At 42.7% G+C, this 244,147-nt stretch overlaps 21 protein-coding genes and 1 long non-coding RNA gene across 45 annotated transcripts in view; 10 read left to right on the top strand and 12 right to left on the bottom strand.

Moving 5' to 3' along the window:
• Positions 1 to 2,458: 2,458 nt before the first annotated feature.
• bptf (bromodomain PHD finger transcription factor) lies at positions 2,459 to 17,718 on the top strand. 4 transcript variants are annotated; one of them, XM_037256248.1, is made up of 30 exons: positions 2,459 to 3,183; positions 3,759 to 4,581; positions 4,776 to 4,996; positions 5,071 to 5,256; positions 5,369 to 5,518; positions 5,918 to 6,064; positions 6,168 to 6,253; positions 6,335 to 6,687; positions 6,766 to 6,897; positions 7,005 to 7,134; positions 7,266 to 7,401; positions 7,472 to 7,672; positions 7,870 to 9,202; positions 9,291 to 9,415; positions 9,488 to 9,616; positions 9,742 to 9,892; positions 10,024 to 10,144; positions 10,240 to 10,486; positions 10,561 to 10,688; positions 10,764 to 11,012; positions 11,096 to 12,125; positions 12,213 to 13,504; positions 13,567 to 13,649; positions 13,804 to 14,029; positions 14,103 to 14,641; positions 14,709 to 14,885; positions 14,962 to 15,154; positions 15,656 to 15,740; positions 15,810 to 15,996; positions 17,000 to 17,718. In XM_037256248.1, the coding sequence occupies exons 1-30, from the start codon at positions 2,670 to 2,672 to the stop codon at positions 17,034 to 17,036; spliced, it is 9,411 nt and encodes a 3,136-aa protein (XP_037112143.1). In that variant the 5' UTR covers positions 2,459 to 2,669; the 3' UTR covers positions 17,037 to 17,718. The 4 variants fall into 4 exon arrangements, with proteins under 4 accessions (XP_037112143.1, XP_037112141.1, XP_037112142.1 ...); XM_037256246.1 differs by having other exon boundaries at positions 9,291 to 9,616; XM_037256247.1 differs by having other exon boundaries at positions 9,291 to 9,616; positions 16,269 to 17,718.
• A 337-nt stretch (positions 17,719 to 18,055) lies between these two features.
• kpna2 (karyopherin alpha 2 (RAG cohort 1, importin alpha 1)) lies at positions 18,056 to 21,464 on the top strand. Its single transcript, XM_037256254.1, has 11 exons — positions 18,056 to 18,183; positions 18,405 to 18,521; positions 18,608 to 18,748; positions 19,139 to 19,227; positions 19,342 to 19,610; positions 19,691 to 19,785; positions 19,959 to 20,222; positions 20,390 to 20,623; positions 20,732 to 20,914; positions 21,020 to 21,169; positions 21,249 to 21,464. Exons 2-11 carry the CDS (start codon positions 18,465 to 18,467, stop codon positions 21,336 to 21,338), a joined length of 1,572 nt encoding a protein of 523 aa, XP_037112149.1. The 5' UTR covers positions 18,056 to 18,183; positions 18,405 to 18,464; the 3' UTR covers positions 21,339 to 21,464.
• Positions 21,465 to 21,670: 206 nt separating this feature from the next.
• Positions 21,671 to 48,834, top strand: smurf2 (SMAD specific E3 ubiquitin protein ligase 2). Its single transcript, XM_037256251.1, has 19 exons — positions 21,671 to 22,178; positions 35,826 to 35,864; positions 36,422 to 36,530; positions 37,882 to 38,015; positions 39,713 to 39,778; positions 39,945 to 40,029; positions 40,128 to 40,211; positions 40,279 to 40,493; positions 41,265 to 41,349; positions 41,458 to 41,616; positions 41,726 to 41,773; positions 44,090 to 44,291; positions 45,403 to 45,506; positions 45,607 to 45,721; positions 45,873 to 46,051; positions 46,331 to 46,589; positions 46,666 to 46,867; positions 47,015 to 47,090; positions 47,213 to 48,834. Exons 1-19 carry the CDS (start codon positions 22,127 to 22,129, stop codon positions 47,310 to 47,312), a joined length of 2,313 nt encoding a protein of 770 aa, XP_037112146.1. The 5' UTR covers positions 21,671 to 22,126; the 3' UTR covers positions 47,313 to 48,834.
• Positions 48,835 to 49,438: 604 nt separating this feature from the next.
• On the top strand, positions 49,439 to 54,587 carry ddx5 (DEAD (Asp-Glu-Ala-Asp) box helicase 5). Of its 2 annotated transcripts, none has more exons than XM_037256252.1 (13): positions 49,439 to 49,605; positions 50,229 to 50,409; positions 50,532 to 50,628; positions 50,726 to 50,859; positions 50,930 to 50,995; positions 51,204 to 51,345; positions 51,426 to 51,586; positions 51,667 to 51,839; positions 51,915 to 52,025; positions 52,095 to 52,156; positions 52,219 to 52,278; positions 53,522 to 53,743; positions 53,891 to 54,587. In XM_037256252.1, exons 1-13 carry the CDS (start codon positions 49,553 to 49,555, stop codon positions 54,262 to 54,264), a joined length of 1,836 nt encoding a protein of 611 aa, XP_037112147.1. In that variant the 5' UTR covers positions 49,439 to 49,552; the 3' UTR covers positions 54,265 to 54,587. The 2 variants fall into 2 exon arrangements, with proteins under 2 accessions (XP_037112147.1, XP_037112148.1); XM_037256253.1 differs by having other exon boundaries at positions 53,522 to 53,756; positions 53,891 to 54,133.
• Positions 54,588 to 55,115: 528 nt separating this feature from the next.
• evplb (envoplakin b) lies at positions 55,116 to 67,495 on the top strand. Its single transcript, XM_037256189.1, has 23 exons — positions 55,116 to 55,222; positions 56,107 to 56,298; positions 58,593 to 58,692; positions 58,764 to 58,918; positions 59,164 to 59,287; positions 59,369 to 59,500; positions 59,596 to 59,637; positions 59,709 to 59,870; positions 60,249 to 60,356; positions 60,432 to 60,527; positions 60,587 to 60,697; positions 61,011 to 61,157; positions 61,301 to 61,455; positions 61,533 to 61,630; positions 61,718 to 61,890; positions 61,957 to 62,135; positions 62,208 to 62,346; positions 62,436 to 62,629; positions 62,856 to 63,006; positions 63,086 to 63,169; positions 63,242 to 63,385; positions 63,472 to 63,564; positions 63,729 to 67,495. Exons 2-23 carry the CDS (start codon positions 56,258 to 56,260, stop codon positions 67,200 to 67,202), a joined length of 6,102 nt encoding a protein of 2,033 aa, XP_037112084.1. The 5' UTR covers positions 55,116 to 55,222; positions 56,107 to 56,257; the 3' UTR covers positions 67,203 to 67,495.
• A 3,544-nt stretch (positions 67,496 to 71,039) lies between these two features.
• On the bottom strand, positions 71,040 to 72,939 carry LOC119125280 (serotonin N-acetyltransferase-like). The gene is made up of 4 exons (XM_037255592.1): positions 72,843 to 72,939; positions 72,261 to 72,458; positions 72,000 to 72,154; positions 71,040 to 71,832 (listed from the first exon to the last, which is right to left on the bottom strand). Exons 1-4 carry the CDS (start codon positions 72,907 to 72,909, stop codon positions 71,464 to 71,466), a joined length of 789 nt encoding a protein of 262 aa, XP_037111487.1. The 5' UTR covers positions 72,910 to 72,939; the 3' UTR covers positions 71,040 to 71,463.
• Positions 72,940 to 73,096: 157 nt separating this feature from the next.
• Positions 73,097 to 97,723, bottom strand: LOC119125277 (myosin-10). Of its 2 annotated transcripts, XM_037255589.1 has the most exons (42): positions 97,538 to 97,723; positions 96,214 to 96,591; positions 94,246 to 94,402; positions 87,555 to 87,582; positions 86,380 to 86,482; positions 86,108 to 86,137; positions 84,396 to 84,488; positions 84,032 to 84,095; positions 83,804 to 83,902; positions 83,552 to 83,695; positions 83,338 to 83,433; positions 82,953 to 83,071; positions 82,715 to 82,867; positions 82,456 to 82,629; positions 82,202 to 82,375; positions 81,288 to 81,402; positions 80,194 to 80,387; positions 79,868 to 79,989; positions 79,726 to 79,795; positions 79,479 to 79,639; positions 79,278 to 79,386; positions 79,073 to 79,204; positions 78,796 to 79,002; positions 78,506 to 78,643; positions 78,313 to 78,436; positions 78,070 to 78,241; positions 77,145 to 77,357; positions 76,941 to 77,085; positions 76,661 to 76,867; positions 76,472 to 76,576; positions 76,242 to 76,394; positions 75,918 to 76,166; positions 75,635 to 75,847; positions 75,362 to 75,574; positions 75,127 to 75,288; positions 74,922 to 75,050; positions 74,756 to 74,844; positions 74,464 to 74,587; positions 74,182 to 74,390; positions 74,008 to 74,116; positions 73,742 to 73,914; positions 73,097 to 73,665 (listed from the first exon to the last, which is right to left on the bottom strand). In XM_037255589.1, the coding sequence occupies exons 2-42, from the start codon at positions 96,556 to 96,558 to the stop codon at positions 73,509 to 73,511; spliced, it is 5,973 nt and encodes a 1,990-aa protein (XP_037111484.1). In that variant the 5' UTR covers positions 96,559 to 96,591; positions 97,538 to 97,723; the 3' UTR covers positions 73,097 to 73,508. The 2 variants fall into 2 exon arrangements, with proteins under 2 accessions (XP_037111484.1, XP_037111485.1); XM_037255590.1 differs by lacking the exon at positions 86,108 to 86,137.
• A 247-nt stretch (positions 97,724 to 97,970) lies between these two features.
• ddx47 (DEAD (Asp-Glu-Ala-Asp) box polypeptide 47) lies at positions 97,971 to 101,288 on the bottom strand. The gene is made up of 12 exons (XM_037255591.1): positions 101,120 to 101,288; positions 100,832 to 100,925; positions 100,529 to 100,717; positions 100,377 to 100,448; positions 100,114 to 100,232; positions 99,906 to 99,977; positions 99,712 to 99,828; positions 99,356 to 99,502; positions 99,069 to 99,206; positions 98,912 to 98,982; positions 98,712 to 98,841; positions 97,971 to 98,568 (listed from the first exon to the last, which is right to left on the bottom strand). Exons 1-12 carry the CDS (start codon positions 101,255 to 101,257, stop codon positions 98,401 to 98,403), a joined length of 1,455 nt encoding a protein of 484 aa, XP_037111486.1. The 5' UTR covers positions 101,258 to 101,288; the 3' UTR covers positions 97,971 to 98,400.
• Positions 101,289 to 101,591: 303 nt separating this feature from the next.
• LOC119125798 (WW domain-binding protein 11) lies at positions 101,592 to 105,620 on the bottom strand. Its single transcript, XM_037256653.1, has 12 exons — positions 105,429 to 105,620; positions 104,990 to 105,075; positions 104,865 to 104,896; positions 104,683 to 104,776; positions 104,408 to 104,604; positions 104,161 to 104,294; positions 103,923 to 104,080; positions 103,656 to 103,844; positions 103,362 to 103,484; positions 103,014 to 103,280; positions 102,742 to 102,924; positions 101,592 to 102,640 (listed from the first exon to the last, which is right to left on the bottom strand). Exons 2-12 carry the CDS (start codon positions 105,051 to 105,053, stop codon positions 101,988 to 101,990), a joined length of 2,094 nt encoding a protein of 697 aa, XP_037112548.1. The 5' UTR covers positions 105,054 to 105,075; positions 105,429 to 105,620; the 3' UTR covers positions 101,592 to 101,987.
• A 1,430-nt stretch (positions 105,621 to 107,050) lies between these two features.
• On the bottom strand, positions 107,051 to 108,337 carry LOC119126013 (osteocalcin-like). Of its 6 annotated transcripts, none has more exons than XM_037257004.1 (5): positions 108,177 to 108,337; positions 107,826 to 107,955; positions 107,659 to 107,786; positions 107,367 to 107,448; positions 107,051 to 107,230 (listed from the first exon to the last, which is right to left on the bottom strand). In XM_037257004.1, the coding sequence occupies exons 1-5, from the start codon at positions 108,232 to 108,234 to the stop codon at positions 107,128 to 107,130; spliced, it is 501 nt and encodes a 166-aa protein (XP_037112899.1). In that variant the 5' UTR covers positions 108,235 to 108,337; the 3' UTR covers positions 107,051 to 107,127. The 6 variants fall into 6 exon arrangements, with proteins under 6 accessions (XP_037112899.1, XP_037112901.1, XP_037112903.1 ...); XM_037257006.1 differs by having other exon boundaries at positions 107,659 to 107,762; XM_037257008.1 differs by having other exon boundaries at positions 107,659 to 107,762; positions 107,853 to 107,955.
• Positions 108,338 to 109,476: 1,139 nt separating this feature from the next.
• Positions 109,477 to 111,840, bottom strand: LOC119126014 (matrix Gla protein). Its single transcript, XM_037257010.1, has 5 exons — positions 111,694 to 111,840; positions 110,507 to 110,618; positions 110,397 to 110,426; positions 110,156 to 110,258; positions 109,477 to 110,070 (listed from the first exon to the last, which is right to left on the bottom strand). Exons 2-5 carry the CDS (start codon positions 110,595 to 110,597, stop codon positions 109,881 to 109,883), a joined length of 414 nt encoding a protein of 137 aa, XP_037112905.1. The 5' UTR covers positions 110,598 to 110,618; positions 111,694 to 111,840; the 3' UTR covers positions 109,477 to 109,880.
• A 12,399-nt stretch (positions 111,841 to 124,239) lies between these two features.
• On the top strand, positions 124,240 to 125,859 carry pde6hb (phosphodiesterase 6H, cGMP-specific, cone, gamma, paralog b). Its single transcript, XM_037257381.1, has 3 exons — positions 124,240 to 124,349; positions 124,881 to 125,029; positions 125,182 to 125,859. Exons 1-3 carry the CDS (start codon positions 124,281 to 124,283, stop codon positions 125,297 to 125,299), a joined length of 336 nt encoding a protein of 111 aa, XP_037113276.1. The 5' UTR covers positions 124,240 to 124,280; the 3' UTR covers positions 125,300 to 125,859.
• Positions 125,860 to 126,566: 707 nt separating this feature from the next.
• LOC119125980 (G-protein coupled receptor family C group 5 member D) lies at positions 126,567 to 129,871 on the top strand. Its single transcript, XM_037256951.1, has 4 exons — positions 126,567 to 126,939; positions 127,992 to 129,147; positions 129,463 to 129,518; positions 129,734 to 129,871. Exons 2-4 carry the CDS (start codon positions 128,034 to 128,036, stop codon positions 129,821 to 129,823), a joined length of 1,260 nt encoding a protein of 419 aa, XP_037112846.1. The 5' UTR covers positions 126,567 to 126,939; positions 127,992 to 128,033; the 3' UTR covers positions 129,824 to 129,871.
• Positions 129,872 to 132,548: 2,677 nt separating this feature from the next.
• Positions 132,549 to 156,177, bottom strand: LOC119125333 (RNA binding protein fox-1 homolog 2-like). Of its 7 annotated transcripts, none has more exons than XM_037255688.1 (13): positions 155,253 to 156,174; positions 150,749 to 150,799; positions 146,472 to 146,672; positions 145,864 to 146,037; positions 145,459 to 145,512; positions 145,222 to 145,314; positions 139,449 to 139,536; positions 139,247 to 139,303; positions 138,860 to 139,013; positions 136,720 to 136,762; positions 135,433 to 135,542; positions 135,131 to 135,206; positions 132,549 to 134,766 (listed from the first exon to the last, which is right to left on the bottom strand). In XM_037255688.1, the coding sequence occupies exons 1-13, from the start codon at positions 155,505 to 155,507 to the stop codon at positions 134,722 to 134,724; spliced, it is 1,401 nt and encodes a 466-aa protein (XP_037111583.1). In that variant the 5' UTR covers positions 155,508 to 156,174; the 3' UTR covers positions 132,549 to 134,721. The 7 variants fall into 7 exon arrangements, 6 of the variants coding, with proteins under 6 accessions (XP_037111583.1, XP_037111584.1, XP_037111585.1 ...); XM_037255689.1 differs by lacking the exon at positions 136,720 to 136,762 and adding an exon at positions 137,132 to 137,174 and having other exon boundaries at positions 139,247 to 139,300; positions 155,253 to 156,172; XM_037255690.1 differs by lacking the exon at positions 136,720 to 136,762 and adding an exon at positions 137,132 to 137,174 and having other exon boundaries at positions 146,523 to 146,672; positions 155,253 to 156,172.
• A 1,116-nt stretch (positions 156,178 to 157,293) lies between these two features.
• Positions 157,294 to 167,750, top strand: LOC119125969 (CD81 antigen-like). 3 transcript variants are annotated; one of them, XM_037256934.1, is made up of 10 exons: positions 157,294 to 157,381; positions 157,534 to 157,622; positions 157,881 to 157,980; positions 158,163 to 158,260; positions 159,453 to 159,527; positions 159,612 to 159,713; positions 159,978 to 160,073; positions 160,153 to 160,236; positions 160,882 to 161,211; positions 167,397 to 167,750. In XM_037256934.1, the coding sequence occupies exons 2-9, from the start codon at positions 157,557 to 157,559 to the stop codon at positions 160,966 to 160,968; spliced, it is 708 nt and encodes a 235-aa protein (XP_037112829.1). In that variant the 5' UTR covers positions 157,294 to 157,381; positions 157,534 to 157,556; the 3' UTR covers positions 160,969 to 161,211; positions 167,397 to 167,750. The 3 variants fall into 3 exon arrangements, with proteins under 3 accessions (XP_037112829.1, XP_037112828.1, XP_037112830.1); XM_037256933.1 differs by having other exon boundaries at positions 160,555 to 161,211; XM_037256935.1 differs by lacking the exons at positions 160,882 to 161,211; positions 167,397 to 167,750 and adding an exon at positions 160,575 to 160,686.
• On the bottom strand, positions 161,538 to 163,216 carry LOC119125970. Its single transcript, XR_005098564.1, has 4 exons — positions 163,083 to 163,216; positions 162,105 to 162,984; positions 161,742 to 161,894; positions 161,538 to 161,559 (listed from the first exon to the last, which is right to left on the bottom strand). It is a non-coding gene; the product is annotated as an uncharacterized LOC119125970 (long non-coding RNA).
• On the top strand, positions 164,042 to 167,747 carry LOC119125967 (CD81 antigen-like). Of its 2 annotated transcripts, none has more exons than XM_037256932.1 (9): positions 164,042 to 164,148; positions 164,338 to 164,426; positions 164,774 to 164,873; positions 165,041 to 165,138; positions 165,633 to 165,707; positions 165,792 to 165,893; positions 166,158 to 166,253; positions 166,333 to 166,416; positions 167,069 to 167,747. In XM_037256932.1, exons 2-9 carry the CDS (start codon positions 164,361 to 164,363, stop codon positions 167,156 to 167,158), a joined length of 711 nt encoding a protein of 236 aa, XP_037112827.1. In that variant the 5' UTR covers positions 164,042 to 164,148; positions 164,338 to 164,360; the 3' UTR covers positions 167,159 to 167,747. The 2 variants fall into 2 exon arrangements, with proteins under 2 accessions (XP_037112827.1, XP_037112826.1); XM_037256931.1 differs by having other exon boundaries at positions 166,735 to 167,747.
• Positions 167,751 to 167,852: 102 nt separating the features above from the next.
• LOC119125964 lies at positions 167,853 to 172,535 on the bottom strand. Its single transcript, XM_037256927.1, has 7 exons — positions 170,141 to 172,535; positions 169,904 to 170,050; positions 169,722 to 169,840; positions 169,483 to 169,645; positions 169,294 to 169,412; positions 168,310 to 169,204; positions 167,853 to 168,099 (listed from the first exon to the last, which is right to left on the bottom strand). The coding sequence occupies exons 1-7, from the start codon at positions 170,589 to 170,591 to the stop codon at positions 167,960 to 167,962; spliced, it is 2,034 nt and encodes a 677-aa protein (XP_037112822.1). The 5' UTR covers positions 170,592 to 172,535; the 3' UTR covers positions 167,853 to 167,959.
• Positions 172,536 to 176,032: 3,497 nt separating this feature from the next.
• LOC119125966 (epithelial membrane protein 2-like) lies at positions 176,033 to 179,969 on the top strand. Of its 2 annotated transcripts, none has more exons than XM_037256930.1 (5): positions 176,033 to 176,186; positions 177,441 to 177,528; positions 178,319 to 178,427; positions 178,753 to 178,893; positions 178,967 to 179,969. In XM_037256930.1, the coding sequence occupies exons 1-5, from the start codon at positions 176,122 to 176,124 to the stop codon at positions 179,125 to 179,127; spliced, it is 564 nt and encodes a 187-aa protein (XP_037112825.1). In that variant the 5' UTR covers positions 176,033 to 176,121; the 3' UTR covers positions 179,128 to 179,969. The 2 variants fall into 2 exon arrangements, with proteins under 2 accessions (XP_037112825.1, XP_037112824.1); XM_037256929.1 differs by having other exon boundaries at positions 176,124 to 176,186; positions 177,417 to 177,528.
• LOC119125965 (germ cell-specific gene 1-like protein) lies at positions 179,765 to 183,536 on the bottom strand. The gene is made up of 6 exons (XM_037256928.1): positions 183,088 to 183,536; positions 182,268 to 182,567; positions 181,496 to 181,543; positions 181,250 to 181,414; positions 181,058 to 181,169; positions 179,765 to 180,803 (listed from the first exon to the last, which is right to left on the bottom strand). Exons 2-6 carry the CDS (start codon positions 182,563 to 182,565, stop codon positions 180,356 to 180,358), a joined length of 1,071 nt encoding a protein of 356 aa, XP_037112823.1. The 5' UTR covers positions 182,566 to 182,567; positions 183,088 to 183,536; the 3' UTR covers positions 179,765 to 180,355.
• Positions 183,537 to 183,715: 179 nt separating this feature from the next.
• tcf20 (transcription factor 20) lies at positions 183,716 to 197,128 on the bottom strand. Of its 3 annotated transcripts, XR_005098563.1 has the most exons (7): positions 196,546 to 197,128; positions 186,908 to 194,807; positions 186,707 to 186,800; positions 186,479 to 186,528; positions 186,095 to 186,150; positions 185,103 to 185,436; positions 183,716 to 184,795 (listed from the first exon to the last, which is right to left on the bottom strand). XR_005098563.1 is itself a non-coding variant. In XM_037256926.1 (6 exons), the coding sequence occupies exons 2-5, from the start codon at positions 193,778 to 193,780 to the stop codon at positions 186,091 to 186,093; spliced, it is 7,077 nt and encodes a 2,358-aa protein (XP_037112821.1). In that variant the 5' UTR covers positions 193,781 to 194,807; positions 196,546 to 197,128; the 3' UTR covers positions 183,716 to 185,436; positions 186,070 to 186,090. The 3 variants fall into 3 exon arrangements, 2 of the variants coding, with proteins under 2 accessions (XP_037112821.1, XP_037112820.1); XM_037256926.1 differs by having other exon boundaries at positions 183,716 to 185,436; positions 186,070 to 186,150; XM_037256925.1 differs by having other exon boundaries at positions 183,716 to 185,436.
• Positions 197,129 to 206,268: 9,140 nt separating this feature from the next.
• Positions 206,269 to 244,147, bottom strand: part of LOC119126408 (glutamate receptor ionotropic, NMDA 2B) — a 61,220-nt gene continuing 23,341 nt past the window's right edge. For both annotated transcript variants that reach the window (XM_037257675.1, XM_037257676.1), the window contains exons 5-17: positions 233,113 to 233,256; positions 232,324 to 232,594; positions 229,064 to 229,256; positions 222,655 to 222,769; positions 221,147 to 221,355; positions 220,791 to 220,962; positions 217,346 to 217,499; positions 216,821 to 216,946; positions 215,050 to 215,279; positions 214,811 to 214,971; positions 214,283 to 214,470; positions 212,027 to 212,265; positions 206,269 to 209,623 (exon numbers count right to left, since the gene is read on the bottom strand). In XM_037257675.1, the coding sequence (XP_037113570.1) occupies positions 207,404 to 209,623; positions 212,027 to 212,265; positions 214,283 to 214,470; positions 214,811 to 214,971; positions 215,050 to 215,279; positions 216,821 to 216,946; positions 217,346 to 217,499; positions 220,791 to 220,962; positions 221,147 to 221,355; positions 222,655 to 222,769; positions 229,064 to 229,256; positions 232,324 to 232,594; positions 233,113 to 233,256 (4,422 nt within the window). In that variant the 3' untranslated portion in view covers positions 206,269 to 207,403. The remainder of the gene's footprint in view (positions 209,624 to 212,026; positions 212,266 to 214,282; positions 214,471 to 214,810; positions 214,972 to 215,049; positions 215,280 to 216,820; positions 216,947 to 217,345; positions 217,500 to 220,790; positions 220,963 to 221,146; positions 221,356 to 222,654; positions 222,770 to 229,063; positions 229,257 to 232,323; positions 232,595 to 233,112; positions 233,257 to 244,147) is intronic.

The raw sequence follows: 244,147 nt of genomic DNA, 5'->3' as shown, positions 1-244,147 counted from the left end.
TTCAGTGCTCCCATTCAATTCAAGGCACCCGTGACGCATTAACTGACATCTCGCTTTAATTTGAATGAAAGAATGTTCTCATGAAATAAATCCTGGTCTGAAAGTCTGCGAAAACAAAATATTTGGACATTTGTGTTTGGTCAAGTTTTCCCCTGTTGAATAATTCTCTGTCAATTTTATGGATGTTTTATTTCCCCTTCTTGGATGTTGACCTATTTTGTCAAGATGGTGCATGTTAATTGTACCTTGTTGCCTGCAGGCTGTTTATTATATGTTGCATCCAGCCAGTATTTTAAGATGATTGAAGGATTTGCAAGGGACGGGGCATTGAGGTTCAAGAGATTATCATTTGCGTTTAAATGACCTGCTTATGGAATTCACATGATATATTTAACCTTTTTCTTTCAGTCTAAATAACAGGTGTCATACACATTCCTAGGGGCCATACCTTGCATCACTAAATCAGAAAAGTGTGTTTAGTTTGTGCTCCGTGCTTAATGAGCAAAAGCTAAATAAATGTTTCCTCACTTGAAGCATTTTTTAATCAGTTTTTGATTTTCATCAGTTTGTGGTTTACATTCATGTGGTGAGGGTTATTTGTTTGAATGAGTCTCTATTTGTGAGTCATCCTTTGGCCTTTTGCAAAATCATGGATGGATCTAAAATGCAATAGTAAACTTGAGTTTAAATTTGTGCGAGAGGTGTGCAGTGTGTTATTTGCTGTGGACTGTCCCCTCAGTTTAGCTCCTATTTTTCTACCTTGGTTAGTGCTGTTAATCATATTGGAGTCAGCAGTGAGTTGAAGTTGAACCTCCTCCCCTGTAACATATTAAATCAAGAGCCTGTGGAAAAGGTCAGGTCATGTCCTACACTTGCATTTAAAATATTTATCTGCCCTGCAAAGGTTAGCAATTCCCGCTTGCTTCCTAGTGGCTAACAGGTGATTAAAACATGCCACCTGTTGGGTAATTCAGTTATACAAAATTAAAATATGTATTGTCGGCATGGTGAAATAGCGGTTACCATATCGCAAGTGATTGTTTGTTGGGTACTTGCTTTAGCTTACATTAATTAGTTAGCCGGCTCGTTAGCTACGATTGACTTCCGCCACTGTTAACAGCCAATCTGGACCTTTTGCTGATTCATCCTGCAGTAGCGGTTCTGAGGGGCCAAAAAAGGGCCCCCGATAAGCTTGAGTCTGTCAAGAGGTCACTCCTAAACACAAAGATTAATCAGTAGTATAAGTATTAAAATAATTATATAACATAGACGCAATAGGTGAAATTGTGATATTTTATATAGAGAGTTCAAGAATAGACTAGACACATTTTACAATACAATTTTTATTAGCAAATTGAATTAACAAGGCAGGGAAATATTGACATTTTGTGAGGTTCAGCTTTGAAATAAAACCAGCAGTAAAATATAACAATGAAGCCACGGGATCCTGCGGTTTATTGCACCACTGGGAACGGTGGTCAAGAGTACGTTTGTTGATATACGCCACCAGAGGTATAGTTAGGACTTGCAAGAAAAACAATTATGATGAATGATAATGTATTATCATAAGCTAAGACTTCTGGGTCATTTACAGGCCTAATAGCAGCCTGCCAGACCAAGTTTGAGTTGATTGCATGCTTGGGTAGTTAACCTTCCCTCCATACAGCCTGCAATTGTATTTTCATTATATTCTGTACCGTACGCTATATTCTTTGCTCTTAAGCTTGACCACACTCACATGTGCGGTTTACTTATGTGAGCTAAAAGCAGGTTGACTGTGCCTCACTGGCAAAATCTCGGTCAAACTGGTTTACAATCACCAGTTTCATCTTGACGTTACCACTCTGGCTTTCTGACCTTCTGCAATCTTCCATCAAACTGCAGTTTGCTATCATATATGTATATAATATATGGTCATTATGATTGCTAAAAAGACAATTGTAGTCCATGAAGACAAAAAGGATTTTTTTTTTTTTACAATGTGTGCAACAGCAGTTTTTGTCTCCCAGTCACTGCTTCATTTGTTTCTCCTAAATTGCATGTGATTTTACTGCCACCTACTGGTTACACATTGTACATGATTTAACATTACGGTATTTAAATTAGATTTAAATTTCTCTTAATTACACCTCAAATGTGCTAATTGAATTCACTTTGTTGCTTATTATGCTGAGCGTATATATGTGGTTAAATGTGCTGTGATAATTTAATTTGAATAAAGTACAATAAATATAATATAAAATACAATACATTGCATAGCATCAATGGAGGATCACCCGCAGTTGAGAGGATAAAGTGAAAAACACCAAATGAATTAAATTGACACGAAATTATGTCAATAATAATAATGTCAATATTACTTGTAATGATAAATAAATAAAAATTTCTCGGTTATTGTTACCACTCCGGAGCTAGCAACTGTACCACGTGACCCGAGTGGTAGGGGCCTGTAGTGTTTGTTGAGCCAGAGACAGAAAAGAAAAATGGCGGCTCTAGGCGAACCCGAACGGGACGCCGGGCTAACATTTTGAGCTTTCACACCCGAGGATTGCATGCTCAGCGCCGACCCCGACAGCTCCGGTACTGTGGGGGGACCGCTTTTCGCTCGCTTCCTCGTCGGCTAAGATTACGCAATCACTGGGATTTTCAACTGATAGCCTTTGCCTATCATGAGAGGGAAAAGGGGCAGGCCGCCCAAACCGCTAGCAACCGAGGAGCAATCGCCAGCTCCGGCTGCGACGAGGGGCTTGAGGCCGAGGAGGAATATTAAACCTCGCTTCCGAGACAGTGGGGACGAGGACGTGGTCAGTCCTGTTCGGGAAACACCCAAGCCGACCAGAAAAAAGAAAGTGGGATCTGTCATCTCGACTCGAGGTCGGGGACGACGAGGCAGAGGTGGCCGCGGAGGAAGAGGGGGTCGCGGAGGCAGGAAGACGCCTGGCTACAAAACGGTGGTATACGACGACCACGAGAGCGACGAGGACGACGACGCTGTCAGTTTGAGATCGGAGGAAGAAGAGCCGGTTGAGGACCCTCAGTCCGAAGAGGACGAGGCCCTCAAAGAAGACTCGGACTGCCTTGATGATGTGCTGGACGAGCCGGAGGAGGAGGAGGTGGAGGAGGATGCCAGCTACTGTACGGAGAGTAGCTTTCGGAGTCAGAGCACGCACGCCAGCACTCCGGGTAATTCAACTCCAAATGTACCAATTTGGCGTTATCATGAGCGACGTGGCTCTTAATTCAAGCCGTTCCCCATCAAGGGCTGCACGAAGCACTAAGGTTATTGTTCAAAATGGAGAATGCACAATGTATGCAACACAGGCCGCACGCAGTGTGTGCTTGGTGGTTATCGCAGGCAGGTGGATTGGCAAGTTAGCTTACGGGAGCTACTCTTTGCATGTTTACGTTCTGGTCACATATTTTGTGTGTCCAATTCGAAATATACGAATCTGGACTTGCGTATTTTTGGACTCGTGTGAGTAGTAGATTTGAATGCTAATGTTAGCAAGGAAAATTAGCACATCAATACATACAAGTTAGATGTACTGGTTCCACTCTTGTACTTGAGTAAAAGTAAAGGTACACTGAAAAGTATTCAACTATAAAATAAAGTTAACTGTCAATAGATAATATTTGAACTATTATTCATTTAACTTTGTAGAAGGGCAGTGTGAAGATGAGGTCACCAACAGAAGCTCAGTAACGGCAAATGTTTATGAGGAGAGCATCATTTTCTAATGCCCATGTGTGTCCTACAGGGAGAAAAAAGGCCCTCACCCCCCGACCCCGCACCCCCATCCTAGAGGAGAAAAACATTCCCCCTCTCGAGCTACCCACATCTTCCGAGGATCTCCTGGTGCCTAGCGAAGAGCTGCTAAACGCAACCTCCATCTACGAGGTGCTCCGGAACTTCAGCGCTGTCCTGCGACTGTCCCCCTTCCGTTTCGAGGACTTTTGCGCAGCACTTATCGGCCAGGAACAATGCACTTTAATTGCAGAGACCCACATTGCTCTGCTGAAGGCCATCCTTCATGAAGAGGAAACATCCAACACGAGCTTTGGGCCCGCCGACCTTAAGGACAGCGTCAACTCCACACTGTACTTCATCGACGGCATGACGTGGCCCGAGGTGTTACGCGCTTATTGTGAGAGTGACGCAGAGTACCACTACGTCCTGCCCTATCAAGAACTGGATGATTATCCTTTTGGTCCTGTTGAAAGTAAAATCAAGGTGCTTCAATTCCTGGTCAACCAGTTTCTTACCACCAACATCGCACGTGAAGAACTGATGTCCGACGGCGTCATGCAATACGACGACCACTGTCGGGTGTGTCACCGCCTCGGTGACCTGCTCTGCTGCGAGACCTGCTCTGCCGTTTACCACTTGGAGTGCGTGAAGCCACCACTCACGGAGGTTCCGGAAGACGAGTGGCAGTGTGAGATCTGCGTGGCGCATAAAGTACCCGGTGTGACCGATTGTGTGACGGAAGCGCAGAAGAACAGGCCCTACATACGCCAGGAGCCTATCGGATACGATCGCCATCAGAGGAAATATTGGTTTCTCAGCAGAAGGATTATTGTGTAAGTCAAGACCACTTTGGAACAAAGGCAGTCACGATTGCTAGTTAAATACATGCAAGACGAGACACCATAAATGTAATATCTAGTAACTATGATATGTTCAATTACAATTTTTTATCAACAAAATAATTAAACACTCACCTGTAATGGTTTTATCATCTTGTCTAATGTTCTTGTTGTCAATTCCTTGCCAGTGAAGAGGACGGGGAACACGAGAAGAAAAAGATCTGGTACTACAGCAGCAGAGCCCAGCTTGAAGAGCTCCTTGAGTGTCTGGATAAGGAGTACTGGGAGATGGACCTTTGTGCCAGTCTGGAGGAGATGAAGGCCGAAGTTCAGACTCATATGGACATCACAGAGGACCTCACTAATAAAGCTCGTGGAAACAATAAAGCCTACCTCACAGCTGTCAACGGTAGGAATTGTTTTTATTTTTTTTATGAAGATTGACATGCCGATGCCAATTTGTCCGTGTCTATTTTGTGATAGAGATGGTCACAGAACGTTTAAAGCTCAGACGGGAAGGGCGGAAAACAAACAAGCCAGCAGAGGAAGTGAAGCCGCAAGCAGAAAAAAGTTCTGGACCGTCTGCGGAGGATTCTACCAAAGTCTCATCGCAGCCTGGTGACGGAGAACATCAAGACGCTGAGCCCAACGAAGCGGTTACTCCGCCAGGTAAACGAGAACCGAATAATTCTATGCGCATGACTTGGATCACCACTCATTCACATGCAGTCACCGTTAAAATATATCTAAAAACCTGTACATGTATTCTCACGCGCCACAGCCGCCGTCATCCCGATTGATACCCGGGAGAGCTGCGTGTCTGATTCTAAGTCCAACTCAGCCCCCCAAGATTCAACTGAAATTCCCGATTCAAATATAGAAGCCGAGGAGGGTCGGGAATCCCCTCCAGTGGCAAACCAGGATAGGACAGGTACTCCTGAGTCACACTGACCCACGCTCAGTAGCCACGTGTGGCTTTCCGCTGCATCTTGAGCCATTTTGAGCATTTGCTCCTCCCCTTTTTGTGCAAATGCAATTGCCTGCCCGCTAATATAGGGCAACTAAACCTTTCCTAATTATCCCTTTGCTAGCTCCACTGCTTATTGTCCCATTAGGCTTATTCTACACTGTCCAATATCCTTCACCTGTGAGCCCATTCAAGCAATACCCCACTGTGCAAATTAAACCAACATCTTTTCCAAGCCTTCTCCTCAGCCCATCTAACCCAATCTCATCAATCTTCTACCTTGCAAATAAATTGCCTGTACACGCCACTCGGTTCACCAGATTCGAACTCACTGTCACTAACTTTTTTTTTTTTTTTTTAAAGACGAGAACGCAAAAGCCAAGCAGAGCAACGAGTCCACGCCGGCACAAACTCTTGACGAGCATCCCGAAGCAGGTTGTGAGGTCACCGACTTGCCGGACTTGTCTGAGAGGTCCTCTCGCTCTTCTTTTACCAGCCAAGATGGGACAGGTAAGTGATTATGCAAAACAGTATTTACATTTTTGGCCAATCAGAGATGCTTTTGTGGTTTGTTATTGTACTGAAGTAATTTCATTTGCTCTCTGATTGACAGAGGAGTATAATGAACATCTGAAGCGCGGCAGAGCAACGGGATCAGGACTGGACTCTATGAACCAAATTTTCAGAAAGAGCAAAGAGGTGACGCAAATGATTCAATGAAACGGACGGAAATGATTTTTGTGATGTCATTTAGCCAACAAAACCTCTCCCGTGTTACAGTCGTCCCCCGTGCGCTCGGATGTGGAAACGTCACAGTCCAGCGCCTTCAAAAGCGACCTTGCAGTGAACTTGAACAACTTGTTCAAACTAGGTCAGGAAGGTAAATATAGAGTGTACCACAACCAGTCCAGCACCAACGTCCTGGCCCTCAACAAGCATCAGCACCGGGAGGACAACGACAAAAGGCGCCACCTTTCCCACAAGTTCAGCTTGACGCCCGCATCGGAGTTCAAATGGAACGGATCCATTTATGGATCTCGCAGCCTGACCATCACCACCTTGCGTTTTAACATCATCCAACTCGAGAGCAACGTCCCGTCACCATTTATGCACCTTAACTGGGCCTCACACAGGTTAGAACGGGTCAATAAGATAACAGTCCAATCTCCGTGCAAATCTTTTTTTCCAATATTCTTTTTTTTTTTTTCTAGAACCAACTGGAACAAAGCAGTGCAAATGTGCAGCAAAGCCAGGGAATTTGCTCTGGCCTTGGCCATACTGGAATGTGCCATCAAACCAGTTGTCATGCTGCCCGTGTGGAAAGATTCTCTCGGACACACAAGGTGACGTTCGGAACACTATCCCCGAACCGTGTAACTGTCAAATAATACGACATCGTTTGTGATTTTAGCCCTCGTGAGATTTTAAAGTGAAATTTCTCCTGTCCCAGGCTACATCGCATGACCGCCATGGAACGTGAAGAGAAGGAGAAGGTAAAGAAACGGGAGAAAAAACTGGAGGATGAGGAGACGCTGCAGCAGGCTACGTGGGTGAAGTACAGCATTAACATCAAACACCAGGTAAAAAAAAAAATCTATAGTCATTTATAGAATACAACTAATGTCAAAGCAGTATGTGTGAATGACATAGTGGAAGAAAAAAAAAATCTATTGTTTTTATTTGTAATGTCTGGTTGTTTTGTTCTGCCTAGGTATGGAAACAAAAGGGTGAGGAGTACAGAGTGACGGGCTACGGTGGCTGGAGCTGGGTCAGTAAGACTCGAGTGCCACGCTTTCTTCCCAAATTACCAGGAAACACAAACGTCAACTACAGAAAAGAACTGAAAGGTAAAGAATAAAGTAGCGTACCTAACTATTCAACAGATGCCAGCATATCTATTTTTTGTCTTCATAACAGCCAAGGAAAACCGTGCCGACACGAATAAAGAGAAAAAGGCAGAGGATGAAATGCAAACTTCTCAAAATTCAGACGAGGACAAGCAGCAGGTCTCCGTGAGTGCCGCAGTAAAAGAAGGGACACCCACAGAAGAGGAACAAGAAAAGGTAGAAGAGAAGAAAATGGAGGTTGAACCCAGTCCGGCAGCAGCAACAAATGAAGGTAATTGATAGATTTGTAGTCTTGTTATTAAAAATAGTGATACATCCAAATTAGAACAGTGTCTAATTTCAGCGACGCAGTGACTGAGCTTCATTTTTTACTTTTTTGCAAGTATGACTTTTCAGACGCCAATATTTATGAATGATTGCCTTATCACTCTTCAGGCATGACTTTATTTTATTCTCCTGTTGTTCTAGAAAATATTGAAAACAAGGACCCTTCCTCGCCTGCCGCGCAGCCCGTAAAAACCGAGCCCATCCAGAAAGTTGACCGACCTAAAGAGGAGACGCCTTTATATGACGTTGTCAATGTCAGCGAAGGATTTCATTTGCGAACCGCTTATAAGCAGAAGGTGAAGCCTTCCAAATTGGACGGACTCTTGGAGCGGCGTGTCAAACAGTTCACCATAGAGGAGAAGCAGAGACTGGAACGCTTGAGACCGGCAGCGCTGCTGTCAAAAATGGTTTCCGCAAGGTCGACTTCTGTCGTCAAGACTGAAGCCAAACAGCTGCCCGCTTTGACTCCGTGTGTTAAAAAAGATGACAAGCAAGTGAAAGACGGCTTCGCGAAAAAGCTCGACTATGATCAGGAACAGAATGAGCCGAAAATAAACCCGGATATCAAATTGGAATCCGCAGCGGTCAATCGTAGCGGAGGTGCCGAAGCGCACGGCAAAGTGAACGGAGGAAACGCGGGGCTCAACGGTAAAAATAATTTTAAATCGGAAGCGATAGAAAGCCAGGAGAAAGCTCGCAAACCGGAGGCGCCGCCCACGAGCGAGAACACAAAGAAACGGAATTACGAGGAAATGGAGCAAGGCAGTAGGCAGGCTGACCAAAGCAAAATCAATGCGGAGCAGGTCAATGGAGAAAGTGGACTCACTCTTCCATCAAATTCAAACCTAAGCAATCAAGACAACAAAGAGCCCGCCAAGCCGCTGATGAATGGAAGTCTCTCCCAAAACGACGCTCATCCACCTCCCTCGAAGCTCCCCAAATTAGAAAATCATGTGTCTGATACAGGAGAGCCCCCAAATGTAGCAAGTAATAAAAGTTCAGATGGGGCGGTGGCTGCTCATTCCCAAACTTCCTGCCTTAATCGTAGCCAGTCATCCACGCAAGAATCTCAAAACACCCAAACTTCAAATAATACAGTCTCTTCCACAAAGCCAGTATCAACCGTCTCCCAAAGTTCTAAGCCCGTCAGCGCAGATGTGACCACTACAAAGCTGGCCACCACCGCTAACAGCTCCATGATGATCAGCAAAGAGTATAGCACTTGCGAAAGAGTCAGTCTTCTCAAATTCACCAAATATAAGAAGGCACGCTCCGGCACAGCCCTGCCATCCTATCGCAAATTTGTCACCAAAAGCAGCAAAAAGAGCATCTTCGTCTTGCCCAATGATGACCTGAAGAGGCTGGCGAGGAGAGGAGGTTTCCGAGAGGTTCCCATCTTCAACTACAATGCCAAGCCGGCTCTGGATATATGGCCCTATCCCTCACCTCGACCTACGTTTGGAATTACATGGAGGTTGGCATCACACTAGATGTTTCATATCTTATTCTCCAATGCTATAAATAGATTTTTTTGTTTTGTGTTCTATTTTCTCCCTACTTAGGTACCGTCTTCAGACAATGAGATCTCTGGCAGGAGTTAGCCTGATGCTCAGGTTGCTCTGGGCCTGCCTAAGGTGGGATGACATGGCCGTGAAGCCGACAGTTGGTGTAGGACTAACGCGGAAAGGTGGGGCTGCTCCTTTATTTGAGAATGGGATTGGTGAATGCAGTGTTCAAATGTATTTGATACATTTTCCAGAAACGACAGACACAGATATCACCACAACAGAGATCATAAAACGCAGAGATGTAGGACCTTATGGCATCTACTCAGAATACTGTATTCGGAAGATTATCAGTCCGCTTGGAAACAAGGACACGCAAAAAGGTAAGGTTTCAGATGCGGGTCGGTAGCTAAAAATCACATTTGCTAAATTTGAGTAGTGTGTGTGTGTCACTACGTAATTAATGTTCGCGATTGTCCGGTTCACTATTTCTCTTTTGCATGTGTAGAAACTCCCACTCCGCAAAGGAAAGGCCTACGATCAAGTGCCTTGAGGCCCAAGAAACAGGAGTCAACAAAGCCAACTGGACCTATTGCCGTGGAGACGTGGATTCCTGAAGAAGATCTGGAGCTGTGGGAGATCAGAGCCTTTGCAGAAAAGTGAGCATCCGAGATGAACTTTGTGTGTTATTTTGGGAGCTAGCACTAGCATGTCTCAGCTAATAAGGCGTTGAAGTACCTCAATGGAAAAACATTTTATAACCCAATTGCCCTTTTCCCTGCGCTTACAGATTGGAGAAGGAGAAATTACAGGGAGATTCCCCGAAGATGGTCAGTACCCTGAAAAGTGCGGAGGATATCAAGGCTCATTTGGAGAATCAGCTTAAACAGACTAGACTAGCTGCCCAGCAGGTGAGAAGACAGTCAGGAGTCATCTTTGAAATAGTTTCAGAAGACCTTGATTAGATCGGTAGTACAATAAAGTTTCACCTAATGTCTCATTTTAGAAACGCTTTGAGCAAACTGTTACGACGACGACGACCACCACTACCACCGCCGCCACGTCGTCATCCAGCACTTCAAGTTCTCTTAGTACACTTGTGTCCACCGGCCAGAGGACAAATCAGGTCACATCAGGAACCAAGATGGTCTTGGCCTCCAAATTGGGCTCTTCAGTCTCCTTGCAGCAGGATAAGAACTTCCACCAGTCTTTTGCTACCTGGGTCAGGCAGGGTCAGACCAGTAGTAATGCAGGTAAACTGTCTTTTGATATTTGATGGGTTTGTTTGTGTTTTAAAACTATCTATTTGTTCACTGCTTATGGACAGATGAGCAGAAATGCACCAGCATATTCCCATCTGGACCACCTGCAAACCTGAGAACATACAGTACGCTCCATCCTACAACTGGCAACCTCAACCTCAGAGCTACCAACTCCATTTCATCTGTGCAACAGGTATCGTCAACCTCGTTCAAGCTTACCTCAAGCAAGGCAAATGGGATCCAATCCTGACTATTGTTTTTGCTCCAGATGGTGAAAGCAGGAAGCCAAACACAACCCAAGTTAGCTTCCCAAGGCCAAGTTGGATCTGCAGCTATGTCCGGTCCTGTGCAGACAACTGAAGGTCAGAGAGCTGCAGGTCCTGCACCGTCATCTTGCGCTAGCAGTGCAGCGCCTGGGCAACGTCCCGTGACTCCTTCCTCCCAGCCGAGTAGACCACAACAGGGTCAAGTCAAACTCACTATGGCACAGCTCATGCAGTTAACACAGAGTGCTGAGGTGAGGTCTCAAAGATTTTGATGTACACATACATTTTGGGTGTAAAAATTGAAATTTTTTTTTTCCTCCATCCACCACCTTAGGAAGGAAATCCTGGTCTGACGGTGGTGATCCAGGGTCAAGGCCAGACCGAGGGCCAGCTGCAAATTGTCCCACAGGGTGTAACGGTCATCCCTTCCCCTGGTCAGCAGCTGATGCAGGCTGCTATGCCTAATGGCCGAGTCCATCGCTTCCTCTTCACTCCCATGCCGGCGCCGTCTTCATCGGTTTCAACTTCAGCAAGCACGTCAGCTGTCCCCGCAAAGCCCGCTGCATCGCAGAGTCCGCAAATAGCAACTCCCGCTCTACTTAGGTCCAACGTCCAGACCGTTTCCTCGGCCCAGACCCAAATGGCAGCTCCTATTCCAACTCCAACGCAACCCATTTCATCTCTTTTCTCGCAAGCTAGGCCAGATTTGGTAACCACCACGTCCTCTCCCCAAGTGACACCCTCTGTTCCTACGACTGCGCACGTTTCTCCACAGACTCCAGTACAGCCCCAAATTCCGGCGCCATCATCGCAATTATCCCCCGTCGCAGCCCAGGCTTTGTCACAAACACTAGTTTCATCATCCTTAGCAGGCTCCGCCCCAGTCCAACCTGAAGTGGCGACATCTGCGCCTGCGTCACAACAAATTGTGATTCATGCACCCATGCTAGACCAGAATCAAACGTCAATGGCTGTCGCAGGGCAAGTTACACCCCAATCCCAAATCCCGACACAAACTTCCGCCACCTTCACGTCAGCTCCAGTCCAGATGCATGTTAGTACCCCAGCCCCTGTTTTTGTCCCCATCTCAGGCAATTCTACTGTCCAATATGTCAACTCTGCCCAAATGCAATGCATTTCTGCAACTCTACCCTCACCCGTCCAACACCAAGTTCAGACATCTGCCCTCACTCCCGCCTCTGGGCCAGTCATCGCTGTGGTATCCAATCAAATCGGCGTCCTGTCCCCGCCTAAAGCAGTAACCCAAATTCAAAGCGTAGCTCCTCGTCCTCTTCCCGCTGCTGCTGCGGGGAACGCTGTGGTCACGCCAGTCACAGCCACGTATACAACACCTTCAATTCCAGGTAATAAATCCGCAATCATGATTAAAGTTCTTGACTTTTGAATACTTACAACATTCATTTCATCTTTTTTTTCTTGTCCTGTTACAGCGCTAATAGAGCAGAGGGCTGCTCAGCCCCAGGTTTGGAAAGCGTCTTCATGTGAAGCCCAGGTTCCAGTCCGTTCTGTTCAACAGGCAACCATTCCCAGTCCCTCTACCCTAACTTCAGTTCCCGTTTGTACCGTGGCATCAGGTGCCACAACCGTTTCCCCGCTGCCTCAGGCGTCTCTTTCCTTGCAATCTCAAGTCCAACACCCAGCGGTGGTATCCGTGCAGCAGGTGTCTCACATTCCTCTTTCTGCTGTGCAGCTTCAAATGAAGGCGTTACCTGTCTCCTCTGTGGTGAGTACGGTTAGACAACCCCAAGCGTTCAATCAACTGCAGCCCCGACCCCCAAACCAGATCTGTGCACAGATTCAGGTCCAACCTTGTGGCCAAGTCCAAAAAATGCAACACATTCAGTCGCCACCTCATCTGCAGGCGCAAGCGCAAATCCACCCCCAGATCCGAGTTCAGTTTCAGCCGCAAACTCAGCCGGTATCGCAACCCCTTGTGCAACAGCTTCCTCAAATTCAGCCCCAGGTGCAGTTTCAATCCCCAAAGCCGACCTTGCCCCAAGTTCAACAAAGAGTCCAACCCCAGTACCAGTCGCAGGTACAAGGTGCACTTCAGGCTCAGCAACAGCCCCAGGCTCCAATCCAAGCCCAGTTGCACCCCCAGGTTCAGCTCCAGCAACAGAACCAGATGCACCCTGTGCCTCACGCTTCGCAGCAACCTAAAGTTCAGAGTCACTCGCCAATTCCAACCCAAAGTCAATTCAAAGCACAGTCGCCAAGCCAGGCTCCAACTCAAGCGCAGGTGCAAGTCCAGTTCCAATCTCCCACCCAAACCCACGTTCAAGCTCAGCCTCAGCTTCACGTCCAGCCCTCGATTCGACATCAGCTCATCACCGTTCCGGGTCTTCAACAACCAGTCCAACTATTGTCAGCTCTTCCACCTCACGTCGCGGCCCAGATCCAAGTTCAGATCCAAGCGCAGGCGCAGCAGCAGCAAGGCGGTGCTCTTCCCCAGCAGATCAAACTGCAGTTGCCTATCCAGATCCAGCAAACGGCGGCTCAGATTCCCACCCACCAAATCCAGAACATGGTGACGATACAGGCACCGACGAGCCTGCAGGACCAACTTCAGAGGATGCAGCAGCAGCACAGAGACCAGCAGCAGCAGCAGCAGCCGCAGCAACATCCTCAACCGCCAAAGAAGAAGAAACACCAAGAGAATAAAAGGGAACACAAGGATCATAATCAGTTGGCTGTGAGCGCGGGCGATGGTGTTCATAAACAGGTGAGAAGATCAAACAATCTGCTGCCGCACATTTCTGCACTGATATTTATTCGTGGCGTCAGGTGGGAGCAAAGCAGAGTGTTTCGGCGGAACAGCTCAAACTGAGGAAAACTCAAGCTGCTGCTGAGCGAGAGGAGAACCAGAGGTTTGGGATTTAAATGTTCAAATTTGTTTCTGGTGGCCCTAATGACTTCATTTTGGTTAAAAAAAAAAATAAAAATAAAGGATGAAATGATAGCGATTTTACCGCTGGACCAAATGTACCCGGAAAATAATTTGCTCTCGTCTACTTCGTCCAGAATGATTGTGTGCAACCAGGTGATGAAGTACATTCTGGATAAGATTGAGAAGGACGAGAAGCAGGCAGCTAAGAAGAGAAAGAAGGACGAGGTGGTCGAGCAGAAACGCTCCAAGCAGAATGCCACCAAGCTGACGGCGTTGTTGTACAAGCACAAAGAACAACTGAAGGCGGAGATTCTAAAAAAGAGAGCTCTGCTGGACAAGGACCTTCAGCTGCAAGTGCAGGTGAGCAGGAGAATTAAAAACACTTTGATATCATGTCATACTTAAGTTTTTTGTTTGTTCTCATCACACACAGGAGGAGCTGAGGCGGGACATTGCCCGGCTACAGAAAGAAAAGGAGAAAGCCCGAGCTGCCATTGCCCAGGCCGCGGCCGTCAAGTCATCCTCCCACTCCTCCCACGCCTCGCACTCGTCCCACTCCTCACATTCTTCTCACCACTCTCACTCGGCACATTCCTCTCACAGCAACCGCGCGTCGGGAACCCCGTCCTCATCGCACAAGCGCAAACGCGAAGACGAGCGAGACAAAGACCGAAACAGGGCGAAGGAGCGCCATCACGACAAGAAACGGGAGCGCGAACGGGACAAAGACCGCGATCGCTACAAAGACAGGGAAAAAGAACGAGAGCGCGATCGAGAGAAGGAGCGGATGAGAGAACAAGAGCGTACTCGGCCGCTGGACGCGGAGAAAGGCAGAGAAAGGGACCGAGACAAGGACAGAGATCCCTTCTCATTAAAACACAAGAAGAAGAAGAAGCTCTCGTCTACCTCAAAGGATCACAAGAAGGACAATAAGCTGTACTGTATCTGTAAAACGCCTTACGACGAGTCCAAGTAAGATCTCGGCTACAATGAAGACTCAGGTGAACGCTTTTGTTACAATTGTGTCTTTTGCGCTCAGGTTCTACATCGGTTGTGACCTGTGCTCCAACTGGTTCCACGGAGCGTGCGTGGGCATCACCGAGAAGGAAGCCAAGAAGTTAGAGGACTTTGTGTGCAGCGATTGTAAACGGGGCCACGAAGGAGGAAGCAAGGAGGAGCTCTACTGCATCTGTCGGACGCCGTACGACGAATCGCAGTACGCCCACTAGTTTTTACGCTTAGCCACCGTTGACAACGCAAAGCCGGATTTGCCCAATGAGCCACTTTTTCAGGTTTTACATCGGCTGCGACCGCTGCCAGAACTGGTACCACGGGCGCTGCGTGGGCATCCTGCAGAGCGAGGCCAATCACATCGACGTGTACGTTTGCCCGCAGTGTCAGTCGACGGAAGACGCCATGACCGTCCTCACGCCGCTTACCGACAAAGACTATGAGGGCTTGAAAAGAATTTTACGTTCCTTACAGGTATGCAGCCTACACGTTTTAAAATGTTTAATACTGCCAAATAAGTGACATTTCATCGCCGAATGAAATCGATACATGTCGGGCAATGATGCCAAGTTCTTTTGTTTAATAGTTTGAAAAGTTGAATAGAATAGAATAGATCTTCATTGTCATTGTCACATGTACAACGAAATTTAAAGTACGAAATCGTGTACATTTCAAACGGCATGATCCTCATCTACACTTAATCACTGAAGACTTCAGGAAAGTTTTTTTTTTCTTTTTCAATCTTATCCTACATTTGTTTTTGTGCTCACGCCAAATTCATGACAAATGGCGCCATCTTGTGGCATTTGTTGGTAATTATGAACATTTTGAATAGTTCAGAAAGCCTTTATCCTTTGATAGGAGAAAAATGAATATTTCCATTGATGGTCTCCTCATGGCGATCACTGGAATGTAGTGAAACACATTTTTGTCGGACAGTTTAAAAACAACTTTGTTACATATTCCCATTTTCAGTCTCACAAGATGGCGTGGCCTTTCCTTGAGCCAGTGGATCCGCATGACGCGCCTGATTATTACCGCGTCATCAAAGAACCAATGGGTAAGAACAAGTTTCATGTGTTTGCTAACCATCCCCGAACAATGCTAATGCAAACGTTTTCCCTGGCAGACTTTTCCACAATGGAAAGCCGCCTCCAAAAGCGCCATTACAACAAGGTCACAGAGTTTGTGGCCGACGTGACCAAAATATTTGACAACTGCCGCTACTACAACCCCAATGACACGCCCTTCTTTCAGTGTGCCGAGGTGCTGGAAGGCTTCTTTGTGCAGAAGCTCAAATGTTTCAAAGCCGGCAGGTAAGCTTTGCTGATTTGTTTGCTGCACCGTTCTTGTTTGCTGGTTGGTGTCACTACTCGGTTGCTTCCATTGCATCACTTTCACTCATTTGTGCCCGCATGAATTCAAAGTAAGACATGCTCTCCTCGCTGCGTTTGGCTAACTTGAGCTAACAGTCCAAAGTTGATGTGTGCATGATTTGCTTGTTTACAACATCCGCCATGTTTGGCTTTGTTCACGTTTGCTGTGCATGCTTTTGATTTATGCCATCCCATTTTCTTCTGTCTTGCAGATTGTCAGATTCTTAAATGGGCCAGTCTCCCTGGGAGTTTGGATTGGATGCTTGTCTCTAATAATAGTGGCAAGAGTGTTCAGTAATCACCATAAAGCAGCAGCCGCCGTGTTGACTTGACTCCATCAGTTTAATGATGACTATGCTTTTTGTCCAATTTGCATTAAGTTATTAGTCCTAATCAAAGAGCAGTCACATTAATTTGCATTTTTGGCGCAGGGTTTTAAATGCATTTTTACCCATTTTGTGTTTATTCCTGATATACTGTACATCTTGGATTGGTTTTGAGTCAAGTTAAAGTACACAAGGCTGCATATTTTATTACAGAGATATTTATGAGAAGCATCGCTTGGCCCCACCTCTTTGGTTTGATCAGTGTTTGAGGATAATGCAGACTTTTATCATGTACAGTGGTTGTAATATATCTTGATGTTTTTTTTTTTTGTTTTTAAACAAATAATGTTTATGAGAGAGAATGTGGGCAGCATTTATTGTCATTCTGTTCCCCAGCTTCACAAAAATAGTGTAGTCAGCATAAAATTACCAAGGAAAAAGGCATTCCCAGTACATTAAATCCGACATGGCTGTCGGATCATCTTCCAGGGAGGCCTTTTTGCATCCACTGTGGGTGTGTGTTTGTGTGTATGTGTGTGTGATCATTGTCCACATTTTGACAACATCTGAGATCATGTGAAGGCCTTTCAACTTCGCCCTCTCTCCACGTGTCGTAGGTCTCACAACAACAAGCTACAGTCTTCATCTTCGTAGAGCGCTGAAAAACAAAATGCACTTGGCCAAGACGTTTGGCTTTTCTCGACTGTCCCTCTGTGACACACGTCCTGTGTTGGGGATGTGCTTATTTAAAAGTGCGCAACCAACCACTGCTGCTTTCACACAGTTGGTCAGGCGCACCTCCAAGGGGACCTTTTTGTTTTGTACCTGTCTTCAGAAGCGGAACTGAATGCAGGAGCCGGCATTTCACAGGAAACTTTACCTCGGAGAACAGACTCTCACGGAGCTCTCATGTTTCCATGTACTTTATTTTTGGTCACGTTTGTTTAGCTCTTTTTCTTTGTACTTGTTAAAGTCTCTCTGGCCATCCAAATGGTCAATTTGTTCAATGAGATGTAGGAAACTGAATATAAATGGCTGAGTTTTAATGAGCAAACTAAAATATTTTGTCTCCATCTTTTTTGTACCATTTTCATTGTTCACTAAAGTGGCATGAGAAAGTTCGGGACTCAATGTCTAGACAGCAGGAGATGCTTGCGATGTTCCTTACCTTGCTCTGCAAAAGTGACAGACTTGAGAATGATGAATCTGTGTATTTGAAGGTTCCTATTATGTTTGTAAAAAAAAAAAAACAATTGTCAGATTTGGACTTAATTTTTTGTATTACAGCTGAGGAAATATGGATGTATATGGAAGTTATTAAAATGCAGAAATATTGTATTGTTGTTGTTTGGTTCACTAAAATATAATTGCTAGCTGCTGGCAACCAGTTCAGATATAAAAAATGAATGCCACATGTAGCTAAATATGTTATTGTGCAAAAATACAGATTTCATCCAGGAAATTTTAACACCATTTTATTTTTTACCAAAATAGGTGTAATGTGATATACGTATGGTGTTGGCAATAGTCACAAATTAGGCTAATTTGGTTAGTTTTCTTTTTTTTTTTTTAGTGACATTGTTGCACGGTCTCAACTTCCTGGCGGCCACGTTCATAATTCTCGCGATAATTCGGTGGTGACGCAACTTCCGTTGTGCTAGGTGTTTCTATTCAAACAGTCCAATGACGGGAGGCAGTTGGATGCTTGTACTCAAACTGTCCAATCAGAACAATTTGTTTCAGGAATTTAAAGGTCTGTGCGTCATTTTCCGCACAGTTTGAACCATCCCGCAAGAAGTAGGTAAGCTAGTGCTCCGTTCTCGTGACAGTTTTTTCAATTTCCGTGTTATTTTACCGTCATTTTTCCTCCATGACTTATATGTCGCTTTGCCATATTTTAACTGCTGTTATTGTTATTGTTTAGTCGGTTAAATACTATGCTTAATACGTATTATGTCGTCATGCTAAAGTGTCACGAGGCGTCGCCGAGTGAGAGTTAACATTTTATTTTTTTTACGGCAGGCTCTCTCAAAACCCAACTTTTTCCTCACTGCCGCCCAGCTTTGTGTAAAATTGTGGAAAATGTCTGAGAACTTCGACCGTCTGAGTAAGTTCAAGAATAAAGGCAAGGATGTCAATGTAAGTAAGCCCTTCAAAGGTGAAGTCGATTGTTCGTTTACACAATGGCGAGACATTTTTGGTTTTCTTGTACAAATCGCACACAGGAGCTTCGACGCAGAAGAGTGGAAGTGAACGTCGAGCTCCGCAAAGCTAAGAAAGATGATCAGATGTTCAAAAGAAGGAACGTGGCTGCATTTCCCGAGGAGCCCACATCGCCTCTTCAAGTGAAAAATCAAAACGGCCAGGTAAGCAAACCAACGCCGTTATTGCTACGTTTTAATAACTGCTAATCGTCACGTACGATTGAAAAGTCGAAAACACAGCTGGGTTTTTATTACTGCGTTCTATTTTATTGTTCTAAAACTCCACATGGGTTAGCAACACATTTTTTTTGGTAGTATGTCATGTAGATTTGTCTGTTGCAGGGATTCCAAACTGTATACCTGAAGATCATGTTATCCAATTTCAATTAACTGGTTAAAGTATTAGATTCTGTGTCAAGTGACATGCAATTAAGTTCTTGCCAATCATACGAAACACAATTGTATTTGTAAAGCCCTTAAACATGAAATTGTGTTTGTATATTATGGCAGTAATTGACTGTCCTGCATGTTTGTCCTGTATTGTCAATGAAGACTTCCAGCCAGTGGTCAGTTGCAGAGATTCTCACTGGAGTAAATAATGCTAACATCGAGTCGCAGCTGCAGGCAACACAAGCAGCAAGGTACATTATTATTTTTATTTTTTTTGCCTTGTGTGCAGCCAGGTCAGCACTGCAAAAGAGAATGTGTTCTCAATTACTCGTGTGTATATATATTTTTTTGTATTCTGATTGCAGGAAACTGCTGTCCCGAGAGAGGCATCCCCCCATTGACCAGATCATCAGTGCTGGTCTGATCCCCAAATTTGTGGCCTTCTTGGGACTGTCTGACTGCCCTCCCATCCAATTTGAAGCATCTTGGGCATTAACCAACATCGCCTCTGGGACGTCTGACCAAACGGCCGCTGTGGTCCAGGGCGGGGCCATTCCTGCTTTCATTCGGTTGGTCACATCCCCCCACCAGCACATCAGCGAGCAAGCCGTCTGGGCTCTTGGAAACATTGCTGGTAATTAACATTCATTTTTCAAAAAAGATGCCATCAATTGAATTAGTGTTGCAGCATGAGTATTTTCATATTCTGTTTAGGCGATGGCTCGGCTCTGAGGGACAAGGTGATCAAGCATGGAGCTGTGGCCGCCCTGCTCAATCTGCTTGCAGTGCCTGACCTCTCTGCACTCAGTGTGAGTACCTTGGTTGACAATAGATCAACACCAGACATTTTGAGGCTATAATCTAGTTTGTGCACTTGCATAAATCACTGATTTATTTTCCAGCTATTCCTTTTGCGGCCACTAGAGGGCAGCCAAACTTTAAAATGAATTCTAACTGATTTTTATTTGATTATTTCTCTCAGCCTGGTTACCTGAGAAATGTGACCTGGACAGTCTCCAACATCTGTCGCAACAAGGACCCTTCACCTCCTTTAACTGCCATCGAGCAGCTCTTACCTGCTCTCGTACGTCTCCTCCACCACGACGACAAAGAGGTGTTGGCAGACGCCTGTTGGGGGATTTCGTACCTGACTGACGGTTCGAACGATCGCATCGAAGTGGTGGTGCAGTCAGGCCTGGTGCATCGCTTGGTTGAACTGCTCGGCAGCGGAGAACTGTCTGTGGTGGTAAGTTCTAATGCTGTGCCTAATTCACAACAGCATCATAAATCAACTAATTTCCCGGTTCTATTAAAATACAACTGCACATTTTAGGTTTATCCTGAAATATCAAAAAGCCCTTTGTCAGTATTTCTTTGAAAGCATGTTAAAGTGTCTCGTTTGTGAACCCTCAGACCCCCTCTCTGCGTGCCATCGGTAACATCGTGACTGGCACAGACGAGCAGACTCAGATTGTGCTCGACTCCGGGGCGCTGGGCATGTTCGCCCCATTACTGTGCCACAACAAGGCCAACATTCAGAAGGAGGCCGCCTGGACTTTGTCCAACATCACGGCGGGAAAGGACACCCAGATCCAGGAAGTCATCAACGCTGGCCTTGTTCCACATTTGGTCAATGTGCTTGTGAGGGTATGCCATCGCTTGTCTTATCATCTGTCCTTTTCCAACGTCTACCCCAGGATGTGCTTTTCACTCACTTGCTGGCTTTCCTGGCCTTTTTTTTTTTTCTTTCTACAGGGTGACTACAAAACCCAGAAGGAGGCAGTGTGGGCTGTGACAAACTTCACCAGCGGGGGCACTGTGGAGCAAGTTGTGTTCCTGGTGCAGTGCAATGTGCTGGAGCCGCTTATGAATATTCTGTCCTCAAAGGACAGCAAAACTGTACTTGTCATCTTGGATGCCATCACCAACATATTTTTGGTTGGTGCAATACATTTTCAAATGACCATTGTTGTAATTGCAAAGGAATTGCTTAGGTAACTTTTGACTCATCTTCCCGCCTTTTTTTTTTTTTTTTTCCCCTAGGCTGGTGACAAAATTGGAGAGTCACAGAAGTTGGCCCTCATGATTGAAGAATGTGGTGGGCTGGACCGGATTGAAGCTCTACAGTGTCATGAGAACGAGATGGTCTACACGGCGGCTCTCAAGCTGATTGAGAAATACTTCTCTGACGAGGTAATGGCCTTTTTAAAAATAATTCACCCCCCCACCTTCCTTCACTGTTCTCACTTTTTGCCTCTATTTGAATTACTAGGAAGAGGAGTTGCAGTGTGTTGCCCCAGAAGCAACGGCCGACGGTTATGAATTCCAAGTCGGTGATAACCAGAGCACTTTCAACTTCTAACACTTAGCTACTCCATGCTCACCGCTACAGTTTGTCCTTGTTCATGTCAATGTACTGTTGTATGTTTGTACATACTTTTAAACACTTGATGAACCACTCGTGTAAATAAAGATGAGACTTTGTATGGGCTTTTTTTTTGAAAACTTGTTTCCAGTGCACACAAAATCTGTGCATGACATTATGACACCCTTTATTCATGCAAATTTGTGACTGATAATAAATAAAAACGCAAACATAATTGCGACTCCCAATTGTAATGCATGATAAACATAAAAGGGGGCGTGAAGGTTACGTGTGCTCTTAAAGCGACAGTAAACGGGGAATCACCAACCTTGAAGACACGCTCAGGGGTTGGGGGGGGGCGGCGTTGTGCGAGAAGGTTGGAGGTGTTGTGCCACACGCCAGGGGAAATGTTTGGAGCGTTCTCGTCTCTCGTCAGCTCCCAGCAGCCCAGGCAGAAGAGGCAGGGGCAGCCTCCTCAAGTGGGCTACACGCCGGAGGACTCCTCACTTCAACACCCCGCCAGAGGAGAGGACGGCTCCCAGGATGTAACACCGCCTTAAGGAGAACTCATCTCTTTGCAACAGTGCTCCATTCACGATTTTTCCCCCCCTATTCATTAATTTCCTTGACATTTTTTGCAATGACAGTTTTGTCGACATCCGGGCCACAATGCCTTGACTCCATTCTTGTCTAAAACTGGCGGAGAGACTGATAAATCTTGTTCTCCCCCCCTCCCACCTAACGACTCTTTTTGTCCGCGCCGTGAAGGCTGGAACAAAGAGGTGATGTCTAACCAAGGAGTTCGGCGGAATGGACCCGTGAAGCTGCGATTAACAGGTAGGTAACGATATTGTTTTAAGCCCTTCTAAAGTAATGCCGTTGCACACAAGCTAGGAGGGCTCAGTGTATTTCCTGGATAGGAGGAACAGTTCCCATGGGCCACGGAGTTGGCTCATCGCCGCTTCACTCTTCCTTTATTTCCACGACAACCCTTGTGGTCGCTCCAATATATTTGAATCTGACATCCGTGCACCCGTTTTGCTTCTTGCTCCATTTTGCTATAATTGTTAATGGCAATAGTGATTGTCATTGTCGCCACTTAACCAAGCCGTAAGTCCGAGTCGGGTCCCGCAGGAGTAGAAGTAGCTGTGTTGTCACTATTAAGCAAGTCGTTGTTTGGTAATTCGTAAAAATGGGACGATATAAGTTTGAATAAACACTTGTCACATTCTCCGGTGCAGACAGGCCAGCCGTGCTGTCAAACGAGCTCATTTAGAGTTGACTAGCCGGCCGGCGTTAGCTTGCTAGTTAGCTCGCTGTTGGCTCTGCACTAATCAATGTTTGTGACATTTAAATCAGTTGTCACCACCGAGGCTCGCAATAAACCCATTTAAGTAGAGGAAGTTAAGATTGGAAATAAGGAAATCAAATGGTTTAAAAATATTGGAAATTTAAAAACAATTTTAAAAAAGTGCATCGATTTTAAAATAAGACGTATTGAAATGTAAATATATTTACGTTTAAAATGTATGTAGGCCTACCTGTGGATGAAATGATGAGGTGGATACAACTTTAAATACTGAATATGAGATGTTTAAAAAAAAAAAAAGTGTTGATATAATCCCACTCACACTCTTGATCACCAACTACAAAAATGTTGACACATTTTTGCCCGGTGATGATGTAGTTGTGCTTCCTCCTGCAGACCTGCACACTCTCCCAAAGCTGTTTGGTTTGTGCCTTTTCAACACAAACATCAACGAGGTTTACATGGGAGCTCAGTATTTTGACTGCGAGAAAGGGGCTGACGGCTTGTCCTTTTTTGATCTACTTCCAGGACCTGACTTGCACCGCATTCCCTGGGAACTGTGTGTATACGTGTGCAAGTGCCAAGTGAAATATTTAAGCGATGGTGTTTTCTGATCGGCGTAAGTGGAGACAACAAGGGCTGATCTTAATGAGATGGATTAATGACTTGCACGCGTTTGATTGCCAAGTTAACTGCAGGCTTTCACTTATGTTTACGCTTGTCATAAATCACACATGCATAATGAGAGAGGTATCAAATATTTGTAACGTGATATGTAGTTTGGAGTGGACTCCAATGCCTTGTTGTTTTTAATACGGTAGAACTTCCCAGGATGGAAGATTATGTAGAAACAATCTATTCCAGGGTGGCGCTTTTGTCATAAAAAAAAAAAAACTGTTTTAATAAATGGATTTACACTGCATGATTGAAGTAGAATAATTTAGATACGTGTCATGGCAGCGTAAAAAAAAAAAATCAGATATCCTCAGGTCGGAATTGGAACCTATGTCGTGAAAAAGCCCAAAAAAGATCAGTGTTAATTTCTTGCTGCTTGGGTGCTAAGTGGTTTCAGGAGATATGCTGATGCTTGATGTCATGATTCTGATCTCGAAGAAGAAGAAGAAAAAAAAACATGGTGGCATTCCATTCTGATTTTGTTATTAAGGCAGGCCCTTCAGCACAATATTTTAGCAAGCAAGAGCCATTTTACAACCCCGAGAAGTCCATTAGACTGTGAATTAGTTTGTCACCACCGTTGGAGACTGCAGTGGTCTCCTGGAATGCCAGGAATGTTAGCCCGCTGTGGAAAATAGAGCAAGCTGGACCTCATAGACCAGCTTTGGTCCTCCTCCTCCTCCTCGGAGTGACACTGCACACCCCGCCACGCTGAGTAACAATGCGAACTCACCACCTCTTCAAATGAGTCTTTTCTCCTTTGACAACTTTGTCTTGTCATCCTGCTGGCGAGCAACCGTGTTGCTTACGCGGAGAAACGCACTGCAGGAAAGGAAGCGCGATGGGAAGGACGGCGTCTGGTGCGAAGAGCCAAACCGTGGCCGCACACTGTCATTATGTGCGTCTTTGTTTAGCGCTTGCACAGCTGTGTATATACAAGGTGGATCACACTTTTTGTGCTCTAGTCATGAACCCCAAAAGAGTGTCACTGCATGTTGATGACTCACACAAACCTGAATTTGTTTCCAGCCTGAATGTGAAGGATGCCTTGCTACATCCAAACAGGCCCGTAGCTGTTTGTACTGGAGGCGGACCTCCTTGTTGACAACCCCCCCGGGCCCCCTTCCTTCCACATGTCCATTTCAACCAGATGTCTCAGATGTTTGTCAGCTATTAAAGGGAGGAGATATGTCAGGCAAGCTGCTAAGACAAACAATTGGGGTGAGATGTTTCATAAGAGCAGGCTGCCGGTACAGCGGATCACTCCGAAATCATCGAACGGATTTAAAACGGCACATAGGCAAATGTTATCAATCTTCATGAACTTCTTATCACTGTTTGCTTCTTTTATTGTCACCAAAGATATTGGCCCCATGAAAAATTATACTTTGGGGATGAATTAATGGCGCAAATTGACTATATAGTTGGAATAAATGGATGAATCGACAACAAATCAATTCTCCAATTAATCGTGTTAAGTTCCGATGTTGATGAGTGGCAACCAGGCTCAAACTTGTGTAACAAAAATCAACTTGTAACTTGTTTTTTTGTATTTATTTTAAAAAAATGTGACCGCTTCAAATCGTTCAAATCGTCTTTTATCGTGTGTTTTTTTTCTCTGACTAGCTCAAAGAAATGCTGGAATGGTTTTGAATGCCCAATTAAGATATAAGAGAAGTTTTATTAATATACAAAATGGGGATAACATCAAATGTTTTGTAATTTTGGAGGCTTTATTTATTTTTTTTCTCGTCTTTAACCGGGAGGCACCACGTGACTTAATCGGCATATGGTTTGCTCATCGGAATTCTTTGGTGTGGTGTGGATCAGCGCTCAGTGCTCCAATCTCAGTGGGATTCCCTTCCCTAGTATCCTCCACTCGCATTCCCACCTCTTCCTCTCTGACTCACTTGTGTTCTTTCCGATTGGAAGCTTCTCCCTTTCTCCAAAAGCGTTGCGAGGATATCAAAGTCTGGTCTGACAGACAGCTTGCGATATGCAAGTTTCTGCGTTTAGCGCTTAATTTAAGAAGCTAATCTGTTGTGATGGAAATTTGGTTTTAGGATGAAACCCCAAGAGTGTGGCTCGGTCCAGGCGCATGACCCTTCCGATCAAGAGACTTTTGATGTGGTTTTCAATTCCATTCGCGCGCCCTCGCTCACAGCTGTATGGAAGCCATTTGGGATGAAGCTTCGGGTTCTTCAGACAGGATTCATGCGCGGTGACTGCACCGAGCCGTCATCAACGTCCAAACATTTCCACATTTGCCTTTAATAAGCATATCGTGCAGCAGATGAAAAAGACGGAATAATAAAACGGGAGGGTAATGAGCGCTTATTGCACGCCATTTGTAAACATTTTCCTTCTTCCTGCTGAGAGACTCCAGTAACTTTTTAACATTGTTCCATCAATTAATGGACTCTTTTTCTTCCCACCCACCTGAATGAAGACTGCCTCTGTGCTCACACTCCAGTCGCCTTCTAATGTGGCCATTTTTTTCGATTTATGTTAACCCAGAGCGCTGGCAAACTTCTTTAATTACGGTTTATGAAAAATGCAAATGAATATTATACTGATTGATGCAGTGAGTCAAAAAAGAATCGTTACGTCTCAATTCCATATCTGAGTTTGCTAATGTGTCTCTTGTTACTCAGTGAAGTTTTATATTTTTTAGTCGAGTTTCAATTTAAGAAGATTCTACGTTAAGAATATGTGACAGTGTCGGAAGCTTGCTGGTTACTGATTGATCAGTTGAGATTTAGTCGTTCGCTATCACAATCTTTTTACAACACGGGGCATATTTGATTATAAAGCAAACATTAACTTCAGAATTTTTGACATAAAGCAAGTTCTTGCTTCCTTTCTTTACCCAGACGCATTTGATTGTTATTGTTTCTTCGCGCTGTCCTCAGTAGTCTGCCATGGAAGGTTATTTCACGAACAGTGACGAGTTCCCAATCTATAATTTCAATTTGCCAGCGTGTCCAGTTTGATGAAGGAGAGAAATGTGATATAAATACTCGTGTGTCTGAAACCTGTATAGACAGAGATTGATTCAATTAACTCTGACTTGCGTCAAACAGACGGGGGTCTCTCACGTCTCCAGTGTTACTTACTGGAAAGTGTGCGTGTGCACGCGCGTGTGTCTACATTGGCGTAGAAGCCGCAAAAACGCCAACAGCTGACTGGAGACGTCTGTCTGTGTCTGGGGCCCGACGTTTGAGCCCCTTCAGTCGCCAAAAAAGACGGGATCAGACGAGAGTTGTTTATATTCACACCAGATCACCTTTCAAATGGCATCTCTGCGAGAGTTGAACAAATACACTTGCGAATTCCTGCACACAGAAGCAAACGTTAGATTAGAACACTACGGGTTTTTTTTTTTGGTGTGCTCCAGATGTGCCAAAATCCCAAAATAAGCACTGCAACTCATTGCTCAGTCTGGTTAAACGCTCTGCTGCACAGAAAATTGAGAAAAATTGCCATATCGTTTTAACTACTATATATAAATTGTAAATTATATGGATATTCTTAATTTGGAGTGTTTTCACACTGGAATGTGCTCATATAGGAGCCAGCGTTGCTTACTATATACTGCGTAAAACATGAAGGCCACACTAACACCTGCCATGTGAGGTGATAAGTGTGCATATTAATTCCCAATTTACACTGGCATGGCTGTAGAAGCACGCGATGTGCTGATGGTGCTTTAGTCTTATAGCGCAAATGCGTACGACAGCCTGTAAAATGAAATGGCTGTTGTTTGAAATGCCCTTTGTTCTATAGCGTTGGTTCCTGAATATATATTATTTAAGATGATATCTGCACTCACCGCCAATGCTTTATGATCAATAAATAGGACTGTGGAATTTGATGGCTAGCAAGTATAAAATGGCACTTCTACCAGGCTAAAAAAGTGTACGGGATCCAAAACAAAACAAAAAAATAATCATATATTTTATTTATAATGCACTTCATATTTTAAAGAAACCTCAAAGTGCAAGAAAAAGTTTTAAAAAATTCCCAAACTTCAAAAATGCTGTTAAAGATTCAAGGGACGGGTGGAAATGTTCCAAAAAAAATCCCGGAATATTTGTGAAAATACCTAAAAGTCTGAGCTGGCCTGGCACTAGATAGATCCAACCAAGTTGTTCAGAGTTGGGGGGGCAGTGCCCCCGTATGCCCCTCGCTAGCTCAGCCAGTGCCCAGGAGCCGTTAAAGTCGTATCGCTTTTTGAGAATGATCTCAACGGTTAAATTCCGGGCACACGCATGATGTCACGTCTTGTAGCTGTGTGCGATCCACTTCACGCCATGTTCCTGACAACCACCTCCACACTATAGCGCCATCAGTCTATCTCAGTGAGACATCAAACACTAATTCACATTGACTGCTGGTGATGAACACCTCATATCACACAATGACAGGAAGGTGCAAAGGAAAAAAGTCGTGTTCCTCCTGCCTTTGCCATTTGTTTCCTCATCCATTTTCCATTTGAAGGGATCTCTGAAGCTTTCATCTCCGATGATGACATAACTGTCCTGATTCTTAAAGTCTAACACATTCGTTGGCAGTGTAGACAGTAGGAAAAGGGAGGGTGGAATGATGTAACTTTTATTTCTCGAAGAAGTTGTGAAATCATTCTTTGAAACCCAAACTTCCCGGCGCTGGCTCCAGACGGGGCAGTGGCGCGCTCGCTCGGCTTCTGTGCGATCCGCCCTGGCTCCGTGACATCAGCGGGGTCAGGGGGAGCCAAAAGTCCAAGAGAGCCACTCAGCTTGGGTCCCGGCCAGTAGCGGTCGGTGCAAGCTTGCAGAAGCCCCGAGGCCCCGCTCGGTTCTTCTGCTCGCTGTTTTTGACTTCTCACTATAGCGGCAGCGGTGACGGCACCGTGGAAGACTTTACTCGCCTGGCTGACTTTATGTTCAGCATGTCGTCGTGCACAAAGTGGAAAGAGAGATTGAAGCAAGAATGCCAATGTGGCATGGTTTCCCACTATTTGGAGCTGAAAATAGTTGGGGTGGACTCCCCTCTTATGCAATGGCAGAGGACTGAATCACAGAGGGGAAAAGGTGACGTGAGATGGGTGAAATGTTCTCACACTAAAAATGTTGCCAGTCGCTAGTCCTCCCTTATGTGTGTGCGGAGTGAGTTTCCTCGTGTAGTCCAACTGGTTCCTGTTGAACTCCTGAAATGCCAGCATTGTTTGACTTGCGCACCACTTTGAAAACTGGTTTGTTCACCAAGACTTTTTATAACCAAAAGAATGTCACATGAAAACAACTTCCTGCTAATGCCAGAAGCTGGAAGCATAATTTTATATAATACTGGAGAAAAAAATATTGGAACCTCTGAAGTTTTTTTGATGTAACAAGTCTTGCATTCAAATTAGGGGTGCTTGATACCATATTTTTTTCGGACCAATACAGTATAAATTCTCAAATCTTGAGTCATTGCCGATACCGATACCAAGTGTCGATACCGCTAGTAATTCAAGCATAACCCCCACCAAAACAATAACAGATCATTTTAAATAAAGACCATAATATTTAATACAGCAATTTTCCTTAAAAATGGCTGTAGCATTAACTTTCTGTATATCCTTAATGATGGATGAACTGAAACCAAATCTTGACGTGGCATTAAGCAATCTCTCATCAGTCGTTTGCTCCACAAGAAAGTCTTCCCAGACGCTTTTCTGAGGACAGAACTGCTGCATGACAGAACGTGAGGCCCACAAACTGTCAAAACATCTCCAAGTAACAGCAATGACCACCGTGAATAAACCACACAATATGGAAAGCGTTTAATTGCAAAGTCATGACGTCGCTGGACGACCATCGGGTGATTATTCGACGCATTTCGGTTGACATTCGATACCTGAATTTGAAAATATATAATTCATATATGAGAACACGCGTCTGGTTGTGCTTCCCGAGATCTTTCAACACTCCAGCAGGTGCGGAGTGTAATGAATGATGATGATGATTTATGGCTTCTCTAAGTCATGGCCTTTTGCCCTTTGACCTATGATGAGAAGCGATGTAAGACTATATTGTGTCTTTTCTACGCGACTAGTCTGTGTGATTTTGTGCAGCAGATGTCCAAAATATTTTTTTTCCTCTGTGATTCCGGTGTTCCTTTACATCAGTCTCGGAACATGTGAGATAAAGCGGCGTCGGATACCCAAGTAATTGTTTGAAACTAGATATTCTCCCTTTGCTTGCTCTTTGACCAAAGTGATGCATGGCAAGAGTGTGTTACTCTTTTTCCCTCTTCCTTAAGTTGTAAATCTAGCAAATGGCTGATTTTCGAAGCATTCGAAAGTTTCCTGGCACTTAAAAGTTCCATGATGACTTTTGTATATACTCTATGTATGCTCGGAGATCTTATCAGGTTTGCGCATTTCCATAAGAGGATCTGCGAAGAAAGCCAGGTTATTTCCCCATGTCAGTTTGTCACAACCACAATTCCACAGTCCAGTGAAAAGCTGGACAAAGTTTCTGAAATTCTACCCTGTGTCCTTAAGCTCAGCTCTTTAAATGCAGACGGTGTAGGCAGGTCTTTAAAATGTAAACAAATTCCCAGACACCATCCATAATTTTTTTTAGATTTTGTGAGTGGAATACGTTTATTGCTATTTCAATATTTTTACTGTGCAGGCAGCTTAGCTTATCTCAGCTGCACTCGCAAGTTTGGTTTTAGCTTCAAGAAAAATTCACAAAATAATAAAATTAACAAAAATGATGTTCATTCAGAATACTTCAAACCTCAGCTGACCAGATCGTAGAAAATAGTACGTTAAAGTTTCTGGTTTTGCCAAAGAAAAAGAAAAACTGAGCAGCCGTGTCAAAATGAGAAGTCGTAAAAAGTTGTCTCCCATCCACCGATATGAAAATCTCTGGATCATCTTCAGGGTATTTAATAATAAAAAAGAATATTAAAGTCCAATATCTATTGAAAAGTTCATAGTCTAGGTTGTCAGCATACATTTAATTCCTCTTTCTGCTTCACAGCACACTGAAGACTAATATCAAAAAAAAAAACTTCGTTCTTTCCATTTTGATTAAACGTGAATATGAGCTGTCGCTTGTGGCATTAAATTTAATTTAGATTTGGGAACTCTTGACAGGTCCTTTGACTCATGCTTTTACTAGGATTACATTTTGGTGCTGCGGTCCCAGCAGTTGATGATTTACATTGTGCAGTCTTCAGGATTAAACATTACTGCCATAGGAGATTGATTAGAAGATGGTTTGAAGATTAGCAACAGCGGGTCACTCACACAACCATCACTCTCCTTCCTAAGGTAAAGGGAAGTCTTTTGTTTTTAGCTACATGCTCCAAGAATTGGAGTCAAAACATGGACAGAAAAAGAAAAACAGAGGAAAGGTAGCCAGAGTGTGAAGGAGGTGGGAGAGTAATCCTATCCAAAAATGTGTCAGACTGTCTGGGGTGGGTCATCATCACACTGGACCGGAGGAACCAGGTGGTCAGGAAGGGAGGTTCAAAAGGGGTTCAACCTGAACTGGAGATTTGTGTCGTCTCGCACATGAACGCTTCCTCGCAAACACAGGAATGTCTGATATTTTCCAAAAGACCTTCTTTGCTCTCGTTTGACTTTTAGACAGGGATGGGAATGGTGGAACATTACCAGGCGGGCGTCTCGGTTCCCACACCCCCCCCCCATTTCCTCCCCCCTCATAGTCTCCGGTGTAATGGTTAACCACAGAGACTGGAGGCACTTTGAGTCCACTTTTCCTCCCCACTGTGCTCCTCTCTTTTTTTTCCCATGCTTCTATTTTATTGTGTACAAATGGATTCCCCTGTCTGCTTATATGACCAAAAAAAAGACTTTTCATCCTTCCGTCTGATGGTTACCATGACGACGCTGACTCCTTTCCAGACGTCACATGACCTCTCCCTTCCCAGGTGTTTGGCTTGCGTCTGGCCGAGCGCATTGATTTGCCCGCACAGTGGAGGTCTTTGTGCGCCCGTCTAGGGGTGGGGGGGGGGGACTCAGCCCATCCTCTCCCCACAGGTGGAACTCGGAACTTCAGCCCAAAGGCCCAACTGGCCATTTGTGTTAAGCTGAGGGTTTGGTTTGGGGGCAGCCATTGAACAGACGATTAATAAGCTAAATATAAATATACTTCCGTGATGTCCACTATATTGCTCGGCACAATTTTCGTGCCAGTGTGATTTATTGATATGTTGTATTGATGGATTACGCAATGACAGGCACCAGTGAAAAACTTTAGCTATCAATCACACAGTTTATTCAGGTTTAATTGGCTACAAGAAGAAAATGGCTGCCATGCTCAATTATTTTTATTGCCTTATCGTGAATTTCTCACTGGTGCTCATCCCGTCTGGGTTTCGCTGCCTCTTCCCAGTCATGAGTCGGAGCTGCAGTGCGACCGGAATGAGAAACACAGGCAGCACAGAGACACCTTTCTCTCAGTTTTGCTTGGATACTCGCCGTCGCTATGACGACAGAGGATTTCAGATGGGCCGAGATACGAAAGGGTTATTTGATGCTCTTCCGGAGTGTTTTTTTTTTTTTTTTTTTTTTTTGTGAGAGAAGAGTACGGCAACCGGTGATTTCGAACATCTCGTTCAGAATATAAGGAACCAATATAAGGAAAAGATACGTTGGCTAAATATTGAATACAATTTGGAATTAAGGTGGTCCAGTCCCACAAGGTTCCCGCATGTCCTTAAAAAGAATCTTAAAAGTCCTTAAATCATGAATGTAAAAACTCGGACTCACTGTTAATAAAGCACAGACCCAGTGAGAGACAAGAGATGATTGCCCGAGTTTCTTCACGGTAAAATTAAACGTTGCTTATTTTCCTAGTAACGCTCTGTTCTTGACCTATTCTAAAAATTGTACAGAGCAGCCAAGACAGATGAGCTTGTATCGCTTTCCCGCTTTTTGATGTGCACCATTAAAGGTTTACCATCACGGGTACTCTCTTGTGGCGCCAAAGAAACGTGACATCATGCATGACGGCGGTTTTGGAGGTGGATTTTCCCCCTGGAGATTTTGATTCAATTCCAATTTGTAAAATGTCATGGCTGATTTCATTTTTGTTGGTACTCATGTTTTATGCACTTTGCTGCTATCAAACCTTTTGCTGACATCAACAATCATGTAAATTAAAACCAAATCCCTAAATAATGAATTTTATTCAATTTGTATTTTCTTAGAATTTTTTTTTTTTTTTTACCGCGTTTGAACTGAGGCACCATTCTCAGGCATATTTATCAAATGTTCCCGCTGTCTCCTCTTATTTTCTGTCTCAGCACTGTTTTTCTTACGCTGCATGCCCAGACTGGTCACATGTTGATGCTGTAACCCAACTAGACACATTTTTATAATGGATTGGCTCTTAACATATCACTCATGGCACGCTCCATTACCAATGGGAGTACGCTCAAGGCTTTTCCCATGCAAGGCGTTTTTTTTTTTGATTGCTTTGCTTTCATGCCACTTTGCATTTGAACCTCACTCATTGCTAAACAATATTGTGATGATGATTAATATGGTGATAGCGCATGTTAGCATGTGTCTGAAATTCTTGTCAACTTAGCTACTGTCTGGGACAGTAGAACCTCACGCCACTCCTCACTGCAGGCAAAAATGCGCAGCCAGTAAATCACACAGCAGAGGCTGGCTTGACTGTCTGTGTTTTCATTTTTCCTAGATTTCAGTCAGCAAATTCTTTTTTACTTTATTGCCATTCTTGCCTTGTAAACTTGCAAGTTCATCTGCCATATAAAGTCCAATCCTGTTTTTGTTCATGCTCAATAATGGTTAAGTGGTGAAGCAAAGTCAAATAATCCAAATGAGGATAAACCTTTAAATGTCTGACGGACATTTTTTTTTTTTTTTTGGCGGTTCTGAAGTTTCAGACTCCCTGCTGCCACTTGTCTTCCTGCGTCGCCCAGTCCGGTGGTTTTCAATTCCAGTTCTCAGCTGTAATTCAACCCTTTATGTTTTCCTAAGAATCCTATATAGGTATAATTTGAGTGTTCTCTTCCTGCGATGTGGGTTGCGGAGAATGTTCTCATTGAAGAAAGCAGCTTTTCTTCAATCCTAACATTGTTGACGTCCACTCCATCCTTCCAATTTCAAAATGACAATGCAACCTGTATTATCGGAAGAACATATTTCATTTATTTGTTTAGAGGTGGTTTATTTATGAATTCACTCGAGCCATTCACGCCCCAGAATGAAAATTTCACGGCCCTTTGGTTATGCTGTGTTTATATTATGTTCCCAGTGGCCACGGCAGGCTCGTTAACCCGAACTTTAGTGTGCTGTGGGACCTTGGCCATCTTTGTCCCAATAGTCCAGTATTTTTTAAAGTTTTTTTGTTCAAGTTTTGGCACGGGCTATCATATTATTTGTGATGCGTCTTTGGTCAGGCAACATCTGGGCCTACTTTACACCTGCTTGCACCATACTGACAGCAAATACAGACTTATTAGCAAATAAATCTAGATCTATTAGAGACTTTTTAATTTTCCAGATAATCTGACAGAAATTCTGCAATTCTGTTCCCCTAAATTCGTCTTTATTGATTTGATCAATGTCAGAATTTATTTAGCTGACTCAGCTATTGCTAACACAAACAAATTTGGCCATTTTGATCCAAAATAAAATGTAATGCTTGTTGTCAATTTTTTTTAGATGGCTAAACTCAGATCTGACTGCCACCTGTTACCTTACCTACACCAATTTTACTTCCCCTCTCTCAAAATCCAAGTGTTTCATTTTGACACACAATCTTCTGTGTGCCTGGTAATAATTAGTTCGATAGATGGAGTTGGATTGAACAAGTCTCCGGCCGGACCGTGTGTGCTTGAGCACGTGCGTGGCTTGTGTGTTCAGGCCGACTGGAAGCAATGTATACCAGATGTTGCAGAAATGAGTTGGTTTCTATGGAACGTAACACATGGGATGTTTGCGGAAAGAAATTCTTCCTCATCTGTCGAGCATGTTCTGCACACAGCTGCAAGAGGTTATGCCGTCTAGTTTAACTCTTCTTTATGGTTAATATATTAACTTAGTGTCTATGTGTATGCACAGTCTGTGTCTTTTTGATGCAAGAAAAGAAAATGTCTTGCGCACTTTCCTCAATGTTTCAACTTGACCTCAAATGCAGGCTGATCTATAGTTGTGTGCGTGTCTGAGTATGTGCGGAATGGGATGGAGACTTAGATAAATATGCAGTGGCTGCAGACTGCATGGCTTAGACTGTAGTCTGGCACTATAGGTGTGCCCTTGACTATTTGTGTGAATAAAGTCTGAATATTCCCACCTGCGCATGAGTCGAGCCAAAAAAAAAAAGGTGCACATAGAATCAATTCACGGAGCTTGTGAAATGGACTCGTCTGGAATTATGAGGTTTGTTAAATTACATACTTTTGATGTAATATTACAATTTTTTCGTAAAAATCAAACTTCATGCTAAAGAGGTCGATGACCTCTGCGCTATAGGAAAATGTTTACTATTGGAAAGCTATCTACAAGCACATCGGGTTGGTATCAGATAATTCCCTGCTAGCTTGCAGAGGCATCTGTTAGAAGTGCGCTGTTTATTTATTTATACGGATAGTGATTCATCGGGGCACTTAGGGAAGTGCAGTCATTAACACCGTGTTCACATTTCACATTTGCTCGGGTTAAAACAAACTGTCGTTGTCTTAATGTGATTTGTTTGGGCAAGTGTGAATGCTATCATTTGTACCCTGGTGTGAAGCAAACAAATCGACTTAAGAGTCTTGGTGAGGCAAATAAAAATTGAATAGACATTTAATACAACAGACTTTTTTTTTTTATCCATCATTGTACAAATAAGGGCCTAAAATGTTGAGACTTATTTTACAACCCAACCATGATATACTGTTACATTTCTTTGGAATGGTCCTCTGCTTGTTGCCATCGTGAATAATATTTAGTAGGAAATAAACCTCAATCAATGCCCTCCAACGTTATCAGCTCGTTGCGCTTTACAGCACAAAAGTGCCATTAGTTTCCAGACCATTCATCGCTAATAGAAACTAAGCTTGACTCACTGCCCGTAGCTGTTAATCCAGATGCCCAGGTGGTGACGGAGCTTCCTCATTCGTACACACACACACACAAGCCCACACACACACACACATGCCTTTATTTTTTGTGTAGTCATGGATTTGTGTCAATGTGCCAAGTTCATAGCGACGTGCTATATCGATTGTGTCCATCTTGTTTCCTGAAGTCTATGAATGTAAATTTATTTTCTTTTTTTTGACTCGTTTTATTCAAGACTGACCGGCGACTATTCCAGAATGCCAGAATGATTTTGCTGATTATCGCTGTAGACATTTTTAGACATGAGTTACTGGCTGGGATTGTAATGATTATATTGATATACTCAAACATACTATGCGTTATTCGCATTTGAGTAATTCTTATTAATATGCAATCCTCTCTTTTTTTGTCATTTCAGTCCTCTGTGCCAAAAACCTCGTCAAGAAGGACTTTTTCCGTAAGTATGAGCCGAACACATCTTTTTTTTTTTTCTCACAATCTATTTGGTGTTTATTTATAAATGTACTGTGAAGCTATTTTGAATTTAGCAAATGTGGGTCATGCTGCTTTGATAAAATTCCTGCTTTCCTAAAAATAATTCCTAGTGTCTTGTAACCACTTTTGAACTACCTGGCCAAGAGAAGGGGGAAAATCTCCCTGGGAAATTGTGCATTTGTTGTCTTTTGTTTTGGTGTGTTTGGGTCAGGCTGTCATGGTGAATGCGCATGTAAAGGTCGAGTGCTCACACTCAGGTGGTTTCTGTGGTCCTCATTCCTGCCATTCCAATACTCCGGAGCTGAGCAAACATTGCGTTTTCGGGAGTTTGTCATCACTTTTCTCCTGCGATTGTGTGTGTGTCATCATTGAAGGACATTAAATGTCGACTAAAAATTAACGGGACGTGTCATGTGACCGATGAGGAGAAAACTGTCATTTGGAGTTCAGTCCTGGTACTTTTTTGACACATATATTGTGATCTACATTCAATTTTCTGGTCTTTTTCACTTCCTGTAGGCCTCCCTGATCCTTTTGCTAAGGTGGTCGTGGACGGTTCGGGGCAATGCCACTCAACAGATACTGTGAGGAACACACTTGACCCCAAGTGGAATCAGCACTATGACCTGTGAGTTACATGTCACGTTCCCCCGACCCAAATGAAACTGTAATTTAATGACTTGGAAGTTTCGGGCCGTGTTTGAAGTTTCACAATGTTTGTTTCCCTGTTTTAAGTACATGTCAGTGTTCAAAGAGTTCCAGCTGTAAAAGCTCACACAGTTACGACGTAAGCGATCAAACGATCTAAAAATGTCCCTTGGAACTGTATTTCATACACAGAAATAGACTGGAGTAGTATTTTCTTCCAATGACTGGAACACGTGCATGTCCAGTACATTTACCCTGATCTCCTTTTCCAAAGATGGCTTGTCCTGTGAAAGTAACCTGGAAAAAACACAGACACAGTGAATGTAAGAGTGAAAGTTTCCAATGTTTATCCAACCAACTAGCATAGCCAGCTGCAGAAGAAGCGCAAGTCAAAGTTTGTTTGGTTGCTCGGGTTACCCGACTTTTTTTTTTTTTTTAACATCGCCGATATATTATCTGCTCATGTCACATTTGACTTTTAGAGGGGGAAAAGTCGTGTGTATGTATTTACATTTTAAGAGTTGGAAGGAGACAGACACAGGCTTAGCACAAATCCGTTGGGATTTGCTGCGAATGGTTATCTTGAATATACACCCTCTTAACTCTCATCTTTAATCCCAATTTAATGGAGGAGAGGTTTTATTCAACTGATCAGGCCAACGAGATCTGCGGCCTTAAATTATACTCCCACCTGTTGTCCTACTTCAGTCTGTCATAAAACTACTGGCACAGTTCAATCTGGCATAAGCACACCAATAAGTCTCGTTGCATAAATGTCAGTCAACCTGATTAATCGAGGGCTGCTAAATTTGCGACGGGATTCACTCGCTTAATTCAAAAGTCACAGTCTGTCACTAATGCAGCAGTTTGTCATCATTACAATTAATATTTGTGTTGTAGGTCATAAATATAAAATGAATCGACGTCATATAATTGTGTCGTTAGATACATGGCTGGATAATATATAATTTCATGATATATTGCATATGACAGAGACTTTACTGTACTTCCCTCCCGCCATGTGTGTGTGACCTCGCCGCACTCTCACATCGCACACCAGACAGGCATTTGGCATTGACTCAAAATGTCCAGACGTCTTACTCACAGACCATTGTTTCATATCCCTTTTGGTAACGGCTATGATCATTATAGTGGGATCCCCTTCTGTCACTTCTCCAGAAGTTTTATTTAGAAGGGGTGTCAAAACATGTTTTAATCTCATTCATAGCTTCACCTGATAAAATAAACGGAAGATTTCAAGTGGTAGCTGGAAACTAATACAAGGACACTTGATGAAAAGCTATTTTCATGTATTTGTATTTTCACCTCAGATACATCGGGAAATCGGATTCCATCACCATCAGTGTGTGGAACCACAAGAAGATTCACAAGAAGCAAGGAGCTGGTTTCCTGGGATGCATTCGCCTTTTGTCCAACGCTATCAACCGCCTTAAAGACACAGGCTGTAAGTTTTGATGATGTCATCCAAAGCAAATTCCTACTCGCATCCTAACCGTTAAATCTGCTCCATTATTAGCTAATCAGTGCTAACGGGAGTGCGCTGTTAAAACAAGTGTGTAGCGGTTAAGGACGTAGTTGCCGTTACAAGTCAACTAAAATAACAACCGCAGGTTAAATGCTACATAGAGTGGTGTCACGTCTAACTCATTCGCTCAGACAAAAGCCAGACTCGGGTCTAAATGGGGGGTCGACCTTCAAACCACATCACCCCGTCATTACGCTAATGACTGCTGGTCAGAAGATGCTAACCGGATTAGCTTAGTTTTAAGCGATGGATCTGGAATGGAAGTCCAATATAGTGTTTCAAGACTACATTAGAGAAGCGCAACCCTAAATTCAGACCGACTGTAGTCTCAAATTGAATTGAAAGGGCTTGTTTTCCTCGAGTGACGGACGAAACCCGAAGCTTGTCTTGCAGCTGTGAGTGGTTACCTCTACTGCATTTCCTTCTCTTGGACTAACCCTCACCCCCCCCATTAGTTTCCTCCGCAGACTGGCAACATTGAAAGAGACAAGGAGAGTGTGGGGACTCGCCTCCCCTCATGTGTCTGCTGATCCAGACAAGCGGTCATTTCACGCAGACTAGCTCTCTTGTTTTTGCTTTACATGCATTTTAAAAGAATGCTACGTTTGTCCCATCCCTTACACCAGGGCTGTGAAACTCATTTCGTTTCCTTCAGAGGGCCATGACTGTCAACGCCTTTACAGTCAAAGTAAAAGCAGTAAAACTTTTTCATAAATATTTTAAAAAGATGAATGCTACTAATAATTCCTAGCAATGTTTTAAAAGTGAAAACAGTTAGTATTGACACATGACGTCTTGGCGGGCCACATAAAATGATGTGGCGGACCGCATCTGGCCCCCGGGCCTCGAGTTTGAGAGATTGGCTTCAATTTAACATTTGTGTCAAATTGTCTCATTTGAGTATAATCTCAAAGCGTTCTGGCTGTTTATTCCAAACAAATGCCGCAATGTGAATGAGCACATTCCTGCAAACATCTTTGTTTGTGTCTCTGTGGCTGCTGACCTCCCCGCCAGCCTTGTAATGGTTTGACCATTGCCTGTTTTGGTCCTTGTTTAGTCTAGACAGACATCCTGGGCTGATCTACGTGACACCCAGACAACAGAGAAGAGATAGTGGCCATTTTCATGTCTGCAGGCAACATGGACATTTTTTTTGTTTGTTTGTTTTTTTTCCCCCCTTCCTCCCTTATGTGTGTGTGTGTGCGTGTCTCTATCTCAAATTCCAGTCTTGAAGAACTTCTGACAAAGAGTTTCCAGACTGGGCAATAGTTCATACCCGTTCTGAGACTGAGCGGAATAGTGCAGGCTTTGTATTGACATTTGTCAAATATTTGACCTTTGCATTTGAACTGATGCCTGCTCGGTCAGATTTTACAGCCTGTGGCCATGGGAGCATCTGTTTCGGGACACCCTCAATATGTGGCCCGCAGACAGATGGAGAGATAAATTTCATAAGCCTGTTACTGAGATCTAGAGGGAGATGATGACGCTTCTTCATTTATTATTGTTTACGTGTATGAAACCGATGAAGCGTCGTCTCCTCTCCCATCTGATCTTTCCAACTCTCTTCTCATTTCCTGTTTGTCTCTCTAATGCATTTGTGTCCCCTTCCACAGACCAGAGACTAGACTTGAACAAACTGAGTCCAAATGACAGCGACACAGTCCGAGGTCAGATCGTGGGTAAGTTCACAAGGACACACAAACAAGGATCAGATCGCAGAATCAAATCAAAATGTGTTTTCGTATTGGCGAAGTCTGTGTGCCAATATAACGTCATTAGACTCGCGCTATAATTTGTTGTCTGGTAATTCCAACATGTGCATCTGTCTGCCATGTGTCGCTTCAGTGAGCTTGCAGTCCAGAGATCGGATAGGCACAGGAGGCCCAGTGGTAGACTGCAGTCGACTTTTCGACAACGATCTTCCAGACGGGTGAGTCTCTTATCATCCGAGGAGACGCTTTGGAGACGATACATGAAATCTGGAAAGTCACATCGCTCACCGCTGCGCACGTATGTTTGTGATGCCAGCTGGGAGGAGAGGAGAACCGCATCTGGACGAATCCAGTACTTGAACCACATCACACGCACCACACAGTGGGAAAGGCCGACCAGGTGAGGTTTCATTGAAATCCTCGATAAGCTTTTTGAATTGATTTATTTGCTCTGTTGTGTCTCTCAGACCCGCATCCGAGTACTCAAGCCCCGGTCGGCCACTTAGCTGCATCGTGGATGAGAACACACCCATTAGCACAAACGGCGCCACGCCCACTACAGCGTTGCCACCAAATGGCGGTGACCAGCGGGCCCAGGAGAGGCGCGTTCGGTCCCAGAGGCACCGCAACTACATGAGCAGAACACACCTGCACACACCGCCAGACCTCCCGGAGGGCTATGGTAACAATTATTCAATGAATCGACAACTCATCGGAATGAATCGGCAGCTATTTTATTAATCGGTGAATAGTTGAGAGCTCTTAAAATGGTGAAAATTTTCAATAGTAAATCTTCTCTAATTTCCATATTCCTCCATGAAATGCATATTTTGTGTTTAATTTAAAAAAACACATCAGCTTATTTTCAGACACCAAACCGGTAACTGAATCAAAATCAATTGATGTTTGCGCATTTTCTCGTCCTTTATATTCTCATGCTCTGGTATTTCTTTTGCACTTCTCCAGCCCTACGATGAATCCAGTCGTCACGTAATTGTATTGTACTAATTGCTCCACTCCTTCCTCAGTAAAGCCGCCAGTCTGAGCCCTTCATTCAATCCACAATCTCTCACACAAGGAGCCTGCAATACTGGCTCCATTCTAATTGAATTGATCTAGCTGTTAAAGTCTGGCTACTGCAATTTGCTCCCCTCCCCACATCTTTTTTTTTTTTTGCACGTACTCCAACAATCGCACACATTCATATAAAAAGTAAACATACACAGCAGCTGCAGTCCTCCACACATCTTTGGGAGATTTGTTTATCCTCCCGGGATTTTTCTGCTCCGGGGCTTTGGAGCCAGAGCTGTAGAAGGATATCTTAGCCTTGTGTTTGAGATTTAAGAGGCTTCCTATCTTCTCTGGGTTTGCCTTATTCTCCAAATAATCTTCAATTTAGCTGCTTTTGGATACTAATTGAACTGACCGCCCTTTTTTAAAAATCATTTTACAGAACAGAGGACCACGCAACAAGGCCAAGTGTACTTTCTCCACACTCAGACAGGTGTCAGCACATGGCACGACCCCAGAGTACCCAGGTATGTGACCTCTGGGATTTATGACATCATCACGTCAACATGATAGTCGAGGAGATACACAATAGAATTTTTTATTTTGGCATGTGTGTTTTTTTTCTTCTGTCACAGAGATTTGAGTAATGTGAATTGTGAGGAACTGGGTCCGCTACCTCCCGGATGGGAGATCCGCAACACGGCGACAGGGAGAGTATACTTTGTGGACCACAACAACCGAACCACACAATTCACCGACCCACGCCTCTCTGCTAACTTACACCGAGTCCTTAAGTGAGTTTTGACCTTACAGTATATTATTTTGAAATGATTCAACAGTTATTTTTCAAATGTGGTTTTGTTTTCTTTCCTGGATTCAATTGTCTTTGTTTTGCATTTACAGTCCAAGCCCAAATGGCTCACGAGGAGGCATTGAAAGTCAGAATGTGAGGTAAGATTTGTTTTGTTTTTTTCATTCCAGGAAGCACCCCGTTGCACACAGCCACTCATTCTCTCCATTTTTTTTTTTCCCACTTCCACACTAACATGCGCCTTGTAGCGTTTCAGATCATAAAGGCATTTTTAGCAGGCTATTTGTCACGTCGCTGGCGTTGGCTAGTCATCTGACAGACAACGACTATAGCTTACATCCAGGAACTAGCACATGAATGTAATACCCAAGTCTGTTAATGAATTGTGTGTTTGAGTCACTCTTTATGCATGGGGTTTATGGTCCAAGTCTTTGAGCAGGGCCCAAACACATGTTCAGAATGTCTTTGCCTATGCAGCTGTTCAAACACCTACTGTGCTGTTAACGGCCGGAGATTTGCCCAGCGGCCTTTTGCTTCGCGAAGATGGAGCGAGCGGTGGACGGGTGCCTTGAAGGGCCTCCTCTGCCTGACCTCATTCCTCCTCTGTGCAGGGACGGAATGCATTGCAGAAAGAGATCCGGTTTCTTCTTTTTCCCCCTTTCACAGGGATCAAAGAACATGCTGGCATTTTCGACTTTTTTTTTTTATCTGCCTCCCTATAAAGTTTTAAAAACCTATTTTGGGATATAAAAAATATCTTGGAATTTTTTTTTTAATTATTGAATTGTGCAGTTAGTCGCTTATTGCATTTTGGTCAAGATTACCAAATGATTGATTCAACCTTTACTTGACTGCTCAAATTGGTTAAGAGGTTATTGCAGAACACAAGCGTTTAGAAACGTTATGATATTAGGAAATATGTGATATCTGGAAAAGATATCAAGCATCGTGGAGTTCCATCAAGACATCTGCCTTTTATCAATTCAGGGATTCCACCCCCCTCCCCTCCCTCCTCTTCCGTCATACCACAAAAATGTTTGATATACTAAGTCTGTCAAATTTGTCGTTTTTAATGCTGCTTTTTATTTCAATGAGATTTTCTCTGAGCATCCAGCAAGGACATTTTTTTTTTTTTGCTACAGTTTCGATTTTCCGCATAATGTTACAAACTTTTCAGTAACTGAATCTTTGAATATACCGACATGAAAAGTTATCATGTCATCTCCCACAAGGGTTTAAATTTATAGTATAGCGGACTGTAAATGTTTTTTGGTGACGTGTCGCAGAAGCAATTGTCTGCAGAGTTCTTCTCGCTCGGAAAAAGAGAAGTCTGAATTTTGTGATGAGGAGAGTCTAGAGGTGAAAGTGCAGGAGTCATCGAGATGCTTTGCGACCGTTCTCATCCTTCCCCTCCCACCCTCCGAGATGTCTACTCAATTTTGAACGGTGTCAGGCGAATGCCCTTCCTACTTCCCATCCCTCCCTGAGAGTCTAGTCTGCAGGAAATAAAAGGGATTGGAGAGGAGTTGTTGAAAGTCCTTTGGGGCCCTGTGGCTTTCTGGGCTAACAGGAAGTGATTGAAAAGCCTAACTCAATTCAACTTGGCAGACACTACAAACTAAGCAAACTTGTCAATGTGATTATGGATAACGCAGGCCATTAGAAGGATACTTGAGAGCAATTGTGGGCCAATTTTAACCTCTGTCAACTGCAGCCTGTCTGAGTTTGCTGTCTTAAAAGTTTGTCTTGAACTGTTATGAAAATATTTTTTTACGACCTTCGCAGTCACACTGAGCGACGTGCTTTTTACGAGACTGCTCAGAGTTCTGCTTGCTTGCTACTACCCCCCCCCCCCACAGAATTGCAAAATCCCATTATGGAAATGCTTCTATCTCATAAGGTTCATTTGATTTTAGATGTAAGGCCTTAAACTAATTCCAAAGTTAAATATCCTTTATTACGCCACTTTGGATTCATCGGTCTAAAGGTCGGTCATTTTGAAATGGGGAAAACAAAGCGATAGCGTTCCATAAACGTTGTGGATCTATTCAATTTAGGTTCAAGAGGTAACTATTGATCAAGTGTCGTGGGCATTTCCATTCAATAATTTCAAATATCACCACTTACAAGCTGTTTGTAGCTGTGGGTTATTATTTAAGAGACATTTGTTTGGGAATGTTTGTCCACTAAATTTCCAATTCAGCATTTAAAATCTGTACAAACTATATAAAGACTGAAAAAAAATAGATAGGTCCACTATAGAATTTTCACTTTATACGTCCATGTTTGTAGATTACATTTTTATTGAAAAGTGTCCTGTTTAGGAGTTGTAGCACCACCTCTTGGTTCGGCATGGAATTACGTTGCCATCTGACCAAGTTGCACCCTAAATGTGTCCATAAAGATACACAAGTCTTTCTCATCTTCCATAAAATTGTCTTTCTTGTGCCCATCAGTCGTCAGAACCCGTTGAAGGATCAGGTCCAGCAGACTCTGGTGTCCACAAGTCACCTCCAAGAGGAGGCAGAGTGTCTCACGGTGCCCAAGTACAAGCGAGACCTAGTCCAGAAACTCAAGATCCTTCGACAGGAACTGTCCCAGCAGCAGCCTCAAGCTGGGCATTGTCGCATTGAAGTATCCCGTGAGGAAATATTTGAGGTGAGGGAATAATATCAATTATGTTGTCATTATCATATCAGCTCACGAAGGCATTATAGGAAATGTTGACATTAATTATGAGCGTTTTGATTTATTTTTTTTGCTTTCAATGCTGTCTGTGAGGCAGACAACACAAGATCTGCTCTTAGTGAACTGTTCCAAGTTATTTTTAGATTCACTCGAGTTATGTGAATGTTTTATCTCTATTTTTTTTGTGTACTCCCATAAACATTGCCCGCTGGCAGTTTGACTGTGACACACACACACACACATGAAGACTTTTCTGTTTCCAATCTAAAGCAGACCTCTCTCCCCCAAATTGCTCAATGTTTCTACGAGGTGCGGGGCCTTTATCAGCGCAACAACACCTGCAACAGACTACACGACCCTCATAAAATATGCACTGGAATGTGCTGGAACAGCCATGTCTGTTAATCCGAACGAAGACATTTTTGTTGGCTGATCTCACACAGCGAGACAGGCGGGCGGTCGGGCAAAGGATGTTTTAAGGTTGCGCAAGACTCCAAATCATCTCAAGCGCTAACTCATGACTGAATGGGCAAGTGTTAGTCCGTGGGCTGTCAGAGCCTTCTAAATGTGTATTTTTTGGTGTAGATAAGACGCTCCCTTTTTTTTCCCCCCCTCACAGCACCTCTAAGCCTCATCTGAAGGCTAGAGTGGAACGTGGCGGTGTTATTACAGCCTTCCGACTGTGTTTGTTAGAACTGCCCCTAATCCACTTTTAATGGACCCTGCCCTTAATACGTGAGCAGTCTGCACATGGGATGAACACCAATTAAACTGGAGCAGCATTGAACTAATTGGTCTATACAGGAGAGTGCGACAGTGCAGGACTTTCGGCCTTTTCAATAGATGTAAAATTTTGCCTTTTTATTGGTCTTGTTCGTTTTAGTTGGCCAGTAAAAAATAAATAAATAATAAGAAAAAAAAAAATATATATATATATATATTGTTTAATTTTTTTTTTTTTAATTATTAGTGTTTAGTAAGTTAACAACCCTAACTGAAGTGGATGATTAACATCTTTTATATTATTTTAATGTCTTTTTTTTTTTTATTTCCTTAATGAGATTGTGTCATTGCATTACAGGAATCCTATCGACAAGTGATGAAGATGAGGCCAAAGGACTTATGGAAAAGGTTAATGGTGAAGTTTCGGGGAGAAGAAGGACTTGATTATGGTGGAGTGGCCAGGTAGGAAAGATTAAAAACAAAAAAAAAGTGCAATACCACCCTTGTCCCAAATATAAGTACAATATGTTCTTGACGTTCTTTGTTTTGTTTCTCTGCCCAGGGAGTGGCTCTATCTATTATCGCACGAGATGTTGAACCCGTACTACGGCCTGTTCCAGTACTCACGTGATGACATCTACACGCTGCAGATTAATCCAGACTCTGCAGTCAACCCTGTGAGTCATGCACAAAACATGATTTAACCTCTCGCTTCATTGCTACTGTAAGAGTGTATGTAATATTTGCAAATATCTAAACAGTACATTTAAATGACACTGCAAGAGATAAGGAAGTTCCCATTTGTTAAAGATATGTGTGTGTGTTTAGGAGCACTTGTCGTACTTCCATTTTGTGGGCCGTATCATGGGGATGGCAGTTTTCCATGGCCACTACATTGATGGAGGATTTACCTTACCCTTCTACAAACAACTCCTCGGGAAACCCATCACCCTGGACGACATGGAGTCTGTCGACCCGGACCTCCATAACAGTCTCGTCTGGATCCTGTAAGACACAATTTGTTGGAAAAAGGCATCGCTGTGAATTAAAAGTTGAATTCAACTCACTATAAATAACATTTTTGAACACATTTGATGATCTGAAACAAAAGCCTTGACTAGCCTTGTCTGCTGGATGACAGCACCCCCTAGAGTTTATTATGAAGCAAAGTTTTGGAATCTTGACAAAATAAAGCAATTTGTGCCATAGTTTTGATGTTATATTAGAATAACCTCTTTCTGTGATCAACTTTACTTATGGTAATTGAATCTGTCATGGCTCCTCAGGGACAATGACATCACAGGCGTGTTGGACCACACCTTCTGTGTAGAACACAATGCCTACGGAGAGATCATCCAGCATGAGCTCAAGCCAAATGGAAAAAGTATCCCCGTCAGTCAGGACACAAAAAAAGAGTATGTCCGCCTCTACGTCAACTGGCGCTTCCTGCGCGGCATCGAGGCTCAGTTCCTCGCTTTGCAGAAGGGCTTCAATGAAGTCATCCCCCAACACCTATTGAAGGCTTTTGACGAGAAAGAGCTTGAGGTGCTTTCCCATCGTCATGTCAGTCAAGTGGGAGTGGCAGCTCAAAAACTTGTCAAATGTTTTCTTCTTTCCACAGCTGATCATATGTGGCCTGGGTAAAATTGACATCAATGACTGGAAGTCCAACACACGGCTCAAACATTGCACTCCAGATAGTAACATTGTCAAGTGGTTCTGGAAAGCTGTGGAGTTTTTTGATGAGGAGCGAAGAGCCCGCCTACTACAGTTTGTCACGGGTTCTTCTAGAGTTCCACTGCAGGGCTTCAAAGCTCTCCAAGGTAAAGTAAGAGCAATGATGAGAAGATGGGAGTGTTTGCTTTTCAAACATTTATGTAGCTTTTCATGTAAACCATCTGGTTGATTGACTCTCATGAAAGTCAATAAAATATCACATTGGGCCCTCTTGTTTTTTTATTTCAATGTAGGTGCTGCTGGCCCACGGCTATTCACCATCCACCAGATCGATGCTAACACCAACAACCTCCCCAAAGCCCACACATGGTGAGAAAAATATTATTAATATAGAATAAATGTCGACACGATTTGAAATAGCCAACGTCGCAATACTCCTCTCCATTCACATGAACTTGCAAACTTAAAATCATCTTCTCCTATTTTGCCAGTTTCAATCGGATCGACATTCCTCCCTATGAAAGCTACGACAAACTATATGACAAATTGCTGACCGCCATCGAGGAGACATGCGGCTTTGCTGTGGAGTGACACAGCGCAACAAACAGCTGAAGTTTGATCCCGCCTCTTTTTTTACACACACGCGCGCATCGAACACTTTTTTTGTTATTAGCAACAACAACAAAAAATATCTGCAGCTGCTAATAAGTCAGACTATTATACTAACTCGTGGAAGATGCAGGATTCTCTGGCTCTTCCTCTTTTTCTATGTTAAGCATTTTTTTAAATATCGACTATTCCATGTAGCAAGGATCACTCTGAACTGCAGATACAAAACTGGTGTATTAGCTACAGTACAGGGTCATTTAATGAATGGTTACCGTAACCACTTGGAAACGTTAAATCCCGATACGGAGTGTGCCTTGGACTGATGATGCCCGGCCAACGGGGAGACCGCGGATGCAACCATGAAACTGAATTTGGCAGACAGATTTCTATCGCTCTCCAAAGACAGCAGCAAGGACCCCAATGAGTCGCTGCACAAGCTGCATTCCCATCGTCTCTCATCGTCAACAAGTTTGTTTGAACGTGTAAACATGAACAAAGTGCTTGCAATGTGTTATTTTTATATAAGTAACAGGGGAAAATGGAAGAAATAGACATTTCTAATATATCTAATTTATTGCTGATACATCTCCCCATTCTTTTGTTTCAGGAAAAAAAAGTGTTACTGTTTTAATTATATTAAAAAAAAAAAAAGTAAAAACAGAAAGATTATTTCCATGCAAAGATGACAGTATTTTAGTTTATTTAACACAACTCTCATCTTAAAGGCTTTCAAATCAGAAACACACACAAAATAGCCTTTTTTTAATTTTTGTTAAACTGAGCAGACCCTTTAAAATCCACTCTGGCATAACTGTTGCATATCTGAATACTCGGTTGGACATGGGTCCCCTGCTATACTGTTCTATTAATAATGTTCCATTTGTGAAGTTGTTTTCAACCATCCAGCATAAAATTCTTGAATGTTTTCTAAAAGATGCTGTTTAGCAATCCCTCTGACCGTGGACTGTTCTTAACATTTGCATAAACTGAAGAAAAGAAAAAAAAATCAACTGTTGTTCTTTATTGTAAACAAGTGTATGCAAAGTGACAAGTGTCCTCACATGGTGCTTTGTACAGTCAAAATATATTGTTCATATGTGGATCAAACAACCTGTAATTTATGTTTAATTTAATTAGAAACGGATTTTGTCAAAATGGAGGGAGGGAGTTGCACAAAAGTAGAGGGAGGTTGCATAAAGACCATATTCATCCACTGAGCAGTCCAGTGCACAAATGGATAGATCACTCTTCCTTTCGTACTTTACTCAATGCCGTCTCATTGCTGCCTCTCACTGAAAAATTGAAGTTCTTATCAAACCAGAAAAGGTTAAGCGATGCAGCTCTTTTTAGATTTGTTTTTGTTTTTTTAGCATGATCCACTAGGACTATTATCTCTCCTGCCTGACTGATGCAATTTGATGTATGTAACACTACCATTTTGTAAGAGTATTTTATTTTTGTGTGTAATTAGTTCTAATTAAACTTGCCTTTGTCTAACAATGTAGGGCCTTGTACAAAGAAATACTGTCTTTTTTACTTTGTTGTTTTTTCCATTTTGGTTTTAATCTGAAAATTATTGACTCTAAATTTAGGTAGTTTTTGTTACGCAGATGTGAAAACAGAAAGCAGATTTACTGCCTGTGGTTAACATTTTTTAAGGGTTTAAATTATTTTAATTACAAAAAACTGACATTTAAACAAGGGTGTATTGACTTTAGTGAGAGTAACGAATAATTCCAAACCTAAACAAACAAACAAACAAACTGATATAACAATGCCGTGACGTTGACGTTTGGGTTGGTCCTAGTGACGTCATTTGTGGTATTTCATGAGGAACCGCATTACGGGACTTTGTTTGGAACATACTCATCCGCCATTTCAGTAGTTCTTTGCAAATAGCAACGGGTGAAAAATAAGTCCATAAAGAAATTTTGTCTTTCAACTTTTGGGTTGGTTTCATATAAACACATATTCAAATTAAACCTTTAGACGTTAACAAGGTAATTCACTCTGCTGCTCTTTCATGCCGCTGAAAGTAAACAGGAAAAAAAAAACAGCGGATGAATACAGCGGAGGTCGAACTTCCGCTTGCTATATAAACCGGACCTTCTTTTTCCTTAACCGGCATTTCATCACCACTGCCGGAGCCATACAAAAATCATCGCTGACGAAGTTTACTTATATTTTAGTTTAGGTTTAACATTACACAAATACTAACAAACATGCCAGGATATTCCGATAGAGATCGTGGCCGAGACCGGGACAGAGATAGAGGGTAAGTACATATTTGTCGTTTCTTAAAGACGTTTTTCCCTTCGTGGAAAATGGCCGACCAGGCCCAACCAAGAAAAGAATTAGAATACTGTGCGAATGTGTTTCTTTCTGTATTTAGTCGGAAATCATATATTTGTGTTAATGACAAGATCGCCGGTCAAATTGCCGCTGCCACGTGTATTTTACAATACAAGGAAAAGGCTGCCTGATGTGGTTGGCTTGAGGCCTCGCCTGGCCTCGTGCCTAATATGGCGGCTGTTCCTCAGCTTCAAGCTAGCACGTTTGTTAGCTTGTTCGACGTTAGGCGTAGTCTAATTTAGTTTAGGCTTTAGACGCGTGTACATATTGAATAGTCCCCCCAACACGCACACATGACAAGTGTTGAATTAGTTGTGATTTCGCCCGCCGTTGTTGCGTATTGCTAGTCGGGGTATTTTCCGCCACGAGGCAATCGTAACGAAGCATGTCCAAAATGCCGACTGTTTCCATTGTTCCTCATCTGGCTAGAAAGTATATGACAACAGGACATTTTATCACAACAGCTAAGTTATGACGATTTTATTCAGTTTTTCCGCCGATGCTCTCGACCGATTTGCTTTTATTGAGCGACCATGTGTATTTTAGCTACGGTGGTGGCCCTCATCGTTTTGGAGGTAGCCGTGGCGGCGGCGGTGGTGGAGGAGGTGGACCAAAGTTCGGCAACCCCGGTGACCGTCTTAGAAAGAAACACTGGAATCTGGACGAGCTCCCCAAGTTTGAGAAAAACTTTTACCAGGAGCATCCGGATGTATCGAGGAGGCCTTTGGTAAGTCCCCGCATGGTCCGTGTTATGCAACACGTGTGCGAGTCGCCTGCACGTGTTGGCGTTATGTAATCGGAATTGCCCCTGTACTTAATGTTTTTTTTCCTCGTTATTCCCACTTGTAGCAAGAAGTTGAAAATTACAGAATGACCAAAACAATCACAGTAAAGGGGAGAAACTGCCCCAACCCGATTGTAAATTTCCACGAGGCAAGCTTTCCAAGTAAGTACTGTCTTGTATATATTTGATCTCTTAAACATGATGCATTTATAAAAAAAAAACATGCCTTTAAATGAATTTTCCCTCCTCTGCACACCAGCCTATGTTATGGATGTCATCAACAAGCAAAACTGGACAGATCCAACCCCCATTCAGGCTCAGGGCTGGCCTTTAGCCCTGAGTGGGAATGACATGGTTGGCATTGCACAGACCGGTTCTGGCAAAACTCTGTCGGTAGGTTTACATGATTTGAGCTCAAACTGGTTGTCCTTGAATTTGTTGTAATTATAAATCTTCTGTCCAGTATCTGTTGCCTGCAATTGTTCACATCAACCACCAGCCTTTCCTGGAGCGCGGTGATGGACCTATTGTAAGTATTTTTTGTTTTTAATTTTTGAAACTTTAGCTTGATAACAGGCATTAATCTTTAATCATAAACCTTTGCTTACCAAAAAATGCAAATTTCTGACAAAAGGGCTTTCTATGTTTGCTCAAACTTTACAATCAAATTGCTGAAATATTCATTTTTTTATGCAATTTCCATTGCTGCTGGTCTTACCGTGATATTCCCATTACAGTGCTTGGTGCTGGCCCCAACTCGTGAGCTGGCACAGCAGGTTCAACAAGTGGCTGCAGAGTATGGCAGAGCTTCTCGTCTGAAGACCACTTGTATCTATGGAGGAGCACCCAAGGGACCACAAATTCGTGACCTTGAAAGAGGTAAGCGGTTGAATAAATGGAAAATTTGGTTTTGTAGCTTTCATTCACATAGTTAAATTTGTTAATGTTTCTTTTCAAAGGTGTGGAGATCTGCATTGCAACTCCAGGCAGACTCATCGACTTCCTTGAAGCAGGAAAGACTAACCTGCGCCGTTGCACTTACCTCGTATTGGACGAGGCTGATAGAATGCTGGACATGGGATTTGAACCACAGATCAGGAAAATTGTTGACCAGATCAGAGTAAGTTTCTCCCTGTTCTTTGATAACAAATCCCATTTTGCCTGTTCGAATTTGCTCAGTGCTGTATTTCTTTATTGCAGCCTGATCGTCAAACACTGATGTGGAGCGCTACCTGGCCAAAAGAGGTGCGTCAGCTGGCTGAAGACTTTTTGAAAGACTACGTGCAGATCAATGTTGGGGCCCTGCAGCTCAGTGCAAACCACAACATCCTTCAGATTGTTGACGTGTGCAATGATGGCGAGAAAGAGAACAAGTTAGTACATGACACAGTGGCATGAAATCTGAACTCGTGTGCATTACCTTAATTTCTTTTTTAATCCTTCTAAAGACTCATTCGCCTGCTGGAAGAAATCATGAGTGAGAAGGAAAACAAGACTATCATCTTCGTGGAGACAAAAAGGCGATGTGATGACCTGACCAGGAGGATGAGGCGGGATGGGTAGGTTGGGACGCAACTAAAAAGCGCAACTACTCTGGCGGCCCATTAATGAAATGCTCTTGGATTTAGGTGGCCAGCTATGGGAATTCATGGAGATAAGAGCCAGCAGGAGAGAGACTGGGTTCTTAATGGTGAGGTTAATTTTCTAACAATTTACAGCCCGGGTGTCATAACATCTTTTTATTTGTTTCAGAGTTTAAGTATGGAAAGGCTCCCATTCTGATCGCTACAGATGTCGCATCTCGTGGTTTAGGTCAGTATCCCCCGTAAAGTGCAAAAGTTTGCATTTTTAGAAGAAAGTATATTTGCTTTCTTTAACTCTTCTGCTTCTTTCTGAGTCTCTCCCATGGGCCAAAGGAGCAGTGTTTATGGCAGGGCCTTGGCATGACAAGCCCAGGTGTCCAGAGGGGGAAGGAGGATTCTTGGAGATGTCCTGACTGTCGAGGCACGGGTCTCCCAGTCGTGCACATAAGCAGAGGTGTCAAGGTCCGAGTGCAGCATACAACGCGCTGGCCTTTCTAAAAGTGGGGAAGACCACAGTTCCTCCCCTACACGCTCGACTGTTCTCTGGCAACGGTTTGGACTGCGTCACACACCCAGGCTCTGTAACTGTCCCAGCTGAAAGCCCCGCCGCATTGTATGGACACAAGCGAGTCCCGAGTCATTCCTAAGGTGCTTTCGGTTGCGCAGACGTGTTGTAAAGCATGGGTGGCGTCGCTGTGTCAGTTCAACTTGCGTCGGCTGAGCAGCGTCTAAGATCGATTGGAATATCACCTCTGCAATAACATGGCTACTGGCGCTTTTGGTGACAGTGGGACATGATAGTTGGACAAATTCCAAGCTCACACTCCTCCCTCGCCTGCGTTACAATAGTCATGTCGAGACCTGCCAACGAGAGACTGTGATCACTGGGATAAACTTGCCTGCCCTGGCGACCGGGGTGCGCTGTTTGTAGGCAACCTGCAAACCGGTTCACATCTCCACTGGGTTGGCTAGGGACTGCCTTGTGAACTTAGTAGCACCTTCTCAACAGAGTGTGTTGACAAGTGGACTTTGAGAGTCAATCACTGGCACTTGGAGGCAGTAGTGTGCATAGTAGCCCTACTGTGTGAATGTGGGGGGTGCGATGGGAACGGACTAGTGAATGCACGCTCCAATGAAGGGTAAGGCTTGTGCTGCTTTTGTTTTTTTGAGGGTTTTTTTTGTGAAGCGGGTGAGGTCGGTCTCTACTTGGAGGACACCTTGTTGCTTTTCTCCTCCTAATGCCCCTCAATTGGACGCGACTGGAGTGTGCATTTCCTCTTCCCACTGTAGTCTCCCCCATCCGCTTGAATGCAGTTTCCTATTTAGTTTTTGTGGCCTCTCATGCCTTCCCCACCCCGTGACGCTACTAACGGTGCTCTGTTTGATCTGGTTGTTGTGGTGGCGCTGGCGCACATCTGTGTACCGTCCTCCTCCTCCTCCCTTTTGCCACACCGCACCACACAATCTTACAGATGTTGAGGACGTGAAATTTGTCATCAACTTTGACTACCCCAACAACTCTGAGGACTATATCCACCGAATTGGCAGAACGGCCCGTAGCCAAAAGACTGGCACAGCCTACACCTTCTTCACGCCCAACAACGTGAGACAGGCCAGCGACCTCATCTCTGTTCTACGTGAGGCCAATCAGGCCATCAACCCCAAGCTCCTCCAAATGGGTGAAATCAGAGGAGGTAAATCAAATTGGTGAGATACGGAAACTGTGCTGTTAAACGCAGCCACTTTTTCTCTGCTAAGAGTCATTTTTATAAGTTACATTTGATTGTGGAGTTCATCATACCCAAGGGTTCTATTAACGTTGCTCTGTGATGGCTTTGCAGGTCGTTCAAGGGGAGGCAGAGGTGGTGATTTCGACCGCAGCCGGTATTCTTCTGGAAGGCGAGATTTTGGCAGAGACAGGGATAGCTTTGACAACGGACCAAACAAAAGCTTTAGCACAAATACTCAGAACGGAGGATACGGCGGGACCGGCGCTGCTACTAATAGTTTTAGTGGCGGCTACAATGGCAATGGACAGCCATTTGCTAACCCGGCGGCATCCTTCCCCCCGCAGAACAACTTCCAAGCCCAGCAGAATGGCGTAAGTCACCCCCCATTCCCCTTCCCCCAACCACAGCCCCCTCAGCAGCATCCGCCGCAGCCGCATCCACCCGGTATTGCGCCGTACCCCATGCCACCGCAATTCCCTCAGTAAACATGCAAAATAATTTATTGCTTTTTTTTGACATTAGTTACCTTCCTAATACAGGTTTCTTTTTTTTATTTACAAAACGGGGTTAAACATCTTTGACCTAGTGAGCATTTTAAGATCTGCAGTGCAAACAGCGTTGCACATTTCCCCCCCTCCCCCTTTGCCACTCTTGCTATTTAATTTGTTACATTCCTTGGTAATGTTAGTTATGTTTTGTACTAAGTAATTTCAGGAGTACTTTCTTTTCATGCGTATCCTTGAAAGTGATGTTACCTCCCGTCATGGAAGTGCACTGCATGATCTTTACAATAAAAAATAAAACGACTTTGTGTGTGGTTTTTTTTCTTTTGGGTGGGGCTTAGAAATGATTGTGCTGCAATGTCTGGCCACTGGATGTCATGGCACTCTTACCTTGAGCTAATGCAATACAAAATGGGAGTCTGTTGTGTTGACAAAGCACTTGTAGCTGTCACAAGTTGATGCCTTCATGAAAGTAATTGTCTATTTTGTTAGGTACCACAAAGGTCAAGTTCTAGCTTACTAAGCTTTTTATATAAATTATAAACTAGATATACAATGATCAAAGCAATTACCGTTATTTCTTGACATAGCCTATTCCAGCTAGCATTTGGGGTACAGTCCAAAGGTAGCAGTTGAGATTAAGAATTTCCCATTTAAAACCAAGAAATTCTCGGCTAAACTACTGCTTAACTGGAATACCACCACGACCTAAAAATACACCTTGTGTGCTGCGCTTCCTATTTTTTTTTTTTTTTTTTTGTCCTCCCACGGGAAGATATGAACGGTGTTGGTTTCCAGAGAGCTCTTTACCTGGGTGTGAACGAGACACACCTACAGTAAGCATGAGCCGGAGCAGCATGGCCGTCCGGGTCGACCCACTGAAGCATGAAGTCACATTACGGTGCTTTTACCAGCCTGCTCACTTTTTCAACGCCAACATGTGCGTATTTGTGCCTTTACGTCTGCTATCCATTTTGTTAATGTCGTTTGGGGGTAAAAATAGTTCCATGTATACCTGTGCTCCTGGCTCGTACCGATTAGCAAACATTTGTTGTCGTGCCAAAAATTCTCGCCATTCCTTCATAGCGAAAGGCCAGTTAATTAGACATACAAGAGTTTGACGACAATGTCTGAATTCAAGTTTTGAGAGGCCTCTTATTCACTTATTTCGTCAAGGAGGGCTTTTATACTGTATACTGTGCCCTAGTGTGTAAAATATTCTTGTATCTGGGTGAGCTTGTGTGGAGGAACATTAGTATATAATTGAAGAAACGAGCACTAACCTATGAAGCCTCACACACAAAAAAAACTCACTAAGGTCCACAGATGAGCTTTCCATAAAAACAATTATGTTCTAATGTTTATCAAAATTAATATAAAAATACAAAGGGCATGAGCTGTCATGTCCTAATCGCTGATAGTAATCCATTCATTTGTCGAATTACTCGTTCTTCCACATTCCACAATGTTTGCATGCATGCAAGCCCTCATCTTGTGTCATCACATCTCGACTTGAAGTCATCAGGGGCATCTTTAGTCTTTTGGAGGCTCAGGGCAAACCCACTCATAAGACCTTCCACTGCTCTTGACTTTGAATATTAAAAGCCCGTTGCATCAAGACATTTCCTGTTACCCGCCCCTAGAACTCTTAACAAGTTCAAACCGAACCTACTTTTGTTTCCTTATAGAAACATGACGTGTGATTAAGAAAAAAAGAAGTTGCAGAGTGGGGATTTCTGTATGTGACAGCTCGAGAAGTGTGGAACAGGTCTGCCCGGTCTGCCCCTCACTGCTGACTGCTTTTTATTGGTGACACACCTGCAGGCTTGGGCGGAGCCAAGAGACGCACCTTAACTGAGGGAAGACGCCGCCAGAGACACGGACGGAGCTAGAGGAAGGAAGAAAGGAAGGAAGGAGGAGCACACCGACACACACGTACTCCGGTTACACAAGCGGGCCTGAGCAGCTTCCCGTCATGTCGAAGAATCACGAAAGTGGCTCTGTGAAGTTCAGCAAGTGAGTTGGGCCTCCAAGTGTGTATTTGTGTATGTACGTGTGAGTGTGTGCGTGTTGTGTGTGTTCGGTGTCTCACTCTGCTCTCACTGGTCTAACCTGTCATGTTTTCTCGTGCATGGTAATACAATGCGTAGATGTAAAGTACAGTATATCGTAATAATGAATCAACCGACACACATGGTAGTTGTAAGTGTAATCGTTTGTCGTCATGCCAACAAACCAGTTGATCTTAAGTGCCGCGATATCATGACACACTATAACTTCATTGCTATAAAAGGGGTGGGTAGATTTTTGCAAGCAAGGGGCACATTTGATTTAAAAAAAAATTAAAAAAGCAGATGGGCCAGTTTATACAGTAGATGAGGTCATAAATAAGTAAATACAATTATTGTATGTAGTGCATTGCGCCAATCATTTGCAGTTTTACATTCATAAATAATAATGAAATAATGGCTAATTGCACATTAAATGAGCAATTAACCAAATATTTCATGAGAAATGGGCACAAAAAATGTAGGTTGAATTTATTAATTTGGAATTAATGATGGTTAAACTCATATTATACATGCACACATGTTTATTTTCCTATTTGATTTTCAATACAAGAGGAAGAAGAATTACATATTCACTAACTAATTTTATGAAAATGACCGGATTAGGAACAGTTTGGAGTGGTTAGCACATCTGCCTCACAATTCTGAGCGTGTTGGTTGGAATTATAGGATTCCTGATCATATAAATGCTCATAAAAATACTACAAGCTTGAATCAAAGAGCACTTGGCCATGACATTGTGTACTTGCTTTATGACTAAATCACCATTTGCTTACTTAACAATCAACAACCATTCCAGCCTCGATTGAGGCGCCGTACATGCCATTTATCTGCACGTTCTTAGTGTGACCTGTCACTCAACTCGAGCACATCGGAGGTCCCGCTTGTGTAAAATAGGCGTGACGTGCGACCCGACCCGTAAGATTGTGCCGGGAGGCCCGGGCAGTTTCAGGGGTCTCCGATGGAACATGATTAACAGCCCATTTATTTTCATCAACAGCAGTGCTAATGTTTAAAAAGCAGTATGTAAACTTGTGCGCATGTTGGACTTTTGCAGCACTGATAAGAGATTGAGGAGCAATAAAATGAGGCCACCATGAGTCGTCGTGACTCACTCGAGGCGGCCCGAGTCACCGTGGGGGCCCCTGTAGTTCTGCCAGTCAAATTGATTATTGACCATTCATTGTGGGTGAATCACTTGGCTGAAGTTGCGCAACATTCCAAATGAGCAAGCACTCAGTTTTATTTAAGATTCATTCATTCTGTGACTAAGCCTTTATTTGCAAATCAACTTTCCTCATAGAAATGAATTGAAATACAATTAATCCATTGCAGCCCAGTAAAAAAAAATAAACTCGTTTTATGTAGCGTAATTAACACTGTACTATTATTGTCCGTGCATTTTAAGGGGGCGTGGTCTAGAAAGTGAGGCAATGAAATGTGACTGGCCATAAACCACATATTATACCACCAAGTATTATTAGCAAGCAGGTGCTTAATTAACTGGCTTATGACCGACTTTTTATCTTTCCACGTTGCTGCACATGAATGGCAGCATTCATGTGCATTTCGGTTTGACAACATTCCGGCAGGCGACAGGGGCGGCGATGGCGTACCCCCCCACCCCTCCCGTGTCCTGCTACGGGTGTGTCAAGGCGCATAGTTGCTTTTCATATCTCAGAGGTGAAAGAACGACAGAGCAAACAGGCCAAGAGCAACAACAGGTCACCGCTTCATGAGTGACGTGCTGATAAAGAATCTTCGTGTAGGCCGAACATTAGCCACCTCGTCTAATGACATCTCGTTTAGTTATAAAAATGCATTGTGTACATACCCAACAGGCAGCGGTGAATTCTTTTAATACCACAGGCTTATTGTTCAGTTCATACCATTGTCACTCATTATGTCATTAGGTTGTGTAAGTGTGCGTCAAGAAGTGGCCAACAGCAGGCATTCTTATTTCTATAAATTTCAAAAGCAGGCTCTTACTCTTTTAAGGACCTTAAACAAACCGACTGGTTTGTTCTGATGCTGTCAGACAGTAATTCGTACCTTCCAGCACAAATTTATTCCAAACTAATTGCAAACACGTCAGTTGCACACTGCAGTCTTTTAACTCTTATGTGACAATCATTGAACAAATTACATTTTTTATTTCTATTTGACTCAAAATGGTGTTGTTGTTTTTTTTAATCGTATTTGCCTTGATTTTCATTTATCTTGATTTGTTGTGCTCCACAGGAGCCAGGCCACAGACCTGGCTGTGGTCATTGCTCGCATGCAGAAGAAAGCGGACCAAGTGGAGAAAGACATCCTGAGTGCAGAAAACCTGCTAGCTGTGGTATGAAAGCCTCCGTCGCACTCGGCTTTGTATAAACAAGACTTGTGAGATTAAAGCTCGTCGCTGTGCAGGACACCGAGCGTGATCGAAAGAACCAGACCCTGATCCACCAGAAGGAGAACTCAGACAACCTGGCGGAGGCCGAGGGCCTGTTGAAGGATCTCTTCATGGACGTGGACAAGGCCAAGCGTCTGCAGCACCCGCAGGCCAACGAGATAGAGCGCGAGTGAGTTGACTGGCGCCGGCCGGCTAATGGTTCCTTCCATGCGTGCCAAGTAGACACACCTCGCATACCACATCAAGATAAACCATCACTTCCACATTCCCTTCCACTCTCCACCCACCTCGTCACTATCAAGGACATCATATCTGTGTTTTTGTTTTTTCTTATGATCTCGCAGGCCAATTTTCCATCGTAATGTTTTTGATCTAAAGGCTAATAGATAATAAAACCTTGTAACTGATTGGCAGTGTGAAGAACCTTCACGATCGCTGGGTGAAGGACTGCGCCACCTACAGGGAGCTGTATGACCAAGTGCAAGACTTGGCGCCTGTGGCCAGGATAGACTGGGGTCCCGCTCTGGATGAAAAACAGGTCCGAACCTTAACAACCACGCCAACTCCTGGCAACGTGAAAAAAGTCACTTTTCTTCTCTGTGTGTGTGTTATGTTGCAGAGGCGTATAGACACCGAAGGATATGCTCACAGTCTTTCTGACCTGGAGAAACAAATCGCAGCTCACAACATCCTGCATAAAGAAATTGAGGCTTACAGTGAGCAGCTGACGCCCAGCACAACCTCTTCACAGGTACATTGCTATCAAATGGAGCCATTTAAAAAAAAATATATATATATATTTTGGAATAAGGTTAGAACCTCCTTTGACCTCTTTATTTTCGACAGGGCCAATATGCCGCACTTAAAGAGAAGTACGATCGACTGTTGGTGAGTGGCCTCTTTCGTCCAATCTGTTTACGTGCGATGGGCTTGACATTTTCCGTCTTGCGTCTTTGCAGGAGAGCTCCAAAATGAGGCGCAAGCACCTGGCCTCTCTGTACGAGTACATGCAAAGCTGTAGAAAAGAACTGGACTACCTGTCTCAGCAGAAGGACCGGATCCTGCAGAGAGACTGGAGCGACCGCATGGTTGACCCGCCCAGCGTCCGCATGGAGTATGAGGTCAGTCTTGTTTTGCAATGGAGCCTTAAGAAATTTCTATCTTCAGTCGTGTGCATACTTCCTCCCTGCTCCATTTGACTGTGCACATTTTACTTTTCCAACAGGTCTGATTGGTTGATGAATTTGTATTTTGATTCTTGAACAGGTTTTTTTTTTAATTCAAAAGACAATTATGTTTTTCGAAATCAGACAAGATTAATTGAGAAGACACTTAGATCGCATTTAGTCACTCTCACATTCACGCCTGAAAAATTTGTCTCTTTTGTTTGTCCGTTTGCCTCGGGGGGGACTTGCTACAAACACGTACAACCAGTGACTAAATTAGCCGCTGGCTATGAACACGACACGACTGCTTCTTTACTCTTTGTTTGCGTGCAGAAATTCAAAAGCAATGGGCTGCTGTCACATGAAGGTGAAGTCAACCAGCTTCTGGAGGAAGGAGATCGCCTGTCAGTGTTGAAACATCCTGGCGACTCTGCAATCATGGTACGCCTCCACGCTGAGTCAACAGGTGTCATTCTTTTGATTCTTCACACGGATGACTGTAAACGTTGTTGACAGGCACACAAAGAGGCGGTGCAGAACGGATGGCAGTCGTTCCTCAACCTGTGTCTGGCACAGGAAGTCCACCTGGACGGCGTTGAAGACTACAAGAAGGTAAGCCACCGTCATGTGACATTTTCCTGACACTTTTAACCACTGACTGCTTGTTATAGTTCCAGCTGGATGCAGAGACCTTGTCCGAGTCCTTAGACAGACTCACTTCCAATTTGGACCCAAACTTACTGGAAGGGAAGAGCAACTCGGAGGCCCTCTTGGAACTTCAGGTAGTCTGGCTTCTATTACACTGGGATCTCAATGTAGCAATAAGATAAAACAGGTCAACACATTTTAATGCTTTTTTTTTTAAATTAGAGATGCAAGTAACCTTTTGTTTTCGATTTTTTTTTTTACATCACCGTTTTTAATGTAATAATGATAATAATCATAATATTTTTTAAATTATATTTTCAGGCTAATTTTCATTCAAATTTTAATATAATAATAATTTCTCAAGCTCTACGAGGATGCATGCAGATATTTGAGTGGCATTTCAAATATTGTTGACTCCTCTGACATGTAAATCCTTCCCCCCCCCAGGGAGACGAGCCAGCAGTAAAGAGGAACGAGCAGCGTCTGGCGGCCCTCAGAGAGCTCAGTCGCAGAATAGCGCCGCTGAAGCTACGCCGAAGCAACCTCACCAAACCCATGAAAGTCGTAGCTCTGTGTGACTGGGACGATAAAAATGTGAGGAGAATTTTACAAGGATGACCTTATGAGATAACTCCACTTAGTGTCTTTTATTTAGAGTTTCCATTACATTCCTTTGGTGAATTTTTAACTCTAAACTTCCTGGGTAATTCCTATAAATTCTTCTGTGTGTTCTTTAGGGAGCAGTGAGGCGTGGTGACGAGCTAACATTAAAGTCCATCTATGATAATTACAATTGGGAGCTGCAGGATAGCAGCAGGAGAACCAAAAGGCTCCCCGGGGCCTGTTTCATGATGCCACCACCTGACGCCGAAGCTCTGGAGAAAGTAAACAGGTGCATGTTGAACCATTGAAGCAATCAGCTTGTCAGAACCAGATGGATTCCAATGAAAAATGTCTTTTCATGTTCAGTTTCGAGAAAAAGCTGGCAAACTTGAAGAGCCAGAGATCGGCTATAATGACCTCACTGAAGAACCCCACCGTGGAAGTCGATCACCCAAAGCGTTCAGGTGAGAAGGATTGTTTTTCTTACCACAACACTTTTTTAAAAAATTTTCTTTTTTACCTTAAAATTGGCTGTGATCGTTGCACCCTAGTTTCCGTACAAAAGCCTCCAGAAGACACCAAAGCTCCACTGCTGGCCAGACAACTAGATGAGCTCAACCACAATTTGGATCTTTGCAAAATGGACATCCAGAAACGACAGAGGGCCCCTCTGGACAACCGCAACCCGGCACTAGACCTGGAAAACAGGCTGCAGGATCTCAAGGTTCAACTTTTGGAACGATGAAATGTCTTTGACACCCATGATTTACATGATATGCTTCCACTCTAGAAATCGTCCCTGACGGCGAGGAACCTCGAGTCAGAGAAGGCCGTCATCCAAAGAGAAATGGACCCCATTTTGGCCAAGAAATCACTTGGATCCACTGCCTCAATCTTGCCACTCAAACTCGCGGCTGCCAACACAAAAATGGATGACATCTACAGTCTTATTGATCTTTATGACAAAAAGTAGGAGGAACCAGCATGAAGCCGCTGTTGCATGAGAAACATTTTAGTAACAGGTTGCTGCTTTTCCCGCAGAGCTTCGGCCTCCATGTTCTTGCAAAGGCAGATGCAGAAGGTAGAAGGCACGGTGTCTGGGTTCGAACAGGAGCTCGCGAAAGATGGCGTCATTCCCAATCAAAAAAATGCCCTGATGAATCGCAACCGTCAGCTTCAGGTGCAGTACGCTTACTACAAAGGATTTGTTTGGTCAGAGCAAACCGTGGTTACATTTAAGCTAGAGCACATGTTCATGTCATCAAACAGGAAATTCGTCAGGAGCTTTCTTCAAAGAAGGACGAGTTGAACACATTAGGTCGAGACCTGGACGTGACCAAGCAAGCGTGCAGCGCCTTACAGCAGAATTTCAACGAATACTCTCCTGACATTCGCCGGCAGGAGAGTGAAGTGAAACATCTGAAGAACCGCTTCTCCAACGTCAGCAGTCAAGTCCAGGACAGGTGAGGGTTACCAACTCAGTGAAATGCTGAAACCAAAACTGATGGAAATGCACAGGTAGTACTGACATTTTGTGGGTTGAAAGATAAAAACATTCCAGAGCCAATTGTGTTCGCCGTGTTAAATTCCACAGTGTGCCAGTAATGTCATTGGTATGTGCATGTGTGGTTTAATGACCTCTTAAAAATGCTCTTAGTAATTCCAGTCCTTGCTGCACAATTGCTGTAGGTCTACCCTCATACAGGAAGCCAGCAATAAAAACCAAGACTTCCAGAACGCTGCTCAGTCCTTGGATTTCTTTTTGGTCAATTTACCAAATAACACAATCAGCCCGACTGATAACGTGGCCGAGGTAACGGCCAAGCACGACTTTCAGAAGGTGAGCGCAAATGTCCTTTCTCAACATCACTGTGAATTTTTGATTCTGCTCGGTCTTATCAGTTGTTCTGGATTTTTAGAGAGTGATGGACGACATCAACAAAAAGTCAGGTGACGTTCGTCGGATCAAGGATCTCTCCCGAGAACTCCAAAACGGCTTAATTGTAAGTTGGGATTAATGTTGTTTACTATTTGCACTCGACCCGTGGCCCTTTCTTAAACAAATGAACTTTCAGGAATACGAGATGAAATCAAAGACATACCGCGGCATTTTACACGGCGGGGATGATGTCGACGACGATGATGATGATCAAGACGACGACGAACCTGTACTGAAAAAGCACCAAACTTCAACGATGGCTCAGGCAGTTCAGAGGAAGGTACTACAACATCAAATCGTAATAAATAAATGAATGAGACTTTTACGCTTCATGCTGACTAAACTTGAGATACGTTTGCCCTACAGGAAAAAGATTTACTGAACCGTTTCGCTGAGGTGTCTGCACAGAATGAGGAACTTCTCAACCAGATGGGGAGCGCTAAGAACATCCTTCTCAGGGTAAAACTCTTTTATTTAGCTAAGAGAGGGAAGAATTGGCTAGCTAAACTGAGAAGTGGCAATTCTAAGAAACACGCTTCTCTGTCTGAAATATGATGAACCCCTGACGTCTGCAAAAAAAAATCACAATTTCTCTCTCTCTCTGTTCTTTGATATGTGGACAGAACGAAGACAAAGTCAGCCGAGTAGTCGTCAGTCAACAGCTTCAACTGCAGAGCCAAAGGGAAGACATGAAAGAGGCCGAGGAAATCTCCAAAGAACTGAATGAGGAAAAGTCCCGTCGCTTTTATGCTGAAAAAGACTTGGAAACATACAGACAGAGATACTTGTCCTTGAAGACCAGGAGAGGCGTGGAGAGGTTTGAGGAGAAGGAGATGGTGCAGTATTACCGTGATCCCAAACTGGAAGGGGAACTGCAGACTCTGAAAAATAGGATTCAAGATGAAGGATATAAGAGGTCAAAATTCCATTCAGATATAGAGATGATCAATGAGAAAATAATCCAAATGGAAAAGCAGCTCTCTGGTATGGAACCTAAACTCTTAACCAAAGAAGTCACGGAATATGAACGAGACCCACAGCTGGATAAAGACATGGAACGGATCCGAAAAGAGATACAAAAGCTTCGAGCGGAGATCCAAACAAACGAGTCTGAGATCATTCATGTGAATAAGGAGCTCAGCCTCCTGGCTCAGCAAAAACCCAAGTTCCGAGAGAGGGTTGTGAAGAAGGATGTGTTCAAGATGGAAAAGGATCCAGAGATGCTAAAAGCGGTTTTCACATTCAAGAATGAAATTGCAGCAGAAGAAGCCCAATGTGTGACCATCAATGACAGCGTTTTCAGAATTCGAAGTCAGATTAACACACTGGAGAGAATCATTCCCACCATTGAACCAAAGATAGTCTCCAAGGTGGTCAAGAAAGTCCAACAAGATCCAGAGATGGTAAGCGAGTCACAGAAACTACACATGGCTTTGGAAGAGGAGAAGGACGAGAATGTTATCTTGCTGAAGGACCTGACCACGCTTCAGCTGAAATACGGAGAAGTGGAGAAACTGCGGCCTAAATATGAGGTCAAAGAGGTGATCAATGAGATTTTCAGAGTTGACCCCGAGACCGAAGTCCATTTGCAACGTCTGAGGAGTGACCTGCAGGACTGTAGCCGAAAACGCACGGCGGTAGAGCAACAAATCGACGTGGTGATGACCACGCTGACCACGCTGCGTACTCAGAAACCCAAAGTTGAGTACAAAGAAGTGACCCAGGAGGTTATCAAAGAAGAGAGAAGTCCCGAGGTGGTCAGAGAGTTACAGCGGCTCAGCAACCAAATTTCACGTCTCAAAGTCAACTACGACACCACTCACGAGTTGCTGATACATCTACGCAAAGAAAGAGATGAGCTGAAAGCTGAGAAATCCAAAGTGGAGACCAAGATTGTGAACAAAGAGGTCATCAAATATGAGAACGACCCCCTCCTGGAAAAAGAGGTTAACAGACTCCGAAGGACTGTGAGAGATGAGACTCAACAGCGTCGCACTGTTGAAGAATCTCTCTTTGACCTTCAGAACCAATTTATTGTTCTAGAGCGCCAGAAGCCAGAGGAGAAGACAGTGGTGCAGGAAGTGCTGCGTCTTCAGAAGGACCCCAAGCAGATTCTCGAGCACGAGAGGTTAAACAAGTCCCTAGACGACGAAGTCAAATCCCGTCGGAAACTTGAAATCCAAGTGAGGCAGCTGAGAGCCCAGATTCACGAAATGGAGAACACTGTGGCTCAGATGGATGAACGCCAGAAGAAGATTCAGATCGAATCAGAGCTGCGGCAGATCAAAGCTCAGATCCATGAGCTTGAGACGTCTCCGAAACCTGTTGAGGAAAAGATTGTCATTGAAGAAGTTTTGAAAGTCGAGAGGGACCCAAAGCTAGAGAAACTCATGGGTAATGTCCGTGCAGAGATGGAAGCAGAGGCAAACCAACTCATTCGCCTCCAGAGGGAAATCAGCAGCCTGAAGATGAAGTTGGAAATTCTGGAAAAGGAAAAGACGACAGAGAAGGTTGTTTACAGAGAAGTTCTCCGCGTGGAGAAAGATCCCGGAGTGGAAGCCGAGAGAGACCATTTGAGAGATCTTGTTGCGCAAGAGAGAAATATGAGACGCGACAAAGAAGACAACCTTCAAAGCTTTAGACTTAAAATCACCCATCTGGAGTCATCCATATCTGTTATTTCCAAAGAGGAGACCACCCTGATTTCCAACAGACAAAACCTCCAGAGGGAGAAGGAAGACCTCCTCAAACAACTCAAAATGCTTGAAACTCAAAGGCAGAACATCAGCATCACCTTCCAGCAACAATCCAAGATGATGAGCGAGAGAAACCAGATGGCTAGGCAAAGAACTATCAAGGCAACTTCTGAGAGCCAACGGCTGGAGAAGGAAATCCTGAGTGAAAAAGGCAAACATCACCAGATGGAAGCGATCATTAGGGAGCTGAAAGAAGCCGTCAGGAATGAGGATCAGGCTGAAACTAACACGAGGGAGACCAACCTTTCTACAAGGGTCACCATCATGGATCCCGATACTGGTGTGAACATGTCTCCTTACGACGCCTATCTGAAAGGACTAATAGACCGCACTCAGTACATCAACCTGTCAGAACTGGAGTGCGATTGGGAAGAAATCACATCCACTGGCCCCGATGGGGATTCAACCATTCTACAGGATCGGAAGACTGGGATGCAGTATGCCGTCAAAGACGCCCTGAGAGAAGGCCGCTTGACCCAGTATGATGTCATGCGCTATAAGGAAGGCCAAATGCCCATTTCTGAATTCGCTCTTCTTGTGGTGGGAGAATCCCGAAATTCTTTCATTCCACCTCCACCAATTACAAGTCCCAGATCCCCCATCAAATCAGTCCCGAGCTCTCCATTCAAATCCATGCCATCTCCCCTGATGTCCTCCCACACTAGTCTTAACAACCACAGCGACAGTGTTGAAAACCTCTTTGGTATTAGTGATGAGCAATACCCTATCTCTGGTATTTTTGACACGTCCACGGAAAGCCGCATGTCCGTGAGAAGCGCTTTGACCCGTAAACTCATCGACGCCGATACAGCTCTGAAGCTGCTGGAAGCGCAGGCGGCTTCCGGTGGAATTGTCGATCTCACCAAGAAGGACAAACTGTCTGTCCACAAAGCGGCCGAACAAGGTCTCATTGACAACGCTCACATGTACAAGCTTCTTAACGCTCAGAAGGCATTCACCGGGATTGAAGATCCTCTCACCAAAGAGCGTCTCTCTGTGGGAAAGGCAGCGCAAAAAGGATACATTCCCGAGGAAAACGCAAAGTGGTATATTGAAGCTCAATACCTGACCGGAGGCTTGGTCGATCCCACCAAAGCCGGCCGCCTCACTCTCCAAGAAGCCGAAGCATCCGACGTGATCGACAGCAAGACAGTCCAAGAGCTGAAGAACGAGTCGTCCTACCCAAAGATTCTTGTCGACCCCATCAGCAAAGAGAAAATCTCATACAAGCAGGCGATGGATAAGTGTAAGGTTGACAAGGGCACGGGACTGTTGCTCCTTCCCGCAGCCTCGGGTGATCAAACCGATTCACCATCATACTCCAACTTTCGGTTTATTTAGACTAACAAGAGAATCTAGATCGTGAGTTTAAGATGAGTGAAATGGTTGCCACCAGATTACAAATTGAAATATTACAATAACACACACATCTTGTTTGGTTTGAGTATGATTTGGGAATTTGCTGTAAAAATCAGGGTCATGTCTGTTGTACCATTCAGCATTCTAAAGTCACACACCTTGAACTGCTCTTTACAGACTTGTTTTTTTTTAACAATAGTATTTGTATTTTCAAAATGTATGCATAAATGTGAATCATACTTTATATACATAATAATAAATGACTCTCATAATAATATCTCCATGTTTTTGTCCTTCCACCAAATACATATTTTGGTTCACAGACCATGATATTTCCCTAATAAAGTGGCCTGTTATTAGGTACACTTGAAAATGGCGGTGTACCTAATGGAGTGTCCGTGTGATTGCCTCGTTAATTGCACCTGCGTGAAAAGTTTTAGTTCCTGCGGAACGTGAAAGGAGCTAAAACTTTTCACGCAGGTGCGTTTAACGAGGTTAACTTGGAAAACATATTGGAACGCGGCCCAAAGGACTAGAGCTTGACACCTGTGACCTTTGACCATGATATTTCCCTAATAAAGTGGCCTGTTATTAGGTACACTTGAAAATGGCGGTGTACCTAATGGAGTGTCCATGTGATGTCACAGATCAAACAGCCAATCAGAAAGTGGGGGTGAGGGCGGGTGTGGCACTTTTCACTTTCACTTAAGCTTTGGCCACGATTTTTCCCTAATGAACTGGCCTGTTATTAGGGTTAGGGTTAGGGTTAGGCTGAAAAATGTGAATCTTGGAAATCATGTTGGAATGCGGCCCCGAGGACTAGAGCTTGACACCTGTGACCTTTGACCATGATATTTCCCTAATAAAGTGGCCTGTTATTAGGTACACTTGAAAATGGCGGTGTACCTAATGGAGTGTCCCTGTGATTCCCTCGTTAAGTGCAGGTGTGTGAAAAGTTTTAGCTCCTGCGGAACGTGAAAGGAGCTAAAACTTTTCACGCAGGTGCGTTTAACGAGGTTAACTTGGAAAACATATTGGAACGCGGCCCAAAGGACTAGAGCTTGACACCTGTGACCTTTGACCATGATATTTCCTTAATAAAGTGGCCTGTTATTAGGTACACTTGAAAATGGCGGTGTACCTAATGGAGTGTCCCTGTGATTCCCTCGTTAAGTGCAGGTGCGTGAAAAGTTTTAGCGCTTGCGGAACGTGAAAGGAGCTAAAACTTTTCACGCAGGTGCATTTAACGAGGGTGACTTGGAAAACATATTGGAACGCGGCCCCATGGACTACAGCTTGGCACTTGTGACCTTCGACCATGATATTTCCCTAATAAAGTGGCCTGTTATTAGGTACACTTGAAAATGGCGGTGTACCTAATGAAGTGTCCGTGTGATTCCCTCGTTAAGTGCAGGTGCGTGAAAAGTTTTAGCGCTTGCGGAACGTGAAAGGAGCTAAAACTTTTCACGCAGGTGCATTTAACGAGGGTGACTTGGAAAACATATTGGAACGCGGCCCCATGGACTACAGCTTGGCACTTGTGACCTTCGACCATGATATTTCCCTAATAAAGTGGCCTGTTATTAGGTACACTTGAAAATGGCGGTGTACCTAATGAAGTGTCCGTGTGATTCCCTCGTTAAGTGCAGGTGCGTGAAAAGTTTTAGCTCCTGCGGAACGTGAAAGGAGCTAAAACTTTTCACGCAGGTGCGTTTAACGAGGTTAACTTGGAAAACATATTGGAACGCGGCCCAAAGGACTAGAGCTTGATACCTGTGACCTTTGACCATGATATTTCCTTAATAAAGTGGCCTGTTATTAGGTACACTTGAAAATGGCGGTGTACCTAATGGAGTGTCCCTGTGATTCCCTCGTTAAGTGCAGGTGCGTGAAAAGTTTTAGCTCCTGCGGAACGTGAAAGGAGCTAAAACTTTTCACGCAGGTGCATTTAACGAGGGTGACTTGGAAAACATATTGGAACGCGGCCCCATGGACTAGAGCTTGGCACTTGTGACCTTCGACCATGATATTTCCCTAATAAAGTGGCCTGTTATTAGGTACACTTGAAAATGGCGGTGTACCTAATGAAGTGTCCGTGTGATTCCCTCGTTAAGTGCAGGTGCGTGAAAAGTTTTAGCTCCTGCGGAACGTGAAAGGAGCTAAAACTTTTCACGCAGGTGCGTTTAACGAGGTTAACTTGGAAAACATATTGGAACGCGGCCCAAAGGACTAGAGCTTGACACCTGTGACCTTTGACCATGATATTTCCTTAATAAAGTGGCCTGTTATTAGGTACACTTGAAAATGGCGGTGTACCTAATGGAGTGTCCCTGTGATTCCCTCGTTAAGTGCAGGTGCGTGAAAAGTTTTAGCTCCTGCGGAACGTGAAAGGAGCTAAAACTTTTCACGCAGGTGCATTTAACGAGGGTGACTTGGAAAACATATTGGAACGCGGCCCCATGGACTACAGCTTGGCACTTGTGACCTTCGACCATGATATTTCCCTAATAAAGTGGCCTGTTATTAGGTACACTTGAAAATGGCGGTGTACCTAATGGAGTGTCCCTGTGATTCCCTCGTTAAGTGCAGGTGCGTGAAAAGTTTTAGCTCCTGCGGAACGTGAAAGGAGCTAAAACTTTTCACGCAGGTGCATTTAACGAGGGTGACTTGGAAAACATATTGGAACGCGGCCCCATGGACTACAGCTTGGCACTTGTGACCTTCGACCATGATATTTCCCTAATAAAGTGGCCTGTTATTAGGTACACTTGAAAATGGCGGTGTACCTAATGGAGTGTCCCTGTGATTCCCTCGTTAAGTGCAGGTGCGTGAAAAGTTTTAGCTCCTGCGGAACGTGAAAGGAGCTAAAACTTTTCACGCAGGTGCGTTTAACGAGGTTAACTTGGAAAACATATTGGAACGCGGCCCAAAGGACTAGAGCTTGACACCTGTGACCTTTGACCATGATATTTCCTTAATAAAGTGGCCTGTTATTAGGTACACTTGAAAATGGCGGTGTACCTAATGGAGTGTCCCTGTGATTCCCTCGTTAAGTGCAGGTGCGTGAAAAGTTTTAGCTCCTGCGGAACGTGAAAGGAGCTAAAACTTTTCACGCAGGTGCATTTAACGAGGGTGACTTGGAAAACATATTGGAACGCGGCCCCATGGACTACAGCTTGGCACTTGTGACCTTTGACCATGATATTTCCCTAATAAAGTGGCCTGTTATTAGGTACACTTGAAAATGGCGGTGTACCTAATGGAGTGTCCCTGTGATTCCCTCGTTAAGTGCAGGTGCGTGAAAAGTTTTAGCTACTTTCACGTTCTGCAAGCGCTAAAACTTTTCACGCAGGTGCGTTTAACGAGGTTAACTTGGAAAACATATTGGAACGCGGCCCCATGAACTACAGCTTGGCACTTGTGACCTTTGACCATGATATTTCCCTAATAAAGTGGCCTGTTATTAGGTACACTTGAAAATGGCGGTGTACCTAATGGAGTGTCCCTGTGATTCCCTCGTTAAGTGCAGGTGCGTGAAAAGTTTTAGCTACTTTCACGTTCTGCAAGCGCTAAAACTTTTCACGCAGGTGCGTTTAACGAGGGTAACTTGGAAGACACTCCATTAGGTACACCGCTGTTTTCACCTTCTGATTGGTCGCTCTTTATATGGTCTTTTTTTGTTTTTTTTAAAGCCTTACTATACATGATCATTTTTTCAAGCCTCATTTAAAAAACAGCCTTTGAACCATATCACTCCAGCCTCTTATTTAATATCTTCAAAAAAAAAGATAATTACAAACTGAAGGAGAAAGCACTTTATACAGTAGAAATCATTTTATTTGAATTTTGATGGTAACATATAGACAAACAGCACTATAACAGAAATGTTTTATTCATGTAGTGACAGGAGTGTAACTAAATCGGTGGCTCTGCTAAATCCTTTCGTGTTGACGGTGCTAAGGAGCTGCAATTGAGCAGCTCAAGCCTGTTTACTGACGCACGATACGGCTTATCATGGCTTACAAAACAGAAAACAGCTTCACACTTGTATGTTTCGACAGACTGACTACCTATGAGGTTTGCCTGCATGAGAATCAGTGCAAGACCTATTTATTCTACTTTTACTTATTTTACTTACTTTTTAGTTTAAAAAAAAACATTTTTAAATAAAGTCAAATGGTGACTTTTAAAGAAAACTAAATGGGTATGAGGATGACATCAATCTACATGTCAAATGATGACGTCATACGTCCATCTGTTGGTCGCTGTGGGCAAGTGGCACAGTCAAGGGAGCATTGGGGAAGCGGATGGCCTCGCTGTTACGCCTCATGTAGGCGTGGCCGCTGATGGGGTACCACATCTCCATAAAGGTCAAGGCGCCCACGGTGATGGCGCAGCGGCCCAGCGGCTTGAAGCCCATCTTGCGGTAGAAGGGGACCAGGGAGTCCTCGCACATGAGCACGGCCCGCCGCACGTTGGGGAGGCAGCGCAGGTATTGCAGGTAGCGCCACATCAAGATGGGACCTTTGCCCTGCTGCCGGAAGGTGCGATGGACCGCCAGTACGTGGATGTGGGCAGTGGAGCCATGCGGCTTGTGGAGCGTCAAGGCCTCCTATGAAATAAACACATGACCTATATTTACAGTGGCTAGAAAAAGTCTACACACGCCTGTTTAAATTCCACTCACTGACATCACTTGACATGACCTCCCATCACACATCCATCTATCCACCTATCTATCCATCCATCCATCCATTCACCTATAGTTAGTTGGCTTACAGTGGCGAGACGGTCGCGGTCCCACAGTGAACTGATGATGAAGGCCACCAGCCGGCCCTCCTCGAACCAGCCCATGGAAAATTCTGGACACAGAGTGAGGAAGTGACGCACCTCGTCCAGGTGCAGCGGACACTCGCCTGACACGGAGATGAACGCTGGAGAGACAACACACGCACACACAAATCAAATCAAAATTTGGACATCAAAACGGCCTTTTTTCAATGGAGGATGAGTAGGAAGGAAATAATGGTGACATCTTACCTTCTCGCTCAATCTCAAACACACTGATGGCATCCTGCGTGTTGAGAGGTCTGACTTCACTGGCGGGAAGTGTGTGTCTCCTCTGGATTCCAGGCGACACCGAGGGCTGCATGGCTTCGCCCGATGGCTGAGCATCCGCTGAGGACATCACGCGTTGGGCTCCCTCCAAAAAACCTGCAGGAGTTGCTCTGATGGACCCTGCATGAATGAAGCAGACCTGCTTTGAGTTTTTAAACGATGCCTGTGAGTCATGTTCTCATTTGCATTTGAATATTTGAGCCCGGGTCAAAGGCCTCAGCTGGTTGTAGTCTTCTGTGGAAGCCTGTAATTTTTTTGGGGTACTCACATGGACGCCATTTGGGTTTTGTCTCTGCAAAGCATATAATCATCAGTCCCTTCCGCTGACATATTCATTAACATCCACTTACTGCAGGCTCACATAAAGCAGCTGTTTATAGATTGGAATATACGAAACAGGAAGGAGCATAATATAGAGTAAAACACAATGCTTAAAACAACAATAACACACAGCAGCCAATCAAAATATGGCCTCCTTGGTGGAGGTAATAGTGGGTCACTTACTTGTAAGGTTTTGGATCTTGAGGTGAAGCACTTTTCTTTGTCCGTCTGCCTGCCACTCTACCAGCATGCACGTCAGTATGGAGTGATTATTACTATGAGTCACATGACGGGAGGATTACAGAAGTTGTTTCCACAACTCGGCGCATTAACAGACACGTTATCTCCTCGGCGACAAGACAAAAGCCTGCAAGATGAACAATAGAGTGGCAGCAGACACGCAACAATTGGAAAACAACCCAAATTTTTCTCTAAAATATCATTACATGGATGTTTTATTAAAATACATCTTCACAAAATGATGACGTATATGAACAGTACACGTGGACATAAATGTATTGGAAGGCACAGAAGATGAACGCGAGATAATTGTAATAAGTTGGAGATGTCGTTGAAGCTCTACTTTCTTACACGAGCAAAGCATCCTTGCACAGGGCTGGAAAAATACTCTAAAAAATAACTTATGTATCTCAAATGTACGCAATGGGATTTAGGGATGAGATGAATGCGCTCTACGGGATCTATGTATGTTGCGAATGTTGGGATACCAACCGCTGGTGTCTTCATGCTAAGATGCATGTCATGAGGAAAAAGCGTTCATTCTCAAGAAGCTGACAAGAGTTCCTTTTTTTTTTTTTTTTGAAGGCGGAGCTTTCAAATTAAGGCATGTTATTCCTGCTGCGGGCTGGGCGTCTCGTTGGCGTTGTTGTCCGTGACTTTGTTTTCCAGCTCGTCGTCCGACAGGAGGTCCAAGGACGACGATCCCTCCGCCGGCAACTGGCGTCTGCCTGAGCGACTGGAGGAAAAACTGATGGGGCCGCCGCGCCTATCACAGCAACAGGAATTTTAGAAATTCAACACATTTTTTTTCCATTCTCAGCAAAAAATCTGAGCAAGAGTACCGGAGTCGGTTCTTCAGCGTGTGGACTTCCCGGCTGAGGCCCTCGCTGGCCTCTGTGGCGTCATCCAGCTCCCTCTGCAGCTTCCTCCGTGACGCGTTGGCCCTCGTGGCCTCCTCTTCCGCCTCCTCCAGCTGGCGCTTCAGCTGCTTCATACGAGAGTTGGACTTTTCCAGCTTCGCACGGACAAAAACAAACACAAAAACGGCAAGGTTGTGTAAAAGAATACAAAATATATTTTGACAATGCAAAATAAGAAAATAACCTACTTGTTCTTTAAACTGGTCGGCATGGCGGCGTTCATCCTCCACCTGCATACAAATCTCTTTCAGCTTCTTCTCAGTCCTCCTCACTAACTTGTTGGCTGCTCCGCGCTCCCTGCACAGAACCGAACACGTTGAGGGCTTTGACATCTTCTCATCTTGGTGAATTTAGTATCTTACTTGGCCTCCTGCTCCAGCTGCTCCTCCAGCTGTGCTATCTTGGCCTCCAGCGCCGTGATGGACGCCTTGAAACGGCTCTTGACGGAACCTTCCAGTTCGCTCAGCTTGGCCCGCAGCTCCTTGTTTTGACGTTCCGACTGCTGCCGGGCATTTTCGCTCTTCTGCGCCGCGCTGCGCTCGGCGCTCAACTCTGTGGTCAGCGTGTCCGCCTGCGGAGACCAAAGGGACCAAATGCAATCCTCTTCTTCAGAACCCTTGAGAAACTTAAAGGTGGTGCCGGACCTGCATGGTGGTCTTTCTGAAGCGGTCGTTAAGGAGCTCCATGTTGCCCTGCTCTTCTTCGAGCTCTTCCTCGAGCTGAGCGATACGAGCTTCCAGCCTCCTCTTCTCATCCATCAGAGCAGTCCTTCAGCAAAAGAACAAGAATGTGAGATTCATCTATTATAAAAATAATAATAGACAAGAATAAAAAAAAAAAAAAATTTTTAAAAATAAATAAAATAATACAAAATAAAATAAAAATAACAATAAAACACACACACAAACTTTGAATGATGAAATAAAAGGATCGTACTTTCCAGATGTGCTGTTGGAGATTTCATCTTGCAACTCGTCTCTTTCTTGCTCGGCGTGGCGTCGTCCTCTCTCTGACGCCGCCAGGTCCTAAATTGTGCAAAGGACCTTCATGATGCCTTCTTTCTTTTTCAAAGAAAATCCCATTAAGAAAAAGCGCTTTGTACCTCATGCAGCTGCACAATCTCGGCCTCCAAACTCTTGAGTTTCTTCTCGTTTTCCTTGGATAATGCGAAAATATCGTCTCTGGAAGCTCGAGCATCTTCCAGTTCCCTCTGGTAATCCTTCATTTGTGCCTGGAGACCAAATGTTGGTGTTTAGACGCTAAGCAGGCTGGTGAACGAAGCACAGCGATGTCATCGAAACGTGCACCTGTAACTTGCGCAGCTGTTTGATGGCTTCATCTCGAGCCTTGGTGGCACCTTCGATCTGACCCTCTGTGTTCTTCAAATCCATTTCCAGTTTCTTCTTAGCTGCAGTGGCTAACGCTTTCTGCTTCCTCTCATCCTCCAGCTCCGCCTCCATCTCTCGGACCTGAAAGGAGGAGCCGAGTCCATTTGATGGGCCACTGGGTGTTTGAAGGTCAAAAGCGAACCGGATGTCGCACCTGTTTAACGAGCGCTCGCTTCTTCTCGTCGTTTTGGTCATCACGGCCCTGAAGATCACGCTCGTACTGAGCCTTCATGGCCTGCATGTTGACCTCCAGCCGCAGCTTGGCGTCCTCGGTGGCCTGCAGCTCGTCCTCCAGCTCCTCAAGTTGAGTCTTCATCTCCTCCAGCTGCTGCTCCAGAGTGCGCTTGGATTTCTCCAGCTCGTGAACCTGAGGAGCGTGACGGATGTAAAGATGGCAAATGGATTTTACAGGTTCGCTAAGACTTACATTCTTGCCCACGTCGTCCTTGGAGTTCATCAGATCTTCCATTTCGGCACGGAGCTGCTTGTTGACCCTCTCCAGCTCGTCTTTGGCCTCCAGGGCTTCATCCAGCGCTCTGGTCATGGACAGAGCTTTGGTCTCCTTCTCCCTGGCCTCAGCTTCCGCCCGGTCACGCTCTTCAGCATAGCGAGCTGAAATGCTCTTCTCCTCAGCCAGCAACTAGAGGAAGAACGATATTGATATTTGGACATTAGCAAAATCAAAATTGGCTCTCCAGTCGACGTCTCACCTGGTCAAACTTCTTCTGTTTCTTCTCCAGGTTGGACACACTCTGCCTCTGATGATCCAAGTCAACTGTGAGATCATCCAGCTCCTGCTGCAGACGAGTTTTTGTCTTCTCCATCTTCTCAAAAGCGATGGTCTTCTCCTCCAGACGCTGGCCTGACATCTCCAAATCCTTTTGTAGTTTCTTCTTCGCCTCCTCCAGGCCGTCTATTGTCCCCACGTCATCCTCCAGCTTCTTCTTGCTCTCGGAGAGCTACGGGCAGAAAAAGTAAGCGGAACTCAAATTCAGCATCGACCAGCAATGTCAGAGATGATCGATCTGACCTACCTGAGCCTGTAAGGTCATCAACTGTTTCTCCAAATTTTTGCGGGCCACCTCATCCTCCTCTTGCTGCTCCTGGACGGCATTCTTCTCCTCCTCTAACTGGCGCATGCGGCTGCTGAGGTTCAGTTTTTGACGCGTCTCCTCTTGGAGCAGCTCCTACGAGAAAATATGATCCATCTTCTGGTCAAGTCACATTTCATTTTCCATCCATAGTGAAAGTTATGGTGGAGCACCTGTGTGTCTTGGAGCTGACTTTCCAGTCCAGCGACATCTTTTGTCATCTTGATGCCTTTTCTCTCTGCATCTTCCAACATGGCGGACACATTGTCGAGCTCAGTCTGAATGAAGAAATGATCCGTTATTGGTTGGAACGTCGATTACGAAATAGCGAGACCTGGACGAAGCGACACAATGAACTTCACCTGCAGTTTGTGCGCGCGTTCGGCCAGCTCGGCCTTGGTCCGCTCGCCTTCCGTGTTTCTGGCAGTGACCTCCTGCAGCTGAGACTCCAGTTTCTTCCTCTTGTGCTCCGACTCGGTCTTTAGTTGTTGAAGGCTTTTGACCTCGCAAGCCATTTCCTTGTTGGCGCTCTCCTGGCTCTGCTTGGTCTTCTCGAGATTAGCTTTGAACTACAGTGGAAATGTTAGTGTTCAAATTAAAAAAAAATTTTTTTTAAATAAATGTTCAGGGAAGGCACCGCACCCTCTTGGCCTGTTCGAGCTGCTCGGAGATCTCTTCCAAAGCAGAGCCATGCCTCTGTCGCATATCCTGTATCTGAGCCTCGTGGTTTTTGGACTCCTCCTCAATGGCCTTCTTCAGCTCTGCAACTTCTTGCTCTCGCTTGGTCCTGAATCGCACCGAAAAGTTTAAACCATCTCCATTTCTGACAAATCCAGAAAGTGTTACCTTAGCTCCTGCTGGGCAGCCGTTGTATCCAAGGTGTCTTCCAATTCTGTCTTTAGGGCCTCCAGTTCTTCACTTAAATCTCGCTTGAGCTTCTCAGCCTTGTTCCTGGCCTGTTTCTCCAACTCCATGTCCTCCTGCAGCTCGGACAGTTGGGCCTGAAGCTCTCGCACTTGTTTCAGGGCGTTGTTCTTCTGGTTGACCTCATCTTCACCCCTGCAAAACATCAGGCAACAATATATATATAACAATATATTTAACGTTCCAAACTTGTAAAAACTACCAATATTGGACAAATAAAATAAGATAAAACTAGCAAAGATATTAGACATTTTTTAAAAATAAAAATATTATATATTTAACATCCAAACTCGTAATAATTACTAATATTGGACTAATAAAATATAAGATAAAACTATTCACTAAAAAGTGTATTCTGATACGTCGCCACTGGGTGGCAGCAGAGACAAAGCTACTGTTCTACATCAGCCTCATGTGCATTCTTTTATGATGAGACTTTAGCTCCAAATCCCTTCCCTAAACCACTTCAGTAGTTATTTATGGTGAATAAGTGAGTCATATTGATAAGTTGAAAATTGCGTGGACAGCTTTATGCAAGCCATTTTCCCCCTTCCAATTGTTTTGTCAGAAGCTTTTTGCAGTCGTTACATACAGACATATCCTGATGACAAGGTCACCAATCACACAATGACACATTCCAAGAGAGTAAGAATAGGAAAATAAATACTTTGTTGGGTCAGAACCGAGTTATGACTTGATGTGTATTCTTATCTATACGCTGTCAGTCCAATGAAATGCAGCAGGTGAGACATGTTAAATATGGCGACGGTGACCGCCATCGTGACTCACTATTAAACTTTAGCTCCGGCTCGGGTAAACAGTATTTTGTCTTCATGCGTGTCCCTACCTTGCCTGAAGCGTTTGCTGCTCATCCTCTTTCTTGACAATTTGAGTTTTGAACTCCTCTATCTGGGCCTGGAGCTCAGTGATCTGGTCCTGAAAATCTGTTGTTTCCCCATCCAGCTTCCTCTTCGCCTTCTCCAGCTCCTGACGGGTCTTTTCTTCCTTTTTAAGCCTCTCTGGATTAAACATTGGACCATGTTAGAGAGTGATGAACTTCTTTGACATGGCTAAGGTGCAGCTCCTTTACCTTCCAAGTCGACCATCATGATTTCTTGCTTGTTCTTGACCTTTCCCAGGCTCTTAGCCTTCTCTTCTTCCTCAGCAAGGAAAATGGTCATCTCATTGATACGATCCTCCAGTGACTTTTTTTCCTAAAAAAAAGGACATCTTAGGTTGCTTGTGTCATCAAAAACCATTTGAGCATCTTTGCTGTCTCTCACCTTGACAAACTTTGTGTTTTGGTCCTCTAGCAGCAAAATGTCCTCTTCATATTTCTTCATTTTGGCCTCAGCTGTCACTTTCTCAAGCTGCAGCTTTTGTCGAGCTGCCTCCTCCTCATCCAGTTGTTCCTCCAGGTCCTACCAAACATTTATTTAGCAAAGTAGAATATAACATTTTGGAGTAAATAAAAAATAAATAAAAAATTGGACATGGCACAATATTTAAAGAGGAATATGAAAGAAAAAAAATGTTTTCAAATATTTTTATTTCTGTATTGTCACGGGCTTACTTGGATATGGGTTTGCATCTTCTTCTTCTCATTGACCATGCCCTGTGCCCTCTCCTCTTCTTCCTCCAGCCTGGACTCAAGGTCATGAAGAATCTCCTCCAGTTCTTGTTTCTTAGTAGCCAGGCGAGCTCTCATTTCCTCTGCCTCTGCAAACAGCTCAGTCTCTGCCTGCAGCTGCTCTGCTAAGATGTTTTTCTCCTCTGTTAACTACACAAAGACAAAACACTGATTGAGCAGGGCAGAAAGTGGAAGTATTATTTACATGAGCATATCTGACCTGCTGGTGTTTTTGTTCCATCTCTACCAGCTGTCCCACCACTTTTGTATGCTTCTCCTTCACTTTGACCAGCTCTTCATCTTTAGCTTGCATCTCCTCCTCTTGTCTGGTGACCTGCAGCAAGGGCTTCACCTGTATTTGGATTGGAATAGAAAGTTGTCATATTGAAGTTCTCCATGGGTCATTAAAAAAACAAGAAACACACCTTAGTGAAGAGTCTCCACCACTGCCAGTGACGAAGTTTCAAGTACGCGGCACAATTTCTTTGGAGAACCTTTAGCGCGCTGAGCTGTTGCTGCTTCTTGGCAAAGGCTCTGAAGCAACGCGAGAGAGAGAAGATGAAACGTAGTGGCCATGTGGTTGCCACAATTCATCAAGCAGAAAGTGGAAGAGATGCAACCCTTACTTGCGTGCTAAATAGCCACGACAAGCAGCCTGGAAGTAAATAATAATGTCCGTGATCTTCAGGTCCCTCTCTTCCTCCAAGTGGGCCAGCACTCCCGCCCTGAAGAAGATTTTACTCTGGCCGATGCGAAACAGGTTGTTGTCAAGCTCCAGTGATTTGATCTACCAAAGAGGGAAATATTTGGAAAAAAAGGTTTGAGTCCACAATTAATATCTACTGACAAGTTTGTAATTGTCTGTTTGCTGACCATTCTCTCGCAGGCCTGCTTGCCGTCCATAAAGCCTTTGGGGATGGCGTTAGGAGTGAGAATCTCATACCTGGACAAATTTGATTGAATTAGCCACGCTAGCTCCAATGGAACACAAGCCATGAAACTGAAAGTAAAGTACCTCTGTCTGAACTCTTGAAAGACAATACGGTTGGGGAAGCCTTGTCTGCAGATACGGATCCCTTCCAGGACTCCATTACATCTTAGCTGGTCCAGAACCAGGTGAGGATCAAGTTTACCAGCCTGGAGGAAGCAGACAAACCAATGCATTACTCATTTGGAGGTAGAATTTATTAATATGATTTTATATATATAAAAAAATACTAAATAATGAAATAATACGTACATAAAAATAATACATAAAATAATAAATATTAAAATAATAATTGTAGATTTATTATATATAATATGATCCTTTAATACAATTCAATAGACCATGTGACTTACTCTTTTCTCATGGTTGGGGATGATGCAGCGGACAAAATTGGGGTTGGTGTTCCTCAACGTGGCCATCAGCTTGGACAGCTGCTCCTTGTACAGCTGACCCACCGTGCGGAACATGCCCTTCTTCGTTTTGTACGCGGCGCCGAATGCCGTCTCGTTCATGCCGGCAACTTGGTCCAGGCCGACGATTCGGTCCACTGGTGATGCCAAATGTGACTTTGTTAGCAGGAAATTGAGCATCAAGCTGTTTCATATTATGGTATAAATGCAGGATATTGTATAATGAAGATGACATGGAGTATTTGTGTGTGCAATTTGTTTTCCAGTGTTGCAACAGCGGTGAAAACCACCAAGTGAGACCACAAGCCACCACCCGCTTTAACCTCAAAGCTGTCATAATACCAGCTAATACTCTGCAAACACAACTTTTGTCTTCCCTTTTTTTTTCCTTGGAATCATCTGCTGATTTTTTTTTTTTAAACATCGATTTACTATGTTACTGTGGTAAAAGCCGAACATGACCTAAAAATCATTGACAATATTCCTTAAGTATTTTAAGAATTTTTAAAAAAAATTTGTTTAGTACTATGTATTTCGGGAGGCTTAATACTAGAAATAGTTCTAGAGGAGGTCACCAGTAACAATGAAAGGATGAGGAAAATAACACAGTGATATTTAAAAAAAAAAAAAAAGAATAGGCCATGCCAAGCCAAACAGGATTTAAAGCGAGCGCATAGCAGTCAGTGAGGAAAATATGGAGGATGTGCAGTAGCTAGGAGGACAAGTCATCAATCACCTTGAGGATCATGGAGCACAGACACATTGTCATAGAAAGAGGCTCTTTGATACATCTCAATTTCTACAACAACACAATTGCGTGCACACACACACAAACACACAGAAGACAGTGGAAGAGTTATAAAAAAGCAACAGAACATCGACAAACAAGGATTAGTCCGGAAAGCAACACAGACAATGAGTCCGTCACATTAAGTGTGTTCTTAACAGTGTAAGCATGCTCAGCTCATGAGTAAATACCGCGAGTATTCTTTCATCTCCAAAATGAAGCAGAAAAGGCTGTTGCGGAAACATCTCACCATCTTTCCAGAGTTCAGCCACAAACTTGTCAGTGGACTGATGCAGCAATGTGGCCACGTTGTCATTTAAGGGATCCATGTTCTTCATCAGCCATTCATCGGCTTTATAGTCCACCTGAAGAGAACACAAGGCATCACATTTGTTTTTCATTTGATTGACAGGTCCCCTGTGTCCATCCCGTGTCGGCTCGTGTTCGGTCGTGCTATGATAATTGGATTAGGCTGTAACACCATGATGTCCGACACACTAAAAAGAGAGCGCTGGATCACAGAGCGGCATTCCGAGTAATTGACACGGTGAAGGAACCTGAGATGTGGAATGCCGGTTCCCCATCTGGGATTCATCAGAATCCCGGAAAAGCAAACTCGCACTGTTTGCGCATATTTTCTCTTCGGTCTCGGAGGATTTATTTGAACAAGTCGAAATGAAATGCGTCTCTTCTCTGTTTGACATGGCAAGCTCGACTTAACGGACCGATACTCATCATTGCGTTCGTACAGATCAATTGAAGTCCAATTAAAACTCTGGAGACTGTCAAATCAACCATCCCTATACTGACAAGCTTCCACATGGGAACAACGAACAGCGAGCTATAGTTTTCTTTGCCCGCCGCGCCAAGGTGAAAACGGCCAACCTCGGTTATATAACTATCGCTACACGAAGCCGTCAATCTCGCGTCGATGTGAACCAGATGTGAGAATCCTCCTCCGGCGGCGACGGCGGTCTAACAACCGGGCTATTGTATGAAGGTGATGATGTCATTCATCCAAAATTTCAAACATTAGCCAGACATAGGCCATGAATAACTCTGACAGCTATTTTTAAGTAGTAGTCATACGATACTTTTTTTTTTTTCCCCCTCTTAGCTATCGTAAAATATTTAAATATCAAAAAGCCCGACGGGATGACGTACCCTCCCTGCGTAGTGGATAATGCAGAAGTCAGCTTTGTCCTTGAGCTGACGTGGTTTTTGGAACTTAGTGTGGGTGCCTTGCTCCTGGAGGACTTTGTCCACAAAGGTCTTGTCTGTGGCTTTGGGAAACCAACATTCTTCATCCAGCAGAGCCAGAATACCAGGAGGGTTATTCTGAAGGAACAAATCTAGTTGAAAATAAATAAACACCAACGAGTTTGGACATTCCGTGCATACAAACGAGGAGCACCGACCGGCCTCTCGATGAGTTCGATGCAAGGTTGCAGGTCGAGGCCGAAGTCGATGAAGCTCCACTCGATGCCCTCCCTCTGGTACTCCTCCTGCTCCAGGACGAACATGGTGTGGTTGAAAAGCTGCTGAAGCTTCTCGTTGGTGTAGTTGATGCACAACTGCTCGAAGGAGTTCAGCTGGAAATGAGGCGTGAAGGCAGACGTCCAGTTAGTTCGGGAGCGCAAGATGGCCGTGCGCGCCGGGCGGGGGATTCATTTCCACCTCAAAAATTTCAAAGCCAGCGATATCCAGAATGCCGATGAAAGATGCTCCCTGACGTTTGGTCCTGTCGAGGGCCTTGTTGATGCGATGGACCAGCCAGCGAAACAGTCGCTCATATGTAGCCTTGGCTAGAGCTTCCACGGCAAAGTCAGCCTGTGCAATGAGCGAAATGATTCCATCGCAAGGTGAAGTTAGAACAATCCTAATTTCTCGCGAGTCGTGTTAAATAACAACATGCCTGTTCCTTGGTCTGCGCTTTCTGTACATAGTCTCGTCCTACTTTTATCCTCGGAGTGAGGATAGCTCTGGTGAACTCCATAATGTTCAACCCGAGCAGATGGCAAAGCTTCTGCGCCGCTGAAAGGACAAAGAGATTTCAGGACAATATGTGAAAAACAATTATGCGGTCAACGACGAACGCGATATTGGACCACGCTGACACTCGGATATGCGGCCTGTCCACACTTGAAGGATTGAGCAGAACAAATACCAAGAAGACAATCTAAGTTCTTGTTTGAGTTTTATGGATAGGAGCGAGATGGCTTCGACCATCTGTTGTGGTGAAAGGTGAGGGTTGACTGTCGTTTCATTTTGGAGATTAGCAAACATGAGTGCGTGCTCACCTGTGTTCTCGGGCATGGAAGCCTGATCCGTATTTCTCTCTTTCTTGAAGACAATGTTGCCAAATTGCAGCACAGCTGAGACTACCTTCAACATGCCTGACAAGAAAAAGACAAACACTCATTTATTTTAGAGTGAAGGAACATAAGACAAATTGTAAAAATATAAAAATATAAAATTATAATCAAATAAAAAAATAAAACAACTAAAACTTACAGACAATCTCATCGTGGGAGAAGCTCATGATGTGCATGGCCTCTAAAGTCTCCTGGAAATTGTCTTTGTCTTGCTGACCAGGGATGGGGATGTTACCATTTGACAGGAACCGGTAGTTGTTAAAACCTTCGAGGAGCAGGTCCGCTGTAACGAGAAAAGGAAGGTTGCTATTGTATTTTCAACTGTTGGGTCAAAAAAGATGGACGTAAATAAATGGCTATGACTGCGATGCTGGCGACAGAACAAACTCACTTTTGAGATGCTCTCCGGCTCCTGCCAGCAAGCGGTAGAAAATGTGAAAAGTTCTTTCATCTTTGGCCTGTCTGATTGCCCGTGACTTCTCCAGAAGGTCTGACAGCAAAAGTTAAGAAGTGAATTGGAACAGGAATCAAGTTTTCGCACGTTGTCAATGCTATAGCAACTACCCCATCATTGTCAAAGAAAACCAAACTGGATTCCAACCAGCATTCATAAGGATACACGTTTCAATATTGGCCCCGACGATGTAGCCGGCAACATCAAAATTGATTCGGATGAACTTGCCCTGCAGGAAAAAATATGATCAATATTCGTGTTAAAATCCAAGTTGAATTGAGAAGTCTTTAGTATGCATCTTCAAAACCCACTCACAGCTGGTATTTTGTGTAAGTGGCTGCAAATGACTGCTGACAGTGAGAAAACTAAATTGCTGTGTTGAGAAAAACACTCGCCCACATATTTGAAATAATTGTTGTCATCCCTGTGAGTCTCGCGACACGCTGGAACATGACAGATGATATTTTCAGGATAACGATAATTTAGTGCTTTATTTGCTGTTGCACAAGATGCTCTGTGCAGAACTCACAAAACGGGAGGAGTTGTCATTTTTCACTGTCTTGGCATTGCCAAACGATTCCAGGATAGGGTTAGCCTGAAGAAGCTGGCGTTCCAACTCGCCCTGCGGAGAGAGAGAGGTCAGAGGTCATCTAGCTGGCCAATGACAACAATGCTTTCACCAAAAATGAAATCTTAATTGGCGTTCAAATCAGAAGGAAAAACAATTCAATGGAGAATTGCATTGGTAAACGTCGAGGGTTAAATGTGTGGATTCAGACGAAAAGCATGCAACATCAACAGTCTGACATGTTACGGTAACTCGCAATGATAAAAGCTATGAAATAAAATTGACATCCGATCCAAGACCCCCTCTTGAGGTTCTTATGTGGTTAAGGGGGTCCAACGAGCCTACAAAATTGTCACGATAGAAAATGTTTTGCTGACATTGCAAAATATGTTGATTCGAACAGCAGAACGTCTGGCTCAACTTTCTTTCCTTTAGTCAGCATGATGTGATTTTTGTCAAGGGAATTTAACAAGTTAAGAAGGCCAAGACATTCAAAGAGTTGTGAAGCCAAAAAACAACAAAGAATGTATTCCAGCCCATGGTAGTTTGACTTTTATTGCCTTTCCCTTGCGATTACAGTAAAAAAAATGAAATATAGCTCACTATAGTACTAGAAGAAAGGCTACTCTTGATAACATTCCCTAAAGCGTGCCTGAATTTCATTCACAAATTGTGTTTTCTACTGTGATTCCAAAACAATGTGTCCTGTGTTCTGGCCATGAAAAAAACAAAACACTGATGGACAATGAATCCAGTGGGTTACACTTATGGGCTTCTTTAGTAAATTGAAATGACAAATAAGTCAGTCTGAATGGCTGGTTGCTTTTGAGTGTCCCGTAGTCAACTTCTAAAGATGATAAAAATAAAAATACATGCGACATGGCGCATAATTCAGCCACAAGCAAAGCAACTATTAGTCTTTCATGCAGCTATTACTCAAGCTCTTTTGAAGCCGACAATTACATATAATAAGTCAGAAATCAGCACATGTATCACTTCAGAATAGGCAGACATTCCCAAGTGATTTGGTGTGTTTCTCCACTACCTCATATTTTCTCCCCCTACCATGTCTACATTCCTCTGGCTTTTGCTCAGAGGCATCCATAATGTACTGCAGAAGGAGAGCGAGCGGTATGATGGAGGTCAGACTGATGGCAGGGGCGACTACTGAGGCCCGAGGTTTACAGTTACTCGTCATATGAAACGATCCTTTTACTTGTTTGCAAGAAGTAGCAGACTAAGGGACCCTTCCCTCCAGCGGTTTTATAATTACAACAGATCTATTTATTTTGGGATGATTTGGGGGTTAGCTGGATATTAGTCAATTGAGACAATAAAAGCAGTAAGGCATGCAGGGAGATTTATGGACTATCCAGTTCCATGAACCCATTCCCATTTTTTTATTTGTTGTCCATGCAGCAATAATGTGACCATTGGAAACAAATGTGAATATTTTGTTCTATTAATACCTCACCAGTGAGGGGACATTGTGATTTCCGAGGAACATTGTAGAGGCGATCATTTGAGATCTATATAGTATTGCTGTTTATGTTTCTTACCATGATCAGTTTCTTCAATTAAGCATGCAAAGTCACTTTGGACATTAGAAAATAAGGGCATGCAAACACGCACAAATAAAAATACACATTGAGATAGCGGGGAAATGCACTTGCCTGAAGCTTGAATGCTTTGGGAGATTCTGGCTGTTTGTTACGGATAAACAAATGTACCAGTTATGTCAGACACAAGCCGAGCCACCATGAACATGGCCATGAAAGAAGCTACACACAAATGTATTACGTTAGCTTTTGATTAGCGTGGGACTCGGCAAAATATGCAAACTAGGTTATCAATTTTGTGTCATAATACGAGGGTTCAATTTTGAGGTTAAGCGGAGAGGATGGATGACAGAGGAAGTAAGCTGGAGTCAGAGTGAGCCTCTTACTGGAATGTTGTGGTCTTTGCGTCCTTTGTGTGAGGAGGCAACGTGGGCCAGGTACTGGATCACTTTTTTGGTGTTCTCCGTCTTCCCAGCGCCTGATTCACCTCTGAAAACAAAAGGGGGGATGAAATTGTGGGTTTTCAACTTGAACTTGAAAAAAATAAATAAATGAAGAAAAAAAACAGGATGAACATCATCAGCCATGTGTTGTTGTTTTCTATATAATCACCCATCTGCCGAAAAGGTTTAACTTCCCACCATGTGGTTTTGTGGGCTAGTCTCCAAAGTTTTCCAGGCTCTGCTTTCAGCTGAGTTTCTAATGATAGCCGTGTTGAGCGAGGACCATCGGCACTTCCCAGAGCCTGGAAAGCCACGCTCGCCAAGACAGAAGGCAATGCGGCACTTCAACATGCGGCAACATACCGGTGGCTTTAGTCGAGCTGCTTATTAGCTTCTCTGCACTTAGATGCGAGGGGTGAGTCCGCAAAGGCAGGATACCGACATGGCCAATGTAGGTCATCACATCCTAACTTGGCTTCATGTTTTCATAGTTATGCGTGAGTGAGGGAAAATATCATGTTGGAATATTTTCTGGAAATAACCGCCATCCTTACGAGGCTTTTCGACTCCGAAGATTGTAAGTCCGCATTATAAACGTTGACTCATACTCGTAGCTGGATAGTATTCATAACTTCTAAGTGAGAAATTCTACGAGTCGTTCATTTCAAGAGCCGCTCCCCCGTTGTCATGTTTTGAATCGACAACAAGGACGCGTACAGCTTTTTTTTAATGTATCAAATGACCATCTGGAAGGCTGAAAGTCAGATTTACTGCAGTCTGCAATTTTCGGCAAATCTTTCTTTTGACTCCTGTATGGAGCCTTCCCCCCCCACAGGCAAGAGCGACCCTTAAAAAAAGTTGGGAAGCTGTAAAGGAGGCATCCATCTGTTTGTCATTCTCAACGAACCAGGAAGTAGTCTGCTTACTTAAAAAACAAGGTCATTTCACAAGATGAAGAACACAGAGTACGATCTGGTGAAATTCCCCGACAACATAAATGATAACGTTCTTTTTAAGAATGCGAGTCTCTTTGTAAATTGGAACAGCTGCATACTCGTTAAGTCCAGAATAGGACAGCGAGAGAGAAAAAAAAAAGGTCAAGGAGTCACAATACTCACGTGCAAAGAATTGATTGGTCCTCACGATCTGTTGAGATGAGAAAAGAACAGTCATCAGAAAAAAAGCTTAAGCAAACTCAACTTTCCTGCCGGAACCGAAAGCATTTGTAAACAATATTGAAATGTACTGCGAGTTAACAAGCGGGCTGTTAAACGCTGCAACAAAATCTTGAGGCCAGTTCTCGACACGTCAACACTGCAACTCTATTCATCCATCCATGCTACCAAAAAAAGAAGTCGATTACAGAAACCCGCAAAGTAATCTATTCTAATAAGATCCTTCGGTAGAAGTGCCACAACCGCGAGCCGCACGTAAACCAATTTTCCTCCCTCAAAATTGAAGCAGATGATTAAAAGCCTCATAATACAATGACAGCTGTCAAGGATTGCAGTTACCGTGTTTGCGCAACAGCCAAAATAATATCCTTCAAGAAGTTTGAAAATAAATGAAAGTTTGTCTCTGATCTAATAATCAACTTTTGCATCAGCCAAAAATATTTGGCCAATGATTACAGTTGTTTTTCTTCACAAGGGAGGGAAAAAAAAGACCAACAGATTTATCTCCAGCAGTATAAAATAGGCGCCAAAATGGAGCCAGTCTCCTCTTGGTTCCAATATAAACTTGTGACCCAACTGAGGTTTGCTACATGACACTTAAAACTTTAATTGTTGGGTAATGCGCGAGAGTCTTAATCGTGCACTAGTTTATCATCATCCGATCCGTTCAATAAAACTTTGGTTTGTGTAAATAATAAATATACTGTATCCATCACAAAAGTGCCAAGCTTAATTTCTCCATATAGAGTCTCGGTGATTTCGAGTGTTCTTTCTGCTCCCTTCAATGTCTGCTGGAATTCCCGCGGCAGGAAGTGAGAAGCTTTTTCATTTCCTGAAAGATAAATTCAGAAACACCTCTCCAGACTTTCATTCCAAATGCTGGCAAAGCTTCCACATTCATCATCTTACACCGCTTCTGCTGCTGTGTCTATTTGTAGGATTTACAAACCTGAATCAAGTTTACAAAAATAAACATCATGAATGTGACTTTCGTTCACAGGGTTCCCTTTTGCTGCTCATAATTTATCCTCCAAGAGGATTAAGCAAACCTTAATTCTTCACATTCCAGAGCATTCCCACTCTCCCTCCAAGTTTCCTTTTTTTTTTTTCATTTTGGCATAATAATGCTCCTCAATGTGATTTCATATTTTATTTCATCTATGTTAAGCAACTCAACAAACAAACAGTACTTTGCAGGTAAACAAGGTTATAAACATGTTTGGTTTTTTTTTCCTCTTTGTCTTTGCAACTGGGTACCACATTTCTTCCACGCCGCTGCTCAAGCTCACAATTTGCTTGATAAAAGAAGTTGTAAAATGGCGCTGAATGCAGTGAAAGGTCCATTACCGTGGCAACCACTTCACACGCATCAGAAATCCCCCAGCACTCACGCTACTCATCTCTATTCGATTCGCTGACATTTACCCACAGATGCAAACTCGGCAAAAAAAAAAAAAAAAATCATTCTCCCTGACAAAACGTTTTTCCACATTTTTGTTTGTTATAACAGCAAAAAAAAAAAAAAAGAAGCTACAAATGACATAATAAAATGTTTGCAGTTAATGACTAGTTTGGATATTTGCAGAGCTCTCACTTAGAGATAAAACACTTTTGGAGGTAAAACGATGCATGTTTCATGACATTCTTTTTTTTTTGTAACCACCGAATGACTAAGCGTTAGTCATTTCCATGCTGTTGGACCAGCTGCCAGTTTGGCATTCAACGGCACGCACGAGTGTATGAGGAGCAAGCCAGACAACCCCGCAGAGCTGACTGGCCATTTGTGTGGACCAATTTATGCGTGCATGCTGGAATTCAGCGCTTCCGTCACAGCGGGCGTCATTTTCGGGAGGTTTGGGGGGGGCAGGTGAGTAGAAGACAATGCGCTGACCGTTTATGTTGCCACTCAGTAACACAAAAATGTTCTGAAATGTCGAGCGGCAACATTTCTGCTTGATGAACTCATGAACAAAAAAGGGAAAACTTGCAACGGGGAGGAATGTGGCACTCTTTCAAGAGGTGACGGATCACAGAGCTAGCGACCCGATTGTGGTGGGAAAAGTCCAGATAGGAGAATGGACAACTGGAAAGATAGATTAGCAGTAGGGAAAGTGGCACATTGGAGGCAAGGCGGAATTGCACAGGACATAAATGTGCTATATATAGAAGAGTGTCAGCCGCTGATCCTATGGCTGCTTCTGCATTGATGGGGACTAGTGACGCCGGTTGGCAGCTGAGATCACAGACCAAAATAGTTTGTCATCAGGGGTTAGGCAGTGAACGTCCACGCCTTCGCGGAAATGAGCACAGTGGGTTTGGGACCCCCCTGGGTTGTGTGTGAAGGCTTCTAGACACACTGACAAAGAGGAAAGAGAGGAAGCCATTCACACCTTGGCAATACAATTACTGTCCATTTGGGTTAGACAGTTACGATTGTGTGTTCTCTTTTATTTTTCTGAGCAGTGTAAAAAAAAGGAATGTAGCACTGAGTAGAAGATGAGAGTCACATCACAATGAAATTCCTTTGTGCTTTCAAGTATAAACAAAAAGATAAATTCTTATTAAGTGAGGTACATTTGTAAGAGTGCCCATGCAAATATAATGGAAGCAGATGCGCCGGAGGTTTGAATTATAAAAGAGGAATTTGTGAATTAGAAGTTTGTTTCGCTTTCGTCTTATTACTTGGCACACTGTGCGTCAGCTTAATTGCACACGGAGAAGGAGAAAAACATTAGACATCCAAAGATAATAATTTTGGAAAAGACGAGTACTACCTGTGGGTGATGTATAGCTTATTTAAATTGCAAGAATGAATGCAGAACAGTAAATAATGTCACTGGAATGCTAAAATTGAGTTGTGTCTCGCCTTCAATATTTTCTAATACTATCCACAGTTCAGGGAAAATTCAGCCAGATTTTTTTTTCCCCACAAAACATATTTCTTAAATGGTCTTATATCATTATGGAGGTGAAATAAGAAAAGTCTGTGAAGGAAAAGGAGGCGCTTGTGGTGGAGAAAATCCAGGCCCCACATGTTTTTCATGGTGATTTGGAAAACATCATCGGGCTGAAGAATAAAATCCTTCAAATGTAATGCCTTTATTTCGTGACTCATGAACGAGCCACAAAAAAAAATTGGCAATATAAAAAAAGAGCTGAAAAAATCCATGGCTGCACTTTCTTGTCACAAGTCGAAGCATTTGAGTGGATAACATCTGTTGAGAGGGGGGCAAGAGTGGAAACAGACGGGATGATGTCACACTTTGGTCTGGACCGTTGATTGTGTTGTTCCTGCCTCACACTCGGGCTCGCTTTAACCACTCGTCGCTATTAACTCTGGACATATGCGCTAACTGGTTGCAACATTAGCTTAAACCATCATCAGCCATGTTTTGTGGTTGGCCAATGAGAGGCGAGAGAGCCGTAGCAGGAGATACTGCAAAAAGCGTTTGGCAAAGTAATCGATTGCAGATGGCATGCGTTGGGTGGCTTGTCATTCCACAGAGGCTCTTTGTGGCCCGCCCGCCATAATCCAACAGAACAAGGCTGTTTTCATGTCCGTGCATGTGGGTTCGTGTTGGCACCTTTAATATCAGAGCACGTAACTCTGTAGGGAACCAATCACAAAGGAGAGTGAAAGAAAAATGTTAACAATGATCACTGCAGCCATTCTCAACACTTCAAGATTGGTAAATGTTTTAAAATATCAACCACATGTATGGAATGACCATTAGAATGGATTTTCGAAAATTAATAAATAAATAAATAAATAAATAAATGGTAAAAAATAATAAATTTGCAAAATTTTGATCTACCATGTTTTGGTCTGATGTTATATAAATACTATAGAAAGTGATTTAAAAAAAAAATAAAACAATTTTTTAACACGAGTAAGTGTGAAGTCTCACACTTTATGACATCCAGTGAGGCAGTGATTGGCAGCCAGGCAGTTTTCTCGCCTCGGGCCAATAGCTGGCTGTCACTGTCGGGTAATTTTGGGTCGATTTCCTTGCCGGCCACCTCCTTTTGTGGTGTGCAAAGCCACCATTATGATGCCTCCTAAAACAAAAATGAAGCCGGTGGCAGCCTTTAAAAATGACTTTTGATGCATGCACAAAGCAGGGAATGCCTTCTTCTGAAATCTCTGTTCAAAAGGAAGGCTAATGCTAGGGGAAACACCGAGTAAGCGGATGCTGAGGAATGTGGCTAGCACTGAGGCTAAGCTATAAAAATCACAGTAGAAATACAACTATATGCTGTATGACTTCCACAGCTGTCTGATCCTGAAAGCTGCATCTGCCAATATGTATTACAGTGTGTGAGTGTGTGTGTGTGTGTGTTTAAACAGGCCTCACATTTGTCATCTCCTGCAAATTCTCAGGGTACAGCGAGCGTGAGAGAAGGGTAGGCTAGCCCTTCCTTCCACACACCTGTTTTGTCACTCAAATGAGATGTTGCCTCTGCTTGGCCTCATTACCCCAGACCAGAGAAAGGGCCCGGTTTCCAAGGGGAGATTTTCAGGAGTACCCGTCTGCATCCACAGGTCCCAGCACCCCCCCTTCAGACTGCACAAAGCCGCCATTGTGCAGCACAATGCTGGCTGCCCCCTCTGAATTTCCCATCTACCCTCTGCTCTGCTCCCCCCATAACTCTCGCCGCTCCTACTTTTGCATAACTCCTCTTGTTCGATGCTTTTCCTCAACCTTTCTGCTCATTCCTCTTTCACGGATGAAGACATTTCCTCCAGCTGCGACTCTTAAAAATGATGTTGAGTGCTCATCTAAGATCTTACATTTATCAGCCTGACATTCTCTTAATACACAAGAGGTTCATTAATGTGGAATGTGAACACTAATTTATGACGGCCTCGTTAAATTAATTCAACATGGTCATGACTTAATTCCAAAACAATATACTTTAAGTTTTCAAAGTACTTGGGAATGAAGAAAATGCAATAAAACTTATTTTTAAAATGGTATCGTGGGCTTCAAAGTCAAATCACTACTAATTAATTTAAATCAAAACAGGATAAAAAAAATAAAACTAAATAAATCTAAAACCAAAATGGAACAAAAAATAAAACACCCAAATCAATGTCAAACAGTTTCCATTCTTTCATGAATTATTAAAACTGAATTTGAATCAGATGCAGCTTTGGGAGGCAATTCATGCTCTTGTGTGTCTCAACAGTACCCGAGCTAAAGATTTCATCCAGAGCTATAAAGAGATCCCAAATTATATAACCAATGATGACACTAAGAACCTCCACCATGCTTAATTTGGACCTGATTTATTATTCCGAGTAATATATCAGTAATTTAGCCAGGAATATTCATAAATCTTTCAATGAGAATTCAAGGCAAGTCACATAATGCATGTGTTCACCTCACCAAGCAACACTGCTGCAAGGTTTTCTTATAAAAAAAAAAAAAGAAAAAAAGGGGGTAGAAAATAGGGACAGAGAAGCCTCAACAATTCCAGCAGATTTGTGGTTGTATTTTTCATGCCAAGCAAGGGGGGGGAACCAAAATGCCTTCAAGGATGTGGGAAATTCTTCTCTTCCAAGCCAGACGGTTTTGTTGTAGGAAAAGAAGAATAAATGAGGAATGAAACAATTCTCAAGTGAGGAGGACAGAAAGGAGAAGGACCGGCTGTTAAGTCCGAAAACGAGGTAAAGTCGCCGTTCCAAATAAGATTTGGATGAGAAAAAATAAATAGAAATATATAAAAATAAAAAAATATATAAGATAATAAATAATAATATAATATAATAAACACAAATCATATATATAATAATAAAATACAAATACGATTTGGATGAGAAAAAATAAATCTTAGCATGAGCTAGACAAAATGGTGGTTGTATTCAACAAATGTAAGGAGATTCAGCACCACTAAAGTCCATTTACACTGTCACGCAGCAAGTGACACCTCTATCCGAGTTCCCTTGAGATGGTTATTAGGGTTGGCCACACGTGACACGCACACACACGGTATCCATGGCGATGCACTCCTCCCCAAAGGAGTCCCGTAGTAGCTAATAGAGCACTAAAGACAACTTGACCGTGACTCAGCGTGTAGAATTTAGCACGACGGGGTATTTATCGAGGGGACGGTGATGACCTCATTCCACTGCCTACCCTCTGTGTGGGCCAGGGGGCTCAAAAGAAAGAAACCCAAAGAAGAATGGGGCCAAAGAAGAATGCTGGCACGGGACTTGTCCCAGACTGAGGCCGCACACAAAAGCGCTGCAGCTGTGGAGTGTCGACGCAACAAACAAAATCCATAAACACCTTTTGAGCATGCATGTGACTAAGACGAGTGATGACATCATCATTTGAATAATCATTACTGGTCAAATGGTGATGGGATAGGGCTGAAAACACATCAGGTTGATGATCCCTTCAGATCGAATTAATAATGTCACATCCTCGCTAACCTTCTGACCTTTCACACACTTTCTCCGCACACTAATCACCTGAAGTATGCAGGAAAAACCAAATGCTGCTTGCAAGTGAGTTAAACTCTTGCACCGCATTTCTGAAATGACTCTTGGTGGAAAAACACTTCACACATTCTGGCACCGAGGTCCAATTCTGAAAGTGACGGAGCAAGAATGTGTCAGAAGCGGTACCTTGAAGCATGCAGCGGTACGCCGACTCTGAGATGGCGTAGATGTGAGGTGGCATCTCGTGCCTCTTCTTGCCCCGGTACATCTCGATGATGTTCTCGGAATATATGGGCAAGTTCTTGTAGGGGTTGATGACCACGCAGAATAGGCCAGAATATGTCTGCAAAACATCAAAATGGAGTGAGAAACATAATATTGAGCAGCACTTTCGTTTGGTTCTGTTGCCATCTGGAAGGAATCATCAAGCTGTTACAATGAAACTGAAAAGCTTTTGGGAAATTGTCCAGGGCTATTTTGAAGGCATCCATTTTTATCTTCCTACTTTTAGACAGCCTGCTTTCCATTCATTGGCAAGAGTAGAGTGCAGCCAACCGTTCATTGCCCAACCAACCCGTCACGCCGCTTCACATGTTGACATGTGTATATCATAATTAGAGTCGACTGTGACAGAACTTCAGCAAGCAACCAGGAACCAGACAGCATACTGAAATCGTTATATAATAGCTCAGTGTGGCGCCCCTGGACCAAAAACAAGAGGATGTTCTGTACAAATGATGAAGAACACTAGAAAGGAGTTGATGAAGCATAAAAGGTTGGGAGAAACCAAGGAATGGCTTTTCCAAACGTCCAGTTCAGTAGATGTGAAGCTCTTTGTGACTTTTCTGTCACAGTATCAAGATTCTAATGGCGCCTTCATTGTCACTAGTGGCAGCAGACCACACAAATAACTCAACATCATGCCCAGCCCCATCTAGGAAAGGCTAGGTGATATTTCCACTGTGAAATCAGATCCCGTGGCCTGGTAACAGCTGAGCAACACACAGGCAACAGCGGACACGACAGCCGACCCTGTCTGCCATCTCTGGACAGGACATGGGTACGCCGTCTCCCCGCCGCTAGCGGGCCAAAGTTTGCTAGCTAAAGTGGCCGGCAAAAGAAAGACACATCAGACGGATGGACACCATGGAAGAATGCTGATGCTTTCTGACAGCTGAGGCTTATCGTTTGATACAAAGGCTTGCTTGTTTCCAAATCCAAGCTACTGTGGTCAAGCCCCAATTCGGAGTTCTGATTAGCCTGTGACGCACCACCTCGTCAAAATAAATCCTTCCAATCGGATGCTACGACGGTGAGCGACAGTTAAATGATGCTGTGCGTCAAGCGCCCACACTATGACCCAAATATGGAAGTCATCACCTAACTTTTAAGTCCTCCGCATGAGGAAGGCTTAGGGGGGCTTTACCGCATGGATATAGTTCAACTCCGAGGAGGTAAGTTAAACAAGTGAGCTAGGAAATTTTCTTCCTGTCAAGAAAAAAAAACAGTGAGGACACATGGTTGCAATTTGTTTTAGCCAAAATCCAAATTAACAAGATCCGAAGCTGAACATGAGCCATGACAAAACATGGACTGAGCCAACTTGGTAAAAGAAAAAAAATAGGAACTGGTATTCAAAGAAGATCTGAGAACCCGGCTGGTTGTCTTATGAAACTTTTTACGTCTAAGATTTTTCAACACGCCTCAGAGTCCACGAATACTATTCCCTCAGGTGACAAGCAACCTACATTCTATTTCTGAAAAGCAGAAAATGGGTCACAATCAGAGATACCAACCTTATTTTACGGTATCGGTACTCATAGAGAATGCCGATACCAGCCACCGATACTTAAGGTGAACAAAATTTGACATTAAATAAATCCGTAAATAAAATGTTATATATCAAAATTCTAGCGTTATCGGTACTTGGAGTACTCAAAGAGTGAACACTATATTGACATGTGTGGTCAGGAAGTTCAATGTCCCATCCTGCCCCAAACACAGAATGATAAATATTAGACGAAGCGACTGCATAGTAAACGGCTAAAGGTCAACTGTGGTGTGCAAAAAACACTGAATACGAGGTGACTTTCAAGGTTAATCATCACCCTGTGAAAAAATATACAGCAAAGCAAAACCTCCGAAGTTACTCACATAAATGAGTCCAGAGTAGTAGCGGTCCTTCAGGTTGTGCAGCACAGAAGCTTCATTCAGGCAGGTGAGCTCAGCCATGTCCTCCACCTTGCTGAATTTAGGAGGGTTCATCTTCTGGATGTCATCCTTGTTAATCACCACCTTTTTGCCATTCTCGGCCAGCTCCACCACAACCTCCTCACCGCGTTCCTCGCGGATACTGGCCCCCTCAAAACCATGGCGCTCTGAGGGAACCCAAACCAGCTTCTTGGCTGTCCAGTCGGCCTGTGTGGCCGGGTTGTAAACCACGGCGCGATCCACAAACAGGTACCGCTCAGGGTCTTCTTGTCCACTTCGATGCGACATAGTGCGTTGGCTTGACGAGAGCAATGTGGGCACCTAGATGAGACAACAGAACGAATGAACCACAAGTCAGTGTGACTAATAATGTAACCAATATATATGACATTGCTGCCAGTGCATTGGCATCCTATTTATCTATGATCCATGACTCATCCAGTTCAGGGTCATAGGGAGCTTAGAGGTGGGGTACACTCTGGGCTGGTGACCTGTCAATCACTTTGGAATCCCAAACACACCCAGGGATGGGTAGAGCCCACACAAGAGGGCCTTGATTGATAAAATGAATCCTGTATATGCTGGAAATTGATCGATAAGCCAGTTAAAGTTGTCCACAAGGGAGTTCAGTGGAGAGTGTGCAGGAGCCGCAGTGTGCGGTTATCATTTTTATTGCGCATTGTGCGTAACTGCGTCGCTCTGCGCACAGTAACGGGACACTGGGACGTTATTAACGGCATAAATAAACCTCCACTGATCAAACCTTAGTCATTTACAATACACAGAAATTAATTGAAAGACACACTAATCATTTATACGTGAAAGGTTTATGAGAGTAGATGACTGCAATGCGTAAACAAGCGACAGAAAACTTGTAAACACAAACAAATGCGTGGCAATAACATTACAAAGGAAATTAGAAGTTAAATAAAGGGATAATTAATGCGGTTGCGAAAAGGGAGCAGTTAATTGGGTGATAAAGGTGCTCCCTGGTTGTTTTGTTTCATCCAAAGTACACTCCTGCAGCTAGCTTAAAGTGCTAATTATAGCGCAGGCTGTGCAGTCTTATTCGAGTTCATCTGATTAAACAAGAGGTAGGAAAACAAGTAAGCATTCAAATCTGCTTTCTAAACTCACGTCACACGAATAATTTGAATAGTCCAACTAAGTTTGAGGAAAACTCCCTCCATCCCGAAAACAGCAGCTCCCAAAACATGGCTATCCGTCCATCACCATCCATATCCAGCTGGTGATTCCCAAAACTCACCTGGTGTCGTTCCGAGAAGCTCGAGTCCGGTTCCCCACGCAGTCCACTGTGCCACTGATGCGCAGCCTCTGTGTAACGTTCTGCTCCACGCACACAAAGGAGATGCAGGCATGTGTTGGGGCTCCGGTATGCACCACAGAGGCAGGACTGCTGCCTCGACACTGGGGCCCCTCCTCGACCCCACACTTGACCGCCCTAGCCCCCGCCTACGACCGACACCCAACTTCCGACGTACCCCATCAACTGAGGAGGGTGTCACGTGGTCTGTTAAGTATAACTAGTGGTTGATTTGACTGCTTTTCTTACAACTTTTTACTTTCACGCCCCACATTTATTTAAAAGCATATCTATTTTCTTCTTTGTCAAATAACCTTGTTACAGTGGAAGACGCAACAGATCCAAACCAATTAAAAAAAAAACTCCAAAAACCAACAGCAGTTGAGATCTTGATTTATTGTTCTAATTAATTTTTGGAAATTGTTTATTATTGACCAAATATCGACATTAACGACATTTCTGCCAGTTTAGTTTTTTTAGGGTACATTTCAGCCAACTTAACAGTGCATTCTGCCATCTAGTGGAGAAACATTTATTTGCTCCGCCTGTCACTAGCACTGATGACAGATGAGCAAAGATACATTATGTTATTACATTTCACCAAAGTGACCCCAGTTTGCTTTCGGGTATGAAGAGAAAGACACATTTTTTTAACCAACATTTCAACTGGAAAGATTTTACTATAAATGGAAAAAATGCAATGACAAAACTGAAGCTAAAGACAGGAAAACCCGGTATCATCATAATCCAGTTTTGACATGATAAACAAGATATTTTATGTACAGTCTATAGTTAAGTTACAGGCCTCAGCGTCCGCCTCTCCAGGCAGCTCCGCCCCTCTTCTTCCCACCTCCTCGTCCCACTCCCGAGCCTCCTTTTACCTTTTTCCTCACCCCGCTTGCTTGTTCTGTGTCATCCTCGTCTCCGTCTCGGTCTTTGGGTCTTTTCCGTTTCTCACCATGTTCCCTCATTTCCTGAAAAAATAAAACCATATTAATCTGAAGAAATCCAATCATATCGGTCTTAAAAACAGAGCCTTTATTATTTGCTAAGTGGTGAAAAATGAAATGCATGCTCGATCCACGCCTTTTAGCATTATGCAACATCGCTGACTCACCAGCCTGGCAAATCGCTGGGCCTCGCTGACCCTCTCCACCAACATCATCACCTCCTCCTCGTGTGTGGGGAAGGCAGGAAGTTTCTTCCCAATCAGGTTTTCAATTCTCTGGAAAAGCTCCACATCATATCTAAAAAATAATAAAACAATTTATAAAAAGCAAATAAAATCTGATGATGAGACAAGCAGGTAGTGCTTACTGGGTGACAAATGTGATGGACTTCCCCGATCGTCCTGCTCTGGCTGTCCTCCCGACCCTGTGGATGTAGTCCTGCGTGGGGGTCCAAAGATGCAAGAATCAGCTAAAATCATGAAATCTTGGGACTAAAGTGGAGCAGACTGACAGCACCACATTACCTTGGAGTGTGTGGGGATGTCGTAGTTGATGACACAATCAACGTGTGGAATGTCGAGCCCTCGGGACGCCACATCAGTCGCCAGCAGCACTGACCGCGACTTCGCTTTGAATTTATTTAGCGATCCAAGACGTTTATTCTAACAATGGGGGAAAGAGTGACATATTGAAAATACTGCACAGAAACTAAGCAAATTACACTTTTTTTTTTAATTACTGTAATTAAAAATACACAGTCTAAATTTTTGAAAAGCTAACTTATTCAGTGCGTGATGGTATGCCAGTCTACCTGACTCATCTGACCATGAAGAGGGATGGCAGTGATGCCAAGGTTCCTCAACAAAAGCGCCACCCGCTGGGCATTGTTGCAAGTGCCGCAGAAAATAATGAAGGAGTTGCCTGCCAGCTCGTTCAGGATCGACACCAGGTAACAGTCCTGCCAAACACACAAAGCACAAGTCATCTTTATATTCCACCATTTAGATGCTTGGAGTGACAGAAAAACAGGTCGTGTACACAAACCAAGTGTGCCTTGCAGGGCGGTCACTAAATCGAGTATTTTTATTGTATCGATTAGTCCATCGATTAATCTTGTAAAATTTTATTTGCAATAAAATATAATAGTCATTTTGACACCTCTACTACCTTGTACTTGGATGGTATGAAGACGTAATACTGCTGCAGCTTTTCTACTGTCGAGTATTTGGTAGAAACGGCACACTTGACTGGATCTTTCAGTGCGGCTCTCTGTAGTTTCTGGACCTGTAGACAATCAAAAGGATGGTTGATGTGGGCTACTGCGTATCACTCGCCAACGTGGACCGTAAATGAATAGTTACCTTTTTGGTCATGGTTGCAGAGAAAAGAAAGGTGCGCCTCTCCCTTGGAATCACTTTCAAGATTTTATCCACCTGGTTAAAATGAGCAAAATTATGTCATCATGGGCCTCTTGATGAAATACTTCAACAGAAACATGAATAGTAGCTGTATTTGCATTACTGTTGAACAACAACAAAATCTGCTTTCGGGAGAAGTTTAACGACCCACCTCAGTCTCAAAGTCCATGTTGAGGATTCGGTCTGCTTCATCCATGACGAGGAACTTGAGCGCTCTCAAGTTGAAGCCCTTTGTGTTCTCCAAGTGATCCATCAGTCGACCGGGTGTGGCTGCAAAATTATGTTTGTATTAGACATTATAACAATTAATAAATACATTTATTGATTCTCAATAAAGTACAGTTTGACAGCTCTATTCCAAAACAAACTCTGGGCACATAAAGCCTTTTTTAAAAATAATTTGACTTGACTTACCAATGACAATGTGTGGTTTCTTGGCCAACACCAAAGACTGAGACATCATGTCAATTCCTCCAACTACGACAGCTGCAACAAAAACATCGGTTTAAGACATAATCATTGTCTATGATTTTGTGCACAATTGTGGCCTTTGCAGAGACGCCTACCACACTTGACGCCAATGCTAGAACCCAGGGCCTCAAACTGCTCCGAGATCTGAAAAGCCAATTCTCTGGTGGGAGTGAGGACAAGGGTATGAAGCCGCTGGGGCGAGGCCAGCAGTGACTGGAGGATGGGCAGAGCAAAGGCACCCGTCTTTCCTGAACCGGTTTCAGCCAAGCCAATGACATCTTTGCCTTAATATCAAAGAGAAGATAGATTAAAAAATAACCAGTATACACAACAATATTGAATAACGTAATTTGGTAGTTAGGAAAAAGACAAAAAAATATTTGTGATGTTTCTTTCACCTTGAAGGGCCAGTGGTACAGCTTCAATCTGAATTTTTGTTGGAGTCTTCCATCCCAGCAGATCACAAGCCTCGCACAGTACGTCGGTGACACCCTATCAAAAGAATGTTAATTAAATGTGTAAAATGTTGGATTTACATTAGGTAATAATTGGTTAACTTTATCAGACATCAAGTTTGGACGAGCACTCCCAAAGAACGTTCACTTAAAGCTATCCTGAACACGACTGTTTACTGTCATCCGGGACACAAATTGTTCGGTCTCTTAATTCGCTTCAGGTAAACCTACCAAGTCTCGGAAGGACTTTACCGCCTCAAGATTTTCTCCACTGTTGTCATTAGTGTCGTTATCATCGTCACCACTCGACTCTTCGTGTTTTTCTTCGTCTGTGTTTAGCTTGGAGGTTCCCTCGCTGTCGTCCGCCATGCTTTTCGCCCCTACAATCAACGTGCCTTTGTGCGCCTCAGTGCGCAGATGCGGAAATACGTTCAAGATGGAAACAGCAAAGATTCATGGGAATTGGTGTTTTTACGCAAATGCTTTGCAAACTTGTATTTGATTACGTTTCACTTTTAAAACAATTACTGATATAAAAATATTTTAAATCTATCATTTGTATTTTCAAATTAAGAAAATGACAAATCACTTTTTACCTTTGCAGTCTGCTACAGTCTGAAATCTGGAAGAGGCAGCTTAAAATGAACTGTAATGCCATTTATAAAGTGCTTTTACTTACATCACACAGCTATCAAACAGAGAAATGAGTTGAAGTGTTTATTTAGATGCAGATCAAACAGTTTGAGATATCTTTGCCAGTGCAATAAAAAATATAGATCCTAGCTAAGTTAAAACAACAGTAACTGTCATTCCCGAGAGCAGAGTACCGAGGAAATCAAATTTTGGGGTGTTGCAACCACTCAATTAGACCTAATTGTTTCAGATTACTCACACAACTACATATTTTATGTTTGGCTGATTTGACCAAATTAGCATTGCAGATTGAATGAAATGAACATTTAAGACCACGCCGTCATAGAACATAGCAGTCTTGGGTTCTTAACAGAAACAACAGAACCAGGATAGCCTTGAAGAACACGACCTCTATTATGATGCACTTACAGACAAAAACATGGTTTCAGTATGACCTTGGTGCATATCACAGGAGACCCTCCATCTCCCTCATGAAGGCTTCATACACCTGGTCCTTGGTCTTCATGCTGGGCTGAGCTACAGCCCCAATTTGAGCTGAGTGAGACATGTTCACAGAAGCAGCGGAAGAGTGATGTTTGTGACCATGGCCACTTGCCATACCGTCATCTCCCCTTCTCCCCCCGAAAGCACCTCTGTCCAACGGACCAACCACTGGCCCCGGCGCCGCACCACTCTTGTCCCTTCGCACTCGCAGTGCAGTGGGCACAAACCGTGTGACTTCCGCTTTGGGATTGATGATTTGTGGTTTGGCAGAGATAGTGGCCCCAGAGCCAGCACCGCCTGCCAGGCCGCCTGCCCCGGCGACAGAGGTGAGGTTGGCCCGTTTTTCAATGGTGGCTGCGTGGAGGTGGCTGACAGCAGAGGCTGCAGCGGTTCCTGGGGGAGGGGGCATTTGCATGACACTGGAGCGCATGGACATTGACGGCGGAGGCATGTTGCCTTGCGGGCCATCCTGGCCGGATCCTGGGCCTTTTTGCCGCTGGACGAGGCTGGGAGGAGCACTAAGCACGTTGCCGCTGAGAGGTGGTGGAAAGAGTGAAAGAGGTGGTGCCATGGGACGGGGAGGCCCTCCTGTTCTTGGGGGAGGAGGTGGGATACCTGGAAGGAGAAGCAAAATATGGACATTGATGAACTCTTGAGCATACATGACTGACCCACCAATTTGCCTGGCTATACTCTATCTGGACCCATAAGCTTACCGGGAGGAGCTGGAGGCGGTAGCCGTGGAGGGGGTCCACGTGGTGGTGGGCCTGGAGGAAGACCAGGAGGGGGACCAGGTGGAGGACCAGGCGGGCGACCTGGTGGAGGCCCAGGGGGTAGAAGACGAGGTATTGGACCCCTCATGCCAGGAATACCCAATGGCCTTAAGAACGGAGGAGCACCTGAACACAAGATGCATATGATACAAATCACGATAGCTAATGAGCGATGACAAGATTTCAATTAAAAAGCTACATAGATATGACCTAACCTGGTGGAGGTCCAGGTGGTGGACCAGAGGGTGGACCGGGAGGCCTTATAGGTGGAGCTGGCGGAGGACCCATAGGTGGAGGCCCGGTCATCGGAGGACCCTGTAAGGGTGGGGGCTGCCCCAGTGGCCCACTTGAAGGAGGAGGACGCTGACCGGCAGCCAGTTGGGACGTGTCCCCTGGTGGTCCCTTGTCCTCACCGTCAGAACTATCTGATTCATCTGAGAACTCTTCCTCAATTTCTTCATCCTCTTCAGGAATTGACTGACCTGAGCAGAAATAAACACCATGTCACAAGGTTATTACATTTGAGAAGAGAACATCCACCCTCACAAGTTCAATACACAAACCTGCCATCTTTAACATCATCGCCTGAAGAGGCGTAATGGCCTTTGTCTTCTTCCCAGACTTTTTCTTTTTCGTTCCGTCACCGGACGTGTCTGAAGGCATGTCTGCAAAACGTACACTGCGACCTAATTTACAGTAGAAAAATCAACATATTAGTATCGGGACACAAACTTACAAGCAACAATTGTGAAATACCTCCAAAGAATTGAAACATTATCCTACGACACTTGTTTAATTTCTTTTTGATAACTCGAGCGGAACTGACAATGGTGTAGACGAGAGTTGAGTTATATCACCTTTCTCCTCAGCTCTCTTGTCATGTCTGTCTCCCTTTCTGGAGTCATCATCTTCATCCCGCTCGTCATCGCTGTCTTCCTCAGAGTCGCTGTCATTGTCGTCCAAATCGTCCCTGTCGCTCCCACTGCCGCTATCCTGATCTCTTCCCATATCTGTTAAGCCCTTTTCCAGGCCAGGAATTGAGGGCTCTAGATTGAGGGGAAAAGGTAGAGCAATATAATTAGTAAAATAAAGCAAACATCCGTAAGTTCTAATTGAAGACTTACCCAATTCAGTGCCATAAGGCCGCCGTGAAGGAATACCATACAATGCCAAGATATGTGGTGGTGGGGGCCCAGGTGGCGGCCCAGGGGGTTTCTTCCCAGGGGGTAAGCGTGGCACAGGTGGCAACGTAGGCAATATTGGGACAGATAGAGGTGCCTTCCTGTGGGCCACACAAAAATGAATGGCAGCAATTACTAATTTTGAGCTAATCCAAATCACAAATGAAACATAAAAACCTACCCAAACAACGAGCCCTTCTTCAGTATTGAAGGAGGCTGAGCCCCTGGTAGAGGGATGTCTTGGATGTGGATATTGGATGGTGCATGGGGCATATCTGGTAAAGGAATACTGTCAACCTCCACAGATTCTGCATTCTGGAAAAAAAAAAAAAAAAAGAGCCTTCAATTGATATACATGTTTAAATAGGTTTTTGACCTCGTGGGGGTAAAGCATCGTCTCATTCACAGGTAATAAAAAAAATACAAACCTTGACTGAATCAAAATAGAGTGACAGCTGGCCCCGTTTACTCTCATATTCTAACTCCAGTTTGCGCAGATCCTTGTAGGTTTCAGGATTCTCCCGCTCATACAGACGAACAATACGTTCAAATGTCTCCCGTAGCTTCTTCCGCTTGTCCCTCAGCACTTTCTCATTCAGCATGGGTTGCTGGACTGGATTGAACTCTATAGGGAGAGATTAAATAATATCGTCAGATTTGATTGACTATTGTAGTCAGAGCATTGTGAATGTCATTCTCTTACCCATCTCATCCAATTTCTCCATGTCTCTGATTATCTGTCTTGGGTCCTTCATCTTAAGCACTGCAGCTCTCACCATCATTCTCTGCTTTTTGTTCTATAGATAAAATTAATAATAGTAGACAAATGTAACTGGCAACAGAATTGTCTTGCAAATCTTTTGAAAATACAACAAATAATATTACCTTTTTTAACTCCCTTTTCCTGGCTTCTTTTCCTGTTGGGGGGTTTAAATGTGTGAATTATTATGCTAATATGGTTACAACTGATAATTTATATGCATCAACATATTCTGCTGGCAGCTACTTACTGGCCTGATCCGTGGGGTTCATGAATTTCCCACTCTTGGTGGACGAAGTTGAACGTCGTCCCATTGTGATGCTGTGCTCCTTTTGCCTGAGGAGACAAATCCGTCCGGGATGACATAAAATAACTTACTTTTGAAAGCTATACACACAGACAACATTTGATCTTTCCACACATATTACACAGCAGTACATCACAAATTCCACGGAAACAAATGAATGGATTAATGTGTAGCGTAGCCTATAAACAAACTTCGCAATTGAGGAAGGGATGAACATTTTAATACTATTCATATAGTATAATGTGCTAAAATAATCCTAAAAAGAGCATATACAGATTGTTAAAAACAAGCAAGTTCACAAAAACGATGCTAGCAATGAGCTAATATTAGCCTGCACTTGTAGCTAGGGCCGCGTTGGGTTCAACAACAGATAATGCATTACCTTCTAAAGAAGAAAACCAGGAGTAATACCCCCGAATACGACTGCAGGTCTCAAGGTTCAAATGGGGTAATTTACTCTTATGCCATGCAACTGAAACTAAAAGCCCCCATGACTGAATGGAATTCAACGACTTTTAGCTAGCCGCTCGCCATGTTAGCAACTAGCACTGGCAGCCGCGAGCAAGACCGGAAGTAGATCATCTGACGTCATAAAAATAAGAGCCATACGATAAATTACATTGTTGTTATTCTATGTTACTGCTTCTCCATTTTTTTCATGCTGTAAATTAACTTCTGTGTTTTTATGATTTTGTTGTTTGATTCCGATAGATTACATTTTTTCCCCTTAAACTAGAATTTAAGAACAGTAGCAGTAGTAGTAGTCAAGATCTCTTTATGTTGCCACTCAAACAAACAAATTATCTACTTGATATTTTTTTCTGTATTGGTTAATTTTCATTTCGGCCGACAGTCTTATAGTTAATAAAGTCTGAATGTATTTGTTGCTCAAGCGATGATACAGATTAGTGCATGTGAAGAAAATACACAGCAGAGGGCGACATTTCATCGTTCCCAAAACATTGTTTGACAAACTATTTTCCTTTTTTATTGTCATGAACCATTTTGCACTGCACAAAACCTGATGACTTATATAACCAATCACACAAACAAAAAACAAGAATACAAAATGATAAACTAGGATAGGAAAATGGGCAAAGATATTCCTGCGTCACCAGCACCATATAATTAATTACAACATATTAAATATGAAAGTATATTTGTTGGATTGATTACGCTACAGAGTTTTCTGATTGCAGAATATCAAGAAACAAGATTACAATAAGTCTTTTCAGTCTAGCAATTGGGAGATTCCTGTTGTCGCAGAGATATTTAGAATAATATAGAACAGAATAGAATAGAATATTCTTTATTATCTTGATAATATCATATCTTGATATGATAATTATCTTTTTATTATCATTGTCACACATGTACATCGTATTTAGGTGTGGTAAACTAACCCATCTTATGTCAAATTCAACATCACATAGTTGACATCCTGTGTTTATAATTTAATCCATTAGCAAATGTTTGGAAAGTTATATACGATAAACAACAGACTAGATGCAACAGCATGATGGTCTTGTTGTGAAGCCTTCATGTGTGGAGTTTGCATGTTTACCTGCAGGTACTCTGGGTTACTCCCACATTTAAAAAACATGCGTGTTAGGTTCATCAAAAACTCTCAACTGCCCATTGGTTGTTTGTCATGAGCCCTCTGATTGGTTGATGACCAGTCCAGGGTGTTAACCTTAGACTATATTGATGCGTGTATGTATTTTAAATATACTTTTTTAGAAGGGGGATAATATCTAATAATGTTATGTTACATTGGCAAACACATAAGACGAGTCTGCGTTCAACTCTTTCTGTAACCTTCATTTCTCACACATGAGGAATAATGACACAACACACATTTTGATTTTCATTATTTTTACTTATTCATCACACTACAGGCTGAAAGAGGTGATAGAATCATAGTACAGAATTGGGAGAGAAAAAAATCTCATGGCAGTGCTATCCCCCCCAGCACTGCTCCACAATTTGATTAAAACATTTTTGGAACTTTTTTTTCTCATGTTACTTAGGTAGAAAATGGGGGATAACATGGGTGATAATAAAATGCAATGTGAAGACATCTAATAAGGGATTGGTCCGTAGTAAGCGTTGTAGGCAGCGACGACTCCATCGGTATCCATCATTTGGTCGCAAGACACGTTGCTCTCGCAGACTTCTCTCAGGCTGATTGAAGATATAGAAGGTATACGCTATTCCAACATAGTCATTCCCCAAAACTGCTTCGCTAAACTATGGTGGTAATTAAACTGTATATGACTTTTCTAAACCACTAATGCAAGTTGTGAGTATGATACTGTACCTCTCAACCTGGGTCAGGGACAGCTCCACAGTTGGTCTTCTGGGTGGCACCACAGCAGCGGCCTGTGACCTGTCCATGAAAACTGCGGCACACCAAGCACATTTAAGCCAAAACCTTTCGTATCGACAATAATGAAAAGAGCTACTGAGCAAACAAACCAAATCATCATAACACACTTCATCAATTACAGTGGAAAATAGTTTTCATTTGATGTGAAGACAATGGTTGATTCGTAGACACAAATAATGTCATCAAACAGCTATTACACTAAAATGTGAACTTATGACCTTACCATGATGGCGATAATTGTCACCGTTGTAGCCATTACGGTCGCCGTTATCGTAGCGTCCGTTGTCACGTCCGTTGTCGTAGCGTCCGTTGTCGCGTCCGTTGTCGCGTCCGTTGTCGCGTCCGTTGTCGCGTCCGTTGTCGCCTCCGTTGTTGTAGCGACCGTTGTCGTAGCGTCCGTTGTCGCGTCCGTTGTCGCGTCCGTTGTCGTGTCCGTTGTCGTAGCGGACGTTGTAATTACGGCGGTGGTCACCGTCGCGACGGTCGTCGTCGCGGTCATCACCATTGGAATCCATGGAGTCTGTGTAAAATACAAGACAAAATAATCCAGTCAACCAAGATTAAAAAGCAATTAGGTAGTAAGAAATAAATAAGAAAACGGATGAAAGGTTAATCAAGGACAAGGTTTTGTCAAAGTTATATGCTTGGCCTTAAGTTTCTTTGTCAATGCTGATCTTCTGAAAAAAATGTCACAATACCTGTTAGATAATCAAACACCAAGCCTGTATTTGTATTTCTTACCTGATGACAGACAGGCAAGAGCCAAGGAGGCAAAAACCAGGATGGCCAAAGTCTTCATCTTGAGTGTCAGGCAATGATAAGGCTTGAAGATGGGAATGGCTCTGTTCTTCTATCTGCAAATGTATAGACCAACAACTCGAATTTATAGACGTGGCGCTCTCGATATGATTGGTTAGGGAATCATGTATCACACACACACGCACAAACTCCAAATAGAAAAAAAAAACATTAACTCTCACATAACTCTCCTACTTTCAAAAGTTGCTCTAAATCAGTGTTTCTCAATTTTCTGTTATGCCCCTGCAGGATGAAGAAAATATTTCACCCCCCTCCCATATCACCTCAGTAACTATAAATAGTATAATTTGTCTATTAAATTGGAATAAGTACAACTCTGAATCACATTTGATCCTAATTAACATGTTCCCTGGGGTCACATGCGACCCCCCGGGTATAACATGGAGTACCCCCAGAGGGCCCCGCCCTACTATTTGAGAAGCCCTCCTCTAAATTAAGGCAAACGTGAAATCTAACTGGATTCATTTGGATATTAGGTTTTTCCAAAACACTTTTTCTTCTTCTGAGTTTTTGTATTGCATATTTCTTGGTCCCTAAATACTTGATGGGAGTTTTTGTTGTTGAAAAGCTGTGTTTCTGTAAAATCGTAATATGAGATTCCTGCAGAATTCTAATCTGCAGGATTGTGTCTAATTTCAGTGAAGACTTTGATGACGTGTCAGTGCGGTGATGCCTTAAGAGCATCTTTGGCCATATCGGATAGACTTGCTGCACTGTACTTAGAGGTCACATCAAAGTGCCCTTGGCACAAACAAAACCCAAGTTGTTGCATAATTCTTTCAATTTCAGTCTATGTAACTTATTATTAACTTGCATCATTTGGCTGTAAACTCAGCAATGTGATTCTGAAGTCCAAGTCACTACCCTTGCTAGTTACGTAATCCTGGATGTAAAAACTCAAATTGCTTATTCTCTTTTGCTATTCTTGACAATCCTGCTTCTATTTGGATTAGATTCTGTATTGGTCTTGCTGAAATAACACAGGATGTAATTTTCACCGTCTGGGTCAATGTTGTTCCTTGGCTATATTTTGGTGAATGACTTCAACTTTCTTTCAGTTCCATTTCGGGACATCTTGATTGGATCATTTGTGGGCATGCGGGAGTCCAGAATACAAATTCATTAAAAGCTTTTTAGGCTTTGTGGTTGTATGTTACAGCAATAATCTGTAGCAGTACTTTTATACTCCAATGAAAAGGCCAAAAGAAGATGAAGACGTGCATAAAATAAAATATTTTTATTTTCTCACTGACAGCAGAGCTGCGGGTGGATCATGAATAGTAATGACGTGCGGTTAAAGGAGTAAATAGTTAATATATATATATATATATATACTAGGAGCAAAACATGAACGCAGACATCTTAAGACGGGAAGATGTGATTGTTGGATAAAGCCGTTCTTGCTCCACTTATACAAACAATGAAGCGTGAATAATGATGCGTTGTCATGTACGGGGGAATTCATCATAAAAATAATGACCACATCCAGAAGAGGCCACCATTATAATTTAAATCATATATAATAAGTCCCTGTTGAAATGTGTCTGTTGGAAACAGCTATCCGAATGTCGTAGAGATTTTTGCATTTGTTGGTTGACTGTTGTTTGTGCACGGGGGGGAGTGTGTTTAATATCGACGAGCTGAAGATGGTCTCCTCTGCTGTGAAACGCGTCTCCCAGTACTCGGCTCTGGAACGCGGGTCCCAAAGTATCTCCGATAGGCCACCTGGTAACCATGGTGATAGGCAAAGTAGCGGCAGGGAGAGTAATCCTCGCAGGTCTCCGCACGTCTCTCTGCAGGACTCTTTACCCTCCGACTGAGGAGAGAGGCGTTGCGGGTTATTTTTATTTTTCTTTCCTTCCTGCTTTAATGACTGCCACTGATCTCAATGTGCTCGTTACCTCATAAAGTAACTGTTGTAGCCGTTTCCTCTGGGTAAGTTGTATACGGTGTGTCTCTGTGGCGTGATGAAGGAATTGGCTCGTCTCGGAGCCACAAACACATCTGAAACCACAAGGTTTGTCATTTAAGGTAAAAATAACATTTCACACAAGTCGGACGAGCTTTCGCAGGAACATTTTTAATTCGTTTCCAGCACGAGTGAAATGCAACTGATTTTTAAGCCTCTGAGCATTGATTTACCTTCACTGGATTCTGTGCTTTCATTGGAGTCTATTAGAAAAGACATGGGACAATATTAATCATAAATTCTTAGCTGGATATACGGTGAAGAGGTGGCGTGAGTATCGTACCTGAATTTGACCCGGTAGTTCTCCTTCCGTCAAGAGAGAGACACAGTGAGAGCAGAGCACAGAGTGCAAGAAGTTGAAGAAGGCTCTTCATCTTTGGGACTCTTGTCTTGGCTTGGAACATAGGAAAATGTTATTTACAGGGTTAGAATCTTTGCCACTGGTAAGATTCTTTTTTTTTTTTTTAACCAGTAATCGATTTGATCGGACTTCAGAGCGTCCCTCAAAAACTTCTGCCAGTGTATCTGCATTCTATAGCACGCATCATATATAAACTTCTTTTCTCACGCAGTTGAAATGTCTAAATGGCATAAATATAACCTAAGTTGTATTTATAAAAACCAGGCTGAAAACCCTCAAAGCTAGAGCCAATCCACAAGAAGGGTCTTGCAGTTCAAAATTCTATTTGTGAGGAAGAACCATAAAACAGCACTTGGTGTTTATCGCCGCCACTACCAACTGGAGGAGAAATAGATTATGGTAATAAAAAATAAAAAAGTTTGCACACACACACACACACAGTCATCGTGTACAGTCGATTTGTCCGTCGAGGAGCTTCTGTGAAATCTGCAGTTCCTGTACAAAGAAAATTATTTGTGTGTTTCTTCTTTTTTTCCTGTATTCTCGTGCAGGAGCTTTTCCTCCCTCCTTCTCTGGGATTTGGATAAGCTTCAGCTTCAGCAGCCTCCCCTTTTTCACTGTCAATAGATGCTTTCATGATAGTGAGCACACCCACCCACCCACGGGATGGTTACACACACTCAGAATGTTTATAACACCAACCCCTCAAGCATATCTTGGCCCCACTTAAAAAGCCACAGCAGTGGGCACAGAAACAGCAAAGTCTGCAGGCCAAGGTTGAAAAAGACGCCACATGTTTGCGCATGTGTGTGCGTGTGCGTGTTTGGAATTGCTGACAACAGTGTTTGCGTAATTTAACAGTCATTTAATTCTTCGCAGGTGACTTTCGTGGGCCATAAAAGTCTGCTTGTAGTTAGAATGTGTCCACCTCAATGGAAGATTGCAAGACATTACATAATACATTTTGCAATATTACAAAATGCGGAGCAGAAATGGATTTTCTTGATATAAAAAGTCAACAAAAACAAATAAATACCAGAACAGCAACAAAAATATTAGTCACAAACAAGACCGGCAATTAATTCAAATATATTCTGTAATGTACTCACCTTGGATTAAGTATGAAGTGAGGCGATATCAGTCTATTTTTCCTGAGAAATAATTCCTAATTCCTCAGAGCAAGTCTTATATACTTACCTCTCCTCCCTCCACCCTTTCACTTCACCCACCGACTCCCTCCCCAATTGCCCTCTCTCCTCCCTCCTCATATGTATCAACCCTCTTTTTTTTTTTTTTTTTCCATCATTTATTCAGACCAGAGTATTAGCTCACTCGCTCCCCAACTCCCATAATTCACCAGTACAGTTGGGAAGAAAAACACTCAGAGGGGGAGATAAAAAATAGAAGCGGGTTAGAATGAAGGCCGGCCTGGCAAGAAGGACATTAAACCTGGCTCATCGCAGGTATATGATAATATTCACTGACGTTTGCCAGCACGACAGCAAATTATATGAAACGCACTCGTCACCACTCACTCCACTTTTAGGCCCCGTAATTCACATGTGGGAAGGCATGGGCAGCAATTTTTGATGATGGAGTGATTCAGAAAGCAAGCCACCAAAGATCTACTTGGAGGTGGGGGGGATTTTGGAAAAGTTCCTTTACATTCATGAAGGAACGATGTGTTCTCATACTGGCACTGATGTCTGTGATTGTCAATAAACCACAAACGTCACTTTATTTTGGAAAAGAAAAAAAAAAAGATCCCACTGATTTATTGCTTATTGGTGAACATGTCGGAGGTGTAAAAACGTTTCTGCGGTGGCTTCACAGCCAAGTGCACCAACATCGCAACGGTCCAATTACGCTGAGGTCGATGCAGGAGTTAAGATTATGGTGTATATCTGAGAGTTATGTAACGCCAAATCACATTTGGCTCAAGGAGAATAGCTGAGCCAGAGCCGAGCGCTGCCAACAGTAAACAAACGAGAATAGGAGGCCCACTCCATGCCAAGGAGACGCAAATGGCCAGAACATTAGGATGGAGATAAAGGCTGCAGAATTTATGAGGAGGGGCTCCGATCGAGATTATTTTGTATCGCTCGAGTTGTGTTTTGACTCATATGTTGAGTCTGGAATCACTGAGTTGATCATTGCCCAGTAAAAATATCTAATGTCCAAATTCAACTCTTCTGAGGGGAAAAGGGCAAGTACTGAGAATCGATCCAATGATACCACATCAGGTTTTCATAATAATAAATAAAAATGAATACATAAAATAAATTTGCCAATTATGTTGCCCTCTGTGACGTTTAAAAAAAAGATATTGTACAAGCAATAACAACATCTAAGTTTCCTATGCCATATTAAAGGCTGGGCCCATTTAATTCAATTAGTTAGCGTCAGTTTAAGTTTTGATTTAAAAGCATAGGCGTGGGTTGATTGATTGTTTACAGACAAGTGACAGTCAGATTAATGAGAATTAATTAACTGGAAATAATGGGAGGTGGCCTTCACACCCACGCATGACTAACAGTACACAATTGTATAAAACAAAACAAACAAAAACAACACATCTATTTTTATTGGAATTATGTCATGACTTTTTCAGAATTTTGTGCTGTTTGTTTGCTGTGGTTTCTCTGTGTTTTTCATTGCAGTTTGTTATTTTGTCGGATTATGTAAAAACAACAAAAATTTTTTTTCTTAATTCTCCAGTGAATAATGCATTGCTCTTGATGACACCCTACCAAGTGTGAACAAGACAAGCAGTATAGAAAACCTATGTTTGCGCATGCTACTTTTCTCCATATATTTTTATTTTGACGGAGCCTTAAACCAAGTCAATAGATTCCAAGCCAGGAGGCCTGCAGCTTCTCGTGGTTGCACCCCTTCAAGGCCCCACACCTGGCCTCCAGCAATAAGCCACAGCTTGCACCCACACAGTCAACTGGGCAGATTCGGAGCAGAGCCGTGCGTCCGTTTCAAGTGTGTTCCTCAGACATTTCCGTTCCTTGCAAACAGTCTGGGCAACCCTCTGAGCCCGCCCACTGCCTCGTCTGGCCTTCAAAGCCGCTTCAGTGTTCGCTAGCCTCGTTGCCACCTCACAGTCATCCTACAGAGTTTGGCTGTTGGAGCACAGGCTGCTTTCCAAATCTTTATTACGGTCACTGGCTGGGACTCTTATCTTCTTATGCTGTCTACCAGAGTGTTCCTGAACTTTCCACTCTGCCCACGTTCCAGTTTTTACATAATCCAGATGATATCAAGCAAACATGAGCACTCATCCTAAATGTACTTCTACTCTTTCGGCTAATTGTTTAAATCATTGCCGACTTAATACTTTTGCATTCTGCAAGAAGAGCAAAGGTGAGTTTATGGTTAGCAAGCAGAAAGGTGGTTACCACCCACAACGGCGCAAACACCCTTTTTAAATTGCTCACAGCACAACATATTAGGACATATTTTGCTAATGTCTGTAAAAACAGAGAGACATCATCCAACTTGTCTGGGCTGGCTTGTTTCCTCAGGTGGCCAAGCAGGTGAACCTCAAGGTGCTTGGCTGGTTCAAGCAAACACAAAAATTACACAACAGTTGCTATGTATGGAGACATTTTGGCCTGCTATTTTTACCACTTATATTTTAAATGTTCTTTGCAGGTATTCACCAAAAAAAAAAAAAAAAAAAAAAAAAGAATTCAAAAACACTGAAAGAAGTGAGTGACTCAGATAGCCGATGAAAATAAGTGGTGATGTCATCATGTTGCCTGAGCGCGCCAGTTCATAGCATGATGGAAGTTCCGGGCCAGACTGGATGAAGGACAGACGTTACGCACCACTGTCCGCCTTTGGGAGCCTTTTGGTGGTTGCGTTGTCTCACGGCAGTAAATATTGCTGGCTGTATGTCAACAACATGTATTTGTCTTGCACGGGGCAATTTATTTTTGTTTAATGCAATTCAATTAGATATCTATATTGTAGCTGGGAGTTATAAAATATATAAAAAATATGTATATGTGTTACTCAATTATCTGGAAAGTTTATCTTCATTAGAATTGCTGGTGTGCTGGAGCCAATCCCAGCTGCCTTTGGAAAGAATGTGAGGTAGAAAAGAGCGTTTGCGCCGTTGTGGGCGTGAACGCACGTGCATTGTAATAATTAGATTATTCAGTGGTGAATTAAACAGTGCTGTGCTGTTATGATGTCAGACTATACTTTATAAGTATTTTAAAATATGGAGTTACCTTTCAACCACCCTATATTTATGTAACTACCACAGCTATTGCGTACATATTATGTGTCATACGAATGTGTCCCATAAACAAAATCCTTGGTTGGAATCTGGGCGTTGGCAGATGTGCTGTGTTACCGATAATGCTACATCCATTATTATTTTCAATTTCACTATTCACAATTTACTATCATTTATTCAAATTTTTTTGTTGCAGGCTTCATTTACATATCAAGAATTAGCTTTTGAAAATATGACTATATCAATGACTAATATTTAATTGACTCAACTAAGACCAATGTATGATTTAGTATCTGCTTTCTCTTTGAAAAAGGGAGTTTTTTCATCACTAATGTTGCCAAGAGCTTGCTCATCAATTTATGTGTCTCTAAAATTGGGTGTAGTGGTCTACTGTTTGAATGGTTCAAAAGATAACTTGTTTTATTTGGGGGAAAAAACAAGGAGGAAAAACCCTGTGTTGTCAGAAATGATTTAAAATGTTTGCGCTCATCAATACCACAATCACCATCCCCAATTTGCAGACTTTGTGTTCCACTCGAGGCTGCCAAAGATACGTACTGAGGTTGTCTAACACCTCGTAGTCGCAAATCTCTCAAATTGTCAACTGGAGTGCCGGTGGGGAAAGACGAGGCAGCTGCTTGGATGCTTCCCTGTCGCTTCTAACCTTGTAAACAAACTCTCGCAGCCAACCTGTTGCAGAAATAGGCCATCGCATAAAAACAAAAACAAAACATATAATCCCAGTTAGGAAATAGATTGCACTCAGACAAAAGAATAGTATAAGGATGAATTTGGGTTTATTCTTTTATGATGTTTCACAAGATTGAGTGTGTGGGATCCAGATGGATGTAGAACATATAACCCCAAAATTTTTCACATTGTGTGACTTGGATGTGGGTTTTTTGTTTTTTTATTGACTTACGTGTGCATGAATCCACAATGCCACAAGTGCTAGATTGTTCTTTTAACACTTTGCTTTGACATCCCTAATTTGAAGGTCCCACCAGGACATTCAACACGTCTTCAAAGTGTCAATCAAGGTCATTTCAGGACACATTTCAGAAAAAAATGCAGTGCCTCTCAATGTATACAATTTGATCTAAATAAAAAGAATTAGTAGCTAAGATCAAATTCTGTTATCATAATTTTAAATAAATACAAATATTTTAGGGAAAAAAATCAAATTCCAACAGATTTTGGTGGAGAAATAGTGCAATAAAAATGAGTGATATTGCATCAAAAAGTTTTATTTTCCACCATGCCAAAATGCAGTTGGACAAAATGTTTTGCAACTACATTTTGAAATGCTAAAATACACAGGGCATTAAAAATTCATGAATTCAAACTGGCTTGCTGACGTTTGGCATAATAAACACTTTCTTTGTCTTGAAAACATACTTGTTTTTGTTTGCTTTTCTGAGGCCACTCCAGGACAAAGGAAACCCTAAAATATCACTGACTAAAATTAAAACTAAGAATTTCACACAAAGTACATTGTTTACCATCGAAAACGCTGCACGTCAAATGAGTGAAGCGTCTCTCTGCAGAAGTCGGGATGGGTCGGCTGCGGCTCACCCGTGACCCTCCCGAGGACAACATTGACGTTGGGACATGCGTGTGTATGTGAGAATGTTTGCCGTCCTGTTGCCGCATAGCTTAGCTGAAAATTCACATAACTGCACCATCCAAGTTTTTTTTGTGGTACGTCCTGTTTACCTTGGTGCCTCACTTCTCTTCTGTACGGCCAACTCTAACAAAGTGAGCTGCAGCATACGCGAGGCTGCACCCACCTAGCCGCCCCGGAATGTCACACGCGCTTGTAAACATTCACAAAGTACAACATCAGAAATCATTCATAAGCAAACGGCCACAGACTGCGGCATAGGTGCCAGGTAGGGAGGGGGGCACAATACTTTTGGGCCGATTACACAATTGGTACACAAATATTGTAGTTATTTGGGGGACATTGGAAGTACAGTAATTGGCTCAGCTGACTTGAATGCAACGGTGGAGCAACACATGTAAACAGATAATATAGCACTTTGTCATCAATTTTAAAGTCACCAGCAGGGGGCGACACTGCAAAACATGCTCGCCTCGTTGGGTGTCTGAAAACGGGGGGATTATTCTTAATCCTTAATTAAAATAGCTTTTGACTCGACTTCCACTTTAAGATTAAGGTTTACTTCAAGAGACTACTATCTTTATTTTTTTATTTACAAACCATGAAAATCTTTTGAGGTTAACTTTATACTCAATATACTTGCATTCAATAAAAGTTATATTTTCTTCTAAAAAATTGTCTGATTTATATTTACACTATATATCATATTGATTAGCCACATTTTACTGAAGTCCCAAAAAATGGAGATGTCCTCTAACTGTAGAAAAAAATTCTTTCGCCATCCCAAAGTCTGAAATTTCAATTATTAAATGAAAGTGCGTTTCCACACTTTCTCGTATATTCATGAGGCCTAAAATCACTAGCGTGGTCCGTGTTTTATGTTATACTTAGGTGCATTATCTTTTGGAGGACTTCTCTCGCAAACTTTTTTTTTCCCTCTATCTTTCTATATAATCTTATTGTTTGCTTATCCCAAATCTGCAAGCAAACCGATGCAGTTGCTGCGCTCCTTTTGTCTTGGCTATGCATTACTGCTCATTATCCGACATTTTGGACTAGACATCACATGCTTTTGGTAAACTAAACTTAAACCTACAGTGCGGGTTTGAGCTGACTCGGCACAGCCAGATAAGGAATCAAAGTAGGTCGTTAAGTTTGAGTGGGAATAAAACCCCACATTTGAAACAATGTGAGCCAAACTTAATTTGTAATTCTGGTCAATTTGTCCTCTGCCACTCAAATTTCCACTTGTCACTCACGTTTGATGACTTGTTCTGGATTGGGATCATCAAGTCTATTGCTTTGCCTTTAACTATCGTTTTGAAACTTCTTCTCCCTCAGTCTTTTTCATATTGTGGTTGTCAAAAGCGGTGGCGGTAATCACAGATTTGCTGGCCGCTAACACAACAGGCTAAGCGCATGGACTGCAGCTGACCGATGACACGCAGGCAGGCAGGCAGGCAGGCAGGCAACGAGCGACGCGAGGCCCTCACACCTGCAAATGCATTTACACACATAAACAAATGCACACATGCTTTACAAGACCGTTCAAGAACTTTATATTGACGTACGTTCATCTGCTGAGGTCTAACCCAAACCGCCGCTTGCAAAATGCCAGCTAACCCTGAACCGTGCATACCAGACAGCTCGGAATAAAATGAGCGGTTTTTGTGGGGGAGTGTGTGGGGATGTGTGGGGGTGTAGGATGGCTTTTCTTGTTCTAAACCAGTCTAAACTGAGTCTTGCTACTAAAATAAAGAGATTTACACGACAGTGACCGGGCCGCTGAATTTTATTATGTCCTTGGATTTTGGAGTTTATGTTCATGCGTGACCTTGATGAGGACAAGTGTGATAGAAAATGCATAGAATGTATTGATGATTTGCATGCTGTGAATGTTACACACGCCACGTCATCGGGACTTTTTGCTTTTTCTTTCAGACCACTTTGAATTTGTCCAACTTTATTAGACAAGCTAAAAATAATCAAGCAGGCAATTACAAATCAGTTATTTGAGCTATTTTGCATTTATTTTATTTTAACTAATTTATTTAATTATATATTATATTATTATATGGCGACTAGAATATAGACTGCAACATGTATCGAATGATTGTTTGACTTTATGTTTGACTGACTGGTGACCAATCCAGAATGTACTCCACCTTTCACCCAAAGTCAACTGTTGAGCAATCATGGATCTATTGTGAAATCTTCATCATTCTTTTTTTCTCATTCAAATGCCTAGAGTTGCACAGATATGTTGTGCACAAAAAATTGTCTCAGGTTTTACCAGTAAACCCCATTTCTGTGAATCCATCCATCCATCCATTGTCTGAACCGCCCAAATCAAGTGGTGCAGACAAGTGGAAGTCCACACCACCAGCTCCCAAAACCACATTTGATATTCCTAGCTGCCTGCGGCACAATGTTTGCACGATGTTCAAGTGTCATCAAGTGCATGGCAGTGTGGAAGCCCCACTGACGTGTCCTCTTTTGCCCCCACCGCCACAGACTTGGATTTAGAAAGTGGTCTAGGAAAGTCTGCCTACTAGGCCACAATGTGACGCTAATCTGCCACCTGCTGGTGATAAACAATAGTCACAATTTTTGGAAATATAAATGAGTCCTATGCTGTTTATTGTATTACAAATTTATTTATTTATTGCTTGAATTAAATACATCAGATGAGGACATTATTTCTTTTAATTATTATTACTATTATTTTTTTAAATCAATTTTAAAACACCGCTCAACATTCTAACAATTATCTCCAAGAAAGCAATCTCTCCATGGATGGATGCTTTCGGAAGACTCTTGAGCACACACTCAGTGCTGCGAGTGTGGATGAGAGTCTCACTGCTGACTGCGTTTCTATCTGGAGCTTTCCTGACCTCTTGCTGACTGCCTGAGAGCTGCCAGCCAGGACTCGTAATGAGATATTTGCTCTGACAGACGGGGCAAAATGGGCAGCAGTGCAAAGTGCTATGACCTCATCTTCCATTGCTCTTTTCTCTGCTCACTTGTAAAGATTGAATTTCCTTTGCTCTTGAAGCCTCACTTTTTTTCTTTAGTCGTCTTTTTTCTAGTCACCCTCCAATCTCCTTCACTCTCTCGGAACTTGCTCGGCCACTGTGTTGCTTTAAATGACACCAGCGGGAATGGGAATATTGAAATTGCAGCACAGCTCGTATTTTGACTGGGAAGTGATTGTCTTGATTTTCTTTCCAAAAACTCTTGCATGGCCTGCTGCTATCACTACTATATCTGGGTAGAAAAGAAACAAAGTCATCCCAATAGCCCAATTTGGACTTTGGATGAAATTTGCAGGAATTCACTGTATATATCAGCGTGAAATGTGTTTCATTTATTTACATTTAAAAACTAAACTCACAAATGAGCTCCTGCTCTCCAGCGTTGCGTGATGGTGTTTATAGCCTGGAGTCACAACATTACATTAGATGCGCAATCATTGGCTTCTGGGGCTTTAGTGGCTGCTTGAGTATTGTGTTACGTAGTAATGAGTACATTACGACTAATGGGAACTCGCACGCACGCCAAAACAGCAAAACAAACCCTGCTGCTGCACTAATGCCCTAAAAATAGCAAAATGGAAGGGACAGAGTGAATAATAGAAAGAAAGCCTCAAAGTCATCCCCAAAGCTGAGAATGTTCCTCAGTGGGACCTCTGCAAAGCCTCTGAGCACTTGTCACAGCGAATAACCTTTTGCTTACTCACTTCTCCCCTCTAACTCGACTTGCTCTCTTTCTTTAATCCCCTCTCGCTTTCTCTACTGCCTCCGTGCGCCATTAATCCATTCTTTATCTGCAGCGTTCCCATTTTTCTTTTCCCCTTCGGCTGCCTCGATGTTGGCTTGCTGTGTCGTGGAATGATTCGCAAGTAATGTTGATGTGATTTACATATTCACAGGACTCGGAAAAACATTATTTTTTTTTTTTTTAAACTATCCGCATGCTGGAGAATGAATTAAACATTTTTCTATACTGCTTGCCCACATTGAGCTCAGATAAATTAGTAAATTGGTCATATTTTTGCAGACTCACGAAGCCACGCCCCTCAAAGGCTGAAAAATCTAATTCAGATGCTAATTCCTGTTGTTTCTCATGGATGTTTTTTTAATAATGCATGAATAAAGGCAGACCATTTGATGCATTGGAAATTGTAGTCCTAATGTTGTTTGTTTATGTCATCACTGGCCTCCACTAATTGCAGTCAAGTGTGTTTCCATTGCTTTGGTGCCAGTTGAAGCAAGTTCCTCCTCCGCACTGCTGTTTTTTTTTCTCATGACAAACGTCATGCTCCCTGATTTAGGAATATCCAATTAGTCTCCCCCTCTGAGATGAGAACGCTCGCCACTCCAATCTAGTAAGAGCTCTCGGTTAATTCTAATGGGATCCAAAACCCAGATTACAGTTCCCACACACTACTCAGAACATATTTTGTGTACAGCACAGTTTGGTCCAAAAATGATCCATTTACTACAAATAATGAAGCAACTGACAATTAAAAAAGCCAAAACGTCTCTTGAGGATTTACTGTACACTATTTGAATGATTTACTTTTTTATCTTTGTAGTGAATGCTAGAGTGAAGAATATTTCTAACCTGTGTATTCTGAAACACAGTAATGTATGCATTCATGAATATATTCAAACAGCGAATGACATACGACATAAGAAAAAAATATGCACAGCCTCACTTAGAATTCAGCTCAGAATGGTAAAGTAGCTGCAGACCTGGAGGAAGGTTCTCATTTTATTTTTTTCCACTTGGATGCAGTTAAGACTTGACCTGAGATAATTTATCCAAAAAAAAAAACAGTTTGATGGCTTTAACTAAAACTCGATATTTTTTACACAGTAATAATTTATTTAGGAGATTAAAAAGGGTGATTTCGGGAGGGATCATAAATGATTTTATCTGAATAATTTAGCAAAAGCAACATGGATTTTTACCCCCAAGGAAAAGAAACTTTAAATTCAAAATGCATAAATTTTGCTTTTTAATGGATTGCACGTAAAACAATAGTGTCCCAATTTCAAGTTAAATATTCTAACTTGAATAAATACGTTTTCCAAATCTGCTTCTAAACATTTCATGGAATGCTAATTTTGCCACATAGTTGACAGTGCAAACATTGACGCAACAAAGGCCACTAAGGTCTTAACGGTCGTGGAAAATGTTTGACGAGCGACTCATGACGACAACACAATGAGATTCAGGGCAATCCCAGGCTCCGTAAAACTCTTACATCACTCTGACACACAAAGGAAAAAGCACATCCAAATGTAAACCTAACTGAGCTCTTACAATGGTTAAAAAATCTTATTAAGTGATTTAACACAGAAGGTGTTGTGAAAGCAAAAGTAGCTGCAGCAAATGAATGTATAGCTGTCCTGAAATTGTTTATTATAAACGGAATATTAAGCAAATTTGGAACTTTTTATGATAGGTTCAACCCAAAAAGACATTACAATAATACCTGAATGTTCAAGCTGAACTGATAAAACATTGTGCACTTGGCAGAGCAGCAAAGAAATTCCTCATTTGTTTCTTTTCGTGAGAAAAAACAACAACAACAAGTTGCATTTCAATAATTGATTTTATTTAAAGGTGAGTATGCGCTGAACACGTACTAAAAAGCTTTATGTTCTCAGGCAAGGATTTGGGCTCGCATTTTAATATCTCGTTTGTATGCAAATGCAAAGACAACAATGGTCTGTTTATGAATAATATATTGTCGGGCAGAATGGCCACAACGTGGGATATTACAGAAAAAATTGACGGCGGTGTAATAATATGAAAGGTCGACGTGGTACTTGATAAGCACTCATGGGCCTTTTTTTTTTTTTTTTTTAAATTAGGTACACTCAATACAACAAAGCCCAGTACAAGCAGAATAATAAAAAGCTTGACAAATTCAGGCATAATTTGTTGACTGGGTTCATGTATAGTGCTTTTTGTAGTGCATTCAAGGAGGCCAAGAAATTTTGAAACAAGGTTGCATGCCGCTAAATGAACTCTCTCAAGTGTCCAGAGCAATAATTCAAACTCAGAGCAGACAGTCTGAGCTCTTGAGCTCTTTGCTCCAGATGGCTCAAAGACCACCTTCTTGTTTGTCCAAACATGTTTCAAGGAAGCAAAGAGTTGGATGCAAGTACTTAACCAGAAGCTTGATATCATGTAAAGGAAATTATAAACATGCCATGCCTGTGTAAGAGTCCAGCATTCTATAAATACTGTGAGATTATGCGTGCTTGTCATCAAATGTTTTGTGGCAAAATCCAAGACTTTCATGTCTAAGAGGGTTAGTCATTTCAAAATATTTATGTGCCATAAAATGAGAGTCCGGTACTTCAGATGCACTATGATATGTTCACACACCATTAAAAGGCAAGCATTGTTTTTTTTTTTTAAGGCGTCAGTCGGAACCTCAGTGCATTCCACAGATAAAATATTTGTTTGCGTTCACACACGCATATTGAGAAACTTCTTGAATGAACATTCTGTACTTGTTGTTCAGAGCTGACCGGGACCTCTTGCTGCCTCACACATAGACATAATAAAAAAAATAAGATACTGCAAGTAATAGATAAATAAAAAATAAATAACAAATAAAAATAAATGAATAAGACCGGGTAGGACCTCTTGCTTTGACATGATTCCATATATGTCTTAACATCATAGCGCTATTTTCCTGTTGCCAGGCGCCCGCGTTAATCTAGCGGTAATTAAAAGCATTAGCGTGTTTGTGTGACTGACCTATTGACCTACAATAGAGACCCCGACACAGCATATGTTTGTGATGGCTCACTGACACTGAGTGCAAATCATTCATGGCCACCCACGTTTAGGTCATGTGATTAATAGTCACCAAATACAGTATTGAGACATGAACTACAGTATTTCCTATTTCCTATCGCCACTAACTAATCAGCCACACAATTTCAAGTTAATACTTCATTTCTTTATGCAGGATACAAAGTATATTTGCATTCCCTGTGTCTACTAGATATGAAGAAGTGGTGCTTGCTGGCTCCTGACCTTTAGAATGAAGATCCAGTTAGCACATGTCGAGGCGTGTGCTAGTGTTAAAGAGGGCAACACTTTCCGCTCTGCGCCCTACATGAAGATAAAGAGGCTTAGCCATTGTGTTGGCCTCGTTTGGGAGCAGACAACCAGGTAAAAAAATATATATCTATGAATTGTAAGTCCAGAGTTGTTGTTTTTTTGACAGCCTATTTTTCTCGATGAACATGTACACAGGTAATATGTTTCGATAATTCCCTTAACATTGTCCATTCTAGGTATGAATATTGATATTTTAATTTGATTGATTCGAGTTGTCACACAAAAATATATCTTGACTTCATCTTCCACTAATGATGTCAGAAACACCAATGTGTCTTCTAATTAGATTGTTGTGATGTTGTTATGATGTCAATTAAGCGTAAGCCCAAACATTTCTTCACATGTGGTAGGTCAGAAATGAACAACAACAAGCACACGGGAGCTCATCCGAGCACATGGGAGCTCAACCGAACACATGGAGCAGAAACGCGACTAGAAGCTTCTCCCCCACCTCCTCTCCATAAATAAATCTCTTGTCAGGCGCACTGAGGTTTTAGAAGGATCAACTTGATGGAATCCTTACAGATTGACCTCTGACTTGTGTGCGCACACAGCAAGGCCCGAGGGAGTGCCGCAGGAGTTAAGATGACCTTAGGGGACCACGTGACTGGAAAGAGGTGTGTGAAGGGATTAGTGATGAAGATATAAAAGCATGGCGCCGATAGCAAATGTCACAGACAGAAGCAGGAGAAGGAGGAGAAGAGATCAGTGGTGGCCTCTTGGGATATTTCCAACAGGTGAGAACTAACAACGATGCTTTTGAACTTGCTCAACCTAGATTGTTACTATTCGGCTCAATTTGTAATACATATCATTTAATTGGTAGTGATAATTTAGCAAGGCAAACATGGAATAGGATTGACCTGAGCAACAGATGGCTCTTCAATCACTCCATCTTCACTTCATCTTATCTAGAAGCTGAACTGACTCATGTGTGTGTGTGTGTGCTGTGTTACATAACCAATAAGAGGGGCTTTAACACTGCAATCATAAATTAATCCAAATTATTATATGCTGAAGTCGAATTTTTTTTGTCATAGTAAATTGTGCGGTTAATGAAGCGGACGGTCTGCATCCTTGTTGTCGAGGAAGGGCAATTAGTTTGCAGTGGATCAAAAGGGGGATTAGAGCAAATCTGGTAGTTTAAACCCATCTGCATAATCTGTGCAGATTAGTGCAGAGACAGACGCTAACAGGATTATTAGCAGCAGGGCATCAGGCAGAAAGAGAAGAAGCCACGAGACCTGATCTTTTGATTTTTTTTTTAGAGAACAATGAACGGCGGCCCACCGGCAGGAAGCGCCCTGGCCCCTGGCGGAACCACTGGCCCAACTACACCCAAAAAAGGCCCGCCCAAATTCAAGCAGAGGCAAACTCGTACATTCAAGAGCAAGGCCCCCAAACCAGGCCAGAAGGGGGTAAATATAAAATTCATTCCGTGTTGCCCTTTAACTCATTCACTGCCCACCCAGTTAATATCTTTGACGCCTATCGACTGAATGAGTTAAAGTTAAATACAACAGAAAGAGGAGCGTTCCCGCTAATGTGATCATTGTCCCTCATTTGCAGCTTCGGTGACGACATCCCCGGCATGGAGGGTCTCGGCACAGACATCACAGTCGTGTGCCCATGGGAAGCCTTTGGCGACATGGAGCTCAGCGACTTGGCCAAATACGGCATCATTTAAAGCCGCTCTCTTCCCTCCCTCCATCGCTCCTCGGCTCGGCCCGTCGGGATAAGGCGGCCGGCGTCCCCCTTAATGCCCTTCTCGTCATCTACCTCCGGCCTCGCTCCACTGAGTGGAGAGGGAGCTTAATCATGCTCTTATTTATTTTTTTATATATGATTATACATATCATACTGTTTACAGTATATAATATGCTTGAAAGATTGACGAGAACATTTCACGCTCCCTTTTCCGATCTAATCTTCCATGTATTACAGAGGCCCACCCATCCCAACCCTTGCCAAAGAACCCGAAGAAAAACTAGCTTGATTTGCTTCTAGCAGTTGAATCCAATGTAAATACTTTGTCACGTATCTCCTGTTGTTCCCTTTTTTTTATTCCTTTGTTATCGCTGCGTTGTATGACTTCACTGTAACCATCATGGAGAGTATGCAGGACGCTGTAGCGGTGAACATTGCAATGCACTTTCAGATGCTCTCTTCCTTCCGCTATAGAGACGATCAATACTGCAAGTGAACTACGTGTCCGAATAGTTGCATTAAATTGCTTTCTTTACACAACTCACTATGTTCCTTTCTTGTTGGAAACAAACTGACGCTACAAACAACTACTAGTGCATACAAAGTGGAACAAATCTATGACAACATAGACAGTTAAAGTAAATTAAAAGTAAAATTTAATTTAAAAAAAATATGAAATAAAAACATATATATATATAAATTATATATATTATATATATATATATATATACACATATACATATACATATATAAAAAATAATGTACTATAAATATAAAACATAAATGCCCCCCAAAGCCCAAAGCCTCAGTCTGCGTCATGTCTTTTCAAGGTCTTAACTGTAATTAATCACAAAAACAACATGGCAACTTCCATCCAAGTGAGTAATCAAAAGCAAACTTTCCCACATTTGCGTTGCTATGGTTACGTTTGCTTTTCAAAATAAAGCTCAACCCTCCGGATCAAAGAACTCAACTGTTTTGGGAACGCTTCAGGAAAAACAGCGACACAATGAAGGGATGATAAAAATAGAAGGCGTAAATAAATTGCATTGAGAACAACCCCAAAAGATATTTACGGTGTTACACGCTATACGATTTAACAAGTTTGGATGAATTCCGAGCTGAGATTGAAGAGAACACACCCGCTAACATCCCGACTTGTCTTAACACGAGTTAAAAGCTTACGTATGGGCTTGCCCGAAAAGAACAGCTCTCATTTATTGACACAACAGAGACCCTCCAGCTAATTTCATCACTGTCAGCTATTGTTGCTGTCATGACGGCGTAACCATGGCGACAACTCAGTCCCCCCTGTCCCCGCTCTTTGGTCAGGTCGAGAGCAGAATCATTGCTTGTGGAATTCCACTTGGTCTCGAGAGAGTGCACAGTTATCGGCAAGCATGATTCAAATTCCTGTGGGGGAGCAGGAAAACTAGGGAGGAGTAAACTCTCCCTTTGTGTGTGTGTGTCGTTCAGGTGTGTGAACCCCACCTATAGACAGTGGAAGGTAGGAACGTGTGAGAAGGGATGCAGGAGACGTCCACGTGGCTACACATCGAGTCCATCCATGCATCAACAGTGTGTGTCGTGACAAAACTGAGTCCGTGGTAAGGATTTGTGGTAAGTGCCAGTTTTGCTATTTCAGCATTAATTGAGATTCAAATATCCAATTCCGCATATACGGATAATCGCCTTTGATCGACACATCATAAACATTTGACGTTGTTGAGGTCGTACTTGGCGATGATGTCGTGTTTGCGTGTTTTTACCGTGGTTACTAACTAACATATGCGAATGGTCGTTTGTCCACGTGTGGCCTGGGATTGACTGGCGACCATTTTGGGGTGTTTACTGACCACCCAAATGTGGTCAGACGCTATAAAAAAAAAAAATAGATTTTTTTCATTAACTGCGATTCAACCCATCCCATACTCTTTTTCACAATCCAAAAAAAACAATGGCCTGATCAAACTGGGTCATATCAATCCACTGCTGATGCAAATAAAGACATTATTTAAATCTGCCAATGAAACAAAGGCTGCCTTATGTGCCTGCGGGAAGTGATACTAGTCTACCTACTTATCTTTCACAGCCTCTTCAAACTGCACTGCAAAACAAATTTCATTGACTCACCCCGCTGTCTCATTTTGGAGCCGAGTCAATAGAGTTCGTTTTCCGTTCTCACACGAAACGGGCGTAATCTCGTGTTGTGGCCCTCGCTCAAACCGCTTTTCCTTGTTCTGACATGTTTATGTTTTCTTTCTGCCGTTGCCTTTCCACTCAACTCCAAGTCGGCGTGATGACACAATGAGACACACCTCTTCATGAATCGATAAATGAATCAATTGGACAGCGCACGATTAATTCCAAGCAGGACCGGATCATTTTGTGCCCCAAAGGTCAATGACATCACGCTTTAATGACTTTAATGTGGGAGAAACCCATCAAACGCTTTTGGGAATGAACAAGGAGGAGATTGTGAGCCGATTGTGATTGTGATTTTTTTCCTTCAAGTTCTGAGCTGTTGCTTTGGATTGAAGTACTGCATGTGAGTTAATTGATAGGAAAAAAAAAGAAAAAGAAAAAAAGGAACGCAATAATTGCCGATGTAAATACACTGAGCGGCCATTTTGTCTCAACATTGTCCTTGTGTTTGTTTTCACATATTCAAGGACACATAAGGAGGAACCAAATTCCTGGTGTGCACTTCCAAAATGAGTCCAGCCTTTTCACCTGAAGATCACAAATTGGCCTTTCCACTCCTCCTCCTCCTCCTCCACATCCCTTTCACATGTTCATCTCAGTCATCGGCAACAAGCAACATCATCAATGGGAGTTCTTCGGCAAACTCCACCAAGGCTATTCCGGGCTGTCGCCCAGGACTAGATCCTGTCTATAGGTACTTGTGTGACCGCAAAGCCATGTGGGGCATCATTCTGGAGACCCTGGCCTCCGCCGGCTTCCTCTTCAGTATGTTCCTCCTGCTGGGCCTCCATGTTTGGTCCCTGTGGATCTGCATCTCCTTACGGCAGCAACGCAGCCACATAGGAGGAACGGTGGCCTGCATGTCCATGTTCTTGTTGGCCACTGCCGGCATCTTTGCCATCACCTTCCCCTTCATCATCCAGCTCGGCCCTCAGACGTGTCCCACCAGGCTCTTCCTGTTCGGCGTCTTCTTCGCCTTGGCCTTCTCCTGCTTGCTGGCTCGCGGCCTCGCTCTGCTGGGCTTTGCGGCCGCTCGAGGTTGGGGCGAGCCCGCCATGGCTTTGGGGCTTTTCATCGTGCAGGTGATCATCGCCACAGAGTGGCTGGTACTGGTCTTGGTGCGGGATAAGAAGCCGTGCGAGTACAGCCAGGATGAGTTTGTCATGCTGCAGATCTACGTCCTGTGCCTCCTGGCCATCGGCGTGATCCTCTCCTTGCACTTCTTGTGTCGGTCCTGCTTCACGTACAGCTACACCTACGCCGGCGCCATTCACCAGCAGAGCCGGCAACAGGCCGTGCTCCTCTTCCTCACGCTCTTGCTCTCCGCCGCCATCTGGGTGGTGTGGATCGTAATGCTCACCAGAGGGAACGTCAAGCTGAAACGACGGCCGCAGTGGGATGACCCGGTGCTGGCCGTGGCACTGGTCGCCAACGGATGGGTGTTGTTGATGGGACACGGCTTGTCGCAAGTTGCCTTCCTGTGCAGGGGGGAGGCCAAATCCAAAGAGGTGCCTCTGAGCTTCGCCGGCTGGACCAGCCCCAGCGCTGACATCCCGGGGTTGAACAGTCCGAAGGCGGGAACAGAAAACGGAAGCTTCGAGAACGATCCGGAAAACCGAAGAGGTGAGACCATTTCACCGCTTCCACTTAACCACAATGGAATTGAATACGGATGGGCCAAGTAACAATATCAGACTGGCCTTATTTCAAGGTATCGGGTCCTCTCCGATACCAGTCACCGATACTTAAAACAATCTGACATTGAGTGTATCCTTTTTGCCTCTAGTTGGCGCTACACTGTGGCAATCTTCATGTGTGTCAGAAATAATTATCTTTAATTATTAATATGCTACAGTACAATGAGCATTTCTACAATCTCAGCTGTCACGTTTAAGTGAGTAACAAATGACATTATGTGTATGACGTTTCTCCCTTCAGGCAGGCGACACGATTCGAAACTGCGATCGCCCTACGAGTCGGGATTCTCTATGACCGTGAGTAATGAACTGTCAGGATTAACCATCTCGTATTTAATTGCACGCTGTGACCTTTCCTTTGTTAAGTCACACTGTATGCTTCCTGACAGCACAGTTTATCAAGAGTGTTACCGCAATTGAATTGAGGTTGTGTGTGTGTGTGTGTGTGTGTGTGTGTGTGTGTGTGTGTGTGTGTGTGTGTGTGTGTGTGTGTGTGTGTGTGTGCTTTGCAGGACATTGACCCCAATAAAGACTATAGCATCCCTCGCCCTCAGACCACCAACTACAGAGAGCCATATGATGAATATTATGGACGAATTTAAAATTTCTCTTCTGCACATGAACACAAATGAATGCTGCTTGACTTGGGAGAAAAAAAAAAAATACTTCATATATTGCTTAATTGTAAATACAGTGTGATGATTTTTTTTTCAATTAAAATATATACTAGTACTACAGTTTAGGGATGTAGTACTAGTATATAAAGGTACTAATAAGACCGTAAATAATTCTGTCATTGCCTGTCATGATTCAAGAAGCTATTGCAAATGCATATTGTGCTCACTGTATTCCAACCAATAGAGCAACCCTTGAGCTGTCAATCAGAGGACATGAGCAAAGCAGTAGCTGGAAGAGCAGGCAAGGACATGGTTAGATTCCTCAGCCAGCATCCATCCATCATCATATTCAAAGTTACGCTTGAGTTCCTGGGCGCATAAATGTATAGAGATGTTATTGTTGTCAATAAAAGTTTCTTAATATATAAAGTTGCTTTCTTTTCCTTAAAAATCAAACAAACCCAAACAAACTGTGCAGATGGTACACAAACAGCCAACTACTTTCTCAAGCAAATGAACCTTGCCTCATATGCAACAGGATGTAATTTTGCAGTCAAACCACCAGGGGGCATGGTTTGCACGCACACAAGGACTCAGGGGCGATAACAGTCAATCTCAAAGTGGTGATAAAAAAAAAAATGTCCGTACGGTTCAGGAAAAGCAACAACACTATAAAATATGCTCAACATATTGCATTCTATCGATTTTACATTTTAATAATCTCACAGCAACACCAGACAAAATAAATAATGACCTTGTCTGACTTGGTGTGAAATGTGAGCCTGTCACTTGACTCAAAGCTGATACATATGAACAAAAATATGTTTGCAATTAATGACAAATATTTAGGGTGAATGCATAAAAATACCCATTCAAAGATGACCTTCTAGACCGCTGAACAGCAAACCAACATTAAGTGCAAAACATTTAATTTGTGCACAAAAATCTAGACACTTAAAATTTTTAATATTAAACCACCATGCGTTTTTTCCTGCATTATCACTCAAATCACCAAATGAATAAATTAGCTCACTCACTCAGTTCAGGGCTTTAAGTTTGGTCCTGGATTCATCTCTGCAAGGCGAGTCCACCACAACAGCTGCTTGTCCAATTAAGCCACCATAGCATTGAACTATTAGGCGTTGAATATATCCAGCTTTTTGGGTTGAGGGTGGCACAAATGTACAAAATCCTTATGCACTTCAAATGAATTACCAACGCTGTAGAAGGAAAAATTACACTATTACGGACTTGTAGTTTTGACGTTGAGCCGACCATGACACTATCTTCTTCACCATTACAGTCTACGAGTTGGGGTGTTCTTTAAATATGGCTGCCATCTTGTGGTTAACATTGGTATTACAACTTTCAATAGCGACAGTCAACATAAAAAATAAAGCCCACTCCAACTGTGGGAGATAGATAGAAACTAGCCAATGCCTATTAACAGTGCTATTTGAATGTAAATGTTCAATAATATATGTACGCTCCCCCCTTTTAAATGAAGCAACTGCAATTTTTAAAAATATACTCCTTTAAACAGAAATATTGCTTCCTCTTGTATTTTGTAACTTGCCGATAGGCCCCAAAATCTCCTGATCGTGCAAAGCCAGCAGGACATAACCCGAATCTCGCCCAGTCAAGTCAGCCTGGATAAGCTTCAGCTCACCAATGACCCTGAACAGGATAAGCAGTACAAAATGAACGGATGAGATAGATGAAGATATCTACTTCATTTCTTTCTATTACAGGGACAGCACAATGTGCAAAAGTCTATTCATGACATCACAAGCCTCCTATCAGACATTCGGTTGCGTCTTCCAATCAGTCAGCAAGACTTCCCATCAAAACCGGCAATTGTCCCCTTGTGCATCAATGCAATTAGCAGGCATACAGGACTTGCTGCCACAGCCGACCCATTTACAGCCATTAGCAGCACATTTACAATTTAAGATGCTTTCCAGATTGCCCCCACCCCGCATCCTCCCATAGCAGAAATTAGAAAAGATGAAATGGAGAGAAAAAAGCTGATCGGCGCGGTTGATTCGGTGCAGAGCCAAAAGTCAAGAAGCGGCATTAATGTTGCACAATGCTTGCCTCCATTTATCATCTGAGTCACATGAGCTAATGCGCTGCAAAGAACGCGATTCACGTGTGTAATCAGAAGACTGCGGCATTCCTCTTTATCTCACACAGCAGTGAATGAAAACTTTTCTCTTGTATTATGCCAAATAGCCTCCTTCACTCACCTCCAGAAAAATTGATCAACACACTCTTACGAGGGCTTTAAAACCCAGAAGCAATCACTCATATCCACAAAGCAGTATAAAAACCAAACCGTTTATTATATACATTCAATAATAATGGAGAATAAACAGAAGGCAGATACAAGGATGGCAAAAATAAAACATATGAGAGAACACATTGTGAAATCAAAAGTCACTTTTGTCAAATGCAACTTGAAATAGCATGTGATACACTAAAGAGGCCACATGCAATTCACACGCATTTCCTTCATCCCTGCTCACAATGTTGCAACATCCAGTTTGATGTAAGCACAGTGCAAGGACTCAGGGGGGTCAGAGTTGAGGACCGGGCTGTGTGTTAACTTGGCTTCTGTCATTCAAAATTCCTCCCGGGCTGTTTGAAGAAGATTCCCCTCCAAAGAAAAAGCACAGAACACTTGGTGCACGCAACATTTTTTTTTTTCTTTTTCCCACTGACAGGCAAAAATTTGAAGGGCTGCCTCAGCACTGTTATCATTCATTACAAAAGAAAACCCACAGGGGGAATGCGGAGGGTGGTGGAAATCCCAAAATGAAACTTTCAACATATCTGATATGACTGCTGATTACCGTGACAACCTCAGAGGCATTTGACTGAGATCAGACATATTATTAAAGCGGACTGAAATCAGCTTTGGGCTCGGATACCACTTTTTCTTACTTTCCTTCTTCACCTTCTATCATGGAACACCGTAAAGTTGTTCCCTCGTCCCTCCGTGCTATAAAATAAACATCTCGCTCGCGCACCTCCATCTTGTCGTCCTCCAGCACTAAGATTTGAATTCATGCACAAAGCAAAAAGTTCTGACATCTGTTCTCTCTCAGGAAAGCATGCATAGCAACACTTGTGGTAATACTTGTAAGGAGTAATAAGACAAACAAAATAATAATAATAAAAATAAGAGCGCACCAAAAATACTCACTATAGCACACAGTGTCACAATCATACAAAACATCCTCACAGGTTTCTGCTCCATGAGCAACTCCGGAAAGAAAAAAAAAAAAAAGATGTCCTGTCAGATATGGGATTAGAAATCCTCACCTCAAATTTTTTACCATCTGCACAATGTTTGCAAAACGCAAGTCCTGTCCCTTTGCCTCTAGCATTGGCAATTCCAAACACCCCCATCATCTCCCAAAATGTCCCTCATGACTCCAACTTCGGTCAGTTTTGGATTTGCAGCAAAACAGTTTGAATGAAGGGCTGGGGAGGAAAAAAAAAAGTCAATTATCATCATGTGAAGAAATATTCACAGGTTCCCAAAAAGTGCTGCAAACATTTAAAATGTCTTGCATGCGGACAGCACTGGACTGTTTCAACCTTGAAAAAGACAAAAAAAACATACATTTTAAACCCAGAGATTAAAAAAATATATAATAGTCAAGTACAGGCAAAACAACCACAAAAGAAAGAGAAATATATCAAGTCTAAAATGTGCTTTCTTCAACAATAACAAAAATCTTTGGAACCAAAAAAAGGCAAATATCAACAATGACATAGTGCGAGTATATGGAGGTGGGTTACATGGAACAAACTTGGCCAGGCCTCCTATAAAATAAAAAAAAATCATAGGCTGAAAACCAAAAACATTATCAAGCCAAAAATCATTGTCATGTCCAGAAAACGTTGAAATGACTTCTTTCATGGGACCAGCAGCATGAGGAGGGACAAAATGCAGATGTTTGCTTTCCCCTGGTCTTGTCTATTAAATCTCTTAAAGGGGTGGGGGGTCTTTTTTCTCTTCATCCATCTGCCGGTTCTTTCACTGCATTACCGTTGGAGCTACAAAGTCTGACAACGACAAAATAAAAGGAGTCCTTGGGGGGGGGGGGGGGGGAGAGCATTCTTCCTCCCTCTTAGTGTTGTTGAAATGATGTCGACCCAGAAATAAAGGCATGTTAAATAAGTATGGCAGCAAAATTCATGAGAAACAAAATATTGAGGTAACGTAGAAGCCAAAAAAAAAAAAAAAAAGATTTACATATCATTGTACCCTTGGGTGAATGGAGACGTTTTAGGGATTCCACCAAAAATTGAGCACTGCAAGCCATGTTGGTAATGGTTTTGGCATTTTTTTGGACTGCCAGTAAGAAGCTTCCATGTTCCACAGTGCCGAGGGACGTTGCTTTTCTTCATACTAGTGTTTTTAGTGTCTCTTTTACTAGCAGTGCTGTTCTTGTGGCAGCTCAATCACCAAAGGACACTGTGGGAGTGGGTGCACAGAGACTTGAGAGAGTGGCTTAACTGAGGAGCTTGAAGAAAACAAAAACATGTAGTGTCGTGTGGCGGATCAAGCGGGATCAGTCTCTTTCCAGCAGATCCAATAGTGTTCCTAAAAAGTTAGCGGTCATGAATTGTGCCAAGAGCTTTTTCATTAGATCCTTGTCAGACAGAGAGAAGAGAATTGATGATGTGGCAACGTTCTCTCTTGCCAATAGAAAAAAAGGACGGTAGGGAGAGGAAAAAATAAAAATAAAAAGAGGAGGTTGTCACTCTAGTCCACCAGCAGAGAGATGGAAGGGTGCGTCTGCAGAACAAAGAGCTTCAAAAAAAGGCTTCTGGAGGGACAAGAAATTCCTTGGGTGTAATTTGTGGCTTTAGTATGGAGCGAAGCGACTGTATCCCGCCCTGTATAAACTGGCCTGGAACAGACGAGAGAGACAACCATCACGTTGGGGGCTATTATTACATTTGCGGTGTCACTGTTGAATATTTTTTACAATCGGTTCATGTAATGATTAATCGAATAATTGCTTAAAATTTTATTTGGAGTGAAAGTATATTAGAACAAATATTTGAAATTAAAATATTTAAAATGTAGAATAATATTTTTAATTTACTGTACTTGGTAATTGTTTAGAGATAAAAAAACCTAAATAATATCACACAAGACTAATACAAGACTTTTCCATATTTTCATCTAGCAAACAGAAAAATAGATGCAAAGTGTAACAAAGGCATCAGCATAAATTAAAATGTATGTCGTGTTTGGATAGATTCTCTCACCATGGCTCCCACCCCGTAGGCGGCAGCAGCTGGGGTTAAAGCGTGGTATGGATCTGTCGTGTAAACCCGGCCGTAACTAGAAGCACAAAAGGAATAGATAACTTCACTTGGATTTTTTCCAAAACATCTCATTGAGCCGCGATAGCTGTCAAATGGATGTTGTGTTGCATTTTTAATTGCTGTAAATACACCAAGCTGATGTCCTTTCCAAAAGGTTTGAGCGTTCTTAACCTCAGTCCCACGAGCGTCTCCAGCGCCTCTGCAGTACAGTGAGGCGTGTGTTTGCTGGTGTTTGTCCTCACCTGTCACTGTATGCGGCAGCTGCTGCAGTTGCTCCGGTTACAGCCGCGGGCTGAGTGTAGCGATAAGCAGCGGCGGCGGCGGCGGCAGCGGCGGCGGCAGGATAGCCTCCCTGGAGACATATGTACAACACAACTGAGAAGAAGGAAGGACTCCCACAGGAAGGACTATGGGGTGCTAAAAACGGTCATTATTTCTAAAATAAATAAAATAATAGTTTCGACAATTGAAAATAAAAATCCCAATTACAAAATACAGTGATTTAAAATTCTGAGTCGGCTTCTCAGGGCCCAAGCTGGCATTATGTGCGAGCATGAAGCCAGCGGAGCTTTGTTCAACGAAATTATACGCTTTGACTAAACGTTTGCTGCTAATTCTCACTTACGCGTTAGGTTAACAGTAAACTTAAACTAACAGTTTTTAACAGTTCTAAAAGGCACATAATGCATTTCCATCTTTTCAAACATTTATCACGTGAATTCAGTGGAGAGGGCAAAGGCAACAGAGGGGTAGACTTAGAAAAAGGAATCACACACTCGCAGACAAAACCACTTACACAATCCTACGCTGACACGGAAAATCAAACAGCGACTGACTTCACGTGTGACCAAAATTCCGATTTATGAAATGCCCGTGTGACCTGATCAAAGTACAGCACGATAAAGCAGAAAAACATAACACACGCAGCACCGGGGCTGGGTGTGCGGATGCGGGGAGGAGAAGATTGAGTTATTCATGAAGAAGCGAGGTCTTGTGGGTGAGTGCAAAAAAAAAAAAAAAGTGAAGGCTGTTAGCAGAAAACACAGCTTGTCTGCATGCAGCACACATGCTTGAATAACCATCAGGAAGAGACCATGTTCTCCATTCTAACTTGAGCCCTTCAAAGCGTCTCACCTTGCTGTGAACGGAACCTCAATTTCATATTAAGGACATTGCGACTTAAAGTTTGTATTCAAACCAACTATTATTTCCTTTTTTTCTTTTAAATTTGTATTCAGAAAAAAAAAAGTAATCGTCAATTCCTCAAAAACTACTCAACCGGATGAGATCAGGCTCTCTACTGAAACTGGAAATCAAAACAATTTAGTGTTTTAGTAAAGACCCCGCAATCAAATAAAGTGCACATTTCAGTGAGTTAGTAAAAAAAAAAAAATTTTTTTTTTTTAAAGTAGAACATCTACTAAAGGACAATATGTTCCAGACCAGCTCAAAAGATGACTGTAAGGTCAGAGTAGGGAGCAACAGGAAAGCAATGCACACTGTGGGTTTTGGTGTTCAGTTGACCCTACCTGAGGCAATCTGGGACTAAGGACTGAGTCCTGAAACACTAGTCTATAGAGAAAACAGAAACAACCGTTGTCAACCTGGATACACACACACACACACACACATTCACCTGCAAACGCCGCTTCATCCACCCACAGAGCAGCTTGTAGTGGCATCCACAAACTCAAATGATTTCATCACATTCAAATTAGTCTGACTTGAGTCGGACTCAAATTTCACGAGGCAATTTTGAAAGAGTTTGTGAGTTGTGCTATGCTTAGCACTAGTTCCACTGTCCAGCGGGTAAGCCAGAAGCTCTGTGTTGCGAATGACAGGACCAACATGCTGAATCACACCCAGAGTGGAAGAGCGGGAGGAAGCCGTGAAAGGAGGAGGGGAACAGAGCCTGTGCTGGTGGGCGGTGAGTTTACTTACGTATAAGTCCGCAGCGCCGTAAAAGCCATCTTGGTACACCACGCTAAGAGAGAGAGAGAGAGAGAGAAAGAGGGAGGGGAAGACCACCGAGAGGCAGAGAGGGAGGCATGTGGAGGAAAAAACGGAGGAGGCAGAGTGGGGCCAGGAGTGCAAAAACAAAATGGTGCACAGTCCCAAAAAACATAGTGGGTGAGAGGGAGAGAGACAGAGAGAGAGAATTATTTCACACCCATGCAGCATGCAAAAGTAATACAACTCCATTTGAATGACAAAGAAAAAAAACAACAATCAATAAACAACCTGAACAAGCTGTTTTATACACCACGTCAATAGGGGGCGGTAGTGTACCAACCGCAAGTGCCGCAGGAACTCATTTAACCTATCTGAACATTCATTTCTAATGTAAAATGGATGCCACTTAAGTCAGTTAAGGTCAGGAAAATAATCTTCTAATGCTCACCGACAAAATTTGAGCATCGGTTGAATCATAGCAACTGAAGCGCCATAAAATTCGACATCAAAATGTTCTGTTGCCAAATGGGGCTACGCAAGCTGAAAACTATTGACAGGTCAACAGTTCCCAGAATATTATTTGCGTTTCAGTGGCTTGAAGTGAAGCAATGTTGTTGTACGCAGATGGCTAGCTTGTTCAGCCGCTTACAAATTGCCCTTGAATGCTCCAAACAAAACATTCAGCAATACAATGCATGGCAACTTATTGGACTTAATGGCTCATTATATAATCTATCAACTAGATTAAATTTGTGGGGAAAAATTATATAGTAATTGCATTTTTTGGAAAAAAAAAAAACATGTGGGGAGGATATTTCCACCTTGAAGCAGCACACAGACAAGAAAATTTAAATTGTGCTTGGCCTGGAATATTTGAGTACTCCCATGACCAATATGCAACTATCACAGCACAGCAACATGCAGAGTGTCCACAACTCTGGGGACATAATAAATGCGAATAATTAGGTGTGCAAGGAGTCTGCTTAAGCATAATTACTGCTGGTGGCTGGTTGGCGCTTGTGCAAATTCAATGATGGCCGCATCTGCGTGAATCCCTAGATGGCTGTATCTGTGTTTATTCAAATCAACCTCCGGCGCCGCGGCCTAAATCATTGACGAGCTGCCGTCCAATTGACAATCTGATTTCTGAGTGGAGTGTGAATCGTATTTGAGCTTCTGTATGAGCACAGCTGTGTTAAACAAACACCTGCTCAAACAGAAAGTGGAAATTTCAACTCAACGTGACATGGGCAAGATGTTCATCGATGGATGTAACTGCTGATGTTACTTTGATTTCTTTTTTTTCCCAATTTTATTTTATTATAAGAATGCGGGGGCAGCTACATATGGGTGGATTCTGGATTTCAGATTATTTCAATATTTCTCAAATTCTCTTTGGAAGAGTTCCAGCTCATTTTTTAAATGAATGTTTATTTTTTGTGATGAATTATATTTGCATTTTAATGGGCAACATTTACAGTATATGCAAATTGTCATTCTGTTTCTAAATGTCATTTTAGTACAATTCAGATCAGATGACTGATGCTGTTATATTGCATTTTTCCTTTTTCATTTTAATATCACTGATTTCTATAAGAGGTGTATTAAGTCAAATAAGTTCCCCATTGAATGCACCGCCTGCGACTACACAAATCATGTGAAGTCCTCAACTCTGACATACTGTGCACAATGTACTAAGCGTTGTAACATGCTTACCCAGGGTATGCGGGGATAGCAGCCTGAGGCACAGCTGCCCGCACCGCACTGTAGACAGGCCGCCCCCGTCCGCGAAGGTGAGCGCCACGGAACGCAGCTGCCGCCGCAGCTGTCGTGGCCGCCGCGGCTGCCGCGGGGTACGGGAACCCTGGGACTGGACAGGGTGAAAGAAGGGAAGGGAATTGAAACGTAATGTACAAGGATGTGGCGCGGAAGCCCACGGTGAAGAAAAGCAATTGAGCAAAGCGAAGGGAAGTGTTGTACTATAGCCTGCAGGGTTTCATTTTAATAAGTAGCAGCGGGGACAAGTGCTAAGCAAGCAGTGCATTAATACAGAGTGGTAACGACTAGGAGAAATGCGAATAAGGGAATCCTGTGTCGACCTACCGGCATAAAGCTCTGGTCCGTACACAGCCCCGACCATTGGGCTCAATTTCCACCCTGCTGAGAGTCATAGAAAAATAGTGTTGGGGAACAGATGAGATGTTGCGGTTTATGAAGAGCATTGACACAAGCGTTGAGGATTTGCTTGTTTGGATTATCAGGTGAGCACAGAGCCTCGTCGTTAGTAGGTCAGTGCGATTGTTACCGTAGGGTAGCGTGCTCAGAGCCTCTCCATTAGGGTAGGGGCTGACCATTTTCTTGTTAGTCATCACCCTGGCAGTGGCGTTATTCACCTGGCAATGGAAGGACACACAGTCAAAGACACAGAGACACAAAAAGGACACTCAAGTAGACTTTTAATGACTTCATGATAAGGCCGATGCGGTGCCGCGTTGTATGTTTGGAGAATGCGATTGTGTGTCTATGCTAATCGATGTGGACCCGTGTAGCGGATGCGATGACTGTTAGCTCCTCGAGTGTATAAAAGTGGGTGGGAACAGTTGTGGTTATTTCGAGTCATCATGCAATTCAGAGCAAGCTGAATCTGATTCATGGCGAGATTTGAGGGCTGCCACAAGCTACATTGGTTATATTGCTGCAGCGGCTAACATCAAGAGGAGCGCATTTTGGGCATGCACAATCAGATATAATAAGGAGGCTGTCCAATCCAAGATGGCTGATTATCACTCCTCGTCTCAGAGCTTCAAAAGGATCGCGCTACGCTTCTAGAATTTATCCTCATCTGCCTTTGATGAGCTTTAAGGAAAAGAGAATTCAGCCCTCTGCCCAAGCTCCCAAATCTGTCTGTGCCGCAATGCCGGGATTTATGACCTATAAGCACCAAGAGGGGAGAGGCTGACAAAGAAGGAGCGAGACTGAGGAACGAGCATATTTGTGCACTCATAGATGGTGCGCTCCCATTAAGAGCCCATTAATGGCGAGGATTGCCATCCATATTGCCTCTCGAACTGAGTCATGTTCTTCATCTGCTCAGCTTCATTCACATGGAAATGAGCTTTGCCTCCTTTTGCCCTCATTGCAAAAGACAAGGTCATTGGCAAATCATCCAATTAGCTTAGCTTGCTAACGCAAGTGCCGTAGGCGGTTGAGCGACGTCAATAGATTAACGCGGAACGTTTTGCATCAAAGCAAACTATAATACATTGTTGTAAGATGTTTAATTTATGTCATCTTCCATGATGTCGCTGCATTGGTGTAATGTGAAATCAATGGAATAGGGCAACCTGACAGGAAGACATGCAAATCAACAGAGACGCGATTGGAAGGTAAATCTGAAAATGTTAAAAGGTTAATAAAACACTCAGACTTTTGTCCTGCCCTTTACGCCCACCCAGTCCATTCGGACCAAAAAGACAAAATAAAATCCCATTTCCATATGAAACCAAATCGGTGGGGTTTACACACCTCAAAACAAATACAAACAATACATGGGAGAGTAAAAGGGGGTGCAAAAACATTTGTTCTACAAAATCAATAATCAATATAACACAGAAATTACAGGCAGCCAAATATGGGCGCATCACATGACCAAGAGTGAGTTAAGAAACTAAAAAAAAAAAAAAACGAGAAAGAAAAACAAAATCAGCCAATCAGCAAGCGTCGGATGCAGCATAGAGACCAATCAAAACAATCGCAGCACTCCCACGTCAAACACATGAGACAAAAATGGTGTGTTGAAGGGGAAAGGATGCAGGTGAGAAGTACAGAGAAAGAGCCAGTCCATAAACAAACAAAAACAAAATAACAAACAAGGGGTAATATTTACATGAATAACACAAAAACATCTAAATACAAAAAAAATATATATAGATATATAAGTATATGAAGGTGCATCATTCAATTAGATCTGGTGACCATTCTACTGAAGATCTCATGTGGGTGGGTTGAGAAACAGAGCACCAAAGGATGGATGGAACCGAGCGTGAGAGAAGATAGAACAAGAGAGACAGAATTAGAAGAGAGAAAGAAAGAGAGAGAGCAATTCTCATTCCCAAAAAGGAGAGAAATAAAATGGACATGAGACACTGTGCCAGGCAGAGAACTGTGTGTCACAAACTAAGACCAGTACACTATGACTATCACTACAAACTACTGATACACAGACAATCCACTACAAGAAGACCAAACCAAAAGAAGGAAACAAAACGGCAGCAAAATCCCAAAAAACAGCAAAAGTAAACCCTGCATCGGTTTAGAGGCGCATATGGTTTACAACACCGCCGGATTAGCGAGCTGGACGACCATGGCTTCTTTTCTACTGTGATTTTGAAAAGTAGTTTGGAACAAAATAAAAACATTTTTTGGCTTGTCCTGGTGGGTCTTGGTGTTAGTCAACTATAAATTAAGCAAATAAACCATGACTTGTCCACATTATGGCCTGACATTTTGTATTTGGTTAAAAAAAATAATGGCAAAAATACGATTGTAAAGGCTTTTTCTTCATTTTGGAAGGACTATCCAACAGACTTAAATGATTGGGGTTTTGTCGGAAAGGCAATTTTATGTCCAAGGGATTTAACTCATTCACTGTCATTGACGGCTATATACGTCAAAGAGCCATTTTAAGTGGGCTGGCGGGAAAATGGGTTAAAATCATACCAACGTTTTCTGGGAACCAACGATTGTGCCAATGTCAACATTTTGAAATGTGTCAAATTTACAAGAATATAAAACACTGGCAGGTCGTTAACATATAAAATTTGCGATCAGCATTCACTGGAGAGAAAAAAAATAGTTGGCAACAGTGATTTTTTTTTTTATCAACAGGATGACTACTTCATATATTGATGGATAAGCAGAAAGACTGTGGAAAGCCGTGTCATTGCATAGAGGCGGGTGATTACATTCGATCATTCCCAGTGAGGTGTTAATGGTGCGGGGGGGATGGGTGCAGAAAGTATTACGGTTACACAATCCAGACTGTCGCATACAGTGTTTCTGTGCGTGCCATGTCGGGACTGTAAATTGAGATGTACAACAGCTGTCCGGCTCGATAAATAAAATGTGAATTTCAACTCATGATGGAATAAGAGTATCTGTACATATTGAGAAGAAGGTCCATTTTAGGGGTGAGGTGGAAAAAGGGGGATCAGTTCAGTGATGAACGTTTGCACACAACTTACCATTGCAGCAGAAACAGCGAGCGGTTACCGTGGAGACTGACAACAACACACAGAAGTCGTCAGGGAAACAGAAAAAAATATATATATAATAAATAAAGGAACAAATAATCCAGGCAACAAAAGAAAGCTAGATGTCATCCCCCTCACCATCCATGTCAACTGAAAAACCTGATAGCAGCAGTGTTACAGCTCAGAAGAGAATGAGAGAAAAAAGAAAGACAGAAGAGGGAAAGGGAATGGGAGCCCTCAATGCTTAACGGAGATCTGCGCATTATTACGACAATCAGGCCTGGGAATGGGATGTGTTTAAAAAAAAAATTAAATGCAGTGTGGGCCCTACCTCGCTTTTAATTCAAACACTGGTGATTAGGGTAAAGTAGCATTTTTTTAGTCAGTCACCCAAAAAAAAAAAGAATTTAGAGAAATAAAATGACAATTCAATTGTAACAAAGGAGGGCAATTGGTTGCGACGAAAAGTGAAATGAAGAAAAGACAAAGTGACTGGCAATGAAAGAGTTTAGGAAGGCAAGGATTACATGTGACAGCGAGAAGGACAAGGATGGAAAGGCCAAAGTGCAAATTTTCTTTCTACAAACGAATACACATGATAAACTTTGTCATTCTAATTTGTCTCATCCAGTATTTTGATATCAAAATGAAGCTGGTCCAATCCACATCTGAATTATTTTTGATTTCGGATCTGCCACAAGAATTGCTTATGGTCAACGTGAGTCCAAATGAACAGTGTGTGGCACCATGAAGAAGTGGGAGGCTGAGAAGGTTTCTCTCCACACATACTCATGCAGTGATGATCAAATCTGTCAGATGAGCCCCAGTTGGATGAAATTACGCATGCAGAACGACACCATTTGCCACACTGCTTGTGTTCAAATGCCCGATTCAAACTCTGCGCTGCGGAGGAGCTGACGCTTCCTGTTAAGACTCCATCTCACAGAAGAAGGAGCAAAACTCAAAAGCACGTGACGGGGGGGAAAGGGCCACTTCTGTGGATACATTTACAACAAAGAGACTTCTTCGAAGCGCAGAGTTTTAGTCCAGGAAAAAAAATAATAAAGTACAACAGAACTTACAATTTTCCCACCTATCAAAATTAGGCTGCATACATGCTTGGTTAGATTCATAGTGGCATGTACCAAAGACATGTCAGCAGTTATGCTTTACTGACCTTTTTTGTTTTTAAATACAAATAAACATTCCAAATAAGAATGTAGTTATTCAGTCCATCTGCAAAGAAAAGACAATTCGACCTATACCCAGGTGCAACATTCCATGCCAACAAAACACAACCCCATCACCAAAACTAAGACGTATCACAAACAGCTCGAGAATTAACATGCAAGGGAAGAATCTGCACACCCTGATCAGATCTGTTACACTACGTCTATATTTCCACAGGAAAGTACAAGTCATGCACAAATAGGCTACGTCGACTTAACTCATGCCAGTGGAACATCGTGAGCCTCCTTGACACACACTCAACATTTCAGTCGAACCAAAAGTATATCAGAGTTTGTGAATGACAAAATTTGGTTGTGTCGCCAACTGTAAACAAATAGTTCCCCAAACTCTGAAGTGACCAATTAAAGGAAATGTTTACAAGAGCATCACCTGCAACATAGGAGAACTTCCAGACAGCACTGCCGCAAATAGAAGTGCCTGGCCTTGTTTTCTCCAAAGAAGGAAGAACGTGTAACCCAAACCCGACATGTGCCCTGTGCCAGCCCTTTTGTTTCTTCAAGCCCATGCACCATAAACCGACACTATACCCCGACTACTGCTTCACGGCAGCCCAACATGATGACTACTTGTAACAAAAAGTACAACAAACAGTGCATGCAACAAAGTTCTCTCAGCGGCAGAATTGCTTTCATGCAATTTGGGTTGAGGCACACTCAGCTTAAAGCAATGCAAGGGACAAGACAGGCTGCCACTTCCGAGTAACTTCATCCATATCCATTCAGCTTGCTGATTGACTCAAAGTGGAGCTGACAGAGGATGTTGTACCAGTGGATGCAGGCCGCTATCTTGTATTTGCAAATGCAACGGAAGAACAGAATACAGGACTGAAAGAGGGGGGGGTAAAGGGCCCAGCCTTCGTCCGTCATGCGGGTCCTGCTGACACACTCTCACACACACATAAATGGGAGTCAGCACAGTTAGCCCATGCAGAGCTCTTGTCCTGCAGTGACCTGGGTCAAGAGATCCAAAACAGATACAAAAATCAGAATGCAAAACACCTGTAATATTAAGACGTACATCACGTGAACATGCGCCAGTGCTGCTGTGATTCCCAGCATGCTGCTGTTGCACGAGGTGCCACAATCACCACAATATCAGGAGAGGGGAACACGGGATTTATTGTACACCGAGGGGAAGAAATCAGGAGATAGCAATCTGCCATGCATTACAATTCCACTGCATTCCTCTCGTGCCCTCGGGTGCCGACCACAGAGACGTCATTCCAATTGGTGGTGAAAAGTTGTTGTATCAATGTGGCGACAAGTTGCACATCAAAAAGCAGAGGAAACGACAGCTTCAAGAAGGGGGAAAAAACAAATGCTGCAGAGGAAAAGTACCCCAGCATGCCTTAAATGTGTTCTTGCACCCCCAATCAGTCTCACCACAAAATAAAAGAACAGAAAAAAATATATATATTTATTACAGCGGACCAGGCAGTGGGATATGAATGCTGCATCAGAGCGTTATCAATGCTAGCAATGCTAATGCTAGCTAGCAATTAGGGCTTCTATAGAGAGTTAGAATGGCAGTAGAGACAGGGCAAAACAGTGCAGTGGACACAAATGGCAAAATTACCTCAATCTTACGACCTTCCACCAATGTGCCGTGGAGCTTTTCGCGGGCTTTCTCGGCATCTGCGCTGGTCTCAAATGTCACAAAGCCAAAGCCCTGCGGTGCAAAGAACGGGTCAACAAAGTAGGCAGAGTCTGATTTGTCATGGGAGGGTGAGCAGATATTTCAATTGCAGTTTAAGATCATTACTTCCAATTTTCCCATATTTTTTTGTATTAATAAACATGTACATTTGCTTACCTTTGAGCCCCTCTCATTGAAAATAATTTCTACGTCCAGAATCTTCCCATATTGCTGCAGAAATAACACCATAATTACCACAAAAAAAAAACTAAGAAAAATACTTTACTTGGACGTGAATACATATATTTAGAAGGTTCTGACTTGTCAGGTACAACCTTTTGCACTAGAGGTCCCTATTGCACATAGGGCACATTGCTGGCATTTTTTTGGTTTCACCTTTCTCCACCACTCAGTTTAAAAGACTGACACATATTTATTGCCCAATAAAGCATCAAGAGAACAACCACGAACGTCCCGTCCTATCCTGTACCACTGCCTTGCCAAAGAATTACTAACGCGTCTTAAATGTTCTACTGAAACTTTTGTAGGCCATGGAAGGCTACACAGTGACCAGAGTCTTACCCCAAACATCTGCCTGAGGTCCGGGTCACGGAAACGGAATGGGATGTTTGAAACGTGGAGACGTTTGGGGGTTCCTTTGGCCTCCGGTGAGTCTCCTCCAGAGCCCCCTGCTGCTGACCCCCCAGTCACACACTGTATAGTCGTCTCCCCTTGGGAGGTCTCATCGGTCTTATTCTGCGATAGAAGACAGAAGGTAAGAAATATTGGGGAACGTAGGTACGGTCAAAAAATTTGGTAATATGGCTGAGTAGGATTAATTAAAGTAGCACACCAAAAAAAAAATGTTCCTCATGCTTTATAGATTGATTGTTTACACACCAACCATCACCATTTAACAAACTAGCCGATAGGCAGCCAAAAAAAAAAAAAAATGTTGAGCCTAAATTGTGCCACGAGTTGGCCGATGCCATATAATTAACATACATTCATACATTTACAAATCCAATTCACATCAAACTGCTTATTTTGCCATATCAGTTAGGAAAACATGTAATTAGAGAGGCTTGTGTTATTTGGAGTGGATTCCAAGTTTCATTCCACAAGGGCTGACAAATCTAAAGTTAGGGTTGACAGTGACCCGAACTTCCAGCAAAGCACACAATGCTTACATTGTCGTCGATGGTGGTACTGGTGGTGTCCTCATGAGCATCAGCGCCTACCTCAGCTGTTCCTTGACCCCCTGCACCAAACATGGCCCCGGGGCCAAATTCTGTCCCAGCTATGCCATTCTGGGGAGGTGGCGGAGGAGGGAACGCTGTAAAGGCGGGTGCCACCAAACCATCCTGTGCTCCTGTTGAATCCTGAGGCCCCTAAAGGAAAACAGATTAAAAAAAAATAATATTATTCCATGAATACATTCCAATCTATTTCTGCAGCCATGAAATAGTTCAAGCACACATGAATTAATGCGCATTTTGAAATGCAGAGATGGATGGACATGGAAAAAAAAAAAGAAAATCCCAGACAAATTATTCATGACACATTGAAAGGCATCTTGTTGAAGGTGTTAAATACTTGACTACAGTAGTCAATAAATAATAATGGATGAGTCTGTCTCGTCTAAGATATGTTTTGGTATTGCATACAGCGAGAGGGTTCCTAAGCAGATCGGCATTTTGCGAGCTCAGTTGTTTTACCTGCGACATCGTATGTTTTTCTATACACAGAGCAGATGAGGGGGGGGAGCTTTCAAGCGCGAGTCTAACGACTGTCTGCTGACTTGTGTGCTGGGCCGCGGGGGAGTACACAGCAGCCAAAGTCACCCGAACGCGGCAGCCATCGACACCAACTCGTCAATCAAACAATTCCCATATGGCTCCTGTGACTGTGAGCAAAATTGCACGGCAGATGCTGGAAATACTTTGAAACTCATGTCTTTTCCAGCGCTTGGAGACTGACTGACCCCCACTTTCAAGTCACTCAAAAAATTCCTTCACTGTAATGTCCATCAAGTAAAGGTTACTGCCTATCTCCTTATAAGGTCCATTTAGTGAGGAAGCCTTTCTCACTGTGGGCCAATCACCCACTCACATTCAGAAATGACGAGAACGAATTGTAAAAAAATTAAAATAGGACATATAAGAATTGTCAACATTCTGACAATAACATTTCGGCAGCTAGGATGTGTTAAACTTACAGTAGGATTTTTTTTCCCGATAAAAAAAAATAGCTCGGGAGTAAGATATTAACAGATTTGTGAGTGCTGTAAATTTGGCAAAATGTAATTCATCAAATGATACAATACCTAACTGCTGTCGAGGATTACGATGAGTTGAAAACATTATCAATCAATCGGAAACAAGGAAAGGCTGACTGTCAACATATGTGTTTATCTTATCGTAGCTTGTTCATCTGCTCCCGCTGCTGTTTCATGCTGCCTTTTTTTTTTTTTTTGCTCACAGGCACCAAATCAGACAATATAGGACAAAGCATAAGACAAGGAAGAAACCAACCTTGGCACCTGTCAGCATCAGTCTCAGCACATACAGTAAAAGTTCAAACTGCACAGACGTCTTTGTTGACCATATTGGCTTCCTGAACCAGAACTAAGCGCCTGACAACACATAACAGAGCTTATATTGTACATAATCATACCGCTGGTGAATGCTTGTCAACACAAGTCGTGACAGCAACTTCAGCTACCTCATTTCACCCTACACATGAGCCTGTTAAGAACCCCAAAGCTGAGAAGAAGACATGCTAGAACTGAACCGTGAAACAAATAATCCCCGGGGCTTGTGTCCGCTATGGAGCGCACCCACACAGACGTTTATAGCAGTGAGGCGTGCAACTGCAATCAACTGTATAAACATTCAATGCAACATTGTTGCTAATAAAAATAGCTGTTCTTATTTGTAAACAACAACTGAGAACGGACATGTTACTTTTAGCAAATGCTAAGTTCCAACATCTGTCCCTAGAAGCAATGTGAGAGCAGGTGCAGCATCAAATGTGACTTCATACAGCTTCGTGGACACTTCCACGGAAACACAAAACTCATGTCGGCTTTTTATTTTTCTTCTTACCAGCAATGCGGTCGGGTAGTAGAGCCCCATCATTGTCTGACCTGGCACAACAACTCTTGACCAGCTCTCCAATTTGACGCTCTCCTCCCCGACCTCCCCTCCACTCCCCTGCCTGGGCTCCAGGACCATGAGTTGACAACCGCTTCGATCCACGCTCGCCTTCACATTCAAATTGTCCGCTCTTCCTTCTCTTGGCTTTGTGTCTTCTTCCAAACACAAGCTTCGACTGTCTGTCACCGTCTTTCCTCTTGGTCTCACCAGCCGGCTCGGCAGCTCTAATCCCTTCAGGCCTTGGCGTCTCTCCCCGCCTGACAGCCGGAGACTCTCCCCTCCTTCTTTTGCTCTCTTCCCTCTTTACAGTGTCTGTCTATCATTCACTTGCTCATGTTACACGTTCCCGCCTCTCTTTTAAACCTAACCTCCTTCTCGAGCTCAGTGTCTCCCAACGATCAGAGCATCGGCGTAGCCGGGCTAAATCCTCCCCGGGTCGGAATCAGAGCTGAGTCTTCTCGATCGGGAGGCAAGAGAAGGCTTTCTTCGATTCACACTGGCGGTGTGAGAGTACAGAAGGCAACCCCCACTGCATTGCAGCTTTTTTAGATGATTTATTTATTGCGTGGCAGCTCCCAAAAGCAGTGGTAGCTAGCTACTAGGCAAGACTGAAAAGATCTAGCTATGTGCGTAGGCTCCAAGTTTACCATCCTCTGCGGCGGCTGCGTTCAAAACACACAAGGGGATCTCGCAAAAAATGAAGGGGGGGAAACCCCAAACTGACTTGAATCTTTAGCATGGTTATTTTAGATGCGGCTCCACGTGTCCCAACATCGTATAGTTGCAGAGATGAGAGAGCAGTTTTCCGCACCGCACTTCCATATGCAAGAGATGGAGCACTGCGGAAAGAAGCCTTGATGCCAAGCTTTCAGACATCTGCTGAGTCTGGCTGGAACTGAGTCCAGAGGGATGGAGGAAGGGCGGGGTCAGAGCTGGTGGGGGGAAAAGGAGCATGGGGGGGGGGGGGGGGTTGTCCAGCATGAGGGGGGGCAAGGACAATGGGGGCAGTGGATGCCAGTGACAGATAACAGGATGAAGAGATAAATGGATAAAGGGCTGAGTGAAAAGAAAGAGCAAGGGATGACAGGATTAAGGCTGTAAGTGAGGAGGATGAGAGGATGAATGAGGACTGATCTGAAGATTAAGCACACGAAGTGAATTTTGCGATAAACACATGCACGTTATGCACGCGCCATCAAACTAATGTGCTGACTCACACAAAGGCCACAAACATCAATTGCGCTTAATTTGTCCCCCCCCCCAAAAAGAAATAAAAATAAAAATGTTATAGTAACGGACATTTGTTTTAGCTTGGTGGTGTGCCGGGGACATTTTTTTTTTAACATGAACATTCGGAATGAATAATCACTAAACAAGCTAATCCAGCAAGGCAGGCTTTGTTTTACTATATTTGCATTGTAACCAGGAGTTTGTGTACACAAGCGAGCAGAAATAATTGTCATCATTTGTAAACTACACTTGCCTTTTATCATTCCCACAATCAACATTTCCCACCCCTGATAGAAGGCAAACAAAAATTGGAAAGAATACTCGGTAAAAGAGAAATGTAGCACGAAATCTAAAATACATAAAGCTGACTTTGAACTTGACAGTTAAATTCTTCCAGGCGTGCCCTGGTTAAGCTCCTGCCATGAAAAGCTAAGAGAGCTCTATTCCCAAGAAAGGAGATGCCAAGCGCAGAGAAGGATGAGGATGAAAAAAAATAAGCATATATGGGAGGAGGACATTTCCCATGTTGGGGGGGGTGGTGAAGTGACTCACAGACCAACACTTCCCTCCTGTGGCACCGCTAGAAAGCTACATCCCAAACACAAGTGCAGAAGATGTGGGACACACAAGTGTTTTGTCATTAGCGCACCAAAATAGAAGTTGTGCATACACACAGATTCGCTCACTCAGTGCTGCTGCACAGAAGCAGATAAGAAAATTGTCCGCCGCTCTTCCACAACACTGCACATAAAAAAATAACAAAAAAAACAGCGTACTCTAAAGTAGATGACGGCAGCATTGCGATCTGCTGTCTGAGGAGCCTTTGAAAGAGGAGCTCAATGGCAGGCAGGTTCTTTCATCCTGTCCTCCGAGAAGCTTCGTTTATGAGCTAACCAACGGATGACGAAATTAAAGAGAGCCTGGCAGAGTTACACAGAAAAGTCCTGCTGCAAAACTAAATGGATGAACTTGAAAAAGTATTCAAGAACATTTGATTTCTTCGTTCCAAATGTGCTCCACGGTATGTCGAATTAGAAGGACATACTGGTCTTGTCATAAAGTTCTCACTCATCTCTTACCTGATTGTGAGGTGTGTATCCATGGAAACCAGGATTTAAAGGCTCATTGTTCTGAAAGAGACAGAAGGAGGGGAAAGAGTGCAAATGGCATTTAAGCGGCTGGATTATGAGAAACATATTTTACATTATAACTGTTTTCTACAAAGGGGAATTTTTTTTTTCTCCCCAAAAATTGTTTCTCACAGTCAGATTTTCGGATTCATTCGAATCTGTTCATAAGTGCAAAAAAAATAATAATAAAGGAAACAATATTCAGACGTGATTTCTGTCAATAACGAGAAAAGCACTTCAAATCAAATGGAAGCCATTTTTCATATCCCCCTACTCTCACACAGTCAGCACATGCCCCAGAAAGAAGTGCTTTTTGTTCACTAATTAATTTTAATTAGATTATTCTAGTCCGCCGGTCCCCTCTTTTCTCTCTGACTCTCATCCCGATGTTATTTTGTCCTGGTTAGAGGAACTATTGTGAGGAGGTGAGGAGGAGGCAAAAGGGGGAAACAAAAGAAGGGGGCCTGGAACAATGGCTGAAAGTTAACCAAATGCTGATATTTTGACAGCAGACAGGGAGAAGACACGAGCGCAGTACTGCCTGCTGGCGTGCCTCGCAGAGAAAACATGACCTCCTACTGAGACTCATGCCACGAATCTCCTATGAGGAACAAGAGATGAATGGGGGGGGGATGGTGCAGTTGGTGATCTTTAAATAATTTAAAAAACTAAAACAATTTAAAAAAAAAAAAAAAAAAAGTATGCAAGGTTCAAAGCTACAGGAGTAAAGACGACATTCACGCAAAAAAATAAAATAATAATCAAATGCAAGTGTCAGAGCACATTTGAGCAAAAAAAAAAACTACCAGCGAGAATGCTGATGGAGGCAGGAAAGTTAATGGAGTTCAACCGCGACTTGAAAGTAAGCACGCTAAAACCAAAATGTGATGAGATACAGATGAGGCGCAGATTGAGTCAGAGGTTAGCTAAGTTCTTTGCGGAGAGACCACGTTGAGGTAAGACAACAGTAGCTCGCACACATACAGTGGATAGAGAAAGTTTGCACACCCCTGTTCAAATGCCAGATTTTTTGGACAAACCTTTACATGATGTCAGTTGTTCATTTTTACTTCTTTGCTCAGAAAGATTTCTTCTGTAGTCGTTGTGACGGTTCTCTCTCTTTTTTTTTTTTTTAACAAAACCTGGCATCAAAACAGTGGTGTGGAAACTTTTCATATCCACAGTATGTTGAAACTTTATCTTGAAGGGAATTTCACTTTTACATAAACGTCCACTGTAGTGTCAAAAAGAACAAATTAAGAAATATTAGGACACTTTACTGACACGTTTACAGACTGTGGGACAGAAATGGGACTTCTCAAAACTAAAGCCATAATATCTTAGTGAGATGAAGAATTTAGATGCAAGGGAACTAAAGGTGCACGACCCAAAAAAAAAAAAATTGGGGAAAAAAGATGACGTATTTTCACCCGGTCCTCTCTCGTTCATACAAAACAGTCTTTTCTTTGTTTCTCTCTCTCTCCCCACTTCCTGTTTCATCTGGAACCAATTTCCCCGCCTCACGCCTTGTCCCCAGGGGGAACACTCTCCTTGGTGCGCCACATTTAGAGGGGAATGAGCCGGCTCATATTGGACAACGCGGTGACTTTGTAAAAACAGCTGGTGGCTAAAGACAGGCATTTTGCATGCTGCTAAAAACCTACACTTAGAATCTACGCACTAATATATACGTATATTTATTAAGATTGTTGCATTACACCACGGATAGGATTCATATATCAATTTCTGGCCCTTGGTTCAATACATAATTAGATTTGACATATTTAGTGAGTACATTTAATGGCAGAAACTGAATTTATATCTATTTATGATATTCATATTGCGTAATAGTGCAGGAGTTCCCAAGTTGCAGCAAATAGTCTGTGTCTTGTAGACGACACAAGTTCCATTCCCAAATGCTACTGCTAAGGGTGTATGCAACAAAAACCTGATGCAAAACCGCATTACCAATTAAATGTGAACCTAAATTATAGCCGACCATCAAATTATAGACGTTGGTTTCTGCAGCGGGTAGAGCAGAGTGGAAAAGAAGAAACGGGGGGGAACACAAAATGGGTGGGAGGAGGGTTAGAGCAACATCTGGAATCAATCTGGCGAGAAAGAAAGGAGGGAGGGAGGGAGGGAGTCAGCAGATGAAAAACGAATAAGGGGGGGAAAATAAGGAGAGAGAATCAGAGAAGGAGGAGGAATGCAGGAACAAAGTCTAGAAAAAGAAGGGAGAACTCCCAAGCAATGAGCCTGGCGAAATGGAGACAATGAGTCATGGGAGAAGAATGCTGTTCAGATTGATTTTCTTTTTTTTTTCGGTGGACTTGGAAAGAAAAACATCTAAAACATTTATTTTAAATTCCAGTTTCCACCAGTCTGGCTGACTAACAATTTTCCATGACATTCTTATTTTAAAAGCATCCATTTAAATGACTTGCACTGATATTTGCTCACAATTCATTTCTACCATTTTGTTTTGATCCCTGACCAATAGACCAAAAGAAAGAGGAAACTGGAAAAAAAAAAACATATTCAAGTTGTATTCATGACACTGTAGCAGTCCATTACCGATGACCTCGTGTGAGCAAAACACTGAATTGACATTTTGCTGTGTGGGTGGAGATGGGATCACATATGACAGTTTGGGGGCAGCCGTGGGGAGGAGGCGGCGGCGGCGGAGGGTGGGAGCGCTTGTGCGAGGTGGACTTGCCATAAAGCAAGAGTTAACATGTGAGTGTCATGTTAAGGGGGGGTGAAAATAGTGTGTTAACAGGAACAAATGGGAAGGGGACATATCGATTTTTTCTTTTTTTAGGAAATGTGACTTGCCCGTTGGTGACAGTTGACCGAATGCACAGACGCCCGCAAACTGTTGTTTTCATCTTATCGCTGCTGCCGGTTCAAAAGTCAGGTGTGACGCTGACTAAGTTACAGCTCAAAGTTTACCAGTAATCTTTAAACAGTGGGAGAGTACCAGAAGGCAATGAGGGCGGCACATATATATATGCATACTGCTTGAAGTAATTAAGCAAGATTTTATTCTCATTATATTGGGCCGTATGAGTCATTAGGAGAACATTAACGAAGAGAAAAAATAATCTAAGCCTTCCGGCGACATACCTGAAATGTAATTTTGTTATGCTGCTAATAAAGCCCTGTCATCAGTAGACTTTTTATAATCTGATGTCTGAGGCACACCGTAATCTTCAATGACAACTAGGGCGGGGCAATTATGGTAAAAATACTCTTCGTGAGTTTTTGGATTGATATTGGAATCGCGATTATTTGTTGCATTCAAAATGTTGTATTTATTCACCTGCCAGAACTAAAAAATATCTTGAAAGAACAACCAGAATATAGATTAGGAACAAAGTAAAATAATTAGGGCCGAACGATATTAGAAACAAATTATACAGTTATTGAATATAGCAATATCCATATTTAAAATGTACCTAAAGAAATGACATTTTTATTAGCCAATGAAAGAATTAAAAAAAAATTCATGGGACAAAGTAAACAAGCTCAATGTATTTTCAACCAAATGTGTAGATACCAGCATCATATTAATGAGTACGAAAACCAAAATCAGCTTTTGAAGGGTGATTTTATATACTGCACAAGCGTGTCGTTCTCGTGCAGGTAGCATGTCCATAATGACAAAATACGACAATCTACCCATGCATATCAAGCAGCCAGCCACTCTGCTTTGGCTACGCCCGTTAAAGCGATCAGTCTGCTCAACGCCCTCCCCTAAATGAGCTTTGATCTTGTTAGTATGACACAAAGCCTCTTTAAAATTCGACATTCTGTCTTCAGGATCGTGGAGCAGAAAGGGAATGTTGAATGTCTAAGTGAGCTACAGTGCATTAAATCCAGATTAATTTCAATTGAGATGATGATTAGGTGCAAATGATTTGCAGTCTCAGCACTTGGGTTATGAAAACAGGGGGAAGACCAGTACAGAGGCCCCCCCTGAGCCCCTCTCTCCTTCAGCTAATACCAAAAGGCTCTGTTCTTTGTCTTTCACAGTGGTGACCCTCCCCCAATCCCCTGTCTGCCTCCCTTTTAACACCTAGCGACAATCAAGGGGTGGGGGGGCATAGCGCGATTAATAGCACATGCAGAGTGTGCATCAGTTCTTGATGTGGTAGGTGACTCACTTTAAATTGCCAGCAGGCTTTGTAATTGTGTCCTATGTGAATAAAATATTCCAAGCGTGCCTCGCAATAGGCTCCCCCACAAGACACGCAAGAGGAATGGTTGTGATCACTGCCGTCTGTCAAAGTAATGGAGCCTGGATCATGTTACCTTTGTCTGGCTCGCTCATGCACCGTGCAAGATGCAATTTACGGGTTTTGCGTTGGTGCACGGTTATGTTGTGGGGGGGGGGGGGGGGAAGAAAAGCGAACAAAAGACTGTAGAGGTGACAAAAACAAATGTTTACCTGTCCGATGTCGCCAATAACATTCCCAGTGCCGTCTATCCTTGGTCTCTTGCACTCCGCCCCGGTCAGGTCAGTCAAAGCAGCGGCTGCAAGAGCGTCTGGTTCCGGGTCCCCTCGCTTCATCCCCCGGACCGTCGCCGGACCTCCGGCAGCGCTTGTATGCGGCACCGCTGATGTATCGATGTCTCTTTCTCGGTCCATTATCCCCCGATTAACGGGTAGCATTATAGATGCAACGTCGGTCGACATTAACATTGGACGGCAGAGAGTCTTCGCCCAAGAAAAAAAAAATATTGGACTGTGTTTTTCCCCTTCTTCTCTTGTCCTCGTTGTCCTCAATGAAGGATTCGGATGGATGATACGAAAGTGGCTCTCGTAATTCAGGCAATTATTTCGTGTCTTATTGGCGTAGGCTACTCAAGGCAGAACATAATGGCTGTGTCAGGATAATGGATAAAGCACAGCGGCTTTTTCCATCAAGTCAAACGCCGCTAAATAAGTGACCCAATTTAGTGAAGACCACACGTCCGACTCTTGTCTGCCTGACAAGCTAATTAGCTAGCTAACCTTAGCTAGCTCGCTAGCAATACATTCCGCTAGCTCTATGAATAAACGTGGCTCGGAGAGAACACTCTCGCTACCAGGGGGAAGAGAAAGAAAAGGTTATAAATTGTCCACGACGAGTCCTAATGTCTGCCGCGTCTAATGGGTGGCTTCTCGGTAAACCTTTGTGTGGATCCTACCAGGCTTTCACTTGATTCCGTCCGTCCCTTTTCACGCCGTGGGCTGCTGTGGAGTGTGGATGTGGCTCCAGCACGATTTCCTCCGATCTGAATCCCACTTGGCGTAAACTCCTAGTGAGTCTGAGTGGGCTGGTCCACGGTCAGATGGATATCCATTATTGGGCAAGGATTGGTTAAGATGACTGGTCCTGGATCTGTGTTACATCTCGTTTTCAGCTACCCGGAGTCCGCAATACCATTTCAGCCCCCTCCTATTCCATCATTTTATTTTCAAAACGGGGACATCATTTGATTATTTGGGTTCGACCCCCGTGAGGAAAAGCGGTTAGGAAAACGCATGGATAGATGGAATACTGCTCTTTTATTCGGTGCTTCTACCTCATCGAGATATTATAAATAGGGAAAATGGATAAAGCAATAACAAAACAATAGGACATACGTTTTAGTTCAATAGCTTGGATTATTGTGTAATGTTTACGCACGAATATTAAAAATGATTAAACTTCAATCTGTCACCCAGGAATACGCACTCATTACTTCACGATGACACAGTTTTGTCAGTGATAATTACGGAACATATATTTGTATGAACAACAGTTTATAAACAAAACAATTCAATTATGTATTGTAAAGACAGTAAAGTTCGAGTGTTTCTATATTTGCAGACGAGGTATGTTCTTGATTGAATGAATCATAATGGTTTTGACAAAAAAAAAAACTAAATTATATTAAAAAATGACCACGCGAGAACATTTTCACAATCCAAGACGCACTCAAAATAAAGGCCATGCGTACACGTTTGTTATCTTTGTACGCCCCCTGGTGGCTTTTAAGATGCAGTTTTTCAGTTTTGAGTGTCAAGGAATGAAAATGTGTTGACCTGCATTCATTTGATGCGGAAATGAAATGTAGACATTTTTAAGGCAGAAATTTAATATGGGTGAGAGAAAGAGGGTTTGTTTTTCTCCATTTGGAGCTGTGGATGAAGTATTTATTAACAATATTTGTTTGGTTTGTTTTAACGTCAGTTCACATACAGTACAGTTTTTCACTGAATCCAAAGACACTATCTTCCTTATTAAAAGGAACAGAATTAACCATTCTGGGTAACAACCAGTCCTGAAAGTCGTTCCAGAAAACTGCGTACATTTTGTGAAAAATAAAATAAAATAGGCAGCAGTTCCAAGTGCGTTTCTGCCGTTGGCTCCTCCCCTTACACATCCACCGCTCAATCTATTGGTTATGCTGTGTGTCAGTCACAGTCGCTCAGCCAATCACATCATTGATCACATTCTTAATTAAAGGTGGAATTTTTTTTCATCGTTTGTCAGTCGAATTTTAATTCCGAGACGAGCGTTGCAGTTGTACGCCATCCTACTTACACAGGTACATGAAAGACGCACGAATGATATTATAATTATCAGATGATGCGCGATAAATATTGAAAGTTTGCCTATTTGGTGCGTATACTTGTTTTTGTGTTGTAAGCATGCAGTACATATTTTAAAAAATGCCAATAACTGTGGCTTACTCTACAGACTTTCCACATTGTGAATTAAGCATGGCTTTGGACGGATGTGGCTTTGTTTGCAAATATATCCTCATCCTCTTCAACGTTATTTTTGCGGTAAGTTTGGACTATGAACATGATTCATCGCTGGATAAGTAATCTGGCCTGGGAAAAATGGGTGTACAAGAAATCCCATCCCACTAAGAGACATAATTGCACGGAAGAAAGTTAACAAGTGCATGTTCCTCAATTTGAACAGTGTTAAACAGGAGACGAAGGTACTCGCACAAATTTAGTCAAAGTAAATGCAGATATATGTATCAAAGACAATGGATGAAAGCACTCATTCAAAAGCATGCTGCTTTTGCTTTGCAGATCTTGGGCTTTGTCTTGTTGGGCCTGGGCCTGTGGCTGAGGTTCAGTAACATCACCAGACCAATATTTTATATAGATGGCTCCAGCACATTTGTTTATGGTGAGTTTGGTTTTTGTCCTGTCTCCTTTTTAGGGGTGCGAGGCTCTCCGATAAAATATTATATAATTATATAATAGACCTGTCCCGACTCAAGGACATTTTAAAATGAAACGACTTGTTTTGATTCGATTAAATGGAATTCATTTCATAAACATTTTTTTTTTTTTTTTTTTTTTTTAAAGCTGTGATAATACTGATCCTGCTTGGCACAGTCATGCTGCTCTTGGTGACGATTGGAGACTACGGGCCCTGCAGTGGGAAGAAATGTGCTCTCCAATTGGTGAGATTCTTAAAAAGAAACCTAATATGGTAAAGTCGGAAACACCGCCTTGTTTTGGAAACCAGATCCTCTCGGCCCACAAATTCATTTGTGTGCCTTAAAACAGTCATGTTGGTTGCTAACATCGTACAAAACGCCAATTATAACAAACATTTTTGAGGGGCTTTAACCTTCTGAAAATGATTTTCCTATGCGTATGACAAAACTCACTCAAGTGACATCTCGAGAGGATGTGGAAGAAAAGCCCCAGCACCACATGTTAGAACAAGTTACCTTGATCCCTGTTTGTCTTTTATCTGCAAAGAACAAAACTGTAATCTGAGCAACTCAGGGTGAACGTCCTCCGTCTGGCACTCAGATTGTTTGATGGTTCCTGCCCTCGTATCACGCGATGCTATTCTATGCCACTGAACTCCAACTACAAAAATGAAATGGTTCAAATAATGTGTAAGCCATCCTCAACAGACAATCACTATTAAATTGGCGAAGAAGGCCCAGCGCCGCCTGTACTTCCTGCGGAAACTCAGGCGAGCGAGCGCTCCTCCGGCCGTCATGACTACGTTTTACCGTGGCACCATTGAGAGCGTCCTCTCCAGCTGTATTGCTGTTTGGGGTGGTAGCTGCACTGACTACAACATGAAGGCCCTGCAGCGCATAGTGAACACGGCTGGTAAGATTATTGGTGCTTCACTCCCCTCCTTGAAGGACATTTACACCTCCCATCTCACCCGCAAGGCGACCACGATTGTGAGTGATGTGAGTCACCCCGCTCACTCTTTGTTCGATCTTCTGCCCTCTGGGAAGAGGTACAGGAGCCTGCGCTCCCGCACCACCAGACTCACCAACAGCTTCATACTCCAGGCTGTTAGGATCCTGAACTCTCTCCCCCTTTCTGCGTAGCGTCCTGTACTTTTGCGCTATGCTTACTGTCTGCTGTATGCACACTTGCTCCGTTTTGCTCTTATTTATTGTGTTATTTGTTTATTTATTATTTATTCAATCACTCTTATTATTTATTGTTTGTGCCTTCTTGTTTTTATTTTATGTCGTTTACTTGTATGTCTATCGTGTACTATGTCTCGTCACCGTGGGATAGAGGAAACGAAATTTCGGTTTCTTTGTATGTCTTGGCATGTGAAGAGATTGACAATAAAGCAGACTTTGACTTTGAAATCTCCACTTTCTCTTTCAGTCCTCTGTTCTCTTGTCCATCCTGGCGATTGCATTGGTTGGTGTCGGAGTGGTTGCTTACGCCCAGAGGCAAAAGGTAACCAGCAAACTAAGACGTCAATAGAAATTGGGTATTACGGTCAAACTTTGAAAAAGCAAACATTTCCCTTGTGATTTGAAGGTTGGGATGTGGGTTGCGGGGTTCTACATTATCATCTACACTCTGTTCGCAGCCACTGGAGACGCCGGCCTCGGTGTCACATTACTCTTCGTTCATGAGATGGTGAGAACGAATTCTCCGCTTATTTTCTGTACGGTTTGTAATTCTGAATTATTCGTAACACACTTACTTTGGTACCTTGACTTCACAAGTTCCCCAATTTGAATTTATAAGTACAGGTGTCACAAAGAACTCATTCACTGCCAGTGACGACTATACACGTCAAAGATCCGAGAAAATATCTGAAATAAGTTGATTAATTTTTTTGTTTTTTTTACCTGTCAATGATGATAATCAGCTTTAACTTCTTCCTCCGCCATCGTGTAGCTTCATTGCTGCGGTGTGACAGGCATCACCTTGTTGGAGCTTGTAAAAGAGACTTGCCCTCGGCCTCGAGGCTTCTTCGAGAACATCGCCATGTCTGTAAGTTGCCCACTTCAGAGATCATGTTAGGCCAAATTCTTTTTGTCTAGATCTTTAGTTTCTGCTGTTTGCTTTCCAGACATGTCCTGGGGCTATCACTGATTTCTTCACCAGTAGTGCACCAAGGGTGATGGCCATCTTCTTTGGAACAGGAGCTCTTTTGGTAAGCAAAAAAATAATAAATCAAATTAAAGCGTGGGTTTTATAAATTAACACAGGATCGAGAGTAGGAAAAGTTGATCCCCGACCCCTTAATGCCAAATTAGATTTTATTCAATAAAACCTTGATGAAATAAATAAGATACTCAATGAATGTTACGATTTCAATAAATCATGTAGGTTAATGTTATGAAAACAAATCCCCTTTTGAAAACTGTGACAAACCTAGAAGAGAATTCATGATGGAGCTCAGTCACGTTGAAAGTTCTAATTCTGTCCCCCCTTCTTTTCTTTCAATCACAATTTCACGCCCCTTCCAAAGTTCATTGCGCTAATATGCAGCATCATCCTCAAAGCCAAGCTGAATGAGTCGAGCTCTCCATCTCCTCAGTACATCATCTTGACCAACGCGTCTCCATCCCTGCCTAACTTGTCCCAACTTGACTCTGACCAAGACCCAATCGTTTTCCCTCCTCTCACATTGGCCAACGCTACTGTGGTCCAGACTTAGTCTACTCCCATTTTATTTTTTATTTTTTTAAACCTAATTCCATAATTCAAAACTTCATCACACACTTTTTGGCTCTCACCATGACTGCTTCTTTCCCTTTGGCTTTAATTTCCCCTCTACTTTCTGTGTCTATGATAGATCACTGCCCTGGTGTGCACCATTATCCGCTTGAAACGGAGCAAGAGAAACCTGATGGCCTACGCTGCCCACTACTGTGCTGTTTAGTAGGTGGTGGGATTCCTCTTTCATTTCTAAGCTAATTTCAAAATGTCAACGCCACGTGTGCTCTTATATGGGATTCAATATTATTATATGCAAGCGTTCGCTTTGAATAATCATTTGTCGCGTTAATATGGGATTTACATTTCGGGTAACACGGGGAAGCTAACAGTTGAAACTATGTTTAACCATTTAAACACTATGGAAAATGTCAAATTTAATTTGAAAAGAAACTTACTGTAATTGAATGTTGTTGAAATTTTAGTTTATATACAAGTATGTAACTTTAATAATTGTGTCACACTGAATATTTTTCTGTCAAATTTGCTAAGTCTTTTATAGTAGTTAGTAAAGTTATGTTATTTGTGTACCTTTTTAGGTACAAACTAAAATTGTTGGATTTTGTTGAAGGTCAAATTTTACAGACCTTGCTAGCGACATTTCGGTTACATTTTCTTCTTTTGGGGACCCAAAAGACTCGCTGCTGTTCAGTGCCTTAGATGAGCGCTTTTGTGCACTATATTGTAGAGACCATGTTTATCTTAAAAAAAATAAACAGTTTGTAATACAATGGGAATACCTTTTGCATCTTTATTGCTGTAAGAAGAAAGAAGCAGCTGTGAACTTTCGCTGGCAGAGCAACGTCGTATACAAAGAAAAGATGAATGTTTCCGTTAAATCGACATTAATGAAAAGTACGTCACAAGAACTACTCCATATGACAGAAGTTTATATTTGAGTGTACTATGAAACGTTAAAATGTCTTATGTCGGCCTTACGTGGTTTCTTGCATCAGTCGTCCGGGACCACCATGTAAATGTCAGGGTCAGAGGTCATCATCATCTGCAGTGAGCAGGACACATTGACCTCTGAGGTTGGGAGCTCCAAAGAGTTAGGTTTCAAAAGGAAAAATTGAGGTCCTAATCCAGAGTCTATAAAGACACATTTAATTAAAGTCAGACAATAAATAAAAATATCAGAGGAAACCGCTAGTACAAATTCACATTTAAGGCACTTGAAGAGACAAGAGTATTCCGCCATCTAGTGGAGATCTGGTGAAACTTCTATAGTTTACCAAAATATGCTGGACACTGGTTCATTTCTCTCTCGACAAGACACAGCCACAGGAAATACTGTCTTACCGATTATTTCATCAAGCTTGTCCTCTTCATAGTCACCACGCTCCAAAACGTCATATGGATGTACTAGCTGACCCAAAAAACCGAGATGGTTAGGATGAGCATTGACCTCTTGAACATCATCCATCTTTGTTTGTTGGAATTCAGAACGTTTAGGTGGGTGCTGAGAAAGTGGGTCAACAGGTTTGTTAGGGGGCGGAGCCACAGGATACGTTTGATAGTAGTCATAAGGGTAGGAGGGGAATACATGAGGGGCAGGAAAGGAAGATTCCACAAAATAAGATGCCATGGGAGGACTGTCTGATTCTAGAAGGTCATCAAATTTCCCATTTTTATCTGGCTCCCCAAAAGAGGGATCCGAGTCCAGGGCTGGAATATATGGAAAAGGGGAATAATAGTAATATGGATTATATTGTAGGGATTGAGATGATGCCGCTTCAGATTGTTGATTTTGGCGGAAAAACTCTGCAAATATGTTGGAGTATTTGAGCGACAGGCTCGGATCAGAATCTTCAGTGGGGTTAGATTGAGGGATTTTGGGGTGATGGTTGCTTGGAGGTTGGGAAGTGGCATCTTGAACCGGTGAGCCAGCAGTAACAGGCTGTTTGGACACTCCTTGCAAATGTGAAATTTCGGCATCTGTTGATCCAGATGAGGTTGGAGTAGTGATGGGTTCAGGAGGTGACGATTTGACAGCAGGAGATGTCGCTGGAGGGGTAGGGCCGGGAATCCTGTGCCGATAAGTTGGGTGAGGGTAGTAAGGAGGTGCCAGGTAAAAAGGTGGAGCCCATCCGAGAGACTTTCCAGTCTCTTCAGGAAAGATAGGGCAGGTCAAGATAAATGTACCCTCGTCAATCTGAAGATGAAGTGTGTGTTTTCCATCCTGAGGATAAAAAAAAAAAGAATTTAGATGACTATCAAATATCAGACATTCATTTTTTATCATTGTAGAATTATCAAAACAGAAAAATATAGGATCACCTCTACCGTGATACCGCATGTTATGAACGGAGCAGCTATTAATATTTCTGTATCTCGTCTGTCCAAAGTGTAACCACACTGCTGAGCCAGCAATAACACCGGGGTCCATTCTCCACGAACTGCAGAACGATTAAACCGAGAAATATATAGACAAGTCAAATATTACATTTACGTTGCTTACTGACTTACCGTTGACCATTACATCTTGTGCGGCGGGAAGATTGACATTCATCCCACGAGGGGAACAACAGACCGATGAAGGGCTCATGTTGGGAGGCTTGACGGCAGAGAGAGGACATGACATCTTGACCGGAGTCCCCCTCCATTGCAGAGGCAACACATAACTGCCCCCCTAGTCAAATGCATATCATTTATTATTTTTGTCAGGGCATTGAAGATGGATAAAAAAAATAATAATACAGATGTAAAAAAATCTATCACCTGCTGTGTGACATGACAGGCATTGTATTGCACTATCAAGCTGAGCTCTGTCCACGTGGTCTCCACAGAGTAGCCACATTGAGGTGGCAGATGGGAGAGGCGAAGTGAAATGAAATGTAGACATTTTTAAGGCAGAAATTTAATATGGGTGAGAGAAAGAGGGTTTGTTTTTCTCCATTTGGAGCTCTGGATGAAGTATTTATTAACAATATTTTTTTGGTTTGTTTTAACAGCAGTTCACATACAGTACAGTTTTTAGATGAATCCAAAGACACTATCTTCCTTATTAAAAGGAACTGAATTAACCATTCTGGGTGACAACCAGTCCTGAAAGTCGTTCCAGAAAACTGCGTACATTCTGTAAAAAAAATAAAAATAAAATTGGCAGCAGTTCCAACATCTTTTTTCCAAATTGAAATCGAACATCACTTTCGTTTCTGCCGGTGACCCCTCCCCTTGCACATCCACCGCTCAATCTATTGGTTATGCTGTGTGTCAGTCACAGTCGCTCAGCCAATCACATCATTGATCACATTCTTAAAGGTGGAATTCTTTTTCATCGTTCGTCAGTCCAATTTTAATTCCGAGACGAGCGTTGCAGTTGTACGCCATCCTACTTACACAGGTACGTGAAAGACGCACGATTGATACTATAATTATCAGATGATGTGCGATAAATATTGAAAGTTTACCTATTTGGTGCGTATACGTGTTTTTAACATTGCGTTTGCGTATGCCATGTGTTTTTTTCCCACGCGTTGTAAGCATGCGTACATGTTTTAAAAACTGCCAATAACTGTGGCTTACTCTACAGACTTTCCACATTGTGAATTAAGCATGGCTTTGGACGGATGTGGCCTTGTTTGCAAATATATCCTCATCCTCTTCAACGTTATTTTTGCGGTAAGTTTGGACTATGAACATGATGATTCATCGCTGGATAAGTAATCTGGCCTGGGAAAAATGGGAGTGTAAAAGAAAGTTTCCAAAGGCTGATCAACTGAGTCGGCGCCACTGCTTAGTTTCGTTTCTCTAAAAAAGCAACTCATGCAGTTATCAAGCCCCCCCCCCCACACTAAGAGACATAATAGCACGCAAGAAAGTTAACAAGTGCATGTTCCTCAATTTGAACAGTGTTAAACAGGAAACGAAGGTACTCGCACAAATTTAGTAAAAGTAAATGCAGATATATGTATCAAAGAGAATGGATGACAGCACTAATTCAAAAGCATGCTGCTTTTGCTTTGCAGATCTTGGGCTTTGTCTTGTTGGGCCTGGGCCTGTGGCTGAGGTTCAGTAGCAACACCAGCCCAATATTTGATATAGATGGCTCCAGCACATTTGTTTATGGTGAGTTTGGTTTTTGTCCTGTCTCCTTTTTAGGGGTGCGAGGCTCTCCGATAGAATATTTAGAGACCTGTCCCGACTCAAGGACATTTTAAAATGAAACGACTTGTTTTGATTCGATTAAATGGAATTCATTTTATAAACATTTTTATTTTTTTATTTTTTTAAAGGTGTGATAATACTGATCCTGCTTGGCACAGTCATGCTGATCTTGGTTACGATTGGAGACTACGGGGCCTGCAGTGAGAAGAAATGTGCTCTCCAATTGGTGAGATTCTTAAAAAGAAACCTAATATGGTAAAGTCGGAAACACCGCCTTGTTTTGGAAACCAGATCCTCTCGGCCCACAAATTCATTTGTGTGCCTTAAAACAGTCATGTTGGTTGCTAACATCGTACAAAACGCCAATTATAACAAACATTTTTGAGGGGCTTTAACCTTCTGAAAATGATTTTCTGAAAATGATTTTCCTATGCGTATGACAAAACTCACTCAAGTGACATCTCGAGAGGATGTGGAAGAAAAGCCCCAGCACCACATGTTAGAACAAGTTTTATCTGCAAAGAACAAAACTGTAATCTGAGCAACTCAGGGTGAACGTCCTCCGTCCGGCACTCAGATTGTTTGATGGTTCCTGCCCTCGTATCACGCGATGCTATTCTATGCCACTGAACTCCAACCACAAAAATAAAATGGTTAAAATAACATGTGTAAGCCATCCTCAACAGACAATCACTATTAAATCTCCACTTTCTCTTTCAGTCCTCTGTTCTCTTGTCCATCCTGGCGATTGCATTGGTTGGTGTCGGAGTGGTTGCTTACACCCAGAGGCAAGAGGTAACCAGCAAACTAAGACGTCAATAGAAATTGGGTATTACGGTCAAACTTTGAAAAAGCAAACATTTCCCTTGTGATTTGAAGGTTGGGATGAGGGTTGCGGAATTCTACACTAGCATCTACACTCTGTTTGCAGCCACTGGAGACGCCGGCCTCGGTGTCACATTACTCTTCGTTCATGAGATGGTGAGAACAAATTCTCCGCTTATTTTCTGTACGGTTTGTAATTCAGAATTACTCGTAACACACTTACTTTGGTACCTTGACTTCACAAGTTCCCCAATTTGAATTTAAAAGTACAGGTGTCACAAAGAACTCATTCACTGCCAGTGACGACTATACACGTCAAAGATCCGAGAAAATATCTGAAATAAGTTGATTAATTTTTTTTTTTTTTTTACCTGTCAGTGATGATAATCAGCTTTAACTTCTTCCTCCGCCATCGTGTAGCTTCATTGCTGCGGTGTGACAGGCATCACCTTGTTGGAGGTTGTAAAAGAGACTTGCCCTCAGCCTCAAGGCTTCTTCGAGAACATCGCCATGTCTGTAAGTTGCCCACTTCAGAGATCATGTTAGGCCAAATTCTTTTTGTCTAGATCTTTAGTTTCTGCTGTTTGCTTTCCAGACATGTCCTGGGGCTATCACTGATTTCTTCACCAGTAGTGCACCAAGGGTGATGGCCATCTTCTTTGGAACAGGAGCTCTTTTGGTAAGCAAAAAAATAATAAATCAAATTAAAGCGTGGGTTTTATAAATTAACACAGGATCGAGAGTAGGAAAAGTTGATCCCGACCCCTTAATGCCAAATTAGATTTTATTCAATAAAACCTTGATGAAATAAATAAGATACTCAATGAATGTTACGATTTCAATAGATCATGTAGGTTAATGTTATGAAAACAAATCCCCTTTTGAAAACTGTGACAAACCTAGAAGAGAGTTCATGATGGAGCTCAGTCACGTTGAAAGTTCTAATTCTGTCCCCCCCTTCTTTTCTTTCAATCACAATTTCACGCCCCTTCCAAAGTTCATTGCTCTAATATGCAGCATCATCCTCAAAGCCAAGCTGAATGAGTCGAGCTCTCCATCTCCTCAGTACATCATCTTGACCAACGCGTCTCCATCCCTGCCTAACTTGTCCCAGTATCAACTTGACTCTGACCAAGACCCAATCGTTTTCCCTCCTCTCACATTGGCCAACACTACTGTGGTCCAGACTTAGTCTACTCCCATTCTTTTTTTTTTTTTTTAAACCTAATTCCATAATTCAAAACTTCATCACACACTTTTTGGCTCTCACCATGACTGCTTCTTTCCCTTTGGCTTTAATTTCCACTCTACTTTCTGTGTCTATATTATAGATCACTGCCCTGGTGTGCACCATTATCCTCTTGAAACAGATCAAGAGAAACCTGATGGCCCACGCTGCCCACTACTCTGCTGTTTATTAGGTGGTGGGATTCCTCTTTCATTTCTAAGCTAATTTCAAAATGTCAACGCCACGTGTGCTCTTATACGTGTTTCAATATTATTATATGCAAGCGTTCGCCTTGAATAATCATTTGTCGCGTTAATATGGGATTTACATTTCGGGTAACACAGGGAAGCTAACAGTTGAAACGATGTTTAACCATTTAAACACGATGGAAAATGTCAAATTTAATTTGAAAAGAAACTTACTGTAATAAGAGCCATTCCTTTGTTGAAATTTTAGTTTATATACAAGTATGTAACTTTAATAATTGTGTCACACTGAACATTTTTCTGTCAAATTTGCTAAGTCTTTTATAGTAGTTAGTAAAGTTATTTTATTTGTGTAACCTGCAATTTTTAGGTACAAACTAAAATGGTTGGATTTTGTTGAAGGTCAAATTTTACAGACCTTGCTAGCGACATTTCAGTTACATTTTCTTCTTTTGGGGACCCAAAAGACTCGCTGCTGTTCAATGCCTTAGATGAGTGCTTTTGTTTTAGAAACTTTGTTTTGCACTATATTGTAGAGACCATGTTTATCTTAAAAAAAATAAACAGTTTGTAATACCATGGGAATACCTTTTGCATCTTTATTGCTGTAAGAAGAAAGAAGCAGCTGTGAACTTTCGCTGGCAGAGCAACGTCGTATACAACGAAAAGATAAATCGACATTAATGAAAAGTGCGTAACAAGAACTACTCCATATGACAGAAGTTTATATTTGAGTGTACTATGAAACGTTAAAATGTCTTAATGTCGGCCTTACGTGGTTTCTTGCATCAGTCGTCCGGGACCACCATGTAAATGTCTGGGTCAGAAGTCATCATCATCTGCAGTGAGCAGGACACATTGACCTCTGAGGTTGGGAGCTCCAAAGAGTTAGGTTTCAAAAGGAAAAATTGAGGTCCTAATCCAGAGTCTATAAAGACACATTTAATTAAAGTCAGACAATAAATAAAAATATCAGAGGAAACAGCTAGTACAAATTCACATTTAAGGCACTTGAAGAGTCAAGAGTATTCCGCCATCTAGTGGAGATCTGGCGAAACTTCTACAGTTTACCAAAATATGCTGGACACTGGTTCATTTCTCTCTCGACAAGACACAGCCACAGGAAATACTGTCTTACCGATTAGTTCATCAAGCTTGTCCTCTTCATAGTCACCACGCTCCAAAACTTCATATGGATGTACCAGCTGACCCAAAAAACTGAGATGGTTAGGATAAGCATTGACCTCTTGAACATCATCCATCTTTGTTTGTTGGAATTCAGAACGTTTAGGTGGGTGCTGAGAAAGTGGGTCAACAGGTTTGTTAGGGGGCGGAGCCACAGGATACGTTTGATAGTAGTCATAAGGGTAGGAGGGGAATACATGAGGGGCAGGAAAGGAAGATTCCTCAAAATAAGAAGCCATGGGAGGATTGTCTGATTCTAGAAGGTCATCAAATTTCCCATTTTTATCTGGCTCCCCAAAAGAGGGATCAGAGTCCTGGGCTGGAATATATGGAAAAGGGGAATAATAGTAATATGGATTATATTGAGATGATGCCGCCTCAGCTTCAGATTGTTGATTTTGGCGGAAAAACTCTGCAAATATGTTGGAGTATTTGAGCGACAGGTCCATCGGAGCCAGAAGGCCCGGATCAGAATCTTCAGTGGGGTTAGATTGAGGGATTTTGGGGTGATGGTTGCTTGGAGGTTGGGAAGTGGCATCTTGAACCGGGGAGCCAGCAGTAACGGGCTGTTCGGACACTCCTTGCAAATGCAAAATTTCAGCATCTGTTGATCCAGATGAGGTTGGAGTCGTGATGGGTTCAGGAGGTGACGATTTGACAGCAGGAGATGTCGCTGGGGGGGTAGCGCCGGGAATCCTGTGCCCATAAATTGGGTGAGGGTAGTAAGGAGGTGCCAGGTAAAAAGGTGGAGCCCATCCGAGAGACTTCCCAGTCTCTTCAGGAAAGATAGGGCAGGTCAAAATAAATGTACCCTCGTCAATCTGAAGATGAAGTGTGTGTTTTCCATCCTGAGGATAAAAAAAAAAAAGAATTTAGACTATCAGACTTTCATTTTTTATCATTGTAGAATTATCAAAACAGAAAAACAAAGGATCACCTCTACCGTGATACCGCATGTTATGAACGGAGCAGCTATTAATATTTCTGTATCTCGTCTGTCCAAAGTGTAACCACACTGCTGAGCCAGCAATAACACCGGGGTCCATTCTCCACGAACTGCAGAACGATTAAACCGAGAAATATATAGACAAGTCAAATATTACATTTACGTTGCTTACTGACTTACCGTTGACCTTTACATCTTGTGCGGCGGGAAGATTGACATTCATCCCACGAGGGGAACAACAGACCGATGAAGGGCTCATGTTGGGAGGCTTGACGGCAGAGAGAGGACATGACATCTTGACCGGAGTCCCCCTCCATTGCAGAGGCAACACATAACTGCCCCCCTAGTCAAATGCATATTATTTTTGTCAGGGCATTGAAGATGGATAAAAAAAAAATAGATGTAGAAAAATCTATCACCTGCTGTGTGACATGACAGGCATTGTATTGCACTATCAAGCTGAGCTCTGTCCACGTGGTCTCCACAGAGTAGCCACATTGAGGTGGCAGATGGGAGAGGCGAAGAGATGATTCATTCTCTGATAAAAAAAAAAAAATTAAAATCAACAGAATATACAAGTTTGAGTATACAGTGGGCGCACCTCGGTCAAGCAGGAGATGTAACGCTCGTCTCCTCCTGACAGTTAAAGTCATGGCGCCGTCTCCACAATCCACCTCAGGCTGAAGCTTCCGCCAGATCTCCTCGGAGCCACTTAGCCGCTGACCTGGCATCTTCACTTTACTCTTTCCTTGTCACATAGTAAATGTAAAAAATATCACGCTGTGAGTCAAGCGCTTGTTAGCCGGATTTTTTTTTTTTTTAAAAAACTATTTCATACCTGTAACATCTGAATGAGACTGACGGTCCACATGATGTCGAGGAATGTTTGCTTTAAGTTGACCGGGGATGAAGAACTTCCCATAGACCACGTGCTGGATTTGACCCGAGCTGCAGTCGTCAGGAACACCAATCTCCTCCCTTCCCGTTTCAGAAGAACTTTGACTCCTTGTTGGGCCATTTTTTTTATCGTGGTCGCCTACTGGTGTAGATGTTGTAGAGAATTCGACTTGCCTTCCCGAAGGTAAATGTCGCCGAGCGTCTTGACTGAAATTATTTTTTAGGCTTTTTGTCGTCACGCTGTTATCCTCGTCGGTTGGAGGTGTCAGATTTAAATTGGGGTGAGAGTAATAAGAGGTAGGTTTGCAAAATGCATGGGGGAGAGCTAATGTTAAGATGGAGGAAATAAAGAGGGCAGCGATGCGAGAATATAGTTTGGGTTTCAAATGCATTGCCAGGTTTAGTTTTTTGGTCTGTGTGGCAAAACACTGAGGATCATGTGACTTGAGGGAGCGGCTTTTATGATTTCTTTGCCGGCACACCTGTTTGCTAATTGGCCCTTAATTGACCATCCATCCTCTCAAAAAAAGTCATTTTACTCCTAAATTTTATAATATTTTCATCTACTTGCACCTGTGTGTCAAGAAAATTTGCAGATTTTTATTTTAAACTTCTATTGTTGAATTTTCTTTTGGTGACAGATTTCTGCTCCACATTTCAGTCAACTCATCAGTAACATACTGAAAATGACAGAAATAAAAATCTACTCTGCTAGTCGAATTTTCAATTTGCGCCCCTTAAATTCCCAGTTGCTCCTAGTAAACAAACTTTGTGTAATCCCTGAGCAGGGCACATTTTGTATGAGGTAAAGCTCCCTTCTGTCCACTAGAGGACGCCCTGCTGCATTCTATATATCCATTTAGCAGTGTTGTTGAGAATGTAGTTGCTATGACACACCAGGGATTCAAATCCCATTGACCATGAGGTGGAAATTATAAGTGTACTGAGTTGAACTTGATAAGATCACTATTTTCCACTATCTGACAATTGAACACAACCCATCATGCAGTTGTCATTATGAAATCAAGATGGCTCCAGTGTGTTATTATGACAGTTTGTTGGGAGTGACAGCGACAAGTTACAACCGTACTTTTTGACTTAAACGAGATCTGAAGGTTGTGTGTGTTGTGTGTGTGTGTGTTTGTTGCAGGAAGGGGGGGGGTTGATCAGTCGACTATGGGTGCGGCAGTTGGATGACTCACATTTTAGAGTTGCCTAGCTACGGCTTGGAGTTGTTTTCATTTGAACTGAAGTGAGAATACAGTGTGCATGTCTGCATTTCATTGAAGGGGGTGCGAGAGAGCAAGAAAAACAGAGAGAGCAAGAGAGAGAGAGAGAGACTTTGTGGGCACAGCCTAAACACAGGGGTGGCTCTCAGCCGGAAACAGGCGGAGCAGAAATGTTCCCAAAAAGGACTCAAATCACGTGAGGAGAAACTGGAGTTGAATGTTATGCCGACACAGAAAAAACACAGCAGTGGGGGTGAGGTATCGTGAAGCTTGGATGAAAAACCACTGGCCGGTAACCATGGAAACGGGTCAGCCTGGGCAAATGTGTATTTTTTTTTTAAGAACCGAGTGTAAACAGTGGCTTGGACGCCTCACATTTGCCCTAGCGAAGGCCGTGATGTAGAAAAACACAAGGGCCTCATGTCAGCTCTACAATTAGTCTGTTGTTTTTAATAGTTTCCCCAATTTTTTTATTTGATTTAGTTCAAAGTCAAGCAGCCAACAGGAGAGATGCAAACAATTAGAGCAAGGCTTAATTTGCTTTGCTTCATGTTTTAATTTGATTTTCATTGCTTTACCATTGAAGCTTTCCATCACTTTGTATAGCTTCTATCTTTCAATGATTAATTTATTTTAGCTTTGCACTGGGAAATCTTTGTTTGCCATTCATACAAACATCCATGCCGCCTGGAGTGTTTTGAAAACGTTTTGTTATTTTGCTGAAGAGTGATTAAAGGTTTTGTGGCTGCGAGAAAATCTAGGGGGTTTATTACTTGTACTTGGTGCCTATTGTGGTTTTCCTCAGATTTTAGTTCAAATTAGTTGCATATAAAGCACTGAGTGAATTTTGAACGCTGAACCTTTGACTGCATGGCACACGTGCTAACCAAATGTAGCGCTGCTAATTTGACTAGTGTGATCTCAAGTTTTCCTACAATAGTAAATTTTCACAAAGCCCCGAACGCCAACATAAATAACCAAGGCGTGGACACAGAGAAATTAAAGCAATGACCAGTCCTCGAAAACATACTTTAGTAAAAAGAAAAAAAGATTTTTGCGTCACTCCCTTAGTGAATGAGTAAGTGTTTGCCTTTGTTTGTCTCCGTTGATGTGTCACGAGCCAGATGTGTATTCCGTATGTGGGTTTAAGATTTTGCGATCGTGCATATGTGTCACTCGGGAGCAGTAGCAAATGATCATCAAAAAAACGAGCTCGCCCACATCGGAAGCAAGGCCGCGAATGCCGCCAGGGTCCAAACTGAACCTTTGAGGTAAGCCTAAACTCGCCCTCCCTTCTAATTCATAACCTCCCACCTCAAAGTTTAAAATATTCTCAACCACCACTAGACACTGAGTATTCACATGCGCTTTGGCAGGGTGTGACGTGCAAAACAGCAAAGGAATGAGTGGATTGAAGAAAGAACCACAGGCGAGGAGTTTTACTATTGTGTAACGCTGCAGTCTCATTGGCTGTGGTCGGGCTCACTCGTCTGGCATGTGCACACTGCTTGACTTCTCACAGACATTTTGAAAGGCTCCCTCCTTTCACAAACATCATCAAGGAATTATCATCCGACAAACATTTGTCATGCCACGCTCTTACCGACCTTGAATAGCAATGAAATGAAAATCTCACAACATGCTAAAAGAGAAGCATTCTGGCTCTTATTTCATTGTTCCAAGCGACTGGAACTCTTATTGTGACAGGGCATGTAACTCATTCTGGGGAAATATAAAAATGTCAGAGTTGCATAGCTCAGTTCTGTGCGCTGAATAGTAGATTGTGCCCTGCATTCACTTCTGAGAAGTTCCCACAAACAGGAACTTACTTTGTAAAATTATCCAAGCATGCCTGAGTGAGGGTTTCATGGATTCATCTTTTTTTTTTTCCTTCTTCTTCATGTGCACACAGCGTTTTGGTATCGCACACTCACACACAATATCACACTGTTGAAACTCTGTTTTATGAGTCTGGTTTTTCCGGTATTCATTGGCGTTGCAATATGACAAAGAGCTGTTTGTTGAGCAAGCTACTCCATTGGTAGACTCAATAGCTACACAGGCATGTGATTAGTTGACTTGTGCTTTGTTTCAAAAAAACGTCTTATCGACCAAGTCTCTGCCCCACCCCGCCTTAGACAAGTAGGCATTGGTAGTAGACCACTTCTTGCATCATCCAAGTGGCTAAAATAATGAGCACATCCGCCGGTTTGATTCAGGGTGTGTTTTATCACGCTTTACGAATAGTACAGAGCAAACCTCGCCTAAAGGTGGGGTCGACACACCTAGGACTCAATCGGGTCGGACCGCATTCTCTCCTCTCTATCGTGTCTCGCACTTGTCTCACTCTTCTTAACACTCAACTCCTCATAATATTCGCTTGCATCTCACAAGGCAATTCTAATCACAGATTTATCACCATGTCGTTTATTTAGTCTCACGGTTGTGATGTCAGCACAGCCCAGATGGAATTGATGAATGTTTTCAAGATAAGATGAATGAAAAGATACAGAGTGTATCTATGCTGGGGGTACGATGAGAGAATATTCATTGCCGTTTGAGAAGTCAGAAATAAACGTTAGAAGTCATTTCGGCTCTAGGTGAGGGGAGTGCTTGTGTTTGAATTCTACCACAAGATTGTAAGGTATGTGTGTGTGTAATTGATAACACCTTCACAATACAGTATGTACAGCTGTAGACTTTTATCAAGCAAGGAATTATATTTTGGTAACACTAAAAATGATCGTAGCCCCTCAGCAACAATTAGGATTTTTGATGATTGTTTTTGTGCAGTATTGATTTGCAGGTAGCGGTGAAGGCCTGGGCATCAAATGTTCACTCGCCACTAAGTAATTTTTGTTTAATTATTAAAAAATTTTTTTTTTTAAATATATATATATATATTTATTTATTATTATTATTATTATTTATTCCGTAAGGACTCACAGTTTAGTTCCGTTCCCTGCTCCTCAATTTTCTGGAATTCCTCCCTCACGTGACCTGCAGCTGATTCCGCTGATGGCCCTTGCAAAAATTCCGCCTCTCCCTACGTCACACGAGGATTCTATCCTCATTCACTAGAATGAATGTTGCACTCATCTGACCTGCCTTCAGGTCACTCTTAAGGTCACTTTCCTGGATGTTCAACAAAGCCCGTTTCTCACTGAGTTGCGACTGTTAGCGTGGGTTTGCCAAAGGTCTGAATGATATTTTTCATCAGGATTCCTTCAAGGAGGCAAATGGTCATAAAGACGTTTTAACAGTCAACAAAATTGATAAGAAAAACTGTTTGTAACTGTTTGCAACCTTGACGAAATGCTAACATTCGCTACATACACCAACACTTGGCTTATTATTAGCCTCCTGCTAGCTTATTAAATAAATATTCTGCATAACATTTACCTCTTTATATGTGTTTAAAACAACTTGTCTAAACGTATCTATCGTACTGTTTACCTAATCGGCCTCTGATAATCTTTGCAGTCACGCTTTCTCAATTTATGGTTGGTATGTTCTGCTGTGAGGATTTGACATTCCACAATAAATACCACGTTCATACTTATGATTTACATCTTGAAGATGACTACAGTTGGAAAGCAAAGAGCTCAGGGACAAATTTAAAAAAACAAAAAAAACATGCAATGATGAGCCTGCATATATCCAGCAACATGATATGATTTCCAAGACGTTATATTTTCCCTTTTACTAAAAGAATGCGTTGCTGCTACACGTGGGTGAGGGATGGATGACTTTGACTCACTGGAAACATTAAAACCATATACCACAAGATATAAACGAGCAATGTGGGGATAATAATTAATTAATAGTCCGAAGCCGTCTCCTCCTGTTCTCATTACCTTCTCTTCTCTAGCTTGACACTCCACCCGTCCGTCTCTTCCCCACCCTTGTCGGGGCTTTTTTTTCCCGCTCCTTCTTTCTCTTTCAAGCTGTGACATGCACTCATTTGCCCCCACCTCTTTCTCGATTGCAACCAACAACATTCTTTCTTCCTCAAACTCCTTCCTCTAAAACAAAAGCAGGAAAAGAAGGGTGTTGATCGGGAAGAAATGCTACTGGAAACTTTATTTTTCCTCTGAGCTTGTGTTTATAGCTGCAGCAATGGCACACTGCATGAATACAAACAAATAAATAATGACCGGCCACAACACTAGTAGATTTTAGTAAATTAAAAAAAAAAAAAATCTGAGACACCCCCCACTATTTTGTCTAGTTCAAATGCAAACATAGAGAACTTGTGTAATGACTGATACTTTTACCCGTATAGTATTGTGATTATGATTCTGGCTCGTCTGTCACCATGGCAACCTGTGTACATTCATCAATGTCCACTGTTAGGGAGTTCCCCCACCAAACCTCAGTGAGTCATCTGCTGCCCTCCCAGAACAAAAATCACCATCAGCTGAGTGACAAAGTCAGGAGACACCAAAAAGGAGGAAAGTATGTTGTATAAGAGTGTGTATATGTGTGTGTGTGTGTATATGTGTGTGGGGGGAGAGAAGCTGGGCGGGCGGTGGGGAGTTGTGGGAGTGTGTGGTGGACGAGTAGAAACTTGGGGTGGGCTAGCCGAAGTAAAATAGAGTATATTAGTTTTTGAGTCATAGGAGGGGAGGCAAAGAGGGGTGTGGACTTAAAAAAGAAGGCGGGGCTAAAGCAGGCGGACGGGTAGTCTCTCATGTTTGTACTTTGCCAGGCTGAGTCTGAAAATACTGTTCGAGACAGACAGACAGCCATCAAACAGTAAGTTGAAGATTTCTATTTATAAACTGGAAACAATTCTTATTAAATTGTTGGTTATGAGTAGTTGGTGGTTTTTTTTTTGGTGTCTTTTAAATAATGTTAATTTGGGAGGTTTTGTTTAACTCTTCTATTTTTGGAGTCAGGTTTTGGAACATTTGTTTTAAAGTTATGTGTTTTTGTTGAAAGTGTAAAAGAAAATTTATTGGGTGTACTTTTCCATGTTGAGTAGCCAACTTCTTTTCTTTCCAAGTCTTTTATATCCTATTTCAGTAATGGTTGAAAATATTACCCTCTGACAGAAAATGTATTTGTACGCCTATCGCCTCAGGCAGAGATTATACAAGACAAATATTTGACGACACAATCTTTCATTTCACTGTAGGCAGATAAAAGGTGGGGACACATCGATGTAGATGAGTCGGGCGTGAACACGTGTTTCGGCGTCTGCATTAGCGTTCTTGGCGGTGTGCGTGAGTGCGTGAGGCAAAGAGACTCGGCCCAACCCTTGACCACTCCCTTTTTTTTTTTTTTTTTTTTTACTGTGGAAAGAAGCAGCACATTCCAGATGTGACTCTTCCATACTTCACACCCAGTCTGTAAAAAATATATTGAAATGTCATATGAATTTGTATGTAGAAAATAAAACCCTCATTAAATATTTGATCAAAGGACTCAGTCAGGGTGGGGCCACCTCGTTCATTTTGATACACACTACAAGGCGACTTGAATGGATTTGAAATGTTCTGATGTGGTTTTGTGCTAGGGGTGTGAGTATTTCTCTGCAGAAATTCAAACTAGAGGAAGGATAAGTTTAGGCCCAGTCACACAAAGAGGGGGGGGGGGGGAATATTCTTTACAGTTATTTTAAGGAGTGGCAGGTTTCTTGCAGGCGTCAGCAGGCAAGTCCAAACTCATCTTCCCGCCACTCAAAGTTTCCTCAAGTATAGTCAAGATTTAGTTTGTTGTATTCACTCCTCACATCTAAACACTCTCACCCTTTGGATATAACTCAAAAGTAATTAGAAGTTGGAAAAACCAAAGAGATGAGCGCGAGCCAGCACTTGGGACTCGCTCGCTCGCTCGCTCGGGTCACGTGTGTTTTTATGAAGATGGGCGTGTGCTTTTCTCGCGGGTTGACATTACTGGCTCACGTTCAGCAGCCATATTTGACTTTTAAAGCGTTTGGTGACATATTCAGTTGAAAAAGTCGCACTACTGCTTTTTCACCAGCTTCTCTGTCCTTGTCTCACGCAGCACCGCCATCATGCTGATTCTCCTCGCTGCCATCTTTGCCCTGCATATCATTGCCATTATTCTACTCCTGGTGGCAACCATCGATAATGTAAGTGCGCTCTTACGTACCTGCGCACACACACCTTCGTCATAGCCGTAATGCTTAAAGACACGCCAAACCATAGCAGACATGACTGCATTGGTATGTTTTGACGACAGCAAAAAGAAGCTCTGACGAGTGATTGATTGGCGATGCTTTCCTATAGTTGACATCTCATGATGAGAGTGAAGCACGCGTGGCGTCTTCCTCTTATTGCTTCTAAATTGTAGCTGACACTTGAGGCAGACGACCTGCACATACTCGTCATTCACGCACAAATATGTGACATTGTTGGAGCGCTACGTGCCACACAGAGACTTGCGGAATGCCACACTGGCCGACACATTCCGTACTTGGATTTTTGATTCCAAGCACGTCTGAACACAAGGAGTAAACACTTGATCACGCAATTTTCAAGGACAAGCGACTGTGACGATAATATTTTTGCTGAAATAGGAGAAAAAGTCAAACATGTAGATACACAATGAGAACAGCAGCCAATGGCTACTGAAGGCCCAAACCACACCCGAACACTCGCTGACATCATCCCAAAGCCGACCGAGCCCTTTGAAAGGCACACGTCACACCAGGGTTGTTGTTGTGACTTGACACAGTGCTATTTCTTCATGACCAAAAACAAACACACACTGAAAAGTTGGAAGCTGGAACGGATTAAAGTCACTTCAATTCATTTCAATGGCAAATCTTGATTTGATAGTGAGTCAATTGAGTTACAACTTGGTCACGGTGCAACTATTTTTATATTAGACAATCAAATTGTTTCTACAATTTTCCTCAGGCTTGGTGGGTGACTGAAACCATATCCACTGATGTGTGGTTCCGGTGGGTATTAGTGAATGGAGAATGGAACGCCACCGACCTTCCGACAGGCTCACACTACCCACAGGGTAAGATACACACACACACACACACACACACACACAAATCAGCATTAGCTAGAGGGGAAACCTGTTCTTCGGCACACACACGCTACTTTCCAATTCTAAAAGTCCTGGCTCAGCCCGAGTGTGCAAATCAGCAGCGTCAAATATTTTAACCTCATTGGCCTTGCATTTAGTCAAATGAATTCAACTTTGGCCTGCGTCAAACATTTGCCACGCGTTAGTCATTCGACAGATATTTTTAATTTTTAAGCCATACATATTTTTTTCAAGACCAAAGCATTAGATTGCACATTTGAACAGGTATTGCTTTTTCTGACTCCCCCTACAGACTATCTCCAGGCAGTGCAAGCTACCTCAGTGCTAGCCTGTATATTCTCCATCCTGGGAATCTTCGTCTTTGCAGCTCAGCTCTTCACTTTGAACAAAGGACAGAGGTTCACCATCTCTGGCGTTTTCCAAATCCTTGCCTGTAAGTTTGTTCTCGGATAGTACTTTCTTTGTCGTGCGAGAACAAAAAACAAATAATTCCGCCTCCTTCTCAGGTCTCTGCATCATGATCGCCGCCTCCATCTACACAGATCGTTTCCATCTGGATGAGAGTATCGGTTCTTATGGTCACTGCTATATCCTAGCATGGATCGCCTTTGCGCTCACGTTTATCTCCGCCATCACTTATTTTGTGCTACGCAAGAAGACAGCATGAGAAGAACACCAGAAACAAAACCCATCCAACCAAAATGGTTAGGGTGGATTGATTGTTTTAGCAAAAAACCTGATCTTTAGTTACTGAGCAATAGCAGATTGCAACATTCCACAATGGCAGGAGAATAGAGGCACAACCAATTTAAGTTGTATTGCTGTGGAATATTACTTCCACAAATGTGCATATGATGCAAAAAGAAAGTAAGAGCCAGCATCAATTTCTGTAACAAAAAAAGGATTTAACAGTTAAAATGTACGTAATTTTAAATATGGATAGAAGTGGATTTAAAAAAAAAAAAAGGGGGTGCGTCTATAATTTTTTAAGGTTTTTTCCCCCCATTATTTTATTGTAAGTTTATCAAGTTAAATTCATATATTTTATATGAGCTTTCTTTGTGATAAGTGTTACTAAAATTCATTCTGGTGCTGCCCTATGACGATGGCATCGGTCCAAAATGACATGTTGGTAGATTTAAGGATGACTTGATGCCAATATATTTTCCAGTAAACAATGATGTGTGCTTGTTTAGAAATTATTTAATATTAGAAAGAGTTTAACAGTCATATGTTCAAAGATACAAATCTTTCAGTTATATAAGTCCGTTCTAAATGATCTTTTGAATTGAATGCTTTCGGAATTTTTTTTTTAAATGATAAATTTTACTATGGTAAGAATAATTTTCACCTTCTAAATGTCATATTGCTGACTTAGGAATTGACACTGCCTTTACATAATTAAATGTAAATATGTTTCCTGTTATGCTTTGTATATCTAATGCTGTTCTGTTTTGTTGTTTGTCATCATGGATGATTATTTTTACGATAATAAAAAGAGATTCCCGACCAATGCTTGTAATTTGTGGGTTTTGTTCTAATAGATCATTATCCTTTCCATCCTTGGGCTTTGGCTGGTTATATCCTGTCATTAAAAGTACTTCCATTTCACCCAAGTGCATAATAAATGCTTTCAGAGCTATGTTTTTTTTCTCTGTTATGAATCGGTTAATAGGCTTGTTAAGTCCATTTCCCACCTGGTTATTCTTCTTTGCATGGTAAAAAAAAAAAAAAAAAGGCAAATGACATCACAGAAAAGGTTTTCGCAGGAATAAAACTTTGGTGTACTCATCAAAACAGCATGGAGCAAAAACATCCAATTTGGAACCAGACTTGATTCCCACCTGAGTTCTAGAACTGTTCACATCCGGCCGAATGAACTGTACCATAAGAGTTCAAAGAGGGCCATAGTATTCCTGAGGTGTGTAAAGGGGAACTATGTTCTCCTGTCTATGGGCAACAGGAGATGATCTAGGTAAGTGAGATGGAGATGGGAGGGACGAGCGATGCAAAGGAGACGCAAGGTGAGAAGACGGAGGAGGAAAGGACACAGAGTGAGTTAGAGGAATACAAAGGGACGGCTTACCGGGCGGCGGTGACTTGGTCGGTGGTTGATCGTAGTAAGGGGACAAATGAGAGATTGGCGCATTGGATTGGTGAAAAGCATGGCCCATGCCAGAGTTGGGTGTGGAGAAATAAGGTGCCGGGGGCAGGAGTCCCACAAAGTTGAAAGGGTTGAGGCTGGAGTTAAGTCGGGCTCCCACCATCAGGACATTTTTTGTATAGTTGTTTAGGGTGGACACGCCAGCTGACATGCAGACAGTGAAGGCGAACCAGGCCACACTGAAAAAGACACAAATGGAACCGTGTTAACTTTTAAAACTTTCATTTTACTTGGACAATATTAGTTTTTATCGAGGATAAACAATATATGCCTGTGAGTATTATTATGACCACAATGTGTTGCTCCACCATTTGTGTTCAAATTTCCGTAGCTTCTAAAACAGCAACTATCAGTGTGTCAGACTTTCCATGCCGGCCGGTATCTTTTTTATTTTTATTTATTTTAAAAATCTTTCTGTGTGTAGAGGACTTACTAAAATGCCCAAGAATAGCCGTAACTGTGAGGCTTGAAGTCTTCTGGACCCATGGACACTGTAGTCTGAAACACCTGCATGAACATCATGTGACCCACCATTCCGAGCAAACCTGGAAGAATCATGGAAAAAAACTGAGGACATTCCACAGAATATCGCAGATATCAAATTGTGAATAAAGCAATTTTGCACCTCCCAAAACTGTGAAGACAGCAGCAAAGGCGTTAAGCAGTTGGCCCCAGCGTTGAGTGGACGGGCACCAGGCCCTGATGCACAACTGCACGGACAGCAGGATGCAGCTGATGAACAGCAGAGCCACGTACATCAGCTCCATGGACAACGACAGCCACATCATGGCTGAGGCAACGTGAGAAGAAGAAGGAAAAAAAAATCATCAAAACATATTTGCAAACAATTTACAATGTGGTTTCAAGTCACCTTTTTCAGATCTCGGAGTCAAAGTGTAGAACCCTCGACACTTCTCCTCTGGAATAGAAAGTTTTATAGTACAGCGGAAAGCCGTGAAGTCATTCATCCAATTTGGAAGTGGACAATTAGTAGTCTGGAAAATATGTTTCTGAGGTCAGACATGATTTCACATCAGCTTATAAGAACTCCGATGATATTCAGCCCCTGTTTGCGTATACTACTGACCTTTTGCTCTCTGGATTTCTGATCCATGATTGAGCCATACTGCTAAAGACTAAATCTCCACAAGCAAAACACACACTTGAGATAATCCCCTTTAGGCTGAGCCCACACACACACGAATTCTAATTTACACAGACCAGGAGCTCAGTCCCTATTATCACCTTGGATTTCCGTTCCCCGTATGACCCAATTTGTTGTTTTCACTACCTGTTTGTGTGAATCCTCATCTGACACCTTGGCAATCACAGTAAATCCAACGTCTACAGCATGGATTGATAATTTTAACAGTTTTTTTTGTTATTGTTTAAGGCCAGAAAGCAAATCTGAAATCTGATTGGTCACATTGTGACTATAATTTAATTTATATCAGCTATCGCTATTGATTTTGAAGGCCTTGGGCAAATTAGATACATCAAAAAGAATCAAATATACAAAAGGGAGGAAAAAAATTTCATTACATTTTATCACTCAAATATTGGAATTCAGTAAATAGAGCTGATCTGTTATTTTCGCCACTTCACTTCTTTCACTGTTCGTGTGTTGTGCTTTGAACGCTCACCCCACGCGTCCGTGTAGATGTTCTCCTCGCAAGTGACAAACAGACCCGTGTGAAAGACGGGGAAGACAAAGCGGTCGTCTCCCGTCTCCCAGGAGAACTGGATGCTGGACGAGTTGGACACACCGGGAACTGGGATGCATTTGCTATGCTTGATGGGTGAACACAGAGGTTTGGGTACCTTCTGTTTACCCACACACCAGTTGGAGGACGTGAGCGCCATGGCAGCCAGGAAGAGAGACACGACAGTCTGGATGAAGGAGAGCTCGGGGGAACGCATTTGCTGAAGGAAAGCCATCATACCTGTGTGAAGAAACACTTTTACCAGAAGGAATATATGCCTGAGGTTTGTTGTCTGTCTATATGTGTTGCTCCACCTTTTGTGTTCAGTTGCTTAAAAGGCTTACCACACACAGATGTTATTTCTTAGCCTGTCTATGGATGGTTGCAGATATTTTTGCATTATGTTAAATGAATTTAAATGATCTAAAGCTACGCAGTGTAGTTATAAATCATTGTTACAGAATTTTTTCCAAAAGCATCAATACGTTCCCTTCTGTGTTATTACAAAAAGTGCAAAAGTAAGGTCAAATTTGGGATGTGGGTTGAGTTTGGTGTGCCACAAATTATACACGATGCTACGTTTAACAAAAATATAGAAATAATTTCAAGTCTTGGATGATATGGGAAAACCTTGACGGAAAAATAGCAAACATCTGGTAATTAGTTGGAGAGAAAATATCCAATTCTCCACCAGGTTTAATTTGACATAACATATATGAATAAAAACATTCAATTAAAAATAAGAAAAAAATGCACTCACCGTCTGCAGCGTCTCTACGGGTTAGTTTCTCATCGCCGCTCCACTTTCAGTCTTCGCTCATCACATAGTGAGGAGGAGTGCCAAATGACGAGGCCTGCGTTCAGACTCACACACACACACACTCGTCTTCTTTAATCCATATTAATCCAAAACAGACAACTCTTTTCCATCTGTTTTCATTTTGGCTATTCCATTCATTTTCACTCCAATTCATCATCACCGCCGCCTGACCCATGTGTGGTCTCCTTCCCCTGTTTTGATATGAACTTTAGCATGACCTTGACGTGATGAAAACATGGCAAAAAGAGAATTATATGAACATTGCTTTTCACTGCCATCATGTTTTCTGAGCCCCAATGGATTCCTGCACTCATTCCACCCTAAATATTTGGGTTGAAAAGCAGAGGATAGAAAATTCATACTCAGAGTAAAACAGTGACTAGGTGGCTTTACAGGAAAAAAATAAAAATAGAGTACAGGTTAAAAAAAACATAGTGCACTTCATGCCCCTTACCGAATACGTTACGTATGGAAATAAAATGCTAATACCTGGGCGTGGAATCTTTTGCGAGATGATAAACACTGAAATCAACATAAAAGGAAAATAAATAGAAACAGCTAATTTCACAAGGGGTGGCATCATCTATTTATTGGTTAAATCCTTTAGAATTGTGTGCAGAATTGCCAGTTGATTCATTGCATTTTGAAGCAATAGAAGCAAAATGGCGTAAACTACTCAGCGGTGACTTTGCAGAGGCGCTGTTGAATCACTGACAACTCGTTTGGTTCTGAAAAATGGAACAAACTTATGGGGAAGTTGCATTCACAAATACTTGCGAGCATTGTTGGGCTAAATATAACACTGGCACGGAAACAGAAGCTCAGAACATTCGGAGATTCTCGCACCCCTTTCAAAATATTTAAAAATAACAATTGTGCATGGATATTCCCTAGAATAGAATAAAACATATTCCAGGAAAAAGAGCATAGTTGAAGCATTTAAGTGTATTCATAATTCATATACATATGGACAATTTTTTTGTGATACATGGTTCTGATAGTGTGACTGCCATCTTTTAGCTTTTTTTTTTTTTTTTTTAAACAAGAATAACAATAAAAAATGATCAGGACAACACCATGTACGACTTACAGTTTAAAATCGGATGGCGATTGCGTCTTTTGAATGGATTCTCAATCTCCTGCTGTGCTACCGCTGCAAAACTACTTGCTTGGTCCCCATTGGCCCGTGCAGCCAACTGGCCAATCACAAGCTTTCCATCAGATCCTCATGTTGTTTAATTCCCAATTCCTATATAAGCGTCCAGCACACAGTTCCCCAACTCCGGACAAGTGCTCAATGTCCTTCATCTTAGTCCCGCTCCACATGGCCTGGACATTGGTCCTTCGTTTAACCTTCTCCGTGCACATTAGGAACATTCCCAAAAATAAGACTGTGTCCATCTGATTTTTCAGGAATACTTGCTGTACCGTAAAAAGCTCATGATGAAAAATAAGAACACTTTTCAAAAAGGACCAGAATGGTATAGCACTTTCTCTTTCTCATGCACACACACACGCACACACACACACGCGCACACACACACTTACACTACATTGAAAGGCAACAAATGTCCGTTCTCCAAGGCAATAAATGTCTTTGTGGCAAACTCGACCCTGACATTCCAGGACATCAATTTGGCTCCTTCCTCTCCGGGAATGAAAGAAAGAAGGGGGGGAAAAAGCAGCCAATTAACGTTCTGACTGAATATTAAGTGAGATACATCCATTTCATCATCATGGGTAAATACTGTTGAGGATACAAAAATAAGAATGAGGGCTAAACTATGAATTCTTCATCTTGATACCATGAGATAAAATAGTATTTGCAAGAGAAAATCCCAATTTGTCTTTTCTTAGTTTGACACCCTGTTTTCTCCCAACAGGCTTCCTTAAATCGATCCCAAAAAAATCCCAGACAAAAAAAATGTGATGATAAACAAGGATTTAACACTTACAGGGTTTGGTAAGGAAATCAAAGTAAGCCCAGAGAAGAAATTTGCTTCTTTTGTTCTCGACTGAAAAGTTCATTTGTTCCGCTGTCAATCCATTCCACTTTGACCTCCGTTAGTGTTTTCTTTTGAAAAGTTTTTCTCCTTCCGCTTTGTTCGTCTACGCTGCGTGTTTTTTTTGTCTTTCAAGTAAAAAAGCAATAATAGCGGCTTTTCTTTAAAGTCTTGAATGGAAATGATGCTGATTCACGTTGAAATTGTACATTCCCTTTTGTTGCTTGGCCTTGTGCAAGTCGTTTATCACAACAAGTCTCAACTCTTAGCTGACTCTTGTCCAAACCTGAACACAAGAAGAAAAAACATTGCTGTACAAATATCACAGAATTATGCATTTTGTTGCAAACCACAATTTCGATGAAAATCCGGAACGGTGGTGTATGTCGCTGGCAAACATACCCCTGTGCCATTTTTTTTTTTTTTCTGGAATGGGTTGCAGGTATCAAATTCAAAATGAGTGAATATTTGCAAACAAACACACAAAAAATTTAAACAAATCTGTCAGTTTGAACATCGTGGCGCATTCAATTAAATACTGGTATAGATTTAAAAAAGGACTTACAAATTGTAATCATTCATTGGAACTGGGATTAGTATTTCAAAGGGAGGTGATGATATAAAAAAATAAATAAATGTGCCCAAGTAGTTATGGCTCCAGATAAGAATAAGGAAGCGACAAGATGCTGGCTGCCTTGGCAACAGCTATTCATAGCTTCCCACCTGGAAGAGCAACCTTGAGACCATAATAATCAAATCGCTACTAGGAGGTAAAAAAAAAAAAAAAAAGATAAAATATAACTGACAAATGAAATAATGATCCTGAATGGCAAAATGATGACATAATGACAAATGAGACCAATAATAAAGGATTCCTTTGAGCAAGTTGTCGAACAACATGATGTTGAGGACGACTTACAGATTCCATGCTGAATAAGTCTCACCCTCTCTCAGACTGCTCCAGGTACACTGACTTGACGGGCCGGAGGTTCTGGGTAACCTGAGGGTGGGAACAGTTGACGAAAAAGTTCAATAAGTAAACGTATGAAATAATGTTGACTAGCTTGTCTTCCTCTCTCTCAACCAAAAAGCTAAAAGTCAGAGCAAGTTCTTATATTTTACATGATTGTATTTTCTATTTAAACCGCATTTTATAAATAGAGAAAACATGAGAACATGTCAATATATTTTAAAGGAAAAATACTATATCTTGATAGATCTAAAAAATAGAAACATCCAGACATAAAATATTCTTCATAATCCACAGCACTCATCTGAAACAGATATGAAATTTCATTTAATATTAAAATTGCCTTTCGCTGTTTTACCTTGTGCTTCGGACACCGCAGTGAGAAGTTATCTTCATTGAGGGAACAATCTGGAAGGGAGAAGAAAAAAATATGAAGACAAAACATGTTGAATTAATCTTTTAAGAATACCAGTTGTGCCAGGTTTAGCAAAAATAACCTTGAACAAAATTACTATAACTATTCTGAACATGATTAATTAATTTGATTTATTTTTGCCGAGTCCGTTTTTTTTAGCCTTTTGCTCACCTGTTTCAATGGCACAAATATAATGATAACGACGTATACAGCCTTTACTGTAGCAACCCAGGGTGGAGCCGATCATCTCGCAGTATGAACAGCTCTGAGACACAAAAGCAGGAATGTTCATGAGCAGCGACCACGAAGCAGCTTTCTTAGAAACTGCGGCGATAAACAAATTTAAACAGATCACGTGTTTACAGTACTTACTGTTTCCCTGGCACCATCGAGCGCCTCCTGCAGGCCGTAAAGTCTCCCATTGACAAGGTATACTCCACTGGTCCACACGATGCACGCCTCATGAACCCACAACTCTTCTGGGTCCATAGGCATCTGAGGCAACTGGGCGAGTTGTGCCAATGGTCCCAAGGAGTCCAAAGCTGGCGGCGGAGGTTGGAAGGGGAGTGAAGCCTTACTGTTGGATGGCACCATTCTGGGGGAGTCCTCACTGGATTTGTGCCTCCGTTTGAAACGTGGATGCGAGGTTAGCTTTCGGTGTTGTGGTCGTTGTTGGGCTTCCTCCGCCGGTTGCTCTGGTGGCTGTATGGGGAACTGCTGCTGCTCCGTGTCAAAGTCTGGCTCTCTTTTAAGTTCTGGAATCGGTATGATATCAAAGTTCAGGTCCCAGGATAAAGACGGGGTTTTATTGGCAGTGTAGGAAGAGGTAAGGGTACTAGACTCGCCAATCAGATCTTCTCTAAAAGATAAGGGAGGAGGTCTTAATGTGGCGCAAAGAGATGCAAGATTGGAATCCAAGTTTACGGTGCAGTTAGTTGTAGCCACAGGTCTGGGCAACGGAACATGTCTTTGTAAGTTCTGCAAAGTATCTAAAGCATTTGAGACAATTTGTGGATTTGGTCCAGTTTTGGTTGCGGTCGTATGACATTGTCTAAGCTGGGGCTGGTTTTTGGGGAGCTTTGCGGCATATTCGGCGGGATAGTAGGGACCGTAAAGATCTCCGAGGTGTTTGTAGTTGGCCCATTTTTGACAGAGACAGCAAAGCTGGCGGCCGGAGTGTTTGGATTCTGTAACAGCAGGTCCAGAAACAACATAGCCAGATGACGGAAGTGCTTTTCCTGACTGAAGCGTGGTTTCCACCTGGTCCGTCTCCCTCGCTTCCGATTCTCTTTTTGATAACTGTGAGTAAAGAGTTGAGGTTGGTAGAGAATCAGTTGCACTTCCACCTGTTTTCCCTCCGATCGCACTACGCTCTCCTTTCGATTTGTCATCCTCGGCGTTTACGATCGTGCAGACTGACCCGATCTCTGGTATTTTGTTCTCCACATGAATGTGTGGAACAAACAGGCCTTTGAGATTTGGATCCGGGAATCCTCGATTTATGCTGTTAGAGCCTTTTGCCCCTAGCGGCGTTTCTGGGTTATCTCTAGCGGCTGATTGTGATGACGGCGGCCCTCCTCTTCTCATTCTTTGACGTCCTCTTCTTTCCGGTGAGACGTCTTCATCTTTCATACCTTTGCGCCGCCGTCTCACGGGTTTGACTTCGATCTCAGGTTGAATTGGCTCGCTGTCGACATCCACTTTTATTTCCTGTGTTAAAATGGGTGGCATCAGAGGAGGAGTGCTTTTGTTTTCCAAGATGGAGGTGGCTGTGCTGGTTGTGGTTTGAACTGTGTCAGGTATTGTAAGGGCATCTGGAACGGGAGTTGGTGGCGGCTGAGAATTCTGATTCATGGTCTGGGCTTGAGACTGGACCTGTGGTTGGCCTTGGCTTTGGACACGTTTCTGTTTATTGACACTTCCAACAGGTCTGCCCTTCTTTTTGCCAGATGGAAAATAGCCTTTAGGCACAGCGCTGTCTGGAGTCTTACAATCTTGTGTCGACAGATTTGGCCGAGGAGAGGACATCTGGTGTCTGCTCAGAACATGTCCTTGAGACTGGCTATGATGGGGCGAGGTAGCGCTATAGTAATCACTGCCGGCGTAATCATCAAATCCCATGCCAGATTCTTGAAGTTTCTGTCGAAGAAGGTTTGCAGCAGATTGTTCTCCTCTTCTTGTCTCAAGCTGCTGGTAAGTATTGGTGAAATGTTGAATGTCTGACAGGGCAGATGAAGACGGAGGCGGAGAACCCTGGACTGGACGTGGAAGTGGTGGAGGAGGGGGTAACGGTCCGAGCAGTGCAAAGTCCTCCTTGTCACCGGACGCTGACACCACAGCAGCTCCTAAGCCAAAGTCAAAGTCTTTTTGTTTATGAGTTTGTGTTTGCGGATTGCATGTGTAGCCAGACAGTGGCAACGGGCCAGTCTCATCTACACCTCTGAAGGGCATCATGTCATTTAGTGAGTGAGTGTCTTCAATATAACCATCATCTCCTCCTGCAACTCTTGGAAAATTGATCATGTCTTGGTCCTGTGGGTCACTAAACGCTGGGATCGTTGCATTTGTAAAGCCCGGGTAATGATTTGTTCCATCATCAACATGGCCAGCAGGCTTTGAAACACTTGGTGATATTTTCTGAACGATCGCCTCTAGTTTCAAACCACGTCCTTTCTTTGGAGGCAAGGCTTTTGTAATTCCACTTGATGGAGAAAGAGATTTAGGAAAGGTATTCTCACCAGGCAAAGGGGAAGAGAGGCGCGGCATATCCGAAGAGGAGGATTCGTCATCATTGCGATGGTTTGATTCCGAGTGCGCCCCAGCAGCGTTTGAATTGGTGGCAGCTCTCTGTTGAGATGCATCCTGCAGTAACCTTTTGGCAGGAATGGGAGAGATAAAAGAACGCACTCTCCTTCTCAATATGAGAGGATTTGTCTCTCCAGGACCTCCAGATTTAGTTTGGCGCTGCACCTGTGGTTGAGGAGAACTTAGGTCAGTTTGAGGTTTGGATGAGTTGCACGGAGGAGGAAGGCAGGGTCGTTTAGTTTCCTCAAGCTCTGCTGGAGCCTTCGAAGGAGTGCCTTGTGAACCTGCAGGAACAGATGATGGTGGAGGAAGTCCCTGTGTCCTGTAGCAGGAATCCGTTTCAGTCATTCTAACAGCATCTCTGCCTGGGGGTGTGGACTCCCACATTTTCATGTCATAAAACCCGCTTTGTTGATGTAGCAATGTTTTGGTTGCATGTTGATCACTATGAATGTCTGCTTGAGGGACCATCATCTGCCTGTGCTCCGATTGACTGACTTTATGTCGTCCTGGGGAAGAAACGGGCAACATCATCATGTCCTTAGCGGATCTATTCATTGCTTTCACCCAGTCGTTTAGTTCATGTGGATGCTGGAAAGGCCCACGAGGATGAGGATACATTTGAAGCTTGTTTGTAGTTTGAGCCTGGGGTGATAAATGATGGTATGGATGATGAGAAGGAAAATGAGAGTGGCCACGAGGTATATTGCTTTCTCTTGCATCTCCGAAGCGATAACCTGGGAAATTGTTGGGGTTGCTTGTTGCTAAATCCACACCGTGAAGATATGACTGATGTCTTGATGGTGATGCTAAAGGATTTGTGCTCAGAGAATGGGGCGGCAGGTGCCTGTAAGGGTCAGAATTAAGCACAATGGATGAATGCGCATATTTGGAAGAATATTCCATATCGCTCTCATTTGTTCCACTACTGCCGTGACAATCGGGATTGGGACCAATCTCTTTGGGTGCCGTTTCAATCTTTAACACTTTTTTCTCTAAAATGTCCTTTTTACTCAGGTCAGTGGCTGATGCTGGAGAGGAAAATGGCTGCTGAATCACAGAGGCTGCACTCTGGTTTTTCTCTCGCTCCCTGCTACTTTCCCTGTCCCTCTCTGGTGTGCCCCGTCTATTTGGTGACACATCGCAGATGACGGAGCGACGTTCTGATTTCTGAGAATCCGCTTGACCGGTACACCCTTTGAGCGGCTCGGGTTCTTGCAAAAGGAGCTCTTGTACGGCAGAAGATGAAGCAGACATATTGGGTAATGTTTTTCTTTGTGGAAGAGAATAGTCAGCTAAATTGATATGTTTTGGTTGGCTTGGCTGTGCGTCAGAGTCTCGTGGTAAATGATCTTCAGACAAATCCATTTCTTTTTTTGTAGTATTTTGCAGTATCTTGGGATTGGAAACATCCGTCTTAATTGAAGATTGAAGACCTGCTGCAAAATTGCTTTTACTTCCAAGTCGATGATTCGGATGTTGGGGCTTTCCACTAGTGCCCATTAGGGACAAATTGTCAGTGGCTCCACCTTCCATCATCCTGGTGTTTTCTGTCATAGCGTATGGGTATCTCGTTTGAAACTGTTGTTGAACTTGGAGATGTGCAGGAAATGCCTGTTCTGGTCTTCCGTAACGTCGATCTAAATTATAGCCCTGAAGAACCTCTTGTAAGAGACTAGGGAATTGTTGGATTTGAGAAATGTCCTCTTGACCTTTCGATGCTTGGCCTTTCTTCCCGAATGCCTCCATTAGAGAACTTGATTCTTTTGAATGCTCAGTACTATAAGCAGAGTGCGATTGTTGATAGTTTCTGGAACTTGATTCCATTACACTTGCTGGACCAGTCCTTCCTTTCTTCATCATTGACAAATCAGAGCCATATGTTGACTCTACAAAACCATACTTGTGAGATCCAAACTGGTTGAGATTGTGGGCCTGTTCAGTATTTGATTTTGGATGCTGGGTGGAGTATCGACTTAAGTCAGTACCTTCCTCTCCATTATTATTCATTGATTCTTTCAAATAGGATTGTTTCTCCTTCAAACAGGTGTCTTGAGGTTGCTTGCTTTTTTCAATCTGACTTCCCTCTGAACGGGCTGAAACAATCACACCAACGCTTAGCTGCTCCTCAGACGCGGGTTTTTGTTCATTCTCGTCATGCGCCGTAGAAGCGGTGTGCAGCAAATTTTCTTTGTCCTGTCCATGCTTTGTGCTGATTTCTCCATCTCGAACCATTTGGCTATTACCTTTTTCCATTTTCTCAACCCCGTCTTCGTGTTCGATTTTGATCTGTTCATTTTTTATTTCGACGCTCTTTTTATGGCCACCTTTTGAGTTACTATTTAATAAACTGGGATGTGAGACACGGTTTGGTTGGGCGGGAGGAATAATACAAGAGGTGGATGAGGGAATAGGAGATTTTGAATGTGAATTTGGGTCAGCATCTGATGCTAATGTAGAAGCGGTGCGAGCGTTTCCTTTTGAGACCATTTCTTTTGGTGATGACTTACAAATCAATGTTTTAGCATTTAATGCTTTTCCAGGTGGTGGCTGGGTTTGACTGTGAGGGGGATGATAAAAAATGGGTTCCGATCCACTGCTTGCACCACTCATCCGCCTCACTCTTGTATGTGAGCCCTCTATTAAATGATCCTCTTGCTCTATCTTGGTCTCAGCTGACAGATAGGAAGAGTCTTCATTGGCAACAGTTTCTAAAGCAGCAGTTTCAGCAATTCCGAGAACAGATCCATCTTTAACTGTGCCGGTACTTGACGCTGCACTTGCATTTCTACTCCTTGGTTGCAATGGGGGAACACTGTGTGTTGCTTGTTGCACCGGTCCACCGTCTTTGCCCTTCTTCTGTGACAGCACATTGTCAGTCCGAAGCATGTGTTGAATGGTGTTTGGTAAATTAGCTACCTGGGAGCTCAAGGCGTTTAGACTATTTAGTCCTGTATCGTGCATTTTCCCAACAGGCGGTGATGAATAAACAGATGGGCTTTCCTCTCGGGGCACTGAACCAAGAACGGTTTTGTTGCAGCTTGTTGGCGGGACACTGTTTACTCCAACAGTACTGATGCTATGAGCTTTGTGAGCGCCACTGCTACCACAACTACTGATGCTACTGTTTGAGTTGGGCGTTGGACTTAACTGTGACGCAGCCCGTATTAATCGATGACCATGACTGCTGGTATGGACAGTAGACGAAGGGTGGGAAGGACCAGAGGGGTTGACGTAGGTTTCGGAAACACCCATCAAAGGGGAAGGAGTGGAGCTACAGCTGGGGGAGTGTACTGCTGAGGCAGCTGGGGACGGGTTTGAAATTGGACTGAGGTTTTGGTTCATCTGACTTTGTTGAGAATGCAGTGGGGATTTGGCTATTTCTTGAGATGTTGAAGGTGGCATACTCGGGGTAGAGCCTTGGTGATGTTTACCGTATACTGAGCCAGGAGTTGGGCCTTGGTGTTGCGTCTTCACAGGGTTGTCATAGCCCACACCTAAATTGTGCTGTGTGTTACAATGCTGCAGTGTGCCTTCCTTGTGAAGTGTTTGCATCTGTGAAATATACCCAGCGTAGTTTGATGCATGGTACCGCTGGTGAACACTCTCCACTGGCCCCGTATTGTTATCACCAGAGGCAGAGTTTGCACTTGAGTTGACACTGTGAGAACTGTTGACTTTGGGATCAAAAGTAGTGTTGGCAGTCCCATCGACATATCTCTGCGGAGGGGGGCTGTACATTCCCGATGACCCCGTGGACGCACCAGCCTGCGGGGAGTACTGTGGGTATTGAGGGGTCAGTCTATGCCCAGAGCTTGGGTAACTCCGATGCTGCAGTCCATGGTGGACTGGAGAGAACGTTTGTCCATGTTGGCGGCTCAGAGAAGCTGGCATGGCCTGCATTGCAGCGTTCTGGCTCATGTTGTATTGATGAGGAGAGAATGCTCCAGATCCTCCACCTGACCCAGTGCCGGGCCCATAATCGACTGAATACTGTGACATGATCCCAGATGATAATACAGATCCAGCGCCAGAATGTCTGTACTGGGGAGGTATGTGTCCATCAAGATTAGGGTAAGCGAATCCTGCTCCGTAGACCAGACCTCTTCGGGCTTTGTCCTTCCCGGCCAACGAAAAATAATAATCCATTGTCTCCTTCCTGTAAGGGTTGTTACTGCTGCTGTGAAGGTTACCCTGTGTGGGCGGCGGTTCTACAATGCCTCTGTTTCGAGCATTGTAAGCAAGCATGGGGCTGGCTTGATTGGAGTGCGGATGGCCTCGATGTAGGCTCTGCTGTTGCATCGCTGCATAATCTTCTGTCATCCTTGGGGAGACCTGGGGGTCTGCAGTTTGTGGGGGATATAGAGGTCCACCTCCACCCCTCATGCTAAAGCCCGGCGGGAGAGAATGGGGGGTGGGGCTATTAGAAAAATTCTGCATGTTTTGTCCTTTTTACTTAAAGAAACACAACACTGGTGTCTGTGGCAAAATGCCACCCGCATCTGAGTGAAGTGCTGAAAGCAGGTACCATGGATGCAGAAGAGAGCAGAATATTTTTTTTTTTAAATTAAATGCTTTGTTGAATCCACTAGAACACTGAATCACTGGGGATATAAGTACCCAACAGATGATGGTTGTATCAAAAAGTAAAAATGTTCTCACTTCAACGTGGCATTGGTATATGGTCGTTTCCACATTAAAAGGCTCACATCACAGTGGGTTGTAAAATGTGTCGTTAATTCCTTAGCAGTTTGGCATCAAGAATATGATATGGACGGCTAACACGTCACTATGTAAGGCAACTTCAAAAGTCTCACTTGCAGATGCTGTACCACAACAGCTTGGGTAAACATAGCTGTTTGAGGATAAAGGTGATGGAAAGATAAAATTGCAATTGCGCAAAAAATATTTGTTCCATTGAGACGGAATTCTGACAAGATTGTTTTTTTCTTCTTCTGTTAATATGTGTTAATTTTGCCAGGATGTGAACCAAAAACGTCTTGGTGGATTGGAGTCAAAAAGATTTGAAAAGAGACTTTTACAAAACACTTTCCAGAACTCCATTGATATGCTCATCCACTCTTAGATGCAGTGAGACACTTTAGCTCTTTGTCTTTCTTGGTCATTCTCATTTGATATCATTTTTTGTTTGGCTTTTTTTGTCTCTCACTGCATGTATTCATCTGGGTTCTAAGTCTTTGGTCCCTCTTATTTCATTATTTCTGGGCATAGATTCCTCTTGATGCTCTCCTGGTACTTCAGCATTTAGCCGTCTTACCTTTGTTATTGTCTGTCAACCATCATTTAATTCTACCCAGCTCCATGGCAACTTATTTCCCAAAAGGAAGGTAATCCATTTATTCCACTTCAAGTTCAGTTCTTTCAAACTCCAGTTGTCGTTTGTTCCTCAGTAACTCCATGCAGATGAATTCATTTTCCAGCAGCTGCTGACCAGAAGATTAGAAGTCTGCAGATACAAAAGATAAATATCAAAGTCAGCATGTGAGGGGCAAAACTAAATATAATATAAGTATTACCATCATATGAGAACTAATACACATTTAAACGTAAGCATACCATGAACATTATATTATAGGATTTAAATTATGTATACAAGATATGTCAAATTATATAATATATTCATTATTTTATTTTTCAAATATGAACAGGATTAGAATAATTTTGCTGAAGAGTAAATGAAAACACAAGCAGGACAGTATACTCTGATGACAAACATAAACAGCAACATTATTATTACCACTTACATTGCAAAAAGCTGCATCAAATGGTTCTTCATTACCAAAGCTAACAATGCTGAGTTTTGATTGACACTGTCAGAGAATTACTAATTAAGCAACTCCTCTGTGTATGCAGTATAAACATAAGATTAGATACAAGATTTGCACAAATTTGATCAAATAAATATATACAAAGAATTTACTCCGCCTTTATAGACATTTAGGAAAATTAGGATTTTCTCATGGACTTTGACAGTATTTACAGGAATTGGACCAAAGTCATGCCTTAGCATTTCCTATTGACTGATAGAGGTTTGGTGAGCAGTGGGAGCAAGCAACTATGGATATAAACTAACATTCATCACCACATAATACTGCCACCATTGCAACTGCTAAAATAAACAACTTCATGAAGCCAGGCCTCATTATGGTGTCACTAAATGTAAACTTTATTGTGTGTTAACTTCTTTTAATTATAATGGCTCACAACTTGCGGGATTGCACCTTTTTTATGGGGCCAGGACCCATAATTGCCTCAAGTGTCAAGCTTGCATTGTCTCTTTTTTTTTTTAACCAACACAATGCTTAATTGCCCTTTAACACATTTGCACAATTGTGTTTTGTAAAGTACGCCATTAAGCAACTCATTGTAATTACACTATTAATGTAAGTGACACCATTTCCCTGACTGTCACTTTCTTTAACAATACATTAAAAATGAGTAAACACAAAAAACCCAGTGATGAGCAGATACAGGAAAAACAAACAGTGCCTGTATCGGGCAGTTGTGCCTTCAAGCATGCCACTGGAGTCTGATTTAGAGAAACATCTGTGCAGTTGGAGGGATTCCATTGATCTCCACCCTTGTATCTTGAGTACTAATTAATCACAGTAGCTCACTGAGCACGACCAACAAATGGAAAAAAAAAACACCCTGTTGTAATGTCAGCCAGACATGACAAGCATGTCAGTAACAACATAAGCTTTTGCACTGCTGCACCACTTTTGGGTCAAACATTATGCTGTTTTTTTTAGCAGCTGCATTAGCCAAAGAGAGGCTTTACGCATTCCAATTAGCTTAGTCGTGCTGCCTTTTTAGCTTGGTAAGGTTGGCGTTAGCTTATGCCCTGCCAATTGGGAGCTAGCAATGCTACAAGCTGTGGTTAGCATCTTAGCAAGACAGCTAATTAGGGTTGATTACGCTCTTGCGCGTTATTTGGAAGCGTACACACAACGATAGCCACGGCAGGCTAAAATGCTGCGTTTGGCTAGAAAACATGGGTGATTGGGTGCAGATGTTTCTCCTCTCACAATTCAGCGGTGCTGTAATAAACTGTTTTAGCTAGTGTTTATGGAGAAAACGAGCAAGAGACGCGACGTGAGATAATTAGCATCACTCTCCTTGGCGTTTTTCAAGAGCTAACGTTGGTCAGGGAAAGCTAGCTAACACCTTCCACACATACTTACCTGAAAACGTAGCAATACAAGGCCCAGCTTGGAGTGAAGGGCTCCTTTTGACAATCCCGCTGTTGTGGCAGGAAACCCCCAGTCTGTCTTGAGTCGAACGCTACGCCGCTTTTTCCCCCCTCAGACGTTTTGGGTGTAGGAAACCCCGACCATCGGCGACCAATTTCTGCGTGGGGGGGGTGAGCCGTCACGACAGTCGGATCCCGGGCCTCTCCTCCGATTTGCCCCCTCTTTTTTCCCTTTTGTCCTCACCTCCAGAAATGATGAGAGCGGGGCACAATCAGGGTGCCTGTGGGTCCCGTCAGCGGTGAGGTCCACACACACACCCGCCCCCCCCCCCTCTCCCTCTCTTTTCACACACCGCTGAGGTGATTGCACCTATCTTCAACTAAAACAAAATGAAACACAGAAGCCTCTGGATGGTCTTCCGAAGCGTCTAACGTCACTTTGCGTCCCTGAAGTGCATTTACATACCTTCCATCACATGCTGATTTCCCTCCAAGACTATTTTTCTTTTCTGGCAACAGAGACTGCCTTGACTCTCGCACACAAAACACACACATTCCCTGCACCCCCTCCCCTCATCTTCCACATCACATCCCTCCATGTCTTTTGTTATTGCTCAGATGTTCCTCTATTTCTACCATTAAAAAATAGATCATTTGGACTAAGTGCGTCTTGTTTTCATCTATTGTGTTATTTTTCTTCTTTGTCCAGTCTACAATAGATACAAGATGCATAGACTGTAAGACTGCAGTGTTGTTTTGGTTACTATGTTTTATTAATGCTGGAACATAGACCTATTCTACTAAAAGCAGCTTTTGTTTTAATTGGACCTTAATCTTTCATGAATTTTGATCCAACATAATGGACATCTTAATTAATCAATTAGTTGCAATTTTGCTGGCACTCAAAACATTATGCAAGAGATTTTCTTGTTCATTTATAAATAATAACTTAATGATTTTAGTACTTAGTCATTCAAAAAATAAACATGTCAAATGCTTTTCCAGGGAGACCTACCCTCTTGATTTTCTTATTTATTTTTTAAATAAAAATAATGATTTAATTAATCACAACAGTTCAAGGTAGCCAATCACAGGCCACATACAAAAACTTTTATTCATTTATTAATTAATTAATTTATTTATTTGTAGTTATCTATCTGAAAATGTAATTCTGTCAAATGCCCTTGTGGGGGCATCTGAGCATCTTAAAAGAGTTGGCTTATAATATCAGCATTGTTAATGGCATTTTATTTTCTCCTAAAGCAGATTTGATGTCTGACACTTTGAAAACTCTCGACACACTGCACCATGGAACATACAAACCACATATACATGCAAACACATTTACAAATCCAACAATCAAACAGGGAACGGTCGTTTAAACAATTAACCTTCCGAGGGTCACTTAACCTATCAATCAAGGCTGAATTCCCTCTTCCTAACAACAGTTCAATGCGTTTCTTTCACTTGCAGACAGACGTCTATTTCTATCATAGTTGCCATAGCAACTGCAGCGCAGTGCTTTAACTGTGGATAATTTTTAGGCAACCGACATTTGCAGCTCACATGCACATTTTAATACACACCCACCATTCAGCTAGAATCCTGCAACCAAACAAAATGTGTGCAACATGTGGTAATGCACTTGTTGTGCGAGCAAGCTGAAAGAGAAAGAGCTGAGAAGCAAAGATGCGCCGTGCATTGATACGCTGAACCAGTAAGTCGGCCAGCCAGGCCTATCCAATCAACAGCAATGCCTGCTGGGATACACAGAGTCACTCCATCACTGGCAAGGTCACAAAAAAATGATCAAATACAATGGCCCTAGTTTCTGTTTTGTTTTTAATAGAGGAAATAGGCCAAGGCTAGTCCATCAATGATTCTTGTTCTTTAGCTAAGTGTCCACTTGAAATGTCACCTTTACTTGCATTCATTTGCATCAAGTGGATGGAATAGCTTTAAGTGAATTCATTGTGGTGAAAACATGCACAAAATGAGTTTTTGTGCATAATGCTGGTTTGCTGTTCAGCAGCTTTGTGACACATTTGAATGGGAATTTTGCGCAAGAGAGCCCTCCCACAGGAGGACAACAAAAGAGCAGTATAGGGTTATTTTTATAGTTTGCTTCAAACCGCTTGTGGTTGAAGAGTGGATTTTTTTTCTATTTACATAAGAGCAAAAAAATAAAATGTTCTGTACTTTTTAATGTCAGTCAAAGAAACACAACCTTCAACACTGCAGCTCATACCTTTCTCTATACTTTTATGTAATTAGAATGAACAACTTGCCACTCAGCAGATGTTCTAGCAGTTTCCTTGACGACCACCTGAAGTCAAATGACTGAGCAACGGGTACACCGACAAGCCACTTCCATTATCAACTAATTTCAAAAACACAAGCTGTATTTATTCTGTCTCTAATATTGTTGGGATTGTTTTTATTTTGCTCGTACAGCAGCACTGGCTGCATAAAAGGCAGCAGCATGTACCACTACATAGTGCTTATAATGTTATGTACAAAATCACAATAAAATAATTTAAAATAATGAAATAATAATAATGATAATAGATATGTCTATACATGGAAATGTTACTGACAAAAATCCAATAAAGTATATAATCAATACAAATTATAGTGACATTTTCTTCGGCGTTAAATTCCAGCGAATGCGGGTTTTAATATCAGTAACCAACAGGGGGCGCACTCACCTAATGTCCCAGCAGCTCAGCAACGCTGTTGGATTATTTCAGTACACGTTGGCTACCAGCAGGGGGCGGTCTCGCCTAATTTCTCCTCGCTTTTTCAACTAGCAGACCAAGGCTGTCTTTCTGCCACACTCGCCTCGTATCCTAGCAACCACAGAACCCTGCCTCCAATCACTACGGATACCGGGAGGGATGGAGGGAGGGTGTGAAAGAGTCAAAGGAGGAGGAGGCGGAGAAGAGGGTGGTGAGGTATCAGCATCCAATGCAGCAAACCTGAAAAGATGAGTGCCAGGTAACCATTAAAACGAGGTTCCTGTTGCGGTGGCTCAGGGTTGGAGGATTGATCCATGGAACCGAGGCTCTAAGGGACAGATTGAAATCATATTTCAAATCAGTGGTGATAGAAAGTGGAGGGTAAAAGTGAGTTATTGCCCTATTAAAATACTTTGTCTTATGGGCTCCACAGCCCGTCTATCCTTTCTTTCACGGTTATCCAAATCATTTCAATTATCATTACCTTTTTTACTACCGTTTTTATTTATATGTTTGTTTGAGATAAATAAAAAATCACTCTTTTTGTCCTTGTGACTTTTCCATGACAGGTTCCAGAATGACTGGATTCTACCCCGGCATCTCTTGGCCCGACTTGACCTCCGTCACTATTACAACAGGCACCAATGCAATTGGGGCGGGATTAGGGCAGGATCAAGTGAACTATGCTAGCCTTCACTGCACACTTGTAGCGTGAGGGGTCCTGCCGCAGATTTCACGGGTGACAGCCACTGGTTTTGCAGGGATTCCAAATATGAATTGCATGATGTGGTAAAAAAGTTTCAATTGTTCTGAATTGTCTTAGGAGTGAGGACAAAGCACATAATGGCATTCGATGGAGCATAATTGTGACCATGTCGTGCAAATTAGCCCACACACGCTTACAGTTGAAGCACACAAGCTTTCACATATTTCTCATGCAATGTGGCGCTGACCTCAGACCCGGGATGCTGTCGTCCTCCTCCTCCCCCAACTCCCACGGTGGCTGTCATGTGAGGATACGCAACAGTGATACACGAGTGACAGGGTTTTGTCGGCAACACTGAGCTGCCATCAATGTCAGGTGGATTCGCAAAAGGGAAAGCTGACAGCAGCTCACCAAATTGAAGTTATTGTGTTGAATCTTACATAAAAGCCTTGATGAGCTCTGAGATTTGTACCAATGCATAATAGAATTTGAATATATCCTTAAGTGTGAGTCTACAAAATAAAAATAAAACGCTTGCTGCTGTTGCCAGGGCAACCATCTTCCTCTACTGTCTACGTTAACCCTTTCTCCCTCAACACATCCCTTTCACATTCTGTCTTTTATCGTCGCCACATTCTCACACTTTGCTGATGTCCTCTCACTCCATCTGTCCGTTTCTTTACGGCCATGTATCCCTCTGCTCTATCCTTGAAAAAAAGTTGAGCTGTTTGGTCTTAATCTTTGATTATTCAACCCTCTCGTCCATCCTCACACCTGCCATTTTGTCTGCATTGTTAGCACTGACTCATTCCGTGTTAAAGAACAGATAATTTGTGCCGTCCGGTGTTAGCTAACGGGAATTTCACTGGAGGTGTTATCGAGGATGTGCTGCTTTGATACACTAAGCAAATGATGTTAAAGAATAACGGCGCTTAAAAATGGTGAGTGTGAAAACGCAAAGGCGAGAGGTATTGTTTGCTGTTTGTGAGGAGGACCACGCAAAACAACAACTGACTTTCCAATAACTTTCGGATCAAGTTGAGTCCGTTCAGACAAGATGATCTGTAAATTATACCCTATATGCATTAAATTAGCTTATTAAAGTTGATACTTTTTATTGTTAGCATCATTTTTTCTTTGAAAGCAGTTCATTGTCCTCCCATTTTTTTTTTCCTTTCCCAGGAGCCTTTCCCATTTCCAACAGCAAGAAGCTGCTGAAGGGCGACGGAGTGCGCCAGAAGCTGCAGGACTGGGAGCTCACCAGGCCGCTCCTGGCTAACAACAATTTGAACAACAACAAAATGCTGCTCCAGGCTCAGGTTGAACTGCTTGGATGCTTAGCGGAGCCCTAAAGATATGAATGAAGAAGCAGATTGTCGCAGATTTCCTCAAACTTGACAAAAAATGACTAAGATTATTGGATGGAATTTATGGGACAATTATGATGTAGCCTGTATTATATTCTTGGTTTAGCAATTTTAAAAATCGGTCCTCAGTGAGGGCTCAGCGTGCAAGCGGAAGCAGAATGACAGACAACTCATCTTGCACGAACACCGAGTGGCTATTTCAGTGCAGCCAATCCCAGAGCGTCTCCGACGTGAAAAACATACGGCCTGATCTGCTTCGTGATTCAGGTTTTTGACTAGAGGTGGATTCAAAATGGCACGAGGTCAAAGCGGCGTCACGAAAAGCGCTAATTACTCACACTTTGCATCTTCGCTAAGCTTCAAAGATGACTAATGAACATCTGGCGTTTTCACATCCTGCTTAAAAAGGATTTTGAACACTCGTCCGCTTTGATTGACTCTGGAATGTTTGGCTTGTATGCTTTATGGAGCGCCCTGATTATTATTCATACATTTAAATATATTTGCAAGTGCTACAAGTGAAATACATGACACTTGTGGCAACAGAATAAACGTCCTTCTCAATGTCATGTGGAGAAGACTGGAAGGTTTGTATCCTTCTGATTTTTCAACCTGACATTATATCAACAATATGTATTTGATTTACATTCTCAGCCTACGATAGGAGCAGGAATATTCCTGTTGCCGAGCAAGGAGAAGGCAAGAGCAGCATGAGAGCAACTCCGAGTGGCCTGGATGGCATCACACAAAGCTTTGTGGAGTGCCAGCAGCAATGTGGATGGTGGAGGGGATGGACCCAGACCCACCCACTCCACCATATGGCCATGTTTCTGTCGCACGCCGCTCCTCTGCTCATCTATTAGTGAGTACAAATTAGCTTAATGTTAACATGTTATGAAAAATTCCATTGACATGCTAACATTTAGCAGTCACAAATTTTACAAACCTTTAAGCTGATATCCGAACACAAATGGTGCAACAACACATTTAGACAAACAAATACAACAAGCATTGATACTCACCGGCATTTATTCTTTATCCTCGTGAAGTGTTCTCCTTAAAGGGGAGGAATTATGAATGGCATTTCCGTTCTATGAGGAAAAAGTGATTTGAGATACAACCATGGTCACGGAACAAATGAAACTTGCATCTCAAGACAATGACAATAAAACATTCAAAAGCTTAAAAAGACTCAGCACCATTTGCGTGAAACTTATAGCATTTTATTATTAATACTCAACACATTTTGTTCATGTACAAAGAGAAAGAATAGTATTATTTAATTAAGCACTTATAATTGTAGGTGTTTATCCTTATTAGAAGTACCATAATAATGCATTTTTGCAGTTTTTGCCATGACATGATTAATTTTTATTGAGATTACTTTGATTCCATAGAAAAAAGTTAATGTATTCTCTAATAGTATTTACACAACCTGTACAATATTTTTTATGCGTGTAATTTCAGTGATCATGATGTAAACATATTGGCATTATTTCAAAGGGCCACAACGAGAAAATTGTGGCCAAGAGCAAATTGAGCGTATAGAATTATGTATACAATTGATCATATTTTACATTTTGTCGAGACACAGTAAATTGAATCAGGTCGTGTATCTTTACTTCGAAATGAGTACTTTTGTAAACTCACTCCCCCCCCATGTGGAATACATTTAGTAACAACCCCTTCTGCCACTTTTAGAAATTAGGACAATGGAGAAACAGAGCAGTTTTATCATTAATAAAAATGATATGCATTTGTATAAATTAACACGCACACCCCCACACAAACAACAAAACATCAAATGTTAGCAAAGATATTCTGCAAAAAAAACTTGGGAGGATAACATTAGTATGATGTAAAACTAGTATCACAGTTTAAGTCTTCCTGGCTGCATGTGATGAAATCCGGTGCTAAACACCGAGGTGCTTTTTACAAATACGGCTGACAAAGACCATTCAGAACAATCCCGTCCCAAAACATATTTTAACTGACGCCTGTCATCCGCTTGTCATGGATGTCAGCTGGGGGGGTGAGATTTACATCCGCCAGCTCCAGGATGTTGCCGTAACTCAAAGCTAGCTCAACCTTGTGTTGTAAAAAATAAAAAGGTGACAGTGTTTTTTTTTTTTTTTTTTCTTAACAGGAACCCTCTTAAAATGTTTTGGCATGATTGTGTGCAGAGAAGCCAGGCTGGGACCAATTTGGGTTGAAGGGAAACAAAAAGATGTGATGAGGCATCTTACTCACTGTCCAACTGGCAGCAGTGCTCAATGATGGTGTGTGTGTGTTTGTGTGTGTGTGCATCCTGACTTTCCAAACAATAGCCGTAGACGAGCCCTCACTAGCCTTTCATGGCAACGGCACAAAGGTGACTTTGTTTGGTCATGGGCCTATTGCAAATAAGGAGGAGAGATGCATCGTAATGTGGGAAAAACTTTTTAGGCCACCACCAAATTTGTAGTACTGTCCATCCTTCCATTTTGGAGTTATATGAAAAGTCCACATGGGAAAAAAAAAAAAAGATGCATTTAGCACACAAATTAGCCAATGGCAGGTCATGTATTCATGATTGTGTTTTTGTCTTGGCACGAATGTAATAATAATAATAATAACAATAATAACTTGGTTAACTTAAATTTACAGATTAACATGATTAAAATGATATAAAACATCTTCGCAATCAGTAATGGCTTTAAGGTAGCAACAGTTTAAATGTTACGGTTTCAAGAATCAAAAATAATATTGCCCATCTATCTCATGCATGAACCAGGAAATAGCCTGCTAAATAAACCAGATTTGAGTTCCTTACAGAATTATGAAAACAACAAATTTAATGATGGTCTAAGAATTTTGTGCAATACAATTATGCACAGCCCATCTACTGTGTATTTTCAATTTATTAATCAAGCATTTGGAGTAGAAAGCAAATGTGGAAAAAAAAAAAATCCAACTCCCAAGTTGTCTCCTCAGTGTCAGTCTACTAACCTGAGCTAAAATAAATCAAGTTGACTCTTGCCAAGCAAAAAAAAAAAGCAAATGCTTTTGATAAGGGGTTGCACCAATGCATTTCAATTTCAAATCAATTCCTTTTCCACGTTATTGTGCCGAAAATTCTCAGCAACATTAACAGCATCAGTGTGCACTTGTGTGTTCTACACACATACACAAATTTATATACATACATCTTTCTTTACCACAGTGATATCTATCCCAATGATAAAGAGGGAACAGGATAGGCCGGGCCCACGATGGCTCTAAATTCTGTGTGCAATCACCATTAAAGCCCAGCTTCAAAAAAATGACCCCCCCCCCCCTTCCTCCCCCGAACAGAACACAATGATTTCGTAAGATCTGAACAAGGATCGCTGCCTAAAATGAAAGCACACAATATGCTGCTTCTATCTTCAAATATCATACATGTAATATTGTATTATAGAAATGTGTCGAGCGAGAAAAAGCATGAAGTCTAGCTCAGCTTCAAAAGAGAGAATCTAACACAATTCAAGGGAAACTTAGAGCTAAAACTAAATTGTCCCTCTTTAATATCACCAGACGTGTACACCTACGCTAAATTATCAATTCCTCAAACACTTGAGCGAACATATGGAAAAAAGGAGAAACCTTAACATAATCCAATATATTAAATCGGTAAACTATCGGAACACGAGTGTAAAACAAAGAGGTTGACTTCCATCGCTTAAAATGAGTAATGTTGGTGTTTCTGCACATTTTTATCCGTCTTAATTTTTTTGTAATTTTTTTTTAAATCAGTTTAATTCTTAAATTGCTGTAAAACTTGATGGAAAGTTACATCCTGTCTGTCTGTTTACTGTACAAAGTGAAAAGAGGTTCTGAATATACTATTTACAAGTAAAAGCTTAAACATACTAACGCCGACTCGGATGCCATCGTCAAAGTGTTACTTATTTTCTCGAGATTCCTACTTGCTTCTCAGATAACACTTGATCTGAAAATGTGTACATATAAAAATTCCAGAGATCTCAGTCTATTTATTCAGAGTCATGGTCGTACGGGTGGTGTATTGATTTAAGGCTAACAACTATCAATCTCACGATTACATTGTTATCTGTGAATTTATGAATAGTAATCAGCAAATCTGTGCAGGGGAAAAAAAAAAAAGTGCTGTTATCATTAAATTGTGACTTGCATCATCCAAGTCACGCAACACACACTCACCTATAACAGCGGTGCATTTAGATGAGGTTATAAGATAGATGTCAGCACTCTGCACACTCGGGCAGCTCCGATCTTGGCCGAGCACTCCTGCGCAATTTCTTGCAGCCCTTGAACTTCTGACACCGCCAGCTAATTGAAGATCAAACCTTTAAATAGCTCATAGACTTTTTTTTTTTGTATTCTGTACAGTAAGATGAGTCATTAGCAGACAGCTCCTGTGAAATGGGAGGGTGTGTGTGTGATGGGGGATGATAAGGCATGTCTACTGAGTGCCTGAACCTACAACAGGTAAAGGTCCTGTGCAATAATGAGGCTTCGCCAGCTTTAAGAAATAGAAAAAGAAAAAAAAAATATCTACATCAGTCAAAGCTGATACCTCAGCGACCGTTCTTCTGCTCAACGTATTATGACTATCATTGATTTCCCCCCTCAGTTTAATTTTGCCATCCGGGCCCACAAACGCGACAGATGTTGGGACACTAGTGAGAGGCCAAACGGGTGGTGACTATTACCATGTAACCTGAATCAAAAAAGAAGCGAAGTAGAAAGGCCGCCGTGCTGTGAAGTGGGCCACTGCCAGACAGTGTGGGACATCCTGAATAGAACTGGCGTACAGGTTCATAAAATCATTTTTACGAAGTTATAAAACTCTGCAGCATCTTGTATCTAAACCACTGCCAGGCGGATTCTCCAACCGCTTGTAATTTTTTTACTGCAGTTTTTTGTCCTACGTGAAGAGAACACCAAGTAATGGCGCCGTTGCGTGACCATGTGAACAGGAGGACACTTCCATTGGAGACCATTAAGGCACGTCCTTTTCTCTCAGCTTCTGCAGCTTTCAGGCTCTTGACTGAACAACAATTTGAAATATCTCAAAACAAAGTATGAGTCTTTAAGATCCTTTTTTCCCCGTAAGGAGAAAATATGTACTGTGAAGTAAAACGTCCTACAGGTAACTAAAGAGTTCAGTCTTTGCTGGCTTGGAGGTTGAAGAACCCGGCCAGTACTCAAACGGGGATGGAATATCACACCAATTACAAATAAAGCATTTAAAAAAAAAAAAAAAAAAATTATAAGCAATGTTAACACAATCGTTATTCACAATGTTATTAATATTATTGTTGATCTTATACCCTGTTTTTTTTCTTTCGAGAAGAATATCATCATTCATGATTGTATTTCTTTTGGTGTCGGGGGAGGACGAGGAAAAGGGAGGAGAACAAAAGTTTAAGAGGAGTGTGGGGGGGGGGGGACAAGTCATCCGTGTTGCCACTCCATCAAGGCGACAATGTCTTCTTGGAGCCCAGATGGGCCGCTCGCTCGCTAGCTCTGCTCGCCCGCCCGCCGATCTCGCAGTCTTCCCTCGTAAGCGCTCAGCGGGAGCTCTCGGGCTGCCGTCGAATCTCACCAGCGCTCACACGTCCGATATCAAATTAAGATGAGCGACCGCGGCTTCACCGGTGGATGAAATGCGAGGCTTGAGCTGAGTGCATTTTCCCAGTTTTGTTTTTCTAAACTGCGACTGGACATAAAAGTAGAGTAGCTTTGGCCATTTGTGAGAGAGGGGTCACCCCCCTCCCCCCCGTCTCACCAAAGGTGTCCTGATTTTTTGTGTTTACCAAGATTTGCTTGCAAAATATAGATTTTTCTATTACTCAAGTTTGCATCCTGTTTCTGACACCACGTTTGGCTCTCGCCTTGCTTATCTTAAATTCCAGTCTCAGTATGGGATAGAGATGCAGTGTGTGTGTGGACAGTGTCTTTAAAAACATCCCTGATCTCCTAACACACCTAACACAACTCTATTCCACGCCTAATCCCAAATCCAGTCTCGGTCTCTCACACGTCCGATTCGATACTGGAGAGTTTCTCGTAGACGTGGCCGTTGCTTCCGTTGAAGGGTCGCGGCGGGCCCACCCCCAGCATGGAGCCGTGGTGGTTCAGTCCACCCAGGCTGAGTTCTTTGGGGAACCGCGGGGACACATTGGACATTGGCGCGGCAGATGGCGGCAGATAAGACGTGGTGCTCAACTGGCTTCTGAAGTCACTTCGGCTGTTTTTGGCAACCTGTTGCTGCTGCTGTTGCTTTTTCATGTAATATTGTTTGGCTCCGTGCATCAGACATTGATCGTCATCAAACGTGGGTATAAAGGGGTTCTGGTTTACCCGGTCCGGATAAAGCGATTTGGATAAAGAGAATGCCGCCCCGCCGCCACCTTCCATCAAAGACCTGTCCCTGTCTCTCATGTCTCTCTCTCCGACGGAGCGACGATGGAGGCCCTCGCCTCCTCGGAACAGGCCCCCGAATCGGCCGTCACCTCCATAAAACGAAGGGTCCCGGTCTCTTTCCCGTTCCCTCTCGGAACCCCCGTGACGCTCAAATATGTGCGCAAAGGGGCTCGTGCCCTCCATGTAGCGCTCCTTTTCCTTCAAGCTAACGCTTCGGGGAGGTGGTAGCATGCCTCCCATACCTGGAGCACCCATCCCACCAACTCCTCCCATACCTCCCATCATGCTCCCCATGCCGCCCGAGTCGTCCTTCTGAAGGTCAACAAAGGCGTCATAGGAATGCTGCCGCCTGAGTGGCTTGCCGAATCCGCCGCCCTTCCTCCTCTGTTGGGCTTGCGATGGCGGCTGGGAGATTGGAGCCCCACCTTTCCCTCCACCAATCTGTTCCAAGAGGTGGTTGTTGTCCTCGCTGATGTCGTAGAGGTTTCCCGACTTTTTGCAGCCTTCGCAGCGCATACAGGTCGCAGAGCTCGGGCGGCTGCTTCCTCCGCCCCCCGAGGAGCCGCAGCTCATACCGCCACCGTAGCCTCCTCCGTGCATGGACATCTGCTTCATTCCTCCTCCGGACCGACAGTTCCTGCACTCCCATTCTCCGCCCGCCAAGCCAGATCCACCGCCACTTTTTGAGTCCGACTTTTTGGGTTTGCCCTTGAGGAAGTCCTCCACCGGAACCAGAGAAGTGCAAGTTGGTACTCCGCCGTCCCTATTTCCAGTGCCCTCAGTCAGATCGACATGTTCCCATTGAGGGACGCCCTCTTTTGGACGGAATTGGTCCAAATAAAAGTCCCTCACGCTTTCCTTTTCTCTGAAGAGATAGTTTGCGTCATTATTCCCTCCTCGCTTCCGTTCCGATGGCAAAAGTGGCGGCGAGGCCGAGCGATGGTTGTGGTAGTGGTGGTGGCTTATGTGGTACGGCTTTCTCCTGTAGCCCAGCTCGATCTCATCCAGCTCACGTCTGGACTTGGCAGAGGCCGGCCTCTTTTTCAAGCTATCGCGGTATTGTTTGCGCTTCTTGGCATTTCCTTCCAGGTTCCCGTAGGTCACCGTGTGCGTGGAAATATCAGAGACATCCGATCGTATATTCCCATCATCGTCCCCTCTCCCTCCGCAGTAAGTCGGACCGGGGATGTAAGTGGAACTGGAGGCTCCTCCCTTGAACGAAAACTTCCCGTACAAGTCAGGAAGACCACTCTTAAATCCTTGGCCTGAGGGGGGAGTCTGTCCGGACAGAAGGTCAAACTTGCTCATGTTTCTGTGGGTCAGTGCCGAGCAGGGTTGGGTGGTGAAAATGGGCGGCACCCCGCCTCCGAGGCTGTCGCAGTCAAACATGCCGCCCTCCAGGGAACTGGCGCTGCCCAAACTATGGGGCCTGTTGGGAGGCGGTCCACTGAGCCCAAGTGTGGAACCGTGATGGTGCAGGTAGTGGTCCTGGTACAGATTACTATCCTTCATGTGGACGTTACCAAACGTCCTCTCCACCTCACTGATGTAATCGCTGAACATGTTATCATCCGGTAAGTACGGCGGCTTGCAGTCCGAGTGTCCCGCCAGGCTGCGTCTGTGTTCCGAGATGTCGTAAACGGAGGATTCGCGTCGAATGAAGTCCAGAGCGCTGTGCGGCGAGCCGTTCACCCCGGAGGCCATGTTCTTGGCCGTGCGTAGCAGGCGCAAGATGTTGGAATGAGTGTTGTTCATGGTAGCCGATGGCGAGTTCAACGCCGAGCTGCTTTTCTCTTCAATCTGCACGCCGTGAATACAGCTGTAGATACCCTGTGAGCGGAAAGAAGCGGCATTAGCGAGGGAAAGGAGACGGTGACAAAAAGAGAAACGGTTTCATTTGCGTCCGCTGATGCACCATACGAGCGAATGTATAGGAAAGCAAAGCAGGCTCGACAGATGGGACAGTAAGGGCACATATCAATTGCACGGAATGATTTTAGTCAGGACGAACATAAATAAAGCTTGGAAGAAAGTCCACTTGTAAAGCGGATACATCAGGCTAGAAGTCAAAGGTCACATGGCTTTTGAACGTTCTATTTTATTTCCCCCTACCACTTCCTCTTATGCACGACCCTGCTTCAATCAGATAAATTTGAAAGTCAGACACTAATGTCTTTGCCTCACTAACAATCATTGCGAAGCTCGGTGTGAAAGCTCTGATGCACACAAATTGGCACCATTAGCGCACGCTAGCAAATGTCTGAGATGTTAATACGGATGAAATCAAATCTTTGAAATCACAGGTTTCATATGCGGCAGCTGCTCTTTGACAAAATGGACTACTTTGCTGCTGGTCCTTTTATTAAAGTAGCTGATTATTTGGGCAGGCTCGGCAAATAGCAATAACAGTGATCTTTTTTTTTTTCTTTTTTCTCGAGGGGATCACGGTAAAATCTATAAGTGATTAAGCTGGTACAGAGAGGCAGGAAATCAACAAATAACTAGCTGCTCCCTGTGTACGAGTGCATATAAAGTGCCGACAAGCACAAGATCATAATTTGCTTGATACACGATGCAAATGAAGGACGACAGGCGGGAAAAAGGGAGTAATTAACAACCCTAATATATTTATTGTTCTAAATTCCCAAATCGATATTTTTCATTAATTTCCAGCAACGGTACAGGTTGGGGGCTCGAGGAACAGGTAGCCTGCGGGAACAGGCTAGCAAAGGCGCTAACCGACCATGAAGTCATGTGACGCCCACCAAGGGTGACAGATGACTCATTTTCTCCACGCCCAAACTCAAATGTTAATTGCAGCAATAATAATAACATTTATTGGATTAAGCTGTGAAATGAGAAAAGCAGACGGGAAAAAAAAGAAAGAAAAGAGTCAAGTAAATAGAAAGGACACAATAGGTTATGCAAAAATAAAAAGGTATAATTTCCACTGTCTGTCAGCTGTTTTACTAGGATTGCGATTTGCATATGCAAATAAATCGCTCAATGAATTCTTTTCCCCCTGAATATGTTTACATACAAATGATCTGGCTGCGTGTGGACTTTCATTTAGGTAGCAGCAGAAATGGAGGTAATTTGGGTCAAAAGAGAGCAATCAGTGAATGTTACGGGGAAACATAATGGCCCTCACATCGCGATTGTTCCCATAGAAGTGTTAATGCGGCAATCATAAAAACAAGTGCGCTGAACAGCCTGCGCGTAGAAATTTAATACAATGTCACCTGACATGTTGGCAGATGACATTTTATGTTCAGTCTACTAAAAAGTCGTGTCAGGCAGAAATGATTTGTTCAATGTTATTAAAGAGGATGTTAACAACATGAGTACAATTTAATGAGAAACAATTCAGCGTGAAATTCTGCAATTAAAAAAGGAGAACAGGAAATATTGTCGCTACTAATTCAACTATACAGTGATACTTCTTTTTTTTTTTTCTTGGTGAAATTTTCCCTTCAAAATATAGCACCATTTTAAAGAACAATTTATTGCGAAGAAATATTGTTACAAAACTAATCATCTATTTTCCTTACTTTTGTGCTGTTTTGTTGGACCCGTGGTTTAAAAACATAAATAACGAAATATGAGAAACCGGGATTGTTTTTCTGCGGCCCCGGTGCCATAGCAGCACATCAACGAGAAGGAGCGAGCCGCCGCCGCTCGTGGACCACTGCCGTAAATTATCCACGTGCGTTTTTAGCCTGCAGCACTTCACCTTCAGAGGCACGCAGTGAATTACACCGCAGCCGTGTCAAAACTATTGGAATGCAAATCAAACACCTCGGGTGACTTTGCGATCGAGTAATCCACCTTCGACTGATTTTGCTTGAGTGATTTATTGATTTGGTCTCAATAGTTTGACAATATTTCATTTATGGATACCAGAATGGTCTTAGTAAAAAAAAAAAAAAAAAAAAAGAAAGATTCTATTAAGCCAATCAAATTTTAGGGGGCCTAAGGTAGAGCCCTGGGGATTAACTGGTGTAAAGATGCAGCTATTTAAGGATGGGCTTGTTTGTATTGAGTACACACTATATGGTAATTTGCTGACATTTTCTTGTCATTTTTTTTTGGCTGAATAATGAATTAATAATGAATATTATGCTAACCTTTTTTGCATATAGGTCACACTTTCATTCCTGGGAATTTTAAAAGTTTGGCGAAGGATATATACAATTCCTTAATAGCGATGAGGATGAAAAGCGTTAATCTCACCCTGCTGACGGAAAAGACAAGGCCAGGGCGACCCGAGCAGACACCCATGAAGTAGAACCTCAGCTGCCAATAGAACCAGTGTTCGCAGATGAATGTGATGAGCGACAGTGCCATGGCGGCCCCCAGCATGTAGAAGACCCCCGCCATGTTGTCCACGTCCAGCTGGCTGGACATCACCTCATTCTTTTCGTGGTGGCAGATTCCCGTCAGCCACAGGGACTCCAGCTCCTCCATCTCACCTGGATGTGGTGAAACGATGGAGAAGAGGGGAAAGAAGAAAATGGAGGGAGGGAGGGCAACAACAAGGGGGAAAGGGGGGGGATCAAGATCAAACAGTCAGTTTGGGCCACGGCGCAATGATAAGCGGGGAATAGTTTTATAATTCATGAGGGAATGTGTGCGTCCGTGTGTGTGTGTGTGTGTGTGTGTGTTTTAAGTGGCAAGCAGAAGGGATGTGATGCAATAACATGATGCCTGTTAGAGGACACCAGGGAAGAAGAGAATGATGCAACAGAAGAGGAGCGAGGGGGGGGGGGGGGGGAAAGATGGTAGGAATATTTGTCTAAATTCTTAACTAATATTTGCCTGCTTTCTGGATGACATAGGATTTAAATAAATAGTCACATGTATTTTAAATAAATAAATACATAAATACACAAATAAATACATATAGATAGATAAATAAATAAATACATAAATAAATAAACATGTATTTATAAAGCCCGTAATCACAGAAACATCTCCACGTGTCTGATCTTTTTCTAGGCCTTCAGGAGGGGAAGCAAGTGGGGGTGAGGCGTTGCAATGTCACATTGAAATCCAGAGCAGAGGGGAGACACGGCCGATTGGTTCTTGTCGTACTTTTGAAAGACATTGTTCAAACACACAAAAACAAGCTCGTCGTACAACAAAAGGGAAAAAAAAAAAAAAAACATTTGCCAGGTATTTTAAATAGTCAAGTGTGTCACTCTTGTTTCAGGGTGATAAAAATAAAATCAACGCTCTTTTGTCATGTTGAAAGCGATGACCCAAATTCACACACACGAACAAACCTGGAAACCCAAACGCATGCAGGGTCGAAATACACCGGGAGCGATGCTGGCAACGCTAACTGGGACGCACGATAGCCGGCCCCGGAGGGTCTATGGTTCAGGAGCTGACATGATGGATGTTTTAGTGAATTTAGAAAAACCCCAAAAATAATTTTAACTATTACTGACACCATTACGCAAACATCTTAAACCGATTTTTGATTTTTTCAATTATCCTGATTGTCGGTCACTTTGCTGCAAGTCAATTTAATTTTTCCTCATCATCTTATATGGCCTCACCTTTACTTTTATTATCCATTGTGATAAAGAACATATTTCTTCCAAAGGGTTTGCAATATTAATGCGGATTTTATTATTCATTTTATTATTTCGATTTAGTTCACCAACCCGACATGTGTGTCTTTATAAAAGATTGTTTACTAAAAGACTTAGACACTTCTGAGTGGGTTCAATTTCCACTTTGTCTTTATGTACTCTGTGATTGACTGGCAACCTTTACAAGGTGCGGCTGGCCTTTTGCCTGAGGTCGGCTGGAATAGGCTACAGCTCTTTATGACCCGGTCCAAGCTAAGCAGTATAGTAAATGGATGGCTGCTAGGCTCCAAATATGGTTGTCCAATCCCCTGAAAGCAGGGACTGAACTCAGCCCACAATTAAATAGAATTTTCTTCCCTTTAGTCATTTGAAATCATAAACTATAATCCCCAAATGAGCAACCTCCGTCGAGTAGCAAAAAGATGTCGTCGGAAACCAAATAATACTGCGAGCTGTGTTTTGCGCGCAACCCAAAAACAATGCAGCAGTGGCGGGCAGACGACTATAAATCCGACGTAACCTCTGAGTTGTGCTGAGGGGAGACGATAAATCCAAAGAAGACGTTTGATGTGGGATCACAATGAGCTAACGCTATCTCGCTTTTGAAACATTTAGAGAGTATTGGCTTGCAGTCATTCCAAGGTGTTAGGAGGTTTAATTTCCCTCAAGAGCTGTCTGAATCCTTCCTTCCTTCCTTACGGGGTCCGCCATAATCGTCTTATTTGAGAATTCAATGTGAGCGGACCTTTCAATAAATCATTCCGAGAACAGAGCCTCCACGTGAACAATCTGCTCCCTTCGCTTACGATGTAAGGCGGATTGCCCTTGGTCCGCTCGGCGCATTGAGATGTGGACAGAAAACAGATGAGCGCCGCCCGCCGCGTCTCACCGTCTCCAAAGAGCTGCAGGATGGCCAGGTCCACGTGTCTCTTCCAGAGCGACTCCTTCTGGATGGCGATGCCGTAGCCGGTGGTGGCGAAGATGTAACCGCTGCCGATGGTCACCAGTTTGCAGCCCTCGTCTCTGCCGGCCTTGTAATTCAGCACGGCCGCGTCATAAATGAAAGCGTCTAGTTTGCTAATGAAAAAAGAAGCAGCGGAAGAGAGATAGGGTTAGACTTAATTAGCACTTAGGAGCAAGACATCGCAGCTACAACATTCCAATTAACCTGCTAAATAGCACTAAGCTGGTGATAAGTGGAATAGACTTCCAGACAGTTTGCCATGGCTGAAGCAGCACACAGTGTGGTGAGGAAAAAAAAACTGAGTACAAAATTAAAATGAAAAAGGGGGGCGGGTTAGGAATTTATCAACAATGTGCTTAAATGGTCTGTAGAAATGGGAATAATGGGAACATAAGTGTGCACTTTAGCCGCTTTGTAGAGATGGTCACAATATTAGGTACACCAAGATCTCACCCAGCTTTGAGGCTCGGAAGAGCCTCCTCGACATTTCTCTGATGAAACTTGGTCATGTAGGAGTGCATCTCGGGATAGTTGTTCCTTATGTTTCTCTCCGTGCTCCCATTCGGGACCGTGCCGAACCGAAAGGGAGGCGAGAAGTCGTTGGGGCTTTGGAACTAAAGACGGAAAGCAGAACATCTGGAATTCTTCACGAGGAGCAAATGAGAAAGACGAAAATTAGACGGCCAGCTTACCTTTTTGTCCGAGAGTCCCGTTACCTGGTCCACGTATTCCTCCTGGATCATGAAGGCAGCCAAGTTGGCAGTGTAGGAGGCCAGGAAGATGACAGCAAAGAAGGCCCACACTGATACCATGATCTTGCTGGTGGTACCTTTGGGGTTCTGCACCGGCACAGAGTTGTTGAAGACCAGACCCCACAGCAACCAGATGGCTTTGCCAATGGTGAAGGATGGACCGTGCGGCTCTGAGGTCAAATACAGCCAACATTTACGCTTATCTGATGTTCAGTCCCTGTATAAACATTCGTTTTCACACCAAAGTATGATACATCAATGTGATATTTCCTAGCTTAATGCTAATAATGCTAACAACAATGATAATAGTCGGAATTAATGCTAATCATGCTAACAATAATTGAAATAATAATAATTGAATGTCTTCCTTCCACATTTTATAGTCTTTTACCAGTTTGTTATGTTTGCCAAGCCAAACTGCAGTCAACATTCAAATGTGTTAAGAATAATTTTGTCCACAGTGTCCAGCGGCAGCATAATAAAAAAAAAAACAACATCATCAGCTTGAGTAGATAAAACGCAGGTACTGTATGTCTGGTCCAGTTCGCTACATTGTAGTCATCTGCATGAATTGAGTGACATGTCCATTTATTTGACACACTATCAACTCTATGGTGATTATGATCACGAATTGTGGCGTAATGAATAAACTATTTAATTAGTTCTGACTCATGAACTGAGAGCAGACTGTCTCCCTCTACTCATTATGGAGTGATATAGCAGTTGGATTGTAATGTCTGTGTGAGTAAGTGTGAACGCGAGCGTGTGTGTGTGTGTGTGTGTGTGAGAGGGAGAGGGGACATGACAAGGAGGCAGACAGTATCTGTGCCCTCCATGTGGGTTTGCATTGTGATGTCGGGGGGGGCTTTGTCCATGGACAAACAGACTTTGTTGTGCCAAATGTTCTCTTTTGTAAAGTTTGTGAGAGAGTCAGTTACATAAGTGGAGTGGGGACTATGCAATCTGCAGCCATTGATATCCAGTATTGTTGTTTGGAGTCCTTTGTGTCCAAACTTCGATCTGTGTGATTGCAAACTCCTTTGGTGCAACATGCAGATAAAAAAACGGAGGCTCAGATAGAGGATGAGAACATCCTTACGTTATGCTGAAGTTGGAATGGAAAGAAGAGCGAGACAGATGTCTAAATATAGCCATGTGAGGTGGCCTCGCGGCTTGGAAGATCTGACACAAAACTAGCCCCCCTTTCGCTGTCAGTGCGAACAGGAATTTTTAAGCAGCATGGAAATGTATGCAAATAACTTGCAAATGGACTGTGTGGAGGTAAGAGCACTGACGCCGCGTTGAAAGCGGAGCACACAGCACCTGTAAATGATGAAAAGGGCAAATGTGAAGGAGGAGGAAGAGAAGGGGGATGAAATAAGCAAGGGCTGCTGGTCTCCGTGTGGAGGCGGGCTTTGATATTTTTGCGCATGTACAAAATATATATAACAAAGATGCGTGGCAAAAAATGCAATGAATCACTTTATTACTTTTTATGTTTATTTTTTTATTATTTGTTTACTTATTTTATTTTAATGATGTTTTTTTTTAATTATTATATTTTTTTATAAATTTTATTGGCGCTACTGTATAGTAATTGACGGCCGCTAAAAATGAACCATTCAAAACACGCTAAGTGTCTCCAAGTGATGCAAACCGGCACATCTTTGTGCATTTACTGTGCATGTTGATTTTGGGGGCGGAGCCTCACCTCTGCCGTCAGCCAGACAGCGGTTGTAGCCCACGGGGCTGAAGTACTCAAAAATGAACACGGCAAATGCTGACACCAGCAAGAGCATCACGAACATCATCACCCACACATCCGCGCTGAAGGGCTCTGGAGGGCAAGCCGGCAAAAAGAGAGAGAGAGAAGAGGGGAAGATGAAGGGAGACGAGTGAGAGGATGGGTTGAGGCAGGCGGTTTGGACCCACAGTGATAAGAAAAAAAGACACCAAAGGGAGGTCGTGGGGAGACAGAAATTTGAGGGGCGATGTTGAGAAATGAAGGGGAGAGTGTGAGAAAAAAGCGAAAAGGAGATATGCAAGTATGGTGTGCCAGATTGAGAAAAGGAAGGACGAGTAGGAGAAATGAGTGGGAAGAAAAGGGCAGAGTGCAAGAAGAACAACACATGAATAAACTGGAATATAATATTTGACTGAATGCATTGCTATGTCCGGTAGTTTGATGACAATATCCAGAACAGAGGAGGAAAATCAAAATAATATTATTGCTCACCTAAGAAGGCAGAAGGTGAAACGGTGCCGTTGCTACGGGAGACCATGACACTGATGCCGGTCTCGATGAATGGGACGGAGAAGTCGATGACCTCCGACCTTTCCTCGTTGATGGTCAAGGAACCCACGGCCATGTGGGCATTTTTTAACACCACCTGGACAATAGAAGATGGAGACTTTTTTTGTTCCGGATTTCAGACTTTATCGACCCAGGGTGTATATTTTGCATTTGGAAAAAAGTCTCATGGCACATAAACAAAGAAAAATGTCACAACAAATGGATACACAGGTTAATTATGTAACCTCAGCCATCTAGTGGAAGAGCATTTAATGGTTTCTGCCTGTCACTACGCATCGCTGGCATAGATTTATCGCATCAATTAAGCAGAATTGGATAATTTGCCGTGGCACACCTGATGATCTCTCATGGCACATTACAGTAATGTGTCACGGCACGCTGGTTGCCATCGAACACATGAACGTCTGTATAAATTAGGTCCAGGGAAAGTGGAAAAGGGGTGAGGACATTGGAAGGCATATGGATCAAAACGGTCAGCGGTGAGCTCAAGACTTCATTTCAGAAATTGCCTGTATAAAATATAAATCAGTCAGTTGTACTATAATAAAATCATCATGCACTAATCATCAACATTTTTTAATAATATATAAAAAATATATATTGTTTTTATCTGTGGTGTCATTATTTAAAAAAATGATTTTAATATAAAAAATAAATTGTCTGTGGTGTCATTCAAAAAAAAAAAAAATCATGCCTGTTGTCGACGCTTCTGTTATTACCCCTGGAGATGAAAGATGTTCAATGATGTAATATATCAGGGGTAACTATTAGGTTTTTAGAGCTTAGACCTTGCAATCAGAGCATAATAACAGCCGTCTAGACATCGATCACGCCACTGATATCCAGCAACTGCACAGAGCGAGTCAGCTTTAAATAAAAAAAAAACAAACCTGGCTTCACCGCTAAAAATGAAGAAGAAAAAAATGCAGTTGGTGCATAAAGTGTCATTTCTGAATCCAACATAAGATATTTATTATTATTTTTGCATTGGTTAAGATCTCCACTGCATCTTAATGACAGCTGATTGGCCTTCTAAAATAGACCAATCAAATTGTTGTTCTTATTTTGGACCTCCTCAAATTGTCATGAAATATCTGTAATTAACAATTATAGTAGAGGGAGGTGGACTCTCTTACAGACCATCACGGGAGGAGAGGACGAAAAAAGTAGGTTATCACATTAGGTCAGAACTGCATCCCAATACCTGTCCTACTTCTCCGTAGCCCGCCCGCCAAAGGTAGTATATTTAGCCCCCAATTTGTGTTAAAGTGGCCTGAGACTATGGAGTTAATAAAGTGTGCATGAGTCAAAGCTCCAGCGTGTGCAAAGAGAGTTTGTGTGCTTGTGCATGAGTGAGTCACGACTGAACCTTTGTTCCCCACCTGTGAAGCGGACGCTCACAGGCAGAAAGACAATCGACTCGGCCGGTCGACGCCGTTTGTGTGTGTGTGTAGCGGCGAGTGTGTATTTGCAGACTTATTTGTCGGGAGGAAGCGTCGACGCGCATGTCCACCTGTGTGCCTAAACGCGTGAACGTCACCCCAGGGGAGAAGAAGAAGGCCGTGCAGTAGTGTACTCACTTCTCCCCTCTCTCTCTCTTTCCATTTGCTCTCTCCATCTCCCTCCTACGACATGTTCTCTCCGTGTTATGAAAGTGACCCATGTGGGTGTTATTGAGAATGAGTGAGCAAGGATGGGAGTTTGTGCGAGCGTCTCAGCTGGTGTGTGGCCTAACTCATTATCTTATTGCCAAGAAGATTTTAGATGAAAAGTATGAATGGTAATGTAATCTCTGACACTTGCTGAAGTGAAGAAAAACTAGAAGCAATTATTGCACGCCTCCAACCACTCTCCCCCCCCTTCTCATTTTGATCTATAGTCTTATGAAACTGTGACAAATTGTGTAAAAGGCCTTAAGTGATCTCGGAAAGTGTTGAAGAGCGTGCTGGGGCACGTCCCCAAATGTGTGCATGTGTGTGAGCAGCAGTCCAGATCTCAGTCCATTAAGAGTTTGAACTCTACTGTCATTTTGGCGACTTTCCAACTGGAGAAGGACAAAGATAGTCTACATCAGCCAGGGGATGCAACAGCATGGTGTGCATGTGGTAAAAAAAAAAAAAAAATAGAATAAAAATAAAATGAAAATTATTTTTAAAATCTGCGTAAATGCAAATTTGCCAGTGAAAACCTGAGACTATCCAAGGGTCAACTGTGGTTTTAAGTTGTAATATTACCATTCACCACTAGATGGCAGACATGGCTTAGGTGCATTTATACCAGGTCTTATATTGCTCTCCAAAAATATTTTTCTGTGGCTTTTTTTAATGATATTTAATGACTAATACCTCAATAATGATCAAATTTGACTGAGTTGATTTTTATGAAAAAAAAAAATACCCAACGCGCACTTCATTTTGATTAGCTGTTCATCAATAGTCACCATTTCAAACCGTTTGGTTTTAGATTAGGATAGTGCATCTTATACGTGCATTAGGAAAAATATAAGTTGCTCATCTCTGGCTTATACGCTTTTGTGTATGTGTGCGCTTATGTGTGTGTGTGTGTGTGGGGGGAGAGCAAAATAGCGAGTTTGACAAATGGCGCCTCCCCCCGATCCTAATGACCATTTATCGGTGAGGCTGGGAAGAAGACAGCACATTATGACGCTTTTAGCAAGGGTGATGGCGTTTATTACAGGTGAGCACACTTATAGCTCGGTGCACACTAAAGACAGCAGCCGGCCCAGCAGGGTAACTTAAATGGCTTTATATAATAGTCTAAATGGGTCACTTTAATATAAATTGAATAGCAGGGGGGGGGGGAATGGACACATTGTCAACGGTGCCCGTGACTTGTGAAGGTTATGCAGACTTGTGATGAGACACAGCTACGTTTTCAACCTGTGACCTTTGAGCTGCTATTGATCTGCTTACTTTTTCCTTCATTACCAAACGACAGCAAAAGTGCATCTCGCTGTAGCGGGCTGACGTACGAGAACTGACAGCGAGCTTTGACCGGGACCGGGGTCTATTATGGGATGTTAAGAGCCCACTGACCGAATCGCTTTGGGCTGCTCAAAATTGAAGGTATGAAAACAAATTTCCATGAGGAAATTCATCCTTTTGACGGCAAAGCTAAATATAGAAGAGTTCATTTGGCCTTTGGGAAGAAAGGCAGACACTTTTGTTTTTTTCACCTTCGCCCACACGTACATAATTGCAATTCTGGCCAGGTTTATTCAAACCAAAACAACGTCCGTACATTTCAGAGCAGGAAGGGCATTTTGGAATAAATAAATAAAATTCATTGCTGGAGCTTTTCTCATCAAGCTGGAATCATAGATTGGAAAAAGAAATAAACTCCTTACCTCTCCCACCATGCCGTTCCACGTTCCATTAATCTTCTTGCCATGCTTGCCATTGGTAACCAGATACAAGTCGTAAGTAAACTTGACTGACTTGGCGATCTTCTTTAAGATGTCAATGCAGAAACCTTTACAGCATCGCTTGATGTAAATCCCCGACTCCTTGGTCTGATTCCTGCATATGTCGATGAAATTAGAATGATTTCCATTGCCCTCAGGCAAATGATGTTGTAATTAAACGGAGCGGAGTGGAGATTATTTAACCTAAACTAATTACAATTTTATATCAAAGGGATAAAGCATTAAATAAGCTCGATGTGAGCAAATCATTCATTCGGGCGATAATTGCAGCGTCTCACAATGTTTTGATTTGTTTGCGGCAGGGCACGGTGTTCCTCATGCAAGTCCCGCTCAGCGGGTCCACGTCCTCCACGATGACGAAAGGAGCCTCCTCCAGCGTCACGATGGACAGGTGGTCATCTTCCCTGGTTGCAATCCCACCGTAGAGTTCATAGCGAGGCCACACGTGGTACTTCATCGAGAGGGAACCATTCTCCCATTTGCCTACCTGTAAGGCGAAAAAATGCAAAATGGCCATTTAAATTGAGAAGCAACGAATGCCGAGACAGAAAATGGATGGAGTGGGAGAGTCACATGACCAGCTGGCCATGGAGCTCATTCAGATGCAAACTGCTGCCTCCTCTGTGGAGGGTCCAGCTGTACGGCTGAAGGACCGGGCCAAGCCCTCGTGGCTCTCCTCCAACCAAGAGTCATCAATTAGTCCATTTCCCCAGTTGCCGGTCACATGACAGCACTCTGCTGATGCCAGTTCCTTCAAGTGTACTTATGGAGAAGGAACCGGCTTTGGATCCTCCAATGAGAGGCCACGCAATGGGAATCGTAACAGGAACGACGGCACCGGGTTGTAGAGTCATCATTGCACTGCGGGGAACTTGGCATGAAATTCGCTGAACATGAGTCAGAGTAATATAGACAAAGACGCAGATGGGGCGCTGAACATGACTGGACACTCTTCACACTCATTCAGAAGGTGCCAGAAAGGACGCTTGTAAGAGCTCGGAACTCATTAGGATCCACAAAAGCAGTTCAGATGGAAGTCAAGCTGAGAATTAAACATGAGTGAAAACGAAAGGGGGGGGGAAGACAGCGGAGACAGAAGGGGAGACGCTCACCTTGTTCTCTGATCAGAGGACAGAATATAGATTGGAGGGGTAGAAGACGGAGAAATACAAAGAATAGAGAAGAGGAAGAGTCGTAGACGTCAGCTATGAGGACGAATAGGAGGAGGAGGCGGGTCCATGCAGTAACTTTACAGGTGGTGTTTTGGGTTCATTTTAGGATGTGACAGCCACATCTGGATTCTCTCCATCAGTTAAAGACATTTTCCTTCATTGTTTTATAACTCAATTTGCACAGCGCCAAGATTTGTTGGGAAAAAAAAAAAGTCAGGGGCCCTTAAGTTGGTCATTACTTTTCTTTTCAAAACACCATAAAAATAAAAAATGAAATGACATAAAAGTGACAGGGATGGGGGTTGCTAATTAGCAGCTTTGGCAAATATTCATTCAGAAGCAGCACTTCGGAGCGCGTGCCGCAGCGTGCTGCAGCGTGCTGCTCAAAGGCACCTTGACCAATCTGATCATATCTAATCAGTATGGCGCCTGGAAAGCTTTGGGCTTAAAACGCTTGAAAACGTGATGATGAGCGAATCAGATCTTTGTCTCTGCATCAGCCGCTCCAATCGCTAACTTGCTGTCAATTTCCGTCTCGTAATTATAACACAGGAGCTTGTTAGTTTGTCTGATTGTTTGCTTTTGCAAAATTCAAAAGTCCACGACAAACTTACCCTGTCCCACTGTCTGTCCTTATTGAGCAGAATGATGACCAGCTTGGGGTGCATCTGGTAGCCATCTTCACTGAACGACAGATTTCGGCCCTCAAACGTCACATTCATTAGGTACCTGAGTGTAAAAAAACAAAGGCGATTTTAATATTATTATTTGAGTGTATTTTACAAACTCAACTGACAACTCATTCAGTGCCATTGACGGTTATAGACGTCAAAGACAAACTGGGCTGGCAGTGAATGAGTTAATTAAAAAGCTGCATCCACAGTGGGAGAGTACAAAAAAAAAACACTGCCAAGAGTGCGATATGCTGATAGAGAAGCAGCAGTTCCATCACACAAGGGGAAACAAATGTCAAGAACACAAAATGTGCCCAACCAAAAAAAAAAAAAACACAAATTGATGGTTGTCACACATTGCTACCCTTTATTTATCTCCCGTTCTTTTTTTACCTGAATGCATCAGCAGGTTGCATTGCGTCACACGCCTCGTGATGTCACACTATTTACGTAAGCGTAAAAGCTAATCGCCATCCTGATTTCACACCCCGTTTGAAAAGCACAAGCCAGACGAGGATTTACTGTCCCACTTTGTACCGTGACAAGCTGAACTCAACTTGAGCTCGCTGGAGTTGAGGTCTGCTCAGGGACATCTGAATTGCACACAAACAAATACAATTGTTTTTTTTCAGTTTCTACGAACAGATCCTCAAATTAACAACAAAGAAATCCCTCACCGGAATGAAGAATGAATTTAAACGATTCCCTTGCGGTAAATGCGCATCTATGTGCTCTGCAGTATGTCTGCTTCTGTCAGTGTGTGTGTTTGTGTGGTGGAGGAGCAGAAAGCCAGCATTGTTCCTGTCAGGTGAAATAATTTCAGCTACACACACTCATGTTGCGATTATAGTGAACGTGTGTGGGTGTGTGTAAGAGTGTGTACATGGGAAAATCTGTCAGGTGATCTCAAATCACACACACACAGCCACACACACTCCTTTTGAAAGTGTGTCCTTACATGACAACCGGAATGTGCTCAAGCATGGAGTCGAAAACTCTAACGGTTCCTCGGAGAGATATAAACAGGCAAAAAAAAAAAACACTCTTCTTTCGCTCTTCACCCTTTACTCTCGGTCTCGCAAACCCTCTGTGACAGTTTCCATGGAAACGTTCTACCTCATAACCATGACTACCGTATATACTGTATGTAGATGAAATATGGACGAGAGGAGAAAAATCAATCTATCCATCCATCCTACATATTGAGATTAGATTTACAGACTGGAATGTTTTAGCCAATCATCCGGCAATTATGCTAATGCTAGCATATTTATTTGATTTCCTGTATTAATAATTGATCTTTTCGACCGGGATAACGGCGTTCCGCGTGTCCTGCACATGGCCCCATCCCACAGAGCTTTGGCACCGGTACAAAGTGCATAGAATAAATCAGAGGCCATTTACAAAATGACTTGACGCCGTGGCCCCTTTAATCTCGACAGAGCGGGCGATTGGTACAAACCATCATGCGCAAGGGGGTGGCATTGTTTGCGATGGCATGTTTGTGAGCGCGTGTGCGTCCCACACCTCCCTGACAGCGGTAACACAAGCATATGTGTGTTGCCATGGTACCCACAACCACTGCGACTTCCGAGCCAATCTGCTGCGTCACTATGGTAACGGTAATCTCTCGGAGGGTGGGCGGGAACGAGACGGAGAGAGTGTGATGGGATTCAGAGGAAAATAAGGGGAAGAGGACTGCTTGTCACAATTCAAGTGTCTTACATTATATTGTTGCTATCAATAAGGTATTAGTGTGATCATATGGAATGTATAGAAGTGTGGGTAGAGCTGAACAGCTGCACTCTGCCATGTTGAGAAAAAAAAAAATATATAATATATATACGTATATTATCATATAATATATATAATATATTATATATATAATATATTATTATAAAAATATAATATATACACAAAAATCCCATTTCTAGTCAGTTTGGTTTAGTATGAATTTTTTTTCCAAGTTTGCATTTTCAAGTTATGAAAGGCACTGAAATGATAGGTTCCCTTTGTGAACCACTTTTCTGTCCCAAATGAATCTGGTCAGATCCCGCAGGTCCTGCTGCGTGTCATCATGCCTTGCTTAAAACTAGATGACAGAGGTTGCCATGGTAACGCTCAGTGTATTCCTTGGAGCGCAGCCTCCTCCCTTTATGTTGTGACGTGAAATTGTAGCAAATGATATTGAATTGGGCACCCACTAAATGCCACGATGTGCTGGCAACATCATCAATTGGAATGAAAAGAAGTGTCGTGTTGAGCCTGTGATGAAATAGAAGAGCAGCATCTCTGCACGTGTACTTTTAGTACAGCAAAGGCATTCAGGAAACAATTGATGCTCTTGTTTCCATTTACACGGAAGCACAAAATATAAAAACACACAAACAGCCACTCACTCGACAAAATTCACGGGTTGACACAGATACGTTTCAGCGCATGTTCTCATGTGAATAATGAAGGAGGAGTGTGAAATATTGATAAGTCAGTTTCAATAAATTAACCCCAGAATAAATTAGTCATGAATTACGCTCCTTAGCAATTACTGTGGCTCAATGTACTTATTAGATTTGCATAAAGGAGCCCATTGGAAAATGGGCCATTTGTCACTGTGGGGGGAAAGAAAAAATATTAAAAATATATTTACACTGTCTGTAACATACTGTACCTTGACTGCATTCTGTGTTGCGTCGCTTTAACTCTTTAAGCAACAGATTGAACAAAAACGGTGGAGCACCATATGGGGATAGACAATACAGCTAAGTCATATATTCCTTATCCTCTGCAAAGAATGACTAACATTTGCGCAGGTGAGCTGAGATCTGAGGACTTTCAGATACATTATACTGCCCCCAGGTGGCCAAGGGGGCACACCAGAAAGAGCAAAGCAATTGAAATTCAATTAACGGTGTTGCAAAAAACATTTGAGTCTTTTCAATTGTATCCTCCCAAAATAATTCAATATTAACAATGATGGAGTGCTATTTTTCACCGAAGTACTTAAACAAACAGGGACATACAAAATGCGGGGTTAAGATAAGACGACAGGATACTCGGAAGCGGAATAAACCCAGAAGAGAGGAAAGTAGGAGGAAAACAGGAGATTACAATGAAAATAGAGAGCATTAAAAGACTAAAAATAAGCAGGAACACCCTGATCGAGTTCCAGTCAAGAGCAAAGGCTCGCACACACATCGACATGAACACACACACATACGCAGGTGCACATGGCACACACTCATTGCGCAACTCAGTAGGGTTAGAACACAGTTTTACAAACACACACACACCAAGTTCAAAAGGGTCCAGAGAGCTTCAGAAGCACTTGACACCTTTCCAAGTTCAAGCTCATTTGGAACGTGTCCACGGCATGCGAGGTCAGCGGCCCCGCTGTCAAACTCATGATCCCCTCGCTTGTGCATTGTCCGTTTCCATCGCTGCCTCGTTCTGTTCTTATGCTCGCTTTGCCTCCTCGTCCTCTTCTTCCCTTCTGCTATCTTTTCTTGTCAGGATACCCCAGAGCTTCGTACTGTGGATTTTATTCACGTAGAGTTGTGACCTTCTCATAGTGTGCTGCGTCCTTTTTTTTGTCCTGCCCTGGTTGCTTCATTTTGATTACTTATGGATATAAAAGATCATGAATACTAAAACTAACTTAGCCAAAACATTGGGAATTACTTCACACTTGCCGGCTATTTTAGTCTAGTAAATAATAATAAAAAAAACCTGCATGATACCTTATAACAATTTTGTTTTACAACTTTAAATTAAAAATGGGCTGAAAAATTAAAAAAATAAAATAAAATACATTTAAATTAAAAAAGTGGGTTGACAAATTTTCATTATTTTTAAAAGTATTCTGTCAATATTTTAAGTTTTTCTACGAATCTTTTAATTCAAGTTCATCATTATAAGACGTGGCGGGGCAATAAGAAATCTGGACAGCACTCATTGGAAAGATGTTTTGTTTGTTTCTAAACTCGCCCAATAGAGTACAAACCAGGTCAGTTTGAAAAGTCCAACCTTTGGCTGCAAATGTGAACGGAGCCATTTCAAAGTCATGCGTCACAGCTTGAAAGCAAAAATCGAACAGGTTTTGTTGACCCCGCGGTTCTCGTCGTGATGATTGCCTGCTCTCCCTGAACCGATGTGATTTCCCCGCAATTGAGCAAAAATATGTTCCACTAGAAACGGAGCGTGCGCTTTTATCGCTCAGGAGGGTAATTTCAGATGCGGCTGCTCAGAATAAAAAGAAAACAGGAAATAGACCGAGCGAGCGCTTTCTGAATCATGCTCTTTCTATTTCTACAGATTAATAACTACTCCTAATTAGTTTTTGAGAGTCAGAACAATTTCTAATCCAATTCCCATAGTTTGCCGATTAGTCTTCCTTTCAGCTGGCGGGTTCAATCAATCTTCCATGGTTTGTTTTCAGGACCTATTTCTTGCAGTCACTCAGAGAATAGAGAATTAGTTATGACTGATAATCAGGCCCGTTTGAGCGACAGACGGCTCGCGAATGAAATAGAAGATCCAAAACCAAGTGGGGAAAGCAACCTGAACAGCAGCAATCTGGGAAAAGATGCTCTCGTTTGAAAAATGGGGCTAGCGATGCAAAAATCTCCCACAAGTGTTCTACAATTATGTTGAAATAGGCTGATTGACTCGCATCCTTTTCATTCTGAAACCATTCAGCGACCTCGCTGTCCTGCACAGAAGCATTTAAGCGTCTGCATTCATTTCCTTCACAGGAGAGTAAGGCTGGATTTCATTGAGTCGTTTCTCCGCTCCTCGTTCAATGACTTAGCAACGAACCGTCATGGCCGCCCATGCTGGCGAGCGGCCGTTCACTTTCGACTTCATAGACTGCATCCGATTGATAATCTCTTGATGGAGCACTTGAAGACAAAGGTTATCGCCGCCTAAATTCGGTTAAAGCAGCAAGGGGGCGAAGGATCTTAGCGTGGCTTGGAACTGATCTAATCAACAACAACGCTAAATTGATTATGAGATTGCGCGTCCAAAGCACAGATGCTAGCTGTGGAGCGGATGGAGAAGGAGAAAGCGCACCAGCTTACCGGCCACTTTACTAAGCACACTTGCAAAACATTAAGAGATCTTGTCCGCCACACCCCGATTTTTTGTTTTTGTTTATTATTATTATTAAAAGCCTGTTTGCTAACAGTGTTACTAGCATTAGTTTCTGATAGCTAGCATTTGGCAATGCAACACTTTTAAATAATTGTCAAGCATAATTTGAAGGCTTTGTGACATCTCTGAGTGAATATAAACAAAATAATCTGGAAGGGCACGAGTTGAGGCATGTTGTCCGAGTGAGGTCATAATCCGTGCGCCGCCATACCAAGTGCAGGTAAAAAAAACACACTCAGCCTTCACGGACTTTCTTGACTAAAATAAAAACACACACACGGAGACACGACGGGAGAAGACACGCGAGGTGATACCGCCCCTGGCCCGACCGCGGATAATTCTGTGCCGAGCTCTGGAGCACAGCGTGACAGGGGTTTGTGTTTGCCCACTGAAACGCCATTGGGACCAATTAGGACGCAGGGAGAGGAAAGTACCGCCGAGAGTCGCGCTTCACAGCCGGTTCAAAAGGGCCGCCGCTGAGACGGACAGCTGAGGGGGGCGGGGTCGGATTTTCGCGGCAAGGCGCCTATGAAGGGAGGCTTTTGTGAGGGCAGGCTATTATTACATGGAGGGAGGATGATCACAGTATGCGGGAGGGGATTGAAGGTGTTTGGGTATGTGCACCGGCATCTCCTGCAACTTTTAGTGGTTTAGGGAGTGGAGGTTCGAGATCGAAACCGCCACTTTAATAGGAACGCCTGCATGGAATAATCCAGTACTATTGTGCATGTTTTTTTTGTACTGTACTGACAGCTGCAGCCAATATTCTTATGCCCTATTTAACTACATAGGCAAATAAACAAAATGAAAAAAAGTTTGTTTCATTTATGTACAGGAACGGTGCAAATAGACAAAGCGTTTCTAAATCCCGCTCATTCCAAAGCTGCATTTTAATAACTACCCCCTAATTGGGTTTGGAGAGTCAGAATGATGTCTAATCCAATTCCCTCTCAATATTATACAAGGGGCAGCTTTACAATACTATGAAATGAAAGCACAATTAGAGACAAATGACTAAATGAACACCCCTCGGTTAATGTCAATCAAAATTGAGCAGTATTAATTTTGCCAGAAGGGTTATGATTATGGTTTGTCATTCCTCCAAGGACAATCCTGTTCAATTACAATAAAATCCACCAAATGATGTCACCAACGAGGAAAAGAATATATTTCGAAAAGGAAGTCGAGCTTTGCTCACCTGAGGACTTCATTAGGGTTACCCGAGATGGGGGTCTTCTTGTCGGGAGTTCCGTGGCACTCGGACTTGATCAAGGTATGCGGTCCTCGGTCCATCATCATGGTGGACGTCGCCATGGTTATAATAGCCACGCCGTCACGGACGCGGGCCTCCAGGCCGTAGTCCCACTCGTCGTAGGACACGGACAGCAGCCCTTGATTGCAAGCAGAGAAAAAGAAGATCCAGAAGGCGCCAGATGGATTTATCTAAACAGAGCCAAAGTTAAGGAAGGATTGAAATCCGAAAGGTAAACAGTGCAAGATGGCGAGCGAGGTGAGAGAGAAGAGAAGAGCCGATTCTGCTTGACTGTACAGCGAGGACACGTTTTTGAATAGACTCCAAGACTTTGTGCATCTATCACCTTGTTCTGTTTGTCCATCTGTCAGTCTGAAGCACTGTCGCTCTCTATTTGTTAGCCTTTGTATTGTCTCTGCGCCTGTTTATCCTGTTTATCTTCTCTCTGTGTGCCCGAATGCTGTTCTCTCTCTACAATCTGTCACTTTGGGGGTAAAAAAAATTGTCCATTTTTCCCTTTATATAACCTGCACGTCATCCATCGGCTATTAAAAGTGCCGCTTTCATTTCTGTGTAAACAAAAGTTATTTTGTTGACGTATGGCATTAATCTGAGATAATTGAAAGTCACACAATGTGAGGGCTTGATTTATTTTGAAAATGAGCGCCATCTATTCGAATACACTGGGCATTTTGGTAATGAGATCCATTGATACAATCTGCTGTTATTGACCTCGTATGATTAACTCATGACGGATCGCCGGCGGTAATTGATGAGACGGCGGCTTCTGCAAAACACTGATTTGAGCACGGCACATAGATCATGTTGAAATTAGCGATCATTTTGGACTGTCAGGATTTTGGAAGGTTAAGCGCAAAGATTGCTATTTTGTAAACATCCATCCATTCTTTTTTTTTTTTCTACACAACTTGTCCTCATTAGGGCGGTGTGTTATTTTAGATGCTGCAGAAAAAGTTCAGTCAAGGTGGAAGTTACATTTTGACCAAACTTTAGATGGAAAAACATCCCTCAGTAGGTGTTATTTGGCTTTCTTGTATTTTAAGTAGGGGGGGAAAAAAAAGTAAAATGATCAATATCGATGACACCACAAATATGGAAATTTCAAATAAGGTAAGTGAGAGGTAGGAGGATTGTCTCATTCTCAAATTCTCCGCTGCACGCGCCCTCCTGACTTGTGGAGATAGCTTCTAAGTGGTCTTCTTGTTTGGGCTCACTTCAGGGATCGGGGTCACGGCGCTCTCGGCGAAGACGGCAGCGCCTTCAAAACAATTTATCAGGCTATCTGTCTCTCGGTTTGCCTTTTAATCTGCCCTGCTGGCTCTCCATCAGATTGTCCGCATCCGTGTGACAGTGTATGACCGCATGTCAGCCAGTGCAGTAGCATGTCAGCGTTCAGAAATAGACAGGCGGACTGGCAAAATGTCCCCCCCTCCTCCCTCCCTCGTGGGGGGCTTCACTATTGACAGCTCTCTTCCTCCAGGACCGCGGCACTGTCGACACGTTTGCAACACGCACTTTTTACGAGATGTAAAATAAATGTGTGCTTGCTTTACGTGCAAGGACCCAGGAAATAAGCGCACATCTCTGAGGGTAAGTTCAAAAATGTCACAACACAAATATGTCCCAGGCCAGTGTGAAAGGAGGGCAGCATAAACTGGCAACATTGCTTTTTTTTTTTTCATAGCTAATTTGCATTTGTCAAATATTGGTTGCTTATATGATCTGAATGGAAGCAAAAAAAGATTTTATATAACACTTAGATTTTTATATTAAAGACTAAATTACAGGATGAATCAAAAATATCTTATTCCTTATCTCGGCCAGGCTGGTTTTGAATTGGAACATTCTGCCGCTGCTGCTCTATATTGCTATAAATTGTACCCCCCCCGAATTCTCACGAGGGTTGACGCGTCCCTCCAAAGCACCCGCCCCACGGCTGTGGTGTCCTTGATCAAGACATCAAAACCCTAAACTGCTCCCTGGTGTTACATAAGTCACTCTTTTCCCCCCACCATGTGAAATTCATGTATTCATAAATTATTATTTTTTTGTCTCCCTCTCTGTGTGATAGATATACTTTTTGTCATGTATACTGGTGCAGTCTGCATTTGATTTTTCATGCATTAAATGAGTAGCTAACATTTAGTCTTCTATCTGTCATTATGTCCCTTATGATTCATCTGGTAATATCTCAGTGTTAACTGAAAAATCACCCAGGCACCAAGCACATGAGCGGCTCGTGATTTTCTCGGTGGCTTCATAAATCAAGAGGGAACTTGTGGCATTTGCATAACTGATACGGTCATATATCAAATTTGATGAAGTGGAGGGAAGGGAGACAAACTCACTGATAGACATTTTTTAAGTTGGCTTTGGAGAGTTGAATGGAGGACGTGCTGCTAGCAAACAAAACACACAAATCAAGCTCGTCCAAAACATTTACAGTAAATCATGTGAGTGTGCCAAAAAAGCAGAGGTAAAAAGTTTGATTTTTTTTTTTAGTGTTCCAGAAACTGCAAGTGTGAAAAACATGCCGCCGCCTCCTTGACTAAAGTTAGGCAACGTGTTTTAACACAGGAAATACAAAGAATCCAAACTGTGATTCCCACTGCAAATTGGTGCCAAACAAACTGAATGCTTTTATGCTGATTTATATGTATATATATATATGTATATGCATGTATGTCGGTATGTGTATATATGTATATGCATGTATTTTGTCATGTCTTTTCATTGTGTACAATAATCTTATTCTCTTTTCACATGTTTGAAATAAATGAAACGAAACGAAACGAAACGAAAAAATGCTGGGAAATATTTGGCTGGGAAATAATAAAGTGTCTGATTGGCAAAATGAAGCAATTCAGTTTCATCTTATTATAATAACATGCATAAGCTAAAGTAAAGACGCTCAGTGAGACAGGAAAAATAAAAAAAAATAAAAAAACGTTCCATTCCGCATTCCGAAGGTCTGCACTAAATCAAATCCATTGGCGCTATTTTGTTTTTGAATTACGGAGGCGCTAAGGCACGACCAAGGTCGCCTGCTTCAATTCAGATTGTCTCCCCCTGAAGGTTAACATCCCTTTCCAAAATGATGCTCTTCAAAATCTGGCATCTAATCATTATTGGTCTTAGAAAATCACATTTTTTTTCCCCCCAAAGACTGCATTAAAATTTCCTACCTGTCGGGAACTCGGCGGGAACCACGTCAGTGTCTCCAGCGATGAGCGAGGGCACAATCCACGTGTAGCCATAACCGGTAATCCCGACCGAATGGCCCACCTCAAAAATAGTGTTGGCTTCTTCTTTTGTGCAGTACAAAAGAATAACGGGACTCTGGAGTTTCTTAAGCTGGTTCTGAATCTTGGAATCGCCGTCATCTACAGACATGTCAAGGAGTAAAACTTCTTCCAACTCCCAGCCTACAAAACTGTTCTCGATGGTGCTTCGGATCTGGAGGGGGGGAGCACAAAAATAATTGTTCAGATTGACCAAGCGGGCCTGAATTACTGTTTTAACTAAGAGCACCAAGTGGAATTTTTTTTCTGCCTCATTAGAGAGCAATGAAACATATTTAAAAAAAAAAAAAAAAAAAAAAGATCAGCAATGGACAATTAATTAGCATTTGTAATGATTTTATGAAAAGAGTGCTCATGGTTTATCCCGATTTTTATTTGTTTTTATGGCTTGAAGACGGCGAGTGATAGAGAGACGGCGCTCATTCCACCATTGAGGTAGCTGGAATAAATTCTTATCGACCCGGACAATCAATTTTGGAGCACTCCAGTGTGCCGTGATTTGGGGCCAATCCATGGAAGGGTGAGGATTTCAATTTCGGCCATTTTGGAATGCCGACTTAATTAACCGACTGGGAACTGTGAATGAATTGACTTGGTTCATTTTTATCTCCAGCGAGGCTAATATTTAACATTTCAGTGATGCTCCTAATGTCTTGTTCTGAGCCGCGTTACCTTGGTGACAAAGTCTTGGTAGCCCGGGTAATATGTGGTAACGATGGAGAAGATGTACCAGTCATACTCCTCCATGATGTTGAGCATGACTGACGCTTGCTGCTCGATGGAGGGGCCAAATTGAAAGAACATGGAGTCGTCATCCTGTAAATGAGAGCGGGACAAGGTTAGGGAACAATATTTGGCCCCGAGCTTTGATTTACCGTCGTTGGCTTGACACAATGTATCCCGGTCAACATGTTTTAAATTAGCTGCCTTTTTTTTTTTTTTTCTGTTCACAGAGGACACTGGTGGCGGGAAACGATAGCGCTCACGACTTTTATTAGTTGCCTTTATGACTCCTTTAATTGGTTAGTACACGGGGTTGGCAAAGTTTTTTTTTTCAGGGGACTTCAAACTGCTGTTGCTGATCCCATCCATCATTTTCATCATTTAACGCCAGCACACGTCTGGGGGAAAAAAACATTTGAATATAGGTGTTAAATATGGAAGACCATGGATAGATGATCTTGATCTGCAAGGACACCTCATTTAAGAGAAGCTAAATAAAGACAAGAGACGGGTTGAGAATGCGAATCTTAAACGGCGAGATAATCACAGCGTTGTTGAAAGGAGATATTGATCAGCAGAAGTGGGGGGGGGGGTGAAAGGTCAAAGTCTCGACAAGACTGAGATGAGCTTGACCCTCAGATGTGAGCAAGGTCATTAAGTCTAAATTTTCAGGAGACAGGAGCAGGCAAGTAGTGCAGATAATAACCAATTGCATGAACTGAAAAGATGCTGACACAGACAAAAAAACGATGCTTTTAAAATCTTGGCCGCCTGCTTTTTTTTTTAGTAGGACTTTAAAAAGTGGACATGTCCAAGAAACAGCATCTGTATGCTGACTCGATTCAACCGCTGAGATTTCGGTGTGAGCAACTACTGAAGAGCTCTTTGGCTTTTTTAGGACCATCTTTGAGCTTCTCTTCACATCAAACGGGAACGTGCCCCTCCCTCTCGCACATAGCTTGATCCGCTACCTTGTTTCTGCATTAATGAGATCAGGGCGATGGCGTTGAGGTGGGAGCGTTGGATTTGCAGTGCATCTGGCAAACAATGCTGCTGATACACGTGATGGTGGAAACGTGTCGTTCTCGTGTGCCGTGCAAAACAAGCGCATCGACTCGCCAAATGAGTCCGTGTTAGGAAAAAGCATGAAATAATGATGCTGATGTTGGAGTCGTGTCTCTTTGCTGACTACAATCCATTTACTCCTCAATTATTTTTTTTTTATCTTGCTCTGTCTTAATTATCCATCCAGAACCATACATAGCTTTTTTTTTTGCTGCTTTTCCATTTACACCAGTAGAATGTCTGCCAGGGCAGAGTTATAATTGAATTTCCAGATCCAAATTGTTTCCTCTGGCTTCATTCATCTCTCTATTTTACTATTCTTAAGAGCAGAATTAATCTACTCTCCAACACACTCATTTAGAGAGCCAAATTCCCATTAGCCTTTAAGAAAGACTATAAGACTGATATTGGTGGGGCAAACAAGAAAATTGCTGACGTAAGCAGATTTGAGCGTAAGGAACTTTGAGGAAAATGAAGTGGTGCAAAACACCTCTTTGCTCATTTACAGCAACAATAATTAGGCTCTGGCCACATTAGCACCTCTTGTTGGCACAATGTGATCGATTAGCGAGTATTAAAATTCCCACAGGGGGTGAAGCGGGGCCAGCGAGTCACTCATCCGGATTCGGGAAAGGGGCCAGCGAGGCCTTGGATTCGCTTCCGAGTCGTCTCTTACGTCAGCACTGGCTTCAATGCGTGCAAAAAAAAAAAAACACTTCAGCCCACAAGTGGGATAAATGGCCAGTGGAGATATGAGTATATGAAAAGAGTGAACAGAAGAGAGTGAAGATAAAAGAGGGATCAAATTGTGAGAGGGAGGAATTAAATGAGAGAGAGAGGATGGGAAATTGAGTTGTAACAGAAGAAGGGAGGGCGGAGGTAGACGAGGTGTGATGCCTCCTGAGGGACGGACGGCGGCAGAGGACAATGTGACAATGGAATAAATAGACAGGAGGAGGCCAAGCTGGCACTCAGCTCTGATCCTGTGTGGCGCGACAGAGCAAGCCAGAAGTCAGGAGCGGCGTGTGTGTGTGTGTGGGCTGGACAGGTAGGCTGAGAGAACAAAACGGAAGTAGAAACGCCGGTTGAAATGTGTGCAGGCTGCAGTTTCATTTCCTGACCATAGTTTGGCGGAGGTAATAAAGTTAATTCAACAAAATACTGTAATTTGAGGTTTTTTTCTGCATTGCGTCACACTGGGACGTCCATGATTTAAAAAAAAAAAAAATGGCTGCTGGGCCGTAATCTCTGGCCTGGAGCCTCCAAATGAGTGCACTCGTATACTCCTTAGAGCAGTTCTTTGGTTTGGAGGCGAGACAGTCAATAAGTTAGGTAGTATTTCAATTACACACACACGGGAACATCACCGAGTGCAAAAAAAATAATCCTGCATCCAATTTGCTATGGAATATGCATGCATGCACACGCACACACAAAAATGCACATTGTAAAAATCTCAAAATAGTGAGGCACATGGCCTAGCAAACATTTTTGCCAACGTTTCTAAATAGAAGCTTTCTATACAATTGTTTTTGTCTCCCATTTCCGAAGTAGCCATGCAAAAAAAAAACTTGCGATGACGCTGTGGGCTGCTGGGATTTTTTTTTTTTGGGCAACGCATATTTCTACCCTGTCTATAAAGGCGCTTTTGAACTTGAGAGGGGGGTGGGGGGGCTGCTGGGTTACTGCCTGATGGAGGAAGAGAGAGAGAGTGGGAGAGAAGTGAGACGGAGGCAGGGCGAGAGGTTGGACGGCTGGAAAAAGAGAGCTGAGTGGGAGGCGAGGTGGGAGAAAAGGGAGTGTGGGGGGGACAGCTGGCCTTCACTTGAATATAGTCAATTGAAAAGACAGCAAGCAGGAGAAACTTGCCACCGGCTCTTTCGCTCGCATACACTCATGCACGGAGGTTAGCTACACACACACACGCAGTGCTAAAATGACGTATTGATGACGAGACCTTCCCATCCTTTCTGCCGCTCTTCACACGTATTATCTCTACCTCAATTAAAAGCCGCTGCTTGTACCTTATCGTCCCTTTTCTTATCACCTTCGCCTCCCCATCCTCAGTCAAACATATACGCGCTTAATTAGCTCAGGCATTTATCACAGCATCGCCTAATTAACACTGACCCTATTTTAGGCCCTTTTTTGAACCTTCATTTAAAGCTCAGAGACGGTCATTGAATTTATTTGCCTAGCTCTATAAGGAATGAGAAGGTGTCATGAAGAAGACAACAAGAAGAGGACGGTTTTGGTTCATGTCTTGACACGGTGGTCTAAATGTAACACGCAGATTATTTCTCAGTGGCCCATTTCGGCTCTAAGTTTAGCAGATGAGCCACTGAGGAGCATCTGCAGTCTTCTGCTCCTCCTGTTTGTGTCCCGGCTTTTTATTGAACCGTAATGGTGCGTGCTTTTTCAGGAAATGCATTGCTCGGTGAAGTGGCGGGCCGAGATGAGTCTTTGACATCCCGGGGAAAAACTCCATGCTCGCCTAGTTTTCCATATCTCATTTTTAAAGTCGGGCCATGTTCCAGAAGCATTTTAAGGGAATCCGGATTACACAGGAGGTGCAGCCCACATTTGCTTGTACGGGATTTAATTTAATAAAGGAAACTGGATTCTTGAATAAGAGGCTGATACAAAAAAAAAAAATGGTATTGGTTACTGGGACTCCATCCGTTATGTGTGATATTGGCTTGCGTCAAAATGATAGAGGTTTTGACTTTTATCAGATAAGGCTTCTCAGGCTAGCGCCGCGGTGTGTCGTTTCATTCAGTGTCAAGTCGGTATGTCGAGTTTGAACACATTTCCCATGTTGTCACAATGCATTTACAACCCCCTGGCAAAAAATAAATAAAAAATGGAATCGCCAGTGGCAGATGAAGTTCATTCAGTTGTTGACATGACAACAAACTGAAGTCATTTCAAAAGGCAACTTTCTGGCTTTGAGGAAAAAAAATGGTGGAATCGATCATATCAGAGGAAACAATTACGGAATCACCTCACATATTTCCAAAATAAAAAATACCTGTGTATATTTGGAATAAAATTTGAGAAAGTCCTGTCACATGAACCGATCAATCACAGCTTGTTCTCCTCTCCTCACCCACCATCTGAGCTCCATGAGGATACGCCATATCCACAAAGCAAGGGCCAAGCACGCATTTAACCTTACAAGCTCTTCCAGCCCCCTGGAAAGAAGCGAAGCATGGAAGCCAATGATCTCACGAGGGCAGGGAAAAGGAGCGAGAGAGTGAAAGGGAAATGGAGTGCGAGTGCTTTGTGTGTGCTTTTGCTCGCAACACGATAAAGGCTGGTTCTCAGTCACTGTCAGTGGAGGGACCACCCTAACCCTCCCTCCCCCGTCCCATCCCATCCCATCCAAAGCAAGGATGAGCTCCTCTATATCTTTGCGCTTCAGCCTCTGTGCAATTCTCCACATTTCAAATTACAGCCATTTTGCTGCCTCGGTGATAAGTGGTTAAAAAAAAAAAATGCTTCATATATTCCACAACGGCAGGTGTACAAAGGTAACGGCTCAGATAAAACAAACAGGAGGAGGAGGGGGGATTATGCGGGGGGAAATAAATGAAGAGGGTAAAACTTAAGAGGGCTTAAGTGCTCCGTCTTGCACGCAGACCACCCCGCATTTACAATTCCTCCATCCAGCCGGATGAAAATTCAAATTCAAATCTCTTTTATTGGCGTGACAGCGACAGGGCTGTCTGCGCCACGGCACATGTCGGAAGACGCACAAAGACAATAAGACCGTGTGTATTCTCTCATCTTCTCCCACCTCGCTGCCTCGGCTTCATAAAAGCTGTACACGCACTTAAAGTCCATTACATGATCAACTGAGCTGGGGGAACATCCTGGGCCATTTTCGGACAAATGATCTACAGTCAGGAAAAGGCTAATATGTCAGCCAAAGGTAAGCAGAGCTGCATTGTGTTGTGTTAGCTACAACGTCCATTTGATTTTAATGTACCCTAAAGGTCGGGCCAATTATTAGAGAACATTTCCCAGAACCAAAACGGTCTAATGTCAAGGTTACCTTTGGGGATAACAACCCAAGTAACATGTCAATGCAGCATGTATCATGTCACATCTAAAGGTTGAATCCATTCTCAAAAGGCTTTTGGGATCAAAAGAATCAAATTGCCAACATGTTACCACATATTGGTACTCCAAATTCATAGCAGAGGATAATTAAGAGTCTTCAATTAGGCCCTGAGAGGGAAAACATATGCCACACAAAGATGAGATATTTTCAAACAAGCCATTCTTGGAAAAATGTGCTGATGGTTTCTCACCTTGCTGCCATTCTAAAAATCCTTGGGAATTGGTTAGATTTCTTGGGAGGACCACAAAAGCAGAACTAGCGTAATTAACGCTGCATAAAAGGATCTTTTGTGTATATTGTGAATCTTTCACCTCAGCAACCCTGACAAAGATTTTTAATAGCTACTGGGACAATCTGTGTAAATATTAAAATCTATATTAAATTATTTAATATAATTAAATATATTAAAATATAATTAGGATAATTTTTTTATCCTAATTAATTCACACCTGACTTCATACACATGACAGCTGGTTTATTGACTGATTAACCCCATGGATGTAATTAATTTTGTATAAACAGAAGTGAGGCATTGTTTTCAACATTTGACAGCCTGCTCTGCTCCCCTTTATCTCCCCCTCGTTGTGGCGGCACGTGCGTGCACACATTAATGAATGATTTACGACAGCAAAACACACACGCCGTTGCAGGTATGTATTCACACACACACACGCCAACACACACACACACACACACACACGCGTGTGCAAAACAACAGCTGCCACACTAATGCCAGTTTGGCATGAAAGCCTTTTAGATCTTCTCTGCTCTCTGTACAGTGTCAACCAACAGAAGCCCAATCCTGCACGCACAAAATATGCATGTTATTTACACCTGCTGTTTATCGAACATATTAGCGGCCATCTTTTGTGTTAAAAATGTCTCACGCATGCTTGCGCTTGAGCGTTGTCTCCCTTTTAACTTGTCCTGATTGCTTTTCTTCTACTCCCACAAGATAAGATGATAGCTCCTATCCCTCACATCTCCAGTATTTCCGCATCCAAAGCTCTGAATTCTTGATTAAAACGTATTAATTTTGAAAGGATGCTAAAAATAATTCCAAAAAAAAAGCTAATCAGCTTAGCCAGGGGGGTCGGAGCTTTAAATCCGAAATGTAACAACAATAACATTATTTATAAGACGAAGGGGGGAAAAATGTTTCATAGTGATATTGTTTCTCAACTTAAGCGTAAAACGAGCGATCAAAGTTAAACTCGAGTCAGGACACATGTAAAATGTAAACCCTTGCAGCGCTTCCAACAAGATGATTTAGATAAAGGCAGGCAGGCTAATGGAAGTACAGTCGCAGCATTGTGAGGCTTGTGCTTTGAATTATAGCAAGTTTGCGTGATGAGTTACTTGGCCTCAGAGAACGTTTTCAGGATATGAGCGTTGGCAGCAGCCACAATCAATAGCTGAGGCTTGGGGAGCAGGACTATTTACTGAGAAGGTCGGTCGGCCTTCGCTTCACAAAATCAGGTCACACAAAGGTAAGGCTGTTAACCCCAGTCATAAGAAACGGAGAATAAGCCTTGAGGGCGCGCAGAATGGAAAAAAAACATGGATTGTAAATACAGAATGAATAAAGTTACAAAGTGTTTTTTGGAGAGTGACCTATGTTTAGTTGAAATGAAGACGTCTGGTGACATCACAGCTGAGGTGAATGAGAATCATTTCAGTTCAAAAAGATAATTAAATAAATAATAATTAAAAAAAAAAAATCATAAATAAAATAAATAATTCAAAAGGTAGGCTTTGATTTTTTGGAATTTTCAAAGCAACACAAAAACACACAACAAAGAGCCTGATCACATCAGTAACCAAACAGCAGGTGCAATGGTCCAAAAAACTGAAACTGCTATTTACAGCTTTTGATGAATTGAAACCGATGAGACATGATGGATGCACACTAACGACATACTTTCTCACTGTAAATGGGAGCAACCTGATGGTTCTAAAAATTAACTACGTGTTAAAGACTAGCGTCTTGGTAATCAATGGGACTCCCGAGCGCCGGGGGCATATATAATGTAACAAACAGTGTAAAAGTCACCTGATGTGAAACATCTCGACAAGCTCTTCTCAACCATAAATGATCACCTACTCGGGATTCTCATTAGACTAAAGAGACGAGGTGCTCCATCACTGGCATTTCATTTCCAAGCCCGTCCTCTTCAGACTAATGTGCTCCACATGCATCATGAAGCATGACTTTGTGTTTGCTTTGTGTGACCCGTGCGGGGCAGGGGCCGCTCCTCCTCAATCAGGAGGAAGGTGGAAGGTAAACAGACGGCGGCGAGAAACGTGTCTGGCCGGGTGAAGAGGCCGTTTGACTTGTTGAATTGGTGCCACTTTTTGCCTCGGTTTACAATTTTCTTTTCAGGCTGTGTCGCTTCATGTGTGTTCTCTTTGAACCAATCTGCAGGGGCCTGCACATGTGTCACGACATTTTCTTGTCAGCTTGCACCTGCTTATTAAATAAAAAATAAAAAAACAGCAGGATCACCAGCGGAGTTAAGGGGGGGTCTGTGGGGGCATTGGCTCCTTCCAGATGCCAGGCCAGATAGAGTTTGCAGAAGAATTTGGGAGGTTTGTAAAAAAAATAAAAATAAAAATGTTATTGGTGGATGGGCTGTCTGTCCACCAAATAGCCGTGTGTCTACCTCCTTTTAGAAAACACAAAACGTCCTGTCTTGATTCCAAGTTTGACCAGAACCTTATCCAAAGCCATCTATCCGTTTTCTTTCAACTTAAATCCGACCCTCTCGCTCTCGTAGCGTTCCTGATTGGATTAGCTCGATTCCTCAAATGGATTTGTCTCAGCATTTGGAATGAATATTTAAAGCGGAATTTCTAAACGTATTATGTTTCAAATGGATTATTATACACAGTGCCCAGCTGGAATTCATGAAAGCGGGAGTTTAGCGTGTTGATCTTTTCATATTGCCGTGTCGCGTGCTTTAGCTTAAACATTGAATGCTCATTCTCTCGCTTTGTCTCTGGCCATTTCTCACTCTGTCCTACTTTTGAACCCAGTTTTTCTATCTGTGTCCTCCCTCCAGACCCTCACTCTCCTTCTCTGTCTCGGTGCCAAGCCGCCCCCTTCGTAGCCCTTCTCTCAACCTCCTTCTCTTGTCCTGCTTCTCCATTTCTGCCCTCTCTCAATAAGTCTCTCTGCAATGTTAATTCAAATTGCCTGGTCGGGAGGACAGTACAGTTCCAATAAAGCCGGAAGCACTTAGAAGAACATAATCAATCTCTCTTTTGCTTTCCCTTCCCGTTTTCTCATTCTCTGGCTTTTTTCTCACCCTATTTGAAATTCCAGCGACTCTCTTGGCTTTTAATTTGCCATCTCGTCACTATGTTCTAATCAAGCCTTTCTCGTGCAAATATATCTTCCCCCGCTCTTCACTTAAATGCCTCGCCACGGTTTCGAAGGCAGTTACGGGGTGGTGTGTCTGCCGTAATCGAGCACACCATCGGCTTTGTGCAAAGTGAAAAGGTTTTTTTAAGCCCGAGATGTTTTGTGTTCTTTTCATTTAGCTGAAGAAGGAGAAGCTGTGAATTCCAATCTATGACTGTTTTCTATCAACCACACTGAAATTTTGTTGTTGCATTTACTCCGTTTTATTTCATCAAGTGGCTGCAAAAAAATAAAATTATCAGATATATTTGAAGTAGATATACAGTCTAGTGGGAAAAAATGCATCTGAATGGGACTACTTGAGGAAATAAAACAGAGTAAATTCCAGAAAAACGTAATCATTGGCTTCTAGTGAACAAAACTCCAATAAAAAAATTTGTTTAATTCTAAATTAATTTTTAGCTAATTAAGGGGTCAGACTAAAGTTTGTGCTCCATTAGTGGAAAGTCTTTCCTCCCTCACAGAATATTCGCCTGCCGCTGTCTTTTTGTCATGTACATGCGCAACTCTCCTTAGACATCAGCTTCAGGCCCGTCATGTTTAACCGCGGACAGGTGGAGAGGACGAGACGAACGAGAGGGGAATGGCCAACGACTCCCGAGCTGCTTGAGAATACTTGGAGAGTGACAGGAAGCGAGAGTGAGGGTGAACATAGATAAGAGGCCGAGCGAAATACTTCTAATTCACAGGGACAAGCTGTGTTTCCGTGGCAACGTGGTTTCAACCGTAATAGCCCTGCTGAGGATGCCATTAGTGGAGAACAAAAAGAGAACGCTACTCGGCATTTATAGGAAGTGCGCACATAGATGGAAAAGTGGGAGAAAAAAAAACCCATCCACCTGCATTTACATTTTGAAATTTACAATCCGGTCCAATAATAAAAGCAGAACTTCAGTGTAGTTTTAAAATCCCGACAAATCAGCGTCCCAATTTGACTTTAGAGGTTTTGTTTTCATTACTATGAGGGCAGGATGTTTTAAAGGAGTAACTACATGCTGCTCATGTCTGGAAAATGAAGCAGATAATATTAAGTGCACGCATGCTCTCCAAGGCGGGATATGAGACAGCATGTTGGTATTACTGTAGGCAGCAGGCATGTTGCTCGCGCTCTGTTTTGCTCCGGGCCATCGATGACAACCTACTTTCCACTGCAGGGCCCAAAAGTCAAACAGACTTAGTTCATAACACTGAAACGTGTTTTTTTTTCTTCTAAATCTACCGTATTTTCCGCACTATAAGGCACACCGGATTATAAGGCGCACCTTCAATGAATGGCCCATTTTTACATTTGGCCCACGGGCCGGACTTTGGACACGCCTGCTGTAGTGGCTCAATATTGGTCCATATATAAGGCGCACCTGATTATAAGGCGCACTCTCGGATTTTGAGAAAATTGGAGGTTTTCAGGTGCGCCTTATAGTGCGGAAAATACGGTAGTCGAACATGTAATCACTAAAAGGTTTCACTAGAAAATCATGACCTTTTAATCACTTCATAATGAACGACTAAAGTGACTTCTGTTTATTAGCATGTAGCATCAAATGCTAAGTCTCATGCCTGTTAAACTTATCAGATTTTCCAGATGCAAATGAGTGTTGGTCCAGGAGAATGGATGTCAGACAGCAAGGCTCTGCACAAACGTCGTTTGGGCTTCCTAAAAATCCCACGACGGCAAAGATTAGAATTCAGATGGAAAAGTCTGCCGGGGGGGAGTTGCAAAACAGTTGAAGGTGAATCGCTTACAACCTCAACAAAGACTTGTAAGCTTGTGTCTAAATATTGCCCGGAATCAGACATGCTGAAGGTGTACTTTGTGGTCTAACAGTACTTCATGGTCTGAGTCACATGATGTGTGCGCCGTGTGGGTAGTATGGAAGCGAGAGAGAGAGAGACGGCCGAACGGACGGAGGGATGTTTGTGGTAATTTAGGAGAACAAGTGAGAGGAGGGGCAACATTTAGATTCATCACAGGAGCTCACCTTGCCTCAACCCGCATGATGTGAGAAAAAGGGGAGAGAAGCTGCAGCCAAGATTAAAAAAAAAAAAGAAAACAAGAGATGCAATGAGACAGAATGGGGTTGAGCCAAAAGATCTTTTCTGTGTTACAGTACTTTTTTTTTTTTTTAATACTTTTGTGGTGAAACACAATCTGAATGTATAAAGGGGGGGGGGGAATTATATATCCTAAGTAAATATTCTAACTGCAATTTGAGATATATGTGATGAAAAAGGTACAGGAAATAAATGGGACAGCAAAATATTGCGATATAGTGTCAGATATCCGACATCAAACTAGCATCACGAGACCAAAGCACACCTCGCAAGCTCTCCGTTCAGTTAACATCTACTAATTAATTACATCATTTCAT

The sequence above is a fragment of the Syngnathus acus genome, chromosome 8 (genome assembly GCF_901709675.1).
Source record: "Syngnathus acus chromosome 8, fSynAcu1.2, whole genome shotgun sequence".
Classification (NCBI taxonomy): Eukaryota; Metazoa; Chordata; class Actinopteri; order Syngnathiformes; family Syngnathidae; genus Syngnathus; species Syngnathus acus.
Note: the sequence above shows the minus strand (reverse complement) of the source record. Positions and strands in the feature narration are given on the sequence as shown.

Excerpts from the sequence above, each read along its gene's own strand:
- bptf (XM_037256246.1), top strand. The coding sequence starts at position 2,670 with ATGAGAGGGAAAAGGGGCAGGCCGCCCAAACCGCTAGCAACCGAGGAG. Across the intron at positions 5,519-5,917 it reads GGCAAACCAGGATAGGACAG|ACGAGAACGCAAAAGCCAAG; the intron begins GTACTCCTGAGT and ends TTTTTTTTAAAG. Across the intron at positions 14,030-14,102 it reads ACCTTCAGCTGCAAGTGCAG|GAGGAGCTGAGGCGGGACAT; the intron begins GTGAGCAGGAGA and ends CATCACACACAG.
- kpna2 (XM_037256254.1), top strand. The coding sequence starts at position 18,465 with ATGTCTGAGAACTTCGACCGTCTGAGTAAGTTCAAGAATAAAGGCAAG. Across the intron at positions 19,228-19,341 it reads CAGGCAACACAAGCAGCAAG|GAAACTGCTGTCCCGAGAGA; the intron begins GTACATTATTAT and ends TTCTGATTGCAG. Across the intron at positions 20,624-20,731 it reads TGGTCAATGTGCTTGTGAGG|GGTGACTACAAAACCCAGAA; the intron begins GTATGCCATCGC and ends TTCTTTCTACAG.
- smurf2 (XM_037256251.1), top strand. The coding sequence starts at position 22,127 with ATGTCTAACCAAGGAGTTCGGCGGAATGGACCCGTGAAGCTGCGATTA. Across the intron at positions 41,350-41,457 it reads CACGACCCCAGAGTACCCAG|AGATTTGAGTAATGTGAATT; the intron begins GTATGTGACCTC and ends CTTCTGTCACAG. Across the intron at positions 46,868-47,014 it reads GGGCTTCAAAGCTCTCCAAG|GTGCTGCTGGCCCACGGCTA; the intron begins GTAAAGTAAGAG and ends ATTTCAATGTAG.
- ddx5 (XM_037256252.1), top strand. The coding sequence starts at position 49,553 with ATGCCAGGATATTCCGATAGAGATCGTGGCCGAGACCGGGACAGAGAT. Across the intron at positions 50,410-50,531 it reads ATGTATCGAGGAGGCCTTTG|CAAGAAGTTGAAAATTACAG; the intron begins GTAAGTCCCCGC and ends TCCCACTTGTAG. Across the intron at positions 52,279-53,521 it reads TGTCGCATCTCGTGGTTTAG|ATGTTGAGGACGTGAAATTT; the intron begins GTCAGTATCCCC and ends ACAATCTTACAG.
- evplb (XM_037256189.1), top strand. The coding sequence starts at position 56,258 with ATGTCGAAGAATCACGAAAGTGGCTCTGTGAAGTTCAGCAA. Across the intron at positions 58,693-58,763 it reads CAGAAAACCTGCTAGCTGTG|GACACCGAGCGTGATCGAAA; the intron begins GTATGAAAGCCT and ends GTCGCTGTGCAG. Across the intron at positions 59,871-60,248 it reads GCGTCCGCATGGAGTATGAG|AAATTCAAAAGCAATGGGCT; the intron begins GTCAGTCTTGTT and ends GTTTGCGTGCAG.
- LOC119125280 (XM_037255592.1), bottom strand. The coding sequence starts at position 72,909 with ATGCTGGTAGAGTGGCAGGCAGACGGACAAAGAAAAGTGCTTCACCTC. Across the intron at positions 72,459-72,842 it reads CAAGATCCAAAACCTTACAA|GGTCCATCAGAGCAACTCCT; the intron begins GTAAGTGACCCA and ends TCATTCATGCAG. Across the intron at positions 72,155-72,260 it reads GTTTGAGATTGAGCGAGAAG|CGTTCATCTCCGTGTCAGGC; the intron begins GTAAGATGTCAC and ends TTGTCTCTCCAG.
- LOC119125277 (XM_037255589.1), bottom strand. The coding sequence starts at position 96,558 with ATGTCGCATCGAAGTGGACAAGAAGACCCTGAGCGGTACCTGTTTGTG. Across the intron at positions 81,403-82,201 it reads TTATCCACTACGCAGGGAGG|GTGGACTATAAAGCCGATGA; the intron begins GTACGTCATCCC and ends TGTTCTCTTCAG. Across the intron at positions 78,644-78,795 it reads AGATGCAAACCCATATCCAA|GACCTGGAGGAACAACTGGA; the intron begins GTAAGCCCGTGA and ends AATGTTTGGTAG.
- ddx47 (XM_037255591.1), bottom strand. The coding sequence starts at position 101,257 with ATGGCGGACGACAGCGAGGGAACCTCCAAGCTAAACACAGACGAAGAA. Across the intron at positions 100,718-100,831 it reads TGTACCACTGGCCCTTCAAG|GCAAAGATGTCATTGGCTTG; the intron begins GTGAAAGAAACA and ends TTTGATATTAAG. Across the intron at positions 100,449-100,528 it reads TAGCATTGGCGTCAAGTGTG|CTGTCGTAGTTGGAGGAATT; the intron begins GTAGGCGTCTCT and ends TTTTTGTTGCAG.
- LOC119125798 (XM_037256653.1), bottom strand. The coding sequence starts at position 105,053 with ATGGGACGACGTTCAACTTCGTCCACCAAGAGTGGGAAATTCATGAAC. Across the intron at positions 104,777-104,864 it reads GGAAAAGGGAGTTAAAAAAG|AACAAAAAGCAGAGAATGAT; the intron begins GTAATATTATTT and ends TTTTATCTATAG. Across the intron at positions 104,605-104,682 it reads GGAGAAATTGGATGAGATGG|AGTTCAATCCAGTCCAGCAA; the intron begins GTAAGAGAATGA and ends CTCTCCCTATAG.
- LOC119126013 (XM_037257003.1), bottom strand. The coding sequence starts at position 108,234 with ATGAAGACTTTGGCCATCCTGGTTTTTGCCTCCTTGGCTCTTGCCTGT. Across the intron at positions 107,956-108,176 it reads TCTTGCCTGTCTGTCATCAG|ACTCCATGGATTCCAATGGT; the intron begins GTAAGAAATACA and ends TATTTTACACAG. Across the intron at positions 107,449-107,658 it reads TGACAATTATCGCCATCATG|TTTTCATGGACAGGTCACAG; the intron begins GTAAGGTCATAA and ends GGTGTGCCGCAG.
- LOC119126014 (XM_037257010.1), bottom strand. The coding sequence starts at position 110,597 with ATGAAGAGCCTTCTTCAACTTCTTGCACTCTGTGCTCTGCTCTCACTG. Across the intron at positions 110,259-110,396 it reads AAGCACAGAATCCAGTGAAG|ATGTGTTTGTGGCTCCGAGA; the intron begins GTAAATCAATGC and ends TTGTGGTTTCAG. Across the intron at positions 110,071-110,155 it reads TACAACAGTTACTTTATGAG|TCGGAGGGTAAAGAGTCCTG; the intron begins GTAACGAGCACA and ends CTCTCTCCTCAG.
- pde6hb (XM_037257381.1), top strand. The coding sequence starts at position 124,281 with ATGTCACAGACAGAAGCAGGAGAAGGAGGAGAAGAGATCAGTGGTGGC. Across the intron at positions 124,350-124,880 it reads TCTTGGGATATTTCCAACAG|AGAACAATGAACGGCGGCCC; the intron begins GTGAGAACTAAC and ends TTTTTTTTTTAG. Across the intron at positions 125,030-125,181 it reads CCCAAACCAGGCCAGAAGGG|CTTCGGTGACGACATCCCCG; the intron begins GGTAAATATAAA and ends CCTCATTTGCAG.
- LOC119125980 (XM_037256951.1), top strand. The coding sequence starts at position 128,034 with ATGAGTCCAGCCTTTTCACCTGAAGATCACAAATTGGCCTTTCCACTC. Across the intron at positions 129,148-129,462 it reads CGATCCGGAAAACCGAAGAG|GCAGGCGACACGATTCGAAA; the intron begins GTGAGACCATTT and ends TTCTCCCTTCAG. Across the intron at positions 129,519-129,733 it reads AGTCGGGATTCTCTATGACC|GACATTGACCCCAATAAAGA; the intron begins GTGAGTAATGAA and ends TGTGCTTTGCAG.
- LOC119125333 (XM_037255688.1), bottom strand. The coding sequence starts at position 155,507 with ATGTTAATGTCGACCGACGTTGCATCTATAATGCTACCCGTTAATCGG. Across the intron at positions 139,537-145,221 it reads TGGAAGGTCGTAAGATTGAG|GTGAATAACGCCACTGCCAG; the intron begins GTAATTTTGCCA and ends TTCCATTGCCAG. Across the intron at positions 136,763-138,859 it reads GCTATCCCCGCATACCCTGG|ACTAGTGTTTCAGGACTCAG; the intron begins GTAAGCATGTTA and ends TTTTCTCTATAG.
- LOC119125969 (XM_037256933.1), top strand. The coding sequence starts at position 157,557 with ATGGCTTTGGACGGATGTGGCTTTGTTTGCAAATATATCCTCATCCTC. Across the intron at positions 157,623-157,880 it reads TCTTCAACGTTATTTTTGCG|ATCTTGGGCTTTGTCTTGTT; the intron begins GTAAGTTTGGAC and ends TTTGCTTTGCAG. Across the intron at positions 158,261-159,452 it reads AGAAATGTGCTCTCCAATTG|TCCTCTGTTCTCTTGTCCAT; the intron begins GTGAGATTCTTA and ends TTTCTCTTTCAG.
- LOC119125967 (XM_037256931.1), top strand. The coding sequence starts at position 164,361 with ATGGCTTTGGACGGATGTGGCCTTGTTTGCAAATATATCCTCATCCTC. Across the intron at positions 164,874-165,040 it reads CTCCAGCACATTTGTTTATG|GTGTGATAATACTGATCCTG; the intron begins GTGAGTTTGGTT and ends ATTTTTTTAAAG. Across the intron at positions 165,894-166,157 it reads TACTCTTCGTTCATGAGATG|CTTCATTGCTGCGGTGTGAC; the intron begins GTGAGAACAAAT and ends GCCATCGTGTAG.
- LOC119125964 (XM_037256927.1), bottom strand. The coding sequence starts at position 170,591 with ATGCATTTGAAACCCAAACTATATTCTCGCATCGCTGCCCTCTTTATT. Across the intron at positions 170,051-170,140 it reads GTCTCATTCAGATGTTACAG|GAAAGAGTAAAGTGAAGATG; the intron begins GTATGAAATAGT and ends CTATGTGACAAG. Across the intron at positions 168,100-168,309 it reads CAAGCTTGATGAACTAATCG|ACTCTGGATTAGGACCTCAA; the intron begins GTAAGACAGTAT and ends GTGTCTTTATAG.
- LOC119125966 (XM_037256930.1), top strand. The coding sequence starts at position 176,122 with ATGTTTGTACTTTGCCAGGCTGAGTCTGAAAATACTGTTCGAGACAGA. Across the intron at positions 177,529-178,318 it reads TGGTGGCAACCATCGATAAT|GCTTGGTGGGTGACTGAAAC; the intron begins GTAAGTGCGCTC and ends AATTTTCCTCAG. Across the intron at positions 178,894-178,966 it reads CGTTTTCCAAATCCTTGCCT|GTCTCTGCATCATGATCGCC; the intron begins GTAAGTTTGTTC and ends CCTCCTTCTCAG.
- LOC119125965 (XM_037256928.1), bottom strand. The coding sequence starts at position 182,565 with ATGATGGCTTTCCTTCAGCAAATGCGTTCCCCCGAGCTCTCCTTCATC. Across the intron at positions 181,415-181,495 it reads GACTCCGAGATCTGAAAAAG|CCATGATGTGGCTGTCGTTG; the intron begins GTGACTTGAAAC and ends ACGTTGCCTCAG. Across the intron at positions 181,170-181,249 it reads TGTCTTCACAGTTTTGGGAG|GTTTGCTCGGAATGGTGGGT; the intron begins GTGCAAAATTGC and ends TGATTCTTCCAG.
- tcf20 (XM_037256925.1), bottom strand. The coding sequence starts at position 193,780 with ATGCAGAATTTTTCTAATAGCCCCACCCCCCATTCTCTCCCGCCGGGC. Across the intron at positions 186,801-186,907 it reads TCGATGGTGCCAGGGAAACA|AGCTGTTCATACTGCGAGAT; the intron begins GTAAGTACTGTA and ends TTTGTGTCTCAG. Across the intron at positions 186,529-186,706 it reads TATTTGTGCCATTGAAACAG|ATTGTTCCCTCAATGAAGAT; the intron begins GTGAGCAAAAGG and ends TCTCCCTTCCAG.